Here is a 288,358-nt window from a genome sequence, read left to right on the forward strand (position 1 = left end):
ACAGATCCACATACCAAAATGATAAATGAAATCAAGGACATCCTTATGAAAAAGGAAAACCAGCTAAATTTCTTAAAGAAAGAAATAAACATTTATAATATAGAAGAAGATCTAAAGAATCCTTATAATCAAATTAGGATTAAAGACATAGAGAATCAGTTCAAGAATGAAATCTGTAATGAACTACCTAATGCTTTTTGGGATAGAAAACGTCATCAGGTGAGTCTACCTTATGAAGAATCATTTGAGGAACAAAATATTCCTACTAAGGCTAGGCCAACCCAAATGAACCAAGAATATTTAAAATTATGTAAAAATGAGATAGAAATGCTTCTCAAGAGAGGATTAATAAGAAAATCTTCTTCTCCTTGGAGTTGTACTGCTTTTTATGTTAATAAAAATGCAGAAAAAGAAAGAGGAAATCCAAGGTTAGTAATTAACTATAAACCCTTGAACAAAGTGTTAAAATGGATAAGATATCCATTACCAAATAAAAAAGATTTGTTAGAAAGGTTGAATGAAGCAATTATTTTTTCAAAATTTGATCTAAAATCAGGATACTGGCAAATCCAAATCAAAGAATCTGATAGATATAAAACTGCTTTCACAGTACCATTTGGTCATTACGAATGGAATGTAATGCCCTTTGGATTAAAAAATGCACCTTCTGAATTCCAAAAGATTATGAATGAAATTTTTAATGACATACCATATATAATTGTGTATATAGATGATGTATTAATATTTTCACAAACATTCGATAATCATATCAAGCATCTTAAACATTTCAAGATGGTAGCCCATAAAAATGGTCTAGTTATATCACAAAGAAAAATGAATTTGTTTCAAACCAAAATAAGGTTTCTAGGACATTATATTTCCCAAGGAAAGATAATTCCAATTGAAAGAAGTATTGAGTTTGCATCAAAATTTCCTGATGAAATAATCGACACCAAACAACTTCAAAGATTTTTAGGAAGTTTAAATTATATATCTGACTATTATAAAAATTTAGCAGAAGATACTGCCATTTTATATGGACGACTTCATAAAAGCCAGATTCCATGGAGTATTTTGCATACCAACCAGGTAAAAAAGATCAAGTCAAAGGTAAAAAGTTTACCTTGTTTAGCACTAGCTAATCCTAATTGGTTTAAAATTGTCGAAACCGATGCCTCTGATATCGGATTCGGAGGAATTTTAAAACAATTAGACCCGAATAGCAATAAAGAAGTATTAGTAAGATTTACTTCTGGGAAATGGAATTCCACTCAAATGAAGTATTCTACTATTAAGAAAGAAATGCTTTCAATAGTAAAATGTATTTTAAAATTCCAAAGTGATCTGTTAAATCAACAATTCTTGTTGAGGATAGACTGCACAGCAGCAAAACAGATCATAGAAAAAGACATAAAAAATTTAGTATCCAAGCAAATCTTTGCTGGATGGCAGGCACACTTGTCTGTTTTTGATTTTAAAATTGAATATATTAAATCTGAAGAAAATTCTCTTCCAGACTTCCTAACACGTGAATTTTTGCAGGGATGATTCCTCTTAGAGGAACATATGCTCGAGGAAGAAATTCTTCTCGAGGAATCAGGGGACGCAGTGCCAATGCACTTCCCATGAATACAGCGAATTTCCTGTTTCATCGACAGCCAGAAAGGGTACCACAAATGGTGGACCTAGCAACCTACTTGGGGCAACAAAAACAAAAGCAGGTTGAACAGCAAAATGCTGCAAGAGAAAATCTCTCTTCTTCATCATCATCATCTAAACCAACAATGAAAGAGGTGCTTCAAGAAAGTACTATTGACACCTCCTTCTTGCAAAATAGTTGCGAGACTATTATAATGTACCTGAGTCCAAGTGATATTGAACAAATGGAAGACCCATGGTGCATCCGTCAAAAATATTTTGATGAACAAGGATATCCATCCATGCAAGATAAGGACAGACAGATGATGGAGAAATTATTGCTTCTCACTGAATCTGTGAAAATTAATCACAATTTCCATAATAATAATATAAATAATTACATTAATTATAGTAAATGTACTATTTGCAGGATCATGCAGCCACAAGAATGGGGATTGGATCCCAACAGACCAATTATGATAACCAAATATGGTTATGAAATCATGGCAACCTACTGGGACTACGTCGAGGCTTTTACTAACTTATTTTTCTATGAAAATCCCAAGAGAAAACACTCTTGGTTTATGCAGGTACATCCTGATGTCTTGACCAAACCCGTTCCGGGTTGGTTTAGCAAATGGTGGACTTTCTTCGGCCCTGATATAAAAATATTACCTAAAGAATTATTCAGTCTCTTTGAAGAATGGGTAGATAATCATCCAGTCATTAATAAAATGACCAATGATCAGATATGCACTGGGACTTGCCCTATGATGTATTTCATAGAGAATAGAATTTCATGGATCTGGAAATGGACACTATCCACTGGATTTGACTTCGATAATATTCCAGTTCTAAAAAGAAATGCTCTCTACAAATGGTGGGTAGGAATGCCCAAGGATAAGCTAAATGGTATAATAAGTACCATCAAAGAAAATATTTGTGCTTATAAGGAGAAGAAAGTGTTTGGATCCCCTCAACAATCCAACACTAATGATGATAATTTATTTATGTCCATGAAACATAAATTAAGCAGAAGATATCCTAATATATCTGAAGAAGAGGTAAAGGCAAAATGCCTGGAAAAAATAAAGAAAGAGTTCTTGGAGGCATTTGATGACAAATCTATGAAATTTGCCTCGTCACAACACTCTTCATCAGATACTCCTGAAAATACAGGCAATACTTATGATTGCTTAGCAGGAGAGGCACAAGATCCAAATACAGATCTAGAAGTTCATAATACACCTACTCCAATGGAAGAAATATGGCAAACAATTCTCACTAGAAGACCTGGACAAAAGGGAGCAGCAAAATCTGTCCCAAAATCAGGCAAAGGAAAAGAAGTGGTCACATCAAACTCAGGATAAAAGGCATCCCGTGAAGAAATCATTCACCGACAGCTTTATGTCACTTTTGGCATCCCGTGAAGAAATCATTCACCGACAACTTTATGTCACTCCTTACTTTTGACCTTTAGGTCTTATCACCTGTATTATTATGTCTTGTCACCTTTTCATTTCCAGCTGGTTACTTTCCAGCCGTTGTTTTGTAATTCTGTGTGCACCCCTGGTATTACAAGACCGGTTTCTGGTTTAATTTCCTCTATAAAAGCACCCTTGGGGTTCTGTCCAAGGCATGCGAAAAAATATTTTTAATCCATAGTACTTTCTTCACCTCCTCTTGTCATCTGCTTGTTGCTCTCCTCTTCGACTCCCCAATTTGGTATCAGAGTATGTATTGCTATTTCTTCACCTCCTCTTGTCATCTGCTTGTTGCTCTCCTCTCCGTCTCCCCAATTTGGGCTTGTTGCTCTCCTCTCCGACTCCCCAATTTGGTATCAGAGCCAAGTTGGCATACTCAGATCATTAGCCCCGAACCCAAGAGGGAGGCTACTGGTAGTACCTCGGGTCGGTAATCTGTAGGCAACTATCTTTAGTAAGGGTAATAGGCCGAGACATAAGCGCCGGGGAAAAGTCTCGGTAAGCCAACCTTACTTAGATAGGGAACTGAGCATAGCCAGAATGGCTGGCTAAGCTACTGGTGGTAGGAGCATATGAAGGTATAATGTTCAGACCTTAGAACCTTTTATTTTATGCTCTTTTCTATACTCATTAGACTTTAGTTATTTCTAATGTCTTATAATCTAGTCTCATGCTGATTTAATATCATAACTGAGTAATGGTCCGTAGGAAGGCCATTTGTATCCGTTAATGTCGGGATGGCGAGGTAGGATATTCAGGCCGCATCCGTGAGGGACTTATAGACCAAAACTCAGATATGGTATGAAATTTAGCAAGATTGATAAGATTTAAAAGACAGAGTCCTGTGATAGGATAAATAACCAAAAGTTTAATGATTATAGAAGACAGCATAAGATAAAGTCTTTTAAGATCAATAATATTATACATTCATATCTCCTATTCACCATCCTGCTCTCATTATGGAAACCCCTTCCATACATCAACAAGATAACCATCTTGTAAAAAATGCTCAGATAATTGAATATCCAAAATCAATGGATGATATTAGTAATTGGACAATTCCAAAAGTATTACCTAATGAAATCTATCATATAGGAAGATGGGATTTTAGTTCAAAAATGATAATAAAAACGATTGAACAAACGTTCCAAATGGATGGAAGTCCTCAAACCCTTAAATTACTAAGGAAAGAGGATATTGAGAAATATAAAAAAAATATCAATTCCTACATATAGGAATGATTCAAGTAGCATTTAAACCGTTAACTTTACTAGGAAATAATACTAGTTTAATGTCAACCATCAGAGATGGAAGATGTAACTTGTTTAAAGAATCTTTAGCGGCAGTAGTAGAAATTAGCCTCTGCCATGGACCAGTATATTTTAACTGTGTTCCAAACCTTAGTCTGTCTCTGACAGATACAAATTTATATGAAACTTTAAAATTAAACATAATAACATCTGGCTATGATTTTATTCCAGGATCTGAAGTAATAGCAATAAGCTATAGACTTTATTTTAAGGTATTAAATACCTTAGCACCTAAAAGTATAATAGATACGCAAAAGGGTCATACGACTTTAGTTTATACAAATTTACAAACAACTAGAATTGCTACAAATAGACTAATCTCATGGAATGAAATAAACTTTCCAGAATCTTGGTCAATGGAAGAAGTAATTCCAACCCAACCGGTAGTAAATAAAAATATTGACCAAATAATTCAAATGACTGATGGGTCAGTAGAAATCATGTTTAATAACTCTACAAGAAAAGTAAAAATTCCTGAAATTGGCAGGTCAATGTCAAGTAGAAGTTTTGAAGAGTATACAAGACCTTCTACTTCTAGAACTAGAAATAATGAAACAAATATTGTAGAAGAAATAAATATAAGTAAAAATAATATTCCTTATGGAATTTATAAGGGTAAGGAATCTCCTACCCAATCAGACATGAGCTTCCATATTTAATGGATTACACCCCAGGAAGTTATCTAAGAAGAAAACTCAATGAAGAGTTTCAGTCACAAGGAAATAAACCATTTAGAATTTGGTATTATGAGAAATTTTCTCCATTATAATTAATATATTATAAAAATAAATATTATGAGGAATTAGAAATCTACCCAAAAATAGAATACTTTACTCCTTGGTTTTTACAATTCTATGCTAAGGAAAAAAACCAGGAAATAGCAGTCCTCCAAAAAACATGGACAACAGTACAGGATGAGATAATAAACTCACCCTTTCCACCACAACAAATGTTAAAACTTCAGTCAACTGAAGCAATGGCTTATTCCAACTTAAGTAAAATGGAACATGCCCATATAACAGTTCGAGAATTAAACACTCTAATTAGAGCCCAAAATTATACAAATGCATACTTATATTGCATAGGAACAGAATTGTTACAGTTAGAGAGAAAATTAAATGCAATGCATAAAGATCTAGAAAGAGATATTCAAATTCTAGAAAAATTAAGAGAAAAACCCGAACAAAAGGGTAAGGAACCAATGACTCCAGTAATCCAACCACCTCCTGAAGTAAAAAACTTTAAACTAGAAAAACCAAATGCCGAGTTCATGAAGGTTTTGGAAGAAAAATTAAAAGGAATTCATATAGGAGTAGTCAATAGAAATTCTAGGACTAACCCTGATAGCGAACAATCAGATGAAAGTAGTTCGGAAGACATATGCAAAATGATGGAACAAAATCTTCAAATAGATTCAGATGAAGAACAACCAGAGGAAAATAATTTGGACTTAGAAAAGTTTGAAGAACAGATGAATGAATTAAATATTAACCCAATTAAGTATGAGTCAAGACCATTAGAAAAATATTACTATAAAAGGCCTTCTCCATTAGATGTATTACATGAAGAAAGAGAACCATTTCAGAATTCTTATTCTAGAAAACACATCTATGAATGGAACATAGATGGAATGTCTGATAAACAAATTTTAGATGTAATACACAGAATAATGATGTATTCGACAATCTGCCAGCAGAATGGTAACACTGATCATGAAATTGTTAAATTTATAGTAGCTGGATTCATAGGTTAGTTAAAAGGATGGTGGCAGTCATACTTAAATGAAAACCAAAAGAATGAAATTATGGGACATATAAAAACCATAAAAGTAGAGCCAGATAGGCCAACTAGCAGTGGCACTCCAAGAATAGATACTGAACAAGATGCAGTATATACACTATGTGTAACCATAATCCAACACTTCGTAGGATTAGAATTAAAAGATGGAGATTCAATGAGAACTTTATTACTCAATCTAAAATGTCCTACTTTAACACATTTTAGATGGTATAAGGATACCTTTATGACTAGAGTTTTTCAAGTAAATGATCCTAATACTGAATTATGGAAATCTAAATTTATAGATGGATTGCCATATTTATTTGCGGCAAGGGTTAAAAAGACCCTAAGAGATAGACAAGGTGGAATAAACATTAATTATGAACAATACACTTATGGACAAATTATAGGAGTATGTGTCCAAGAAGGATTAAACTTATGTAATGATTTAAAACTTAAAAAACAAATAAAGAAACAAGCACAAACAGAAAAACATCAACTAGGTGATTTCTGTCACCAGTTTGCATATGATATGCAAGAAAAACCGGAGGGATCTAGCAAAAAGAAAAGAAAGTACAAAAAATATGTACATAAAACACCTCGTAAAGAGTATAAAGCATATAAACAAAGAAGATACTTTAAAAGGAAACAACAACAGCAAGAAAAACATGCTGTTAAGAGAAAAAAGAAAAAAAGAATTATTAAAGAAGAACCTAAATGTTATAGGTGTGGTAGATTTGGGCATTATGCTAATAGATGCTCAATAAGAAGGAAAATTAATTCCTTAGAAGTTGATAATAATCTGAAAAATCAGTTGATGAAACTTATGATAAACTCATCTTCAGAAGAAGATAGTAATTATTCAAGTTCATCGGAAGATGAGATAAACGAAGTAATATCTTCATCAGAAGATCAAATAAAGTCAGAAAAATGTCAATGTAATACAGTCCAATGTGACAAAGATTATTGGAAATCTTTGGTGGGCATGAGATCATTAAATGTACTGACAAATAGTCAAGAAGAAATATTAAAGGTCATAGATCAAATCACTGATCATAATGTAAAAAAACAATTATTAGAATTTTTATTAGAAAAGAACCCAAATAACAGGGAATCATCAAAATTAATATTACCTAATAAAGGATACCAGTTTCATGAAGTCATGAATAGATTTAATAATTCTAGAATAAAAGAGAAACCTGCTTCCTTACAGGATTTAAAACATGAAATAAATCAACTAAAAATAGAAATATCTATGTTAAAAAGTGAAAATGAACAATTCAATACTAGAATATCTAGCCTAGAAAATGCAAAGCAAGAGTTCCAGACATCTTCTCCAAAAGAAAAAGAAAGGAATCAGAAAACAAATGATCTTCCTGAATATTTAAATATATTAAATCAAATAACATACCAAAAATGGTATATCAAAATAAACTTAGTAATAAACAAAACCTTTGTACTAGAAAATGCTAAGGCATTAATAGATAGTGGTGCAGACTTAAACTGCATTCAAGAAGGAATAATTCCAACAAATTATTTCCAAAAAACAGTGCAGACATTAACTGCAGCTGGGGAAAATAAGTTATTAATTAAGTATAAAATACCAAAAGCACATATATGTAATCAAGATGTTTGTATTGAAACATCTTTCATTCTAGTTAAAAATTTAACACAAGATATCATTCTAGGAACTCCTTTCCTAAATGATATTATGCCTATAACAAAAATAGATAATTCTGGAATCTATGCACAAAAAGAAGGTAGGCCATTGGTATTTCTGTTTATAATAGATCCACATACCAAAATGATAAATGAAATCAAGGACATCCTTATGAAAAAGGAAAACCAGCTAAATTTCTTAAAGAAAGAAATAAACATTTATAATATAGAAGAAGATCTAAAGAATCCTTATAATCAAATTAGGATTAAAGACATAGAGAATCAGTTCAAGAATGAAATCTGTAATGAACTACCTAATGCTTTTTGGGATAGAAAACGTCATCAGGTGAGTCTACCTTATGAAGAATCATTTGAGGAACAAAATATTCCTACTAAGGCTAGGCCAACCCAAATGAACCAAGAATATTTAAAATTATGTAAAAATGAGATAGAAATGCTTCTCAAGAGAGGATTAATAAGAAAATCTTCTTCTCCTTGGAGTTGTACTGCTTTTTATGTTAATAAAAATGCAGAAAAAGAAAGAGGAAATCCAAGGTTAGTAATTAACTATAAACCCTTGAACAAAGTGTTAAAATGGATAAGATATCCATTACCAAATAAAAAAGATTTGTTAGAAAGGTTGAATGAAGCAATTATTTTTTTAAAATTTGATCTAAAATCAGGATACTGGCAAATCCAAATCAAAGAATCTGATAGATATAAAACTTGTTGCTGGGGGTCCAAACCGAGAACGCTTGGCACAGCGGTGTGAACGGGGTTCCCTTGGAATTGCTTCGGTTGCGCTCCACCTTCCGCTGGGAAACCTGCAAGCAAGCCTCGCACCACCACCGGGGTGGTGGGGGCCCTCCGACGATCAAGTTAGGGAAGATCGAAGGAGAAGGAGAGGTAGCAGGTAAGATGATACTCTGGAAAATCTTGCTTACCCTCCCCTTCCCCCCCAGCCGCATATATATCAGGCTGGGGGGTTTTTTTGGGGATTGGTCATCGTGTGGCACGATGGGGTTGCCACTGACATGGTCGTTACAGGGCGTCGTGGGGCAGCGCCGGGTACGGCCATGGCAGGGCGTAGTGGAGCTCCGCTTTGTACGGCTGTTACAGGGGATCGTGGGGCAGCGCCGGATACGGCCGTTGCAGGGAGTAGTGGAGCAGGGGGCCGCGGCGTGCCTCAGGGGAACAGTCTGTTGTTGTCAAGAGATTGCCGACTTGGGGTCGGATTGCTGGATCAAGGGGCACCCGACTCGGGGTCGGGCTGCGGAGCCGAAGATATCCGACCCGAGGTCGGATTGCTGGATCAAGGGGCACCCGACTCGGGGTCGGGCTGCGGAGCCGAAGATATCCGACCCGAGGTCGGATTGCTGGATCAAGGGGCAGCCGACCCGGGGTCGGGCTGCGGAGCCGAAGATATCCGACCCGAGGTCGGATTGCTGGATCAAGGGGCAGCCGACTCGGGGTCGGGCTGCGGAGCCGAAGATATCCGACCCGAGGTCGGATTGCTGGATCAAGGGGCAGCCGTAGTCTTCCTGGGCGCGCGTGCCGGTCACGTGGGGCATGGTGGCTAAGTTCCCCCGTAACAGTAGCCCCCCACTTCCGAGCCTGGAACCAGGAGGGGAACGGGTGAAGGGAGTGATGCTTCGAGATTGCCGCCATCCCTCGGAAAGGCGCGCGTGCTTCGAGCTCCCCGCCTTCTTTATGGCGTATGGCGGTTGTCGCTGATCTGGCGGTCTGCGAATTTCGGCGGACATCCTTCCTTAATGGCGTCGATTCGCCTTTGTGGCGCGAACGATCCTTCGGTAGCCAGGCGTCCTCTGGCGTCACCGAGGCGTCACCCGCCTTTCTGCCTATTTAACCGGGGGCCCTCCCCCGTCCGCCTTTCTCTTCACAGGCATCCTCGAGTTTCTCCCTTGTGCTGCTGCCGTTGCCGTCGGACTGTTCGTTCGCTCCTCCTTTGACGCTCTCGGAGCCGTTCTTCCTTCCCTTCGCGGACGCGCTCGTCGTTCCCGACCCAGGGGTTCCTCCAAGCTGACTCTCTGTACTTTTTTTTGTTCTTTTCTTTGTATGTTGGCGTTTTGCCACGTTGTATGGGTCTCGACCCTGATGCAACGAAAGTTAATGCAAACAAAGTGTTTCCTCATTTCACTTTCGTCCTTCCTCTTTTTAACTCCTGGTAGCGCCTTGCCGACTCCTGACTCTTGAAATTCTTCTCGTTGGTCGGCCAAGGCTGGCGCAAGCCGAGGCGACCGGTCGGGGCTTCAGGCTAGTCTGCTCCCGGGATGATCATCGGGTTAGCCTGGCATCCGAGGACCGAGCCTCGGGGAATTCTGCTCGTTGGTCGGCCAAGGCTGGCGCAAGCCGAGGCGACCGGTCGGGGCTTCAGGCTAGTCTGCTCCCGGGATGATCATCGGGTTAGCCTGGCATCCGAGGACCGAGCCTCGGGGAATTCCGCTCGTTGGTCGGCCAAGGCTGGCGCAAGCCGAGGCGACTGGTCGGGGCTTCAGGCTAGTCTGCTCCCGGGATGATCATCGGGTTAGCCTGGCATCCGAGGACCGAGCCTCGGGAAATTCCGCTCGTTGGTCGGCCAAGGCTGGCGCAAGCCGAGGCGACCGGTCGGGGCTTCAGGCTAGTCTGCTCCCGGGATGGTCATCGGGTTAGCCTAGCATCCGAGGACCAAGCCTCGGGGAATTCCGCTCGTTGGTCGGCCAAGGCTGGCGCAGGCCGAGGCGACCGGTCGGGGCTTCAGGCTAGTCTGCTCCCGGGATGGTCATCGGGTTAGCCTGGCATCCGAGGACCAAGCCTCGAAAAATTCCGCTCGTTGGTCGGCCAAGGCTGGCGCAAGCCGAGGCGACCGGTCGGGGCTTCAGGCTAGTCTGCTCCCGGGATGGTCATCGGGTTAGCCTGGCATCCGAGGACCGAGCCTCGGGGAATTCCGCTCGTTGGTCGGCCAAGGCTGGCGCAAGCCGAGGCGACCGATCGGGGCTTCAGGCTAGTCTGCTCCCGGGATGATCATCGGGTTAGCCTGACATCCGAGGACCGAGCCTTGGGGAATTCCGCTCGTTGGTCGGCCAAGGCTGGCGCAAGCCGAGGCGGCCGGTCGGGGCTTCAGGCTAGTCTGCTCCCGGGATGATCATCGGGTTAGCCTGGCATCCGAGGGCCGAGCCTCGGGGAATTCCGCTCGTTGGTCGGCCAAGGCTGGCGCAAGCCGAGGCGACCGGTCGGGGCTTCAGGCTAGTCTGCTCCCGGGATAATCATCGGGTTAGCCTGGCATCCGAGGGCCGAGCCTCGGAGAATTCCGCTCGTTGGTCGGCCAAGGCTGGCGCAAGCCGAGGCGACCGGTCGGGGCTTCAGGCTAGTCTGCTCCCGGGATGATCATCGGGTTAGCCTGGCATCCGAGGGCCAAGCCTCGGGGAATTCCGCTCGTTGGTCGCGCCCTATCACTTGCCGCTCGACGGGGTTTCTCCGTGGCCAGCTGCGATCGTGTTTCTCCTCCTCTCGAAGCGTCGCCTGGGGAACACCAGAAGACCATTAAATGCTAATTGAGGCGTTACCTGGGAAATCGGACCGGCCAGTTGCTGCTTGCGAGGAGTGCCAGTTAAGCGGCCGTGATACACGCGTTCTTCGAGGCGGATGCGGCCTGGACGCGTGCGGAGATATGTGGGCCGCGGGATACACGCCGCCCGGAGTGTCCTGCACGAAGAATGCAATTAAGGAGAACGACGCTTAGGAGATCGTGGGGGGATAAACCTCGAGAGCCAGAATGGCTCCTGATTCGATGTGCCCGCATTTATTGGAGCCACCCGCATCGGAACGACCAGGGGGCCACAGTTTGGCTATAAATATAAGAGCAGGTGCGGTGGAGCCTGCCAAGCCGGAGCTGTTCAGGTTGCCATGGATCGTGGACCTCCTCTCCGGTGCGTGGTTGGGAAACCCCCGCCGGAGGAACGGGAGGCGCGCCCCTCGCAACTTCCGCCAACTAATCGTTTCATCTGGGATCAACAGGGAGATTCTCTCCGGTGGAACTCCGCTCTAGGCGTTTCATCCGGGATCACATCCTCCCTCTTTTCAGTCCTACCTCCCGATTGAGCTCTGCGCTAGACGCTTCATCCGGGATCGCGCCTCCTCGCGCTCTTCTCCCTTGTATTCCTTTCCTCCCCTTCTCCTGGGGAGGACCGGAATATCCCTTGGATGTGGCGTTCCTCTAGAAGCAGTGCGAACTTCTTCGTCCGCGCCGGCTCTTCGTCTTTTGCGTGAGGCGTCGATGGCGCCTCCGGGGGGAAGCACCCACGTCCGGTGGGATTGCAGCTGCTTCGGATGGAGGGTTCGGGATCCCGGATCTTCAGCTCCACGGAGTCCCCACCTCTTCCTTACTTTCTTTACTCCCCAATTCCCCTCCGGAAATTCTTTGTAATCACACGAACACGCCATTGTAACCAGGAATTATTGAGATGAATTTTTGAACTGTCTTTCTGGCTTTGTCTTTCTACTGGCAATATACCCGCAGGTTAGCGAAATTCCAGCTCCTTGGAATTTCTCGACCATCTAGGGCCTCCAACTGGTAGGAGCCAGGTCGGTTTACCCAGCGAACCCTATACGGGCCTTCCCAATTTGGCGCCAGCTTCCCACCTTCCGCGGGTTGAGATGCTTTGGCTCGCCTTAGCACCAGATCTCCGATTCTGAAAAGTTTTGGTCGGACCTTGGAGTTATAATATCGGGCCACCCTCCGCTGATACATCGCCATCCGGACCTGCGCCATTTCCCTCGCTTCTTCCAAGAGGTTCAGGTTCCCTCGGAGTTGCTCCGAATTGGCCTCGGGTCGGTGCGCAGCCACCCGGGGCGAGGGGAGTTCGAGCTCCACGGGGACAACCGCTTCCATGCCATAGGTTAGGCTGAAAGGCGTCTCCCCGGTAGGGGTCCGATGCGTGGTCCGATACGCCCAAAGGACGTTCTCGAGTTCTTCGACCCAAGCTTGCCCCGTCCGACCGATTCGCGCCTTAATTCCTTGGAGGATTGTCCGGTTTGTCACCTCGGCCTCACCGTTGGTTTGGGGATGCGACACAGATGTGAACCGATGCTCGATCCCAAACTCCTCGCAGAAGTCACGGAAATGCTTGTTGTCGAACTGTCGACCATTATCCGAGATGAGGACCCGGGGTACCCCAAATCGGACAATGATGTTTCTCTTCACGAACTTCTGGACTTGCGCCTCCGTGATAGTGGCCAGCGGCTCTGCCTCCACCCACTTGGTGAAGTAGTCGATTGCAACAATCAAGAATTTCCGCTGGGCTGAAGCGACGGAGAATGGTCCGAGGATATCCATTCCCCACTGTGCGAAGGGCCAGGGTGCGGTGATTGGTGCCAAGGGGACAGAAGGGACTCTCTGGACGTTGGCGTGGCGCTGGCAGGCGTCGCATTTCCGTACATAATCCTTTGAGTCCTCCAACAAGGTAGGCCAACAATAGCCTTGCCTCATGATCTTGTGCCCCAAGGACCTAGCCCCCGAGTGGGATCCGCAGACGCCCACGTGGACTTCGCCGAGGACGTAGGCCGCCTCCGAGGGGCGGAGGCACCTTAAGAGGGGGGCGGTAAACGAGGTCCGATACAGCCTTCCTTCATAGAGTACGTAGTGGGCGGACTTCTTGACAAGTCGCCGAGCTTGATCTTCGTCTTCAGGGAGGATCCCTTCGGCGAGGTAGGCGACGAGAGGGTCCATCCAAGACGGCTCCGAATCAATCGCCATCACCGCTCCAGCCTCGCCGATGCTCGGGGCATCCAGGGTCTCCAGGTAGATTGCCCTCGACAAGTTGTGCGCCTCTGCGCCCACCAAGCGGGACAACCTGTCGGCCCTGGCATTTTCGCTTCTGGGGACCTGCTGGATGTCGACACTGCCGAGGTCGGGAATGAGTGCTTGCACCTTCCGGACGTAGTTCTGCATGGTCGGGCTCCGGGCCTCGAACTCTCCACGGACCTGCCCGACCACCAGCTGGGAGTCGGTGAAGACCTTCAAACACCGGATGCCGAGCTCCCCGGTGAGTTTGAGTCCCGCGACTAGGGCCTCGTATTCCGCCTCGTTGTTAGTAACTGAAAATCCAAACCTCAAGGCATACTCGGCTATCACTCCATCAGGACTGGTAAGGACCAGCCCGGCCCCTCCACCCTCGGGGTTCGACGACCCATCGATGTGAAGCGTCCAGGTCGGGAGGTCGAGGCTGGGCGTTTCCGGCGGTCTAGGTTCCGCCTCCTGCACCGTGCACTCAGCGAGGAAGTCCGCGAGCACCTGGGCCTTGATGGCGGGTCGAGGCTGGTAGCGGATGTCGAACTCACCGAGTTCTACTGCCCACTTCACCAGCCGTCCCGCATTCTCGGGGTTGCTGAGGATCTGTCGTAACGGTTGATCAGTTAAGAGGGTGACAGAATGGGCCTGGAAATAGGGGCGGAGCCTCCTGGTCGCGGTCAGCAGCGCGAAGGCGATCTTTTCTGCCTTCGTATACCGCATCTCGGCGTCCCGTAGGACCCGGCTGATGTAGTACACAGGCTTCTGGAGCTTTGCCTCTTCCCGAACCAGCACCGCACTGACCGCGGTTGGGGAGACCGCCAGATAGAGGTAGAGCATCTCCCCTTCCTGCGGCTTGGATAGCAGGGGAGGAGACGCCAGGTATTTCTTGAGCTGGTCGAACGCTGCTTGACATTCGGCCGTCCAGAGGAAATCTTTCGGGCGTTTTAACACCTTGAAGAATGGTTGGCAGCGTTCGGCCGATTTTGCCACAAATCGTCCGAGCGCGGCGACCCTTCCAGCGAGCTCCTGAACCTCCTTCACTTTGGTCGGAGGGGACATACCTTGGATAGCCTTGATTTTGTCCGGGTTGGCTTCGATACCCCGCTGGTTGACAATGAAACCGAGGAACCTCCCGGCCGAAGCGCCAAAGGCGCACTTCGCTGGGTTCAGCTTCATGCGAAACTTCCGCAAGGTGGTGAAAGTCTCCTCCAGATCCACGATGTGCTGGTCTGCCTGGCGGCTCTTCACCAGCATATCGTCCACGTACACCTCCATGTTCCGGCCGATTTGCTCTTTGAAGATTTTGTTGACAAGACGCTGGTAAGTGGCGCCAGCGTTCTTCAGACCGAAGGGCATTACCTTGTAGCAGTACAGCCCCTGGTCCGTTATAAAGGCAGTTTTCTCCTCATCCTGTGGGGCCATCATTATCTGGTTGTAACCGGAGAAGGCGTCCATGAAAGACAGCAGCTGATATCCGGAAGTCGCGTCGACCAGTTGGTCTATCCGCGGAAGCGGGAAGCTATCCTTAGGGCACGCCCTGTTCGGGTCGGTATAGTCGACGCACATCCTCCACTTCCCGCTCGCCTTCCGGACAAGTACAACATTTGCCAGCCACTCGGGGTAACTCACCTCCCTTATGAATCCTGCCTCCAAGAGTTTGTCTACCTCCTGGTCGACCACCCGGATCCGATCCGGGGCACAGTGTCTCTTCTTCTGCTTCACTGGCCGGTGGGTCGGGTCGACGTTGAGGGCGTGAGAAATGACCTCCGGGTCGATCCCAGGTACATCGGCCGCCGACCAGGCAAATACATCGGCATTGGCTCGGAGGAATTCCACCAACCGGGCCCGAGCTCCCGGGTCGAGATTGGCGCCGACCCGGACCACCCGGTCCCGGCGGCCTTCCTCGAGGGGAACTTCGACCACACCCTCGGCCGGCTCCCCCTGCCGCAAGGCCACCTCGTCTCTGGCATCAAGGGACTCGACGCTTAGGGCTTCTGCGGGCTTCTTCCCTTTGAGGGTCGCTAAGAAACATTGCCGTGCGGTCGGTTGGTCACCTCGGACCTCTCCGATCCCGACCGTCGTGGGGAACCGCATGAGCAAGTGGTACGTGGAGACCACCGCGCGAAGGGCGTTCAGTCCGGGTCGTCCGAGGATAGCGTTGTAGGCCGAGGGAACACGGACGACCAAGAATCCGAGTCGCACCGTGGCTTCTGCGGGTGCGACGCCCGCAGTCACAGGCAGCTCAACGACACCTTCCGCCGGGACAGCGTCACCGGTGAATCCTATGAGGGGGGTGGATATTTTGTGCAACAATTGTCTGGACAAGCCCATCTTTTGGAAGGCCTCGTAAAACAAGATATCAGCTGAGCTTCCACTATCCACAAGAACACGCCTTACATCATAGTTTGCCATAGTGAGGGAGATCACCATGGCGTCATCGTGGGGGGTCTGAACCCCCTTTACATCCTCATCACAAAAGGTGATTACATTGCCGACCCTCTGCCTCTTTGCGACGGCCGCCCCTGACGCCTCCGTCGAGCCCCCTGCGTTCCTCACGGGCCGGGGGCAGCCCCCAGTGATAGTGTGGATCACCCCCGCAACGGGTCGATTCTGCTCCCAAGGCTCCGGAGGAGCCGGGTCGGCCGGACGCGGGTCTGCGGGGGGACGTCGGTCGCTCACATATCGACCGAGACGCCCCCGACGGATGAGAGCCTCGATCTCGTCCCGAAGCTGGAAGCAGTCCTCTGTGTCGTGGCCGTGGTCTCGGTGGTACTCACAGTACGCCCGGGAGGGCCTCTTCCCAGGTATCCTCCGCATCTGTCTCGGGGCCGGGAGGTCCTCCCGCCCCTTGATCTCCATAAGGATCTGGGCCTGGGGAGTCAGGAGAGGGGTGTACCGGTTGAAACGTCGGGGCGGAGAACGAGGGCGTGGGGCGCCGTGGTTCTTCGCCGGCGACGGGCTTCTGCGCCGACGCTGGGGCGTCGGGCTCCTCCTCTGGCGTGCCTCTTTCCGCCTTTTCTTCCCAAGCTTTGGAGGGATCTCGACGGCCTCCTTGCTCCGGTGGGCGGCCGCCTCCTCGGCGTCCGCATACTGGTTCGCCCGGGACAACAGCTCTGGGAAGCTCCGCGGCAGGCGTTTGTCCAGGGAGAAGGTGAGTCTGCCCTTCCGGAAGCCACGCTTCAGGGCTGAAAGAGCTACCTCCTGACTCAGGTTCCGGACCTCCAGCGTAGCCCTGTTGAAGCGGGTAAGATAATCCCGCAGGCTTTCTCCCTCGTTTTGCCGGACATCAAAGAGGGAGTCGGAGACCAGTCGCCGCCGGCTACTGACGGCGAAATGAGTGATGAAGAGGCGGGTGAACTGGTCGAAGGACCGGATTGAGTCAGCCTCCAGCCCGGCGAACCACGCCCTTGCCGGGCCACGGAGGGTTGCCGGGAAACCCTTGCAGAGAAGGGGATCTGATGCTCCGTGAAGGAGCATAAGGGTCCTGAAACTCTCGACGTGATCCCGCGGGTCCGCCGCCCCGTCATAGGGCTCGATCGCCGGCATTTTGAACCCCGGCGGATTCGGGGTCCGCAGGATCCTCGAGGCAAGCGCCGGCTGGGAGGAGATCTCTAAGTCGGCGAAGGGATCTTTGGAATGGCCCTTCAGGACCTGGAGTTGTCGGTGGAGATCGTCCACCCGCCGGTCCAGGGAGCGCGACCGGTGGGTGGGAGACAAGGAGCGGCGAGAGGGGGACCGACTAGAGCGCGGGTTCCTCGAGGGCTGGGGGGTCTGGGAACGCGCCCGGGCCCGCCTCTCGTACCCCGCGCAGCTCCGGTGGGAAGGTCCCGGCAGAATGGAGCGTGCTCGAGAATCCTCCTCGCGCCGGCGCTCCTCCCCATGGGAGAGGAAGGAGCGCGGGTTGAGGAGGACAGGCGAACGCTCAGGCAGCGGCGGCTCCCGAGCCCGCTGCGGCGCCCGGGACATCGCACCCTGCAGATTCTGCACCGCCTCCGCGAGGGTGCGAACCTGCTGGGTTAGCTGGTCGAACTGGGCGGCTTCGACCGTCTGAATGGGCGGTGGGGCGGTGGAGTGTTGCTGAGAGTGTGTTGGAGATGCAGCGGCCTCCCGGCCAGAGGCGCGAGAGGCCCCGCGACCGGGAGCATTGGAAGCTCCACGACCACCTCGCCGTGCCATTACGATCGCTCTGAGATCCGTGCCCTTCTTCTAGCGCCAACTGTTGCTGGGGGTCCAAACCGAGAACGATTGGCACAGCGGTGTGAACGGGGTTCCCTTGGAATTGCTTCGGTTGCGCTCCACCTTCCGCTGGGAAACCTGCAAGCAAGCCTCGCACCACCACCGGGGTGGTGGGGGCCCTCCGACGATCAAGTTAGGGAAGATCGAAGGAGAAGGAGAGGTAGCAGGTAAGATGATACTCTGGAAAATCTTGCTTACCCTCCCCTTCCCCCCAGCCGCATATATATCAGGCTGGGGGGTTTTTTTGGGGATTGGTCATCGTGTGGCACGATGGGGTTGCCACTGACATGGTCGTTACAGGGCGTCGTGGGGCAGCGCCGGGTACGGCCATGGCAGGGCGTAGTGGAGCTCCGCTTTGTACGGCTGTTACAGGGGATGCCAGGCTAACCCGATGATCATCCCGGGAGCAGACTAGCCTGAAGCCCCGACCGGTCGCCTCGGCTTGCGCCAGCCTTGGCCGACCAACGAGCGGAATTCCCCGAGGCTCGGCCCTCGGATGCCAGGCTAACCCGATGATCATCCCGGGAGCAGACTAGCCTGAAGCCCCGACCGGTCGCCTCGGCTTGCGCCAGCCTTGGCCGACCAACGAGCGGAATTCCCCGAGGCTCGGCCCTCGGATGCCAGGCTAACCCGATGATCATCCCGGGAGCAGACTAGCCTGAAGCCCCGACCGGTCGCCTCGGCTTGCGCCAGCCTTGGCCGACCAACGAGCGGAATTTCCCGAGGCTCGGTCCTCGGATGCCAGGCTAACCCGATGATCATCCCGGGAGCAGACTAGCCTGAAGCCCCGACCGGTCGCCTCGGCTTGCGCCAGCCTTGGCCGACCAACGAGCGGAATTCTCCGAGGCTCGGTCCTCGGATGCCAGGCTAACCCGATGACCATCCCTGGAGCAGACTAGCCTGAAGCCCCGACCGGTCGCCTCGGCTTGCGCCAGCCTTGGCCGACCAACGAGCGGAATTCCCTGAGGCTCGGTCCTCGGATGCCAGGCTAACCCGATGATCATCCCGGGAGCAGACTAGCCTGAAGCCCCGACCGGTCGCCTCGGCTTGCGCCAGCCTTGGCCGACCAACGAGCGGAATTCTCCGAGGCTCGGTCCTCGGATGCCAGGCTAACCCGATGATCATCCCGGGAGCAGACTAGCCTGAAGCCCCGACCGGTCGCCTCGGCTTGCGCCAGCCTTGGCCGACCAACGAGAAGAATTTCCTGAGGCCTAACCCTCGGATGCCTGGCCTAGCGCCGGAAGAATTTCCTGAGGCCTAACCCTCGGATGCCCGGCCTAGCGCCGGAAGAATTTCCTGAGGCCTAACCCTCGGATGCCCGGCCTAGCGCCGGAAGAATTTCTTGAGGCCTAACCCTCGGATGCCCGGCCTAGCGCCGGAAGAATTTCCTGAGGCCTAACCCTCGGATGCCCGGCCTAGCGCCGGAAGAATTTCCTGAGGCCTAACCCTCGGATGCCTGGCCTAGCGCCGGAAGAATTTCCTGAGGCCTAACCCTCGGATGCCTGGCCTAGCGCCGGAAGAATTTCCTGAGGCCTAACCCTCGGATGCCTGGCCTAGCGCCGGAAGAACTTCAAGAGTCAAGAGTCGGCAAGGCGCTACCAGGAGTTAAAAAGAGGAAGGACGAAAGTGAAATGAGGAAACACTTTGTTTGCATTAACTTTCGTTGCATCAGGGTCGAGACCCATACAACGTGGCAAAACGCCAACATACAAAGAAAAGAACAAAGAAAAGTACAGAGAGTCAACTTGGAGGAACCCCTGGGTCGGGAACGACGAGCGCGTCCGCGAAGGGAAGGAAGAACGGCTCCGAGAGCGTCAAAGGAGGAGCGAACGAACAGTCCGACGGCAACGGCAGCAGCACAAGGGAGAAACTCGAGGATGCCTGTGAAGAGAAAGGCGGACGGGGGAGGGCCCCCGGTTAAATAGGCAGAAAGGCGGGTGACGCCTCGGTGACGCCAGAGGACGCCTGGCTACCGAAGGATCGTTCGCGCCCCAAAGGCGAATCGACGCCATTAAGGAAGGATGTCCGCCGAAATCCGCAGACCGCCAGATCAGCGACAACCGCCATACGCCATAAAGAAGGCGGGGAGCTCGGAGCGCGCGCGCCTTTCCGAGGGATGGCGGCAATCTCGAAGCATCACTCCCTTCACCCGTTCCCCTCCTGGTTCCAGGCTCGGAAGTGGGGGGCTACTGTTACGGGGGAACTTAGCCACCATGCCCCACGTGACCGGCACGCGCGCCCAGGAAGACTACGGCTGCCCCTTGATCCAGCAATCCGACCTCGGGTCGGATATCTTCGGCTCCGCAGCCCGACCCCGAGTCGGCTGCCCCTTGATCCAGCAATCCGACCTCGGGTCGGATATCTTCGGCTCCGCAGCCCAACCCCGAGTCGGCTGCCCCTTGGTCCAGCAATCCGACCCCGGGTCGGATATCTTCGGCTCCGCAGCCCGACCCCGAGTCGGCTGCCCCTTGGTCCAGCAATCCGACCCCGGGTCGGATATCTTCGGCTCCGCAGCCCGACCCCGGGTCGGCTGCCCCTTGATCCAGCAATCCGACCTCGGGTCGGATATCTTCGGCTCCGCAGCCCGACCCCGAGTCGGGTGCCCCTTGATCCAGCAATCCGACCTCGGGTCGGATATCTTCGGCTCCGCAGCCCGACCCCGAGTCGGGTGCCCCTTGATCCAGCAATCCGACCCCAAGTCGGCAATCTCTTGACAACAACAGACTGTTCCCCTGAGGCACGCCGCGGCCCCCTGCTCCACTACTCCCTGCAACGGCCGTATCCGGCGCTGCCCCACAATCCCCTGTAACAGCCGTACAAAGCGGAGCTCCACTACGCCCTGCCATGGCCGTACCCGGCGCTGCCCCACGACGCCCTGTAACGACCATGTCAGTGGCAACCCCATCGTGCCACACGATGACCAATCCCCAAAAAAACCCCCCAGCCTGATATATATGCGGCTGGGGGGGAAGGGGAGGGGAAGAAAGATTTTCCAGAGTATCATCTTACCTGCTACCTCTCCTTCTCCTTCTCCTTCGATCTCCCCTGACTTGATCGTCGGAGGGCCCCCACTACCCTGGAGGTGGTGCGGGGCTTGCTTGCAGGTTTTCCGGCGGAGGGCGGAGCGCAACCAAAGCAATTCAAAGGGAACCCCGTTCACACCGCTGTGCCAATCGTTCTCGGTTTGGACCCCCAGCAACATCTACTATTAAGAAAGAAATGCTTTCAATAGTAAAATGTATTTTAAAATTCCAAAGTGATCTGTTAAATCAACAATTCTTGTTGAGGATAGACTGCACAGCTGCAAAACAGATCATAGAAAAAGACATAAAAAATTTAGTATCCAAGCAAATCTTTGCTGGATGGCAGGCACACTTGTCTGTTTTTGATTTTAAAATTGAATATATTAAATATGAAGAAAATTCTCTTCCAGACTTCCTAACACATGAATTTTTGCAGGGATGATTCCTCTTAGAGGAACATATGCTGGAGGAAGAAATTCTTCTCGAGGAATCAGGGGACGCAGTGCCAATGCACTTCCCATGAATACAGCGAATTTCTTGTTTCATCGACAGCCAGAAAGGGTACCACAAATGGTGGACCTAGCAACCTACTTGGGGCAACAAAAACAAAAGCAGGTTGAACAGCAAAATGCTGCAAGAGAAAATCTCTCTTCTTCATCATCATCATCTAAACCAACAATGAAAGAGGTGCTTCAAGAAAGTACTATTGACACCTCATTCTTGCAAAATAGTTGCGAGACTATTATAATGTACCTGAGTCCAAGTGATATTGAACAAATGGAAGACCCATGGTGCATCCGTCAAAAATATTTTGATGAACAAGGATATCCATCCATGCAAGATAAGGACAGACAGATGATGGAGAAATTATTGCTTCTCACTGAATCTGTGGAAATTAATCACAATTTCCATAATAATAATATAAATAATTACATTAATTATAGTAAATGTACTATTTGTAGGATCATGCAGCCACAAGAATGGGGATTGGATCCCAACAGACCAATTATGATAACCAAATATGGTTATGAAATCATGGCAACCTACTGGGACTACGTCGAGGCTTTTACTAACTTATTTTTCTATGAAAATCCCAAGAGAAAACACTCTTGGTTTATGCAGGTACATCCTGATGTCTTGACCAAACCCGTTCTGGGTTGGTTTAGCAAATGGTGGACTTTCTTCGGCCCTGATATAAAAATATTACCTAAAGAATTATTCAGTCTCTTTGAAGAATGGGTAGATAATCATCCAGTCATTAATAAAATGACCGATGATCAGATATGCACTGGGACTTGCCCTATGATGTATTTCATAGAGAACAGAATTCCATGGATCTGGAAATGGACACTATCCACTGGATTTGACTCCGATAATATTCCAGTTCTAAAAAGAAATGCTCTCTACAAATGGTGGGTAGGAATGCCCAAGGATAAGCTAGATGGTATAATAAGTACCATCAAAGAAAATATTTGTGCTTATAAGGAGAAGAAAGTGTTTGGATCCCCTCAACAATCCAGCACTAATGATGATAATTTATTTATGTCCATGAAACATAAATTAAGCAGAAGATATCCTAATATATCTGAAGAAGAGGTAAAGGCAAAATGCCTGGAAAAAAATAAAGAAAGAGTTCTTGGAGGCATTTGATGACAAATCTATGAAATCTGCCTCGTCACAACACTCTTCATTAGATACTCCTGAAAATACAGGCAATACTTATGATTGCTTAGCAGGAGAGGCACAAGATCCAAATACAGATCTAGAAGTTCAGAATACACCTACTCCAATGGAAGAAATATGGCAAACAATTCTTACTAGAAGACCTGGACAAAAGGGAGCAGCAAAATCTGTCCCAAAATCAGGCAAAGGAAAAGAAGTGGTCACATCAAACTCAGGATAAAAGGCATCCCGTGAAGAAATCATTCACCGACAGCTTTATGTCACTTTTGGCATCCCGTGAAGAAATCATTCACCGACAACTTTATGTCACTCCTTACTTTTGACCTCTAGGTCTTATCACCTGTATTATTATGTCTTGTCACCTTTTCATTTCCAGCTGATCACTTTCCAGCCGTTGTTTTGTAATGCTGTGTGCACCCCCGGTATTACAAGACCGGTTTCTGGTTTAATTTCCTCTATAAAAGCACCCTTGGGGTTCTGTCCAAGGCATGCGAAAAAAATATTTCTAATCAATAGTACTTTCTTCACCTCCTCTTGTCATCTGCTTGTTGCTCTCCTCTCCGACTCCCCAATTTGGGCTTGTTGCTCTCCTCTCCGACTCCCCAATTTGGTATCAACAAATAAATAATTCGCAGCTACCGGAGGTGATTCGCATTACTCGACTGGAACCAGATAAAGGAAGAAGAGTTTCTGCTGCTATCGCGTTGCACGGCTCCCGTCGCTTGCTTTGTACGGTTAGAAGGGATGGAATGCGTTTAGATTTGTCGGATGATGGACAGGATCAGTTCTTTTACCCTGTAATAGCTATGGATCGGGTTACTTATATTAGAGTTGGATCCGTGGGAAAAATTGTGAGCTTGAGGTTGCCAATGCTGGATCTTCTTTCGTTGATCAAAGCCTGTAATTTGGGATGCGAAAGGAATTAAAGTCTCATTTTTTCGAGAGGCGATAGGGGTTTCGTTTGTTTCCCGTTGAGGGACTGAACATCAGAAAGAAGAAACGATTTTGGTCAATTGAGTTGCATTGTATTCACCGACTTGAGAAGCCCATGATCCATCATGTCATGATACTTTCTTAAATTTTAGATTGTGCATATTTTCTCATTTTCCTATAATTACTCTTAAGTGCTAAAGGAAGCGACTTTTTGTACATTTTTTTTTAATTGCCTGGTGTTCGAATGGTTGTAGTGAGATGTGGGAATGGCCAGGAGAGGAGTATGGTCTGCAGATTTTGGCTACCAAGTATCAGATATTGGAGGTATACTTCTACTAGTGGATGTTGGCTTGTTTTTATTGAGATTGTACTGAACTCTATATAACTAGGGTGAGTAAAATTCAGATAATACCAACAAAGGTTTGGAGAAAATTAGAGAATCTTCACAACTCAAGAGGCGGCGAATGTTGCCGTTCACGTTGGATTCTACTGACAAACATAAGGCGACCCAATCCATGAATCCACCACTGCATTCCTGAGAGCCTGAGTCACAGGATGGCTTCTCTTCAGGAAAATTGTTGCATTTTGTTCATTCCATAAATTCCAATAAATGGTCAAGACTACTGATCCCATCCTCTCCTGAAGCATCATTTTTGATTCTCATCGATCTACATGGCATCCACAAGAAAAGTAAGGATCGAGGATGATCTTTAATTTTCCGACAAATCTTGACCACGAACCAGATACTCTTGCTGTAAGAGCAATGCAGGAGCAAATGTCTACACCATAGCGGGAACACTAGTAAGAATCTTGCCATCCCTATCTTCTTAAAACGTCTACTGCATGTGATCAATTTTTGAGCGCCAACAAACAAAAGATTTTGATTTTTTAGGTGCATTCACTTTCCACATGGCACTATTAATATGGGCAGAGAACACCACCACTGTTAATGAAATGATAAAAGGATCTCATTGAGTATGTTCGGTCTGTGAGTCTCCATAATGGTTTATCCTCATACCTTCAGGATGCACTGAGTGCAGCACATCATATAAGCTTTCAAGCTCCTTTGTTTTGCTTAGAGGCAGTTGCAGCACGATAGATAAATTCCCATCTCAGAAACCTCCACAGATACATTAGGTTTTACAGCAACTAAATATAGAAGGTCAGAGTTCTGCAAACTCTACAGTTGGGTGCGATTACAAATCTCCATGTTTCCGCATATGCGAGACCACATGCATCATGGATGCCATACTCTAGTATTGTAAGATCATAAAGTTATATAGACTCCTAGGGATTTAGATTTACTTAAAAACTCCAAAGTTCATGCAAATATCCAACACAACTAACATAACAATAACACAACTGTAAAGAATTTGCCAACCATTCCTTGCATAACTCGCACCATTGCACCAAGAAAGACTTCGCTTCAATCCATTCTTGAGGAGGTAATTGTAGATTCTTAGCAACAGCCTCTCACATTGCCTAAAGCTCCTTGTCTGCCCACTGGACATGGAAGACTGCAGAATTAGAACCATAGGTATAACCCCTTCAGTGGTTTCTCTTTCTAGTTATGTGCTTATCTTTGTATCTAACAAATTATGTGCTTTTACTCCAAATAAGCACCTGGAGAAATTTTCACTTTTTGGTCATAAGAAAACAACAAGAAAACTCCAAGAAAAAAAGAAAAAGAAAATCAGCTAGAGAAACATTAAAGGGCTTCCCAGGAAGTTAGGAAAAGGGTATGGAGACTAGAATTTCATCTTCAAGAAGCAATATCCCCAACACACATACTTTAGATGGTATCTTATACATTTACTTGTTTCTTTTTTTTTTATTTCTGAGAGAAGACATTCATTTTTATCATTTACATCACTGGAGCCTTCCATTTATTTTTGCTTACATGGCATGACCATTTAGTTTTTTTTTTCCGAAATAAGTAGAGGCTAACTCCCCACCTTTTTACCCTATACAACCTCGAGGGCTGACTCCAAGCAGAATCGAACTCCCGACTTCTTGCCCAAATAGCAAGAGATGATGCTATCCGAGCAAGTGCTCGATAGTATGATTGTTTAGCAATTGATACTTCAAACTTGTCTTAGCTCCTCTTCTTACCATGCTATCCTAGTTTTCTTATGCGCCTTTGCATTGTTTATGTAGATACTCTTAACAATGTTTCTCATTAGATAAATCTACATACCCAACACTGCACACAGTTCATGTTATTCTACAATTTAACATCCATCCATTTCAATATTTTTTTCCCAAGAGATGCTCATCTTATTTGCTTTGGCTGTCTTGTGGTATAGGACATGAAGCATCAGGTCATATTTTGATTATGACCCTCCTGATCAAATATGATCTATTTTGTAGTGACTGTATCTAATATTTGGGTAACCAAAAATTGAGACCATGCTATATCAAACAGCCACTTAGCTAAATCAGTTGGCTATATATAGAACCTTTTATTTGACCACATGTTTAATCCTCTTATCTTTATTGCTGGAGTTTGCTGGTACATTATTCTGCTTAAACATCATAGAATATATGAGAAACTGGATCCTTTTATTATCAAAATAAGTTTTTGTGATCACATCTTGTGTCTCAGCTACAACTACTATAAAAGATTTGGGTTGGCTTCTAAATCCAAAAATATAATAGTTTGAGCAAATGCATAAAAGAATTTAGTAGTACTCTGTTGCCTAGGAAAAAAATTAGCAGTATTCTGGATGTGTTAGGTCCTATCATATAACTTATAGAAAGGTCACGCTGAAGCTAAAATTATGAAATGGATAAAAGGGAAATAAGTTGTTTCTCTTATCTCTTGTCCATCTACATTTTATGTGGGACAAGTCTTGCTGAATCTATCTATCCTTCAAAAATGAGATCTTGTTTCTAAAAATTGTTCCGAAACTAAAATGGCTTCTTCTTACAAATAGAATGCCTTGACCAATCAACGTGAGATCTAATATGCAACTGAGGCACTAGCTTCATGGCATCTATGCAACCATGTTAGGAGAATGGTGCATCTCATTTTGTTCTAAGAAGAATACAAATTTTGCTACAGAGTTGGACCCACTAAGCAAACATCCTGCGCGTTCATAAGAGAAGCAGAATAATCACATTATGTCCTTCCTAGAACAGAATGATCTGCAGGAATAATTAGATCGGGTTAAGATCAGAAAACATTCATCTGTGATGTTTTTGCCTATAATCAGAATTGCATCTTTTTTCAATTTAATGTGGGCATCATATATCTATCTTTCTATCTTGTTTGTCATGGATTGTGGAAAGGTTAATAGTCCTTGGTATCAGTCTTGTTTTCTTCTTTTAAGTTCTTTCCGTAGTTCAGGAATCTTGAATAGTGGCTTGGTACTTACATAAGTTTAGTTGATATAAATGCAAGACAAGTCTCACCTCAATCAAACTTGGTCATTTAGGTATCCTAATGCTAGAAAGAAAAAAAAAAAAAAAGATCAATGCACACACATGACAAGTTGACACCTAGAATGTTAGTCACCCTAAGACCAATACTAAGTTTGTCAAATATATACTTGTAGATGCATGTTAACAAATTTTGATGTGTTCTAAATTCATGTAGCTTTGGTTATTGTATTTAACTTGGCAAGCTTATGTCATAATCATCATTATCATCAAGCCTTCTCCCAACTATTTTGAGTCAGCTTTATGGATCTCATTCATCAAGTATTCTTCTTATTTAGGGTGATCTCTGATTTTTTTTAAGTTTCTCCATATCCTAATAAACTCGTGTATTGCTCATAATTGAGAATTCGTACCATGGTTGTACAATGTTCTTAAGTTAGTGAAACTCGGCTAAATCAATATATCATATCACATTATTGATTGGTAGATTCTATCACTTACCATGAACAACTAGCTGCTCAGATTGGATTAGGTACTAGTGGTGTTTTGAACTACTACTAGTTCGTCATGAATGGGTTCAAAGGACGCTTAAAATTCCAGGCCTTTATATAAGCATGTAAAAATTAAGGTCCATGCATGCACTTGTATATGCATCATGACCAAAAAAATAGATTGCCTGCATTATCATTAATTTGCAAGCTATAAAACATAGCAAGTAGCAATCAAAAGCTACAACTCTTTTTTTATAAACCTTACTTTTCAACAAAGACAACCACAATAATGGAGAAATCGTACCTGAAGATGCTTCTGGCCTGAACCCACTGTATTACAGGTGCTACCTTATAAGATTATTTAGGAATTGATGCCAAGATCATTTTCCCAAAAAAAATAAAAAAGAATTAATGCCAAGATAATTCCATGAAATAAACAATCAAGTTGGAGAAGAAACTAATTTTGTATTTAAAACATTATAGATTCTAGGAAGATAGACAACAATTTAGTTAATGTTGACAGGAATTTAGATATCAACCTTGCTAGACACCTACCGGCACAATGTGTGTGCCATGCCAGCATATGTTCAATTCTGTATCAAAACAAAGAAGAATAAAAAACTTAAATTCTTTATTAGTTAAAAAAAGTTCAAACTTGATTTAATAGGTTGCTCCAATCCATACCGATGGTTCTGCATTATTATGTACCAAGCTGTAGGAATTGACCCATGTTGCTATCAGTTGTGTCATCAGATATTGGAGATACAACATAGTTGTCTGCCTGCTGGAACAGTAAAATTGCAGAATTAGAATCATGCCCTTCATTAGCTTCTCTTTCTAGTTATGTGCTTATCTCTGTATCTCACTAATTATATGCTCTTACTCAAAATAAGCAGCTAGAAAAAATTTCTAACAACTAGGGAAAAAAACTTCACACAAGGGACAAGATTAAAAAAAGTTAGAAAAACATTGTAGGGTTGCCCAGGAAGTCGGAAAAGGAGTATTGAGATTGGACTTCCATCTTCAAGAAGCAATATTCAAGACACACAAGCTTTAGAGTAGGGCTAAAAACAGGTCCGATATAATCTGACAACACCATTTCCGTATCCAAATTAGAAATTTTGATATCTAATCAGATCCGGATCCAAATTTGGATATCCATTTATAGATTTTGATTTTAAATATTTTTCCAATCTAGACCCTAGTATTTGGTAAAAAATATAAAAAAATAAATTTTATAACCCAAGATTCAAGTCAACGTTCTCTGGTGTGAATTGCAAGCCTTCAACCACTAGTCTACAACATGATTATTGCTTTAAATAAATAGTTTATTTTATCTATCTTTAAGTATCATTGGATGTATATTCTCTATTTTTGTATAAAAACCCTTTTCTCTTTGATAAAAAATGAAAATTAATATATATTATTTTATTCTTTATTATATTTTCAAAGCTTTATTGTTTAAAATGTCAATATTAATAACTTCCATATATTTTCTATATCTATATATAATTTTTCTTACAAGCTATTTAAAAATAGATAATTCATGATCCAGACCCTTAATAAGGTAGGTCTCTGTGCAGGTTTATAAGTAATCATGCCTTAAATCCTTAGTTAAAAGATTAAGAATGGATTTAATAGGGTTGTGCTGATCCATACCGATGGTTCTGCAATGATTTGTTCCAGGGACTGTGACCTCCAACGACCTTTGTTGCAATCATCTGCGGCATCAAACATTGAAGATACAACACTGTTAGCATGCTCAATCATCACACAATCCAACACTTGTTTCTCCGGGGTTCCATGATCAAATCTTTGCTCTCTGTTTCCTCTGCAAAGACATAAAAAGAAATAGAGTAGTTGGTGCTAGTACAATTATTATTTTGGTAATTAGCCAAAATGCAAGTATAGCTACCTGCAATTTGGACACGTGAATTTCTGAGAAGGGAGCTGCAACAACCCATGCTGCAATCACACAATCCAACACTTGTTCCCTCTACAAAGACAGATAAAGAAACAAAGCAGTTGGTGCCAGTGCAATTATTAATTTGGCAATTAGCCAAAATGCAAGTATAGCTACCTGCAATTTCGACACGTAGAGGAATAAATGGTTGTCAATCATCTTGTGGAAGCCGGAGTTGAGGGCATCGTTCTATTCTTAAGATTTTTGGGAAGAAAAGCCTATTCAGCCCTTCCACCTGTTCAAGCTTGGGGCAATTCACAAGCTGCAGCTCCTCAAATGCATCTCGGTTTTGTTGCGCCAACATCAAAAACCTTAGGTCCTCACAACTATCAACCACCAAGGACTCGAGCGTGAATGGGTGCAGTCGATGTGGCAGGAACTGGATTGTAGGACAGTCCTTTATGACCAAGCGTCGAAGAGATGTGAGCTCAGGCAAGCACTGTAGTGATGGGATATCCGTGCAACCCCATATGGTCAACTCTTTAAGTACGGGTATGGAGCCTGTTACTAGAAAGAATTCCCAATATTTACTGAAACAAAGATGCTCAACGGATGTGAAATCATCAAACCCACTTATTATATTCTCCCATTTGTTTGATATAGTCATCTTGTTGCCTGAAGCAACCTGGTACATGAGCAAAAGAGAATCAGTGAACTCTGTTGGTGCATGAGTTTCATACGGAAGCTTTGAAACAAACAATTAGAGAATATACGGTCATGTAAGTCTTCAAGTAATCAATTGGAGCATTTTAAATTTAGGATGGAAGATACCTGAATGCAGTTGATTCTTTGTATTTGGCACCAATTACTCAATCTAGGGCAATCAACAAATTTCGGCACATATGAGAGCTGATCTTCTCCCATGATCTGAACTTTAGGACAATTTTGTATAATTAATCTAATGAGAGAAGCAAGATTTTGCAGCCCTGACAGTGATGTCAACTGTTGGCACTCCTCAATATGCAGACCTTGAAGATTGGATGGCAGTTCTTCCTTTGATAAGAGCCGTAGTTGAGGACATTTTCTTATGGTTAATCTTTTGAGAGAAGTAAGGTTTTGCATCCTCGGCAGTGATGTCAACTGCTGGCACTCCTTAAAATGCACATGTTGAAGATTGGATGGCAATCTTTCCTCTGGTAAGAGTCGGAGTTGAGGACAATTGTATATCTTCAGATCTTTAAGCGAGTGGAGATGATGCAGCCCTGCCATGGATGTGAGTTGCTGGCAACCAGAAATGTACATCCTCTCAAGCATAGATTTTGATATGGATGCATCCAATTTTCCAAGAGAGTCATGAATGTATAGAAGAAAAGTACGTATTTTTTTACAATTAATTATACGGATTTCTTGAAGTGATTTAAAGGAGATAAGATTTTCCACCCATTCTGGAAACTTGGAACCACCATACCCTTGTACAGACAACTCTTTGAGGTTGGCGTGAGGTTGGAGATACTCAAGCATGGCTTTCTCCCTTTTTTCATCTGCTGGGACATCCTTATTTTTCTCTGGAAAAACTGCTAGATGCAATGTCTTATTTTTCTCCGAAAAAGCTTCTAGATGTGGTAATCTGCCATATCCTTCTCATAATGCAGATCATTGATGCAGTTGAGCGCATTCCAATGTAGCACCAACTTGTTAAGTTTATGCTTATGTTTAAGACCAACATCCTCTATGTTGACCACGTTCTTAAGCCCTGAGATGGTGAGACTTTCGAGGTTCACCAAGTTCTTCAGCACTCCTATCGAACCTTGCACTTTACAACATATAAGGAAGCGCTGAAGATTTGTTAGTTTTCCCATTCCCGGTGGCAGGTAGAGAATTTGCTGATTCCTAATTTGTAGGTGGCGGAGGTTAGTAAGGTTGCCTAGGCCATCTGGTAACTCTGCAAGATTCCAGCAATCAAGTATCAATATTTGTATGTGATAAAGGAGGCATATTGATTCAGGAAGCTTCTTAATTGTGTTGGATGTGATACGTAAGTAGCGCAGATGCTTCAGGTTACCGAGTAAATCTGGAATCTCATCCTCCGTTTCCCACCCAAGATGTAGAGTCCGTAAACATCTTAGTAGGGGCAAATTCTTGATTATTTCTAGGATTGTTGTTGAAATTCCAAACCAAGAATGCCTTATTAACAAGGTCCGTAAGGCGCTAAAATCATACAGGCACAGCGATTTCACAAATTCCTCTTTATCTTTCACGTACAAATGGCGAACTTTATCGGGGAGACCAAATAGCTTCTTATCCACAATTGCCCAGCACTCATTTTCTGCAATAGATTTTGCTAGATCATGTATCATATCATGCATCGTGTACGTATCATTATAACAGAATAATCTTCTTTGCAAGTCATTGAAGTATTCATTGCCAATGTCTTCCAATCTTCTTCCAATCTTGTTCCAATCAAAGAATGATCTTCTTTGCAAGTCATTGAAGTATTCATTGCCAATGTCTTCCAATCTTCTTCCACCTCCAGATGTCTGGATGTAACCTTGCGCCATCCACAATTGGACTAATTCAGCTTTGTCAAGCTTAGAATCCTTTGGAAACATGGAACAATAAATGAAACAAGGTTTAAGATGTGCTGGCATGCGGCTATAGCTTAATCTAAGAGCTGGCAAAATCTCATTATTCTCGTCGACTTTCCATATATCACTTTGCATGACATCCATCCAGCTATCTTCATCTGTCTTGCATCTGAGAAGGCTTCCTATTGATTTCAGAGCCAATGGTAAACCGGAACACTTTGTGACAATCTGCTTACCGATATCTGCTAAGCGTGGTTGTTCTTCAGGGTCTCGACCACCGAATGCATAATGTCTGAATAATGACCAAGACCGCTTAGGAGACAAGCAGCAAGGATAATAAGGACGCACTGTCTGCATGATCTCAGCGACCGAATCATTCCTACAGGTCACGATAATTCTTACTGTTTCTGCACCAACAAAGGGGTTTCTTAAGGACTCCCAACGGCTTTGTTGCTCATTCCAGACATCGTCGAGCACGAGCAAGACTCTCTTCCCCTTCAGCTTTTCCTTGAGAGTATCTTGAAGTGTGCTTAGTTGTGTAAGATCACATGAACTTCGAGTAAGAGACTCAATGATGGCCTTTGTTAGTCTTTCAACATCGAAATCAACAGATACACAAACCCATCCACTCAGATCAAAATATTCTTTTACCTTGGGATTGTTGTAAACCTGCTGAGCGATGGTGGTTTTTCCCAGTCCTCCCTTGCCGACAATCGGAATGACGGAGACACCATTTTCCATGTCCTCGGAAAACAGCAAATCAATTACTTTCTGCTTGTCGTATTCCCTTCCATAAATACTCTTCTCATCCACCATGTGGCTGGTTGGTGCTGGGTACGGAGCTTCCAGGACCCGTCGCTCTCCATCTTCCTCTCTTAAATGGAGGCCTTCCCGATCATGCGAGATCTCATCGAACCTCTTCCTGATCTTCCTGATTCTATCCCCCATGCCATCCGGAATTGAAACCTGTTGGAGTTTTAAATTTATAAAAAGATTTAATATTTTTTTAAAATAAACCAGCCTTACCCCCTAAATTTTAGATGATTTAAATACTTTAAATATTTTTTTTTGGTACATAATACTTATTTTTTCAGACGCTTGTATCCCCCATGCCGTCCGGAATTGAAACCACTACGGTGGAAAGAGAAGCACTTACCTCTTCCTCATCGTCCCCTTCCACTCGCTTCCTCTTGCGGGAAGCTCGGCCTTCCACTTGGGCTCGGAGTACCTCGTACTGGTACTCGTCCAGCACGTCGTCTGCATCATAAGCCACTTCTTTAAGCTCCCTCAACCAGAGCTTGACGGATTCGTCTCGTATCTCCCTCTCCTCCGCATCATGGAGCACTGCTCGGATCCTCTCCAATGTTCTCTTCAGCTCCTTCAGATCTTCCAAAACACTGCTGCGTGGATCCGATGACGAAGACGGCGAGACTGCCGATCTCTGAGCAAAGCCCAGTACTTGGCTGGTTTTTGATAGGATGGAAGAGAGGAAAGCGCTCGCCATTGCACAACCTCGGTTTCCTCCTTGCTCTGCTCGGATCAGACACGGCAAAAAAGGGAGAGGGGCCTTGGCTTTCCGCCTTGCCTCCTCAGAAAGATCGAACCGGAGTCAAGTCAAACGGGGAGATAGCAGAGACCAACTTCACTTTCGGCGATTCCGGCCTTTTGACAGGGCGCATTACCTGTCTTGTTCCGATCATCGTGCCAAAATAGTATTACAAATTTACAATACTATTTTATATATGTCAAGTTGCTCATGGTGCCGATGTCTGTCAACTATTTTATAGATGCCAAGTTGATAATCGCGCCATTATTTATTTTTTTGCAGAAGATCGTGCGCGCCAAATGCCTGTAAGCCCAAAATAATGTCTAGAGGCAGGAGTTTTTTATTTTTTTCCGGTACACTAGACGGAGATTAACAAACGGAGCTTGAGGGTGGCGCTGCGGAGGCGTACGAGAAGGGGAGCAGCACGTGCGACGCAATCCAGATGGGGAGCGCTGCTAGTCGAACAATTTGGTGGGTTTGCTTGATCCGCGTTCAATTTGCACGAGCCGCGGTTTAAGTTCGGCTGGATTTGCTTCTTGGTGGCCTTGCCTCCCAGACCACCAAAGACCACAACGTAAGCGAACCAGTACTCGCACTCTCGACGATCATGGGGCGGCCGGGGCCCTAAAATTTTCGACTTTCTTCACTCGAGACCCTTGCTTTATTGGCATATTAAAAAAACATTTAGATCACGCACATAGTGCGATAAAAAGAAAATAAAAAAGTACAACTACCCTTTTGAATATAAAAGAAAAAAATAAAGACAGCTGCAGAATCTCTTTTGTAAGTGGGCTCCATTGGCCTGCAAGAACTTGTTTCATCCGCCAAGCGGCCTGTTGGCGGTGGGTTCGTAGTGTTATCAACGCTTCCCTCCCCATCTCCTTCTCTCAAACAGAGGGCTTCCCCGTCCTTGGATATCTCATCAAACCTCGTCCTATTCTTCCTGATTTCATCTTCCATACCATCTGGAATTGAAACTTTGGTTGATAATACAGGATCAGTAAAGTTCAAGCAGCATACCTCCTCCTCCTCCTGCTCTCGCTTTCTCTTGCGGCCAGCCTCCCTTGCAGTTCTTTCCTCCACCTGGGCTTGCAGAACCTCGTACTAACACCTGTCGATCACGTCCTCCAAATCATAAGCCACGTCCTCGAGCTCCTTCAACCAGAGCTTGACGACTGTCTCTTGTTTCCCTCTCCTCTGCATCATGGAGGACAGCTCGGATCCGCTGCAGCATCCTCTGCAGCTGCTTGAATTGCTCTAAAAATCCAATCTGCGGATCTGATGAGGATGATGGCGATGCTGAACTCCGCAAGTTGGTCAACAAATAGCCTTCGATAGGATGCTGAACTTAGCTCGTTGCTTCTGTTTGCTTCTCTCTCTGACCAGGCCAAACTAAGGAGGAGAGAAACAGACAGAGGAAGAGGATGTTGGGTTGCCTTGGCCTGAAAACAGAAGCATCACGTACGCCATGAAGTCAAACTAGTTGGCGATGGACATGTGGGACCAAGCGCAGCTGGTGGCGGTTTTCCCCATCTAATTAAAGATTATCATATTGTGTTTGGAATATCATATGCGCAAGTTGATGAATAAACTATCACTGGTCCTTCTTGCTGATTTCTTGTTTCTCTTGAAGGATGATTATTTTTTTTTTAATGAAAAGGAGGCAGGACATGCCACCTAAATTTATTAAAAATAAAGAAAGAGAAGCTATTTACATGAAATCCGGTTGCCTAAGCAATTACAAGCAAAAATTCAGCAAATCAAGAACAGTACGCCCCAGGATGATAAATACTTGAACCACATCCGCTGACCAACTTCGACTTACATTCCTAATGATAATTAATTATGTCGAGAAGAAATCTACTCAGAATCGAAAGCGATCGAGGTACATGTACTAAAGTTCTGAGTGCAAAATTTGTAGAATAATGGTTGTGGGAAACTCTTACCACCAAGGTAAGTGATAAATTTCAGTTAACTAAATAACTTGATTTGAATCAGTTAACCATTTTAATATTTGATTCTATGTGGAAATAAAAACTTTGATAAAAGTTTCTTCGGATCTATCAGAAACTGCTACTTATAAAAATTTTCTACAACTCAAGTTTGGATTTTGGGCTACGTGTAGGAGCCCAGCTCTTTGGGCTTGGGCTATGCGTAGAAATTTTCAAACCCCCTCAGAGAAAATTGAGGAACTTTGGAATATCAGCAGAACAAGGTATATTGTCAACCAAGAAAAAAAATTGGTGATAAACACAAGATATGTTTTGACCAGAAAAACCAGAGCTAAAAGAGATGGGGACTACTCGAGCAGGAAGTTGAACCAGCCCCAAAATTGCACTTCATTAGATTACTCCAAATTTGTACTTCCTCTTCTTACACTCAGGTACTGCAGAGGTTTGAATCAGTGAAATGTATCCTAGAAGCCAATATTTTTATTTGGAGAACATATTATTTTGGGGCTAACCAAACTCGCTTCCAAGTTGGGACCATAAGACTTCCAAAACTCGTGGCTGACCATATTTTTCATTTAACACTAATAAATATATAGTCCTACCTCGGCCTCTTGGTTATTCAACTTATGTTTTGAAGTCAATTCAATCAGGAAGCACCATCCAACCTAATCCAACTCCTATCCTAATAAAAATATAGGCCTATTTTGAGCAAGAGGTGGCAATACTTAATCGTTTAATCCGTTTAACTTGATTTAAATTATAAATCAACGTAGATTACCAATTTAACAAAATAGTTAGGCTCAAATCTAAATTTTTAACTCTTTTAATAAATAAGCTAATATTTTTTTTTGATCTATTTTGTATTTGAACCGAACTATTGGGAAGTGAACCCCAAATTCTGGTCAGTTCAATCAAGAAGCACCACCCAACTTAATCCAACTTATACCAAAATCTGCCCCTTTACCCTCCAAAATAAAGTAGAGCTCGTATTTATTGCACGTTGCATCTAGACAGCGCCCCCATTTACTCCAGCAAAAAGGCTCCCAAATCTCGCTCTCCCCACCGTCTCCCACCCTCTCCCCACCTCTCCCTCTCGTAAATAAAACAAGAGAAAATAAGGGCTCGTTTGGTTCGCGTGAAGCATTTTCCCTTCTAGAAATATGACTCCTGAAAAACAAATTTCTAGAAAGATGATGCCTAGAAAAGTACTTTTGGCATGTTTGGTTGATCATAGAAAAGTGACAAATTTTCAAAGTGCTTATGTTTGGTTAGCCATCCACTTTTCTAAAAAAGTTATGTATAATTTCTATTATGCCTTTAATAAAAATTAGGTCTTTAATATCTCTTTAATGCTTCTTTAATGCTGAAGGGTCTTTTTGGAAAAAATAAAAATAGAGTGATTCTCACCTCATAAAAAAGTCATTTTCATGAAAAAGTTACTTTTCTATAAAATATAAAAATTATATTTTCATGAAAATATAATTTTTTCGTCTTTTCCATCTGGAAACTATAATCAAACAAAAGTATCTCATTACTTTTTCGTTGACCTTCTTCTTTCTTTCTTTCTTTTTTTTCTTTTTTTTTTTTTTTTTTTTTTTTTTTTTTTTTTTTCTCTTCTCTGGGGAACCAAACGTGCTCTAAAGGGTATTGCGTTCGGAGAAATAAAACCCAAAAGAAAGGAATAAATTAAAAAACAGCCTATGGAAAATATAGAGAGGGATTGAGGAGGGGGGATTCGAGCGCCTCTTGTTCGATTTCTTGCCCTCCCCCGCCTCCGTCCTCTCGATATCACCTTCCAGCCCTCGGATCTCCCACCAGGTACGCGATTCCCAGAAATCTCCCCTGATTTCTCTGGCTTCAATCCTTAATAATCTCTCGTTAAAACCCTAGCTTTGTATCCTGCTAGAATCTTAAATCTGGATCCCTATATTCGCCCATATATGTTGTTTTGGATCAAAATCGGATTTTTCTCGATGGAAGAGCGATTCCGTGGGGTAACGCCTAAAATCTTTTGCTCCGCTCTTCCCACTTTTCAGATCCGAAATTTGAATCAGGTTTCAGTTTGAGCTTGATTTTTATCGGAGCTCGTGCGGAATTAGCTTCAGAAAAGGTGATTTTTCTTGTATTTTTTTGGGATTCTATATGATGTCTCAGTTGAAGTATGTGATTCTAGTTAGGTTATGCTAAATTATGTTCTTGGCTTTATCTCGATAATTCAGCGATTTAGGATTTACTGCTGCAGTTGCTTCCAGGTCTCGGAGAGTGCCGCTGCCATCACTCCTATGGCCTTCTTTTCCGCTCTCTCTCTATCTCTCTCTGGCTTGTTCGGTAGGCGGGGATTATATAAGCACCATATGTTGTTGCCCTCCTACTTCCTTCCCTCCCTTGCCTCCTCCTTGTGCACATCCATGGTGACCGCTGCCCTTTCCAAATCCAGAGCCATCTCCAAGCCCATGTATTTCCACTCTGCGTCTTGTCCACCCTTCAATTGTCTCATCTTCTGTTAGATTAATCCTACATGCTTCAAGATTAGGGTTTAGTCAGGTCTCAGGTGCAATAAAAAATTTATTATTTTCTCTTTTTCTTTTTGCTGTGGTCATTTTTCCCACATTTCCCTTTTTTCTAAACGGCATTCTGGACATATCTTTACAATTGGATTGAGTTTGTCATCTTGGAGTTAATTTTGTTTGCTGGAGTCATTTTTATGTATCCTGCATTCTAATCTTGCATATTTGGGGGTTTTCTTATATCAAATGATGATGTATGACTGCTGCAGTTATGGTTCCTATTTTTCCTTTAATCTCTGCGTGGATTATGCAATTATGAGTTCCATGCAATCTGTTCAATAGTTTTCTACTGATTATACATTTGCAAGCTCTGCACAAATCCTTTTTTTTTTTTCTGATGATATTTTCCACTGATATGTAGTTTTGATTTCCATGCTGAACTCATGATAAGTTGTCAACAGGAACTTAAATTAGAGTTATTTCATCGCATGCATTATGAAGATAGTCTAAATTACAGGAGAGTCTTGAGCACGGAGAGCTCACCATGACAAAGAAGATAGTATAAATTGGAATATCACTTGAACAGAACCTTAATCTTGATATTCTATCAATTCAAATTAAATTACAGTATCGAACTACTATTCACATGTAATCATAATTTGACAGAGTTCCATGATTTTTCTCATCATTTTGTAGATTTTGTAGAGAGAAAAAGCTTCCATCAGAACATTGGGTATAACCTGGGAAAAAATGGGTGTGATGGGTAATGGCAAAGAATCAAGGAAAATGGTGTTTGTGACAGTGGGAACCACATGCTTTGATGCTCTTGTCAAGGCAGTAGACTCTCAGCAGGTCAAAGATGAGTTATTGAGAAAGGGATACACTGATCTCCTCATTCAAATGGGCCGTGGGACATATGTACCCTCCAAGGTTTTGACTCTTCTCTTGCCAGACAAATCTTTTGCTTTCTCTGTTAATAAGCTCTCTCATGCTCAAATGCGTGTTTTAGAATTTGAAACTTTTTTCTTGGTTTTCAGTATACTCCTTAAAAGTATAATTTTGCTCCTGTACTGACTAAGCCATTTTAGTATAGGAAAAAACATTGTATATCACCCTATGAGAAAAACAATACATAGAGACAATTTTATTTTAGAGGGAATTTGAGATTATTTTATGTCTTGACATTTTGATGTTCTGCACAACTAAGATGGACATGGCTGACCAAGTCAAGCTGATGTATCTGTGCTCATGCTAGATTTATATGAGTGGTAGGTTATTCCTGAGAAAACTTTTATGGGTAATAATCACAAAGAAAGGAATCAAATGGAAGTCCTTTTTTCTCATTTATTAGTCTAATTTATATGGTGTAAGCAATCAAGATTTCTGTTTGCCTCATCTGAAAAAGCAATGTGATATATGTGGTAGGAGCCGTATCTTTTGGTTGTTTGTTGTAAATGGGTGCACCATATTTCTACTGCTGTATTATGATATATGTGTGAAGCTAGAGCAATGTCATGGAGCCTATTTCCATTTGTATTGTTATGGGATTTGGGAAACATACATGTTTTGCAATGCCAAGACTTTCATGGTTAAAGAATATCATTAGAATACTAAAAAAAACCTTTGTCTAGGCATTATTATGTGGACTATGTGCCAGAACTCTATTGTTGTTCAGTGAAAAACTTAAGCTAGATACATTTTGCATGCTGTGAAGGATCCTTATGGTAGGAGAGCAATGAAGCTGCAATCATGGTCACATGGAAGGGTCCAATGTGGTAGTTGTGAGCTGGAATGCTTTATTTCTACAAAAATAGAATTTTGAAATGCTTTAAATTATCATGCTGTCACCGCATCTTGCACTTATAAAGGTTGTTGGCCTGAAAGGTGGTTGAGTTTATATGGAGAAGTTGGTCTTTGCTTTTCCGAACAAAGCAAAGAATTGTTGCATTTTAGTTGTAATAAGATTACCTATCACCTGCAATGTTCTCTCACCAAACCTCAGAGTGGGCAATCTTTCCTGACATTAAATGCTTTTAAATCCTCTTCTTGCCTTAAATTCTCTTATATACTTCTAATAGCTTTTTCGCTGATCCTGTCCTAGAAAGAACGTTGAAATACAAAATTGGAGAATCCTTCTAAATGCATGCTGCATCTGACTAACCAGTTGTTACACGGTACCTTACAGCCAGAAGTAATCTTATCTGGCTTCACCAGTCCCTCTATCTTCTTTTACATCTATTATATATTTATGTCCTTTTGATCATAAGCATGCTTTTAATTTGTGCATTTCCATTTGAAACCTTCTTCAGTTCAATAAAAAAGAGTCCGGTGTTTATCATGAACATGTCTTGTGTTCATCATGAAGACGTCTTGTGTAATGAAGCTGACTGTAAATTGATTTTATAAACTATTGAATTTTCCTTTGAATAAAATTAAGCACCTGTGCTTTTTTTATTTATGTTAGCTTTTGTTCAAGCTAGAGAGAAACCTGGTTGATTAGTATTATGAATCTTTTTCCTTCTTCTCATATTCATCTGAGTGCATGAATAGAGATGAATAACCTCATATGACCTGGAAAACAGTTTTCTGGAGAAGATGGATCTCTAGCTGTGGATTATTTCACTTTCTCACCGAGCATTGCCGACTACCTTAGATCAGCATCTCTTATCATCAGCCACGCAGGTAATATTTTGTTGTAATCTATATCGTGGAAAATTTTTCCTTGTACAGATACAAGGCACACACTATTGAATTTAATGAATGTTCTTGGCAACTAATCTATTAGGAATGTATATGGTCCGCACAAACCATGACAAGACTTTAAGGGGAAGATTTTCTATTGAAATGATTCACTGCCTTTGATTTTATAAAGTAACAAGATCACAAGGGTCCAGGCTAAAGAACAAGAGACTGGAAGTATATTCTAGATACTTGTCGGATTCTTCATCATTCTCTCCTTTTTGCTGTTAAAGGACTTGTGGAGACAAAATAGTTGGATAAAACGCATAAGAAGTGAATGATGAAAATGGTGATGTGAGTCTAACAAAAGCTATTTTTTGTTAGGGTGCAATGTAGTAGGTCTTATTCTAATATCATATTATGGGATGCTATGACAGTCGTATATAATAAACAGGCAGAACCTTATAAAATGCTATATATATAATTTTGTTGAATGTAGCATGATATATTATATACTGATTTCTACATGGCTCCATATTCTATTTTTACCTCTTCCATATCAAAAACTCCGCACACATGCTTCCTCATAAGACAACTGTGTACCATCCTTGATCTCCTAAATAAAATATTTAGCTGATTACTTGCTTTGATCTCTTTTCTATCAAACTTCTTTCTCAATGGTTCCACTCATTACCTCCCAACTTCATCAGATAAGAAGAGGAGCACCTGTTTACCAATAGTTACAGCAGACTATGTAGTTTGGTGGATGTTGTTGCCAAGGCTTCAAATGAGAGAGAGGTTTAAATTTAAGCATGCTCTATGGAAATTAGAAAATTTTGTATGTACAATTTTTTTTCCGTTAATGATCAAATTCTTAGAGATCATCAATATTCTAGGTTTGGTCGTAATCTCATTTAACAGGTACAAGAGCAGATTCCAATATGTTGGATTGAAATATTGCAGCCAAAAAATAGGAAAAAAGATGGTTGATAGTGTGGTATACAGCTGTGTTTCAGTCATACTCATTTATTGACTTCTGTAGTTTAAGCGATAACTGCATATTCAGAAGTTATGTTTTCGCTGGTGATCCATGGTTCATTCAAGAACAGAGCAGGGCCGGCCTGACCGTTAGGCGACCTAGGCGGTCGCCTAAGGCCTTGGCCCAAAAAAAGGCCTCAGCCCATCGCTGAGAATGGTTGTCAACTGTAGCCTGCCCTAATCCCATTGCCATTGATGCCATGGCTGTAAAGCTGGTAAGGTAAGGCGTAAACCTATGAACCTATCACCTATGGCATTCGGCTATGGGCTATTCCTCTTGTCCTTGACGTCTCCTTGCCTCTTTGTCCTAATTCCAACTTCCTAGTTCCCAAATCCCAGCATGGCTATTCCTCTTTCCTCCTCAGACCTCATTTCCTTCTAGCTTCTTCATTCTTCAAGCTTCCTAGCTCTTTGATTCCTTCATTCTGGGGGTGTGCCGGCGTGGGAGGGTGGATGGGGGCCGGTTCTTGTCGGTGAGCTTGTCGGTTAAGGGAGGAGAGGGGCTCGTGCGGGAGTTGGAGGGGTTTTTGGGGCAGAATGGGGTGGGGAGTTCGGAGGAGCCGGCATTGGAGGGGAACGAGGTGGATGAGGTGATGGTAAAGCGGTAAAGGAGGTGGAGAAAAAGGAGGTCAGAACGCAGGGGCCGGAGCTGGCGCCATGAACACCACCAGTCCACCAAGCATCTGTGGGTGGGGGCTGTGGCCGCAATGGTTTCAAGGTAATGGGATAGCTGTTTGGTAGTTTTTATCATTACTTTTCCTGTTATAGCTATTACTGGATGCTGAGTAATATGTTCCATGACTTTGCTGTGCCTTTGTAATTAATATCTCAACTTTTTTCCCTTAAAAAAATGCATTTTGTGTTTGTTTATGGCTGCATTGTCTCAATTGCATTTTATATCATACTTAGATACTCCATGTTGTCCTTATGATCAAAAGAGTCTTGTCTTTGGTCAGTTTTGCTGCTAGTAGTATTAACTTAATGGCCATTTGCATCTTTTTGAGCATTAGACCTTTTCTTTTGCAAATCTGAGGTTTTGCATGAATGGTCTGACAAAGGAGTTTCTTTGAGGAGTGGGCAAAGGGCTGGTGTGCCATAAGATGGAGATGTCATTCTTAATGTAGAATAAAACTATAAAAGTTTCGAGGTAGGGGAGGGGTTCGTGTGGGGAGGCGGAGGGGTTTTTGGTGTGGAATGGGGAGAGGGGACAGGAGGAACCAACATTGGAGGGGAAGGAGGTGGATGAGGTGGTGCTGAAGGAGGTAGAGAATGAGGAGGAGGATAGAACACTGGGGGGCGGAGGTGGTGTTGAAGGAGGTAGAGAATGAGGAGGAGGATAGAACACTGGGGGGCGGAGGTGGTGCCATGAACACCACCAAGCATCTGTGGGCGGGGGGCTGTGGGAGAACAAATATATCTTAATACATGTTCAAGAAAAAGAAAGGCACATTTTGTTATTTTGTAAGAAGCAGCGCACACAAAATGACTTGCAAAAAATGGTACCAATAAGTTGAGTTGGTAAAGTTGCTAGGAGTTGGAAGTTGGTGAATTAAGTTGATCTCACCTTTGGCCCAATTTCAGTTGGCTATGACTTATTCCCCTTATCACCTATGAACCTATCACCTTTCCCCAATTGTTTAATTTTAGAAAGTTAAAATCTTTGAATGTAAAGGATTTGAAAAATTGTTGTCTTAATCTTGAAAATTTTTTAAAGCATAGTGAATATTCTGATATTGATGGGCTTGATCTATTTTCAGAATGAAAAGTTTTAAAAGAAGTTTTACAAAGATTTGAAAAATTGTTGTCTTAATCTTGAAAGTTTTAAAAGAAGTTTTACAAACAGAAACCAGTACCCCTATTGATACTTTAAGTTTTATAAAAAAATAGATTTTTTTCCAAATGCATGCGTTGCTTATAGGATATTGTTAACAATACCTGTAATAGTTGCTTCTGCTGAAAGAAGTTTTTCAAAATTAAAGTTGATAAAATCTTATTTGCGGTCAACTATTTCATAAGAAAGATTAAATGGATTAGCTATATTATCGATTGAAAATAGTATTTTAATGAATCTTGAGTACAAAAGTTTGATTAGTAATTTTACATCTCAAAAAGCTACACAAATTATTTTTAAATAAAATTTTAAAGTATTTTACACTTATTAAAATTTTTTTATCATTTTTTTTAAAAAAAAGCCTCCTTTAATGAGTTCGCCTTCGGCCTCCAAATGCATTGGGCCACCCCTGGAACAGAGACAACCCCTAAATGATTGCTTAATATGCTTGTAATTTTTCCATTATGACTCATATGAAATAAAAATGTTCCAGGGGATATGCTTGGTGATACATGTTGTCTCTTATGTACTTGGTTATTTCCATCTAGCATGATCTTCCAGTTTTTTTTTTTTTTTTTCGTAGTTATAGATGTTGCATACCAGAGATTTTTCTGTAAAAGTGGTTTATGGTTGTACCAAATCCAAGTTAGTAATTCCTAGTAGGTGAAATAAACCAAACCTCTTTGGTTTAAAGTTTAGTCTTATATAGCAGCCATTACCCTTGGTTGGGGAGCTAGGTTATGACCGTGGATGCTGCAGCTTATTAATTGAAATAGCCTGGTTTGCAATTGTGTCAAAGAACAAGTTTGTCTCTCTGATAGTTGCCTCCTCTTCCATTGCTTGTGATCCAAGTCCAAGGAGGCATTGCGCTTCTCCCAGTACAAAATTCAGAAAACTGCAATCTTTATGTATGTTTCTGATTGACAGCATTCTATTTGTTCAGAATGGCACTCTTCAACCTTCTTGTCTATAGGTCAAGTCAATGGGCATGTTCAGTCACTTTCTGCGGCAACCAAGGCACAAATGGGCAAATTGGTGGACCCATTTATTGTTTTGATATGACTTGATTTTTTTTTTTTAAAAAAAAAATCTTCATTGGAGCTTTAATCAATAGCATATTGTTACTTCGATTCTGTATATCATAGTTGAACCTTCTCAGCTGCTTTCTTTCATACATGAGATTACCAAAATTGCCCTATTCTCATTGTGATATTAGTATACTAGTAATGCAGATTTTAGATTGTAACAATGATCTATCGATGAGAATGTGACAAATAATTCTAGTTGGTAAGCAGGGTCCGGGAGCATATTTGAGACACTGCGATTGGGTAAGCCTCTAATTGTGGTCGTCAATGAGGATTTGATGGACAACCACCAAAGTGAGCTTGCAGAGGAACTGGCAGATAGGAAGCACCTATTCTGTGCCCGCCCGCAGACACTCCATCAGACCATCAAAGTCATGGATCTGGAGTCCCTTATTCCTTACCCACCAGGAGATGCTGCGCCAGTTGCTAATCTATTCAACAATTTTCTTGGATTCCCAGCTGATTGATCTGTCTATCAAATTGATCCTTGAAGAATGTTCATGGGATCGTTGGTCCTGTTGGCAGAAAAATTTTGAACCCTGTTCATACTACAAAAACCCTGTTGGAAATGGCTCCAGTATGATCATATTAGCATTGTCTCTGCTTGAATACTCTTTTCAGATTCTGAAGATTAATATGTAATCACCATTTGTGATTCAAAATATACTACTGTTTTGTAAATCCCTTATTTATGGTGGGAGAAGATTGAATGCCGTTCATTGTTTTTATGCAATTAAATTCAATCCATCCATTTCTTATCAAACTCTATCCTTCTTCCTTTCTTTTGAGAATTGTGAACAATACTATTTGATATTGGTAAGAAGAGGATCAAATGATGATTTTAGTCTTACGAACTTCAATTATTAGCGGATAAATAATAATGTACATCGGAAATTGGAGGATGAAAGAAGGGGGGGGGGGGGGGGGGGAGGGAAACATCAAATTTCGAGCAGAGTGTGGCGACGGAGGGAGCCAGAGTAAGCTTATCCAAAGAAGTCTTGGAGGTCCCTACTGGTGAAGACCTGGTTGGATAACTCGGCGGGGATGGCGACGGTGAGAAGAGCGACGCTGGAGCCGGCGAGGATGACGCCGTGGTGCCTAGGACCCTCTCGAATGCTGGCTACTCGATCTCCCTCACCTCTTTCGCCACCTCTCCCCATAAATATGGTGTCAGCGACGACTTCTTCCTCGCCTCCATCATCTCTTTGATCTCCTCTGGCACTAACGGTGTCGCCGATGCAACGGCGGCTTGCTTCTCACCGTCTTTCTTCTTTCCAGAAGTCTACTCCCCCACTGCTGCATCCTCCTCCTCTAGGGTTTCGAATGCGACGCCGTTTTCTTGGGCTAAGGAGCGAGGCGAGCGGCGGACGAAAGAGAAGACCGAAGGGGGCCACGATGGTGGTGACCGAATCTAGATGAAGCGGTGAACGCCATCCTACATGCCCAGAGCCCACTGAAGAAACTGAGGAGACCAAAGAGGGAGATGAAGCCGAATTATCCCTACATGCATTGTCAGGAGTGCAACAGCCTTTCATCATGAGGCTCATGGCATGGATCAGCAAGCACGAGGTATCACTGTTAGTTGGCAATGGGTTTTTTCATAATTTAATTAATTCTGAAATACTCAGGAGAGTAGGCTTGAAAGGAGAAGCCATAGAGCTATTTGATGTAAAAGTGGCCAGCGGCGAAAAGCTTACTTGCAAGGAGGTTGTTCGAGAAGTTAGGCTAAATGTACAGGGGATCCGAATCAAAGCGGACATGCATGTGCTTCAGCATGGCTCTATGACCATGGAGTTCAGGATCGGAGGACAAAAGAAGAGGTGGACAGCAACTTATAGCAAAGAGATGCGGCCTTACGAGGCCAATGTGCTGGAGCGATGGTGCAGAGGCAGAGTCAACTGCTTTGCTGTGCTACTGACCAACCACGGTCAAGAGGAACCCAACTCTTGGCCGCAGCCAGACATGGAGCTCGAGACACTGCCTTTGCTAGTTCAGAGCTTATTAGAGGCACATCGAGGCGTCCTAGAGGAGCCCACATCCCTATCACCGCAGCGGACCTTCGACCACCCTATCAAATTGAAGGATGAATCCAAGCCCATCAATGTTCCACCATACCGGTATGCACATTGTCAAAAGAATGAAATAGAAAGGCAGGCATACACCATGTTGAAACAGGGGCTAATCTGCCACAGTTCAAGTCTCTTTTCTTCACCAGTCCTCTTGGTGAGGAAGAAAGATGGAACGTGGTGCTTCTGCACCGACTACAGGGCCTTAAACGAGGCCACTATCAAGGATCGGTTTCCTATCCCGATTGTGGATAAAATGCTCGATGAATTGCATAGAGCAAAGTACTTCACACAGTTGGATCTGAGAGCCAGCTACCATCAGATACGGATGCGAGAAGAAGACGCCCATAAGACAGCTTTCTACACTCACTCAGGGCACTATGAATATCTAGTCATGCCATTCGGCCTGTGCAATGCACCATCAACTTTCCTAGCGGCTATGAACGAGGTGTTCCAACCATATCTACGAAGGTTCGTAATAGTTTTTTTCGATGATATTTTGATTTACTCTAAAACCATGGATAAGCACCTGCAGCACTTGAAGCGAGTCCTACAAATCGTAGAAGAGCACCACTTTTATATCAAACCTTCCAAGTGTGCATTCATCCAGGAAGAGTTGGAGTACCTTTGGCACATTGTCTCCAGAGACGGTGTGCAAGTTGATCAAAGGAAGATCGAGGCTATGACTGACTGGCCTATATCGAAGGACATCTCAGCCTTAAGGGGATTCTTTAGGCTGACTGGATACTACTGGCGGTTCGTGCAGCACTATAGGCTGATCGGAAAGCCGCTAACCAACATGTTAAAGAAAGACGAGTTTCAGTGGTCCGATGTAGCAAGGGAAGCCTTCGACAATCTTAAGAGGGCCATGACGCAAACCCTGGTGCTAGCCCTACTAGACTTCAGCAAAAAATTTGAAGTGTATACCGATGCTAGCAGCGAAGGTATTGGGGTTGTTCTTGTGCAGGAGAAGACACCGCTAGCCTATATCTCCAAAGCTTTAGAGCCAAGAAAGAGGGCATGGAGCACCTATGCAAGGAAACTACTGATGGTAGTTCATGCAGTAAAGGCATGGCGGCCCTACCTCTTGGGCAGGCGCTTTACCATTATCATAGACTAGCAACCACTACGACATCTCCTACACCAAAAGCTTGTAACACCTGAGCAGCAGCAATTCCTTCTCAAGCTGCTAGGGTTCGAATACGATATTATCTATCAGCCGGGCAAAGAGAACAAGGTTACATATGCACTATCTCGGAAAGAAAGCAACCAAGTTCAAGGGGTCGCAGAAGAAGTTGAACAACCGATTTGTGCTGCCATCAGTGGAGTAGATTGGCGGATTTGGGACCATATTTGCGAAGCCACTAAGTTAGATGCTCAAGCCCAGGAGATCCAGGAGAAAATTTAAGCATCTACGGGTGGTGTGGCCAATTTCAAGTTGAGGGACAGACTGATCTACTACAAAGGTAACATTTATGTTTCTGACGTCCCTAATTTGAGACAAAGCATCTTAAACCACTTCCATAACGGTAAGGAAGGGGGTCATTCTGGCTGGCTTCACACTTATTTGTGTGTGAAGCGTTTTTTCTTTTGGGAGGGACTGAAGCAATAGGTCAAGTCTTTAATGGCCGCATGTGACACATGCCAAAAGGTCAAATATGACCCAAGAGCACCTCCGGGACTACTGCAACCACTTCCCATTTCAAGCCTTATTTGGGAAGATTTGACCATTGACTTCATAGATGGACTACAGGCAAGCAGGGGCTATGAAGTAATCTTGGTGGTAGTAGATCGGTTGAGTAAGTATGCACATTTTATTGCACTTAAACATCCTTATACAGCAAAATCCGTTGCCAAAGTATTTGCGAAGATGATAGTACGGCTACATGGAGTGCCGCGAAGCATCATCACGGACTGAGACAATGTCTTCATGAGAGCCTTTTGGAAGGAACTGTTCACGCTGTAAGGGAGCAAGCTAAAATATAGTTCCTCATGCCACCCGCAGACCGACGGTCAAACAGAGGTCATCAACCGAACTCTAGAACAGTATTTGCGCTGTTTTTGCCATGAGCAACAAATACGATGGAAAGAATACCTTACATAGGCTGAATTCTGGTACAATACTTCCCACCACTCTTCTATTAAAATGAGTCCTTTTGAGCTAGTGTATGGCAGGCCTCCCCCAATTTTAACTTCTTATGAGAGAGGCACGACCAAAAGCATCGAAATTGAGAAAGAATTAATGGCACGAGGCGAAGTCCTTGCAAATGTAAAAGGGGAGCTTCAGAAGGTATAGAAAAGGATGAAAAGATACTACGACAAGGGTCGAAGAGAAGTCATCTTCGAACCAGGTCAGTATGTCTATCTGAAACTAAAGCCTTTCAAGCAAAAGTTACTCAAGGACAAGTTCAGCCACAAGCTATCTCAAAGATATTACGGGCCATTCAAGATTTTAGAGCGCATTGGAGAAGTTGCCTACCGATTGAAATTGCTAGCCATATCCCGACTTCATCCAGTCTTTCATGTATCCAAACTGAAAGAAAAGGTAGGTAATCTAACTTTGATTGAGCAGGGACTACCATCCTTTGACGAGGAGGGTCGGCTGCTTCTTCAACCAATCCAAGCCCTCGAGTACCGAATGCGGCGAAGAGGACGAATTCGCCAGAAGGTATGGCAAGTCCTTATTTAGTGGGACAGTTTACCGAAAGATAAAGCTACCTGGGAGGACTACGACAAGGTAGCTCAGACTGCTCAGTCATATCCAACTTTTATCCTTGAGGACAAGGATGTTCTTGAAGGGAAGGGGATTGATGGAAACCCCCAAAAACCGCACAGCTATGGCACTCAGTCAGGCGAGGTCCAAGCAATACACAAGGACCAAATCGGGCAACTAATGAGCCTAGAGGCTGACCAAGCCTTAGGCAGCCAAAAGGGTGCAGGGCCAGCAGCAGCATGCTAACCAACCCGTGCGCCAGAATTCGCCCCATCAGCATAATGAGCGCCAACCGAGCAAGGCAAAGGCCGAGCACACTACGTACCAGTGTCTGCGCGTCCGGCCAGCTGAGCGCACCAGCCAAACGAGGCAACGGCCGTGCGTGCTACGCACTAGTGCTTGCGCGCCCGGCTAGCCCCCCGCCAACCAAACGAGGCAATGGCCGAGCGCGCAACTCACAATCTTCTACGCGCCCAACCAGTCGTGCACGCTCTTGCCCAAGCACGCAACCCACAAGCTTTGGCGCGCCCATCTAGCCGCGCGCAAGGGCGCACGCTCTCTTCCGACCCCAACAGGCAATTCCTTTCCTACTACCCCAGCAGGCATCCGGCGAAAGCTCACCCCGAGGGTTCCAAAGTACTAAGGGGCATTGCAAATGGATCTAGCCCGAGCTATATCGCTCCGTGGCCTTCGCCGTGCACGGGCGCCCATGGTCGTGGCCATGCGAAGGTGCGCCACAGCAGCGGCCTCCTACTAACCCAGCAGGGCATCCGCCCAAAGCCCACCCCGATAGTTTCAAAGTCTGAGGAGCATTGCAAATGCATTTGGCCGAGCCATGGCCTTGGCTGTGCATGGGCGCCCGTGGCCGTAGCCATGCACGGGCGCGCCGCAGCAGCATCCCCCTACTATACCAGTAGGGTATCTGCCCAAATCCCACCTTGAGGGTTCCAAAAGATCGAGAAGCATTGCAAATAACCTCATTTGGGTGCGCGCTCAGTTTTTCAGGATGCGCGGCCTAGTCAGTCGGATTCCACGAGCCAAATGTAGCCAACCGCAGCCAATGGCAACTACATCCCAGCAATTGAATCCCACCTTGCAATCTATAAATATCCTTGAAGGGCAGAAGTGCAGGGCATTGGGATTGTGAAAAAATATGTAGAAAGTCCACTTGTATAATTCGGCCTTAGGGCTTGGGCTAGGAAGAACCATATGAAGTTCTCACTAGATTAAGCTAGCAAGAGAAATGTCTACCTCTGCTAGATTGGGCTATTAGGGATTCCTTTCGAGTCCTTAGTAGATTGGGCTAGTGTGGGAACCTTGTATACCCCACTAGATTTATTTGTTTATACTTGTACTTTGAATTCTTCATTTTAGTTCAAATGAATAGTCACTCTGCAATCAATTTTCATCCATCCGATTGTTTGTTCTAACCAATATAGGCATAGGAATTTGCTGCCACTTCCAATTCCTAAGAGCAAAATCTTGGTGCTTACCTACCAATCGGTCCACGGGAGCATTGCAATCTGGCAAGAAGCCAAGAGGCAAGGGAGGCAATGGTGTGGGGCTTGGAGACCGAGAGCGCCCCCCCCCCCCCCCCCCCCCCCCCCCCCAATTAGATTCCCAGATAACCAGAGTCTAGGGCCCTCTTCTTCTTCCTTCCAGCTTCCTGTTCTGGCTACAGGCTTCCTCGTCTTCCGTCCTTTGCCCAATCGCCCGTTCGGCCATTCTTCGGTTCCTCCTAGCTCCCTCGTTCCTCGGTAGTCGGTTCCTCTGTGACTCCGTCTCCGTCCTCCTTAGTTCTTCCGGTTCTCACTTCATCGGTTCGCCCGTTCGCCACTCGCCGTCCTTGGTCCTTAACCTCCACCTCCAACCAACATAGATCCGCCCCTTTTATATTTCTCTCTCCTCTCCTTTTCCATGAGCCGACCTCCTCCACCGGCAGCGCTCCAAATCCAGCGACGCTCCGCCTCCGGCGCTGCCTCCTTCGCCTCAACTACATCAAATATGCTGGAAGAACACCAACCCGGTAGTGTTTTTCTTGAGGTACAAGTACAACCTAATCTACCAGATGTTAACTTTCTACCGAGTCTTCGTCTCTCTTTGATGCTATGCACGTGTTTGCTGTTTTGTTCCAAAGAAAGGTTTAGACTATTTTTGTTGAACCTATTGATCTGTTACCGTTTACCTTGTCGGTTATCTGTTATTAGATCCAAGGAATGATTTTTTTTTTAATATTTTTTATAAAATACTTACCATATGCTGTTTGCGGACTAGATCTATTTAAATTGCTGTTTCATTTGAATCTGAGCACTGGTTGGTGAATTACTATGCTAATTGTGGTTGTGGAAGGGAATTTTGCTAGGAAACATATTGTTTTTAAGTGCAATTTTGTGCATCGAGTAAAGACATCGTATATTTATTGGTAATACAGAATTAAATTTATTGTAAGTCTAGGAATGCTAATTTCATCTATTTCATAGCATAACAACATTTAAGCAGTGGCTTTCAATTGATCTCTACTTCGTCACTCCTCACTCCTAAACTTAATGTTGGTTCAGAAACCGAGCAAAAACCTAAGGATCTGCTAAGTTTCTTTGCAGGTCGGTGGTTCTTTGGTTGTTCTCTTTTTCTTTTTTTTCCCTTCCGTTTTTCTCCTTTCTATTCTTTCTCTCTTAATCAGCACTATGCTTCTGCTAATTCAAATGTTCTGTTATCTAATCTAATATAATTTGACCTATTTTTAGATGTTCGGCCGGTGATTTGGATGTCATCAAACATATTTCTTTGATAATATACTATTTGCTGGCTCCAGGGAAAAACAGCAAAGCAGGATGATGGGGCCATTCAATGCCTGTTCAAATTAATCTACATAACACATGTTTGTCAGGATGCCAAACACACCATGAAATAAGCCGTCGAGAAACCCAATCCTAGTACAAGGCAGTGAGGCACACTCATGGAAAAAAAAAATCTGATATAGCATAGACTTAGGTGTGCATGACATAGATATACAAGTAACTGCTCATCTATTCCATAGGCTAAATTGTCTTGAACTATGATTACTTGCTGTTGCAAGACTTGATAACCAGATGTGTAAGGACGAGCTCTCTTTGTTGGATTCTTGAACTTCTCCAAAGGTGCTTCGTAATGGGTTGCTCAAACACTGAAATACAGCACCATCTTTTGTATTGAGTAATCATGGAGAATTAATGTTCTTGGTTTTGTAGATCTTGAACTGAGTTACTGAGATTGCACAAGTACAAAAATAGGTCATAACAACAAAATGATACTTCAGTGGAGGCTGTAGTACCTGGTCCCTTCTGTTTAACCCAAAGTACCCCGACATGACTCTTAGATATAATTATGGGCATGACATCTAAGCTTGATTCACTTTACTGAACAGTTAACATATTCCTGTACGCAATAATAACACGGGCTCTTCAACACTTCCATTTGCTTAATAAATAAAACAAGCATCGGGTGGGAACCGACTAGCCTTCTGTTTTATACCTCCCACCTTTCTTCTATTGGAAGGTCAATGAAGTGGGAATCCCATTGATCTTCTCTACGTCCCTTCCATTCTTTCTTTGTGGACAAGATGGGTTGGTGAATCATGATATTGAAGTTTGGATTTTTTTTCTCCTTATAGTATTTTATTTATTTTAGTAGGATTATGTATGGTGATATAGTTTGCATCCTGTGTAGGTTTTTTTGAATAAGTTTTATTTTTTACCATTTTTGAATAGTTTGCATTTTGGACGTTCTCGAATCTTGACGGTTGTGACTTCGGCCTTCTTTCCAACTCCACCCGTTAGTATCCGGCACCGTTTCTCACTGTCGAGTTTGGCACCGCTTGTCAGAACTTGAGTTCGTTTTTTCTTAACATGATCAAGTTTTATCATTTTCAACTTTTCTATATTTTGATTTGTTTGTGGTGATTGTCTTAATTGCTTTATTTGATAATATTATTTTTAGATTTAAATGTCTAATAGAAAATATGAATGTGGGAATGAAAAACTCAAAAAGAAAAGAAAAATCGAAAAATTGATTCAATCTCAAAAGGGAGCTCTAGATAGATTTGTTGTTACAAACAAACAATTATTTAAAGCTACACGAATTATTTTTAAATAAATTTTAAAGTATTTTGCACTTATTAAAATTTTTTCATCATTGTTTTTTTTTTAAAAAAGCCTTCCTTAATGAGTTCGCCTTAGGCCTCTAAATGCATTGGGCCGCCTCTGGGAGCAGGGCAGCCTTTCCCTAGCCCCAGGCCATCCGATCTACTGATGACCTCCTACGCTAGATGAGGGAGGCCGTGCGGAGTCCGAGGGCGATGGAGTAGGGAATTACGTGTGCCTACTTGGTGTATCACATTTGGTTGGACAGAAACGTCCGAATTTTCGAAGACAAGCGAGTGCTACTGATGAGTATAGTGGACAGAGCCACTCTTTAGGCTGCTGAGTTCACTGGGCTACTACGACGATTCCATTTGGGATGGCTAGGAACATTTGGAACCTCTGCTCTTCAGGCTGCTGAGTTCACTGATATAGTGCCCAGGCTCGTCCTTGTCTCTTGAGAGCCCCCATCCTCCGGCCATCTCAAGGTAAATTCGATGGTAGTGTAACCAGTGATGGAGATAGAGCAATTGTGGATTTTATGATCAGCAGTCACTACTCACGGATGATTGTTGCGGGAGAGCGAAGCACCAATGGACTGACCATTGTAGGGGTGGAGCTCACGACAGCATGGAAGGGCATCACCTATGCGAGACAGAGGCTGAGGACGGAGCACATCATCCTCGAGGGGGACTCGGCCACAGTGATCAATTGGATACAAGAGGAGGGGTGGAACAGGACAATACCTCCATTTCTCATCATCATTCAGAGTCACGAAGCAATGGATGGTCACCGACAGCGACCCTCGGGCCCCTTCGACCCAACTGATAACCATGGCCGAGTCATCCTCCAAGATGACTGACCTAGCTGATAGCACACGCTGAGCATGTCGAAGACCTGCCCAGGTCGCCCTCGGCTCTCCATCGGAAATCGTATAATCGAATAATTGACAGCCTCCCGCAGCCACAACCTTGGAGTTTGGGTCTCTGATGACGAAATCCACTCCACCTACTGAGCCTCCATTCAATACCGACCTATTGAAATTGACTTTGAGGAAGCTAGGAGGTGGGGGCTCCCAGGTAACGAACACCGTGCGGGATGCTACCGAGGCAGAATGGGAACTCTAGATGTCCCAAACTATCAAAGGCCTGTCTAAGAAGGATGCATAACTAATCTCTGCTGCTTGCGCCCGGGTGCTCTTTGCCACGAGCCCTGGCAACATGCTATGCTCGCCAAAAGTTCGTGCATTTCTTGCCAGCCAGATCTAGTATGTTGTGCAAGATGCTCTAACCGCCTTTTGGCGTGCCAGAGGGTTGTCCGACCACCGGCGAATGGTCCCTAAGAACTGGTCCGTTGGGACCAACCCTCCTGCAGCAATTCGGCTCAACGCCATGTCTCCCTCGCCCATGTGCACAGGAATAACGCATGGTCCACCATCTTAACAACCCCACAAACCCCGCACTTTGAGGGAATCCTCAAGCCTCGTCCACTGAGTACTGTTTTCGTCGGAAGCCAGTTTCAGACCACCTTCCATAAGAATAGTGCGACCCTCGAGTGAAAGCCCATGCGCCAAATCCAATCACACTGAGAGAAAATGATGTAATCACTAATCTAATCGATTTTCTCACTAATTTCAAACTTAAACTATTTAGACGTATTCTCTACAATCCTAAGTACTCTTCAACTAGTTTTAAAATTAAGCATTTTGAAAATACTCTTCTCGTAGTACCTTGTCTAACTCTTCCGACTTTCTCTTTAATTTTGACTACCAATTCAGGCATGTGCAATACATATTTTTAAAAACCAATAAACATAAAATATATTATAAATTAATAATTATTGTATAAAATAATAAAATAAAATTTGGGTATTTAATATACACATCTCCAAAGACTAGATAATAAACAAAGGAAGAATCATATTTCAAGTTTTTGAATTATTGAAAATAGAAGGGTGGATTTTTTTTTTTTAGGGGTGGCTTGGGGGTGGAGGAGATGTTAGGTGGGAGAAGGAAACAGTATATCTAAGAGTGTGTTTTTCTTGATGAAGAATTTGATAGACAGAATTTATCAAGGAATATGCCAAAATCTGAAACTCACTTTTTACAAACTGTAAAGATTATATGCATTTAATTTTTTTTATTTATATCTATACTATACTCAATGCAATTTCCTTATTAATAATTATATTTTTATTTTATCCAATAATTTTCTTAGACATTCATTGCACATGCCTAGGTTGCCGGTAATTAAGATATAATTGTGACAATTAATTCAAAACATATATGTAAAAAGGTTTCGAGGAGTCTCTAGCTTTCATTGATCTCTTAAACTAGTTGATTTGAGCAGTATTCAATTAGAGCCGAGTAGAAGCTAGACATGACTTGCTCTAGCTTGACCTTTTTGTGCCCCTATCTAGTGTTGTCCCATGCCTCACGGGCATCACTATTCTTTGACTATCTCCCCTTTCAAGCCACTATAATCCATCAGTGGGAGGATATCTGATTGTTAAGAGAAAAGTAGGGTGTCAAGCATTAGGGTTAAATGAGTTATCTGTGGCCGGAGTAAACTAATGCATATATTTTTCTTTTATCATTAAAGAAAAAGTTCCATAGCTGACCCAACTTCTCTTGATTTTTCCAATACAAAAGAATAAAGATGGGAGAAAGCCCTGTCGTGGAAAACAACAACTGAACTGGAACTTTATTACCATATGTTAAATTATAGACTTTGTTGTACAAAATAAATAAGTAATTTATTGGACGAACAATTTACCTACTATCTCGGCTGAATAGTGCTATCATTTCCCCCTATGCAAATTCGCAAAGGGAGTTCAAAATAAATTCTATGTGAAAGATTAGAAGATAGTTTTCCGGTACTTCAGAAAAATTGTGATTGTAGGAGTTTTCTTGGTCATTTTTCTTCTTCATCTTTTACCTCCTTTCCTTGGCCAATTCATATTTATGTCAAAGTTGTTATCATATGTATATGACAACCAATTACAAACATGTCTCCTAAACTGTAATAAATGGACTGAAGATCATTAAAACCCAAAACAAACTATCTGAAAATTATAGGTCAGACCAAGATCTAAACCTTAGACTTATTTCAGAAAGTAGGTCAAAAATGAATCAAATGAAACAAGATTTTTCTAAATAGACAAACAAAGCTATATCATATAGATAATGTCATCTGGCCGACTTTGCTCCTTGCTTATTCATTTATTTTAAGAAAATCATATATTGGTTACCTTACCTCCTCTCCAAAAAAAGATCATCATATGTAATGTTGGACATGAATTGCCTGAATTTACACCTTTCGTCGGACAATTTTAAGATTTAAAACCTAGACTAATATTGTTTTCAACTTGATAGAAGCACCAAGCTAGCCAAATTCTCTTTCAAGTTTCTACCGCAATAAAACTACCAGAACTTGCAGAGTTTTGCACTAATAAAAATATAGGCCTACCTCGATCCCCAACATATATTTGAAGGTCAACTCCAAACCTTGGTCATTCAACTTATGTTTTGAAGTCAATCCAATGAAGAAGCATCGTCCAACATAATCCAACTCTTGCCCTAATAAAAAAATATAGGCCTATTTCATCTAGGAGCGGCAATGCTTAACGGTTTAATCCGTTTAACTCGACTCAAACCATAAATCAACTTAGATTGCCAATTTAATAATTTGACTCTTTTAACAAATAGATCATATCCAGGCTAATAAATTTTTTAATCTATTTTGCATTCGAACTGATCTATATTTAATCCGATCCTATCTAATTGCCACCGCTATGTTCAGCCCTAATCGATGTTGAGAAGCGAACCTCAAATCCTGGTCAAGGAGCACCATACAACCTAATCGAATTTTTACCGAAATCCACCCCTCTACAATCCAAAACAAAGCCCAGCTCGCATTAATTGCTCGTTGCATCTGGACGGCACCCCCATTTACTCCGGCAAAAAAAAGGCTGCCAAATCTCGCTCTCTTTCCTTCCCCACCGTCTCCCACCCTCTCCCTACCTCGCCCTCTCATAAATAAAACGAGAGAAAATAAAAGGGTAATGCGTTCGGAGAATAAAACCCAGAAGGAAACGAATAAAATAAAAAACAGCCATAGGAAATATAGAGAGGGATTGAGGAGGGGGGATTCGAGCGCCTCTTGTTCGATTTCTTGCCCTCCCCCGCCTCCGTCCTCTCGATATCGCCTTCCAGCCCTCGGATCTCCCACCAGGTACGGATTTCTCTCGCTTCAATCCTTAATAATCTCTCTTTAAAACCCTAGCTTTCTATCCTGCTGGAATCTTAAATATGGATCCCTATATTCGGCCATTTCTGTTGTTTTGGATCAAAATCCGATTTTTCTCGATGAAAGAGCGATTCCGTGGTGTAACGCCTAAAATCTTTTGCTCCGCTCTTCCCACTTTTCAGATCCGAAATTTGAATCGGGTTTCGGTTTGAGCTTGATTTTTATCGGAGCTCGTGCGGAATTAGCTTCAGAAAAGGTGATTTTTCTTGTATTTTTTTTGGGATTCTATATGATGTCTCGGTCGAAGTATGTGATTCTAGCTAGGTTATGCTAAATTATGTTCTTGGCTTTATCTCGATAATTCAGCGATTTAGGATTTAGGGTTTTATTGCGATTCTCCGTCCTGATGTAGCGTCGAAGGCTAAAATTGGATTTTAAGCGGATGAAAATTTAGTGCTTAAAACAATCAATTTTTTCGGTTCATTCCTCAGAGCCCAGCGGTCGTGACGATGAAGTTGAAGGATATTGTCATATAATTCTTTTTTTTAACCTACCAGTTGTGATCGTTCTTGTTTACAGAGTTCGAGATTGTAAATTTTGGCAGCAGTTTAGAAATAAATGGATACGACCTCACCGCCACCTCATCCAGGATATACTGCTGCAGTTGCTTCCCCAAGCACACCCACACCTCGTCCTGAAAGGCGACCGACCCCGCCTGCTTTCTCTTCTCCAGTAACAACTAGATTCTCTCCTCAGAGACCACCATATGAGCAGCCCCCTCTGTCTTCATCCAGAACACCGAGCTCGCTGTCATCTGGAGATGGAGCTCAGACTGGTAGCAGTCCTGTTCCCCAGTTCAGTAATCCTCCCGGCCCGCCCATCTTCACTTCACCACTACGTCCAGCAGCTGTGCCTTTCCGGACATCACCGGCAACTCCACAGCCAGTGCCTTTCTCTTCAGGCTCTTCTTTGCCCACATCGTCTCCACCGCTTTATTCTAATGGATCCTATGAGTTGCCTGTGCACCACGCTGCTGGGGTTGATGACTCCAGTTTTGAATCGCCATATGTACTCTTTTCTGCTCACAAGGTATCATTCTTTAGCACTTTCTTATTCCTTCTGGTTATATTTTAACATTAAATGCAAGCTCGTGTTGCCTGGCAGCATTTGTTTACACTGTTGTTCTGAGCTTTGATGTTTTCGTGGCTGTAGATGGTTTTGTAGCTAACCTCAATAGAGGATATGAGTCTTGCTAGCTAGTATAAGCGATATAATTTTCAGCCACTTCTAACTTGCAAGCTAAAATATTTTGTTTTTCCATTGAACTTTTCATAAAACCTTTATGTTAATTGCTATTTTTGTCCATCTTCTTCTCAACTTATAGTCCGCTTTGCAATGTTAGGTGCTGAAACACAAGAAGCTAGCAAATGTTCCAAGTCTGGGATTTGGAGCATTGGTCTCGCCTGGGAGGGAGATTGCACCTGGTCCTGAGGTAGTACAACGTGACCCACACCGTTGCCAAACCTGTGGAGCTTTTGCAAACCTTTATTCCGAGATTTTAATTGGTTCGGGGCAGTGGCAATGTGTAATTTGTAAGAAATTAAATAGCAGTGATGGGGAATATATAGCCTCAAGTAAGGAAGACATTCGACACTGGCCGGAACTTTCATCCTCAGCAATTGATTATGTTCACACTGGAAATAAACGGCCAGGTTATACTTGTAAAGCCTACATTTTATCGGGCTTGGGGCACCAGTCTGACTCATGAAAAGGGGGAGGGAGACTCCCGATCGGGTCTTCTTCCCTGTTTCAAACCCATCTTCCTCCTCCCGAATCCACCGGAAAAAAAAAACACAGAGGAAAACGGGGATCAAATCTTACTTAAATTGAGCCTTCTTCTTGCCTATAAAGACTCCTTTTCCCCTCCTCCCTAGGGCATCAACCAAGAGCCCTTCCATAGGAGGATTGACCGCCAAGCAATCTATGAGAGGAGATCGGAGTATTCGCCGCCGATCTAGCTGGAGGAACTCGCCGGAGGCAAGGTGAGCACCCTCTCCTCCTCCTCGTTCATCTTTGGGCCATTACTTCTTTGGGAATATGGCCGGTAAGCCGCTGGATTGAGGAGAACCGAGCATGCTCTCGGTGGCTTGGTCCCTTCTTCCGTTTCGGCCGGCCGTGGCGCACCATAGGCACTGCTGCGACCGTCAGTCATGGGGCAGTGTCGATCATGGGCTGCCACCATCAAGTTTCCCCGCCAATCGGGAGGAAGGAAGAGAGGGAGAGAGAGAGAGAGAACCACCCACTTCCCTCTTCTTTGTTCTTCTCCCTCTCTAGTTGCTCTCTCTTATTGCTATGATTTCTCTCTAGTTTAATTCAAGGAGATCATGGACTGTTGGTTAGTCCTAGGGTGCTAGATACTGGTGGACCCTTTAGAGAATCCATAAAGACTTTTGGGTTGTCAGCTATTTTGGATAATTTTTAATGATGACTTGATTCTGTAGGGGAACAATCTGTTGGATAAGAGGACGCTGAGCAGGGTTCTGCATATCCGGATTTATAGATCGCCATGAGAGCGGGTGATTAGTTTTTCTGAGTTAACAAAGTGTAAGGATCTTTATACGCCAACCTGCATGATATAAATATTTTGCACCTATATATGTATGATGTGCTATGATCCTGATAAGTAAGAAGCAAAAATGGTTTTATATTAAATTATATTTTGATCGTATTTGCTTGTGATTGGTATCATGATGGATGCATGCATGCGCATAATTTACACCTGCATAATTGGATTAATGAATGTGGTTGTTATGATATTTTCGTATTAAATCGTATTTTGATCATGTTTATTTGTAATTGATAGTATGATGGATACATACTTGAGCATAACTTACACTTATATAATTAGACTAATGAATTGGTGTTATAGACTAACCATGTTATATTGATTGCCCTATCACGGGCCGGAAACGTGACCATGATTAGTCTAGGTCAGAAATAAAGTGGAAAGAGGGATTGATGTGTGTTTGTGAATTAATTAAATGAACAGGGACTTTGGACTTATCTCGTTATTATTGATAAGCCATGCACTAAGTCTGCCTGGAAACTGTTGGCCAAACTGGGACGGTGGTTGGCGCCGTTACTGGCGTTTTTATAGAGAATCGCAGTTAACTGAAATAGTTGAGCCATTAGCGGTTCATCCTGCTACTATGGTTGCTGCAGCTGATGAAGGTGATGCTGATCTTGATTTCCTGGATGATGATTTGAGTGATTAGGTAATATTTCTGGCTCATTACTTTTAAATGAATTGTCTTAGAAAAGGAGCTTCACAGTAACCAGTTATTAGTTGTAAATTAATTGTCTTAGAAGAGGAGCTTTGAGCGGCCAGTTATTGCTTGTTTTAATTGTTCTGCAAATGAGTCCGCTGATGCAATTTGTCATGTATTTTGTGGGTAAAAAGGTTAAAATATTCATCAAAATGAATTTAAGTATCTGTGCTTGTCACTGTTATTCGTGCCTTTTTCTGTTTTAGATGGTCAATGACTCAATTGAGGGATGCTGCAGCCTTGCGGCTCTTAGCATCTTTATGTTATGCCCTGTTTTGATCGGCCAGCTCGGCTTGGGCTGGCTGGTCTGGAAATCACACCCCCCAACCCCCCCCCCTCTCTCCAAACTGCGAGGGAGGCGAGGGCCACACAATTTCGCCGGAGCTCCACCCCTTCTTTCCTTCCCGGCCGATCTCCCTTGCTGGCGAGCCTCCAATTTTGGAAGGACAAGCCAAGGAGATCGCGGAATCCGAGGTCTCCTCCCTCTATTTCTTCTCCTTCTTCGGTTGCCGATACCACCACAATCTCCCCTTTTCTTCTCTTCTTCCCTCTCCATCATTTTCCTTTCCTCTTCCTTTCTCCTCTTCGGGCTCGCCGCACCACTCCATCTCGGCCGGATCGCGCCTCGCCGGAGCAAGGTAACGACTCTGGTCTCTCTTATTCCTTTCGTCAGCCGAAATTTGGCGAAAGATCACCGAAAAAATCCCCATGCCTCTCTTTTGTCGGTGGCCGTTTTCTCACCGCAATGCTGTCAGACCTCCGGCCGCAATCGTCGGTCCTCCGGCTGCTCCTCCGGCCGCAATCGTCGGTCCTCCGGCTGCAGCTGTCGTCGGAGGTCTCCTCCCCTCCCCTGTTTCTTGGTAGGGCAGGTTCACATCCCCTGTTCCACTAAAGAAAAGGAGGAGAGGGTGATGAAGAAGAGAGAAAAAAAAGAAGGAAGAAAGAAAAAAAAAGAAAAAGAAAATGAAAAAAAGAAAAGAAAAGAGAAAAGAGGAGAGAGAAAATTGGGAGAAAATATATATAGGTAAAAAAAAAAGTTAGACAGATTTCGATTTTGATTCAATCTTTCTCTCTCCACCTGCTTGTAGATCTTATTAAAGAGCCCTCGTTTGATGTTGCAGCAATTGCTTGGACTAGTCTTTTCTACCTCCTTACCCAGTTTGGACTTGAAGCCTACTCAAGTCCATTTCTATTTCTTTATAGTTTCTTAAATTGTATTTAGATTTTTAAATAGTTGAATGTCAATTTATTTATTTTCTTAAAAGGTTTTGGCTAAGTGTTGCCGATTTGCCCAATTGAGCCTAGTGATCTTTGGACGAACAGAAGTAAGTGACCCTTGCACAAACCTTGCTAATTCTTGAATTATTGATCAATTTAATTTATATAAAATAGGAAAATATAAATTATAGTGATGTGATTGGCTCTGCATTCTCTTAAAAATTTAGTATACATGATTATGATAAATTCATATCTTAGTATTGTGCTTTACCGTGGATGATTTATGCATGAATTATATTCTCTAAAATTATGGAAAAAAATTGCATGCTACCATGAAATGATTTATATGGCAAGATTATGCATTTTAAACTTTTATGATACCATTAAGCATGTTTTCAACCTAATTATATGGGTATGATTTATGAAAAATATGAAATATTTTATGAGCTCTCAAATAGTTATGGCCGTCCCTAGAAATGGGGGCCAATCGACACTCTGAAGATAGCATCCAACGAAAACGGCCTTCTGCCAATGGGTTAAAGTTGTAACGAATACGAACTATGATATCTTATTGATTACAAAAATGGTCTTGTCACAGGTTATAGTGACCATAGCGCGAAAAATCTGTGAGCACTCTTTTAGATTGACGGTATGGATAAATGGCAAACATTTGATGATTATGAATATTTTAAATTATATTTTTTAGCTTTACGAACTTGCATGATTTATGCATACATGATTGAATTGTTAACATATAGTTTGTTATTATGTTTATGAAATGCTTTGTTTTACAGTAAAAAATTACTTTCCAAATGGTGCATTAAATCATGTAAAAATTTATATTTGATTCGATAAGATAGTGTATGGTTACTTATTGAGCTGCAAAGCTCATTCATCTCTTTATATTTTTTTTTCAAAAAATTAAGGTTGCTAGGAGTGGTGAGGAATAAATGAAATGAAGGACAGAAGAATAAGCTTCAAGCATAGTAGCAAGTTCCTCATAAATTTAGTTTATGATTATAAAAATTTTGGGTTATGTAGCTGTGAGGACCCATGCGGGCGTGTGTTTAGTCCCACATCGGTTATTGGCTAGGTAGATCTTGGATACTTATACAGAATCAAGGAACCCAAATAATACCTTCTTGCTAGCCATTTTGGGTGAGGTCCTGGGTTGTTACAAATGGTATTAGAGCGGACCCGGCCCATAACTTATGTGGACTAGGAGACACTGCAGCACGGATTTCATTGGGGCTGACCACGGGCCAATCGTGGTGTTTGTGATTAGATTTGAATAGATATGAACCCTTTGCCTGACGAGGACGTCAGGGCTTGAACGGGAGGAGTATGTGAGGACCCGTGCGGGCGTGTGTTTAATCCCACATCGGTTATTCGCTGGGTAGATCTTGGGTACTTATAGAGGATCAAGGAACCCAAATAATACCTTCCGGCTAGCTATTTTGGGTGAGGTCCTGGGTTGTTACAGTAGCTTTGAAGATGTGTTGGATTTAGACACTCTGTACCCACTTCTTCTTAATTAATGAATTAAAAACTTTGGACCACTTTTATTATTGAATAAAATTTTTATACAAATTTATTATTGTGGGCTTCGTGTTATTATGGGCAATATCCCATGATAGCATGGCCATGTTCTGCTCCGGATTTGGGGCGTGGCACTTTATAACCCAACTTTTATAGTGTGTTTGCTGTATGTTGAAGATAAAAGGTCGTTGATATTTCTTTGAGAAAGGTCATTATTGTATCTCCAAGCATATGTCGAGAGGCACTTTTTTCCTTATCCTACCATTTGTAATGCCATGACAACCATCGGATGTCATGAACTTTGTTTTGCAACCCAATTAGAATGAGCTCCCTTGTATTCCAACTTTAAACATGGAATCAACAATAGATTATACTAAAACATATGCAATTTATTTTTTGAGCGACAAATGAGTAATTTATTTGAAAAAAGTTTGTGGTTATGCTGGAGCAAGCTCCTGATAGGAATGATTAGGCTTGAAAATCTAACATGAAATAACTCAGAGATGGTAATAATTTAATGACTTAACACAGCATTCACCATATACATGATGTAACTGTAAAATTGGCTGACTCAGAAGACACGCAGTTACTTACAGAGAGGAGGAAAAAAAGCTGCAGTCTCCTCTAAGAGGTAAATAATGATGACAGCTAGAATATTGAGGGCCAAAATCAAAGTGAATCATTGCTGATTTTGTTTCCAGTTTCCACCGCATATATCCATGTACCATAAAGTCTAATTGTTACAGAACTCCCAGTACTTACAGATACAGTGAATAATGAAACAACCAAGCCAACGACTTCTTGCTATCTAAAAATTGTGAGTGAATTTCACATTGTAACAGTGGAGAAATGGTGATGCTTTAAGAGTAAAAGATGATGGCTACCAACCAGAAGATAATGGCAGTACAATCCACTTCTTCACATTTATTACTACAAGCAAAATCTAAAGTATATCATCCAGACCAAGATGATTCAAACATGATTTCTTTAATATAATTTTAGCTTGATACCTGTAAACAAGCAATAAGCGGCATTAACAACAAATGGTAACAGCAGAATACAGACCGCTGAGCAGCAGTATGTGCCTGCACTAGGATGCCATTATTGCAGAACGTCCCTCACTTGAAGATAGACATTTCTGAACTGCATCACATGTAGCTTTTGGATGCTCAACATTACCATCCATAATGTTGGCACATGTCCAAAGCCTATCAGGCTCTACTCGGCATTTTTTGTGAGGTGTTGTGACGGGGAAGGAGGATCAGGCTCCTGTATGATTTAACTGGGTATTTCCCTATGCTTCACAACTTGAAATACTTGGCAGAGACATCTGATTTGGCTGTTGCACGCTGTGTTTGGGTTCTGCATCATGATTATCAGAATTTTCATTGACATATCCTGCCTTTATTCCGGAGAAAGGATGCCTTGGATTCATTTGAATTGAATTTCTCCATGTGTGCTACATTTTACGTTCGGCCTTTCCATTGTCGTACATATTTCATTTTGCCAAATAGGAGCTTTAGATATCTGCATTGCCTGAATATGGTCTGGAATAAATTTCTTGGTTGTTTCTGCATATAATACATATAACAGCACTAGCAGCACTATAAAGTCTGTTGATAAGGAACTCTCGTCCATTGGGACTTCTCAGACAAGAAGGTCGCTGCATATATTGTGTATGAAGAAAAGGTCTAACTAGTAAATCTGTGGGCTAAAAACAATCATCTGATACACAATATGCACAAAGACAGGGATGGCTTCAGCTGCAGTTTTTGAGCAGAGATCTAGAATATGTAGGCTGCTTCTTTTTTTTTTTCTCCTTTTTAAAGAACAAGGAATGAGGGGCTAAGGGAGGCCCCTCCCACCATTCAATATAGAGAGAAAGAAGAGAGTATAAAGCAGAAGGAATAAACAAGAAATACATGGAAGAAAAGGAACTTGAACAGGGCACTGAAGCAGAGGAGTACTTTCCATGAATCATGGGATGGCTTCTCCTCTGGAAAATTCTTGCATTTTGTTCATTCCATAAATTCCACTAAATGGTCAAGACTGACTTATCCCATCCTCTCCTGAAGCATCTTTTTTGATTCTCATCAATCTATATGACATCCACAAGAAAAGTAGGGATGGAGGATGATCTTTAATTTTCAGACAAATCTTGACCACGAACCAGATACTCTCGCTATAAGAGCAATGCAGGAACAAATGGCTCCCTCACTCACCAGCTCCATCATAGAGGGAACACAAGCAAGAAACTTGCCATCCCTTTATTCTCAGAACGTCTACTCTATGTAATCAATTTTTGAGCGCCAACCAAGAGAATATTTTGATTTTTTAGGTGCATTCACTTTCCACATGGCACTATTAATATGGGCAGAGAACACCACTATTGTTAATGAAATGATACAAGGATCTCATTGGGTATGTTCGGCCTGCTGTGAGTCTCCATAATGGTTTATCCTCATACATTCAGGATGCACTAAGTGCAGCAATTCATATAAAGCTTTCAAGCTCCTTTGTTTTTGCTTAGAGGCAGTTGCAACAGGATAGATAAATTCCCATCTCAGAAAACTCCACTTAATTAGCGAAGCTGCAGATACATTAGGTCTTACAGCAACTACATACAGAAGGTCAGAGTTCTGCAAACTCTACAGTTGGGTGCGATTACAAAGCTCTATGTCTCTGCATATGCGAGACCACATGCATCATGGATGCCATACTCTAGTATTCTAAGATCATAAAGTGCAAGAGTTACATTTGGAAGATCATAGAGTATATAGACTCCTAGGGAGTTAGATTTACTTAATAAAAACTCCAGAGTTCATGAATATCCAACACAACAAACATAACAATAACACAACTGTAAGAAATTTGCCAACCATTCCTTGCATAACTTACAGCATTGCACCAAGAAAGTCTTCCCTTCAAATCCATTCTTGAGGAGGTAATTGTGGATTGACAGCAACAACCTCTCACATTGCCTAAAGCTCCTTGTCTGCCCACTGGAAATGGAAGACTGCAGAATTAGAACCCCAGGTATGACCCCTGCATTGGTTTCTCTTTCTAGTTATGTGCTTATCTTTGTATTTCACTAATTAAGTGCTTTTACTCAAAATAAGCAGCAAGAGAAAGTTTCTTCCTTTGGTCGTAAGAAAACAACAAAAGAACTTCATGAGAAGAAAATAAAAAAGAAAAAATAGCTAGAGAAACATTGAAGGGCTTCCCAAGAAGTCAATAAAAAGGGTATGGAGACTAGAATTTCATCTTCAAGAAGCAATATCACGGTCACACATGGTATCTTATACATTCATTTGTATCTTTTTTTTTTCTTTGAGAGAAGACATTCATTTTTATCATTTACATCATGGGAGCCTTCCATTTATTTTTGCTTAGACGGCATGACTATTTAGTGTTTTTTTCCCTCAAGACCAGTAGAGGCTAGTTAACTCCCCACCTTTTCCACCCTATACAGCCTTGGGGGCTGACTCCAACCAAAATCGAACTCCTGACTTCTTGCCCAAATGGCAAGAGATGATGCTAGCCGAGCAAGTGCTCGTCAATATGATTGTTTAGTAATTGATCCTTTAAACTTGTCTTAGCTACTCTTCTTACCATGCTATCCTCAATTTTTTCTTATGCACCTTTGCATTGTTTATGCGGATACTCTAACAATGTTTCTCAATAGACACATCTACATACCCAACACTGCACACAATTCATGTTATTCTACAATTTAACATCCATCCATTTCAACATTTTTTCCCCCCAAGAGATGCTCATCTTATTTGGTTTGGCTCTTTTTTCCTGTGGTATAGGACATGAAGCACCAACTCATATTTTGGTTATGACCCTCCTGATCAAATATGATCTATTTTGTAGTGATTGTATCTAATATTTGGGTAACTAAAACTTGAGACCATGTTATATCAAACAGCCACTTAGCTAAATCAGTTGGCTATATATACAACCTTTCATTTGACCACATGTTTATATCCTCTTATCTTTATTTGTGGAGATTACTTGTACATTGTTCTGCTTAAACGTCATAGAATATATGAAAAACTGGATCCTTATATTATCAAAATTAGTTTTTTTATCACATCTTGTGCCTCAGCTAAAGCTACTAGAAAAGATTCAGGTTGATTTCTAAATCTGAAAATATAGTAGTTTCAGCAAATGCGTAAGTGAATTCAGTAGTACTCTATTGTTTGGTAAAAAAAATAAAATATAGTAGTATTCTTGATGTGTTAGCTCCCATTACATAACTTATTGAAAGGTCAAGCTGAAGATAAAATTATGAAATGGCCAAAAGGGCAATAAGTTGTTTCTCTTATCTCTTGTCTGCCTAGATTGGACAAGTCTTGCTAAATCTACCAGTCCTTCAAAAAATGGGATCTTTTTTCTGAAAATTGTTCCAAAGGTAAAAGGACGACTTCTTACAAAAAGAATGCCTTGTCTAATCAACTTGGGATCTGATATGCAACTGAGCCACTAGCTTCACATCTATCTGATCGTGCATCTCATTATGTTTTAAGAAGAATATATATTTTGCTATAGAATGGGACCCAGTAAGTATACGTCTTGGATATTCATAAGAGAAGCAGAATAATCACATTATGTCCTCCCTACAACAGAATGATGTGCAGGAATTACTAGATGGGGTTAAGAATGGAAAATATTCATTTGTGACATTCTGCCTAGAATATAATTGGCATTGCATCTTTTTTCAATTCAATGTGGGCATCATATATCTGTCTTTCTATCTTGTTTTTCAAGAATTGTGGAGAGGGTAATAGTTCTTGGTATCAGTCTTGTTTTCTTTTTTTAATCTAAGTTCTTTCTGTGCTTAAGGAATCTTGAAGAGTGGCCAAGATCATTTTCACAAAAAAACAAAAAATAATTAATGCCAAGATGATTCCAATAAATAAACAATCAAGTTGGAGAAGAAACTAATTTTGTATTAACACATTACAGATTTTAGGAAGATGACAACAATTTGGTTAATGTTGACAGGGATTTAGATATCAGTGCTCATACCCTTGCCAGACACCAACCGGCACAGTGTGTGTGCCATGCCAGCACATGTTCAATTCTATATCAAAAGAAAAGAGAATAAAAACTTAAAATTCTTTATTAGTTAAAAAAACTTGAAAATAGATTTAATAGGGTTGTTCCAATCCATACCGATGGTTTTGCATTGTATTATAGTGGGGACTGCGAGCTGCAACCAAAAAGGAACCCAAGCTGTAGGAATTGATCCATGTTGCAATCAGTTACGTCATCAGATATTGAAGATACAACACTATTGTTTGCCTGCTGGAACAGTAAGATTGCGGAATTAGAATCATAGGTATGAGCCCTTCATTGGTTTCACTTTCTAGCTATGGGCTTATCTCTGTATCTCACTAATTATATGCTCTTACTCAAAATAAGTAGCTAGAGAAAATTTCTAACAACTAGGAAAAAAAAAGCTTCACACAAGGAAAAAGATTAAAAAAAAGTTAGAGAAACATTGCAAGGGTGCCCCAGAAGTGAGAAAACAAGTATTGAGACTGGATTTCCATCTTCAAGAAGCAATATTCCAGACACACAAGCTTTAGAGTAGGGTTGAAAACAGGTCTGATATAATTTGACAGCACCATTTCTGTATTCAAATCGGATTAGAGACTAAAAAATTTGATATCTAATCATATCCAGATCTGAATATGGATATCTATTTATAGATTTTGATTTTAAATATTTTTTCAATCTAGATCCTAGTATTTTGTAAAAAATAATAAAATAAATTGTACAACCCAAGATTCAAGCCAACATTCTCCAGTTTGAAAGGCAAGCCTTCAACCACTAGTCTACAACATGATTATTGCTTCATGTAAGTAATTTATTTTATCTATCCATAAGTAATGTTCCTTGCATGTTCTTTATTTTTTATTAAAAACCTTTTTCTCTTTGATGAAAAATAAAAAATAAATATATTTTATTTTACTCTTTATGATATTTTCAAAGATTTATTGTTTAAAAAGTCAATATTAATAACTTGTATATATTTTCTATATCTATACATAACTTTTATTACAAACTCTTTCAAAATAGATAATTCATGATCTAGACCCTTAACAAGGTAGGTCTCTGTGCAGGTTTATGAATAATCATGCCTTAAATCCTTAGTTATCTATGTATCATTGCAATCTACATGGTAAATTCTATTCCTATCCTTTATGACTATGTAAATTGATATCAATTTTCATCACTGAATTCTGCCAAAAAATTGATTTATAGCCAAATAGTATTTGACTTATATTTATATTAAGATATCAAAATATGGATACAAATAATATCCAGCATATATCCATATCCGTTCTAAATGACTATAAATGCACTTAACTCTAAATTGTATCCGTATCTGTTTAGAACAAATATGGATGTTAATTTTGGAATCCATTTAATATGCATATCCATATACGTATTTATTAAAAATAAGTTTTTCTGATCACGTTTTGTGTCTCATTTATAGCAACTAGAAAAGATTTAGCTTAATTTCTAAAGCCAAAAATATGATAGTTTGAGCAAATGTAACAAAGAATTTAGTAGTACTCTTTTGGTCAAAAAAAAAAAAAGTAGTACTATTGATGGGTTAGGTCCTATTACATCACTTATTGGGAGGTCAAGCTGAAGCTAAAATTAAGAAATGGCTAAAGGGGCTATAAGTTGCTTCTCTTTTCTTGTCCATGCGAGTTGGACAAGTCTTGCTAAACCAACCTGTCCTTGAAAAATGGATTCCTGTTTTTGAAAATTGTTCCAAAAGAAAAGAGACTTTTTCTTGCAAATAGAATCCCTTGCCCAATCAACTTGAGATTTGCTATGCAACTGGGGCAGTAGCTCTATGGCATGTAGGTAACTAAGTTAGGATGAGTGGTGCGTCTTATTATGTCAGAGGAAAAATATACATATTGTCACAGAATGGGACCCAGTAAGTATACATCTTCCATGTTCAGAAGAGAAGCAGCATAACGTACATTTCTGTTCGCCCTTATCCTTGAGGAGGCAATCATCTTCCCTAGAACAAAATGATTTGCAGGAAACCATGGATGGGTTCAAGATTGGAACACATTATCTATGACATTCTGCCCAGAATGTAATTGGCAGTGCATCTTTTTCCAATTCAAAGTTGGCATCATATGCCTGCCTTTCTATCTTGTTTTTCATGGATTTCTGAGAAGGTAGCAGTCCTTGGTATCAATTCTGATTTCTTCTTTTAATGTAAGTTCTTTTCGTGTTTAAGGAATATTGAACAGTGGTTTGGTACCTACATAAGTTTAGTTAATATAAGACAAGCTCGCCTCTCTTGACTATTGTTCTGGTTTGCAAAATGCTGGGGAAAAAGAAAAGAAAAGAAAAGAAAAGATCAATGCACACACATGACATGACACCTAGAATATCAGTTGTTCTAAGACCAATCCTAAGATCCACGCTTGTCAAATGTATACTTGTAGATGTCTGCTAACAAATTTTGATAAGTTCTAAATTCTTGTAGCATTGATTATTACAGACATCTAGATGTCATAATCATTATAATCATCAAGCCTTTTCCCAACTATTTAGAGTCGGATTTACGGATCCTCATTCATCAAGTATTCTAATTTAGGACTATCTCTAAAGTTATTCCAAGTTTCTTTCATATCTTGCCAAGCTCATGTACTGCCTGTAATTTAGAATCTCATTACTCATTGGTAGGTTTTGTCACTTACTATGAACAACTAGCTGCTCAAATTGGATTTGGTGCTAGTGGGGCTTAAACGACTAATAGTTCCTCATGAATGGGTTCAAAAGAATGCCTAACATTTCTGACCTATATATAGGCATGTGACAATCAAGGCGTACTCATGCCTTGTATATGTGTGTCATGACCCAAAAACAGATTGCTTGTGTTATCATCAATTTGCAAGCTATAAGACACCGCATGTAGCAATGAAAGCTATAAGTCCTTTTTATAAACCTTAGTTCTCAGCAAACACAACCACAACAATGAAAAAGGCGCACATAAAGATGCTTCTGGCCTGAACCTACTATATTACTGTTGACTATGTGCGAAACCACTCCCTTTGCATGCTGCTACCAGTTAAGATCATCTAGGAGTTGATGCCAAGATCATTTCCCAAAAAATAAAAAAGAAGTAATGCCAGGCCAAGAAATAAACAATCAAGTTGGACAAGAAACAGACTTTAAGGAAGATGACAGCAATCAAACTTGGTTAATGTTGACCAAGGATTTAAATATCGGCTTCTCTTACTAGTTATGTGCTTATCTCTATATGTCACTAATTTTATGCTCTTACTCAAAATAAGCAGCAAGAGAAAATTTCTAACAACTAGGAAAAAAAAACTGCACACAAGGGAAAAGATTAAAAAAAAGTTAGAGAAACATTGCAGGGTTGCCCCAAAAGTGAGAAAAAGAGTATTGGACTTCCATCTTCAAGAAGCAATATACCAAACATACAAGCTTTAGAGTAAGGCTGGAAACAGGTCCAATATAATCTGACAGCACCATTTTCGTATCCAAATCGGATCAGATTAAAATTAAAAATTTTGATATCTTATCATATCCGGATCCAAATTTGGATATCTATTTATAGATTTTGTTTTTAACTATTTTTCCAATCTAGATCCAAGTATTTGGTAAAAAAATCATAAAATAAATTGTATAACCGAAGATTCAAGCCAACGTTGTCTGGTTTGAATGGCAAGCCTTCACCCACTAGTCTACAACATGATTATTGCTTTATATTATAAGTAGTTTATTTTATCTATCCTTAAGTATCATTTGATGTATATTCTCTATTTTTTATAAAAACCCTTTTCTCTTTGATAAAAGAATGAAAATTAATATATGCTATTTTATTCTTTATGATATTTTCAAAGCTTTATTGTTTAAAATGTCAATATTAATAACTTCCATGTATTTTCTATATGTATATATAATTTTTCTTACAAGCTCTTTAAAAATAGATAATTCATGATCTAGACCCTTAACCAGGTAGGTCTCTATGTAGGTTTATAAATAATCTTGCCTTAAATCCTTAGTTACAAGATTCAGAATGGATTTAATAGGGCTGTGCTGATCCATAACAATGGTTCTGCAGTGATTTGTACCAGGGGCTGTGAGCTGCAACATCCCATGCTGCAATCATCTGCGACATCAAACATTGAAGATACAGCACTGTTAGCATGCTCAATCATCACACAATCCAACACTTGTTTCTCCTTGGTTCCATCATCAATTGTTTCTTTGTTCTCTGTTTCCTCTGCAAAGACATATAAAGAAACAGAGCAGTTGGTGCCAGTATAATTATTAATTTGGCAATTGGCCAAAATGCAACTATAGCTACCTGCAATTTCGACATGTGGAGGAATAGATGTTTGTCGATCATCTTGTGGAAACTGGAGTTGAGGGCATCGGTCTATTCTTAAGATTTTTGGGAAGAAAAGGCAATTCAGTCCTTCCACCCATATGAGCTTGGGGCAATTCACAAGCTGCAGCTCCTCAAATTTATATCGGTTCTGCTGCGCCAACATCAAAAATGTTAGGCCCTCACAACTATCAACCACCAAGAACTTGAGCGTGGATGGGAACAATTTATCTTCCATGACTCGGACTCCAGGACAGTCCTTTATAACCAAGCTTCGAAGAGATGTGAGGTTGGGCAGGCACCGTAGTGGTGGGATTTTTGTGCAACCCCATATGGTTAGCTCTTCAAGTACGGATATGGAGTCTCTTCGCAGAAAGAGTTCCCAAGAATTACTGAAACAAAGATGCTCAACGGATGTCAAATCATCAAACCCATGCATTATGTTCTCCCATGTGTTTGATGTAGTCAGCTTGTTGCCTGAAGCGACCTGGTACATTAGCAAAAGAGAATCAGAGAACTCTGTTGGTGCATGTGTTTCATACAGAAGAATTAAAACAAACAATCTAAGAATATCCGATTGTATAAGTCTTCAAGTGGTCAATTGGAGCACTTCAAATTTAGGATGAAGTGTACCTGAATGCAATTGATTCTTTGTATTTGGCACCAATTACTCAATCCAAGGCAATCAACAATTTTCACTGTGTAAGGCATAGATGAGAGCCGATCATCTTGTGGAAGCCGGAGTCGAGGGCATCGTTCTATTCTTAAGATTTTTGTGAGAAAAAGGCAATTCAGCCCTTCCACCCATTCGAGCTTAGGGCAATTTATAAGCTGCAACTCCTCAAATGCATATTGGTTCTGCTGTGCCAACCACAGAAATGTTAGGTCCTCACAACTATCAACCACCAAGGACTCGAGAGTGGATGGGAGCAGTCTATTTTGCAAGACTCGGACTCCTGGACAGTCCTTTATTACCAAGCTTCGAAGAAATATGAGCTGGGGCAGATCATCTTGTGGAAGCTGAAGTCGAGGGCATCGTTCTATTCTTAAGTTTTTTAGGAGGAAAAAGTAATTCAGTCCTTCCACCCGTTCGAGTTTAGAGCAATTGACAAGCTGCAGCTCCTCAAATGCATATCGGTTCTGCTGTGCCAACTGCAAAAATGTTAGCTCCTCATAACTATCAACCACCAAGGACTCGAGCGTGGATGGGAGCAGTCTATCTTGCAAGACTCGGACTCCCGGACAATCCTTTATAACCAAGCTTCGAAGAAATATGAGATGGGGCAAATCATCTTGTGGAAGGCGAAGTCGAGGGCATCGTTCTATTCTTAAGATTTTTATGTGGAAAAGAAAATTCAGCCCTTCCACCCGTTCGAGCTTAGGGCAATTCACAAGCTGCAGCTCCTCAAATGCATATCGGTTCTGGTGCACCAATAGCAAAAATGTTAGCTCCTCACAACTATCAACCAACAAGGACTTGAGCATGGATGGGACCAGTTTATCTTCCCAGACTTGGACTCCATGACAGTTCTTTATAACCAAGCTTCGAAGAGATGCGAGTTTGGGCCACCAATATAGTGGGATGTCTGTGCAATCCCATATGGTTAGCTCTTCAAATATGGATAATTCTTGAAAGAGTTTCCAAGAATTACTGAAGCAAAAATGCTCAACGGATGTCAAATCATCAAATGCATGCATTATGTTCTCCCATGTGTTCGATATTGTCAGCTTGTTTCCTGAAGCGACCTGGTACATCAGCAAAAGAGAATCAGAGAACTTTGTTTGTGCATGAGTTTCATACAGAAGCTTTAAAACAAATAATCTGAGAATGTACAATTGTGTGAGTCTTCAAGTGATCAATTGAAGAACTTCAAATTTAGGATGGAAGGTACCTGAATGCAGTTGATTTTTTGTACTTGGCACCAGTTACTCAATCCAGGGTAATCAATAATTTGCACTCTGAAAGGCAAAGATGAGAGCTGATCTTTTGCCATTATATTAAGTTTAGGGCAATTTTGTATAATTAATTCATTGAGATAAGTAATGCTTTGCAACACTAATGTCAATTGCTGGCACTCCCCAATATGCAAATGTCGAACATTGGATGGCAGTCCTTCCTCGGATAAAAGCCGGAGTTGAGGACAATTGTATATTTTCAGATATTTAAGCAAATGGAGATGATGCAGCCCTGCTATGGATGTGAGTTGCAGGCAACCAGAAATGTCCACACTCTCAAGCATGGATGTTGAGATGGGTACGTCCAGATTTCCAAGAGACTCATGAATGTATAGATCAAGAGAGCTTATTTTTTTACAATTCTCTATAGTGAAATTTTTAAGTGATCCAAAGGAGAAAGGATCTCCCACCCATTTTGGAAATTTGGAACCACCATACCCTTGTATTGACAAAATTTCGAGGTTGGCGTGAGGTTGGAGATACTCGAGCATGGCTTCCTCCCTTTTTTCATCTGCTGGAATATCCTTATTTTCCTCTGAAAAAGCTTCTAGATGTAGTCCTCTGTTATGATACGGATCATTTTTGCAGTCGACCGCATTCCAATATAGAAACAACTCCTTAAGTTTATGCTTATGTTTAAGACCAGCATCCTTGGCATTCTCTATGTTTACCAAGTTTCTGAGCCCTGAGATGCTGAGAAATCCTTGGAGATTCATGAAGTCCTTCAGCACTCCTATCCCACCCTGCACTTTATAACATCCAAGAAAGATCTGAAGTTTTGTTAGTTTTCCGATCCCAGCTGGCAGGCAAAGAATTACCCTGTTCGCAATTTGTAGGTGGTGGAGGTTGGTAAGGTTGCCTAGGCCATATGGTAACTCTGCAAGATTCTGACAGTCAAGTTCCATTGCCTGTAGGTTATAAAGGAGGCATATTGATTTAGGGAGCTTCTCAATTTTGTTGGATGTGATATGTAAGTATCGTAGGTTGGTACAATTGCCTAGGTCATCTGGTAACTCTGCAAGATGTGGGCAATCAAGTACCAATGTCTGCAGGTTGCGGAGCTGACAAACTGTTCCAGGCAGCCTTTTAATAAAATGTATGAACAATTTAAAGTATCTGAGGTTAGTAAGGTTACCTAGTTCATCTGGTAACTCTACAAGACTCTTGCAATCAAGTACCAATATCTGCAGGTGATAAAGGAGGCATACTGAATCAGGGAACTTCTCACTATAGTAGGAAATGATATATAAGTTGCGCAGGTGCTTCAGGTGCCCGAAAAAATCTGGGATCTCATGTTTTCTTTCCCAACAAAATTCTAGAGTCCGTAAAAATCTTAGTAGCATTAATTCTTGGATCACTGTTGGAAATCTAGGCGAATACGGTTTTAACAAGGTCCGTAAGGTGCTAAAATTATATGAGCGCAGTGATTTCACAAATTCCTCTCGATCTTTCACATATAAATGGCGAACCTCATTGGGGAGACTCGGTAGCTTCTTATCCACAATTGCCCAGCACTCATTTCCTGCAATAGATTTCGCTAGATCATGTATCATATCATGCATCTTAAAATTAGACCAATGAGAATCGAAGAACGATCTTCTCTGTAAGTCAATGAAGTATTCATTGCCAATGTCTTCGAGTCTTCTTGTACCTCGAGATGTTTGGATGTAACCTTGCGCCATCCACAATCGGACTAATTCATCTTTGTCAAACACATAATCCTTTGGAAACATGGAACAATAAACGAAACAAGGTTTTAGATGTGCTGGCATGCGACTATAGCTTAATCTAAGAGCTGGCAAAATCTCATTATTCTCATCGATTTCCCATACATCACTTTGCATGACATCCATCCAGCTATCTTCATCTGCCGTGTATCTCAGAAGGCTTCCAATTGACTTCACAGCCAATGGTAAACCGGAACACTTCTCGACAATCTGCTTACCCATATCCGTCAATCGTACTTGTTCTTCAAGGTTCCGACCACGAAATGCATAATGCCTGAATAATGACCAAGACTGCTCTGGAGACAAGCAGCGAGGATGATAAGGGCGCACTGTCTGCATGATTTCGGCGACCGAATCATTCCTACAGGTCACGATAATTCTTACTGTTTCTGCACCAACAAAGGGGTTTCTTAAGGACTCCCAATAGCTTTGTTGCTCATTCCATACATCGTCGAGCACGAGCAACACTTTCTTTCCCTTCACCTTCTTCTCGAGAGTATCTTGAAGTGTGCTTAGTTGTGCAAGATGACATTGATTTTTAGTAAAAGACTCAATGATGTCCTTCGCTAGCCTTTTAACATCGAAATCATCAGATACACAGACCCATCCAGTCAAATCAAATTTTTCTTTTACCTTGGAGTCGTTGTAGACCAGCTGAGCGATGGTGGTTTTTCCCAGTCCCCCCATGCCGACAATCGGAACCACGGAGATACCATTTCCCACACCGTCTGAAAACAACAAATTAATTACCTCCTGCTTGTCGCGCTCCCTTTCATAAAAAGCCGACTCATCCATCTTGTGGCTGGTTGGTGCTGGGTACGGAGCTTCGAGGACCCGTCGCTCTCCATCTCCCTCTCTTAAACGGAGGCGTTCCCGATCCTGCGAGATCTCATCGAACCTCTCCCTGATGTCCCTGATTCTATCCCCCATGCCGTCTGGAATTGAAACCTGTTGGAGTTTTAAATTTATAAAATGATTTAATTTCTTTTAAAAAATAAACCAGCCTTACCCCCTGAATTTTAGATGATTAAAATACTTTAAAATACTAAATTTTTCAGACGTTTCTATCCCCCAAGCCGTCCGGAATTGAAACCACCATGGTGGAAAGAGAACCACTAACCTCTTTCGCATCGTCCCCTTCCACTCGCTTCCCGTTGCGGGAAGCTCGGCCTTCCACTTGGGCTCGCAGTACCTCGTACTGGTACTCGTCCAGCACGTCGTCTGCTTCATAAGCCACTTCTTTAAGCTCCTTCAGCCAGAGCTTGACGGATTCCTCTCGTATCTCCCTCTCCTCCGCGTCATGGAGCACTGCCCGGATCCTCTTCAATGTTCTCTCCAGCTTCTCCAGATCTTTCAAGACATGGCTGCGTGGATCCGATGATGAAGACGGCGAGACTGCCCATCTGCGAACACAGCTCACTGCTTGGCTGGTTTTTGATACGATGGAAGATAGGAAAGCGCTCTCCATTGCACAACCTCGATTTCCTCTTTGCTCTGCTCGGATAAGACACGGCAAAGAGGAAAGAGGGCTTTGGCTTTCCTTCTCGTCCCCTTCTCAAAAAGGGCGAACCGGAGTCAAGTCGACGCGGAGGAAATAGTATTACAAATTTACAATACTATTTTATAAATGTCAAGTTGCTCATGGTGACAATGTCGGCATACTATTTTATAGATGCCAAGTTGATAATCATGCCATTGTTTAATTTTTTTGCGGAAGATCGTGCCAACGTCTGTAAGCCCAAAATAATGTCTAGTGGCAGGGGTGGCGCAGGAGGGACCCCCGCCTGTTGCAAGCCTTGGACTGCGGCAGTCAACGCCTGGACTTGTTGTACCAGCGCATCGAACTGTTGCGGCTGGATCTGCGGAGCTTGGCCCGTAGGAGGCATCGGCGGTGGGTTCTGGACTGAGCGGCCGGAAGTTGGTACACGTTGTCTGGAGGTATTAGAAGCTCCTCTGCTACTTAGCCTTATGATCACGACTCGGGCCCTTCCTCTAGCGCCAAATGTTATTGCTGGAAATAGGACCCGGGGGTGATCGCAGACCAAAGGGAGGTTCTTCTGCCACAGGTGGTAGTAGAAGGCTGTCTCCGGGAGATGGTGGCGGCGGACGGCTACCTCCGAGGAACCTGCAGAAAGCCTGGGCCGGGAGTTCCAGCGAAGGCCCTCCGATGCTTAAGTCAGAGATGGATTTGGGGATAGTTTTTTGTGGAGAAGCCCTGGCGTGGAGGAGGAGGAAGAGGAGTGATGAGAGCACAAAAGTGCAATCGTCAGACCATTTTAATTAGTATTTTAGCTAATCATTAATAATAAAATTAACTAATTAACGTGGTATTTGTGTTTAAGTGCAGTAATCCAAGAAACCAATTAACATTAGGTTTGAGCCCAATGCTCGGCAGCCCGAGCTCAAGTCAAGCCAGCATCTTCCATGGCCTGCCTGACTTCATCCCGCGATACAACACAACATCGCGAGCATCTCCGTGTCCGCATCCAATGATCCAGATCAGCTCCCTCCGGCTTCAGCCCCTCTTCCAAGCCTCCCAAATAAGCAAGCTGCATCAAATCCCCCCTCAAAGCAAGGCAGATCCCAGCCATCCGTGCCTTCCTTCCTTGCACCCTCGGATCAGCCCCTCCTCCGCATTTATCTCCCTCCCAGCAAGGAAGATCCCAGCGCCTCCCTTCCGCATCAGCCCGTCCGCATCTCAAGCCATCTTTAAGCATCCCAACCACGTCCAAACCTCAGATCCCGCCATCAACCCGCCCGGATTCCTCCGCATCCAAGCGTCCGGGCCAGCTCTTCCGTGATCCCAGCAACGCCCGACTCACAGCTCTTCCGTGAACGGCTCCTCCCCGTCAATTCCGCTTCCAATCCGACACCCAAAGAAGGCAAGAGCACCCCAGCATCCTTCCTCATCCGCGTGCGATCGCCTCCTTCCAGCGCCCGGATCCGCGTCTTCACCTTCCACATGCGTCCCAAATCCTTCTGCAGATCATGCGCCTTCCATTCGCGTCGCTGCCAGCTCCTCCCGTCGATCCCGCAGCCTCCGACGCCGCATCCGAGCTCCGCGATCACCGTTCCCCCGAACCATTTCAACATGTCTCCAAGAGCCTATAAGAAGAACGGAGGAGAAGCAGGGAGGGTGTGCTCGGTGGAGGCTAAGAACCAGGGGGGAGAGATCTCAGCTCGCTGCGGGCTGGTTCAAGAAGGAACAGGGGAGAGTTCGGTTTGGGGAAGAAGAAGAGAAATGCTCTGTTTTCTCTTTTGAAAACAGAGCATGTTCCCTTTTTTTTTAGTTTTTTTGTTGTCTTATTAAGAGTTTTGGGGTTTTTAGTTTTATTCATGCTAAAGTTGTAATTTCTGTTGTTTTTAATTTATGTTCTTCAAATTATGCAATCTTTTAAATTTTTCTTTGATGCAATATATTTAATTTTCTTTTATAAAACTTATGTTCCAAGCTTCAATCTCCCTAGTGTTGTCTATTTTAATTTATGCCAAAATTCTTCTTTGATTAATTAAATAAATGCTTTTCGAATTTAAATACCTGTCTTTTAGTTAATTTCAATTAAAAAATATTCTCCGGTAGACTAGAGAATCCATCAACATCCTCAAAATAATATTTTTCTTCTATCATTCAAAAATCGATTTTAAATCCGAGTGAACGTTTTAATTTTTATGCAACTCCAATCGCCTCCCTGTGGATCGACCTCTTACAACAGCTATTCTTCGAGTAGAACAGGTAAGAGTTAAATTAATTTAAACTTTGTTTGTCGGTTCTAACAACGATCTGTCTAGCGTATTTTTAAGTAAACAGGAATCGCACAACAAAATTTTGGCACCGTTGCCGGGGAGGCAAATCGAGAAGCAAGAACGATCACGAAGATCAAATCAAATTTTGGATGCCCGGAGTGAACGCACTCCGATAGTAAGTTTTTATTTTTATTTTTATTAATTTTTCTTATTTTGATAATTTCTAGTTAATAATTTCGTAGTTATTAAATTCTGAAATTAGAAATTCAAAATTTAAAGTTTTTTCTTTTTTTCAAAAAAAGTAAAAAAAAATTAAAATAAAAAAAAAGAAAATTAAAAAAATTGAAAAAATTTCCAAAATTCAAAAAAAATTCAAAAATTTAAATTCAAAATTTGAATTCTGTGATTCGAAATTTGAAATTTGAATTAAAAAAATGGGTTAAAAAAATTAATTAAATTTTTTTAAAAAAATATTATTTTTGCTAGTAATTGATAGGGTGCAATCCCCCGAGGTTATCATACCTTTATTGGGGCTCCTCACGGAGTAATCTTCAGAGCTTATTCAACGGGCATTCGGAGATTGACTGACGTATAAGGATTAGTTTTAGTTTATATTCAAGTTATTGCTATATAAAAATTTAAATATTAAAAAAATAAGAAAATAGTAAATATAAAAAAAATAAAAAAAATTTTGCTTGCTCATTTAATCAGTACAACCTAATGACATTGCATTAACTTAAAAAAATCATTGATTATTTGCTGCATTTAGTATTAAGCATTTGCATAAAAAAATTTAAGGGCAAAACCCATCAAAAAGATAAGGTCGGAAAGTCATTACCTGTCCTTAGCCCAAAAATCACCACCTTGCATACTTATCCTAAGCCAAATTAAATTAAAATCAAATTAGACGTTGGCCTTAGGGTTTTCGAGCTCAATTAGGCTCTTGGAAAGAAGCGGCTGAAAGCCACTCCAGTGAGAATTTAGTAATTGGTGATGTCTAGGAAAGTTTTACAACAGTGAGAACTGTTACGGGTATTGTGGTATCGGTGTATCCCTTCTGGCACCACCACACACCCCGGGACTTTCCTGGTCACTGATTACTGGATTGCTTAACTGGTAAGCTCAAGCTTAATCTGAAAGGGAGATTAGGAGCTGTCTAATCTAGAAAAGAATTTCAGAAACTTTTTAACCTGATATATCTCTGTGCAACTAGATTTAAGAAGCTACTAAACCTCACTTAGTTCTAAGACTAATAGGGTCAAATTGTTGTGTGGTGTTGGTTGTGGTCATCTGTGTCTAGCCCTTCTCTTCTTTTAGGATTTCGTTCATTGTAGGAGTCAAATCTAATGAAGTGTTGATAATGTATGTATGGTAGAAGGTCATTAAGGGATAAGTTAACCCCATTTGATCCTGAGATTGACAGAACTTTTCATCACAAATTGCGAACTGTAAACCAACTGTCAATCTCTACAATGGGTGAACACATTAGAACTTTGAATGAGTTATTCGCACCCGCATCCGCTAGTCCCCCGACTTGCATAGTATTACCAATTAATAATGCAACCCAATTCGAGATTTGGGCTGCAACAATAAACATGTTACCCAAGTTTCATGGGTTCGAGAGCGAACAACCCTACATTCATCTAAACAAATTTTTGACAATCTGTCAAATGTTTAGAAATCAAAATTTAGATGAAGAGGGTATTAAATTAAGGTTATTTCCCATGACTTTAGAGGATCGTGCTGCTGCATGGCTGTATTCCCTAGCTTCAAATTCCATCACATCATGGGAACAACTATCTAGGAAGTTCATGGCTAAGTTCTATCCCATGGTAAAAACTGAAAAAATTAAGGATGCAATCAGAACTTTTAGAGGAAAATCTGAGTAGGAATTTTTCCAACTTTGGGAAAGATTCCATGATCTTTTGGTCAAGCGCCCGCACCATGGGCTTGACAAGGCTGATCTAGTACATTTCTTTTACAAAGGACTACCTCCGGCACATAGAAACATGATTGAGTCCATGCACAAGGGTAGGTTCATGGACCAAACCCCGGATCAAGCCTATGAATTTCTTGTTGACTTGCCAAGAATGCCCAAAATTGGAGTAGCTATGGTGAGGAAGTAAATAGAGGTGAGTTCGGATCTAGAAAACCAGGTAATTATGAAATGAAAGCAGACCCAGAACTCAAAAATGTCATGTCCAATCTGGTGACTGGAATGAACAACTTAAGCAAAAAGTTTGATGCTTTCACTGTTTCCACTAGCTCGAGTTCATACAAAGAGTTAAATCCCATCATGAAAGTGGATCACGAGTCACATAGTTTATGTATTCTGTGTAACAGTTCTGAGCATCTAGTGGAGTGTTGTCCTAGTTTACCCAACATTAAGGCTGAGCAGGCAAATGCTCTAAACTCATATAGTGCCTTCAAGAAGCCCACTCCCAATTCATTCAGCCCAGTCTACCACCCGGATAATAGGTTCCACCCAAATTTCTCATATAAACAAAATGAACCTATTCAGCATCAAGGTGGTCCACCAGGTTTTCAGAAGAATTTTTCCAGGATAGGTCCATCATAAATAAACCAATCATTGGCTCCACCTATTCCTACTTATAGTGCCCCTATCCCTCAACAAACTACATCATTAGAAGCCATGATGGCTAACATGATGAAGCAGCAACAAGACTTCATCCAACAACAACAACAGACCAACATAGCTCAAACCCAGACTAACCAATTCCATGCGCAAACGATTGCAAAACTTGAGGTTAGTCTGAGCCAAATAGCTAACTCTCTAGGGGATAGGAAGAGAGATGAATTACCTAGTCAGCCAGTGCCTAACCCTAGTAGGCAACAGAATCAAGGGCCGAGAGGGGTTTCTTTGAGGAGTGGGCAAAGGGTTGGTGTGCCATAAGATGGAGATGTCATTCTTAATGTAGAATAAAACTATAAAAGTTTCGAGGGAGGAGGGGTTCGTGTGGGGAGGCGGAGGGGTTTTTGGTGTGGAATGGGGAGAGGAGACAGGAGGAACCAGCACTGGAGGGGAAGGAGGTGGATGAGGTGGTGCTGAAGGAGGTAGAGAATGAGGAGGAGGATAGAACACTGGGGGGGGCGGAGGTGGTGCCATGAACACCACCAAGCATCTGTGGGCGGGGGGCTGTGGGAGAACAAATATATCTTAATACATGTTCAAGAAAAAGAAAGGCACATTTTGTTACTTTTGTAAGAAGCAGCGCACACAAAATGACTTGCAAAAAATGGTACCAATAGGTTGAGTTGGTAAAGTTGCTAGGAGTTGGAAGCTGGTGAATTAAGTTGATCTGACCTTTGGCCCAATTTCAGTTGGCTACGGGTTATTCCCCTTATCACCTATGAACCTATCACCTTTGCCCCAATTGTTTAATTTTAGAAAGTTAAAATCTTTGAATGTAAAAGATTTGAAAAATTGTTGTTTTAATCTTGAAAATTTTTTAAAGCATGGTGAATATTCTGATATTAATGGTCTTGATCTATTTTCAGAATGAAAAGTTTTAAAAAAAGTTTGACAAACAGAAACTAGAACTCTTATTGATACTTTAAGTTTTATAAAAAATAGATTTTTTTCCAAATACATGCGTTGCTTATAGAATATTGTTAACAATACCTGTAATAGTTGCTTCTGCTGAAAAATGTTTTTCAAAATTAAAGTTGATAAAATCTTATTTGCGGTCAACTATTTGATAAGAAATATTAAATGGATTAGCTATATTATCGATTGAAAATAGTATTCTAATGAATCTTGAGTACAAAAGTTTGATTAGTAATTTTACATCTCAAAAAGCTACACGAATTATTTTTAAATAAATTTTTAATGTATTTTACACTTATTAAAATTCTTTATCATTTTTTTAAAAAAAAAGGTCTTCCTTAATGAGTTCGCCTTCGGCCCCCAAATGCATTGGGCCACCCCTGGAACAGAGACAGCCCCTAAATGATTGCTTAATATGCTTGTAATTTTTCCATTATGACTCATATGAAATAAAAATGTTCCAGGGTATATGCTTGGTGATACATGTTGTCTCTTATGTACTTGGTTATTTCCATCTAGCTTGATCATCCTTTTTTTTTTTTTTTTTGTAGTTATAGATGTTGCATACCAGAGATTTTTCTGTAAAAATGGTTTATGGTTGTACCAAATCCAAGTTAGTAATTCCTAGTAGGTGAAATAAACGAAACCTCTTTGGTTTAAAGTTTTGTCTTATATAGCAGCCATTACCCTTGGTTGGGGAGCTAGGTTATGACCGTGGATGCTGCAGCTTATTAATTGAAATAGCCTGGTTCGCAATTGTGTCAGAGAACAAGTTTGTCTGTCTGATAGTTGCCTCCTCTTCCATTGCTTGTGATCCAAGTCCAAGGAGGCATTGCGCTTCTCCCAGTACAAAATTCAGAAAACTGCAATCTTTGTGTATGCTTCTGACTGACAGCATTCTATTTGTTCAGAATGGAACTCTTCAACCTTCTTGTCTATAGGCCAAGTCATTGGGCATGTTCAGTCACTTTCTGTGGCAACCAAGGCACAAATGGGCAAATTGGCGGACCCATTTATTGTTTTGATATGGCTTGAATTATTATTTTTTTATTAAAAAAATCTGCATTGGAGCTTTAATCAATAGCATATTGTTACTTTGATTCTGTATATCATAGTTGAACCTTCTCAGCTGCTTTCTGTCATACATGAGATTACCAAAATAAAAATTTCCCTATTCTCATTCTGATATTAGTATGCTAGTAATGCAGATTTTAGATTGTATCAATGATCTATCGATGAGAATGTGACAAATAATTCTAGTTGGTAAGCAGGGTCCGGGAGCATATTTGAGACACTGCGATTGGGTAAGCCTCTAATTGTGGTCATCAATGAGGATTTGATGGACAACCACCAAAGTGAGCTTGCAGAGGAACTGGCAGATAGGAAGCACCTATTCTGTGCCCGCCCGCAGACACTCCATCAGACCATCAAAGTCATGGATCTGGAGTCCCTTATTCCTTACCCACCAGGAGATGCTGCGCCAGTTGCTAATCTATTCAACAATTTTCTTGGATTCCCAGCTGATTGATCTGTCTATCAAATTGATCCTTGAAGGATGTTCATGGGATCGTTGGTCTTGTTGGCAGCCAAATTTTGAACCCTGTTCATACTGCGAAAACCCTGCTGGAAATGGCTCCAGTATGATCATATTAGCATTCTCTATTCAACAATTTTCTTGGATTCCCAGCTGATTGATCTGTCTATCGAATTGATCCTTGAAGGATGTTCATGGGATCGTTGGTCTTGTTGGCAGCCAAATTTTGAACCCTGTTCATACTGCGAAAACCCTGCTGGAAATGGCTCCAGTATGATCATATTAGCATTCTCTATTCAACAATTTTCTTGGATTCCCAGCTGATTGATCTGTCTATCGAATTGATCCTTGAAGGATGTTCATGGGATCGTTGGTCTTGTTGGCAGCCAAATTTTGAACCCTGTTCATACTGCGATAACCCTGCTGGAAATGGCTCCAGTATGATCATATTAGCATTGTCTCTGCTTGAATACTCTTTTCAGATTCTGAAGATTAATAATGTAATCACCAGTTGTGATTCAAAATATACTACTGTTTTGTAAATCCCTTATTTATGGTGGGAGAAGATTGAATGTCGTTCATTGTTTTTATGCAATTAAATTCAATCCATCCTTTTCTTATCAAACTCTATCCTTCTTCCTTTCTTTTGAGAATTGTGAACGATACTATTTGATATTGGTAAGAAGAGGATCAAATGATCATTTTAGTCTTACGAACTTCAATTATTAGCGGAAAAATAATAGTGTACATGGGAAATTGGAGGATGAAAGAAGAGGAGGGGGAAAAAAGGGAGGTAAACATCAAAATTTGAGCCGGCTGTGGGGACAGAGGGAGACACATTAAGCTTATCCGAAGAAGTCTTGGAGGTCCTTGCAGGCGAAGACCCGGTCAGATAATGCGGCGAGGATGGCGTTGATGGTGAGAAGAGTGACGTTGGAGCCGGCGATGATGGCAAGGATGATGATGGTGGTGCCTAGGACCCTCCCGAACGCCGGCCACTCGATCTCCCTCACCTCCTCCGCCACCTCTCCTTACAGATCCGGCGCCGCCGCCGACTTCTTTCTCACCTCCATCATCTCCTTGATCTCCTCTGGCACCGACAGCGTCGCCGATGCGGCGGAGGCTTGCTTCTTACCGTCTTTCTTCTTTCCAGAAGTCTCCTCCCCTGCTGCTGCATCCTCCTCCTCTAGAGTTTCGGATACGCTGCCGTTTTCTTGGGCTGAGGAATGAGGCGGGCGGCGGACGGGTGCACAAGAGAAGACTGGAGGGGGCCACAATGGATGAGGCAGTGAACGTGGCGCGTCGGCCGGGAGAGGGCGGCACGCGGTAGCAATTGGGTTTTGGGGAGAAGACAAGAGAAGGCTAAAACGACCATATTGTCCCCAATCTCTCCCCTTCTGGGCTCGTTTGGTTCGCAGGAAAAAAAGGGGGAACATGTGGTCAACGGAAAAGTAATAAGATGCCTCTTGTTTGGTTGGAGTTTTCAAAGGAGAGAGAAGGAAAAGTTGAATTCTCATGGGAATATGATTCCCATATTTCATGAGAAAGTTTTTTCCATGAGAAACATGGGAAAGTTACTTTCCCATGAGGTAGGAATTACTTCATTTTTACTTTTTCCCAAAAAATCCCTTCAACATTAAAAAAGCATTAAAGAGACATTAAAAACCTAATTTTTATTAAGGGCATAATAGAAATTATACATAACTTTTATAGGAAAGTGGATGGCCAACCAAACATAAGCACTTTAGAAATTTGTCATTTTCCCATGGTCAACCAAACATGCCAAAAGTACTTTTCTAGGCATCCTTTTCCTAGGAATTTGTTTCCCAGGAATCATATTCCTAGGAGGGAAAATGCTTCCCGCGAACCAAACGAGCCCTCTGTGGGTGGCCTCGATCTGGCACAGAAGATAGGGGTCCGACTTCGTGACCTCATAAGTTGCGAGCTGATCAGACATGGGGCTCGGGCCGAGCTCTACAGTACAAATTAGGTTCAATGCATATGTCCATATCAGACCGCCCCGTCTAATCTTAAAGAGCCAATCTTAAAGGGTCTGAGTTGTGCCCTTTGCCGCGCATCACTAGGGGCTCGTTTGGTTCGCGGGAAGTACTTTCCCTTCTAGGAATATGATTCCTGGGAATTAGATTCCTAGGAAGAGGATCCCTAGGAAAGTACTTTTGGCATGTTTGGTTAATCATGGAAAAGTGACAAATTTCCAAAGTGCTTATGTTTGGTTGACCATCCACTTTCCTGGGAAAGTTATGTATAATTCCTATTATGCCCTTAATAAAAATTAGATCTTTAATGCCTCTTTAATGCTTCTTTAATGCTGAAGGGTCTTTTTGGGAAAAAATAAAAAAGGAGTAATTCCCACCTCATGGGAAAGTAACTTTCCCATGTTTCTCATGGGAAAGACTTTCCCATGAAATGTGGGAATCATATTCCCATGGGAAAGTAACTTTCCCATCTCTCTCCTTTGAAAACTCCAACCAAACAAGAGGCATTTCATTACTTTCCCGTTGACTACACTTTCCCCCCTCCTTTTCCTGCGAACCAAACGAGCCCTAGGTAGGATTTCTTTGGAAGAGTATTGTTCCTCCCCCTCCATGGGGATGCATTAATGCCCGTATGGTGTGAGTCACCGGTTTATCAAAAGTAAACGAAATAAAATAAAAGTCAATCCCTGGCACCATTTCATTTCCTCCTTCCCTCCTACTCTTAGCAATATAATATATTATTACTTCATTATAATATATAATTTGTTAATATAATTAACCTATAATATATATATATATATATATATATATATATATATATAAAATTTTGGGTCGGGTCATTTTTAAATGTTTAGATCAGGCCTACTTTTTTTTTTGGCCCAAGCTCATCCCACCGGGCTATTTTTTAGTACCCAAAGCCACTAAATTTCGGGTTGGGCCCAATACGCTGGGTGGGCTGTCTAGCCCATGATCAGCTCTAATCTGAAGTTGATCGTGCATGCACATGTGTCGATAGTGGATGCACATAGTCTGGCAAGGCTAGCATACTATAATTAGTACCAAATAGTGGATGATCATGGCTGGAAAATGAACTATCTAAAAACAATCAAGCCCCTGAGAGATCAACTTTATTTGGTAATTACAAGATCCAAGTAATATTGATAGGACGTGTTAAAACTGTATGTATAGTGTTTTGAAGGCTGTAATCTTGCCAGTCTTGTTTTGTTGATGGTTGCCCAAAAAACTCCAATTGAATGGAAGGTTTATTCAGCCAAACATCAACAAATTATTCCTATCTAGTTTGCATAGTTTTATTTCATCTGAGGATACATAAGCACTTTAACTTAAATGATTATTCTGTGAATGGAGGCTAAATAACTTATTAAGGTCATGTTGTTCACATCGTTGGAGATGAAAAGAAAAAATCCCTAAAAATACTTAACTTCGATTCTTCTATTTTTCCACTTTATCCAACCATCCAATATTTGCAATCATCTAACTTTGTTTCACCTTGCCAACCACACCATACCAACACAGTACGAGCCTTGGTGTTGATTAGCTGCCACTTCATCCAATCCAGAATTTTTCTCTAAATTTAGAGGGAGGGAGGGAGGGAAGGAGAGAGCGAGAGGAGTGGGGGTCTAGCATCTTATAGGAGACTACTTGAGAGATGATGATGATGGTGGCTTTGGTGGAGGAGCCCAAGGCTATCATGGGTGTCGAAGAGATCTTGCATGGCAGCGAGAGCAAGAGAGGGGGGAAAGAGAGAGAGAGAGAGGTGAGGAGAGTCTTTGAGGTAGAGGCTATTAGCAAGATCCTTCATGGTAATGAGAGAGAGAGAGAGGGGTTAGGAATCAAGGATGTTAGAAATTGGGGATTAAATAGAGGATTGAAAGGGTTTTTATAAACAATAATTGGTTGGCCGACCAAATGAATCGAAACACTCGTAATCAATTGGAAGTGGATGGTTTTATCCAGTATCAAACGGTTCAGGCCGCTTTGAATTAAGTTTTAGACCAACCTGCAAAACAATCCAATTCTCTACTAGTTTGGTTTAATACGTCACCAATTGTGCGGTTCAGATCGGTTTAGCAAATATTACATAGAAATATCCATGAATTTACACATGAATGAAGCATTGCATTTATGGGCATGTGCGCAAACACTCATCCACAGGTTTATACATGCATTACTGCTTGGTATGTTTGATTCATTTGGTTTTTTCAGAAGGAAGGAGTATTTGATGGATAGTTGTAAGCCTATCAAACATGATATTTGGCAGAGATGCAAAAATCATCAAAATTGGATTCTTACATCGTTATCATCCTATTTCGATACAAAACAAGTATTAGTATAGGTGCCAGGATGCTAAAATAGTGTATACCAATAATACCTACCATTCGGTCGGTACCTAGGACTTTTTTATGCTTTCTACCATTTTCAGTTTTGGTGCATACTCTTATTGGGTGCCAATATCTATAAAAGAAAATGATATGGGGTTTGGTATTGGCTTTTGGAAACTTGATATCTGGAGTACTTTTGGTATGTATGCTTCTCATTTTAGTCCATGTACTTGTATTTATTTCTTTTTCATTTATTAGCAGTGCGAAGGCATGATCACATCTTACAGTAGAAGTAAATGCATGGTCTATGCGCTAGCATGCTGCTTTCCTGGGCATTTCTATGATGATGGAGTAACCTGAATAATCTGCCATCCTTTTAGGTAGAAATGAATCAAGCTGTTTATGAAGAGGCTTGATTGAGCTTATCTAATTAAGAAATGACCCGAGCTCAATCCTTATTTAAAGCTGGATTCACAAACGAGCCACGCAAAAATAAGCGGATGAAACAAACTGAGGTTGAAAATTTGTAATTAAGCTCGTGTTGAGCTCATCCTGGTTTTGATTATCTTGCTTGTAACAAGCCAGGACCGAGCAGCCTGCAGCCCTTTCAGCGGGCAAAAACTTGTAGCCATTGTTTGGTGGGAGGTGAAAGGGGAATAGATTCAGGGGTTCATCAGAGCCCCGAGCCCCTGTTTCGCAGCTCTTTTCCTTTGCGAAAGGGTGCATCGTGGAACAGAGCTTCTCTACTCTGTGAATGGGGAAGGATGGGGGCGGCGGCTTCGCATCCGCAACTATTTGCAACGACGAGTTTGGATGCATGCAGTGGTATTCCGCAGGCAACCAGCTTCTCCAAGCCAAGGTTCTAAACTTCTCAAAATAAATCTTCTGATATCCCAAGCGGATATTATATATATATGTATATATATATATATATGTATATATATATATATATGTATATATATATATATATGTATATATATATATATATGTATATATATATATATATATGTATATATATATATATATATATATATGTATATATATATATATATGTATATGTATATATATATATATATGTATATGTATATATATATATATATGTATATATATATATATATATATATGTATATATGTATATATATATGTATATATGTATATATATATGTATATATATATATATGTATATATGTATGTATATATATATATGTATATATGTATATATGTATGTATATGTATATATATGTATATGTATATATCTGTATATGTATATATGTATATATGTATATATCTGTATATGTATATATATGTATATATATACATACATATATATATATATATATATATATATACTCTCCAAAATATACAAAATTACATAAATTTCCTCATAAAATTATTATTTACATGTATACTCTCATAAAATACTTATTTTGTATGTGTTGCTGGTGGTCCAAACCGAGAACGATTGGCACAGCGGTGTGAACGGGGTTCCCTTGGAGTTGGGTTGGTTGCGCTCCACCTTCCACCGGGAAACCTGCAAGCAAGCCTCGCACCACCACTGGGGTAGTGGGGGCCCTCCGACGATCAAGTCAGAGAGGATTGAAGGAGAAGGAGAGATAGCAGTAGCAGGTAAGAGAATGCTCTGGAAAACCTTTTCTTACCCCCCCTTCTCCCCCCAGCCGCATATATACCAGGCTGGGGGGTCCTTCTGGGGGGTTGGTCATCGTGTAGCACGATGGGGCTGCCACTGACATGGCCGTTACAGGGCGTCGTGGGGCAGCGCTGGGTACAGCCATGGCAGGGCATAGTGGAGCTCCGCTTTGTACGGCTGTTACAGGAGATCGTGGGGCAGCGCCGGATACGGCCGTTGTAGGGAGTAGTGGAGCAGGGGGCCGCGGCGTGCCTCAGAGGAACAGTCTGTTGTTGTCGAGAGATTGCTGACTCGGGGTCGGATTGCTGGATCAAGGGGCAGCCGACTCGGGGTCGGGCTGCGGAGCCGAAGATATCCGACCCGAGGTCGGATTGCTGGATCAAGGGGCAGCCGTAGTCTTCCTGGGCGCGCGTGCCGGTCACGTGGGGCATGGTGGCTAAGTCCCCCCGTAACAGTAGCCCCCCACTTCCGAGCCTGGAACCAGGAGGGGAACGGGTGAAGGGAGTGATGCTTCGAGATTGCCGCCATCCCTCGGAAAGGCGCGCGCGCTCCGAGCTTCCCGCCTTCTTTATGGCGTATGGCAGTTGTCGCTGATCTGGCGGTCTGCGGATTTCGGCGGACATCCTTCCTCTTTTTAACTCTTGGTAGCGTCTCGCCGACTCCTGACTCTCGAAGTTCTTCCGGCGCTAGGCCAGGCATCCGAGGGTTAGGCCCCAGGAGATTCTTCCGGCGCTAAGCCAGGCATCCGAGGATTAGGCCTCAGGAAATTCTTCCGACGCTAGGCCAGGCATCCGAGGGTTAGGCCTCAGGAAATTCTTCCGGCGCTAAGCCAGGCATCCGAGGGTTAGGCCTCAGAAAATTCGTCCGGCGCTAGGCCAGGCATCCGAGGGTTAGGCCTCAGGAAATTCTTCCGGCGCTAAGCCAGGCATCCGAGGGTTAGGCCTCAGGAAATTCGTCCGGCGCTAGGCCAGGCATCCGAGGGTTAGGCCTCAGGAAATTCTTCCGGCGCTAAGCCAGGCATCCGAGGGTTAGGCCTCAGGAAATTCTTCCGGCGCTAAGCCAGGCATCCGAGGGTTAGGCCTCAGGAAATTCGTCCGGCGCTAGGCCAGGCATCCGAGGGTTAGGCCTCAGGAAATTCGTCCGGCGCTAGGCCAGGCATCCGAGGGTTAGGCCTCAGGAAATTCGTCCGGCGCTAGGCCAGGCATCCGAGGGTTAGGCCTCAGGAAATTCTTCCGGCGCTAAGCCAGGCATCCGAGGGTTAGGCCTCAGGAAATTCTTCCGGCGCTAGGCCAGGCATCCGAGGGTTAGGCCTCAGGAAATTCGTCCGGCGCTAAGCCAGGCATCCGAGGGTTAGGCCTCAGGAAATTCGTCCGGCGCTAGGCCAGGCATCCGAGGGTTAGGCCTCAGGAAATTCGTCCGGCGCTAGGCCAGGCATCCAAGGGTTAGGCCTCAGGAAATTCTTCCGGCGCTAAGCCAGGCATCCGAGGGTTAGGCCTCAGGAAATTCTTCCGGCGCTAAGCCAGGCATCCGAGGGTTAGGCCTCAGGAAATTCTTCCGGCGCTAGGCCAGGCATCCGAGGGTTAGGCCTCAGGAAATTCGTCCGGCGCTAGGCCAGGCATCCGAGGGTTAGGCCTCAGGAAATTCTTCCGGCGCTAAGCCAGGCATCCGAGGGTTAGGCCTCAGGAAATTCTTCCGGCGCTAAGCCAGGCATCCGAGGGTTAGGCCTCAGGAAATTCGTCCGACGCTAGGCCAGGCATCCGAGGGTTAGGCCTCAGGAAATTCGTCCGGCGCTAGGCCAGGCATCCGAGGGTTAGGCCTCAGGAAATTCGTCCGGCGCTAGGCCAGGCATCCGAGGGTTAGGCCTCAGGAAATTCTTCCGGCGCTAAGCCAGGCATCCGAGGGTTAGGCCTCAGGAAATTCGTCCGGCGCTAGGCCAGGCATCCGAGGGTTAGGCCTCAGAAAATTCTTCCGGCGCTAAGCCAGGCATCCGAGGGTTAGGCCTCAGGAAATTCTTCCGGCGCTAAGCCAGGCATCCGAGGGTTAGGCCTCAGGAAATTCCGCTCGTTGGTCGGCCAAGGCTGGCGCAAGCCGAGGCGACCGGTCGGGGCTTCAGGCTAGTCTGCTCCCGGGATGATCATCGGGTTAGCCTGGCATCCGAGGGCCGAGCCTCGGAAAATTCCGCTCGTTGGTCGGCCAAGGCTGGCGCAAGCCGAGGCGACCGGTCGGGGCTTCAGGCTAGTCTGCTCCCGGGATGATCATCGGGTTAGCCTGGCATCCGAGGGCCGAGCCTCGGAAAATTCCGCTCGTTGGTCGGCTAAGGCTGGCGCAAGCCGAGGCGACCGGTCGGGGCTTCAGGCTAGTCTACTCCCGGGATGGTCATCGGGTTAGCCTGGCATCTGAGGGTTGTTAGGCCTCAGGGAAATTCCGCTCGTTGGTCGGCCAAGGCTGGCGCAAGCCGAGGCGACCAGTCGGGGCTTCATGCTAGTCTGCTCCCGGGATGATCATCGGGTTAGCTTGGCATCCGAGGGCCGAGCCTCGGAAAATTCCGCTCGTTGGTCGGCCAAGGCTGGCGCAAGCCGAGGCGACCGGTCGGGGCTTCAGGCTAGTCTGCTCCCGGGATGGTCATCGGGTTAGCCTGGCATCTGAGGGTTGTTAGGCCTCACGCGCCTGTCGCTTGCCACTCGACGGGATTTCTCCGTGTCCAGCTACGATCGTGTTTCTCCTCCTCTCCAAGCGTCGCCTGGGGAACACCAGAAGGGCATTAAATGCTAATTGAAGCGTTACCTGGGAAATCGGACCGCCAGTTGCTGCTTGCAAGGAGTGTCAGTTAAGCGGCCGCGATACGCGCGTTCTTCGAGGCGGATGGGGCCTGGGCGCGAGCGGAGATACGTGGACCGAGGGATACATGCCGCCCGGAGTGTCCTGCACAAAAAATGCAATTAAGGAGAACGACACTTAGGAGATCGTGGGAGGATACGCCTCGAGAGCCGGAACGGCTCCGGATTCGGTGCGCCCGCCTTTATTGGAGCCACCCGCATCGGAACGACCGGGGGGCCTCGTAAAACAAAATATCAGCTGAGCTTCCACTATCAACAAGAACACGCCTTACATCATAGTTTGCCATAGTGAGGGAGATCACCATGGCGTCATCGTGGGGAGTCTGAACCCCCTTTACATCCTCATCAGAAAAGGTGATTACATTACCGACCCTCTGCCTCTTTACGATGGCCGTCCCTGACGCTTCCGCCGAGCCCCCTGCGTTCCTCACGGGCCGTGAGCAGCCCCCAGTGATAGTGTGGATCACGCCCGCAACGGGTCGATTCTGCTCCCGAGGCTCCGGAGGAGCCGGGTCGGCTGGACGCGGGTCCGCGGGGGGACGTCGGTCGTTCACATATCGTCCGAGACGCCCCCGGCGGATGAGAGCCTCGATCTCGTCCCGAAGCTGGAAGCAGTCTTCGGTGTCGTGGCCGTGGTCCCGGTGGTACTCACAGTACGCCCGGGAGGGCCTCCTCCCAGGGATCTTCCGCATCTGTCTCGGGGCCGGGAGGTCCTCCCGCCCCTTGATCACCATAAGGATCTGGGCCCGGGGAGTCAGGAGAGGGGTGTACCGGTTGAAACGTCGGGGCGGAGAACGAGGGCGTGGGGGGCCGTGGTTCCTCGCCGGCGACGGGCTTCTGCGCCGACGCTGGGGCGTCGGGCTCCTCCTCTGGCGTGCCTCTTTTCGCCTTTTCTTCCCAAGCTTTGGAGGGATCTCGGCGGCCTCCTTGCTCCGGTGGGCGGCCGCCTCCTCGGCGTCCGCATACTGGTTCGCCCGGGACAACAGCTCCGGGAAGCTCCTCGGCAGGCGTTTGTCCAGGGAGAATGTGAGTCTGCCCTTCCGGAAGCCGCGCTTCAGGGCTGAAAGAGCTACCTCCTGGCTCAGGTTCCGGACCTCCAGCGTAGCCTTGTTGAAGCGGGTGAGATAATCCCGCAGGCTTTCTCCCTCGTTTTGCCGAACATCAAAGAGGGAGTCGGAGACCAGTCGCCGCCGGCTACTGACGGCGAAATGAGTGATGGAGAGGCGAGTGAACTGGTCGAAGGACTGGATTGAGTTAGCCTCCAGGCCGGCGAACCACGCCCTTGCCGGGCCACGGAGGGTTGCTGGGAAAGCCTTGCAGAGGAGAGGATCTGATGCTCCGTGAAGGAGCATAAGGGTCCTAAAACTCTCGACGTGATCCCGCGGGTCCGCTGCCCCGTCATAGGGCTCGATCGCCGGCATCTTGAACCCCGGCGGATTCGGGGTCCGCAGGATCCTCGAGGCTAGCGCCGGCTGGGAGGAGATCTCCAAGTCGGCGAAGGGATCTTTGGAATGGCCCTTCAGGACCTGGAGTTGTCGGTGGAGATCGTCCACCCGCCGGTCCAGGGAGCGCGACCGGTGGGCGGGAGACAAGGAGCGGCAGGAGGGAGACCGACCGGAGCGCGGGTTCCTCGAGGACTGGGGGGTATGGGAATGCGCCCGGGTCCGCCTCTCGTACCCCGCGCAGCTCCGATGAGAAGGTCCCGGCAGAATGGAACGCGCTCGAGAATCCTCCTCGCGCCGGCGCTCCTCCCCATGGGAGAGGAAGGAGCGCGGGTTGAGGAGAGCAGGCGAACGCTCAGGCAGCAGCGGCTCCTGAGCCCGCTGCGGCGCCCGGGACATCACACCCTGCAGATTCTGCACTGCCTCCGCGAGGGTGCGAACCTGCTGGGCTAGCTGGTCGAACTGAGCGGCTTCGACCGTCTGAATAGGCGGTGGGGCGGTGGAGTGTTGCTGAGAGCGCGTTGGAGATGCAGCGGCCTCCCGGCCGGAGGCGCGAGAGGCCCCGCGACCGGAAGCGTTGGAAGCTCCACGACCACCTCGCCGTGCCATTACGATCGCTCTGAGATCCGGCCCTTCCTCTAGCGCCAACTGTTGCTGGTGGTCCAAACCGAGAACGATTGGCACAGCGGTGTGAACGGGGTTCCCTTGGAGTTGGGTTGGTTGCGCTCCACCTTCCACCGGAAAACCTGCAAGCAAGCCTCGCACCACCACTGGGGTAGTGGGGGCCCTCCGACGATCAAGTCAGAGAGGATTGAAGGAGAAGGAGAGATAGCAGTAGCAGGTAAGAGAATGCTCTGGAAAACCTTTTCTTACCCCCCCTTCTCCCCCCAGCCGCATATATACCAGGCTGGGGGGTCCTTCTGGGGGGTTGGTCATCGTGTAGCACGATGGGGCTGCCACTGACATGGCCGTTACAGGGCGTCGTGGGGCAGCGCTGGGTACAGCCATGGCAGGGCATAGTGGAGCTCCGCTTTGTACGGCTGTTACAGGAGATCGTGGGGCAGCGCCGGATGCGGCCGTTGCAGGGAGTAGTGGAGCAGGGGGCCGCGGCGTGCCTCAGAGGAACAGTCTGTTGTTGTCGAGAGATTGCCGACTCGGAGTCGGATTGCTGGATCAAGGGGCAGCCGACTCGGGGTCGGGCTGCGGAGCCGAAGATATCCGACCCGAGGTCGGATTGCTGGATCAAGGGGCAGCCGTAGTCTTCCTGGGCGCGCGTGCCGGTCACGTGGGGCATGGTGGCTAAGTCCCCCCGTAACAGTATGTATACCCTTCTTTTTCTTTATTTTTTATATATATATGTATCCATACCATTTAATACCGTTAAAAAATAAATGATTTAAATTTAAAATAACTGAAATATCCTTACAGATGATGCACAAAAAGAAAACTTTATGAGGATATACATGCAAATAGCAATTTTGTAAGAGTATTCATTCAATTATGTATATTTTTGAGGGTATACACTTAAAAATTTAATAAAAAATGATCAAAATTCACTAATTCAGTAAAAATAATTTAATTATTCTTAATAAAAAGGATGGCCAAAAAAGATTAATGGCCCTGTTTCTATGGAAAGTGGTATGGGGTTGTCTACCTATCAGGAGCGTGCTAGTGAAAAGGGGTATCACGATTATCCCGTGTTGTGATTGGTGCCCGGATGTAGAGGGGTTCATCAATCATGTTCTGCTTGGATGCCTGCAGGCAGCACAGATCTGGAACAGATAGGACCGGCCCAAACCTTAGGCGACCGAGGCCTCGGCCCAGAGGAAGGCCTCCGATCGCCGAGCTGCTCCGCTTTTCCATTCGCCATGGGATTCCTAGATAACCAGAGTCCAGGGCCTCTTCTTCTTCCTTCCGGCTTCCTGTTCCTGATTCCTCGTCTTCTGTCCTTTGCCCAATCACCCGTTCAGCCGTTCCTTGGTTCCTCCCGGCTCCCCCGTTCCTCGATAGTCAGTTCCTCCGTGACTCTGTCTCCGTCCTCCTTAGTTCTTCTGGTTCTCACTTCACCCGTTCGCCACTCGTTGTCCTCGGTCCTTACCCTCCACATCCAACCAACACAGATCCGCCCCTTTTATATTTCTCTCTCCTCTCCTTTTCTGTAAGCCAACCTCCTCCACCGGCGGCGCTCCAACTCCCGCGACGCCTCGCCTCCGATGCTGCCTCCTCCGCCTCAACTACATCAAATTTATACCTCCCACCGGTCTTCTGTTGGAAGGTCAATGAAGTGGGAATCCCATCGATTTTCTCTACGTCCCTTCCATTCTTTCTTTGTAGACAAGAAGGGTTGGTGAATCATGATATTGAAGTTTGGATGTTTTTTCTCCTTATAGTATTTTATTTATTTTAGTAGGATTATGTATGGTGATATAGTTTGCATCCTGGGTAAGTTTTTTTGAATAAGTTTTATCTTTATTGTTTTTGAATAGTTTGCATTCTGGACGTTCTCGAATCTCGATGGTTGCGACTTCGGCCTTTTCTTCAACTCCACCCGTCAGTCTCAGATACCGTTTCTTGCTGTCGAGTTTGGCACCGCTTGTCAGAATTTGAATACGTTTCTCTTGACATGATCAAGTTTTATTATTTTTAACTTTTTTATATTTTGATTTGTTTGTGGTGATTGTCTTAATTGTTTTATTTGATAATATTATTTTTAGATTTAAATGTCTAATAGAAATATGAATGTGGATATGAAAAAACTCAAAAAGAAAAGAAAAATCGAAAAACTGATTCAATCTCAAAAGAAAGTTCTAGATAAATTTGTTGTCACAAACAAACAATTATTTAAAGCTACACAAATTATTTTTAAATAAAATTTTAAAGTATTTTACACTTATTAAAATTTTTTCATCATTTTTTTTAAAAAAAGGCCTCCCTTAACGAGTTCGCTGAATGTTCACGCATTTCTTACCAGCCAGATCTGGTATGCTGTGCAAGATGCTCTAACTGCCTCCTGGCATGCCAGAGAGTTGCTCGACCACCGGCGGATGGTCCCAAAGAATCGGTTCCCCTGGGACCAACCCTTCCGCAGCAACTTGGCCCAACGCCATGTCTCCCTCGCCCATGTGCATATGAATAACGCATGGTCCACTGTCTCAGCAACCCCACACACCTCACACTCTCAGGGAATCCTCAAGCTTCGTCCGTTGAGTACTGCTTTCGTCGGAAGCCGGTTCCAGACCACCTTCCATAAGAACAGTGCGACCCTCGGGTGAAGGTCCATACGCCAGACCCAATCACATTGAGAGAAAATGATGTAAAATTAAGCATTTTGAAAATACTCTTCTTGTGGTACCTTGTCTAACTCTTCCAACTTTCTCTTTAATTTTGACTGCCAATCCAGGCACACGTGCAGTACATATTTTAAAAAACCAATAAAAATAAAATATATTATAAATTAATAATTATTGTATAAAATAATAAAATAAATTTTGGGTATTTAATATACACGTCTCCAAAGATTAGATAATAAACAAAGGAAGAATAATACTTCAAGTTTTTAAATTATTGCAAATAGAAGGGTGGATTTTTTTTTTTTTTTTTTTTTGAGGGGGGGGGGGGGTTGAAGGGGATGTTAGGTGGGAGAAGGAAAGAGTATATCCAAGAGTGTGTTTATTTTTTTCCAGTGTGGGTTTGGCTAAGGAAGGGGAAGAATTTAATCGACGCTTGCGCATTTCGAACTCGGACAACTCTGATGGAATTATCGCCCTCTTACCATCAGGCAACCACCTTGGTGGCTCATTGGTGGATATGCTCTCCTTCCATCTATATTGAGATGGCGCTGCGATGACGTACCCACACGTGAGGCAGTGAGCCCACGGATCGGAGAAGGCACGCGAAATCTGCGATCTGTATCGAACATTCTCCGGTAGAAGGGGGGCCCAGTAGTGGGGCTGTTACGCGGGTGGGCTGATCCCTCCCTCTCCCCCTCCTATTTTTCACCAAAAAAAAAAGTGGAGAGACTTTTTGAAAAACCAACTAATTTAAGCTATTGTTAAGTGAAGATAAAAATTTAAAATTAATTTTGGTTTTGAAGTATGCATTTAAGAAAGAAATTAATATTCATAAAACTTAAGTTGTATTTTTCTTGATGATTACTAGGTGTAGTTTAGATAGAATTTAATAGACAGAATTTATCAAGGAATATGCCAAAATCTGAAACTCACTTTTTACAAACAGTAAAGATTATATGCATTTAATTTTTTTTATTTATATCTATACTATACTCAATGCAATTTCCTTATTAATAATTATATTTTTATTTTATCCAATAATTTTCTTAGACATTCATTGCACATGCCTAGGTTGCTGGTAATTACGATATAATTGTGACAATTAATTCAAAACATATATGTAAAAAGGTTTCGAGGAGTCTCTAGCTTTCATTGATCTCTTAAACTAGTTGATTTGAGCACTATTCAATTAGAGCCGACTAGAAGCTAGACATGACTTGCTCTAGCTTGACCTTTTGTGCCCCTATCTAGTGTTGTCCCATTATGGGCATCACTATTCTTTGACTATCTCCCCTTTCAAGCCACTGCAATCTATCAGTGGGAGGATACCTGATTGTTAAGAGAAAAGTTCTATAGCTGACCCAACTTCTCTTGATTTTTCCAATACAAAAGAATAAGGAGAAAGCCCTGTCGTGGAAAACAACAACTGACCGAAAATAGCTTGAAGAACTGGAACTTTATTACCATATGTTAAATTATAGACTTTGTTGTACAAAATAAATAAGTAATTTATTGGACGAACAATTTACCTACTATCTCGGCTGAATAGTGCTATCATTTCCCCCTATGCAAATTCGCAGAGGGAGTTCAAAATAAATTCTATGTGAAAGATTAGAAGATAGTTTTCCGGTACTTCAGAAAAATTGTGATTGTAGGAGTTTTCTTGGTCATTTTTCTTCTTCATCTTTTACCTCCTTTCCTTGGCCAATTCATATTTATGTCAAAGTTGTTATCATATGTATATGACAACCAATTACAAACATGTCTCCTAAACTACAATAAATGGATTGAAGATCATTAAAACCCAAAACAAACTATCTGAAAATTATAGGTCAGGCAAGATCTAAACCTTAGACTTATTTCAGAAAGTAGGTCAAAAATGAATCAAATGAAACAAGATTTTTCTAAATAGACAAACAAAGCTATATCATATAGATAATGTCATCTGGTCGACTTTGCTCCTTGCTTATTCATTTATTTTAAGAAAATCATATATTGGTTACTTACCTCCTCTCCAAAAAAAGATCATCATATGTAATGTTGGACATGAATTGCCTGAATTTACACCTTTTGTTGGACAATTTTAAGATTTAAAACCTAGACTAATATTGTTTTCAACTTGATAGAAGCACCAAGCTAGCCAAATTCTCTTTCAAGTTTCTACCGCAATAAAACTACCAAAACTGGCAGAGTTTTGCACTAATAAAAATATAGGCCTACCTCGATCCCCAACATATGTTTCAAGGTAAACCCCAAACCTTGATCATTCAACTTATGTTTTGAAGTCAATCCAATGAAGAAGCATCATCCAACATAATCCAACTCTTGCCCTAATAAAAAAATATAGGCTTATTTCAATCTAGGAGCGGCAATGCTTAACGGTTTAATCCGTTTAACTTGACTCAAACCATAAATCAACTTAGATTGCCAATTTAATAATTTGACTCTTTTAACAAATAGATCATATCCAGGTTAATAAATTTTTTAATCTATTTTGCATTCGAACTGATCTATATTTAGTCCGATCCTATCTAATTGCCACCGCTATGTTCAGCCCTAATCGATGTTGAGAAGCGAACCTCAAATCCTGGTCAAGGAGCACCATACAACCTAATCGAATTTTTACCGAAATCCACCCCTCTACCCTCCAAAACAAAGCACAGCTCGCATTAATTGCTCGTTGCATCTGGACAGCACCCCCATTTACTCCGGCAAAAAAAAGGCTGCCAAATCTCGCTGCAAAAAAGGCTCCCAAATCTCGCTCTCTTTCCTTCCCCACCGTCTCCCACCCTCTCCCCACCTCGCCCTCTCATAAATAAAACGAGAGAAAATAAAAGGGTAATGCGTTCGGAGAAATAAAACCCAGAAGGAAACGAATAAAATAAAAAACAGCCATAGGAAATATAGAGAGGGATTGAGGAGGGGGGATTCGAGCGCCTCTTGTTCGATTTCTTGCCCTCCCCCGCCTCCGTACTCTCGATATCGCCTTCCAGCCCTCGGATCTCCCACCAGGTACTGATTTCTCTCGCTTCAATCCTTAATAATCTCTCTTTAAAACCCTAGCTTTCTATCCTGCTGGAATCTTAAATCTGGATCCCTATATTCGCCCATTTCTGTTGTTTTGGATCAAAATCCGATTTTTCTCGATGAAAGAGCGATTCCGTGGTGTAACGCCTAAAATCTTTTGCTCCGCTCTTCCCACTTTTCAGATCCGAAATTTGAATCGGGTTTCGGTTTGAGCTTGATTTTTATCGGAGCTCGTGCGGAATTAGCTTCAGAAAAGGTGATTTTTCTTGTATTTTTTTTGGGATTCTATATGATGTCTCGGTCGAAGTATGTGATTCTAGCTAGGTTATGCTAAATTATGTTCTTGGCTTTATCTCGATAATTCAGCGATTTAGGATTTAGGGTTTTATTGCGATTCTCCGTCCTGATGTAGCATCGAAGGCTAAAATTGGATTTTAAGCGGATGAAAATTTAGTGCTTAAAACAATCAATTTTTTCTGTTCTTCCTCGGAGCCCAGCGGTCGTGACGATGAAGTTGAAGGATATTGTCATATAATTCTTTTTTTTAACCTACTAGTTGTGATCGTTCTTGTTTACAGAGTTCGAGATTGTAAATTTTGGCAGCAGTTTAGAAATAAATGGATACGACCTCACCGCCACCTCATCCAGGATATACTGCTGCAGTTGCTTCCCCAAGCACACCCACACCTCGTCCTGAAAGGCGACCGACCCCGCCTGCTTTCTCTTCTCCAGTAACAACTAGATTTTCTCCTCAGAGACCACCATATGAGCAGCCCCCTCTGTCTTCATCCAGAACACCGAGCTCGCTGTCATCTGGAGATGGAGCTCAGACTGGTAGCAGTCCTGTTCCCCAGTTCAGTAATCCTCCCGGCCCGCCCATCTTCTCTTCACCACTACGTCCAGCAGCTGTGCCTTTCCGGACATCACCGGCGACTCCTCAGCCAGTGCCTTTCTCTTCGGGCTCTTCTTTGCCCACATCGTCTCCACCGCTTTATTCTAATGGATCCTATGAGTTGCCTGTGCACCACGCTGCTGGGGTTGATGACTCCAGTTTTGAATCGCCATATGTACTCTTTTCTGCCCACAAGGTATCATTCTTTAGCACTTTCTTATTCCTTCTGGTTATATTTTAACATTAATTGCAAGGTCGTGTTGCTGGCAACATTTGTTTACACTGTTGTTCTAAGCTTTGATGTTTTCATGGCTGTAGATGGTTTTGTAGCTAACCTCAATGGAGGATATGAGTCTTGCTAGCTAGTATAAACGATATAATTTTCAGCCACTTCTAACTTGCAAGCTAAAATATTTTGTTTTTCCATTGAACTCTTCATAAAACCTTTATGTTAATTGCTATTTTTGTCCATCTTCTTCTCAACTTATAGTCCGCTTTGCAATGTTAGGTGTTGAAACACAAGAAGCTAGCAAATGTTCCGAGTCTGGGATTTGGAGCATTGGTCTCGCCTGGGAGGGAGATTGCACCTGGTCCTGAGGTAGTACAACGTGACCCACACCGTTGCCAAACCTGTGGAGCTTATGCAAACCTTTATTCCGAGATTTTAATTGGTTCGGGGCAGTGGCAATGTGTAATTTGTAAGAAACTAAATAGCAGTGATGGGGAATATATAGCCTCAAGTAAGGAAGACATTCGACACTGGCCGGAACTTTCATCCTCAGCAATTGATTATGTTCACACTGGAAATAAACGGCCTGGTTATATTCCTGTTTCTGACTCACGAACGACTGCACCTATTTTTCTAGTCATAGATGAATGCCTGGATGAAGCACACCTCCAGCATCTGCAAGGATCTTTGCATGCTTTTGTTGATTCCCTCCCCCCCACTACGAGAATTGGTATCATTACTTATGGACGAACAGTGTCAGTTTATGACTTTTCAGAGGGTTCAATGGCATCAGCTGATGTGCTTCCAGGTGACAAATCACCTTCCCAAGAATCTATAAAAGCACTAATTTATGGGACTGGTGTTTACCTGTCACCTATACATGCCTCGCTTCCTGTTGCACACACCATATTTTCATCTCTGAGACCATACAAGCTTAAATTGCCTGAAGTATCCAGGGATCGATGCCTTGGTACAGCAGTGGAGGTTGCCCTAGCAATAATTCAAGGGCCATCAGCAGAAATGTCTCGAGGAATTATTAAAAGGCCAGGAGGCAATTGCAGAATTTTGGTATGTGCTGGTGGTCCGAATACCTATGGCCCTGGATCGGTTCCTCACTCGTTTAATCATCCTAATTATGCATACATGGAGAGGAAAGCTATGAAGTGGATGGAACATCTTGGTCAGGAGGCGCATAGGCATGACACTATAGTTGATATTCTCTGTGCTGGAACATGTCCAGTGAGAATTCCTATTCTGCAACCACTCGCAAAAAGTTCTGGTGGCGTGCTGATACTTCATGATGACTTTGGCGAGGCATTTGGGGTTAATTTACAGAGAGCATCTATTAGGGCTGCTGGTTCCCATGGATTATTTGAGATACGCTGTTCAGATGATATTCTTGTGACCCAGGTCATTGGACCAGGTGAAGAAGCACCAACTGATGTTCATGAAACATTCAAGAATGACTCTTCTTTTTCAATTCAAATGCACAGTGTTGAAGAAACTCAGACCTTTACCCTATCCATGGAAACAAAAGGCGACATTAAGAATGACTATGTTTACTTCCAATTTGTTGTTCGTTATTCAAATGTATATCAAGCAGACATTTCTAGAGTGATTACTGTGAGGCTTCGTACTGTGGATAGTGTATCTGCATATCTAGGAAGCATCCAGGAAGATGTGGCTGCAGTTCTTATTGCCAAGAGGACTCTCTTGCATGCCAGAACTGCTTCTGATGCAGTCGATATGAGACTTACAGTAGATGAGAGAGTTAAGGACATTGCTGTAAAATTTGGGTCTCAGCTACCGAAATCAAAGCTATACCGGTTCCCAAAGGAGCTATCATCACTTCCTGAGAACTTATTCCATCTAAGAAGGGGACCACTCTTAGGAAATATTGTTGGTCATGAAGATGAAAGATCTGTCTTGAGAAATTTGTTCTTGAATGCATCATTTGATTTGTCTCTTCGTATGTTGGCACCGCGTTGTCTAATGCATCGTGAAGGTGGCACATTTGAGGAGCTGCCAGCATATGATCTTGCTATGCAGTCTAATGCTGCAGTTGTGCTTGACCATGGAACGGATGTTTTCATATGGTTGGTATGTCATTCTCAGCTCCGGCTCTCTAGATTAACTACACAATATCCATCTAGGAATTGATTCATCTCTATGTAAATTAATTATGTTTCTATTTTTGATAGTGTATAGTTACTATCTGACTCTTGGCTTTATCAAATTGCTTCTTGGTTGTTGTATGTTTTGCTTTCTGTGTAATACATGCCTATTTTAGAATCATTTGAATGAGATTTTCCCATGATCCAAGAAACTTAAAAAAAAATGTATACCCTACACATACCCAGATATCTACATGTATAGTATGTACATCTACACGTATAGTATGTATGCGCCAAGAATGTTTTTCCCCTTCTCTTTTGCATTTTATGCAGTTCTTTTTTTCCAGCTCTATTGATAGATTCTAGGCCATGGAGCTTGAAATCAATTCTAGTTGTTGTGGTAGAGTCTCTAAATTACCTAATATAGTTCTAGATCTTGCTTTAAATTTTTAGAAATGTCTCATGCGTGGAGGATAATATGTTAAAATTTCAAATATGTTACATTACTTTGGTAGGTTTCAGATTCCAATCTCTTTAGTGTTCGAGGTTTTTAATGAATTGGACTGGCTTTGGTTGCTTTCATTCTTCACCTGGTGTTAGCCAAACTCAGCCTAAAACTAGTGCTTACTCAGCCCAAGATATGATGCTGCGTTGTCTCAGCAACTGAGTTTGAATGGAGAAAGAGTTACTCTGCTTGGTTAAACCTTGGCCTGGTGTATAGTTATCATCTCTGAATATATTTTTCGAGTTTGAATTACAGGCCAATGACATAATATTTGGAAAACAAAACCTAGAAAGTGTTGTTACATTTAAATGATAACAGATTGATCAGAATATGCAGTTTCTTGCGGTTTAAATCACTTCTAAAATTTTTCACATTCAAGTATTCCTGTTTAGCACTATAAGTTTGAATTTGGATATCATAATGTGGGCCGACAGTGCCACTTTCTGGAACAGTATACCTTAGATTTTTTCCAAATATAAATTACTTGAGGTCAATCAAAAAATACATTTAACTGGTTGCACCATATCTCTTTCCTTTCCACTTTGCACTTTAATTACAAAAAAAAATAGATGCAAAAGAGACTACCTCTTGGTATTATGTGTAGGGGGAGCCTAACAAATATTGGTTTATGGTTGTGAGAAAGAGCCAGAAAGCAATAGTTAGAATAGGAAATATGAAGCTTGGCCCTACACAGTTTTGATGATTTCTGTTGGTTATGATTTGAATCTCACTGTTTTTCTTGAGGCTTTGAAAGAATCTGTTGTGGCTTTCAAGGGACCTTATGAGATCTTTATTCTTTTTTTACTGCATGATGATCATTGGTCACTATTAATGCAGATGCAGAAGTAACCTCTGAACTTGTCCAATATATCCTCCTCTTTTCTTGACGTGTTTCTCATAACCTTTTCTCCCATTTTTAATAATTTTATATTTATGGCACTACTGTTGGACATAACATGTTAAAATAACTAAACTAGTCAAGGAAGGTGGGGCACAAGAACATGTTTATCAAGCTCCTTTCTTCAAACTTTTGAGGCCTCAAGGTGGTTCAAGTAGAAGTTCTGATGAAATAGCATCCTCGTAAAATGGGTCACCCTGCATATTGCTTACTCACAAGAGACACCATACTGATTAGTGGCTCCTGCATCATTGGAATATTATATATATTCATACTTTTCAGGCCTATTCTCACTAATTTTAGTTTCCAGAGGCTTTATTTGGGTTTTGTACGTCCTACAACCCTCTCGTTCCTAGTTTTCCAAAAACCTTCCTTGTTTGATGCATATACATATAGATACATGATAACCACAAATCCTAGGTTTCCACAATTAGAACTAACTGCTGGCAGGAAGGCGGATCTTTCACCATGAGTAATTGGTAGTTGAAATATCACAAACATACACTGGAGTTTCATGTAAATTCTTGTAAAGAGAAGTGCATACATTGTTGATTGATGATTCTCCAACATTGTGATTGAAAGAATAATACCCAAGACAATTCCCTCAAAGATGTGGAAAAAGTTGCTGCTTTTTCATCGGAGGCTATTAGAAAAGTGAGTTATGGTCACTGTTTAAAGTTACATCTCATAGTCGTATAATGTAAATACTAATAAATTTGTTCTTTAAAAGAGAACATATGATATGTGGAATGTGGAATTACACCTTAGTTGACTGTTGGAACCTTCAATGATTTCTTGCTGTCTTGTGCAGAAACTGAATTCTTTGGACTGGAAACCTAACATGAGGGCTAAAATTCACTGATCTTGTTCATGTTTAAGTAGGGGCACTTCAGCTATTCCATTCTGATGTATTTTTAGATCCTTTTGGTGCAGACAATTGGAAACGTTTCAACTTCTAGTTGTTTTAGAACTCCACAAATTAAGGGTTTGAATTTTTGTTGACCAGGAAATATTTTCGATTAGGAGAGTCAATATTTAGTCTTTCTCGGGTTCCTTGTTTTATCAGATTTGTTCAAAAATGTCTGAGTTAGTTAATATGTTGGATTAGAAAAGTCTTTGCTGAGGTATGCTTGTGTTTTGCATCCATTGGTTTTATATTTATGTTGGGCTGAGGGTGGATCCAATTTTTTGTATTCAGGAAAACAGATTTTTGAATAGATTTTCCCCCATCCTAGTACTTTTCACGTTTCTCTTCACCAATTCCCTTATTTCCTATCTTTTTCTTCATATTTAGTTGAGAGGGAAAATCCTCGTGAGATTTGGTAGTGAGAGGAGTAAATTGAACTCGCATACGTGTGGCTTTGCCATGGCATACCCTGTATCAACACTATATTCAAATCACACTGATATCAAACTGACGTGGTAATGCCAATGTATTGGCACCCAACTATTATTGGAGTTGGATTGATTAAGTTTTACCTGGAACTTCTATCAACCACGCATACCAGTCTTGTTATGACAGTACTTGTATTGGGACCTTATTCCAATTCATGGCCACTACGTCTTAACCTCACATCGGACGGTATTTTCTGTCTTTGTTATGTTTGTACTCTATAACCTTTCTGCTTTTTCAGCATCTCATATTCTAACCCTGGCAATCTAGTGGTAATTTCTGTTGTTTTTATAAATCGTCTCCTAATGCCTGGGCATTCAGATGGCCAAAGGTGCCTCCCAAATTTATTCACTCTAGTTTAATCTTATTAAATTCATTTGATTGTTTCATCTGTCATTTACATAATAGATCCTAGACAGCAAACATTACCACACTTTTTGCAGGATAAGTGTACAACAAGGATTAATATGTTGGTTGTAAAATATTATAGTCTACCTGCAAGCAATGAAATGACAATTCTATACCTAACCTTACACTTTACAAAAAAAAAAAAGCAGGATGATTCATAGTTGAGCCTGTCCTGTAAGGAAATCAATGCCTCAAAAAACCAAGTGCAATTACAAAATTTGAGTACCTTCACTGATTCTGAGAATTAACTACTTGTATCATTGTAAGAATATTAGGATACTCTTGTCTGAAGTGTCTTCTTAGGTCGAGGTTCTATTCTAGTTTATTCCATCTTTTGATTTCATTATAAATGGATCACCTGCCATAATCTGGAAGGGAATTCTTGTTAGCTGACTCACCTAGCCAACAATAAAATCATTGGATATTCTTGTTCTTTTCTCCTTGTTCCTTCTTAACCTATTATCAGGCTTCTCTTCCAATTCATGTACTGTTTTATAAAGCACTGTGGATGTATTTCTTGCTTATGTTACCCTCATATCCCCATTAATGTACACATGCTCTCCTTTTATGATCATCCTTAAAACCAACATGCTTTGAGCTTCTACCAATGTCTTTGCATTTTTTTTTGTTCCTGCTGATTGTCTGTTCATGTCGTCCTGGAGAAAGAAATGGACTTTAGACTAAATTTCTAGAGCTACATGGTTTACAGTTCATCACCATATCAAAAGCCTATCTGCCGGACAACTTAGCTGCATTCATTTGTTGATATCTGCGAAATAAACAATTCAATCTTACTTTTTTTTTTGTGTTTACTGTTTACGTACAGATCCAGATAATTCAGCATTGCATTTTGTGTTTGCCAAGTTGGTATATTTTTCCATGAAAGTTTTATGGTTTCAATTATTTATTTTTTATAGTTATGTTTGTTTAGTTTTCATTGATAATTTAAGGTTTGCCAATGTTTTCAGGGTGCTGAGCTTACAGCTCAAGAAGGAAAAAGTGCTGCAGCTTTAGCCGCATGCAGAACATTGGCAGAGGAACTCACTGAAAACCGCTTTCCGGCTCCTCGCATCCTTGCATTCAAAGTCTGTTTCCTTCCACTTATTTCCATTTTTTTTCATTTGAAACCATTACTTCACCATTGCCATTTTGTTTATGGAAATATTTTATGGCTAGGGCTTTATTCTGCACGTTTCTCGCTCGCTCATGAGGATTATTAACTTGGTTCCTTAGTGTTGGATGGTTGTTGAACCTCATCCCTTTTCAAATAATGTGCTTTATTCTTTTATATATAAATAGTATTATGAATTTATGATATGCTTCCACTCTTGGAATGATGGATTGCATAAGAAGAAGAAAATATAGTACAAAGCAAAACGTACATAATGGTTTTGCCATCAGATAGAGGGAGAGGGTTCTCTGTCCTTTGTAATATATATACAAATATATTTCCCATCAATATAGGTCCTCGATCTCACTTTGATAATGTTGTGTAAAGAAATAAAGATGTTTTCTGATATTCTTGGATTTTGGTACAGGAGGGGAGCTCTCAGGCAAGATACTTCGTCTCTCGGCTGATACCAGCGCACAAGGATCCTCCTTATGAGCAGGTATGATGTTTTTCATCCCCTTCATCCAAGGTTCCCTTGTAGAAAATCATGATAATAGTTTGATATCATTTTTGTAATGTTATCTAAGAAATTATTCAAATTGAAGGTTGCTGGTTTTGTAACCATCGAGAATTATAGTTATTTGACAAAATAATTAGGAAATATTTGTGCAACTCAAGTGCATGGTTTTGCATCTTTCAGGAGGCAAGGTTCCCTCAGCTGCGGACATTAACTCCAGAACAGAGGACGAAGTTAAAGAGCAGCTTCCTTCACTTTGATGACTATAGCTTTTGTGAGTGGATGCGTAGCCTGAAATTGGTGCCCCCTGAACCAAGCTAATCTATGGGCAACTGGAGGCTTTGGAAGATTCTTTCTCCAATGCTAGAGTCTTTAAGATGACATTTTACAAATCACCTGCGGATACTTTGAAATTTGTTGAAATATGGAGTCCATTTTTCAGGAACCTTGTTTGATAGTGGTGGATGGTGGCTGACTTCCTGTTAAGGATTAATTTGTTGAAGCGCCTCTACTGATTTTGCTATGTAACTAATTACTTTGGGGTTCCATTCACATTGCTTTCAAGATTTCTTTTATAGATCTGAGATATTACAGTGCAATAAAATCTGGTTCGCTATTCATGAAACATTAAGTATCCCTCTTCTTACTATGGGACTGTTCTCTACATATCTCATCTTAATATTGTATACAGCTGATGAGGTGGATCTGAGGGCATAAACTAATTGGGGGAATGGGGATTTGCGGCCCCTTTGTTTCTTTTTAGATTTTTTGTTCTAACTTTTTCACTAAACATGAGTTCAGCTGACCCAAAAAAAAAAAAAGAAAAATCACAACAAAATTTTGAACTTGGTATTGCTTGTTGCGGTGCTGGATGATTGGGTCATATGCATTCTTCTTACCTTCTTTTTTTCTTTGCCACCAAAGAAATATTTGAACCACCTGAAATTCCAACTCTCTGGGACATCTCCACTTTCCAGGGTCTATAAATTTTGGCCAAGCTCAAGCCGAAAATACTCATACCTGGCTCATTTGCTAACTGAATATCTTGAACAAGCTTGTAATGGGCCAAAGCCTGAGCTACCAATTATATATAAATATTCTCGGGACTTCAAGCTTGGATTGTAAACTTGGTATTTTCACTGTTTGTTTAAATAAATAATTAAAAAAAATGCAAGCAGCTTTGTGGAAATATATATATTTTTGATTAGTTTAAAAGTAACATAAGCAGATAATGGTATGTTGATTTCCTTTATTTTGTACTGTAAATGTTGGTAACACTTATCATAGCCAACAATTGTGTTGTTTCCTCTGTTTCCGCTCATGTGGGACAAGTCTTTCATTTCTGATCAGATCCATTCCAGACTAAACAACGCAATGTATTTGGCTAAGTTATTTGAAACCCTATCATGGTTCACCATAACAGCCTGAATCGAATAATATAGGATAAATATTGTACCATGTTGGTTCAATACCAGTACATAGTATGGAAGATATCAATACTCAGTATATCGAAAAAATTCAAGGTGTGCAACAATTCTATCAAATTAAAACAATTAATACTACGAAAACTCAACAACCATCCATGCATGTGGAACAAGCAAGCCACAAAATACATCATTACCATATCATAAATCGACAAAGATAGACCTGAGTTATGCAAAAAGGTAAAGAATCAATGCAGGGAAACAAATCTTTGAGAGAAAAGCAAGAAAGAAAGAATCAACTAGGAGATGAGCAAGAGGTTGGAAAGTGATAGATGTTAATATCAAGAGATGAATGAAAAACATAATGCAAAATACATATTGTTATCTGTATATAATATGTAAAGAAATATCCAAATAATGACAATAAAAAATATGTTATGATGTACATTAAGTGCATACTATAGAGTGTTATGAAATAGCGTCATCAGAAAATGGACGACCATCAAACAAGATAGTATGCAAGCACGTGCACTGTCATACACGATTTGCAGTTGCTTGATGGCCGCCAAGAACTACACAACACTCTATGGTGCGTAAGCCGGACAACAACTTGGATGGAAAAAAAAAATAATACTCATGGTCAATGGATCATTGGAGGTGGTATAATCAACAGATTTTCATTTGTATATGTCAAAAAAATAAATTGGGAGTGATAATTCTGGGACAATCTCTACGCACAAGATTTTGTAGAACACTATTCATGTATAACAGGATGTTCACAGCTATCTTCTTTCTCAAGAGGTGCTTTGAGATTCCCAACTATGCAGATATTGCATGATTTAAATATATTTTTATTTAAATTTTTATTCCAGGGAGTGGCACAAGAAAAAAGAAAAATCTATATAAATTCCCAACTCTTATCCTCCCCGCGATCTCCCCTTTTTCCCTCCAGATATGGTTCTGCTCCCTGTACAACGAAAAGAATAACCGAATAAACCACTCTAAATTCGAAATTTTGATCCCTTCCGCTCCAATACTTCTCCCCAATTTGATCCTCTGTAGCTCCCAAACCCTAACTCGATCGAATCCAAACATCTATCCTCTCCAGTTTTGATCAAAAATGGCCTCAACCCCGCTTCCCATACCCACGGCCAAGACCACTCCCCTGCTCTCCCATAAAATTCTCCTCTCTCAGAGAAATTTCTGCTGGAAATCTGGGACAGGAACTAGTTTTTCGGGTTGGAAACCCCGCCAAACCTATAATGATTTCATGGCGAGAACCGCCGCTCGTGGCCGTGCGAGAAGGCAGCGGCTCGGTGCTGTGAAGGCTTCTCTGGGTGGCCTCCTGGGCGGGCTCTTCAGGGGAACCGATACCGGTGAGGCCGCGAGGCAGCGATATTCGGAGACCGTTGCTTTGATCAATGGGTTGGAGCCGGAGATGTCTCGGCTCTCAGATTCGGAGCTGAGGGAGAGGACGTCAGTTTTGAAGGAGCGAGCACAGAATAATGAGTCGCTGGACTCTCTTCTTCCTGTAAGTTTATTTCTATCCACTTCTCCTTCTTCGCCGCCCCTCCCCTCCCATTCTTACTGTTTTCATTTGCTATGATGGTATTGCTATATGTGTTTGTTTTTGCTTGTTCTAAATCTAGAGGTTCCTAGAGTTTGCATCTAAATATCGTATAGATAGATTTCAGAACTGCTGCTTGATGTAGTATACACCCAGGGAAGCTCATCAGAACATACAAAACATAGATGATTCTTCATACAAACTAAGGACTGCTGCATCGCTTTAGGAAAATTGCATGAACTGGAGTGCATAAATGCAAATGAATTGGCTGGAACCATAACTATGTCTAGTTCTGAAATTCCAGCCTTCGTACTGAACTTCTAATACTGAGTTGTTTACATAATTTATCATTGACATTACCATTTCTTCATAGATAATAGCAAGAATTACTTTCACTTACCAAAGATGATTCTCTGTTATCAGGAAGCATTTGCTGTAGTGAGAGAAGCTTCAAAGAGAATTTTAGGCCTTCGTCCTTTTGATGTGCAATTAATAGGTACCATTTTCACTTTTCATTCTTTTGCTTTGAATATCTATCTGGTTCGTTTTCCTGACTTGTTTCTTAAGCATATTTGAAGATGTTCTATGATTTTTATCAGACTGCATTTTGTAAGCATGTTCAGAGATTCGATACAGGACCCAAAATGGAACTTCCCAAATGCAAAATCTTTCCTAGTCTAAAACATAACAGGAGATTGGTCCCCCATATCATCCATTCTCACCTCTTTCCTTTCATTCTCTTCATTAGTCAAAGTTCATAATGGCCATTTTGCATCCACAGGATTCAGGGCTCTCGACAAAGAGAAATAACCTTCTGCAAATATATATTTCCTTGAGGCACAAACGTATGGATCAGTTCTTTTTTTTGGAAATAATTCTATTCCTTAGAATTTGGAGGTTGCCTCCCTGATCTTACTTTAAAATGTAAACAACATGAAATTTGTCGTTGTATTATATCCCCTACACCTCACACTTGCTCCTATTCCTGATCCTAGATTTTAATCTTTGAAAAAGGACCAAAGTCTTAGGCTTCGTTCATATGTTTAAGAAGCCTAAAATTGATATGCTTATACCTTCATCGAGGTGAAGATTCATTTTCTTTCACAGTATAAATGAATCCTCTCAGAAGAGAGAAGTGGATTATACTGTTCAAAAACCTGCTTAATCATGAAGAAGCCTTCCTATCTATTTTCAATATTGAAAATGAAGCATGTTTGCTGATTTTAGCTTCTTTGGGTCTTGTTCTTGTCAGGTTATATTACAATTGAGTTCTAACACAACCATTATGCTTCTGTTTTTCTGCCCTGTGTTGGGCTTTGGGTTTCATTGTCTTTCAATGTTGGAACCTCTATGGCTCTATGCTTTCTCCATTTTCTGGTGGAATCTTGATGGGATAGCTTTCCTTCTGAGTTCAGCCGTATGCAGCAACTTGATATCAATTTTTTTAAAATACAAACATATTTTCCATCTGTCCTTGAACACATGATCAAATATCCTGCATTCAAATACCAATGTGCACATGGATAATGCTGACCTGGCCATGGATAGAATTCCTTATTCTATGTATATCCCATCAATTTAGCAGACTCCTGTACCATCATATAAATGGCATACCATGTGCCTTTAACATGTGTGTTCTTATACTTACACAAGGAGCTTCAATTTCACAGTTTGTACACCTATGCTGGGTAAATTCATCCATGGATCAGTGAGACATACTTCACAGTTCACTCTAATGGATGTATCTTGAAGATCCTAAGTACTATGCACAGCTATTAATAATATTTTCAACTACCCAATCAAATGACAGATATGGGTAAGACGGTGAATTATATAGTAAATTAAAAATGAGAAATCAGTTTATTCTCTCCATATGAATTATGCATGTCCCATTTATAACATACAGTTGCAACTTTCAAGGCAACATGCACTTAATTATTTGTATCATCTATTCTGCTTATAGGCTACTCACAACTGAGAGTGAAATTGAGGCAACCTCCATCATATGGTGACATCTTTTGTAAGGTCTCTTCATTAGACCAAAGTTTCAAATATTCTCTTGCCTTATAAACCCTAAATTATAGTTGCATTAGCTGACGAAGCCTGAGATGCATATTCTTTCTATACCACCTACAGGCCACCCGTTCTGCGACCCCCCATGAGGAGTGCTCCCTGCTCATCTCACATTTGATTAATTAACAATCCGTTGTTTATTTGAAGCAGATCAATCCACCTAATGCCTCACTTTTGTCCTTAAAAACCAAACCTGCTAATCAACAAGGAGCTTTTGGTTTATTCAACTCTCCGTTGGTGCAGACCCTTAAGAAAAGAATGTGTTGCTATTTGTTATCCTGCAGTTGATTGAACGAATTCATAAACAGCCCTTTAACTGCTTTTAGTCAATACATTTTTTTTTAATGCTTATGCTTTGCATTTTTGGCATGTGTAGGTGGCATAGTTCTTCATAAGGGGGAGATAGCAGAAATGAGGACCGGAGAAGGAAAAACACTGGTTGCTGTATTGCCCGCTTATTTGAATGCATTAAGTGGGAAAGGAGTGCATGTTGTTACTGTGAATGATTATCTTGCCCGACGTGATTGTGAATGGGTTGGTCAAGTTCCACGATTTTTAGGACTGCAGGTTGGGCTACTCCAACGTATGTCACATCCTTTGAGTCATGCATGCTTATGCTCCAGCTCTATCATTTCTCATTTTGAAGAAATTTAACATCTAATCAAGATAAAATTTTTAGAACTTTATAATGGTCAACAATCAGCACCCTTCTTGTCCTATTTTTTCTTTTCAAGTATATTTATATTGATGATCAGATAACTTGTGTCTATGTGCTTATTTATTGTTATTTGTTTACTCTGGTGACGATATAAGCTTAGATACTGAGGAATTGCATTTTCAGCATCATCTGGAAAATGGAGAGTAATTTGTGATCTAAGTGAAGGGAAGGGGCTATGAAAACACAGGTAAAAGAATGTATATGTAAAGACACCATGATGGTCTCATGTGTGCTTGCTTTGACTTTAACCAACTCTACCAACAGTTGAACCCAACTGGATTTGGATCTAGAGGGATTCTGGCCCAACCCAGTCCAATGACATTGATGTATCATGTATCTTCTAGACTCGGAGACTCTAGCCAACTTGGTTGACCATTTTTGGAAATGGATCTGGTCGTAACAAAATTTTAACTCAAATTAAGTAGGCTTCGATCTGGCTTTTGAGCAAATTCTTAGTAGATCTTGATTTATGCAACTATAGGCATGACATACAATTATTTTTGATTGAATAGTTTTAGATTTTTGTGTGCATATAGGACCCTGATTTATCCCATTTGTGTGAAACTTCCCCTATGCATGTATACAAAGTGACCAAGAAAATCTTTGCTAATTCAAATAAAACCCCATTCTCATTAGCTCCATCTCTGTAATATGGAATTGGACCCAGGGTGATGGTTTGTGGGAAGCAAAAGACAGTCTCACCTCTACCACTGGTTATTTGACTTAGTTTTTATTTGAAATATCTTCATATAAACCTTACATTTTCATAAAATTGCATATAGAGGTCCCACATAAAAAGAAAATAAGTTAAGCTACATAAGTGAGGGCAGGGGTAGAACTTTTTTTTTTACAGTCATAATAAGTTCAACCAGAGGCCCTAGTCAAAAATTTTTGTATAATTTAGAGGCAGAGTCAACAGAAAAGGTTGTTTTATATGATGACCAGAGGTTTTATTGCGATATTTTGTAGATATGAAAGTATTTTCCAAAAATGTGTGCCTATATGGGCTGTTATGTGTTGTAGTTATATATATTGTATTCGTTGAGTAACTAGTGAGATACTACAAAAAATTGTTATCCGTGGATCTGAAAGTTCTTTACTTTTGTTTATTGTTGTTTGTGATGAATAGCTATTTAACATCAATCCTTTTTTGGTTGAAACACCAATCCCTTTTTTGTCTTTTTTTTTGTGGAAATATCAATCCCTTTATATTGGTCTCTACTTATACATATGGAATGTTCCTTGCAAGATTCGCCGTCTTGGTTTTGGACCTTGTACTGGTACCATTCTATTCTAGTATCGGTATACGGTGTGGTACGAGACGGCAAGGCGTATCGAGTTTCGATACAATACGAGACTGCATACTGGTACAGTACACGTTCGGTATTGTACGGTATTAATCGGTATGACAAACCTTGGTTCCTTAAATACCTAGTGAGGTACTACAAACATATGTTATTGATATAGTCATAGGCAAGGTCCGCCGTACCGGTACCGGTGGCCGGCCGGATCGGTACGGTACCGGTCTGGTCTGGTATGTACCGGCCGGTACGCGGTGATTTCAAAAACCACAGTGCGAGGCGCTGTGGTTCTTAAAAAAAAAAAAACGTACCGGTGCGAACCGGTTCGCACCGGTACGAGACCGGAACCGGCCGGTACGGGCTCTGAACCGGCCGGTACGGGTGCGTATCGGCCGGTTCGGCTAAAAAACCGGAAAATACTGGTTTTTTAGTGGTTCCGGTACCGGTCTAGAATCGAACCGGTACGTACCGGCCCGTACCGGCCGGTACGGGCCGGTACGGCATTCCATAGTCATAGGTTCTTTACTTTTGTTTATTATTTTTTGTTATGAATAATTATTTAACATGAATTCACCATTTTTGTGGAAACATCAATCCCTTTCTATGTGTCTCTTGTTGGCAGAGAACATGTCAAGTGAGCAAAGGAGAGAGAATTACTCATGTGACATAACTTATGTCACGAACAGTGAGCTTGGTTTTGATTATCTAAGGGACAATCTTGCTATGGTAACTTTCGTTCTAGCTTAAATTTTCAAATCACTAAACTTTCCCTTTCTTCTATTTACATTGTTCACTTATCCATTTTCTTATAGTGGCAATACTCATATCTGAAGACTTATCCTGACAGATGTTTGGCATTCTCGTATATGCAGAGCATTGATGAGCTTGTCATGAGGGATTTCAATTACTGTGTGATTGATGAAGTTGATTCTATTCTTATTGATGAAGCAAGAACCCCTTTGATCATCTCTGGACCTGCTGAGAAGCCAAGTGATCGGTACTACAAGGCAGCAAAGATTGCAGCAGCTTTTGAGCGAGATATTCATTACACTGTAGGAAATGGAGCATGATGTGACTCGATCTCTAATATAATTTAGTTTCTTTAGTATATTAAAGTAATAATTCTTCCAACTTCCATATTTTAGCTCAGTCATTCAGAGCATAGTGAAAGATAAGGCTTACCTTGATCAATGTTAATGTTAATATTAATACTGTTGAATAACTTGGTGAAGATATTTACTAGTATCGTGTGTTATATGGTTTCCATTTCAGGTTGATGAAAAGCAGAAAACTGTTTTACTTACAGAGCAAGGTTACGAGGATGCAGAGGAAATACTGGACATAAAAGATCTATATGATCCCCGTGAACAATGGGCTTCATATGTTCTAAATGCAATCAAAGCAAAGGAACTCTTCCTTAGAGACGTGAACTACATTGTTCGCGGCAAGGAAGTACTCATCGTGGATGAGTTCACTGGTCGAGTTATGCAAGTGAGTATTCTTTTTATGTTTCCATTGCAATGCAGAGGGAACATTTCATTATCTATCGGTAAAATAGATAGCTCACTTTGGTAAAAGTGGAGATTCTTACTATGGGCCGGATGCCAAGGACCGAAAAAGGGTGACCATGACATCTTAAAGTTTTTTGTAGTAATGCTAATCATTATGGATACTATATTACATTCTATCTCCTTTCTTAATTATCTAGTTCTTGACAAGTCTTCCTGGATCAGTAAGAATCGTAAACATATGTTACTTGAATTATAGAAAATGATAAAAACCTGAGCCAGCAATACATCTGTTGACTGTTCGATAGAAAACAAGCACTCCAAACTTGAAAGACAATGTCAGGTATGCTTATAATTTTACATGTATCATAATAAGCAATTCCTTTGTCAAGCGTTATGCATGTCCTTGTGCTGCCTGTGGCATTCTGACAGGATCATCCCATGATTTGTAATTACTATGTTGTTAAAATCACTAGACAATTGTCTTTTTTTTCTTTTTTTTTTTTTTTTTGGACTCAATAAATACTATGCTCTGACGTTATCATGGTGCTTGGTGCTTATGTGATTGAATTGTGATGTTTTCAGAATTTTCCCCTGCTCTTGAATATTATGTTCTAAAGAGGATATTCCTAAACAAAGGCCTTCATATATGAGTCCTTATTGTTGTTTTTATAAACCACTCTCTTATTGGTTATTCCATGTCTTCTACTTCGCTTCTTTCTTCTACAAATACTTGGCTTTACTGAAAACCCACTTTGCACTGTAATTTGCAGATTTCATAACTTTTTTATAAGTTTTCTAAAATTTTATTTATGTTTTTTTTCTATTTTGACAGGGCAGGCGATGGAGTGATGGTCTTCATCAGGCAGTTGAAGCAAAAGAAGGCTTGCCTATCCAGAATGAAACAGTGACACTTGCATCAATTAGCTACCAGAACTTCTTTCTTCAGGTGAGACTGGTATTGGTGTTTGTGTTCTTTTCTTGTGAAGTCACCTGTGGAAGTTACATGGAACATGTGGGGCCTAATCTGAGCAGGAGATACAATTAATAGAATTTAACCCATACTTGAAATTTTAAGTCAGTTTTGGCATCATTCCAGCTTTAGAGAGTCTAACATTTGTGTATGTCAATTGACAGTTTCCCAAACTTTGTGGCATGACTGGTACTGCAGCAACTGAAAGTACAGAGTTTGAGAGCATATACAAACTGAAAGTTACCGTTGTTCCAACAAATAAACCAATGATAAGAAAGGTATCCTTTTTTTTTTTAAAGGAATTCTGTTTATAAAGAAGTAACACTTCTGAAATTGATAATTACTTGCTTCTCTGCTGGGTGGTTATGAATTTGAGTTGCAAACATCCAAAGTGGCTTGGCAAACAGATTGAGTTATTAAACACGGGCTACTAGCAAAACTCTTCTGACATGAGTTGGTATACCTGATGCTCTAGTTTCTGACTTTCTTCATTGTGATGCAGCTGTCAAATGAGTTGTTGCCTGGTTTTTTTCTGTATCGCTCCTTGTTAGCTCTCTGCAAGATTTATACGTGATTGCATGGCTTGAATCTTTAGTTCATATTGCATTGCTTAATGGTTAAAGTGCAACTTCAATTAGGTATTCCCCTATTTCTAGGAAAATTGATGCTTGCAGAATTTCCGGTAAAGAAAAATCCATCAAAAGAGCCTTTACTTTTGAAGGGTGAATAGAAGCATATTTAGTATGTTTTTTTAAGAAAAAAGGGAAAGAGTTGGACATAAATTATGTGTTTAAAGTCTATAAAGAACATAATATGCTCAATTAGTCTGATTATGCATATAAATAAATGACAATCTTGTAATAAGGAATGTGGGTTGGAGAAACAACAAGAATGAACTGGTGTACTGATGAGCACAACCTTGCTGAGTGGGGAAGAACTGAATTCACTTGGTCAAGATGATTGAAACTTTGACTCTGAACAGTAAAGTAAAGCAAAGTTATGCATGAGCTTACACAGGTTGATTGGTCAGTGAAAGAAGCTAAAAAGATATCAAAGAATAGGGATCAGAATCATGACCTTCATGGGTGCCACGTATGACCGTCTGTAGGAGTGAAAAAAGGCATTCTAAAGGTGAAGTCTACAGTTTCTTACTTTGTGTTTGTTGTTTGAAATGAAAACAGGTAAATGGAGTTATTGGTTTTAGATGAAAGTAGAGCATGTATTGGGCTCACAACAGACACCAGTTTCTTGAGCAGCTAGGTGGGTCAGTTAGGTTGGATTTAGGGATTACAGCTTGATAAAATAGCGATGAGAAAGATGTACATATAAAGGAGAGAGAGAAAGGTCAAAAATAGAGGATTAAGGTTTCTTCTTATGGATCAGTGGCATTGTTTAGAAACAGAAAACAAGGTTAGATATTTCTGATGTAAAACTTTACAAGGTTCAATAAGAAAGACTTTCTTGTCAATTGTGGAGGGTAAAAACTCATTCCTTCATCCCAAAGCTTGTGGAGGTCATCCTTATTGCTTTTAGACTTAAAAAACAGGCTTTCATTACAAGCCATGGATGCAATGATAACGATTGAACCCTGTTACATCTCGGTCCTGTAAAACCATCTCAGATGTTGTTTTTCAAAACCTAAGCACCTTTTTTCTTTGCAGGATGACTCAGATGTTGTTTTCCGGGCTGCAATGGGCAAATGGCGTGCTGTTGTGGTAGAGATATCCAGAATGCACAAGACTGGCCGCCCTGTGCTTGTTGGTACAACTAGCGTCGAGCAAAGTGATGCTTTGTCAGAACAGTTATGTGAAGCTGGAATTCCTCATGAGGTATGGCATCAGTTTCATTCTCAAAGCAGTCAAATATTACTTTGGCCCTTATTTTTTTCAAAAAAATTGAGCCATCTTCCACCCTTGATATTCTATTAGACCTGACCAAGAGATTTAAACTAGGATCATCGACCCTCATAGTTATCTAAATATAAGTTATTAAAAATTATATCATACCTCATAGTTATCTAGATATAAATTATTAAAAATTATATCATAAACTAAAAGTCAAAAGGGAAAGACAATCTTCAAAGGCTGAAGTCAACAATGCCTTCTTTTTGGTTAAGTAGTGGACAAGAGGCATTCTTTTATAGATTTTTAAGTGATTTAATTCTGTGCTAACTCCTGAAGAGTCTAAGAAAGAAACTGAGTGTTTCTATAACAAATATCATGCTGAGTAGCTGTGGCAGACTAGATTAGCCAATCAGTTGCTTTTGTGCTTTGCTGAAAAACCAAGATGCCTTTACGTATAGTATACCTTTGACTCAAAATGCATTTTAAACAGGTTTATTCATCACAATTGTCTGATGAAGAATGTTTGTACATCCATTATTTCCCAAGTACGTTCTCTTGAATATTAGTCAAAAATTAGGGCAGTTAACGAGCCTAGATGTTAGAGTTTGTTTTGGTCAAGTAAAGAAAATTTAAGGATTATTGGGAAGTTTAAGATTCCCATCTTCTCATAGGTAGCCTTGAGGGATCCATTTTTATGAAGGTCTGCCTGAAAAGGTAATTCACCTTGATGCTTTTTAGGCCAGTAGTGACCTTCTTGTATGCCCTGTAGGGCCTTTCTTGCAAAAGGGAGTTATCTATAGCTGTTTGAGTTAAATTTGGGATTGTTTTGATGACCTTATGTGGTTTATCTATTACAATTTCTTTTCTAAATTTTTTCCTTTGTATATAATATCAAATTAGAAGTTTTCGAACAAGATTTCTTCAATTCCTTTCTTCATTCCAACCATATAGGTTTCCTTTGGCTGACTAAATGAGATTTATTTTAGTTAGCATGCCACATTATGTTTCTCTAGAAATTACTTGAATGATGTCAACTGAATTATCAGAAATAATAACACTGCTCATGATCCATATGTAGAAGGCCTGATTCGGAAATAACTTAACAGTTTCTGGAGAAAAGGGAGATCATACATAAATGGTAAGTCTAGCACAAGAATTGAATATCATTGACTTGCAAATTTAACATGACTTGCTCAGCCTTTAGTTAGGTTAAGTTGATCATGATCTGTTTTGACATAGCTTGAGAGCCCCTTCTACATCATTTTGCTTATAAAGATGCCGTCATCATTTTTTTTTTTTAGTGATATATCCATTAAATAATTTATCTATGCTTCCTGCTTTCTTATGCCACTTCGAGTAGCATAGACTATCATTTCCTTATACAACATTTTGTCTGTTCTTGCTCTTATTCACTCACTCAATTCCAATCAAGGGCATAACCATTTTGTTGTTTACTACAAGTTGTGAACATATACTTTCTCATCGTTCTTTCCTTCCTCGTAGTTCTCTTGGTTCTACTAGAATTACTATTATCATGAATTCATCATCTAACATGACTTGAGTTCTGGAGAAATGCCCTCATATTGTCAAGATTTGAAGCACTCTGAGAAAGTCTTAATTGAATTACTTATCTGAGCTTTATTGGCATCTGCAAGTTGCTAATTGGATGGAACACAAATTAAGTGGGCTTAGTCTAGCTTACAGCAAAATACCTTAAAAGAAACTTCTTGAGCACTAATGGACAGTGAAAAGTTCAAATATTCCTCAGCTTAACAGCAACCCTTCCATCCAGAGGACTTTCTTTCTTATTCAAAGGAATGCCCGAGTTAAATAATGTGGTCTTAGTTCATTTTTATCAAGTACATTCTCATGCTCATTTTTGGAAATTAAAATTTGCATCTGAAAGTGTTGTCTTTATTAAGGTCCTCAATGCAAAACCAGAGAATGTGGAGAGGGAAGCAGAAATTGTGGCACAGAGTGGACGTCTTGGGGGAGTGACAATTGCCACTAACATGGCAGGACGTGGAACGGATATCATCCTTGGAGGTAATGCTGAATTTATGGCAAGATTGAAGCTACGGGAGATGCTTATGCCGAGGTTCTCTCTCTCTCTCTCTCTCTCTCTCTAGACAGTAATCTAGTCTAACCAAAAAAAGTCACGTCTTTCAGCATGGTCACCTTTAGATTGTATGCCTTTCGAATGTCAGCATGTCTGTTCTAGTAGTCTAGTCTGCTTAGGACAGTCCAGACAAGCTGCTTTATCATTAAAATTTTCTTCTATGTTCTATTTTTTGTGGCTGAATATATATCTTGTAAAAGTTGCTTCTTCTTCCTGATAGAGCATCTCGAACTTTATCCACCAACAAAAAAGACTACATATTGTATTAATGTCCTGATTCTTGGTTCATAAGCCTAGTAAACTAGGTTTTGATTGTTCTGGGCCTGACTAAAGCCTATTTTTCCTATTGTTCAGTACTACAGCCAGATCTTATACCAGTTCAGGGCTTGTGTTTTGTGTTGACTTTCCCTTACTCTTATCAGCAAATTCATCTTGATATCCCATTTTTAGTATCAGATATTAAGCTCTATTAATTAATAGTACAATTGCACCTTTCTGGTTCAAGCTTCCAGCAACCAAAATTGTGATTAGAAATTTATCAACTCTCGTAATTGTCATGCATGCTGACATGTTTGTTACTATGGCTGTTTCTAAGACGATATAAATGCTGCAGAGTTGTCAAGCCAATAGAAGGAGTGTTTGTTTCTGTCAAAAAACTTCCACCAGTGAAGACTTGGAAGGTACATTTATGAACTGGGTCATAGTACTGTACTTGACGTAGTAGGACTTCAAGCAGTTTTATGCTTTCAGGTGAATGAAAGCTTATTCCCATGTGAGCTTTCTAAAGACATGGTGTCCTTGGCTAAAGATGCTGTGGAATCAGCTGTCAAAACATGGGGACAAAGATCATTGACTGAGCTTGAAGCAGAAGAGCGACTCTCTTATGCCTGCGAGAAGGTGAAATTCATATGTACAATGACAACCTCTCATGTATGCTTAGTTATATCGATAAAAGTCAATTGAAAAATGGAAGTAAAATGAACATCAATTTTTTATTTTCAAAATATGTAAAGTCGTGATCATAAGCTGTTCTGGAATTATAAGTATGGAAAAGAATATTTGTGACACATTCTTCGAATCCTAGTGCTCCATGCTTCTGGGTCACCAACCAATGAACAATTGATAGTCCACAATCTTTCTCAGATTTAGATGCTTTGAATGGATTCTATCTATTATGCGTAAAGGTCCAGGAATGTTGATCCATGTAATTGATCATTCGAAGCTAATCTTTCAAGGACGTGGGCTTAAATTATCTATCATAATCACATATCAATCAAAGCTGAGGTGGCTTGACATCTTTCACTTGCCTGGTGTCGGCTTATCCCACTTAAGGCAGAATTTTAGGTACTTGAATGCTTCTGTCTGTGGTGCAACTTTCATTTTGTTAAAAAAGAGTTTGGTGGTTGCTATAGTTTGTTCTTCTAACAAAAGCTAATTTGTGTAATTATCTTGATTATGTTATTTTAAATATTTTTAAACTTCCATCCATTTGGGAAGCTAAAACTGCATCCATGGCATTTTTTTTTAGGTGATAATCTTCTCATCAGCTCTTTCTGTATAAATCATAATTCTACAGTTATTTTCAGTTCATTTCCTGCCGTTGCTGGGAAGTTTTCTTTTCAGAATTACTACATCTTTACTGTTAAAGATGCCAATTATGTTGTATTGCTTAAAAGCTTAGATTGTGTGCTTGCATACATTTTAGGGGCCTACACAAGATGAAGTTATTGCGAAGCTGAGGGATGCATTTATGAAGATTGTTGAAGAATATAAGGTTTATACCCAAGAGGAAAGAAAGAAGGTCGTCTCTATCTGCCAATCATAATGATGAATGTATATATATTGTAATAGCATCAGCTATAATAGGTATTGGTTCCAAACATTTGTGTAGGTTGTGTCAGCAGGTGGACTTCATGTGGTGGGGACAGAACGCCATGAGTCACGTAGAATTGACAATCAGGTAATAGCTGAATTATGTAGATGCCTATGGAAAGTTAAACATCATGCTATTACCATTTATTTTATTGTTGTCTCCTTGCTATATGTTATGCTTATATTCCTTTTCTTTTGAAACATTTCTTGGCATCTGCAAATATGCATGTAATACTTTGTCATGTATAGAGCATATGGATATGTATGAGTGTGCATCTTTTTCTTCCTTCATGTTATGATTGCTATAACAACATTGTCATATGACAGTTCTAGTTGTACATCTCCATTGCATTTATATGTCCCCCTCTCCCATGGGTTCAACTGAAGCTTTATTTTCTAATCTTTTAGGACCTATAGTGAGGGACCTTAAATTGAAAGATGCAATAATTTTATTTAGTGTGTGATTGTGTTGATAACCACATCAGTCTAAACATTGCATATATATAGTGAGTCACAAGTTGACGGTTGACCATCCACATCATGCATATTCAACACTAGCTGAATCATAACACCCAAGATCCTTGTGCATGCACTATCCAATTATTCTCATATGGGAGCTGATATGATATATCTTGCTTGTCTTTCGCAGCAAGGTTGATAAATCTAACTTGTGTTGTTGCATGTACAAAGCTTCGTGGTCGAAGTGGAAGGCAAGGTGATCCAGGAAGCTCTCGGTTCTTTCTTAGTCTTGAAGATAACATCTTTAGAATCTTTGGTGGAGACAGGATACAGGTCATACCTAACTTCTTAAACATTTATCTATCCAAAACCACATATACTGGAAGATAACTGCCATAGCTAATGTAAAATGATGTTACAATTAGAACCTTCAGATGTAAAATTATTTTACAGCGAACTGGGGCTTTGTCCACTAATTACAATTACTCACTGGCTTTTCAATCAAGAATGTCTTGTTCATGTTCAATCTGGTCTTTAGATATGGTGTTAGTTCTAGAAACCACAAGTACAGGAGATTTTGTAGTCCAGTAGTTTCTGGTTCCTAGTCACAGCGATTGATTGGATGACTTGTACACTTTCCTTTTAACATTTGCATGGATGTTTTTTGAAAAATGGAAAAACAGAGTATTAATTTCTTATGCTGATGAAACATTTGGCTGAATGTTTCTTTTAACACTAGTGGGTTTTCTTTCCCTAAATGTCTATTTTGGATAAATTCTTATATTCTTGTAGCACCATTAATGGTGAGACATCATTTCTTGTGTTTCTTCTTGGACATCCAAGCATTCTTTCTGAGCAGAAGTGTGTCAAGTGAAGTTTTGAAATATTTCAGATTTTAGACTTCCTTTTATCATGTATATTTTTACCAACTTCTTGTTGTACTTTATTCTGAATATTTCATTTAAATTATCATCCTTAGTGCTCTGGGAACCTATTATTTGCAACTGCACTTCACCACCCTGACATTGTGACAGGGTAAATTACATGTACATCTCTCTTCATGGTATTAATTGACATTCTCTGATCATTCAGAGAGTAGGCCATATGGTTCTCTGTAGTATCTGGTGCTCCAAACCATTTTCGTACAACAAAATAGCATAGATACCTGCAGAACAAAAGCACATGATCATTAAAGTTTTAACTGAGGATATCTAAGGCACAGAGATACTCCTAAGCATATTTGGCTAACTTCTTTTTAAATAATTTTTCCCCTGACAAGTTTGTATTTCTTCACATTATGCATGTTGCCACCTGCTCAAATATCTCTTTTGTGGCGACATGATTGTGCATAATTCCCGTTTTCTTAGATAGTAGTGCACATGAACTTTTCTTGTTAGAACTGTGTAGTTCTCATGATCATAGTGTGCAATGATACTCGTCAAGGTCCACCGTACCGGTCCCATACCGGTTCTTCAACAATAAATTACCGGTAGCGGATTTTACGCTGATCTGGTACTGGTCTCAGGCCGGACCGGTACGTACCGGCCCGTACCGGCCGGTACGGACCGGTACGGTAGACCATGATACTCGTGCTAAAGATCTTGCTGTCTTTGTCAGTAGTTTCTCGTCAAAACTTACAGGTCCGGTACTGACTTTATTGTTGTCAAGTTTGAACTTCAGACATCTAGATGCTGGATTATATGATCTCGAGCAACTATTGTCAAGAATGTGCTTTGTATCATCTTTTATAGAGTAGCTATTTCAATTCTTGACCTTCTAAAACCATTCTCAAGCTCTCTCTTTTTCTTTATAGCAGATATTTCTTGTTTATCAACAATGACAAGCTAAGTAGGATGCTTGCTGATGCATTATTAACCATGTCCTTTTATAATGGTTAAATATGATACTTGCTGAAGCATTTCTAATCATACAAAATGTAGGGTTTGATGCAAGCTTTTAGAGTTGAAGACCTGCCAATTGAATCAAAAATGCTGACAAAGGCACTGGATGAGGCTCAAAGGAAGGTTGAAAATTACTTTTTTGATATTAGGAAGCAGTTATTTGAGTATGATGAAGTATTGAATAGCCAAAGAGATCGTGTGTATGCTGAGAGGAGGAGGGCACTTGAATCTGGTAACCTACAATCTCTCATCATAGAATATGCTGAACTTACAATGGATGACATCCTAGAGGTAAAATTGGAGCCAAGAAGTCATAAATAGTTTCAATGTTTCCAATGCTCGGTTTATGCTTGAACATTACAGTATTGCATAATAGTTATTTCATAGAATACGTTTCGAATGATTCCTGTTACCTTGGTTGTTCTTGTTGTCTTTTGTGTGTGGTTAGGCGAACATTGGTCCAGACACTACAAAGGAAACCTGGGATCTTGACAGACTGATCGCAAAACTCCAACAGTAAGATGAATCTTGTGTCCTTGAAAATTGTATATTACAAAGAACAAGTTAAGCTCTACTTGATTGAATGATAAGTCCTCAATGCCAAATAATCTGATGTAGCATCATCATTGCTTTTGCAAGGATCTCTTCCCACTTATATTTATTCTTATGACACCATTTGGCAGATATTGCAAACTGTTAAATGATTTGACACCAGAGTTGCTGGAAAGTAAATGCTCAAGCTACGAGGAATTGCGAGAATATCTTCGTTACCGAGGGCGTGAAGCATACTTTCAGAAAACGGTGTGACTCTCAGTTTCATATCATAATTTCTTCCCTCAGTTACAATTATGATATATAAACCATTCAAAATAGTGGATTGTTACTGAGGGCATATGTTCTTGAGTTCAACAAAATTGGATCAATAGAAAAATTCGTGCTTCCAACACAGAAAGACTGATATATTGTTACCTCAACAATTCTTCTTGTTGAATTATACTGATGCTCTGTACAAATTAATATACATTGCCTCTTTCTCTCCACATCTCTTGTGCAGGCTAGAGTACAATTTCATGACATTATAGATTTCATCAAGGGTCTGAATTATCTTTTTTTATCATTTTTTTTATTTTGCAGGAGATAGTGGAGAAACAGGCTCCAGGGCTGATGAAAGAGGCTGAGAGGTTCCTAGTTTTAAGCAACATTGATAGGCTATGGAAAGAACATCTGCAAGCCCTGAAATTTGTCCAGCAGGCTGTGGGCTTACGGGGATATGCACAGCGAGATCCTCTCATAGAGTACAAACTAGAAGGATATAATCTCTTCTTAGAGATGATGGCGCAACTCCGAAGAAATGTTATTTATTCTGTATACCAGGTTTGTCTCTCCCATTTAAGAAGACAAGCTTTATATGCATTTACATATAAACAGATACGATGCACATGTAATATATATATATAGGCTGCGGTTATAATCCATACGAGGTGTATGGAGGGGACTTCGCATCCACCATAATTTGATGATCCAAGTTATAAATCCAATTTCTGAACAGTTAGATGTAAACAATTAGGTTAAAATGCCTATGTACAAAAATCATAAATTTTAAAAACTGCTTGCTTATGCATCAAGTTCTTCGAAATATATGATTTTAATGAAATAATATAGTATGTTGATTTTGGAAATGATGCATAGGCTAGGATCTCCAAAATACATTTTTTTATGCATAGATATTGTAGGTGTTTTAGATCACATCCACCGGTTTAGATTGTAGGTTTGCAACTTGGATCATTGAATTTTATGATGGCCCTTCTTGACAGCTCATGTGAATAATGATATATGTCAAGATGCACAAACCATATCCAAATTTCAGTTTCTTTGGACCACTAACCTATCATTTTCCCAATTTTTCTATGGGATGCTGGTTAAATTTTGCTCTAGATTTCTAATTTATTTTTTTGACTGATGCATGACATGAATGCAATTCCCATCACCAGACCTTGTCATCTAGCATTGTCATTTCTCTTTCCAAGTCAAGGGAAATTCCGGAGGGTTTCTCCATGTATACGAGCTTATATTACAATCAACAGTATAGCTCTAGGCTCTTCCAACCCAGCCAGCCTTCTAGATGATAGCCCATCGTTTTGCCCAGAGTTGCCTTGGCAAAACAATCAGCACCAATTTTTAAGAACCTGATGTCTTCAGCATTATCGGCTGTGAGAACTTGCTCAATTCTGCGATTGAGTCTACTGCCTCAAGTTATGCTTTTTAGCAAACCTTATCTTGTCGGGAAAGGAGCTGGAATTGTACATTATTTCTGATGGGCTGCTGCTTTAGACAGGATTTCTTCCTCAATATTGATGTTTGTCATGCTATTTGTTGCAGTTTCAACCAGTAATGGTGAAGAATCAACAACAGAAGGGGGACAATTCACTGAAGAAAGGGTCCAAAAGAAAGGAAGCTGATACCAACACCAACCCCATCAGTGCAGCACGGACAGCATGATAGCCTCTTGGTTTCATGAAACACGAAAACACACCTTAGTATTTTTCAGTTACAGGACGCATCTATGCTTCAAAAGATCGGTGCGCTCGTGTGCCAAAGTATCACGTAGGCCTCGAGGCTGGGATTTTGATGCATCATATCATGTCTCCATCGGTGCCTGTTAATCTTGACAGTAGTATCTGGAAAAGGAGCAAACAAACAAGGAAAATTTCTGTTTACATGTGCAATGGATCATCATGTATCTGTTCAGTGTTAAGATAAACAGTAATCGAAGGGGGGAAATTGTGAAATGTCTTCAGAAAAAGTAAAATTTTAGGAGGAGACAACTGAGAGGGAGGTCCCTAAAGATTTAGAAAGATCTCTGTGCATGTTTAAAACTATTTAAATCTTTGTGTTAGTGGGGTTAAAATCTTTTAAAAAAAGAGAAGATTCTAGTTGATGCTTTTCTAATCTACTAACAAAGGACAACATATATTGGGTGGTGGCGCAAAGGCGTCTCATGTTTGAGTCCTTGTAGCATGGTTTAGAAAGAAATGATTCCTAAGAACAGTTGAAAGAGAGACCAAAGAAAACCCTGGCAGGTAATTCTAATGCGGTCAGATCGACAGGACAAATCTGATGCTGGTGTTGGAGGCCCCGCAAGTGAGCCTTTATCACAGTGGTCCAACCACCACCTTGGATTTGGAAAGCCAAGGCGTGAACCCTCGTTGTACGAACGGAATGGCTTTGCCGACCGGGGCGCTGGGACTGGTCCACCGCGCGCAAAAGGTTAAAAGAGAGAGGCCTCATGGTTCATGCTGCAAAAACATTCAAAAGAAGGCTATGTTTGGTTGGAAGGAAAGGCACTAGCGTCGCATATTAGGAAATCTAGACACTTGAAATGGAACCGGGGGGGGATTCCAACTTTTTTATATGACAGTAGAGGAAGGAATCTCAATTCCTTTGGAATCACAATTCCTTCATTTGGAGAAATGGTGATTCCTTTCATGCAGGGAAGAAATGGTTATTTTTGCGAAAATAGGAATGAATGATATTGTTTTTGCAATGAAATGATTAATAATATTTAGAGAATAAAATTGTAACAAATAGCCAACCAATATTTTTCAGTCACTTTTTTTGCTTTTGCAAATAGATTTTTTTTTTAAGTAATAAATCTCAAAATCAACATTTTGTATATTTCTTAATTCTGAGTTTACCTCAATGTGAAAATATTGGCTGAGAATAGAGAATATAGGGTATGGAGGGGACTTCACATCCACCCACAAAATTTCCTAAAAAAAATTGAGGAAATAACAACCAAACCCTATATTCTCTATTCTCTGTGTGGAGCAAGGCCAGAGCACACATAGACGCACCCTCAAAGCCCCATCCTAGCTCTAGCATCCGCTTGCCCATAGAAGGCTCTGAATTTAGGGCACGACAAGTCATGCTCCGGATCCGGGTCGAGATACCCTATATTCTCTATTCTCTGTATAGAGCAAGGCCAGAGCGCACATAGATGCAACCTCAATGCCCCACCCCAACTCTAGCATCCGCCCACCCACATAAGACTCCCAATGGTATGAGAAGTGGCAGTAAGACCATACATTGGTTAGAGACTGTGGGAGCCAGAGTAAATGCGGCATTTTCTTAGATTGCATCACGACAAGGTTGAATTTTTCACATGGCATGATGCATCTCGGCATGTCACAGTACACAGGCATGTTTAATCTCTGTACAACCTCATTTTTTGGTACATTAATTCTTGCCTCAAGATCATCTTTCATCAAAAGGGAAGGACAAATTAAACCCAATTCGAAGCCGATCGCATGCGATTTGAGTCCAATCCATTCACAGCCTAGCACTCACACCCCTGAGTCCGGCAGCACCAAATACCACACTCCAACATGAAGCCCCACCTTGCAGTGTCCCATGTGAAAAAAGGATGTTGGGTTGGGTGCTTTGGGTTCAGGCACATCAGATGACAAATCCTTAGGTCCAATTGTGAGTTTGAAATGTCACACACTCCATAGTAGGTGGTTAGCTCCATTCATGCCTGTGGTCCATGGTGTGGAGTAATCATGTAGTAGAAGACACAAGAAGGGAAGTTTTCTCTCTCTCTCTCTCTCTCTCTCTCTCTCTCTCTCTTAATAAACCTTTCTCATAGATCATGAGGAAGTTGGTTAGAATTGGTTTCTTATGTTCTTATTAATGCAATGTGGGTCCTCCAAAGGAGTCTTCGTAGGGTGCTCCTCATTAAAGTCCATGCACAAGCCTTGGAAAGGGCCGGGCGACAGTTGTTTGCATCCATGGTGGGTCCTTCCCTTTCACATGGGAACCATTTAGTGTGCTCACGGCAAAGATTTGGGAAAAGGAGTGCTTGCTAGCTTTCTTCCTGCTGGTATTACGACAATGAAATCAAATCATTCCCACAGTTCACCGTACATGCTCAAAACTATTCTCCAAACGTTTTGGTACAAGCTTTCCATTTTATGAAGCTTGCAACGCAAAGAAATGACTCGGATGCACTCGATTTCTTCACTCAATTGACCATTGCTATGAGCTTGAGTTGTTATATATCGAGGATTGCTGTTTTCTTGAGTGTCGTAATTGATGAAGATTTTGCTGTGAGCTTGAATTGTTACGGAGGAGGATGGATGTTATTTAAAGTATCATAGTTGATAAAGATGTGCTTATGTTTTCTAGGCATCATACTTGGTGGGGCCGTATGTAAGCTTGAGTATGTCTTTGATTATTCGGTATGGTTGGTAATACGGATTCCTCTAGTGGATAAGCCTTGGCTGAATTTGGTTGCAAGCAAGTGGAAGGATTTCAGTATGTGGAGCTATGTGTGCAAAGGTTTGTGTGGATGAGTGCGACGTATGTTTAATGATAATTTATTTGGAAGGGTTTTTTTTTTAAAAAAAAAGAAAGAATACTAGAAAATATGATCAGAAAAGAGCAATCTATTTGACCATTCTATAGAAACAAATTGGTCTTTTTCATAACTGTCTTTTTGAAATCACCTCCATGATACAGGAAAAATAAAAAGGTAGCATTCGCTCTACGTATAAAGAGAAGATACAAGGGAAAGAAGAAGAGCAAAGGATAAGAATGAAAAAAAAAAGAAGCAAAAGAGGTATCTAATATATGTCTCCGTAAGGATCCGTATGGGTCTATATTTAGTTCCAAATCGGTTATTTGCTGGGTTAGATCAGGGGTACTTATACAGGATTAAGAAATCCAAATAATATCTTCCGGCTAGCCATTTTGGGTGAAGTCCTGAATTGTTAAAAAATAGTATCAGAGCGGACCTAGCTCATAATCTATATGAATTAGGGGACATTGCAGCATTGATCTATTGGGGCTGACCACAGGCCGATCGTGGTACTTGTGATTGGATTTGAACCCTTAGCTTGACAAGGATGTCAGTGCTTAAATGGAGAGAGTATGTGATGACTCGTGTATGCGTGTGTTTAGTCCTACATCAGTTATTCGCTCAGTAGATCTTGGATACTTTTATATTTTAGGTGAGGTTCTGGGTTGTGACACTATCAGACATACAACTAAATAGAATATTGTTTAGGCTTGAATTTGATTGCTATAATATTTTTAGCATTTCCCTAATCTGATCCATCATGCTCTTAATCAGTTTAAAGTTAGATGTCACGTGAACAAAACCTAATATTAATACTTTGTCTCATGGTATCGACCCCATAGTCAAATTTGATTATATGATCTCAATATTTTTGAGAGATTTTTTTTAATGATTCCATGTTTAAGCAAAACAAGAGTTGTCATATATTTTCTTCTATGAAGAGGTACAGCGACCACTATTTCCTCTTGATTAACCACATGTCAAAATTTTCCTTGCATTTTATGCCCTTGAATCTTTCATTTAAAACACCTAAGTTATATTTTATATATATATGAAAATAAAGGAGGAGGGTTGCTCCCAAAAACCTAAGCTTTATTTAGTAGCTTGAAAATTTTATTAGATAAATATTTTTTTTTATGATTGCCATCAATATTGCTAATTTAATCACCTAGTATTGCATGCAAAATACACTACTTTTTTTAGCATCCTAATTGGCTGAATTGGTGAAATCTCTTAAATCGATCCAAGAATTAATTTGATGATATCCACTCTCTGATTTTTGGGGAAGATTTCTACCCATTCTTACTCTATAAGCAGAAACATGATGTTTTTGAGGGTGTCCTGAGGTGAGAGGTCCGCATAAAAGGCATCCTCTCATAGTATTGTCACATTTTCGGAGGCCTCTCTATCTTGTCCGTTGGCAATTACAATTTTCTTCTTTTTTATGTTTTTGATTTTTTCCCTCCCCACCTTCACATGATTCCATTAATTATATGGTCTTCCAGCCTTCACTTGAAAATGTTTCTCTTCAGACATTGGATCCCAGAGCTGAAACCTACTTTTCTATGACAGGGAAAACAAGGTACCTTTATCTCCATGTCCTTTTCTCCCATCCTTGTCTCCCCCTTTACAAACCTTTCATTTTTATATAACTAAACTTCTCCATTCCCAATCCCTAGCCTTTATTTGGAGCAAGAATTAGAGACCAACTCTCCGGTATTAGCAACAGATGATCATCCTAGCTAATTGTCAGCAGGAATTCCTATAAATCCCTTCTTAGTCATCTTATGGGGGTGTTTTGGTCTGGCTGAGTCCAGAGTGACTTATAAGTTAAGACAAAGCTAATCTCCCCAAATACTCATAATCCACTTTCTTAGTCTTTCTAATATGGAACTAGTACTGGCCTAGCTTCAGCATAACTTAGAACAAGCTAATGGATTTGGATATAATTTGAATTAGAAGGAACGGACGATTGCCTAAATAAAAAGACAAGTTTATGACCAAAAGAGTTGGATGACTTGCTCAAGTCCATTGAAAGCACAAGTTTGATGAGCTAAGTGTTAGTTAGGCTAGGTTCCGAAGAAAGTTGACACAGGGTTGAATCTATCCTTACAAGCAGAGTTATTTCTCGACTTTATATATTTGATAGGGTTAGGACCCATGTAATATATATAGTCGTCGATGTTTCATATGATGTGAAAATTTTGTAAGCTTGTTCCTAAATTTAATAGTCCTCGATGGATTCCACTATAAGATATGGCAAACAGGATTTGAAATTAGAGAATTTTTTTGTTGTGAATACAAACGAGCAGTAAAAATATTGTTGCTTGAAGACCGATTATTTCTTCTTCGATATGCATATTGAAGATTTAAGACGCACCTAAGTCAAATCCTTAGGCACAAAGGGAAGATTTGTTCTTATCGATAAGAATGCTTTCATCGACTCGATTACGACAAAAGGTTGTATTACCCAGGCTTAATGATCAAAACTTGATCTCTTGAAAAAAAAAAAATTGGTCTCGACCATCAAATAAATGTTTACCGACAGTATATCGTAGTTTCCTGTTGTAACACTGCAAGATATCAGGCAGTCAATGTTTTTATCAACATGCATAGCAAATACCAAAATGTTTCTTCGATCTAAGCTCCAATTAGAAGCGCATGGTGCGAAATACGGTCTTATGTTATTAAAGTGGATGTTGCTTGACTCCACCTAGCAAGGAGGTCAAGATCTCAATGAACTTTTATTCTAATTATAGCATTCTCTCACTAATGCTCTCGGAAGGAGTGTCATTCATACATTCTTCTAAGAGTTTTTGGCACATCATGAATATAAGGCTACCTAACCTTGAACTAGTATAATCCAAAGCCGATCAATTTCAACATCGGCTCGGTTAGACTTGCAACCCGATTAAACTTATTGAGGGCCCAGCCTCTTTTGAAACCACATTTTGTGATGACTCTATTGATTTTGATCTTTTGGACTATGTATGGCAAGCCTTAACTCCCCATAAGATCATTAAATTGCCTCATTTTACCTTGAACTGCATTTATTTGAGAATGGAAATGATGACATAGTGAAAAATAATGCATAATAGCAAAAGAAAAATATATACTCTGTCGCATCAAAGTTTATCAAATAAAAAATTATATTTTTTAGCAGATGAAAACAAATAACACCAGCTGTTGTTCACATCATTAAGCAGGAGTCGTGATAAAATTAACAGTTAATTAATATCTGCTTTGTGAAACTCAATTGCGTGCATACAAACAACATATAAAGAGAACTCTGAAATCATTATAAAGGCTGTTAATATAAATTTTATATAGGTGCCATGAAATCCAGAAGGGAACGCAAAAAGGCAGTGGGCCGTTTAGTCTTTTCGCAAGTCTCCTCGTGGTTGTTGTGGTCAGCATTGGAATCCAAAGGCCACCACCTTGTGAAACTCCCAACCCCTCAACTTCCTTTCAGTTCTCATCTCACTGCAGTGTAATTCTTTGCCCCCAGAGTTTCTTTTCGACAGATCTTTCAAACCGTAACTGACCACCACCCCTTGCATGAGATGACATATGTTCCTCACCGTGGGAAAAAGGGGTGAGAGAGAGAGAGAGAGAGAGAGAGAGAGAGAGTTTGTATGTGATTCTATATAAAAAGACTCAGCAGCCAATGCCCTTCCAGATCCCCTGCAGCATTCCACCCCTTCCCTCCTGTGATCCCATGGAGTTTTCTGCCACAAAACCACCAAAACCATATGGTTTCGGTCCATTTGGGCAGTTGTTTTGAGGTTGGTCAAGAGGACAGAGGGAGGGCTGGCTGGTTTTGAGCAGTCGAGGACAAAAGGTGGTGGCCAAGGACTGCTTGTTCTTTTAGAGGACAAGAATTGTCACTGTCATGATTTCTTATATCTTTCTTTTCCTTTGGGTAGGTGGTGGTGGTGGTGGTGGTCTCCAAGACTGAGTTGGCCCATCGATCACTGGCTTGCGGGGCTCAGGGGGCTCCTCTTGATGGTGGTCTAGCTTGAGGTCACCAGAGGTTTCTGAGGGTTGGAACAGGAGGGGGGGTGTTGAGTCTTTGGTTGGTTTATTTTAAGACTCTGGGATAAGAAGGAGTTGGTAGCTGGTGGTGGTGGATTTTGTCTTCTGGTTCGTAGGGGGGGAAGAAACAGAGCTTTTGCTCATATGAGGAGATCTAAAGTTGTAAGTGGTCTTGATTGCTGCTGCTCTCTTCTTTATTGATTTGTTTGTTTATTTATTTTAAGATCATTTCTTTTGGTACTGTAATGTGGTTCCAAATCTTAGGATCTGTTTGTCATAAAGTTGAAGTTGTTTGTTCTTTCCAATAAAAGGAGAGATTCCAGTGGATTTATGTCACTCACCCATGGATTAAAGCGGAGGAGGAATTCTTTTTTTCCCCTTCAAATGCCACCTTCTTCTTCAGTCTATATAGTTTGGCATTGCGAAAATGAACTCTGAATGTTTAGATTTATGTAGCAGTAAAATTTCTTTTGACCTCATGTAGTTTTGAGTTTTCTTCAACTGGTGTTCATCATGACTTTATTTTGGGTTCTATTCCAGTCATCAGGGCTTGGTATTTCTGGGGATCTTGGTGAATCTTCATTTACTGTCTCCTTCATATGCTTTTATTTCATCTGTCTACTCCATTTCATTTCTTGAGATAAAACAATTACTCAAAATAAGAAGCTGATAAGTTATGTTTGAAACTAGCCCTCATTAGATGCGCAATCACTCTGAGGCCCATGGCCAGATCTCATTCTTCTAGGTGCATTTCTGCAGCATTGTTTTGTTTCATTTTCTTATTCGATTTTCCGAAACCCATCATCTTAGATCTCAATTCATAAGTGCACTTCAGAGTAATTTCTTCTTAAGTGGACGTTCTTGTCCCAGCTGTTGGATCCGAATGAATGTTGTTGAGAACATTTGATTTCTATCACTAACTCTAGTTGAATCTTTGACACAGTTGCTGGGAGTGCTTTTGGTTCTTGCAACAATCAGTGAGTCCCCATGGGCTGCAGCATCCAGCTCATATTGCAAGCAGATGGGGTCGAGAACGTTCCGGCCGCACAGCGTCACGATCACCGAGTTCGGTGCTGTTGGAGATGGTGTCACTCTTAACACTAAAGCATTTCAGAATGCTATCTTCTATCTTCATTCATTTGCCGATAAGGGTGGGGCGCAGCTCTTTGTGCCTGCTGGAAGGTGGTTGACGGGGAGTTTTAGTCTCATCAGCCATCTCACTCTGTCCTTGGACAATGATGCTGAAATAATTGGATCCATGGTGAGTTCCAATGTTTCAGGCTATATCTACTGTATCCTTTGCGCTCTTTGTGATGATCAGTCCAAGAAAAGCGGGCAAATATGTATTTCGTAATTGGGTTGAACTGATGAAAATGGCTGCTTAGTGGGTACTGTTTTATAAGGATAAATTAACTGCACAAAACTTTGTTCGATTGTAATTTTTCAGAAACCTATCTGTTTTTGGGTGGCTAGCTATATTTCTTTGTATTCTTGTTGACTAGTTTCAGTAGATAAACTTTCTTATGTCTATGCTTAAAAGGGAAAAGCTCGCAGGAGTTGCTATTTTCATCCCTAGATTGAGATTTCTACACTAGTGGATACAATCTTATAAGGATTCACTTTGTTCATCTTTGCATATTGTTTTCTTCTGCTAAATGTTATCTATATAGTCATGTTAAACTGTATTATTCTTCATGATCTACTTTACACAATAAAGACATTATGATGTAGAGTTATTTGACTCGTAACACGAAATCATGGGGACTGACTGCGCTGAATAAATTAACTGATTTCAAGAGTGAACGAGTATCCTAACCTAAGAGCCTTTTCAGGATTCATCCGAGTGGCCAGTCATAGATCCATTACCTTCTTATGGGCGAGGTAGGGAGCTACCTGGTGGAAGGCATCAAAGCCTCATTCATGGATCCAATCTGACAGATGTAATAATAACAGGTTAGTAAATCTTAGCAGCATGATCCCCAAGAGTTCCTCTTCCTTGTAAGTTTTGTCGGCGAGAGATCTTAGCGGTTATGGCGTTATTTTCGATAATGGAATGCTGGCATGCAATTTTCTTTTCTATCTTTTTAGTGGCTAAATCAATGCATCACTATTTTTTGCACATAAATTGAATTCTAGCTCAAGAAGCAGACACTTGAGCCCCTCCAAGAATAATTTGCGATATCAATTTTGAATTTCCAGGTGACAATGGGACCATTGATGGACAAGGCATTGTTTGGTGGGACTGGTTTCAGAACCACACTCTAAATTATACGCGGCCCCATCTTATTGAGCTGATGTACTCAACCGAGGTGGTTATCTCAAATTTAACATTCAAAAATTCACCATTTTGGGCTATCCACCCCATTTACTGCAGGTTTGTCCCTCCTAGGATTTATTGCCTCTCTTGTTAGCTCTATAAATTGATGCACGAGTGGAGTTTAATGTGCTAGGGCAGACTTGAGACTGTTTTTGCTGGATGAACAGCCAAGTGCTCGTCCAGAATGTCACAATCCTTGCGCCGCTCGATTCACCAAACACTGATGGGATTGATCCAGGTAAGCCAAACAATTTTATATGCTTGAATTTCTTGTGATGCCTTATGACTTCATTTATTTGCAAACCTTCCTCGCGTAATCAAGGAAGACAAATGCTTTACCATCAATACTAGACATTCTACCAGAAATTTTGTTGATCTATATCCATTAACCAATGTCCAAAAAGAAAAAAAGATATTATAAAAAGGATTTACCCCTGCCAAACATCTGATAGCATACCATGCTCTTATAGTAAATTATTTTCCATTAGCTTCTTCTTTGTTTCATTGTGCTGGGTTTTGGACACTTCCATTTTGGAGAATTTATCTTTGAATGAGAATTGCACTGACCTTAATAGTGATACTAGGGTTATTTATATTGTTTTATGAATTGTTTGTAAAATAAAATACTTATCTTGAGATGACATATATGGAATTCTTCATAATCAGTTATGCAAACTTCAAAATGATTATTAGGTTAGCATTTCATTGACCTGGTTGCAATACTTCCATTTGTGCTCTAAGCTGAATAAAATAAGTGAATCACCTGCTTAGAAATCCAATTTTGAATGGGTCCATGGAGTAGGAGAATGATATATTTGTATTAATGTTTGCAACCTAATTGTTCCAGTTCTAGCGACCAAACTAATTACATATTTAAGATAGTGTTGAACAGAAATTCGGTAAGCATTAAAGAAATGAAATGATTGGTTTAAATGCAAGTAGTTCCACAATCCAGAAATATGAATCAAAGATTGTTATTCTGCTAGCTTAAAAAACAAAAAAATCTCTGTTTGGTTGAAGCGGCTGTAAGTTTGATGCTGCATGTAAATATGGCTCACTGATATCAGTTGCATAAAAGCTGCTTGGCTTTAGAAATAAACAAGAACTCATCTTACCTTAGAGTGAAGGTTCATAAGAATAAACCTCAACAATTTTAAAACATGACTGAATTATATACAAATGTGATATGCAGATGATGATCCTTGGAGTATCATAAATCTCATTTTTTTTCACACAAATGCATGCAGAATGGAAGGAAAAAAAGGATAATTATGTTCATGATGATTCTTGGTTTCCCAGTTACTGTGCTTTGCACATACTGTAGGTTTGATTTAACATTGCTATCAACTGCTTGAATGTACGTTACTATGTATACTTAGTGCCTTAAGAAAACATACCTGATGATTGCTTCTGAAACCTCTAGATGGCAAGCAGCTTGAATCATACAAACCTGGTCCAAGAAACCATATTTACTTCTGATTCAAGAGCTACTTTTCTTCTTCTTCATTTTCGCAATAGAAGGGATAAAAAAAATATACCTAGACTGAAACTGTATGTAGAAGAATCAAATCAGGATAGCTGATTCTGAGAACACATTTATTTCCCATTCTCTATAATTTTCAGATTTTCAGAAAACAAAATCCATGATATCTTATATTGTTTGAGAAATCCTGACAGTGTAGAGAAGCTAGGATGGGCAATCAACATTAAAGCATCATTTGCAGAGGCTCTTTTGAGGGATTTTGTAACGTATAAAAACAATTGCTGGTTTTATTTCTGATGCTAAGAAAGATTACTTTCAATTCTCCTGGTGGCTTATCATTGACAGTCGGAATGAACTATCAGAAATTGCAACTGGTGCATAGCACTCATAAACAGTTTGAGTTTCTAACTCCAACATTTTATTTCTGTGAGCATTCTTGGATGACTAAATCTCTTGCCAAACCCCAATTTTTAAGCAAGGCATGCTTCTTTAACTGTGTAAATCATCTGAGAATGGAACACTGTAGGGCCTCATAGCTTGAACTCAGCACTACAGGAAACCTTATGGCTTAATGCTTATGATGATTTCTCCCTTTCTTGTGGGTAAATTTTAGAACATGTGGTCTCGAGATACCTAATAATGGCTTTTGCAAGTTCCAGAAAATTTAACTTTACACAGCTCCATTTAGTTTTTGACTGGAGATCCTTACAAAATTCTATGTAAGTAAGAACAAAATATGTCTTATATTCTTCTATCAACCTCATGATTTAGCCATTTCCATTAACATTATACTTACCCTCATCTGAAACTGAGTGAAAGTCTCCTTGCCTCAATACTTGCTAATACTTTCTCCAAATGCATCCAGACTCGTCCACCAACGTCTGCATCGAAGATTGTTATATCAGCACAGGTGATGATCTCATTGTCATCAAGAGCGGGTGGGATGAGTATGGCATCTCCTTTGCTCATCCTAGCTCCAACATCAGCATCCGCGGACTTGCAGGGGAAACAAGGTCAGGAGCAGGCATTGCCTTTGGAAGTGAGATGTCAGGTGGCATATCAGAAGTCCAGGCAGAGGGCATTCACATCTTTAATTCCTTGCATGGCATCAGACTGAAAACATCTCCAGGACGTGGTGGGTATGTTCGGAACATATACATCTCTGACGTGACCCTGACCGATGTGAAGATAGCGATCAGGATCACAGGTCAGTATGGTGAGCATCCAGATGATAAGTATGATGAGAATGCCCTTCCTATCATAAATAGGATCACTATCAAAGACATCGTGGGAGTCAATATCAGCATTGCTGGCCTTCTGGAGGGTATTATGGGTGACAATTTCAGCAGCATTTGCTTGTATAATGTCTTCCTCAATGTAACAACCGATCCTCCATGGCAGTGTTCATACATTCAGGGCTACTCAAACTTGGTTTCTCCAGAATCATGCGAGCCACTCAGAGATGTTCCAAATGGAACCTCAGTTTGTTATGCTGCTAACCATTTAAGACCCCATCTATCTGATGCAGACCGCTCGGCTGGTTCCAGTTTCATGAAGCTGACATCATTGTAACTCGAGTCTGCCGGTGCATATAAATTGGAAATACCTCTTATCGAACAATGTCCATTTGTCTAAACGTATCTGATTCATGTCATTTTTTCTCTTTACATATTATTGTGTTTAACATGCAGCAGGAATTTGAGAATGCTTTGTTATCAAAATAAGTTGAATAGAGTATGAGGTCTTCCATGAAAGTTGAAACTTTATGTACTGGGGATTTGTTTATATATTTACTTCCTTACAATGTAAATATAGAGTGATTTGAGAGAGCAAGGTAATACATTGAGCTTTTGCCAATTTCTCTTACAATTTTAAATATTTTTGTTGCATTCTTGCATACATCTCTCTCTCTCTCTCTCTCTCTCTCTCACACACACACACACACACACACACACAACCTAGATGATCAAATTCTTGAACCATGAATTCCAGTAGTTGTTAAAGCCCTTGCCTCGGCAGCAGGGAAAGGGGCATCTTGGTGTGCCTCATTGGTGGCACCATGGTTTCCACTAGTTATCGGCAGGGTTTTTGAGAATGTTAGTTATCAGATGGTTGTATCTGAAAATTGGTTCAACGTGCTTGCACAAACATAAAGCCTAGTGTGAGTTTGTCTTCAGCTTTGGATTTATCATCAAAAAAAAAAAAAAAAATCTTCAGCTTTGGATCATTAAAAAAATCAGCTTAATTATGAGAAATCCAGTATTTTCAAGTTTTGCCAGTTTCTACAGAAACTTGTGGAAGTAGATATGCAAATTTGAAAATAGATCATTGCTTTTTGGTAGGACAAAAGAATAGATTTTTGTCCCACCAAAAGAATGGAATGGATGTTTCAAGGAGAATTGTAAGTTCGACAAATTACCGACTAATATTCAGTACCCTTAAAATTAGAAAGGGCAACAGAATTCATGCTTGATATGGTGGTATTCAATAAATTCACTTTCTGAATTTTCCCTTGATACATCAATATAATTTTCTGAGTGCAGTCATATTAAATATATTCAGTTTCACTTTGATCTGTATTCCCTCAAACAAGCTTAAAGTAAATGAGAATTTTTGAACAAGGATACAAGCCAACCTTTCTCAAAGGCTGAGAAACTTAAGACAAAATGTAGTGCAAGAATGAAAGAAGCCAAAAGCCAAGATTAAGTACACAAAAAAATAACTTGATTCAGACTAGATCAACTATTTCGGTGAATCTTCATTCTCCTCACCCTGTTTCAAAACAGTACATAGCACCTGTCTGGAGATGTATGTCTCAAGTTCCCTCGACACCTCTGTCAGTTTCAGATCAAAATTGCTTCTGTATTTCTGAGGTCTTGGAGAAGGAGAACCCGAAAACCTCCTCCTTGGACTTGAGAACCGCCCACTGGGTGAACCTGGGAACCAATGCTTTGGAGCCACTGGCGTTATTTCACTTGGTACTGCCACCTTTTTCCTCTCTGGGTTCATCAGAGGCCCCTGCTTTATCTCCAGTGGCAGCGGTTTTAATGTCGGCTCTGTTGATGGCAGCTTCTGTCTAATTCTTTCCCTTGCTCTCTCTGCTGCTATCAGGGCCTTCTCCTTACTCATCTTAATCAGTTTCCATGGGTCAATGTGGAATTCAGCCTTCTTGTTTGAAGAGGCCGAATTAGATTCTTTGTCAATTCTTATTGACAGCCTTCGAGTGCTCTGCAAAGAATGTCAATTTTTTTTATTTTAGACAGATGGAGCTGACGTATTATTTACAATAAAAGATTAGTACTTGATGAAACTTACTTGATTGGGTTCATGCCTTCTGCAGAGCAATCGGGAGAGGAAGGTTGGTCTTTCTGGGGAGTCGAAGTCGATGCTTTCATCAGAGGATGAATCTGAATCCTCGAATGGGTCTAATGACTGGTTTTGTTCTCTCATTGCCAGGATGTAATCATATGTTCTCATTCCCTGCATTAAGTGTTGGAATGAAGATTAAGCACAATGGGGAAACAAAAGGCAAATCAAATAATGACTAATCCTTGCTTTCCATCTTATTTCAATTTGACATTTCCCTGATTTCTCTGCAAGCTTCAAGTTCATCTTTTGCTTGCTTTTCATTTCTATCTTATTAATAGATTGTTTCACCATACTAAAACAAAATACACAACAAAAAGTTCTAATCTTGCAGTCGGCAAATTTTGTCTCTGCTAAGTAAATTCTTTTGATTTAAGCCCCCCAACAAACCAAAGAAAGATCTGTTTGCATATTTTGGTACATGGGGCATGATTTGCATCGCAGACATCAGCTAATATTTGGAATTTTGAGGCAGACGCTAACTAGTTGTTCAGATTGTCATTTCCTTGCTGATTGAATTATCTTCACTTTCATGGAAGAGAGATTAAAGGATGAGGGTTAGTTCGACCAAATTTTGCTAATACTTGTTTCAGACTCATGAAATTAAAGCAGAGAACACAATAATGAAGCCTTTTTCTTGATTTTGTTCATATAAATGTACCTTTCTAATGAGAACAACATGAAAGAAAAAAAGCTGCCCTAGTGCTGCTGTGGCATATGCTGTCAATATGGCCAATAATATCTGCAGAAATTTGAAAGAATGGGGGCAAGTTTGAGAACTAGAAAGCAATTAGCTATTTTCAAATTTCTACACTGAATTAGAGTAGCTCAAGTATATTAGTAAGAATTACTGATATTGTCGCAAGAACTCCTTTAGGAAACTCAATGTGGAGTTTCTGTTTTGTTTCCTGCGCAATCCCTTTGCTGCCTGCAAAGCATCGAATGAAAATGGCAACCGCAGTTCCTGCTTCTAGAATAAGCTGCGGAGAGAGAAATTTATACTAAGAATAGTGTTTTAACTGATGAAACAAAAACAAAGCATTTAGGCTGGTAAAATATGAAAATTAATGTAAGAGCAAAACAAAAATCTTTAAAGTTCTCAACTAGAATATGCAATTACAACTTGGGGAACAAAAAGCAGCTAAAGTGAGTACTCGCCATTAATAAGGTGAAAACCATTAGAAGGATGAAGGTAGTGTAGTTCCTTTTTCCAATGCAGTTGTTTAACCACTGCAAGAGAGCAACTTGTAAAGCTATTCCACACATCGCTGGTTAATAGAGTCATATAACATGTATTATTTTGAAGTAGAAGTCCTTCGATTCTCACCCTGCAATGGTGATCGAATCCATCGACACACCGATCACAACTCCTGCAGTGCTTGCTGTGCATTTTAACCTGTAAAAAGAAGAAAAGCTTAACAAACTGTAAGATCATTTACTTTTTATCTAAAAAAGGATTAAATACTCTTGTTCATGCTTTCAACATCCCAGCAAAATTCTCATTTTTTTTTTCACTTTCTGGCATCCTAGTGGTTGCAATTAGCACATAAAAGGCATGCGAGTAACCTCAAAATCACAAAGAGCGCAAAATGTGATGTCATCATCTTTCAGATGAGGTGCAACTGCATCATCCATCACGACAAAAGGGAATGGCAGAAGGGGCTCCATCTGTGTTCTACTATTCCATGGATCCAAATACTTCCTTCTGATACAACATTTAAGGATTCTGTTCTCCATCCTCCTGAAAAATCTCACCACAACCTGACATAAAATATACTTGTAATTCAACTTTGGCAGCCCTCTGGTTTTGGTCCCTTTTCTCTTTTTGGCGTTCGTTCTATCAGATGGATCAATTGCAGTGCACCTTATATATAGCAAAGCTACTGAAAATGCCTGGAAGAGGAGAATTCAGATAATTTAATGATTGCAATCCTCTAAAAGAACAAAGATCTTACTAAATTAGGGCTTTATCTTACCGTGAAGGAAAACAGTGTGAGTAATGTGTTCTCCACAATTCTGTTCCCAAGAAAAGGTCCAAGGAACACATAGAAAGAAACAACCAGGAAGCTGAATACCGCCATGCCGACAAACTGCAATGATTAGTTACAAGAATTCTGAGGCAAAATTGGAGGATTGTGATGTAAGTTGCACAAATTTAATGTTGCTCAAACAAGTGGAGGATTTTGAGATCTAGGGAAGCTTGAATCTAGCATATGGATCGAACATTTTAAAATAATCATAAATAAAAGTTCTCAAAAAATTCATCTTGTCATGTCAGTCCTGTAAATTTCCAAGCATTGCCGCTCAAATCAATTGATGCAGCAGAGTAGCGTTCCAAAACCAAAGAGGAGTATTGGAATGGCAGCTAATGCATTTCCCAAGCTTTAAGTTTCAACAGATTTAAAAGATTTTGTTTTTTTAATTTAAAAAAGAAAAAGAAAAAGGGAGTAGTTTAACAAATGAGTTCATATGAAAGGTGAAAATTGTCCTTAATATGATAGCTTTGTTCTATTGCAAGTAGTTGACAACAGTTTTAATAAAACAAAATATTAGCTTCAAAACTGAAGGGGACTAGACCAAAGCAATGGAATTTTTCATAGAAATTCATATGGAAGATCAATTCCTTCACTAATCCTATAAATTTGGCACCTTAAAACAAAGCTGACATCATTTTTTTAAAAAAAAGAAAAGAAAAGAAAAGAAAAGAAGAACTCTTGATGTCCCAAAACCAAGATTTCAGGAGGTGAAAACAATTGAAGTTCAAGTACTGCATGAACATATTGCAGGGAAACAGCAGAGGATGGACTACGATTCAGGAGGAGGATTGAAACCTGAAGAGGATGAAGAGGTCGTTGCCATCCATGCCGCCTCATGCTGCAGTCTCGCGACAAGGGATCACGGTTCCTCTACAAAACCATCAAAATGCCAACCCTATTTCGATCCTTTACTTCTATATTTCCTTCTCTTACTCGGGAGGGGAGGCGCTCTAGTTTCAGTAGGGCTCACGCTTCTCACAAGAGAGAGAGAGAGATAGAGCCAACGGTCGGATATCTAGAATTTTGAAATTTGAAAGGGCGGGTTGGCTTCTCTCACCACCAGGTCAGTTTGCACCTCCCCATGATTGGACCTTCACACATCTCAGCTTGTTCTGACCATGGCCTGAGACCCAGACTGAGTCAATCCGTAACATTTCTGGTGGCTGATTGGTCCAGACGAAGGTGGTCCGAGCTAAAATTTGGCTTTATACTTCCTGAGATCAAAATAATTGGATGGTCAGATTGAGTTCAAGTAGACCCACCACAGCCTTGCAGGCTTGGACCAATTGAAGAAGGTCGGGTTGGATGGTTATTGGAATATTTAACGGTCGATTGCAGCACGAACCATCGGATCATGCATCGAGAGTCGTGAGAAAAATGTACTCTCCTATTTGAGGCTGCTTCTCCACCATAAAAAGAAAAGAAAAATTATTAATGTCCTTCTAAAAAATCAAATTTGTCTAAATACATTCTTAAAATTTATATTTATTTATGTACCTCATAAAACTTTTTTTTTTTTGCACAAATGCTCATAATACAACAGTTCTTCTAACATCATTAATAAAAACCATATTTATTTTAATTAAAAATAAAAAAATTTGAAATTACTTTTTTGTTCTCCATTACAATCGTCTTATAAATATTTCTTTTTACATATCTAATTATTAAGGATATTTTAGTTATTTTTAATTAAAATTATTGATTTTTTAATAATATTAGATAGCGTGAGTACATATGCAAAAATAAGAATAAAAAAAGGATAGAATAAGAAAACAAATGTTTTACGATGGTATACATATAAACATCAATTTTAGGAGGGTATTCATGCAAAATTTGATATGTAGAAGGATATCCATGCAAAAAAATCTCAAAAAAAAGGAAGGGGGAACCAACTTTATTCATGAAGCAATATGGGCTTTCTTGGGCTGGGCTAAGGTTAGTATTTGACATATAAAATGTCATTAAAGTTGCCAGAAGCACGACTATAGTTTTTCTTCAGGTCCCCGATGAAGGTGTTTCTCCTGCAGCTACAGGCGTCTGTGAGGAGGCCTGACTTGGTGGAGTGGGGAACTCGGTGTGCCTTTCTCGCATACCATACTTGGCTGGATAGAAACGTCCGAGTCTTCAAGGATAGATAGTTACATCCAAGAGTGGTGGCGGCCTAGCCCTACTCCATGTGTCGGAGTTTACCAGCAGTGCTACATCTAGTTCTCCTGAGACGGCTAGGGACGTCTAGGTCTCCCATCCGACTGATTTAGCGACCAAGTTCGTTTATGTTTCCTAGGAGCCCCCATCCTCTGCTTCCTCAAGATGAATTTCGATGGCAGTGCTGCTGAGCAAGACAAGGGGGTGGTGTGGGCTTCATCATCAAGGATACCATTCTAGGTTTGGGGCGGCCAGTAGTCGACGGATCTTCGACACCTCTATCACTAGAGCGGAGCTGCAGGCAGCGTGGGAAGGGATTTCCTTCATGAGGAGTGCTATGGGGACGGAGTATGTACATGTGGAGGGTGACTCGGTTGCGGCGGTAGGGAGGATTTGTGGGCGGCCCTCCAAATCGAGTGGACACTCTGTACTCTGCGATATTCGACGGATGGCTAGGGACTGCAGATCCTTCAGAGCCACGCATGTGTATTGGGAAGCCCACTAAGCTGCTGACTGGGGGCATCTTACGCGGCACAGCACGCCGGGGATTTTATCTGGAGAAACCAGGCGGATGTTCCTCACCCGCTGGGTCAGCTTCTTTTTTCTGATTTTCTTGATTGTATTCATCTACATTTAGTGTGAGGTGCCGGTGTACAAAAAATAAAAAAATATTGAATTTGCCCTTCATGTTGCCCTTTAAACACCTCCTACAGTTTTCAAGCATGGTGACATACCAAGCATGACTTCTCTTTTGGGAATGTAAATGTATGGACATGAAGCAACCTTGACGTGGCATCATAGGAAAAATGAGTGGTAGAATTTAGACCGGCAGCAAAATTCTTTTTTTTTTTTTGGTACCAAGCAAAATTCAATTTTTTTAATGATAAACATATTAACCGTGTTTGAAACCTCCTCGACAAGTGTTGGGACCACACTTGCAACTGGGTTCAAGTTGTATCTTTCACGCAAAAAATTGATTGGTTTACTTTGACGATGTTGTCCATTAGATTGCACCTCTTATGGCATTCCGAAGATCTATCTTTAGCATAGATCTCGAAGTGATCATTGTACGATTCAACAATGGGTTCGTGCAGAAGAAGGTGAATCTTTCTCATTCGAAAGATACATCCCCCATCCTTGCTTCATCGCATCTCAATGTCAACATTAAGATTGCAATTCTATTTAACGCGAGACATGCGGTGAAATATTGCATGCTATTGGTCGGTTGAATCGGTAAGTTCAACGACCAAATCAGTTAACCCATACCAACTAACCTCCAAATGTTTGAATCGGTAAGTGAAAGCCAATGAACATTGGGCACCATTGCCATTTGGCCAACCAGTGACCAATGAGAGATGTTTGCTTCTCTTAATGAGAGATTGAAAAGTTCTTTTCAAACGCTAACAAAGATCAAAGTGTAGCTATCCCATCTCCTTGACCACAAAAACGCAGCATTTATTATAAAAGTGCGTAGTTGGAGATGTGTCAGCGTCAGGACGTGGTGATAGGGAAGTGTAGTCAACGAATCTCAAGAGTCTTCTCATCCTTTACATGGGTTTTTGTATTGCTGCCTTGCATGAGAAATTCTTCTGCCATATAGAATGCAAACAACCTAACTAGGCTGGTCCATTGCACGTGAGACTGGAAGACTAAGACATATGTCATAATTGTTAAAATGGAGGTGAAAAGAAATTTATGGTATAAATTATGGAAACTCAATAAAACCATAGCCATCCCTTGACAATGTCGTGTTGTGCCTATGTCAACAAGTTAAAAATCATGCACCTAATCTTGAAGTGAAATTTTCTAGGCGAGCATACGAAATTTTGATTTAGAATAGTAGTTGCGGGTAAGTCACGAATACGCCGATGCGGACCGGAGATTACTTGTCGAGAGATGCAGCAGAGTTGCCGATCGCTTGTAAATGTCGATTTGGGAACATAGTTCTTAGCTTCAACATAGCTTCTCGCAAATCTAATTCTTCCAAAATATATCCTTTTTTTGGGTAAAAAAATATATCCTTAAAACAACAACTCCATAAGTAAACTTCTAGTCAATGAAGTGCAATGTACAGGTATAATTCTTCTTCCAACAAAAGTTGTATGGTTTTCTATGTACTCAAAAGTGTCAAACCTCCTATTAAAGCCTCTAGAAGAGGTACATGTAAGTGATGCCCACCACATATACTAGTTGTGCAGGGAAGATAATTTCAAAAGGAAAGCAGATTTTATCTTCTATTCAGTGGATTGTGCCCATAGATTTAGCATCGATATGAATGTCAACACTAACAATAATAAGAAATTGACATTATTTATAGTTATATACTAACTTGCCTCAACCGTTCACACCGGACTTGAGATTCGAAGTCTTAGACCGGACCGGTCCGGTTCCGTCCGGTCCGGTCTAAACAGGCTCAGCCGTTCGAATGGAGGCTTCTGGTCAAACACCTTGTGGACCGATTCAACGATCCAGATCACTTCCGGATGTCGAACCCCACTCCCGTCCGTTCGTTCGCCCACCAGATTCGTTGCCTTCTTCTTATCCCGTTATTAGGTACGCTCGATCCACCAGGTGCAGCTCAACCTACTCCCCATCAGGACCATCGGATTCCCATCAAACGGCTGCCGTTCTATTGCACGTCAATTCCCAGACTCCATGGAATTCCAAATTTATCCAACCACCCCGCAGCCCTCCAACCACTCCAACTCTAACCCTAACCCTAACCCTCACCCTCACCCTAATTCCCAAATAAATCGCACCCAATCCCCACAAACCCTAACCCAATTTGGTTCCCAATACCCCCCTCTCTCTTCTTCGGGAAGCCGAGATCGCCACGACGACGATGGCTTCCACCGCTGAAGACGACGAGCGTGGCGCCGCCGTCTACGAGGAGTATGACGACGACGACTCCGATGACGGCGCTGACACCGACGAGGAGTACGACGACGACGCCGCGGCCGAAGGCCGCGCGCTGGCGCTTCCTCCCCCTCCGCCTCCCGCTGCCCCCCTGGCGGACCAGCAACTACCCCACTCCTTGTCCTCCGTATCCAATCCTAGCCCCTATCCTTCCGCCTCCGTTCCCATCCCCCAGAACGGCGGCGGCGGGAGCGTCGCCTTCGTGGCCTCTCCCGATGGCAAGCGGCAGAGGATGTTGCTGCCGGGGGAGGAGAGGAAGCGCCTGGCGGCGGCGCACGACGAGTCTCGGCGTTTGTTCCAGAAGCTATGGACGGACGCGGACGAGATCGCGATTCTGCAAGGGTTTTTGGAGTTCACATCGCAGCGGGGGACGACGCACGCCAACTACCAGCACGACACAGGGCCCTTCTACGATCAGATCAAGAACCGCCTTCAGGTGGATTTCAACAAGAACCAACTGGTGGAGAAGCTCCGCCGCCTCAAGAAGAAGTACCGCAACATGGTGAACCGGATGGGGTCCGGGAAGGAATTCGTCTTCAAGAGCCCTCACGACAAGGCCACCTTCGAGATCGCCCGCAAGATCTGGAGCCCCAGCTTCAAGCGGACCCGCAGCCGGGACTCCGGCAATGCGCCCAACCCCCAACTTCAAGAAAGCAGCAATCTTGTCCCCGTCGAAATCGCCGAGGACGTATCGCTTAGCTCTGATCATATGATCTCAAGGCCCCGGAGGCGGTCCAGAAGGAGATCGGAAGGTGCGCCGGAGATGGATGTGCCTATGCCCACTCCGGTGGTCTCCATCCCCGTGCTAAATCACACACCCTGTTCGTCGGCTCCGATCCCGAATGCCAATCTTATCGAGCAGACGGTGAAGAGCTGCCTCTCCCCCTTGTTCAAGGAGCTGCTTCAGTATGCGATGGGAGGGCCGTGCGCGCCCGTTGGGGCTGGTGATGCGGGAGCGCCGCTGAATCCCCTTCTGCTGAACATTGCGGGCGGCTCAGGTGCAGTGCAAGCGGACGAGAAGTGGAGAAAGCAGCAGATTCTGGAGCTGGAGGTCTACTTGAAGCGGGTGGAGCTTGTTCGTGAGCAGATAAAATCGAAGCTTGAGGTGCTTAGGTCGATGGGGAGCAGCTGATCAAAGGCTTCCTTCAGAAAAAGAAAAAAACTTAACTTAAACTTGGTGTTCAGACTGGGCTACTTTTAGTAATTGATCATAGTAAGTTAGATTTTTGTTTTGTTGAAAGGTATAGCCGTATAGAGAACATTTGGAATAATGTTTTTTTTTTTTTACTTTTTCTTTTTGTTTATAAAATCCTCTCCTTTCTCCATGTTTTCATTGAGTTCAGTTTCTTTCTTTACTGTGGTATAAAACTTTCATAAAGAATGAACTGGAGGAATCCTGGGAAGAGAAGGGGTGAGAACGGCTATCATTTGTATATATTCAATAGCAATATTTATTTTACTTCTAGAAATTAGTGGTATGTGGACTAGCCTCTGTATTGTTATTTTGAGTTCTGTGTGTAGATAGTCAACAATTACTTCTAATTTTTTTCATGCATGCTTGGAGAGGTCTCTATAGATAAGATTTTGTGATGTTCTCATGACAAGAAGCGTTACAGTTCTTTTACCTAGGAATGACAAATGCCCTCCATTGACATGCAAGATCTAGTTTTTCTTATTTGTATTGTAGAAAGGTATTTGCTAAACTTGCATATTGATTGGATGGAGGCAGACATCTGTTAATATTCCGAGCCATGACATCGCATTCTTATCATATTCAAAGAATTACTTACAGCTTATACATGGTGAAATCGCGAGGGCTGTGCTTTCAGCATTCAAAGGTATCAGGCAGTTCTGTCCTTGAGTGATTTTATTGTGTTGCTGCCCATCAACAATAAGTTTTGTTAGGCTTCTGGAAATTTCACCTACATGTCAGTCTTTACTCTGGATCTTCAATTCTACTTTCTTGTCACTTTGTCGAAACCTTGCCTTTGGGTTTTTCTGTTCTCAACCTATACAAGAACCCACACTTCATCAGTTTTGCTTTTTAGTTCTTTCGGATACTCTGCTTTTTGCAATACCATATCTATCGGTATGATCGGCTCATCACAGGATAGGATAGGTTACAGCCTAAATACACTTGGCTACCTAGCATATTATTTGGTTTAAAAGTTTATCAAGTTATAACAGCTTGAGAAATTTTTGCATTCATTTGCATTAGTAATTGGTGTAAGTTATTTTCTCATTGCTTCATTGACAATTAAGGGGCTGATATCACAGGATAGGATAGGTTACAGCCTAAATACACTTGGCTACCTAGCATATTATTTGGTTTAAAAGTTTATCAAGTTATAACAGCTTGAGAAATTTTTGCATTCATTTGCATTAGTAATTGGTGTAAGTTATTATCTCATTGCTTCATTGACAATTAAGGGGCTGATCATTCATAAAGTTGATATATAAGTATCGAGAAGAACAAAAAATTTGGGTCTTCCAATTTGCTTTTGTAGTTTTTCATTCTCTATTTATTACATTCTTTTCCCCTTTATGCTTGGATATCTAGAAAGAGATTCTATATGTGATACCCGGAAAGGCATTTTATAGAAGTAGATGGCACTAGGAAAGTTATCAAGTATGTATATGTAAAAATTATATGGAAAAGTAGGATGATTAATTGAACCTACACAATGCATGGACATGGTCAAAGAATGTGCCATATTAATCAGAGCACTATTTGTCGTATTAATTGAAAGTCTGTATTTGCAGTGTGCCGACAGCATCTTGTTGCACTTTCTAATTGAATCGATTGATGCTTTCTGAAACAATTTCTGACCATTAATAAGCTGAGTGATCTCACAGTTTGTAATATTTGTAAATAAGAAAGTTTTTGCAAATATCCATTGTAATACTAGGCGATTTAAGATGGAACAGTGAACATCACCTAAGCATTTTTGATGGAGATGACCACTGTAATACAGGTTCCTGTCGTGGAGATTGTAACATGGTATGAACAAAGTGCCGATGCACCTACGGAGTGCACGCTTGCGAGATTCAGAAGGAAAATTGCGAAACAAAATATTGTGACCAGAAATTTTCTGGTCAAGGTGGTGAGCAATCAAGATGTATGTGCAGCAGAGTCTGAGGAAGCCTTGAACAAGGGATGAAGTGATGTTAGTTGAGGGCCTTGGAAGAGTATTCACTTCAGTTAGGGATTAGGTGATGGAAGGTTGGTTCAGGCGGTTGGTTTGGTTTATGTGAAAGGAAATGTTATGAGGTTGAGAAAATAGTATGGCCGGAACAGAAGCCTTGATCAGAGGGCATGCTTGAAACTGTGTTGAAGGATGTGGAAAGAAGCTAAAAATGGGGATTAGAAAATTGAAGATTGGTGGAGGCAGTTTGTAATGTGTGAAGAAACGCTGCGAGCTTAGAAAATAATGTGGCCAGAAGTGATGTTTAAAGACACATCTGCAAGAAAGAGCTGAGGAAACTTTAATTAAAGGATGTCCTTGCAACTTCTTTTAAAGTACCTATAAAGGAGATATTGGGATTAGGTGGTGGCAAATTGGTTGAGGTGGTTGCTTATGCAAAGATAAATTAGAGGCTACTTGACTAAGGTCAGATCATTTTGTGGAAGTTTTTTGGAAACATGTTAAGAAGCTCTCTGATGTTGGGGAGCTGCAGAATAGTCTGAGGTGGCTATGATGGAGGACTTTGTAGATGGTAGAAAGCAGAGTTCTGGTTGTAATGTTTTGAGATTCAAGATAAAAGGTGGTGCCCTTTGTGGAAGTTTTGTGGAAACATGTTAAGAAACTCTCTGATGTTGGGGGGTTGCAGGATAGTCTGAGGTGACTATGATGGAGAACTTTGTAAATGGTAGAAAACAGAGTTCTGGTTGTAATGTTTTGAGATTCAAGATAAAAGGTGGTGCCCTTTGTGGAAGTTTTGTGGAAACATGTTAAGAAACTCTCTGATGTTGGGGGGTTGCAGGATAGTCTGAGGTGACTATGATGGAGAACTTTGTAAATGGTAGAAAACAGAGTTCTGGTTGTAATGTTTTGAGATTCAAGATAAAAGGTGGTGCCCTTAAATATATGTAGAGACATGCAGACGGGTGACATTCCTGAGTTATTTAAGTTGCTGGCTTTGGATTGCATTTATAAATCTGTAAATAGTCATCACTTTGGAATTCGGTTTGAGGGAGTATTCAAACAAGAAACGTGTTTAGATTGCAATATATGGTGATAGCAAGAGTATCTTGAACATCACCATCGCCTATTAAGAAATTCTTGCCATCATAATTTATTGAAACTCTAACCTTTTATATTCAATAATGGGGAGCTCTTTCCAAAATCTTAACTGTTAGAAAGGATTTCATTAGTGGTGAAGATGTTGATAGATAGACCATATAGCATTGGGTTTATCATGATAATGTGCAACTAATGTTTTCTGAAGAACATTTTGGCAGAAGGGCGATTATTTATTTCCATCTACTTAGGATACCTTGCCAATGCAAGCGCTAAGAGTCGCTAGATTCTAGGAAGGAGAAGTTGTCAAATCAAATTTTATTTTGATTCCTAAAGGTAAGCAAATTTTAAAATTCTTAGCTAAATTTTTTTTAAATTTTAATATAACTCAATTCTTACTGTACTCTGTAATATTTTATTTTTTGATTATGTTAGCAAATGTTTCACGAGCATTAATATTTTCTGTCCTAATTATTATATACTTGGTTAGAAATCATTTAGCTTCTTTTTTTCACATCTGTTCTTCTTTTTTTTCTGACAATGCCCCTCATCTCTATTGTAAATATGATTAATCTCCGATAAAAACTAAGTGGCTCATTTTGCCTCTCCTTTGCATCAAAAAAAAATTTGTTGGATATATTTATTTTAGGATAGTATGATTCTTCCATTCTGTCAAAAATAGTTTAAAAAAAATCTTAGCTGCAAAATTGATCAGGCCATTCAGAAAAACAAGTCAAACAATTTTTTGATGAATAATATTTTTTGTCGAAGTTGTAACCAGTACACGTAGAAAATAATGTTATGGCCGTGATAAACTTGTTCAAAGATGGGAGTGACTTGTGACTGAAAAGAGAACACTTTGTGGATTTCCTTCCATTCTGGAAGGTATATATTTGGCACGATGTAAAAGTTCCAGCGTTGATTTTGATGGTTGATGGCTCCTGTCAGCACGTGATTCGAGTGTCAAATAATGGGGAGTTGTTGCCAACGACTCCGACAGATTGTCACCACAGCTAGCTGTTACCAACGACTCCAAGATGCGATCGTTCACCTGTCATGAGGGTTTTTTTTCCCTTTTTTTTTTTTAAAGACCGAAAATTGAGAAACACTTTATATTTGATTAGAGTTTTTTTTAAAAAAATGAAAAGTAATTTTCCCACAAAAATAATTTTTTAATATTTCATGAGGAAAACAAAATGTAGAACGGAAAGTCTAATCTTCGCTGCCTCAAAATTGGGATATTTGTTTTGCTAAATGCCTCTCGGCTTTTACATAAAATAGAAAGAAAAAAAAATTATTAAGCAAATAACAAATATTTTATGCAACTTTTTCAGAAAAATAAATGCTCAACAAAACATGAGCCATGCTAGAATGTGTCGTATTCTCGTACTCAACCAAACATAAATTATTCTGGAATATGTCATTTTTTCATGCATCAGCTTCAAAAAAAAAAAAATTCTCCTCACGAATCAAACAGGTCCTAAAGAAAAAAAATAACTAACAAAATATAATACATCAAAACAAAAGAAGAAAGCTGCTAATAGAGCAGGCAGGCATTAGGCCGAAGGCCATGGGAACCAAGCATAAAGTAGAAGAAACCTCTCCTGAGGTTTTTCAAAGCTCAAATTGTTGCCTTACTGACCTAGCCTGCATCCTAAATTTTTTCAATAGGTAAGGAAAAGCTGGGGATCTGCATCCCTCCCTCCGTGTGCTGAGGTTAAGCTGGTTGTCATCATGGCACAATAAGAAAAGATAGGGTGTTGACTATTTGAAATACTTCATTATCATGAAAAATGGTGTATAAATTTGCCACTTATTAATCCCAAAGAGCACTAGAAGTACCAAAACCAATAAAAAGTTTGTCTAGAGTTTCCTTCATGTTCTTTGGATTCAGGAGACGTTCAATATGTATGGTACTTCTTAATCTCTCAAGGCAGTCAATAATCAGTACATCTGAAACTTCTCCTTGGTCTTCTCAAAGACCTGTTCTGCAATAATGGCTCCATTACCATCAGCTCTTTTGATCTCCAAATGGGCCTTCTGGTAGAATCCAGTGCCTCTCAATGCATCAGCAATGAAATCATCAAATCCAATAGCTATTGCAGCCTCTGCCTGGGCTCCATAAACCAGCCTCTGCATTGTAAGAATCAAATATCATCAAGTCAATTGCTCTAGAGGTAGATGGAAGTCGCAAGTCATAATGGAACAAAGGTTAAGCCACCACCTTAATCCTGGAAAGATGAATTGCACCGAAGCACATAGGGCAAGGCTCACAGGATGCATATATTTCACAGTCAGAGAGTTCGATTTTCCCAAGTTTCTTACAAGCCTAACATAAACAGAACCACTTGATGAGATAACAGAAAAAGGACAAAGATATGATTGTCGCAAAAAACCATAATTTCTACTTGTTTCTGTTCTGCACGACAGAGTTGCAAGTTGTATTTGCATAAATCGACACACTTTGCATGCATATCAGTATCGCATATTGTAATAGCAAGTACTCTAATTTCCAGCTTTTGAAAGATCATTACTAGTAAAAGAGCAACAAATACAATAAAATATCTTCACCCGGTAAACTGCATTCACTAAATCAAGGAAGATTAAATATTCTCAAACTTCCAATGGAACCGTGATTCTTAAAGATGCCCCACGTATATGAAATAGGACTTCTCAGTTAAGCTCTCAAACATAATATCGAACTAAATGAATGTGCTTGAATTCTTCGCCAGTAACTTTGAGCAATAGAGAAGCTTGCCTTCAAACCTAGAAGGACAATTACAAGACACGGAGACTTACCTTATTAGTTATGCTATTTGAGCTCAGGCTATTTGGGAGCATCTATTTGAGGTTCCTAGACAAAGAACAGGCAGGACCGAATATATGACTCTCGTTGTTTGCTCTGTGCAAATATCAGTATATCACACCTTTTATCGGGCAACTATGATGAACAAGCTGATAGAAATCACAATATTGCAGAAAGGAACAGCAACTTCTAACAGTCGTGATAAATCATGAAGAATATGCCATCCGTGATACTCTATTAGTAATGGACAATAGAAAACTGGGAAAATTCAATTGAATGAAATAAAGAAAGATGGACAAGTTAGGACTCAAGGAAATGATTAGCTTTACACATTGAGAAGGCTTTTGATAGTAGGAAGATCACATAGTTTTTGTTAGACAATGCCCGGGTGACAGCTGGGGAATAATTACCAATGCCATGTGATGATTCTTGATTTGGTGCAAAATTACACTATTAAAATAAGCTGTCCCATAAACAAAAGGTACAAATTTCACACTGTTGAATCACCTTTTAAATATATGATTGTAAATAAGAACTTTGAAATTTTGAGAACATATGTTAGATGCACCCATTTGACATCATCCAGACTACATATCTTCACATACTAAAGCTTGAAGTACTGTAGGAAAACACAACCAACCCAAAAAGTTTTTTCTGAAACTAACCACCTATTATTCACAAGGCAATCAGCCACGCTGTTACCCTCTGGAATATGAAGTACCAAGTAATTTCACATGAAATTTTCAAGGTTTTCTTCTTTCTGGAAGGTCCAGAGCTCTTTCCGTAAATTCTTTCTTTACATAGCATTGAACGCCAATCTGTCAAGGCAGTTGGAGTCTCCGCCTCTTTAATCCATAACCAATATATGATTTATACAGGCTTATCTATTGTGTTACCTGGTTAGTGGTTTGTAGTCATCCCTCTGACAAAGTCGACAATAAATTTTTTCCAAACTAGCTGATGAATTGAGAAGAATTTCAATCCACTCCTTTCCACCACTTAGTCCAAAGTCAGGAGGAGAGCTTTCATGCTCGACTATCACACAACTACAGGTTTTCTGAATTTATCTCTAAAATTAATTAATAATGTAGCAACCTAGTAATGGAAGAATTAAGAAGATGAGAATCATCTAAACATGGTTGGTTCATTTCTGTAATTGATTCGATCACAACAATATATTCCGAACACAACCAATAACGTTAAAATGCATCAGGTGCTCTAGCCTCTCAAGTCTTAAAGAGATCAGTAAAGACATGTTTGGATCATAATACCACTTAATGGATATTCACAAGATATACGAGGCACAAAGACTTGCCAAGTCCAAGTTGAAAACCATCACTGATTATGGATCACAATCATGGGGGATCAAGTAACTTCATCATGTGGATTAAGTGATACAGTCGAAGGAAGTTGAGAAAACTGGCAGTCTTAGTGAATCAAGTAGATCTGAGTTATTCACTGGACCAAAGTATCAATTGAGACTACATCAAAAACTAATAGTTAAGTATTAGACTGCTTTCTAGGACTTACCTCCCTTATTGCAGACACCTCAGCATGAGCAGTTGGATCTGTGTTTTTCAAGACCATATTATGACAGCTAACAATTATTTCATCATTATGAACTACAACCGCACCAAAAGGGCCTCCATCACCACAATCAACTCCATGATATGCTTCTTCAACTGCTTTTGATAAGAATTTGTGATCTCTGTCTTGAACAGCTGCTTAGTACATCATCAGATCAAGTAAGAAAAATAGATGCATGGAATAGGAAAACCTGAGTTCAACAAGTGAAATGACAAAGATAGGTAGGCTGGCAGGAGCGTAGATAAAAGGATATCAATCAAACACACCATGACTCTTGCTCTACTTTAACATGTGCTAGGTTAACCTTTTATGATAGAAATTCAGATAAGATGCAAAAATACTGTAAAATGTCAGAATTACCTTCTTGGTGACCACTAAATGCAGAAGCCACAGAGATGGTCCCATCTTTGGACTCGACCACTGGAATCAAAATGGACAAAAAGAAAAAGTGAGGCACGCAAACCAAGGAAGATTCATTGCAATCCATTCCCTTTATAGGATATTCTCAGTTACAATACTAGGCACATCATTCGAAAAATAATGAAACAAAGTGATAGAAGGGAACCAGGCATCGAAATATAAACTGTAACCCTATAAAAAGAAACTTAAAATATCCAAAACTACTTTTACATGGTGAAACATGATCTTGCTGCAATTCTTTCCCCTTCAAATTCATACAAGAACAAGTAGCAGAACACATCAGGAGGCTTAGAGATTCATAAGAGAAACAAAAGACTGGGATAGCATATTTCATTTTATAAGCATCAAATATGCCTGAGAAAATGCACTTTATGGTGATACTAGACAAAATAAACACATAAGTGCAGCCTACATTCACTGTAAGTAGAGTAGGGGGAAAATGATGCAACGGAACTGAGGAAGAAGTAGATCATGATAACACAGAAGACACTACTAAGATATGAAATTTTGTGCTTAGTGTTTCATGGAACGATAAATTTAGTTAGCTCAAAACATACAAGTTCATACATCCGCATCAAAAAGAGCAGGCTAGAGAATCTGCAAGCGTCACAACAATGAGATTCCATAATGATTGCAAACTACCTAGTTGCCATCTTCCAGAAAGTATTATTGAGTGAGACGTAACATAAGGACAACGCAAAAGGATGAGGAGGAATGGATAGGATAAGGTTTCTCTGAACATTGATATCAACTGCAGATTCCACATATCGTAATCAGGAGATGCTCGTCAAACATAAAAGAAGGAAGGAGTATGTAAGTACAAAAAACAGAAACAATATTTAGTGAAAAGTAAAATAACCGACATATAGGTGACTGTCAGAACTTCCAATTCTGCATGTAATGATGAACGAGAAAAAGATTCCATAAAAAAGTTAATATAAAATGGAAACGCAAATCCTCCAACCATCTTTTTTTTTTATTTAAAGAAAAAAGAAAACCTCATGATCCAAAATAAAAATTACTTCAGATACAATCCCAAATGTTTTCCTCTTTTTATTTTTTGGTTTCATTCCAGGTAAATCTATGTTGATATACAAAAGAAATCACTTAAAAGCAAAATATTTCATAATAGAGCATTATTGAAACATCTCATATATATTAGCCCTTAAATTTTACCAATACTCCATGAGAAATTTCATAACTAAATAATTCCAATCAATCTAAAAGTTATACCTCCCCGAGTTGTCGTTCGCTGGCAAAAAACAAGAGGACAGCAGCAACTCAATAACCAAGTAACCCATCACAAAAGGTACCAAAAAAGCTATTTTGAACAACTGGATAAAACTATAATCGCAAGCAAATCCAGCACAAACCCCTCAATCCAAATCGCAAGACGAACACCAAGACAGAGACAGAAATCCGGCTTATCCATCGAAGCGCCCAAAATCGCAATAAAAGATCCATAATTCCTGAGAGAAATACAAGACTTGCAATCCAACGGATAAACAAATAAATAGCCCCCAAAAACATGCACTACCCGGCAAACAAACAAGAGCGTGCGATAAGATCCGCAGGTAAATTGCCATCTAAAGATCCAAAAGATGACAACTTTCGATTAAACCTCGCATATCCTAACAAGTTGACTCAATGCAAATGAGAAAAGGGCAAAAGCTCAACACCCAGAACCGAAAAGAAGAAAGAAAGAAAGAAAGAACGATTTTTGATGGGTTTGGAGAACGTATGAGACGATACCTTGTGCCTCTTCCATGGAGAATCCGGGGACGGGTTTCCTCAAATCTCAGGAATGGGGTTCTTCCAGAACAGACCGCACGAGATCGAGCTTTCAATAAAGACCAGAGAACACAGTAGAGAGAGGCAGGACAAAGGGAAAAAGAGGGGGTGGGAGAGGCCTCTGCACGGAGATGCAGGGAAGCAACACGAACACGTAAATACCAGCCCTTTTCCCTCTGTTCTCTTTCCTTTTATTTTTGCGGGCGATGGAGATGGAGATGGAGAAGATAAAATAGAAAGTTGCGGTCACGATTCTCCGTCAATTTCTGGGAAGCTCCGAGCGAGGGATCGGATACAGATCCAATATTGATACATTTATACTTATCTCTATATTTTTTAACACATATAGATACGCATATAAATATTAAATAGATATAAAAATTAATAGGAGATGAGAGGGAGATCCAATATTAATATATTTATATTTATTTTTATATTTTTAATATATATCGATACGAGCATATACCAAAATTAATATTCGTATTTATTCTAAATGAATGTGAATTAGACTATTTATATTTGCTATAAATAGATACGAATCGAATATTAAATATATCCATATTTTTTATCTAAATACGAATATAAATAAGATACTTTTTTAACTATTAATCAAATTTGAGTAAAATTCAATGATGAAAACTAGCAATAAAGATATCATCATAAAAAAAATAATTAAAAAATTATAATTTTAACAAGCATTTATTAATGATGAGGCCGAGGGTATTCCCCGGATCCCAAAGCTCAGTTTCCACCGGCATTAGACAACGGAAGCGACTACTTCTCCTCAGAATTATTGTCCGCTTTGAGAGGGGTTTCATAGTCTTTTCCCCTCGAATGGTTTTGCCCCGCAAAAGGTGCCTCTGAAGAGAAAGAAGTAGTCATCCTCCATTTAAGGAACAGATCTCTCCGCTATCTAGTTGATGTGGGACTAAGTTCAGACCCTTTATTCCCACAACAATTAATAATAAAAAACTAACAATTTTATAAATGATATATAGGTCAAGGTTGTTCATCACAAAAGTAGATGGAATCTATCGCACCTCTGAGACATCTCACGGTTGACGCTGGTTGCAATCGCCAGAAATAGAAAAAGGAACAAAACGGATGAATGAGAGGTTTAAGCCTTTCAGACGTGCAAGGTAATTTGAAAGATTTTATTCGAATCGACGGATTACTATCTTAAGTTACGGTCATCCAAGTTCCTTTTAGTTTAGATTTGGTTAATCACTTAATTAGTTTTCTAATTTAATTTAACTTAGACTTCTTTTTTTTACTTATCTCTATTATTATACGGATATTCGGATACATATCCAAATTAGGTATATCCATATTTGTATTCATATTTGGAAGATTTTTGAGCAAACTTTTTTTTTTTTTTTTTGTGTATATGTCATCGGTTTGTAACAAGGGCAAAGATTACATTCTACCCAAGTATGGTGCTATTTTTATACAAATACCGTACATTGAATAAGGTGTTGTTTCGATTATTGGTGTATGTCTGTCAAAATTTAAAAAATCAATTATCATCAATAAAAATTTAGAAAATCAATCAATCAACCAATCAATCAGTCATCAACCTGTCATTTAGGAGACACCAATGCATGCATGGCAGACAGCATCATGATAGTGCTACTTCGATAGAATCCTAAACTTCATCCTTGTAATATCATGCATGAGGAATGGTTTGCGAAAGGGGATCAGTAGCCTTCCCATAGGTGGTGGTAATAGTGATAATGGGTCTTGGTGGAGGAAGAAAAGCATGTCGTCAGATTATTAGGATTCGATCGATTTAGGAGGTAGGGAATGACTGGGTTCTCAGAATGGATTGAAGAGTGGGAGAGATGGATAAAAAAATATAGCAAAAGGATGATTCCGTTTTAAGATCGAATAAGATCATAGGAGATTATTTTTATTGTATCAAGGTTTCGAATATTTGGCCTCATCTATCTACCTATAAATGTTTGCATGCAGGAATCCTAGTCATAGGATAAGAAGTGATATAATAAAGGCACCTGTCTTGTTTCTCCGGGAAATGCCGTATGACACAAAAGGACTGGAATTGCTAAACCTAAATGGTATGATCAAACTTTGGATAAGCCTAAGATCTATATGAGATATATAGACGTTGCGATAAATTTTGGAAACTTCGCAATAACATGACATATATGAGATACATATAGATTTTGATGTCATGCAAAAATTTAACGTAGATGGAGGCCAAAGTAGAAATTCTTACAAAAGCTAACTCAAAACTACATTTTACTATAACAAAAAGGTGGTGGCCGTATTTGAAAACTAGGAAACTCAACACTCGGATTTTCCAAGGACAGCTGAGTTACTAGGTTGAACTGTCAAGATCTCTACTTTGATTATTGGATTATTAACTCAAGTATGAGTGATCCAACAAGCAATCCAACTAAGAACCGTACCAATTTGATATGGGTTGAGCAATCCTCTTGTTTGAGTGATCCAATTTTTTGTAGCCTTCTTATCCAGGAATCTATTTCTTTTTTTTGTGGCCCTTGGTCGCTGTGATACACATCAGAATCCAGGATGCTGGTGGGGTTCCTTGAGGAGAAGTTGCAAGTGCCTTCCTTGACCAAGAGACTTGTAGGAGATAGCAATGAGTACATGGGTCCAGGCCATGTCTCTTTCTGAGAAGTTTCCTACCTTGTACTTCGGTGGGCTTGCTACGGTGCCATCCTTCTTTGGAAACAGCTATCAGTCTTCCTTGCCTTTCACCTTTTTTTTCTCTAAAGAAGATGTCACTTTTTGGAGGCACTTTGGGGAGGTTGAATCAGATGGATTCTCAAACTAGGTCACGCACCTTAACAAGTACTCAACTCTATCTTATGGATGAACCGAACCATGCGAACCAAAAATTTGACCCGACTCTTTATGATACTGTTGTCGAAATAAATTCGGGTTTGATCAGGTCAAGCCTAATCAGGTTGATTAGATTGATTCGAGTGGGTTTTGAACTTTGGTTGGTCAAGAATCTCTATTTTAGTATTATGGATCCAGTTTACGTTTGGAGTCTTTTAACATTGGTAGAGTTCGAGTTAGGTCGAGGTTGGGCTGGATTTGGTTTGAGCTACCATGTCCTTCAACGAACCCAACCTCGCAACCTTTCACCAATGTTGTCAAATAGGTTGGACCGACCCAACCCAAACAAAGAATCGCAGCTATTGGTATATATAATCCATCAATGTTGCATAGGGATGGTGGTTGGCGACCCACCCTCGTAGAAATAGAGAGTTCCCTAGCTTCCTCAACCATCCAAGACCCTATAAAGAGGTGTGCATATAATTGCATGCATTTTTTTGATGCGCATTGAAAAGTCGTTTTTCATTTTCGAATCAAGTCTACAAGGGCAAGAAACTATTACAAGCTACCGTTATGCCCCACTTAGGATGGCCCAACCATCACATGGCACTCACCTATCCTCATGTATTCCCTAGTTACCATATAATAGATGGTAAACAAAATTATACTTGCACCAACGTGTTCATGCATCACATCAATCATTTAGTCTCGTTTATGTGGGCTAATCATTAAGATGGATGCATGATGAATTGAGTCTATAGGAATGAGATGAGATGAGTAGTGTGTTGCAAGGTCATATGGTGCTGGTGGTGTAGAATATAATTTTTCGTATAATAGGATAGGACTGTCCTCCACCAATGGAGCTAGGTGGCCGACACTTGTAGATTTCTCATATGACCTCCTCATCACCCAAATGATAAGCTTCGGTTCATGTCCTACAGAGAGATTTACAACGAAAATTAAGAATTATATTTTTCCCGTTTTGGATGGAGGTGCATGCGTTGTTTTCATCTGATTTCGATACATTATCCGACGAGGAAAAGTGTGTATTTCGCGATTTGTGATGAATAGAATCTATCATCATGGCCTTAGAAAGGACAACTCTTTTTCTTAAAAATCATGGCCTTTTTAAGCAAAATATTTTTGAAAAAGATTCATGGGCAAAGAAAAGATAGGGATGCGGGCACGAACAACTTTTGCTCCGGGACATCCGGATGATGACGAGGGATGGGGTAGCATTTTTGGCCAAGCATGTATTTAGAGAGGCCAACGAAACTGCCGACTGAGTGGCTGCCTACGTGGCTAACCACTCGAGGTATACTTTGTAGTCAGGAGAGGGGGAGTTGTCTCGGGCACTCCGTAAGCTTGTGTTTTATGATTTTATTGGGTGTATTCGTACACGCATTGTATGATGAACCCGCTAAAAAGAAAAAAGAAAAAAAAGAATAGGAATATCTCATTGCTTCTCGAGTTTGCCCTGCACTTTATTGGAAATAATGGTTCGTACATTGAGCCCGTTCTCATGCCCTCAAATGGATCATGCCGCTTGTTGAATTAACGCAAATGAGGTTGCGTCTTGATCATGATACATGATGCAAAGTTAGAGATCATGCTTATTTTTCCTGATGCTTCATACGGTAAAGTTTCCATATGATACAACATATACATACATACATACATACATACATACATACATACATACATACGTACATACATACATACATACGTACATATATATATATATATACACACACTCGCACACCAGACATAAGCATATGAGGAGTGACATAGGCGCAGCTGCCCTCCATACACAATTAATCACACCCGAGGTGTCCTCATAGGCAGAGATTGTGCACCATCAATTCAAGCTAGTCCTAGCAAGCCTGAGTGTTAGGACTAGATGGAACTTGTAATTAGTGAACAAAACTAAACTAGTCATGTTATTCTGAGTGTTGAGGGTTGTGAGGATCCTTGTAGACGTCTGTTAAGGTCTATATCGGCTATACACTCTGATAAATCTTGGATGCTTATATAGGATCAATAAACTTAAATATCATTCTCCGGCTAGCCTTTTTTAGGTATGGTCCTAAATTGTGATATATGGTATCAAAGTAAACCCGCCCCTTGGCCTATGTGAATTAGGAGATATTGCAGCACATGCCTATTTCAGTTGGCTACAGACTTATTATGATATTTATTATTGGATTTGAATAGATTTAGATCATTAGCCTAATTCCGTACCATACCTTATCGATACTTGGTACTTCAAAAAAATTCTGTATCATACCGTACCGATACTATGCTACTGTAGCACTAATATGGGGTCCGATACCAAGACAACGAACCTTGATATCGACTATACACTAGATAGATCTTAGGTACTTATACTGAGCCAAGGAACCCCAAATAACACCTTACAGCTAACTTTTTTGGGCGAGATTCTGGATTGATACAAGTTTAATTGAAACTAGAGAGAGAATGTGCAACATAAATTTGAACAAGTCCTGGCAGGCTTCATTCATACTCGAAAATGTCAAGAAAATTATTTCTTGATTTTCCCATCAATGTAAACTGATTTGCAGCTATTTTAGTCTCGTTTCTCTAAAATATCATTGGATATTGAAAGTTTTATAATGTAAAAGCCAAAAAGTTGCTCCAGGAGATATATATTCAGGAAAGGTCGAAGCAATTTCCTTGACAGTCCGCATTATTGTCAAGAAGTAATCTTTCTCACATGCGAAGAAAGTAATCTTCTTTACTTTAAGGATTATAGTTTCTTCGTTGAAGTTTCTTGTAGTAGGGAATGTAGTAGGGAATGAACCAGATTCCTTCAGAATATGTATTGGCTTAGAGGTTTCTGGGAAACAATGGGAGGAAACTACTTGTATGATTTAGGTATCTGGTCAAGGAGATAAGAAGGCATCAGAAGTCCTTTTTTTTAAATTTTTTCCGAGAATATGTGAGAGAGACCATATATATATATGATTTATTAGCTAGTATAAAAGAACAGTAGAGTTACAGATGGAATCCAAAGTCAAATAATGTTAAGAACATATACCGTGGTGGACTGAAAAATTTTAGATTGTAATGGTGATTTATATCAGTTACAGGTCTGCTAGTCTGGCACAAGGAAGTCATGTGACAAATTCCGATGCTTTATTATTTTGATTTCGAGCTTAATTCTTTATTAGCTTTTGAATGTGAAAGATATCTGAAGAGGTTATATGTTACATAATATTTTACATCTTTGAATTAATTGAACCACATGGGAACATCTCTTAAAACTGTCTTCCTATTTGTGGGTAGCCCCCTTTCTTCTTCTTGGATTCCCCTGGGGTAGCTGAAAAGCATCTTAATAACAAGTGCTTCCATTGGAATCACAGAAGTGTCATGGAATAAAATAATTCATTTGGCTTGCATGACATAAATCGATCAAGCCAATGGATTTAGAATTCCACTTTGGCGCGTAAAAGCAGAAGCTTCCATCTTACTTTTATGGAAAAACTACTATTGATCCTCTTATGGCAGGACATAACCTTGATTCCCTTCTAGGGTATTTGTAACAACTCAAGACCTTACCCAAAATGGCTAGTCAAAAGTATTCTTCAGGTTCCTGGATCCTGTATAAGGACCCAAGATTTACCCAACAAATAACTAATATGGGACTAAACACACGCCCGGGTCCTCACATACATGCTTTCTCCATTTAAGCCCTAACGTCCTCATCAGGCTAAAAGTTTAAATCCACTCAAATCTAATCACAAACACTACTATTGGCCCATGATCAGCCCTAATGGGGGTCTGTACTACAGTGTCTTTTAGTCTACATAAATTATGGGTCGAGTCCGCTCTGATACTATTTGTAACAATTCAGGATCTTACCCAAAATGGCAAGCCAAAAGTATTCTTTAGGGTCATTAATATTGCATAAGTACTCAATATCTACCCAATGAATAACCAATGTGGGACTAAACACACGTCCGCACGGATCTTCACAATATCTCATATCTTAGATCCACAAACATCACCAGAAAAGTTGGCAGCATATTTGATACCAGTGAAGATAAATTACTTTCGACTCTAGCTGCATACAAGATTTACCACATAGCCTTCGTACATAGGCCTTATCGTAAGAAAACTCACAATGAATAAAATACCAAATATAATATTTCTACAAAGATACTTTTTTGGACCAATAACAATAAAAGACTTATAAAGTTCTCCCAAAGAAAAATAAAGAGAATCACTAAACTAAATGACCTTTACCAACTCCTGAGGAAGACTGTATAGGCAGGAGGACTTGCTTTGGATGCTAAAGAGAGCGGAGGAACTTTCTTGCCATGCTCCAATGGCCAACTCTGGCCAATGGATTGCACTTTCTAGAGAATCCACAGCAATTCTTTTGACCGCACCAACCCTGTTAATCTAGTGCTTACCCTCAGTCATTCTTTGCACACCAATACCCAATTAAATTGTACTAAAGATTCTTGTAATTGTCAACAAAAAGCTCGATCTTGTTTAAAATGATCATGGAAGGCTTAAAAATTTGGCTATATTTTGAGTTGCAATAAGAGACAATACCAAAGTAAGTCAAGAGCAGCAACTAATTAACAAAAGGAAAAGGAAGGAACCGTCCGATCTCTGAGACCATGTAATCTGCTGCAATGTTTGGGAAGAAACCGCCCATATTGGTCAGAAAGTCTAAAGCAGAAGACCCATGTCTGTGGCATCTTCATACGGTTCTACCCTGATGGACTCTGACCGGGTTTTCGAAGCATTCACATTAATCCCATCGGTCTGGAATCAATGAAGGTTCCATGCATTCCCCTGAGCTCAATGGAATTTCTTTCTACCATAAATCTTAAGCCTCTACCATCCACCCTGCAAGCAAAGAGAAGCTCCTCCTTTCAAACTTATTACAGAGGAAAAGCCTTTCAAAGAGAAGACAGAAACTAGGAATTAAAGATGGGAGGAGGGAGGAAGTCCTTCTTTTCTTTCTTCCGCACCAAGAAGACACACCATAGGGGCCATGAAGCAGAAATGGAACCAAGGCGTCCCAGAAGGATTCGACCGAGCGACGAGGACCGGAGGCATTGGGTTGCCGAGCCCGATATCGACAGGAAAGCTAGAGAGTTCATCGACAGACAGCACCGCCTGATGGTCCCCGAGCAGAAGAATCCTAGTGCTCTTTTGATCCCCTCTTCAGACTCTTAAAGTTGATGGCATTAAAGGGTGATATATATGGCTTGGTGATCAGTCTATGTTTTGTTTCTTAATTTCTATGTTATGTAGTAGGCTTGGGTAAGTCTTTATGTTTGCCAATCTTCGTTTTGTTTTGTTGGATGTAAGTCTTATGTTTGTCAATCAGCTTTTAAGGAAGCAGGTTTGAGTAAAGAACAGTTATGTTGGTAAACTTGCTGATGCCGAGCACAACTATTCAATGAGAAAAGTGTCATAAATTATTTTCTGAAAATTATTATATCATTTTTTATAAAAGAATAATTTGCTAAAATAAATTTAAAAGGTTGAAAAGAGCTTGTCTGAGTCGAGACGTGTGATATAAACTGCCCTAAGAACGTAATTCGCCCTCTACGTGCGGGTTTGCAGCGATCTCGTTCCTAAGATACAACAACCTTTGCTCAACCCGATCCTTCTCTAACGAGCACGATCGTTGGAAGCTTGATTCGACCGACTTTTTCAGTTGTTCAAAAAATAAAAAAAATAGAAAGTAAAAAAGTTGAAAAACGGCTATGCCATATTGCAACAAAAATAAAGTTTTGGTTGCTAATTGATATATTTTAAGCATTTGGGGTCTAAGTGTAATTGGCCAAACTAGAAAGAGTGCCTTTATAATTTATTAAAAAAAACTAATATATAGTTGCATGCAAAATATTTGGTAAAGCGAAAAATTTGGAATCTACACAACCTATCTATCCAAGTAACGGAGTTACCTCTATAATACTTAATTTTGTATGTGGGAATTATCTATAACATTCTTCATGTTAAGCCTAACCCAAGTCTCGGACACGTCAAACAGGGGAACCAGTTAAATTTCAACACAAGTAACTCACCCGAAATATCTATTTTTGGAAGGGGTTTATCTGGAATAATCATTCACATCGTTTTGAACTTGTTCCCGTAGCCGAACACCCGAACAAGTTCTAAGTTTGACGCATTGAACTTATCCATAGTACTAAACTTCTACAGAAACGTTTCACTAATAATCCGTCGCCGAAGTTTGAAGTATTAACGTTCCCAAACCCCGCTATTAGCTCAAAACTTTACCTCGTGTATTACATCAAAGACCCTTAATTTTACCTGGAATCCCGTCCCCACGCGACCCGATCTCCTGGTCTTAATAAACGCTAACAATGGCATAAGAGCAAACCAGTTCCAGCTCTTCCCCGACGGCCGCGGCCACCAACACAGACGAAGGGGGAGGGGACGATGCGGCCGCCGGCAACACAAAGGAATCAGGGAATTCAAGGTTAGGTGTTTAATAGTCGATCTTTGCATCGAAAAGTTCAATTTTGGCATTCTAAAGACCCGTAATAATTCAAAATCGATTTTTTTTGAATAAAATAGAAAAAAATATTTTTTTTCTGTTCTTTTATAGTGATATTGTAACAACCTTGGACTACACTCAAAATGGCTAGCTGAAAAGTATCTTTTTAGGTTTCATAGTCCTGTATAGGTATTCAAGATCTCCTCGATGAATAACCGATATGGGATTAAACACACGTCCGCACAGATCCTCACGTATTCTCTTCATTCAAGCCCTGACATCCTCGTCAGGCTATTGATTCAAATCTATTCTGTGAGGATCTATGCGAGCGTGTGTTTAGTCCCACATCGGTTATTCGCTGGGTAGATCTTGGATACTTATACAGGAAGACACTACAGTACGAATCCATTAGGGGCTGACCATGGGCCGATCATAGTATTTGTAATTAGATTTGAATGGATTTGAACTCCTGACGAGGACGTTAGGGCTTAAACGGGAAGAGTATGTGAGGATCCGTGCGGGTATGTGTTTAGTCCGACATCGGTTATTCACTGCATAGATCTTGGGTACTTATACAAGATCAAGAAACCTAAATAATATCTTCCAGCTAGCCATTTTGGATAAGGCCCTGGATTGTTACATATTCAAATCTAATCACAAGCACCATGTAGCCTATGGGCTGAGTTTATTTTGATATCATTTGTAACAACCCAAGACCCCGCTCAAAATGACTAGCTGGAAGATAATGTTTGATTTCTTAGTCTTGTATAAGTATTCAATATCTTTTTGGCGATAATTGATGTGGAACTAAATATATGCCCGTACGGATTTTCATATAAACTTGGCTCTGATACAATTTGCAACAACTTAGGACCTTATGTAAAGATCCGTACGGGTGTGCATTTAATCCCACATCGGTTATTCACCGAGGAGATTTTGGGTACTTATATAGAACTAAGAAACAAAAAAAAAAAATACTTTCCACCTAGCCATTTTAGGTGAGGTCCTCGATTATTCCAAATGGTATCAAAACGGACTCTGTCCATGACCTATGTAGATTAGGAGACACTGCAGCATAGGCTCTTGAGGCTGACCACAGGCCGATCATGGTATCTATGATTGAATTTGAATTCTTAGCCTGTTGAGGACATTAAGGCTTGAATGAAGAAACTATGTGAGAACTTAAAAGAACTTAGGTACATATAAAGGACTAAGAAATCCAAAAAATACCTTTTGACTAGTCATTTTGGATGAGATCTTGCGTTGTTACAGATATATCGGGACAACGGTCTTGGGTTGTTGTGATTTCTCTATTATTTTTTTGTTCTACTACATGAGTTTTGTTCCAATTCATATTTAATGGATCTTTCTTTCTTTCTTTCCCTTATAAATTTTATATCTTTAGGCTTTTGATCGACGTGTCGGAGTTGTAGTGGAAAACCACTAGTTAAGCACCTGTCATCCATCGTTAATGCACTTAAAATGAGGACAAAAACTGATTCTGGTGTCAATCTTCAAGTTGGTGGAGTGCGCCTTTCCTCAGTTGCGGGAATCTGGAATCCATGCGGAAAGCAATTGCCTTGAGGAATGATACAATCATTACCGGCTAGTTAAGAAGCAAGGTTATACGCAGCATTATTCTTCCAACAAGTGAAATATGCCACTTCCACTTGCAAAACATGTTTGTTTTTTTTTTTTTTTTTTTGTTTGCTTGGACGGATGTATCATACAGTGCGGGAATGAATACATCCAAAAAAGTCGAAAAATAACAAGTTTCGGAGCGCACCGGGTAATCCCCTCTTCCCCACCCAAAAAAATATTTTTGAAATGGTTGGCCAGGCTATCTAATCTGCTGCCCCATTGGCAAATATGTTATTTTCAAGCCTGCATGGGGTTCTACAACTTTTTGAAAGCCAATAATTGTTTCAATTCTTAAGCAATATTCAGGGAATTTTGGAGAAAGTTTTTCCTTCAAAGTCTGCATCATTTGAAAGAAAGGAATCATCTTTATGGATTGTGGCTTCTTCACTGAAGTTTCTTGTTTGGAATCAATTGGTTCCCTTTTGAAACACGTTTTCTTTCGGTAGTGGTTTCTTGGCGAGTTGATTACGGAAGAACCACTGCCATTAGTCGCTAGATTAGGCCTCTAGTCTACCAAAAAAGATTGCATTAGAAGCTAATTGATGCTTTTGCTCAAAAACAAAAGGAGCTAAATGATGCTAAGAATTTGTATAGTGGTATACTGAAAGTTTCAGGTGATAATGATGATTCACATCAGCTACAGTTCCGGCATAAGGAAGCGTATTAGCCCATGGTTATGATCTATGTGTGGTTTTGAACTGGATTCTGCACCAAACTAAACTTTTTTTTAAAAAAAAAATAATTAGACCACATGGGAATCTCTCTCAGAACTATCTGCCAACCTGATTTGTTGCTCTGCTTTCCTTTGTGATAGCTGGAGAACATGTCTATCATGAGCATGTGGGAGCTTTAGAATCACATTGGCATCATCTGATGACGTATATCAGCTGACATGACCCATTCACAAATTGCAGCACACTTGCATTTCACCAAGGCAAGAGAATGGGTTACTTTGTATGACAACTTTCATTCCGCTGTGATTGAACCTGACCTCCATCTCCTTCTGAAACTCTACCCAGAGTTCACAAGTTTCCCAGGACAAACACCTTCTCTTGTTTCCATGAGCTCAATCGGAAAAGGTTTCAGCAAGAAAAACTTGATATCCACTACTATTGAATGCTAACTAAATAGCTTTCACACACAAATGATACAATTCGTTAACAAAAATTAGCTACATCAGGGGAACTTGGAATGAGTAAATCAGCTGCATGTAAGTTCGCACTGGGAGAAGTAAAGAGTGACTAGACTAGATGATTAACATTGATCTAGGAGAACAGAACTATGACAAGCTTAAGCAATGGAATAGCATAATCTGTCACCTTTCCAAAAGCTATGTGAAAAATCTCAACCTTTGATCCAAAGGTTGGCAGAAGGAACGACTCCATTTCCAGGTTCACATCTTCGCCATTCTCTAAAAGTCTGAAGTAGAAGACCGAAGTCGGAGGCATCTTCCGATGGTCCTACCATGACAACCATCACTTCCCTTTCAAAACCAAGCCGTTCACATTACTCGCATTGCAGTGGAATCTGGCTCGACGGGATTGCTTTCTACTATAAATTGTTAAACCCCCCACATCCTCCCTGCAGGCAAAGAGAAGCCCCTGTTTTTCAACTGAACAAAGATCATAAGTTGGTCGCGGAGAGAAGCATAGCAACAAAAATGGGAGGAGGGAGGAAGTCCCTGTTTGCCTTCCTTGGCTTCAAGAAGAGTCACCGCAGGTCCAGGGGTCGTAAAGCAGAGATGAAGCCAAAGAATCCGAAAAAGGAAGCCGAGGCAGGAACAGAGACAAGGCATCCAGCAAGCGGTGGACGACCCAACTACATAGACGTGGAAGCTGAAACCTTCATAAAGAAAGTGCGCAACCAAATGGGTTCCCCCGAGAAACAGGGGAGAGTGATTCATATCAAGTGAGGATATTGTCATCCTTGATCCACTATCACTTCTTATGCCCCTACTTTTGTCACATATAGCTCTTACAAGGTTTCAATCGCTAGAAAAAAGCTATGAAAATCGATATATGGCTTATTAGAAGTTAATATGATAGCAAGAAACAACTGCAATAGGTTTATGATTGTGTAGAGCCCTTGTTGTCTGTCATCTGATAAAGGTATATAAAGCTGGTTTTAAGAGCCTATCTTGTTATAAAGAGCAGAAATGGAGCATGGAGCAGTGGATTTTACCAGAAAAAAGATGTGTCTTTTCTGTATACAGTTCATGCATTAATGGAATCCAGGAATTCCAGTATAAAAACCAGAAGGAATTGATGCATTTGTATTGACAATCTGGAGTGAACTTTACTGGCTTTAGCTTTCCTTGGTTAACTTTTAATTAATCAATTAAGAGTCTCTTATCATAATCAGCATAAATGGAATAAAGCAAAGCTGGTTGAGGAACTAATCTCTATTGTAAAGAGCAGAACTGGAGCATAGAGTAATTATTTGGTATATGAAATTGAATAAGATTTGTGTCTTCTTTGTGTATATAGTTCATGCAGATTAGCAGAATTCAGGAATTACCAGTATAAAAACAAGGAAGAATTTGATGCATTTATATGGACAATCTGGAGTGAACTTTAATGGCTTCAGCTTTTGCCGATTAACTTTTAATAGATCAATTAGGAATCTCTTACCATAATCAGTATAAATGGAATAAAGTAAAGCTGGTTGAAGAACTTATCTCTATTATAAAGAGAAGAAATGGAGCATAGAGTAATTATTTGGTGTATGAAATTGAATAAGATATTCGTCTTCTCTGTGTATAGTTCATAGTTATTAACAGAATTCAGGAATTCCGGTGTAAAAATAAATAAGGAAATCATGTATTTATGTTGACAATCTCAGGTGAATTTTAATTGCTTGAGCTTTTTTTCTGATTAATTTTTAATTAATCAATTATGAAACTCTTACCATAGTCAGTATAAATGGAATAAAATAAAGCTGGTTTAACAGGTTATCTTTATTATGAAATTGAACAAGATGTCCGTCTTCTTTGTATATAGTTCATGCTGATTAACATAACTCGGGAATTTCGGTATAAAAATAAATAAGGAATTGCTGTATATATGTTGAGAGTCACAAGTGAACTTTAATGGCTTTAGCTTTTTCTGATTAATTTTTAGTTAATCGATTGAGAACCTCTTGCCATAATCAGTATAAATGGAATAAAATTGACAAAAAGGCAGACCCATAATGAAAATTAAGGGCATCCTATGTTTTATTCTATGTATGACTCGCGCTCAAGAGGAGTTAATTTTGCTGACGTTGAAATGGTGATGCTATTAATGGTGACAGAGGTTAATGTTAAAACATAACAAAGTTTAGGATTTGTTTGATTCGCACAAGAAGGAGCGAATTCAACAGGAAAAAAAAAATATTTTTTGTTTTTTGCTAGGACGAAATATCTTTTGTTTAGTTGAAGTTTTAAAAAAGAGAGACAAAAAGGTAACATTATGATAGGAATAAGATTTCCATGTTTTATAGAAAAGAAAAATCCATGGCATATATGAAAAAACTACTTTTCCACCGGTTGAAAATTATGATGTTTTTTTATTTTTCAGAACTATCCTTAAACCATCAAAATCTATGGATAGGGTCGTTCCCTTTATTAAGGGTATAATAAATATTTCATACAACTATTTTAGGAAAGTAAATACTCAACCAAAAATAAGCCGCTCTGAATATCTACTTTTCCATGCTCAATCAAACATACCAAAATCATTTTCTTATGCATCATATTCCTAGGAATCAGGTTCTCAAAAAAAAAATTCTAATGAAGAATTTTTTTTTCAGCGTACCAAACGAGTCCTTAGTGGCATCTGGAAGGGTTTTAAAATAGGGCATGGGTGGGTCTTCCTCTCAAGTAGGAATCGATATGCGATGAGGGCATCATAAGATTGGGTAGAAAAAATTGTTATAATCCCAAATTGAGTGATAAAGGAGTGCCACATGGATTTATAAGCTTGGACCTGTCCTCTATCAAAAAGCTTAGGCCCTGTTTGGGGGAGCTTTTGGAGGGCCAAAAAGCACTTTCTGGCCCTCCAAAAGTACTTTTAGATAAAAAATGGTATTTGGTAAAATTTTTGGAAAGTTATTTCAGCTTTTGCGGGAAGCTGAAAACAGCTTTTAGGAAGAAGCTCCAATTTGGAGCTTTCCGAAAATGCTGTTTTCAGCTTTGTCGGAAGCTATTTTTTGGACCAAAATACCTCCATTTAAATCACACTTTTTTCCCCCAAAATCCTTATCCCGCCTCTTCTTTTCTCCCTTTCCCTCTCAATCTTCTTCTTCCTTTCACTCTATTTGTTAGAGAGATAAATGGTCATTAGAAGGATGAAAAATTAATTTATACTAATAATTATAATATTTTATATATTTATTATTGTATTATACTATAAATATAATATTATATTATATTATATCATAATACATTGATATGTTATTTAAATAATTTAATATTATATTAAATTATTATTCTATAATACATAATATTATAGTACTATATTATAATAATATTATATTACATTACATTAATATTATACTATCATATATTTATGTACTAATATATATTATATTTTATTATACTATGTTATATAATACTAGTAATGTCCTTTATGGTCATTTTGTCACATAAAAGTACTTTCTCAGTTTGTTTACCAAACACATGTTAAAGTGCCACAGCACTTTAGAAATATAGTTACCAAACAACAAACAGCCTTTTATAAACGCTCTGCTTCAAACAGCTCTACTTCTAATAGCTCTACTTCCAAAAGCTTTATTACTAACAGCTCCCCAAAACAGGGCCTTAAGCCTTTTGGACCATGATTTTGTGATATAAGCTGTAGAAGGAATGTAAAAAAACACTATTTCGAAAATGAAAACTTCAACTCCAAATGCTCATCACTCGACACATTTATCTTCTGCTTTCCTTCCTTTCTTTCGAATCATGTTGTATAAGATAGTGGAGCTAGTGTAGTTTTACTTTTTCATTTTTTAGGATTATTCATGGATGCTTAGGAACCAGAAAATGTGACATCTTAAGCATCAAATGGAGTGCACTGGAAACCCGCATGAGGGACAGACCAAGATGTTTCCGACTCCGATGTCCAAGGGAATCTAAAACTTGGCCCTTTTTCTCACCGTCGTATGATTAGTTGTTAATATATTCTCCCTCTCACATCACGCCCAAATATATTAAGATACTAGGGGTGGTAATTTCTAACTCATCTTGCCGACCAAATTCATAACCAGCTTACTTTAAATAGGTTTAGATTTGGCATAAATGATTCTAAATCATAAATAGGTTACAACCCGTTATAATCTATTTATTAAATAGATCAGGTTCTTGTTTGGAATATGCCCGTTTAACCTATTTTGACATGTGTAATAGTTGGAATCGGACTATGAAAATAGGTCCCATTTAAAACTTGCCTAATCCATTTCGACCCTTTTAATAGCTCGATCCAATCTGTTTAATCTATTCAAGACTTACTTAATCTATTTCAAATCAATTTAAATCGATCTGTTCTATTTATTAAATGTGTTATATGAATCTGGTCACGTTACCAACTTAATAAAATGATTGGATCCAGATTTAGATCTTTTATCTGTTTAATAAATGATCGGCTAGAATTGACAATTTTTTTTACAAAATCCATATCCAGTCCAGCCAGATCCGATTACCGCCTCGAGTTACGAAGTTAACCAAGGTGATAACTTTTTAATATAAATAATTGGAAGTTTGATGAAGAGGGAAGCAAAGCTACTCGGCCTTTATTAGAAAAGTAGACTTTACAAAAACTATTTATAAAAAAATTGCTAAAAAAATAAAAAAGCAATAAAAAATATGTACAAAAGGTAGTGGTCTGTAAGTAGACTTGTTACACTATTCAGCAAGCTAAACAATCTCATAAGTGATTTGAAGGATCTCTATATCTTTAATGCGCAACTATATAAGCTCTGCATCCTGATGTGAGTCAATCTTTTTCTAAAAAGATAGATCAACGTCTCTCAACATATGGTGCCAAGGCTGCAAGCTTATTTCTAAATTTAAGATGAGACTCAAGCAGCTTCTCTGAGCACAAATACTTTCACCTGAAGAAGGTTGATAAGATTTTCTGAAAAACATAATAGATAGAGCTTGATTTCTTTAAGAAACTTCAAGCATTTCGCTCTTTCTATATTTTCCAACAGATAACAATAATCAACTCATCCGCAGCTTTTCTTATTAGTTGTTGGAATTTTTTGTTTCTCCATTTGGTCCACAGATCACTAATGTTGGTAGACAATCCTCTTAGATTTAGCTGTACTTTAATTGTTGTCTATAAACTATAGACAAATGGGCACTTAATTAGTAGATGGGAGATCGTTTCAACAAACCCTTAGCATATGATGATGCACTCTGAGCCTAATGGAAATGTTGGAGAGGAAGCATGTGATTCATCAAAGAAAGTGTTCGGAAAGAATGCATGCGCTCTGTCTTCTGTCTGCATCCCCCTGTCCTCCATGGCGTGCGAGTGCAAATGGGCATAGTTTGCTTTAAAAGAATGAGCTGATGAGACCTCGAGACCATGCGCGGCAACAAAATCCGAGGTGGTCATGGATTTTGAGGTGGTGATCCCTCCAAAGTTCTCAGAACTCTCCTTACCTTTAATTGGCCGAGACCATTAGTTAGCCAAGACCTTTCTGCTCCCGGAGCAGCTAGGATTGTGTTTGTTTCCTCAGTACTCCACCCCCCTAATTTTCTTAAGATAAACTTCGATGGCAATATCGGCGAGGAAGAAAGCTGTGGAGCCATGAGATAATGATCAGAGACTATGTCGGTAGATTGGTGGTGGCGGAAGGAGGTGGATCTTCGACACATTTGTTGCTTGCGCCGAACTTAGAGCGGCATGGAAAGACATCTTCTTTACAAGGCTAGTGTTGGGCACAAATCGCATACTTCTCAAGAGAGATTCGACCACGGTGATTGAGTGGGTATGGGGTCGGAGATGTGATGCGAAGGAGAAGCTGCTTCTCCACGACACCCGTAGACTGCTGGAGGAGTGTGTTTTTTATCAGCCTACGCATGTATACAGAAAGACAAACGATGCTGCAGACTGGGTTACCTCCTTTACAGCCTATTACTCTGAAAGTTTTATCTGGATAAACTATGGATCAGTGCTTGTGTCCTTATATAGTCTTTTATTTTCTGATTTTATTGGCCATATTCACATCTGCCAAGTGTGTCCCACTATTGTACCTAAAAAAACAAAAAAGAAAAGCCATATCCCGCCGTCACTAAGACCATACTTAACGATGGATGGGGGACTGAAATCTGACACAAACTTTCACATGGGCCGTCACACGGATGTCCGCATAGGAACTCTAAGTACTGTCCTCCATCATGAGGAGGTGTGGAGACCAGAAGGAGCCCACTTGATACTAAATAAATGGAAGGAGATAACCTTTGAATTCATATCGTATCCCGTCCGAAAACATAATGATCGATTTCTAGGTTATATTCATCCTAAACAATGTTATGATTGACATCTCATGTGGAAGGAACATGTATTCCTTCAAGCATCAATACAAAATAAGAAAAATCATTTGAAGATTAGGTCGGTGCCAATCCGTGGATGAATTCAAAACACCAACCGATTACTTTGATCCAAGCGCCAATTACATAACTCTAATGGTGTAGGTTACATTGCATGCAAGTCCCTAGGTGCTCCAAGACCTCCATGTTGTATTATTTTAAGAAACTGAAGCAAAATATATTAGGCTTGCATGTGTCTTGGACAAGTTTAAATTCTTTGCCTTCTGATGGTTATGTGTTTTGCATCGGAGAGAGGTGGATACTGCTCGAAAGCTGCCACATCATCAAATCATGAAGATAAATGGTTGATAAATGGTCGAGAGTAACATATTGTCTATGGCATGAATCTCGATAGATCTGCCACATAATTGAATGGTATGTGGCCATTAAGGACCATACAACTTTTTATAGTATAAAACATGCACCGCAGAGAATATTCCAAACCAGTAATTATATCTATAGCCAATTTATTTTGGCCTATGATGACTTTCTTTCTTGCCTGAATGTCCAGTCCATGGAGGTTATGATGAGGTATCTCTAGGCTGATGAAAGAACTAAGGAGCATCCAAGGTCGAATTTGAAATGAAGGTTGAATCGAGGTGCAACAGAGGAGCCTCAAGAAAATTCAAAGCATTCTCAAGTTTCAATAAACACAAGTAGTCCAACTGCGTCAAGACTCCAACCATGAGAAAACTCAAAGCATTCTCAAGTTACAATAATATATTCTTATTATTTTCTGTCTCCGGAACACCAATGCATGAAAATTATCCATATATGGAAGCTGTGCTTAAAGAAACGTATTATTATATGAAAGATATCAGAGCATTTTGTATTCTTTAATGGATATACGTTCATAAAATAGGAAGGCAAACAGTACTTCTGGTCACTTGGGAATTATGCGATCCATGTGCCCATGCAAGTAGTCTGATGAGACCTCATCTCACGGATCTTGCCGCCTCCTCTGTTCTCCATCTCTTCCTCACCTTTTCCCATATATATATATGTATGTATATGAGCCCAAGGAGAGGCCATATTCACTTCACTAGTTCAGACACGGGAAGCTCTATGGGTTCTTGGGTCCGCACCCTCACTTCTCCCTTCAGAAAGGCTTGCACCCTTCTCAACCCACCTAGAGACAAGAAGTCTCAGACAGGTAGGTGTGTGGCCAACTTCATGTGTTTTTGGGTCATGTTGTAGCCATGGATATGGACCTTGGCCTCAACAGAGCCAGTCTTTTTCTTTGTTGCAGGGAAGGATCACGATGGCATGAAGCTCCATGGTGAGGTGAAGGCATGTTCGTATGAGGATGTTCAGGTGATGTGGTCCATCCTCGACAAATCAAAGCCTGGAGAGCAAAACCGGCGTTAATGGTTTTTTTTCTTTTTGATGAGTAATGGAGTTTTTGGGGATGGGGAGGTATGGACAAAGGTATCTTTTTTTTTTTTCTTGGCATCGTGCTTGAAGGGAATCCCCGTGGATATTGAGATCCATGGTGAGATTTATTAGAGTTATTATATTTTTTCCCATGCTTTGACCCTATATATATATATATATATATATATATATATATATATATGTGCATGCGTAGAAATATTATTATCATGCACATTGTTGTCCAAAGAGCTTAAAACTCATATTAGAACTCTCTGTTGGTTTTTTCTTTGGTTAAACCTTCTGTTCTTTCATTTTTTTTCTTTTTCTTCAGTTTGCTAGATTTATTAAGCCAATCTAGAGCAAATACATCGATGTGAATCAGAAAAGAATATATCAAAAAACTCAGACGAAATATCCATCACAACTATCTATAATGTCGACCCAATATGATTAACTACATATGATGCTACTCAATCTACAGGTCTATTATCCTCTCTGTAACTATGATAATTTTTGTTATTTCTTTGAAAACCACTTCTAAGCAGACAGAAATTATTAGAAATTGTTTTCTAGCATAAAATCTTTCCTTTTATTCTTTTGTTTGCCTGACAATAAGTTTGTATTATTCTTCCAAATGTGAAAAGTTATAAGGATATTGGTTGCCAAAATGTAGGTGTCATTATTAATGGGTGCATTTGGAAACCTAAGTCCTTTGCAGCAATACTGTTCATATGTAGCCATGAGGCCCATTTGGACACATGAATCCATGATACGCCAATGGAATATCACTTTTTTGGATCCTACCAATATTGTTTAGGGTTTTACAGAGGATTTTAGAAGGTTGGTGCTCGAACAATCTTATCGGTGATCGATAGTGAGATTTCAAAATTTTAAAATAACTAGATATTAAAAAATGTTGTGCAATAATAAAAAATCAAAACGTTGAACATCTACCAACATGGCAAAAGATGGACATTGCTACAAGTCCCTTAGGACATCCTCAAGGTGTATACTGGGGCAAGGCACTAAGCTTGACATATGATTAATCTTTTATTAAACAATTAAGCTTTCTAATGGAAGTTTCATAGCAACAACAAATTCACAATGTTACAATCAATGATTGCTTAAAGGAGATTGAGCACAAAATCAATGCATCTTCCATATTTTTAGCTTCTCGTACCTCTCTATTTTGTGTGTTCTGTTTTGTGTATCCTATTTTATTTTCTCCTTACTCTTCTTTCCTCTACCGTGTCTCTCCTACCATTATCTTGATGAAATTTGGGTGATATCTGCCTCTCTTTTTCTTTCCAAAAGAATTATAATCTATTGCTCAAATTGGAATGCAACTTTTAAGCAAAGGAATTCGTCACCTGAAAAACAAAAAGTAGAAAAAAAGGATGATATGATCTAAACATAAGCCCGAACGCCAAAATTAAGCCGAATAGGTCATTTATATTTGGAAAATGCTTCAAGGTGAACATTGTTTGCACATGAAAAGTTTATCGCATCCATAATTACTGACTTGGCAATTTCATAATCGACCGATATTCTAATCATGTTTGGCAACAAATCCACGAGTCTCACTAATTCTCTCTTATTATATGGCAAGACAATTGTTCGTGAGCATATAACGGGAACCACATAGCATTACTCTTTATGTTTGAATTTAGTTATTGCATGAGTATTGCCCCAAAAAGTTATTGCATGGATGCTTTAACCAACATTGGCGAGCCGGTCTATAAAATGGTCGATAACAAGGCAACAAGCATGTCTAAGATAACTCTCAAGCATGGATGAGCAGAGAAGTTGCTTCTTTAGATGACAAACATTAGAACACTGATGAAGAATCTCCATCTACCTTGGAGAGCTGGATGACAGGAAACATTTTAGACATAGGAGAATCCTTCTACCCTCCCAAGAAGTCCTAATATCCGCCAAAGGCACTATATGATTATACAACTAGATAGGCCCAGTAGCCCAAGGGTTTCATATCAGCCCTTGTAAAGAAGTTACCAATGGTTGATCCATTGTCCATGACTGAACTATCAAAGTTTACTTTAATCCAACTAGATTGGGGTGGCTTCTATGATGCATAAAAAGACTCTGATGGAAGTAGGTAAAAAAAAGAGTTAGAAATTAGGGCCACGAAGACCTAGGTTGGCAGAAAATTCCAATGATTTGTAGTACTCCGCTGTCAGGGAGAAGATAGCCATATTAAGTACTCGTTCGAGGGAGGATGATACCTTGTCGAAGACATAGGCATTTCGAGCCTTCCTGATGCAACATAAATTATAGCTGCTAAATATTATGATTAGCTAGATGTCATACATAGCATCAGTCAAAAAATTTGCAGCACGGGATTTGGATGTTGTTGATCAAGAGTTATATGGATTTTCGATAAGAGACAGGGGTGTATCTTTGATGTGGAAGAAGGATTCTCCTTCCATCATTGGATCATCAGCTGCTTACTTTGAGATCTATGCCGATGGATGAATAAAAGAGTTCAGAGTGCATTGAGATCTATGAGGTGGGCGATCCAATGGTGGTTTCACACAGAGGAAGGAGAATTCTTCTTTCACGTGAAAGATGCCACCCGATTTCTTTCTATTAAAGTCAGCATTAATTCTCACTAGATTTTTATACTTTTTTGTTTGAATAATTTAGCATATTATCTTTTATTATTGGATCAAATCATTCTATTTTTAATACAATTTCCTACTAACCTTCATGCCGAAATTAGGGTTTCTACTATATACGCTTCTTTTGTTTCCGAGAAGTAATGAAGTAAGATACTTCCGCCTGCATTATTAACTGAAAGAGTATTTATAAGTACAAGAGAGTTAAAGAAGAGATAATGGGAAAGAATACAAAGTAATCTTGGTAGCAAGCCTTTCTCAACAAAGGAACAAAGAGTTCAGAATTGAACTTTCACATGCCTTTCGCCGCAAAGGTTATCCCATAGCCAAAAGGTTTGGAGGATATAGTGAAGGACCGTATTAATCGAAGCTTTCTTCTTAAGAAAGAATTGAGCATTCCTCTCTAACCAAATTCTTTTCTCCAAGCATAATATGCATTGTCGATTTGTTTCCACTAAGGTGCTCTCAATCCTTTTATTAATTTCCAAGCCTCTTCTACAAGTAAAGATAGATTTCAAATTCTAACGTTCTTAAGTCTCGGACCCCCTTCTTGTTATGACAAACACCATTCTAATTAACAAGGCAGTTGAAGTTACAAACATTCTCCTTTTCTTTCCACAAGAAAGGTTCACATCATTTGGTCAATCCGATACAAAACCTACCTGAGAAGCTTAGAGACAGACATGCAGTAAGAAGAAAGAGCAGTCAACACAAGAATTGATAAAGGCGACCCTGCCCCTATAGAGCAATTGATTCATCCTTGCAAGCAGCTTCATGTTTCAAAACCCATAGGATATAAACAAGTAGGGATCTTTTAAGCTCTAAATTAGGTCAAACTAGGTCTTCTCAAGTCACAAGCATGGTCAACAGAAGTAACGCTAGCAAGATATTGAAATCCATTCTAGGGAGATTTCAAAAGGCAGCATCACCATCACATTAATTGGAAAAAATGTGATTGAAGTCCTCGACGTCCAATTGACAACCTAACAAACAAGAGATGGCATGCCTTGGTGATGAAGGAGTTCAAGGTACTAGAGTACAAGTCCTTGGCTGATGGTATCCTATAGGGATCCAAACCAACATGTCTTAGTCCAAAGAATGAATATGAGGGAAAGAAAGGAAACACCGGGAGATTTGTCTAGGGAGGGATGAACTAGAGGATAGAAACAATCGTTAGCATTTTTTTTATACAAAGCGACTGTTCCAAAACTTAACTTGTGTTATTGCACTTGCCAATCCAAGCTTTTACTATTGCACCAAGCAATGGCTCCTTTATGCCACAACCTTGAAGCTTGATGAACTCGTGGTAAGCAACTCATAATTGTCCTAGTCACCTATAAAACTATATCTGGCCTGCCTCAATTAGCTCCACAAACTATCGTTGTCAAGAATAATGTTAGCTAAGACCTTATTCAACAAAGATAATCTCCATGCATTAACTTGTGGAAGATCAAACCTGCAACGAGATTCTTAGGTTGACAAACATCCTTCCAAGCTACTAAATGCACTCCTTCTACCACCTAAATTTTTTCTTTTATTTAAGATCTCAATTTTTTCAAGATGTCGCCTAAAAGTTGGCAATGGTAGAGGCCGAAAAACATCCACCTCGCATGTAGTTGTAATAATTTTCCAAATATGTGAAGGAAAATGATGATGAATGAGAATGTGGTTGATCGATGTTTGTGTTGCAAGTGTGGAAAGGGTAGCCAATCCAATGGTCTATCATTTTTAGCATGCACTTTTCCTATCAAGCAATACAAAAATCTTGGTTTTTTTTTTCAAATATTTTACACGACCAAAGACCATTGGAGTATAGACATCCTACTATTGTTGAACAATTTGCAGAAAGGATTTCATAGAACACCAAAGGTTTTCCTCTAGCTATCATTTGACTCAATGATCAGGTGGGCTTGCAAAGTTGGATTAGATCATGAAGAAGATTTTTCAAGATTTGTAGTTCTTGCATTTAAGTCATCCCAAGAGGAAGGGGCAATGTTGCATTCTATGTATTAGACCACTAGCTATCACCACATTGTAGCTACTGGTGGTAGATCACAAGCAGTAGACTTTGTATAAGGTGGGAAAGAGGGAAACCAAAGAGTGTTCACCCATCTAGTAGTCATGCCAGAATCAAATATTGTTGTCATTACCAGAAGCAAAGGAAATATCGAGCTTGACTGGGTCAAAGAGTTTAGCATACCTTCCCAAAACCAAGTGCAATTATAAACGAGGCTCTGATTGCTGAAATGTCTATTGGGTAGCAAAAGCTTCTTTACCCAAGGAAAAGGAGGTCAAAGGGTTGCCGGCCAACAATACCATAACTATGTATTCGATCTAATTTGAGATTTCATCTTCACTACGATGCCACAAATTATCTTTTCATCCATGAATTTTCATTTTAAACATATAGTAATATCTATAATTGTTGCATAGAGAATATGTTTATTAAGAACCTTGTTTGGATGTCCGAACTCCGAAGGCCCATACAACGGATCTCAAAGAGAGAGAAAACCAACCATGATGAGGAAAAATAGTGGAATCTAGGACATTGAAGAGCATACAATCCTTAAAATCTATGGTATGGCGGAATCCTTCTAAATGTTATCTCCATTAAAATTAGGCTAGGATTCTCCTTCCTTAGGTATGAAACCACCATTAGATCACCTATAGCATAGATCTCAATATTCTCCGAACTCTATCATTCATCCATTGGCATAGATCTCAAAGTGAGTAGCTGATGATCCAATAGCGCATTCGCCCAAAGGAAGGTGAATACTTTTTTTGCGTGAAAGATATATCCATGTCCGATCTCTAATACCCTAATTTTAGAAACTCTACAAAATAGAGTTTCCTTAATTAGAAATTTTTATCTCCCGCACTAAATAGTCCGCCAAACTGTTTCCAGCCACCACCATATATAGAATATCTAGATGATTTAATGCATGAGTTGGGATCTTTTGTTGTGCTGTTTTGCACCACCAAAGGTTGTGCAATTTTGAATAGCCACCATGTCTTTCATCTCGGATGTAAATAGCCATGGCTCATTTCTCATATGCTTATATCTGGCACTAAGCATGAGGCAACTATTTAGAGCTATATAGCTCTCTGCATCGCAAAACATGCACCATAAAGGATGCAAGATCTTTATCGCACATCCAAACATGCTCTAAAACCTAAGCTTTTCTCTTGTAGGCTGATATTTGTTTTCGATGCAAATAAAATATAAGTGCTATCTTTATAAGTCTCTTCCTCCAGCTCACAGGATATCTTCACAAAACTTTGTTTTTCCACATCCAAAAGTTAAATATATTATTTTTCCATTCATGCTGCAACTTATCAGAGTTAAAAAAAAAACCCAAAATCTCAATTAGCTCCATGAATTATCGTTGTCAAGAACAACGTTAGCTGAGAACTTATTCAATGGAGATAATCTCCATGCATTAACTTGTGGAAGATCAAGCCTGCAACGAGATTTTTAGGTTGACAAACATCCTTTCAAGCTACTAAATGCACTCCACTACCACCTAAATTTTTTCTTTTATTTAAGATCTCAATTTTTCCAAGATGTCGCCTAAAGGTTGGCAATGGTAGAGGTCGAAAAACATCCACCTCGCATATAGTTGTAATAATTTTCCAAATATGTGAAGGAAAATGATGACAAAGGAGAATGTGGTTGATCGATGTTTGTGTTGCAAGTGTGGAAAGGGTAGCCAATCCAACGATCTATCATTTTTATCATGCACTTTTTCTATCAAGCTATACAAAAATCTTGGTTTTTTTTCCAAATGTTTTACGCGACCAAAGACCATTGGAGTACAGATCATCCTACTATTGTTCAACAATTTGTAGAAAGGATTTCATGGCACACCAAAGATATTCCACTAGCTATCATTCGACTTGATCAGGTGGGCTTGCAAAGTTAGATTAGATCATGAAGAAGATTTTTTAGGATTTGTAGTTCTTGCATTTAAGTCATCCCAAGAGGAAGGGGCAATGTTGCATTCTATATATTAGACCACTAGCTATCACCACATTGTGGCTACTGGTGGTAGATCACAAGCAGTAGACTTTATATAAGGTAGGGAAAAGGGAAACCAAAGAGTGTTCACCTATACAGTAGTCATGCCAGAATCTATTATTGTTGTCATTACCAGAAGCAAAGGAAATATCGAGCCTGACTAGGTCAAGGAGTTTGACATACTTTCCCAAAACCAAGTGCAATTATAAACGGGGCTCTGATTGCTGAAATGTCTATTAGGCAGCAAAAGCTTCTTTACCCAAAGAAAAACATGTCAAAGGGTTGCCAGCCAACAATACCATAACTATACATTCGATCTAATTTGAGATTTCATCTTCACTACGATGCCACAAATTATCTTTTCATCCATGAATTTTCTTTTTAAACATATAGTAATATCTATAATTGTTGCATAGAGAATATGTTTATTAAGGACCTTGTTTGGATGTCCGAACACCGAAGGCCCATACAACGGATCTCAAAGAGAGAGAAAACCAACCATGATGAGGAAAAATAGTGAAATCTAGGACATTGAAGAGCATACAATCCCTAAAATTTATGGTATGCCGGAATCCTTCTAAATGTTATCTCCATTAAAATTAGGCTAGGATTCTCCTTCCTTAGGTATGAAACCACCTTTGGATCACCTATAGCATAGATCTCAAAGTTCTCCGAACTCTATCATTCATCAATTGGCATAGATCTCAAAGCGAGTAGCTGATGATCCAATAGCGCGTTCGCCCAAAGAAAGGTGAATACTTTTTTTGCGCGAAAGATATACCCATGTCCGATCTCTAATACCCTAATTTTAGAAACTCTACAAAATAGAGTTTCCTTAATTAGAAATTTTTATCTCCCGCACTAAATAGTCCGCCAAACTGTTTCCAGCCACCACCATATATAGAATATCTAGATGATTTAATGCATGAGTTGGGATCTTTTGTTGGGCTGTTTTGCACCACCAAAGGTTGTGCAGTTCTGAATAGCCACCATGTCTTTCATCTCGGATGTAGATAGCCATGGCTCATTTCTCATATACTTATATTTGGCACTAAGCACGTAGCAACTTTTTAGAGCTGTATAGCTCTTTGCGTTGCAAAACGTGCACCATAAAGAGTGAAAGATCTTTATCGCACATCCAAACATGTTCTAAAACCTGAGCTTTTCTCTTGTAGGCTGATATTTGTTTCCGATGCAAATAAAATATAAGTGCTATCTTTATACATCTCTTCCTCTAGCTCACAGGATATCCTCGCAAAACTTTGTTTTTCCGCATCGAGAAGTTAAATATATTATTTCCCCATTCATGCTGCAACTTATTAGAGTTAAAAAAAAAAATCCTAAAATCTCAATTAGCTCCACGAATTATCGTTGTCAAGAACAACGTTAGCTGAGAACTTATTCAATGGAGATAATCTCCATGCATTAACTTGTGGAAGATCAAGCCTGCAACGAGATTCTTAGGTTGACAAACATCCTTCCAAGCTACTAAATGCACTCCACTACCACCTAAATTTTTTCTTTTATTTAAGATCTCAATTTTTCCAAGATGTCGCCTAAAGGTTGGCAATGGTAGAGGTCGAAAAACATCCACCTCGCATATAGTTGTAATAATTTTCCAAATATGTGAAGGAAAATGATGATGAAGGAGAATGTGGTTGATCGATGTTTGTGTTGCAAGTGTGGAAAGGGTAGCAAATCCAACGGTTTATCATTTTTATCATGCACCTTTTCTATCAAGCTATACAAAAATCTTGGTTTTTTTTTCCAAATGTTTTACACGACCAAAGACCATAGGAGTACAGGTCATCCTACTATTGTTCAACAATTTGCAGAAAGGATTTCATGGCACACCAAAGATATTCCACTAGCTATCATTCGACTTGATCAGGTGGGCTTGCAAAGTTAGATTAGATTATGAAGAAGATTTTTTAGGATTTGTAGTTCTTGCATTTAAGTCATCCCAAGAGGAAGGGGCAATGTTGCATTCTATGTATTAGACCACTAGCTATCACCACATTGTAGCTACTGGTGGTAGATCACAAGCAGTAGACTTTGTATGAGGTAGGAAAAAGGGAAACCAAAGAGTGTTCACCCATCCAGTAGTCATGCCAGAATCTATTATTGTTGTCATTACCAGAAGCAAAGAAAATATCGAGCCTGACTAGGTCAAGGAATTTGACATACCTTCCCAAAACCAAGTGCAATTATAAACGGGGCTCTGATTGTTGAAATGTCTATTAGGCAGCAAAAGCTTCTTTACCCAAAGAAAAGCAGGTCAAAGGGTTGCCAGCCAACAATACCATAACTATATATTCGATCTAATTTGAGATTTCATCTTCACTATGATGCCACAAATTATCTTTTCATCCATGAATTTTCTTTTTAAACATATAGTAATATCTATAATTATTGCATGGAGAATATATTTATTAAGGACCTTGTTTGGATGTCCGAACTCCAAAGGCCCATACAATGGATCTCAAAGAGAGAGAAAACCGACCATGATAAGCAAAAATAGTGGAATCTGGGACATTGAAGATTATACAATTCCTAAAATCTATGATATATAATGGAATCCTTCTAAATGTGATCTCCATTAGAATGGGGTTAGGATTCTCCTTCCTTAGGTGTGAAACACTATTGGATCACCTATAGCATAGATCTCAAAGTTCTTCGAACTCTATCATTCATCCATTCGCATAGATCTCAAAGCGAGTAGCTGATGATCCAATAGCGCGTTCGCCCAAAGGAAGGTGAATATTTTTTTCGCGCGAAAGATATAACCATGTCCGATGTCTAATACCCTAATTTTAGAAACTCTACAAAACGGATTTTCCTTAATTAGAAATTTTTGTCTCCCGCACTAAATAGTCCGCCAAACTGTTTCCAGCCACCACCATATATAGAATATCTAGATGATTTAATGCATGAGTCTGGATCTTTTGTTGTGCTGTTTTGCACCACCAAAGGTAGTGCAGTTTTGAATAGCCACCATGTCTTCCATCTCGGATGTAGATAGCCATGGCTCATTTCTCATATGCATATATCTGGCACTAAGCATGAGGCAACTATTTAGAGCTATATAGCTCTCTGTGTCGCTAAACATGCACCATAAAGGATGCAAGATCTTTATCGCACATCCAAACATGCTCTAAAATCTGAACTTTTCTCTTGTAGGCTGATATTTGTTTCCGATGCAAATAAAATATAAGTGCTATCTTTATAGGTCTCTTCCTCCAGCTCACAGGATATCTTCGCAAAACTTTGTTTTCCACATCCAGAAGTTAAATATATTATTTCCCCATTGATGCTGCAACTTATCAGAGTTTAAAAAAAAATCTCAAAATCTCAATTAGCTCCACGAATTATCGTTGTCAAGAACAACGTTAGCTGAGAACTTATTCAATGGAGATAATCTCCATGCATTAACTTGTGGAAGATCAAGCCTGTAACGAGATTCTTAGGTTGACAATCATCCTTCCAAGCTACTAAATGCACTCCACTACCACCTAAATTTTTTCTTTTATTTAAGATCTCAATTTTTTCAAGATGTCGCCTAAAGGTTGGCAATGGTAGAGGTCGAAAAACATCCACCTCGCATATAGTTGTAATAATTTTCCAAATATGTGAAGGAAAATGATGATGAAAGAGAATGTGGTTGATCGATGTTTGTGTTGCAAGTGTGGAAAGGGTAGCCAATCCAACGGTCCATCATTTTTATCATGCACTTTTTCTATCAAGCTATACAAAAATCTTGGTTTTTTTTTTCAAATGTTTTACGCGACCAAAGACCATTGGAGTACAGATCATCCTACTATTGTTCAACAATTTGTAGAAAGGATTTCATGGAACACCAAAGATATTCCACTAGCTATCGTTCGACTTGATCAGGTGGGCTTGCAAAGTTAGATTAGATCATGAAGAAGATTTTTTAGGATTTGTAGTTCTTGCATTTAAGTCATCCCAAGAGGAAGGGGCAATGTTGCATTCTATGTATTAGACCACTAACTATCACCACATTGTAGCTACTGGTGGTAGATCACAAGCAGTAGACTTTGTATAAGATAGAAAAAAAGGGAAACCAAAGAGTGTTCACCCATCCAGTAGTCATGCCAGAATCTATTATCGTTGTCATTACCAGAAGCCAGGAAATATCAAGTATGACTAGGTCAAGGAGTTTGACATACCTTCCCAAAACCAAGTGCAATTATAAACGGAGCTATGATTGCTGAAATGTCTATTAGGCAGCAAAAGCTTCTTTACCCAAAGAAAAGCATGTCAAAGGGTTGCCAGCCAACAATACCATAACTATATATTCGATCTAATTTGAGATTTAATCTTCACTACGATGCCACAAATTATCTTTTCATCTATGAATTTTCTTTTTAAACATATAGTAATATCTATAATTATTGCATAGAGAATATATTTATTAAGGACCTTGTTTGGATGTCCGAACTTCGAAGGCCCATACAATGGATCTCAAAGAGAGAGAAAACCAACCATGATAAGCAAAAATAGTGGAATCTAGGACATTGAAGATTATACAATCCCTAAAATCTATGATATATAATGGAATCCTTCTAAATGTGATCTCCATTAGAATGGGGTTAGGATTCTCCTTCCTTAGGTGTGAAACACTATTGGATCACCTATAGCATAGATCTCAAAGTTCTTCGAACTCTATCATTCATCCATTCGCATAGATCTCAAAGCGAGTAGCTGATGATCCAATAGCGCGTTCGCCCAAAGGAAGGTGAATATTTTTTTCGCGCGAAAGATATAACCATGTCCGATCTCTAATACCCTAATTTTAGAAACTCTGCAAAACAGATTTTCCTTAATTAGAAATTTTTGTCTCCCGCACTAAATAGTCCGCCAAACTGTTTCCAGCCACCACCATACATAAAATATCTAGATGATTTAATGCATGAGTTGGGATCTTTTGTTGGGCTGTTTTGCACCACCAAAGGTTGTGCAGTTCTGAATAGCCACCATGTCTTTCATCTCGGATGTAGATAGCATGGCTCATTTCTCATATACTTATATTTGGCACTAAGCACGAGGCAACTTTTTAGAGCTGTATAGCTCTTTGCGTTGCAAAACGTGCACCATAAAGAGTGAAAGATCTTTATCGCACATCCAAACATGTTCTAAAACCTGAGCTTTTCTCTTGTAGGCTGATATTTGTTTCCGATGCAAATAAAATATAAGTGCTATCTTTATAGGTCTCTTCCTCGAGCTCACAGGATATCTTCGCAAAACTTTGTTTTTCCGCATCGAGAAGTTAAATATATTATTTCCCCATTCATGCTGCAACTTATTAGAGTTAAAGAAAAAATTCCTAAAATCTCTTTCAAGTTATTTCTTGAAAAGAAGCTTTTTTTTTTCTAAAAGGAGATAGGGTTGTTTTTGGTAAAACTAGCTATCTTGAATCTCGTACATTTTTAGGAGACAAGCAGTGTATATGAAACAAAATAAGCATCTTCAAAGTTCAACATCCAGAAAGGGATAACTTTATTACATTGAGAGAGCTCGACATGACAAAGAAAACTGCAACATTTGACGAGACATGGCTTTGATAAAGACATGCCACTCATAAAGACAGACACCAACAGAGAAAGAAAAAGGACGCATGCACTCGCAAGTACGAGCTAAACAAGGAGACACTCACAACAACAACGACTGTAACAACGACGATGGCGACGACGACGACGACGACGACGACGACGAGAGACGACATAGATGAACTAGCACCGAAGATGAAGACACGACACAACCCAGGATATAAAGCAAACAACTGAGACCAGAACGAGCTACCAAGCAACCCCACACTCAGTTGAACGGGAAGGATGGGTCCGTCCATGGGCTGGTGTGGTCCACAGAAGCAGGTGGAGGAGGCTGATAAGGATCCATCGGCTGCGAAGCTTGGTAGAAGTCCTCAGGCCATGGACTCATCATATCCACGAACCAGTTCTGTCTTTGGAGGGCTTCCATGGCCTGCTCGACCGGAGTCTTCTCCATGGGCACGACCGGCCCGGTCGGAGCAACAGGAGGATAAGGAGGAGGAGGAGCAGTAGGAGGAGGAACCATGACCTGCGGTGGCAGTGCTGGCGGGGGGGCGGCGGCGGCGGCGGCTTGTTTGACAGCCAGCTTACTACTTATCTCATCCAGCTTATCGTAAATTTCTTTGATCTTCCTTTCAAGCATCCAGGAGACGCAGGTGGCTTCCTCGATGCCTAGGTTGTCGTAGCTCTGTCCCCTGAGCCCCTCGCGGATGAGCAGCTTCATCTCGATCTCTCTATTCTCGCGCTCCTGCTTGCGGAGCTGCTCCAACAGCTTCATGGCCCGCTGGCGGAGGAACCCTTCCTGATTGACCATCTTCCGCGTCTGTTCCATCTCGGGCATGCTCTTGAATCGCGCGATGACGCGGGCCGCCTCCGGGGGCGTCGGCCAGACCTCCGGCACGCGGTCATTCGGCCCGTACACGATGGCGCACGCTTCCACGCCGCACAGGATGCTGAGCTCCTGCACCTTCTTCAGCAACCCCTTTCGCCTCTTCTTCAGGGTGGCGCGGCGGGTGGCGTCGTTGGCGATCCAGGCGAGCTTCACCTTGTTACGGGCCATGGCTTCAGACAAGGAGAGCGAGCGAGCGAGCGAGAGAGAGAGGGTAAAGGGACCCAAAGAGAAATGTTAGGAATGTGATAATTTCTTTCCTCGTCGAAGGCTGTGGCCCTTCACTCCTGGCACCGGGGGTGTATTTATGCGCAAACCAAGGGGTGCAACGCCGTGATGGATATCCGGCCAGATGGACTGCACCATAATTTTGAAACTCATACCGGGGGCGAAGATTACGATCATTAAATTATGTAATTTCTGGACAATATTTCCGCATTAAATGATTCTTTTGTCGCCCTATATCCGTTTTAATGGATTTAAACCCCGTTCTATTCGGTTCTGCTTACGTGCTAAGCATCCTTTGGCTGCCTCCTGCTGTATTTTGCTGTTCGGACGAGGTGTCTGATCTCGCTTACATGTATGCTCTTGCGTACTGTGAGGGAGAACAGCTGTGCAAGGTGTGTCTGGACATGTATCGTCACGCAGATCAGACGGCCTCCAGGAGAAATCTTCGTTGGAGTCCCCAGTCAAAACCGGCTTTAAAGTTGGGAAAATGCATCGAGCCCTGGAAATCTGGCCCGCGGGAACGGATGGATACGCTCCGTATTTAGTTCTGCCATCTGGTCCCATTCAATGCATCCACCGTTCCAACCCGGCCGGGCCCCACCGGTTTCTTCTGCTGCATGTAATGGAGCCCACGACATCCATGCATGCATGCAGCCCACAGTGTGCATGCATGCAGTCGCATCATGACATCATGCTTTGATGGCATACCATATTGACGTACGTGTGAGTGGGCGCATCTGTATATAGTAGTTCCCACGTGCCTTGCTGCTGTTAGGAAGTCGGGGTGATCACAACCATCCATGTAATGTACCAAGAGATTAAGGAGATGGATGCTGGTTGTAATTTGTACAGACTCTGTTGGGGGGGAGGGGGGGGGGGGGCACCCGAATTTAGTCCCACATCGGCTAGTAGCGGAAAGGTTCTGTGCCTTAAATGAGAAGTGGAAATCCTTTCCTCTCGAGGGCCCTTTTGTGGGACAAAACCGTGAGGGCACCAGTCTCCCCCCGTCTGCGCTGGACGCGCGGGCCGGAGCGCCTAAAGCGGACAATACCTCGGGAGGAACGCAGTCCTCTTTCTCTGCTAGCTTAATGTGGGCTAACTGTTGCGTGAGGCTCCGGCCAAAGCGTCCGTCCCCGCAACAGATTGGCGCTAGAAGGAGGGCCGCGCCCCTTGCCGCAGACTACCCCCTAGGACTGGGAGGCGCCACAGGAACCTTCCCGCTAGGGGGGCTATGTTGTGGGGGGGGTGCACCCGAATTTAGTCCCACATCGGCTAGTAGCGGAAAGGTTCTGTGCCTTAAATGGGAAGTGGAAATCCTTTCCTCTCGAGGGCCCTTTTGTGGGACAAAACCGTGAGGGCACCAGTCTCCCCCCGTCTGCGCTGGACGCGCGGGCCGGAGCGCCTAAAGCGGACAATACCTCGGGAGGAACGCAGTCCTCTTTCTCTGCTAGCTTAATGTGGGCTAACTGTTGCGTGAGGCTCCGGCCAAAGCGTCCGTCCCCGCAACAGACTCAATTAGGTCAATCGAGACCGTTCGAGTCTGAATTTTCGGTTCAACTATATTTATATGTTTATCAATCATATTTAACAAATATAGATTTATCATATGAATTTACTTGTTACAATGTTGAATATTGTCCTATGCTACATAAAAGACAGTATCTATATGGTTATTATTGATTTGTTATTCTAAGAAACTTGTTTGCAAGAATATCAAGGAAGATTATTGTTCCCCTTGAACAACTAGTACCGGTTTGAATGTTTGGCTTAATCAATTTCTAATCTATAGTTTAGAGGGATTATAATCTTTAATTTTGTGTATTGTAATATAGGCTTAAATTGTTGAAATTGCACAAACCTGTAGAGGGGTATTGTCATCAATAGCTCATCATGATAATATTCGAGGAGAAAAAAAAAAAAAAAAGATAGAAAAGCACCAACCCTTGAGATCAACATTGTGGCTACACTTCAATTCTGAAGCTTGTGGATAGACAGATCGATGATAATGCACCCTAAAGATTTGCACAACTGAGAGAGAGGGCACTAGTAGTCTATCCATCTCCTTAAGCTAGCCATTTATATACGGGATTTTAATTTTATTAAAGCAAAGTTCGCAATAGAATCCAAGCATGCAAAGGATTTTTTTTCCCATAGTGCGATTGGACCTGAAATCTTTTTACATATAATATGGTGGGTCGGGGCATGTTAAGAACACCCTTTTCTTTTCTTTTTTATTTTTTTAATATATATGTACGTATGTATATACGTATGCATGCATGTATGTATATCATATAAATAAATAAATATTCATCTTCATTATGAATAGCGATTATATGACCAATCATTGTGGGCGTAATGGTAGATATAGATTGGTTGGCGAATATAGTATTAGTTATTAGGATAAATGGAGGGAACAAGGATGTAAAAGAGTAGGGTTTTGACTGAGTTTGAGTTTGTTCCGATATTTTGTGTACGAGGTTAGCTTGCTAAGCTTCCTCTTTTGCATCCACGAAGCGAGCTCCTCTTGTAATGATATGGTAGTGAACCTCTGATCCATTTTTTGTGCTCTATGAACAATGCAAAAATAGTCAATTTAAAGTCGTAAAGAGCACATACTTTTTTGAAACACTAGTAATTACTGCTCTTACCATTCTTCGAGCAGCACCCCCTCCATGGATCGATGTATGTATATATGTATGTATTTTGATGTTATGTCAAAGTGCTATAGTAACAGGATTTTTCAATATGAATCACAAACAACCTTTATAGATATCAGACTGCAAATCTTCTAATTGCCTATTGGAGGGTATATATATGACCTACTTCATCAAGAAAATCTCTAATTATGCAAATATGGATAGTAAGAGAAGATGTTAACAATTTATTAAAAATGCTTTGGTAGAAGATAGCCTGTGCATGAGGAGATGTCTAAGATTCAAGTCTCGATTTATTTTATTCACCTATACCTGCGATAGCTATAAGGAACAATGGTAAAGATAGAAATAAATAGAAAACAAGGGAAAAAAAGAAAAAAAATGATAGCACATCACTCCTTAATGAGAGATGTTACGATAAAAATCTGCCCATTGATCCCTAATGATAGTACACATCACACTCTGCATTCATGTATAGTGAACATCAAAATAAAATGGAAACATGTCCCATGAGGGAGAGAAGACAGGATATAAATAGGTTTTCAGAGAGTGTGAATAAGAATAACTGGAAAATAGATAAAATCTTAAAGATAAACATGGAAAGCTTAGTGAAATAAGTAGGCATAATTTCTTTCTAGCATTTGCAATAGTATGTTAGTTGAGCAAAATATTTCAATAAATATTTACTTTAAAAGACTAATTGAAATTGATAAACCCATGCTTTATTATGATATAGAACAGGGGAGAAAAAAAATATAAAGCACTCTACACTCCCATCTATAACAATATATAGTACAAGTTTACCATGAAAGTGAATGTGCTACGTAATTAATTATGTATATATCCTTGCAGAAACAACTTATTACATATTTACTCTTCTAAAAATCACTATTTGCCTGTACAGAACTTTTAATTTTTAGCTAACATTATTAACAAATAAATATTTTAAATATAAAATTAGATCATTACCCATTTATATAAATATATATTTTTTTAACACAAACTAAATCTTAATTTTTAATCATATTAATGTAAAAATTAATAATATCAAATCATACTCAAACTAGCTAGTTATTTGTTAATTTGAAAGCTAATATCGACAATGGTTTATAATAATTAGAAGGATAAGATATATGCAAATAACATTTTTTAGAGGGTAAATATATGATGAACCATATTTGCAAGGATATATTTTCCAAATATTCAAAAAAACTAGTCCACCATAATAGGAAACTATTACCAGTTTTTCTTGAACATATTGTACCTCGTTCCTTTTGACTGCATTTGATACAAAGTCTTTGATAATGGATATCATTGAATAATTCATCATTTATCTTGGAACAAGTAGCTTTTCTTTCATAGAATTTTGTACGGAAAATTAGAGAGTAAAGACCGCAAACAATCTACATGTCCCATGTTTAACCTATGATCAGGCATTAATAATAATTTATATTTAATCTAGAGATATAGGGCTTATTCCTTGAAGGGTAAAAACCTTATTCAGAAATTTATATTTTTCTAGATAAATATTTTTCAGGTACCATTTAGGTAGAAAAATAATTTATCCATGATCTTTTATATGTTGAAAAAAAGCTTTGGAATTTATTACCCATATTCTTCTACATTACTATTTTTTCTGGATAAGTTGCTAAGATTTATTTATATTTTTTACAATACATTTTATTATATATATATATATACATTATTATATATAATAATTATATTATATTATATTATATAATAATACTATATATTTCAATCTAAATAACATTTTATGATAATATATTATATATATGTCATATAATATATTATATTATAGTATAAAATATTATTCTATATATGTTATAATATATTACACTATAATATATTATTTAATAATATAATAATAATAATAATATATTATTATTATTATTATTATTATTATGGGGTTAGGAGTATTTTATATATTATTAAAGTAATTTCTATCTGTTTTTTTGGTTGAAAAGAAAATAATTTGTATCTGACGCTCTATCCTCTGTAGAGAGAATAATCTTTTTAACACGTACCATGAAACCCGCAAGCGATTATAATTAGTGGTTCACTTAGGGACGCGTAATCAATTTTGGTTTCGTAATAAAATTTCTCGTTCCTCCCTCGCTCCTGCGTCTCGACCCAAATCCGAACCCTTGCTCTTCTCAATCCTAGTCTCCGTCTATAATCCCTTCGTCTCATAATTCCTAATCCTCTCAAAAACCCTGATCTCCTTCCCAAGTGAAAAACCTAGGCCAATTTGGAATGGGTACAGTGGAAAGCCGCGATCTTGGCGCTGTTCCTCGCTGTCGTGAGGCAGTCTTCCTCTCCGATTCTGGTGAGCTCTCGTTCGAACTATTCTACTGATTGACCAAAACTTGCAACTTTAGGAGTCGATTGGATTGACGTTCTTTCCAATGGATCTGAGTCGATTGGGCAGTCCAAATTAATTGTTTGATTTGTGGGTTTTTGTGTTCGAAACGTGGAAAATGATTCAAAAGTAGATTGGCATTTTTTCGTGGAAAGACGCCATGTGCGTTTTCTTTTGATGCTTTTTTTTTTTTTTGTGATAGTTTCTTGATCTATCTGAGAACTAAGGGGATAGGATCACAGTTGTTTGAAAATTTAGAGTCTTTAATCTATAGGGTAAGTGAATAATTGGCATGACCTTTGTGAAGATAGGTCTTCAAGCTCTTCTTATTGCCATCAAATCACGTGGGAAAAGAGGGAAATTCAAACCCTAATCAGGTTTTATCTTCATTCTGAGTGTCTTGTTTTATTTTATTGTTGGCATTCAGAGTTACTTTCTCTTGTTTTTGATTTCTTGAGCAGTTTATTTTTGTTTTGCAGGAGCAATAATGGTTAGATACTTCTTATCCTTCTGGTTGTTTTTTTCCTGCTTTTTTTTTATAAAAAATTATGAAAACTAAACCTTCAGAAGCAATTTAGCCATTCTATTTTGGTCCCTCCCCTTTACGTAGAGTTTTCTCAAATCTCTGCTCTCTCAAATGTTGGACCAGCTTCTAACAACAGAGTATGCCACCTTACCCCTCCTTCTGTCTAGTCATGCTTATAAGTGGCATTTTCTTCTGCATGAATTATGAATGTCTAGATGAGATTATCTGATGTAATATAGAAATTTATACAATTTAGTCTCTAGGTTGGATTTTGGGTTTTCATAGATATGAATCTCAATGCCTCCCGAATCAAAATTTTAATATCATTGCTCTTCAGCTTTTTTGTTCCCCCCCCTAATGAGTCATTGTTCTTGTATGGATGAATGTGAAGATGCTATTATCAATTTATAGTCCCGCCATTTACAATCTAATATCTTCAATCTTGGTTTTTGGGTTTATATAGAAAACTCATTGCCAACTGATTCAAAAGTTCAGCTTGAATGTAATCAGTGTCATGTTTGCACTTGTCGAGTTTAGAGATTTGTTTTTTTTATCAGCTATGGTAAAAATTAATGAATTTGATGCTATAATTGATGTACCTTGGAAAAACAATGTATGCATGGCATGCTGTGGCGTCATGGACATGGGATGCATAAGACGAAACACTTGGGAGTTGTAGAATGATATTTGATGGATGTTCCCTGATTGTACAATCCTAGGTGATGACTGCCCATTAAGTAAGTTTGCATAGCAACTTTTGTTTTTGTTTACTACAACTGCTTGGTAATTAATGTTCACATTTTTTTGTTAAGTTATTGGTGGTTTTATGGCTATACTTAAGCCATATATGGCAGCTTTGATGTTGAACATCCCCGATCTCTACATTCTAGACATTTAATATAGTTTATTTAATGAATCAGAAGAATCTTAGAGTTAGAATAAGGGAAATATTGACTGCCATAGATAAGATAAAAACTAGTATTTTGTTATTTGAGTTTTTTCAAATAGTTATTCACTTATAGAAGTATATCTCAAGAACTATATAGCTGTACCATAAACATGTGAAAACTTTCATAGTCTCATAATAACCCTCTTTAGCATACCCCTATTAATGTTTTAAATATTTACAAATTTTTTAAACCTCTCTTAATGCCCCGAAACTTCCCAGTGCACAAAACTAAAGTAACAGGAGAGTCCGGAGGCACTGGTTAAAAATCTCAGGGCATCTCTAGATTTCTTCAAGCCTAATGCCTGGTCTTGATCATGTGCACTCGATAGGTTTTCAATAATGATAATTTCATGATTGAACAATTAAACACCTCATGTTCAACTAAAAATGCCATCAATCCTCATCTCCTTTTTGCTCCTTTCTCTCCCCTCTCTTGCTCCTGCTTTCTCTTTGTTCCCTCCTTTCCCCTGCTGAAGTGACATCATTAAATCATTCATCGTCTCCTATGCAATCAACACCATATTGGATGTTGAGGATGAGGACATGGGTCTCTGCAAATAATTGGATTGAAGAGCTCAAAACACCAGTAGTTGTCCCGTCCGCAATTTATTCTTACAGCTAAGGGTTGAGTGAATGTAGAATCTCACGCATTTATGATAGTCGACAACTAAGTATGGATGGCATGCTGTGGCTTGATGGACATGGGATGCACAAGATGAAACATGTGGGATTTGTAGAACGATATTTGATGGTTGTTGCCCTGATTGTAAATCCCCAGGTGATAATTGCCCATTAAGTAAGTTTATGTAGCAACTTTTGTTTTTGTTTACTACAATTGCTTGGTAATTAATGTTCACATTTATTTGTTAAGTTATTGGTGGTTTTATAGCTATTCTTAAGCCAGAGATGAGAGCTTTGATGTTGAACATCCCCGATCTCTACATTCTAGAAATTTAATATGGCTTTATGGACCAATCGGGGACTGGTACGGTTTAGCCAGTAAATTTGAGATGCCACTAATGGTTTAGCTTGAGGTCTATTAAACCCCTTCAATTTAAGCTGTTAAACCCCCGATTCATGCTATTGAGAGGTTAAGGCCTTGATTCATGCTTATTAAACACCCCTCCCCCCTCACACACCTGCTTGCGATGATTTTCCCTGCCTTCGCTCGCGATTTCAAGAGAGCACCCCTTCCCACCGCTCATGTAAACCCCCCTTGCCCCCCTATGGCCACTCGCGATAGTACCTCTACCTTTCTAGTAAACCCTTCATCCTTCCCATAGCACCCCCCCCCCCCCCCCCCCCCGGCCCTCTCTCTTGCTTCAAGAGTTAGGGTTAGTGTTTCCCTCAGCCCTTTCCCCATCCTCCCTTCTGCTCCCTCTCCCTCTTCCTCCCCCTCTCTCTTCCTCTCTCTTTTCTCCTCCCCCTCCCTCTTTGGCTCTCTCTCTGTCGGCACACCTTGGAACATCATGGTATGGAACCATATCGTGTCGAAATGGTCGTCGGTCGATATACCCTCCGGTATCGGTTCGGCAAACCTTGATTGAAATTCTTTATGCAAGATGAACCATTCAAAGGCATTTGCAAAGAATGTTTTCATTAATCAAAAATGAAAGTTTAAGGCTCGAAGATGATTAGATATCGTCCTAGTCTCCACCATAAACGACGTCGACTAGAAATTTTTGGATGTTGCTTTTAGGACTCCGTCGGCACCTTTTTGAGAAAACAAAGTTTTCAGGTCCTAGGGGGCAATGATTGTAAGACTGAAACTTAAAGGAAGTGATGGAAGGGCACCATTAGTTGTGGAGCATGCGACTTAATTTGACTCAATATGGGGAAACTTACCAAGTCCAAACATAGCTGACAAACTGAGGGCTCTTTCCTGACTCTATGGGTGGTGGTGCATGGTCATTCTTAGTTGGCGGTGTGATTGTCTAGCAAGCCAGAGTACGATTCTTTATATTAGCTTTATATGTTGAATCATAGTCTCCTGAACTGCAAGATTTCATTCTGTGGTTTCCAATAAATGATGCTATCAGATTCTTTATACTATGACAAAAGGTTGGGTAACAAAATATTATTTAATATAGCTGAAGCTATGATCGTAGCAAGGTTTGAGATTTCAGATTTGGAGCCAACCAGATCTGTGGATGTATAATTTCAGTAATCTTAGTGGTTTTGCAAGTCTCACTTTAAGTTATGGAGCTTCCGTCAAAAAATAAAGAAAAATTTTAAAAGGTGAAAATATGGAAGAAAATAAAAGAGGAAAAAGAATAATGTTGTTACTCAACATCTTAAAGTGTTTTATGTTACTTAGCTTCTTTATTTGTGTAATTCCAAAAATTCATCATGTTTCTTTCTTACTATAACTCATAAATATGCTGAATTTGGGTATTCCTTTTCTTTCATATTTTGAGATTAAGTGACTATTGATTTAAATGCATGCAGTTATCCAATGTTATATTTTTTTTTTGCATATTTTGTGAAGTGCCTTATATCTAGTTCTTTATAATACTCTTTATAGCGTATTGTGTTAAGGGTTTTTCCCAAGGCCTTGACCTATCAAGTGCTATTTTTTTTGCTTATCTCCTCTTTAAGTCAAGAAAAAGAATGAAAATCATTAAAAATTGATACTATATAGCCTATGTATTTAAATAAAGAAAGAAATTACTCCAATGCGAAAATAGAAAAAGAATCTATGGCTATTCGATAAGTTTCGGAAAAAATGGTTGAAACCATTGAAATTGGAGCAAACACTGTTAGCTTCAGCTGAAACTGACTGACATCCAAAACTGAGAGGTTACTTTCAGTTTGTGTTTTGTCTAAACTTGTTTGATTCTTTGATATCAATTTGGCTACTATTCATTTATGCAATATAAGTGGAAAATGGATTACTGGAGATGATTACTGGAGACTACTTAAGTTTGTTAATTGTTATAGTTTCTTAGAAAGTTGTTAGTTATCCATCTAATCCTCAACACTTTACTCCTATACCTCTTGTCCTTTACTTTGATCATGGTATACATGCATCCCTTTGGTTGTCGTTCTGCCTTAAACTATGTTTTGCCAAGTAGGACTATAATTGCCCAGCTTGGTGCAAGTCTTTACCCTAAAAAGTTGCCTTATGTTCTCAAGAGGAAGATAGGTAAAAAAAAAAAGGAAAATGTATCCCGAATCCATATAAAAATACTATTCATGATAGTACTCATGCTAAATTCTCTGTAAGATGTCTTACATAATCAAGACTGCTATTCAACCAAGACTTGCCTTATAAAGTTACTGTGCGTCATCTTGCACGGAAAGTTAAATGAAATAGTCTCTATGTCATTAAATTTGTCATGACGGAACATAATTTCTATAGAGTACTCGAGTTATGGTGCATTTAGCTCTAGTAATTGCTATAAAAATCTACTATTTTGAGAAAGTCCTTTGGATTTGACAAATGTTGCACATTTGCCCAGTGCACCAACTACCCCATTTTTTCTCTTTTAATATGGTTGAAGTTGTCTTTCTTCCACTAAATCAATCCTTTGTTGTGCTGAAATGACCATCTAGTCCTTTTGTTTGCATTTTCTCATCACCTTCTCTTTTGCGAACCAATCCTTCAAAGTTAAAGGCCTTAAAGACATGCCAATGCTATTGGGTGTATGATATCTATCCTGCCCCTACTAAAATTCTTCAGGCTTTTTCCACGTATACCCTTCAAAATTTCTGATTTTGCATATTTGCCCTTGTAAATTTACACTTTGCATGATTGCCTTTTAAATGTGATTTTTTTCCATAAACGCAAAATACTGCCATTAGCTATTGTGTTGACCAAATTCACGGTTACATTTGTTTGACCATGGTTTAAACTTAAACTTATTTACATCATTACATATACGTCCTTTAAAAGAATTGCTCTTGGAAATCAGTTAATGCTCAAGAGTGCTGATGTCATTTCACCAGGAAATGGCTAATTTTAGCACTCGTGCAAATTGCAATTTTACATGGATGTACATAGAAAAGGGGAAGTTTTGAGGGATATAAATGCAAAGAAAAACACAAATCTTTGCCCTCTCTATACAATTCTTCATAGAAAGTCAAACATTTAACAACTTGTTGTGACTGAGCAATATAGATTCAGCTTGCTGCGTTAGCTACCTTATATAAAGTAAGCTGTGAGCCTTTCGCCTCTTTCTTGTCTCTAATTTTTGTATTATTTTTCTTCTCAGCATGCACTGAAGTGGGGATTGGGAAGAGGCACTGAACCCTATCAGGCCACCTTCGCCTCGAAGGGTTTCTGAAAACACTGATGCGAGGAGTTTTGGGGAGATTGCTAACTTTAACATTCTGGTCTCTCTGATGGGCCCAAATAATGGCCTAGAGTAGCATATGGACCCCTAGTATTTAAGCATGTGGCCCTTTTACCACTAAAGAGGCACTAATCCAATCTTTTAAAAGACAAAAACATTAATTCAAGTATTTAAATTTTCTGAGTGGGATATTGTGTATATATATATATATATATATATATATATATATGTATCTTTGTGTGTTTGTGTGTATGTACAATATCTTTCTGCATGTCATATATGTAGAGCCATGTCCATGCATCCAAGTTTTCTCAGGTTGATGTGTCAGATAGTTCAAGATACACTTGAAACTGTTCCTGTGCCCTGGTAACACTGCTTATTCTTTCTATAATTTGTAACATAGTGCAAATATATTCAAAATCTATCTTTCTTGCAGTTTTTTAATGCAAGACAACTTGATGAATTAAGAATTTGGTGATCCGTGTGGAAAACAAGCATTACCATATCAGGCAGCACACCAATTTTGAAAAGCACTCAGTGATGGCTGCTAGAATAAGTACTAGAATTTACAGGAGTCAGTGACATATAGCAGCCTATTTACTGAAGCTGCACGTGCTCTTTCTTTTTGGGGTAAGCCATGCTTTTGTGATTCCATCTAGTATATGGATCTTGTATATTTTTTAAAGCTTTTCAGCTTAATGGTATAAAACAGAGTGCGGAAAAATGGTTGTTTTTCATTTCAGCCTGAATCAAAATCTAGCTTCATTATAAAGATATCTTTTTAAATGAAATTACTTAGGTAATTATACTTAAGTAATATCTTCGATAATAAGTAATATCTTTTTATCGAAGATCAACTATATACAACCCAAAGCATAGGTAATATTAATTATAACCAGACAATTAGTGTCAGCTGGTAGATATACCATGTCCAGACTGTTAGCTACTAGATTTTGTTTTATATATGTGTTTTAACAAATTATCCATATGGAAATATTATCAGATGCCTCTGCATCCATCATGATCGCCTGCTATTTGTTTGCTAAGAACTTGTATATCTTAGTACGTGGTGAAAGTTGCCTACAGTCTGGTGACTAGGCCTAAATTTGTAAAGCAGAGCAGGTGAGAGATCTACTGGGACTTGAATTCTGAGAACTACCAGTGGTGCTAGATTATTTCTATTTTAATTTTTATAGTTAGATCCGGTATGCATGATCAGTTTGATATTGATTTGTAAAGAGGGCATTGATTTTTTCCACAAGGACTTGTTTTGTTCTTTTTAGCAAAATCTGTTTGCTAGCATGCCTTCCAAATTCAGTTTGTTTTGGTGTATTTAGAGATGATTGCTATCTCAGATTGTTCCTAGAGTTTATTGGATTTTATTCTTCCATTTCGGGAGCTTAACCATTCATTCCATCTTCATTGCATACGCAAATGGGCCATTCACAGACTTCTTGGACACACTGTCCCAACTGCCGGTGGAAATGACAGTTTAAAGCATAAAAGATGTACTGTTCTTGTTGTTTCTCTTATTTAAGATTTCTTTTTGGTGCATTTAGAGTTTAATGCTATTTCTGATTGTTCTGATACTAGAGTTTATGAATACTTGTTGGATTTTATTTTTCCAGTTTGGAAGCCTGGAACCTTTCATTCCATCTTTTTGGTATTTTTGGCATGCTCAAATGGGTGAATTCAGAGACATCTCAGCCACGCTGTCCCATGTGCCAGAGGGATGACAGTTTAAAGCATAAAAGATGTACTGCTCTGAGCCCCTTGTCCTTATTAAACTTTCTTTTACTTAATTATTGTGAACCAGAAAATGATAGCATGTCTGCACCATATCTAGAGAGGATGAAGCTTGCAGGTTCTCATATATATTTTTTTCCTTCTGCTTTTGTTCACAGTTGGGTTAGGGAATAGAATTCTCATGTGATCCAGTGGAGGACTTAATACTCGGTTGGACTAGGAATGCATGACATTTCTAGGGCCAATAACCCCCTCTTTCAACCAAGGATGCCACTGTTCTTACCTCTGCTCTCCCAGTCCACATGCCCAGAGTGCAGATGAAAGAACAGGGTGAGCAGAGATATGAGAAATAAAAAAGAATCCATTTTTGAATAAACTTGCATTGGACATTATGTCACAGCAATAATGAGCTTGAAACTACAACAATAAGGGGAAAAAATCTCAGAAAACTCGAACAATCTCAAATCAAAATTCAGAACAACTACCACCTTAGGGGATGCGAGAACAGAACCTAGGAATAGATCCATTTAGAGAGTTACAGAGTGAGGAAGAATCCAGGCTCGATTGATGGACACTGTTATCATTATTCTCTGCCATCATCACTTCCTTCTATAAGAAAACCAGTTTTTAATTAGATAAGGAGACTACTGAACTTTAGTTTGGATGGTACACCTCTTACTGCTTAAGGCATGGGGCAGGGGTTCAATTCCAAAAGGCATTGGTCCTCCTTCTGGACGCTTGTTACTCAGTACCCCGGTTCTGTGAGCTTTTGGCTCGGCCTGCCAGGGGGCCTGGTTTTCAGCCTAGATGGGAGGGGGATGCAGGTATAGGTCCCCCGGAGGGGGGGGGGGGGGGGTGGTTAGCTAAAAATAATGAGACATGAGGAAAAAAAAAAGGAAAAAATAGAATTAGTGCAAAAAACATTTAATAAAACAATAGATTATACACCAAATCTCATTTTTTCCTTCTTTTATCTTTGAAAAAGTTAGCCTACTTGTTAATGGCATAGATGGTGCGGATCATTCCAATCAGGTACCATAAAGAACATGAGTAAGAGGCAGATCCAGAACTCAACCTACCCTAAAAGATCAAGTTGTTGCATTAAAAAAAAATACAAATTCATTAGGTTATATTGGAAAAAACCTAATTTATTATCATTCTAAAGAATGTTAAAATTAGTGCTGCAAGTGGATGGGAATATATCGACTCTAATTGGCCTTGGGTTGAATTAGATGCAGATCCAGGGCCGGCCCGAGCCTTAGGCGACTGAGGCGGTCGCCTAAGGCCCCGGGCCAATGGAAGGCCCCGGGAGGCTGACCAAAAGGAAGCAAAGGCCCCATATAAACGGGATCAGGAGCTGGCTCTTCTCCCCTCCATCGGTGGAGAGTTTCCTGGCCTGCAGAGGGGCAATTTGGAAGTTGGGGACAGTAGTTTTGTTTTGGGTGGGGGGGGGGGGGGAGAGAGAGAGAGAGGAGGGATTTGGTTGGCTTGATAGACGCCTGAAGCCACTCTTACCTTTCATCCCTTCTCTTTTTTGGTTTTGGTCTTGGTTTTCCTTCCCTCACATTACTCCTGATCCAGCTGGGCCATCCGGAAGAAAGATGGGGGGATTGGAGATGGACGTCTTGGAGGGTGGAGATTCTTTTAGTTTTCTCCTCTCGGTTTCTTCTCCCCTCTTGGGTGGTAGAGAGAGAAAAGGAGGGAGGGGGTTGAATGGCTGCTGTGCCGTGATGTTGCAGTTGCTGCTTGGGTACTCACTTGAAGGGGAGATGGTGGAATGGGACTTTTATTAATTTGATGGAGTGAACTTCCCATAATGACCCTACTTTCTCTTATTGAGAGATTTCTTTATGGACAAATTCTTTTCTTACCTTGACCATGAAGTGCCATGGGATGACCTTTTCCTATCCGGCTCTTGCTTGACATGGTAAACAGTATTGCCAAGTATTATCTCAATTATTTAATCAGTTTCATGGCCCGTCATTTAGAATAATTACTTTTATGTGCTTCCATTCAAGAATTATATTAAATTGAAAAGGCTTCTTGTCTATCTTTGTTAGATTCATGGTTGAAATAGTGTACTTGATAGCTATCTATTTTCATATATTTTTTTAAGTATTTTATATTTATTAAAAAAATTATTATTAAAAAAAAAAAGGCCTCATTCATTGGATTCGCCTTAGGCCCCAGAATGTATTGAGCCGCCCCTGTGCAGATCCAATGCATTCCATATAGTTTTTTGGGTTTGGGCGGAGTGATCTGTGGACTGGTAGATCAGGTCCAATCTGATATTTGGTCATGCCATGCCTAATTCTGTGAGATCATTGCCCATGCCAATCACAGTTCAGGTGTTATTTCGTGACTCAAAGGTTGATTTTTGCATACAGGTAGGGTAAAGGTCCGGTTAGATGAGGGTCAGATCTGGCTGACCACATGCACCTTGTCAAAGATAAGGAAGAAGACTTAAAAATAATGCTCCAAACAGAATGGAAAAGAACTTAAAATTCTGTGGATTATATAAATCAAATAAATGGACATGCTAACCAACTGTGCAGCCAAACATGAAGTTGATGAACACCCAAGTGGGGCTAATTAGATAAATATGAAGTTGGCTGATCCTTGGTCCACCATTGCCTAAGGGCAGGGGGGGAGGGGTGAGAGAGAGAGAGAGAGAGAGAGAGAGGGGGGGGGGTCCTTTATTTAGTACCTGTATCAAGGAGGATGACACATTTGCTATGGGAGAGTGGTAGGAGAAACTGATATGTTTGCTTCATTTTAACTCGAGAAAGTGGATGCGTCCCGATGCCAACATGCTATGGGTTGAAAGTTGAATCATAGGATTCCGAGTCCACATGTACAATTTGATTTGCACCACCTACTCCTTCACACGAGGGTGGGCAAGCTTTAAAATTAGAACCATTATAATGTTATGATGATGGTTATAATGGTTCTAGAGGGATTCTGCTACACTACATCTATATATTAATGTGTACAAGAAAAATCAAATTAAATTATTAGGATAGTTCACTTGCTAAGTTTTGATGATCTTCTTATGATAGCAAAACATGACCCGAATCGTCTCAAATGCCCGCTTAAATACTCCTAAGCTATGAGAAAAATGATAAGGCTCTAAATAGTTAAGCTGGGATTCCTAAACTCCACTTGTAAGAAGCTAATTTAATGCAATTTTACATGCATCAGTTGTGTGCGCTAATCATGTCAAGCTCTAGATGTAATTAGATGCAACCCCATGTGGCATATGAATAGAGCATGAGCCATAGTAAATCATTCTATGTTAATCTGGTTGGCATCATTAATTAAGGAGATTTCCTTGATGGCTTATAGTTGATCACTTTGCATGTATCATTCTTGACATTTTAGGGCTGGATTAAGGGACTAAAAGAGAAGTGGTGCCACTCCGTGTCTAATTACCACCTCTAAGTGATTATGTGAGGAGTGTTTCGACACCATTTGCTCAAAAATATGGAACCGTAGATGCATTCCACATCATCATCGTCGTCATCGTCATCTTTATCATTCAAATATAGCTTTTCCCTCAGATATGGGGTTGGTTATGGTGCACAGCTCATTGAAAAGATTCTTGTGGCTGTAAGAGCACTTTCAACCACTATATTTCCCCAAATATTCTTAAACTACCAAATGTAAGTTTGTGTTATTCCATTAACTTTGTAATTTAATTCCATCAATCCACTAGCCCATTCATAAGTATATTTGAGCACACTGCACAAAACTAGGGCTTATGTTCTTGACGTGCACTATCCTGTCTGTTGATTGTGCTTCCATGATCTCAGGTCAGATGGGGTTAGAATAGATAACTAAGGTATTATTACATTCAAGTTTTTGTGCGAAACAATGATGATACATTTTCTCTAGTTACATCCAACTTAGATATCAGATGTCAAAAGATTGAAGACAATGAAAGCAACCACCATCCATGTCTAGAATGAGTAATATATTTGTTAAGAAGAGGACCCACCAGGTGGATTGTAATCAATTTGAATATTTACTTGCATCCACCATTTGGCATATATCTAGGAAACACTAATTAAGCTATCCCACCAACATATTTAATAACCCTTTACATTGTTTCTGATATGCCTTCTTTCTGAGTCATTTGTCTTACGCAAGCATGATTCGTCCTCTTGTGATTAGACAATTATTTTAGCTCTTTGCTTAATCAAGCTTGACATGCTATAACTTGAGTAGGTATACTGCTTGGTTAGTTCTTTGGCCCTCATGTTGTGTCTCAAAGCTCATAAAATCAAGATCATTGAGTTTTCATGCGAGCAAGGGGCAGAAATGCTTAGATGGACAAAAGCTCCATTTACTCGACAAAGAGGCTCATGCAGTGACATGTTGGAGGAGGACCGCACCAATTTGCAAAGCAAAAGAACAGGGATGAAGAAAAGATAAGTACAACTTCTCCTGATTTTTCTTTGGTGGCTTTCTTTCCTTCATTTTGATCGGTCAGTTTAGGACCCATTCATAATTACATTCAAGGGGGTCGAAAACGGATAGCATATATTTACAAAGTAAAGGTGCAGGGAAAAAGAGAAGCGGCCAAGAAATGGTCAGTCTAGATTCACCTTAGATGACCACTTCTCCAGTGTGGAGGGTAAGTTTTAACAACTTAAAATAGCTTCAGTGGCTTTCATTTATTTGGGAGCTTCTAAAAGGCGAGTTCTGATTTGTAGGAACTAAAAATAATGGGGCAGGAAAAATAAAACAGTTATAGAAGCTACATTCACTATGTATGTACATTTGAACCTTGAAATAGCTGCTATATAAGCTTCTTATCACTCTCTAGGTATAAAGGTTTGTGGGAGGAACACTAGCATTTATCTGGCTTGGCGATCTTCAATCTCTTGACATTGTTGAGGAATAGCCTGTACAACAATATGTAAGCAAAGGTTAGGACAGATGCCAAAAAGGGTGCCCAATAGGGTTTGTTATTTGGGATGGAAAGAGGGACAAAATGATAGGAAGCTTACTCCCATGGAACATCTCCCACCATCATCCAGTCTCCTTCCATGTCTTCATATATTAGCTGATAGGTCCTTCTAGGAAACACTTGAGCAATTCCAGGGCCTGTATTAAGGGGAGTTATTAGAAAGGCAAGTTCAGGGCCACATTCATATCTCAATGGCATAAACGTTGGAGACTCAGCTGTTGGAAATATGTTTTGTCTGTGCTTACATGAAATGTTGGTCCTAAACATGCAACGTAGTGTTCTGATCAGGGAATCATAGCCGTCGAGTGCAATCAGATCCAACTTTCTGCCAACCGGAATTCCTTCCATGTGAACCTTGACAAAGAAACTTGCTGGGTGATGCCGAATTCTTCTGTCATTTGGTGTGCTCCGAAGGAGTCGTTCGGTCCGTGGTGGCCGATCGGAGTGTTGTTCCCTACTGCCCAGGAAGGGTAGGAACTAAAAAATTAGGTCATAAGTTTGAGTGGATGCTTCTCAAGTTTGTGGCTGAAACTTTGAAGTCAAGTAAAATGATGGTGTAGTAAATTGGAAGGACTTGCGAGAGAAGACAATAGGAGAAAACTGGGTGTGATCAATTGTAAAGAGAACTCGGGAGGGAGAGGAGGAGATGGCACGAGCATGTAGAAGATGTTAAGTAGACAGAATTAAGGAAAAAGTAAACTGAATGGATGACAAGATGACAAAGTGAGAGGCTGAAATGGATCATAAAAGAGCAATAGAGGTATATTTCAAGTTTTTGGAACAAGGAATGAACGACAGGTAACACGGTAAACTGAATCCAAATTGGCCTTTGCTTCCTTTCAGAAAAATAAGAGAGAAGGTAAAAAGGAGAAGAATAAGAGTCCTAACGGGCATGATAGAGAGATTCAAAGCAAGGGGAGAAAAGGAGAGGTTGCTTAAGGAGGGGTGAAGATATTTGTTGACATAATGAGTGGGGGAAAAATGAATGAAAAAGTTGAGATATCCTGTGGAAATGCATATAGAGAGGGAGAAAAATAAATGCTGAAGAACTCCCAATATCCGTGGTTAAAGAAGGGCAAACTTTACCTGAGATTTTAAATTATACTACGATGATCATACTTTCTAACATGAATGAATGAATAGAGAAGGAAAAGAGGACTTGAAGAAATATAGATGACAGATCTTTGTTGGTTTTGGTTCACGTACCTTGAACTGGAGGACGTCTGAGAATTGATCGATAAGCTAAGCCCAAGCTTTAATTCAGTTCTCAAATCTCCTGTACTTGATTGAGAGAGAGATGCGGTGGAAATACAAGCATGACTGCTGCTCTCTATGGAAGTAGGGGAATCGCCTTGGTCTCCCATTTCAGAGGAGGGAGGGAGAGAGAGAGAGAGAGAGAGAGAGAAGGCAAGGGACATGAGAGACTAGAAATTGGACAGGACGAAGCAGAACGACACAAGTTGTTGTCATTGATCAATAGGTAGTTGTCACCGCAGGACGGGTTCAGGGCGCTCAGTGCAATGGCTTTGGAGAGGATCGACAGGACCAAGCACTGAAAGGGAAATTGAAATGGACTCAATTGAATGACACCAAGGGTTAGAAGGCTTTATCATCATGATTGGTGGCCTCCTTGGCTCACCAAGGAATTTACCATTTTCCATCATCATGGATGTCTGCCCATTAAGTGAAGGCCAAAGAGCCTGTGACTCTGACCCTCCAACTACTGCTACTTCCCCAATTTATTCATTTTAGTACTGGGCCATCATCTTTGGTCGGCCAGAAGGCCATTTTTGCAAATTGGTTGCCCTCCCTCCAAGACCCAAAGCTAGCAAGATCATCACAAACAATGCATACTTTTCTTTGTTGAAGTTTAATGAATCGTATCCATATATTAGAAGAAAAACACATTGTAATGAGCGGGCTGTTCACTTTCTTCTTCTTTTTTTTAATAAAATTAGAAAATAACAAGTCTCGGAGTACTCTAGCTAATTTTTCTTTCTCGACTCGTAGAGTACATCCGGAGTGATAGGTCACATAAGAAGTCACTCAGTCTGCGGCCCCATTAGCCTTTGTGAATGCACGCCAAGCCTGAAAGGCCATAATATCACTCACCAGGGATGTCTCCCTCCATCACCATTCAGACCACACTGAATCCAGCTAATTACGGTGGTCGAGTTAACCTTCTCTATTCTCTATTGATCTATTTATCTTCCGCGTGCTTTCTTCACCTCTTGAAGAAAAACTCTTGTTGGAAATTTTGTACTTCCACCGTACTAGGATCAGACCAACAAGAGCAGCATGTTCGGAAATCGAGTACACCTTTCAGCAGAACCTAGCCAGACCGAGCTGTCGTTCTTGGAGAAGTAGTTGAAGTTTGTAGATGAAATGGAAACACTTGAATCTGCAAGGCGGAAAATGCGGGGGATTAATGAAGACATGCAATCAAACCATGACTTCAAAAACTAAAAACCAAGAAGAATGAAACCAAACAACCCTTCTCAGACCGATCACCAACCTTCTGTTTCCACCGTCAAGTCCATGTCCGTCATAATTACTAGTTTCTTGGCTTACAAGTCCTCGTGCATCAGTGAGAACGTCCAACCACCTCCACAGAGGACCCCTCCAGTCCCGCCCTTCACAAAGTGACGGTTGCCCCAGTGATGGGATCCTTGAGAAGGATGTGCGTATCCGTACATATCCATTTCATTAAGGTTACGAAGTGAACTATAAAAACGGGAATAAAGTTAAAAGCATAGGAGCTTGCAATTGTTTTTTTTTTTTTTTTTTTGGTACATCTCATACCAACTGCGCATGAGTACGTCTAGCCGTGTCAGAAAAAGAAGACAACTTAATAGAGGCGGATCAATAAAAGGTCTAAAAAAACTCGTCAGAATGATGAGCAGCATAAAAAGTGCCCCAGTCAGCAATTTTGTTCATCTTACGGTAAACATGGATGGCCTGAAAAGCATCACACTCTTTCACCAACCACATGAGCTTAAAAGAACAAATGTTCATCTCGAACCTAGAGGGAACACAGGAGACCAGTGGGCAGAATACTGCTGTTGGAATAAATTATTCTTGATCCTTTTTAATCCAGTTACTCTGAAGAATAAATATAATAAGCCTACATTCTCTTCGGCTCAGAATTTATTCCTACTGCAGTTAGGTCTAAATATTGTCCGGTAGGAAAAATGGAATAACAAAATTAAAGGTGACTTGTATAAAGTTCTTTATGGTGCGGTAATAGCATTACTATTTTAATAAAAGATAAAGTACTAATTTGGAATCACATAACTGCAAATAAAAGCAGCAATGGCCTACCCGTGCCATCCATGATAAAAGTTAAACAACACGGTAAAACGAATATTGAAAAATTTATCAGTATGGAATTTTAAAATTAATTAAAGAACAAATATAAAAGAATTAGAGAAAATTGTTGGCTGATTTATTCAGGTGAATAAAAGCATGTTCCGGACGAGCAAGTTTAACTTCTCAAACAACACATTGATAACCATACAGATTTAAATAAATAAATAGAAGGGGGAAGAAGAGGAAGAAGATAGATCGAGGAGATGAGAAGTTCATGGACATAATTTAGATAACGTAGTGAGATGACGGAGATGGGATCCTCGACTCTCTCGGCACAACCATGGGATTAAGTCCTTTTGTCGCATTTGGTTGGAAGGATAGGTGGAGAGAATAAGGGAATGCATCGGTTTTGTGATGGTTTGGATTTTATTATACGGACAAAATTGTCCTTCCATTTTTCAGTATGTTTAAGGAGTGAATAGGGCAAAATCGTAATCCGAGAGGAAAAGTTTCTTTTATCCGAATAAGATAATTTTTTCGGACTTATTCGAGTTAAACTATTCCATGACATTTTTTATCATGTTTGGGATAGCATCCCCCTTGGGGGATAGGCCCTACTTATTCCTCTACCAAACGCAGCCTGTTACAATTTCAAGTTTAAGAGAAACTACCAAATGGCTTCTGATAATAAATCCAACCGACCCTCCGCTACTTCCAGTACTTCTTAATCCTCTTTTGCCCCAGTATTGTATTGATGGATGAAACTTATGTCAATACGAAGAAATTGGATGTGAGGATGAAGCCATGGTTCCTAGGCCTTTGCACTTGGGAATTAAGGATTCACGAGCAAAGAATCTTTTGAGTCAAGGACATCAATAGTCCTCAGCTGCGGAAAAGGTAGGAGAGGGACTAATTAATATAAAAACTTATAAAGAAGAGGAATTTACCGTGTATGTGCGCGCGCGCGCGCGTGAGAGAGAGAGAGAGAGATTATGAAGGCTGTTTTCCTCCCAATTGGTATATTCAGTGCGAAAAAAATGATCAATGTTCTTTTGCAACATCAATCATTGGATCGTACCTTGTACAGATCTCACAAGACTTTGAATTTTCATTTTTATCAGCCTGTATAGATCTTGTAGCGCAGCTATTGCACGATCTAATGGTGCACAACATGAAAAAAATGAAGCAGATAAGAAACAGAAGCCAGGGGAATGTTGTGTCGGTGAGTCCAGAATGTGTCCTTCTCTCTATTAGCCAAAAGAGTATCCATGCGGAGCTCCAGATCTTGGGAGGAGGGCATCTTCAGAGCATACCTGACTTACCATATTTGGTTGGAAATGAATGCTGGCATTTTTTAGGGTAGAAGGATGTCATCGAGGATAGTGGTTAACAGAGCTATATTACAGTCCGGGAAGGTTACTGCAGCCTCTGCGTTATTCACTGGTGAGATGGCCAGGGACATATGGGGCACTTTACTCGTTGTCACAACGCTCAGGTTCGCCCTCATTTCTTGGATTCCCCCACCCCTTGGTCATCTCAAAGTGAATTTCGATGGGAGCATGTTGGTGGATGGTGTATTTGGAGGGGTTGGATTTGTGTTCAGAGACTCGGATTGTGGCAGCAGGAGGTCAGCACACGATGAGACTTACAGTTGTTAGGGCAGAGCTTCGAGCTGCATGAAAGGGGTTGTCATTTGCGAGAAGGGTCCTCGGTGCCGAGTGGGTGCTTCTTAAAGGGGATTCCTCTATGGTGGTTAACTAGATTCGAGGTGTGGATAGATATGGAGATGACCATCCCCTCATTAGAGAGATTCGGAGACTGGCTCAGGATTTGGGTGGCTTTCAGGCAGCCTATGTATTTCAGGAGGTAAATAGGGCAGCAGACTGGGTCGCCTCCTTCGTCACCCAGCATTCCGGAGAGTTCCTTTGGATATCTATCGAAGATATTTCTTTCACTTTGTACTATTTACTTTCTCGTAATTTGGCAGGTGTCACGCCCCCGCCTGCGCGAGGCACGTGAGGCACCTAGTGCCCATGTGGGAGCCACATGAGGGGGACCGCGGGGCTCCCCTGCCAGATATTGTCCGGTTCTGGGGCTTCACGCAAGCGTCCTTCACCCCTCCCCGGTTTTGTTTTCCATCCAAAACGCGTCTGCAGGATTAGGAGACACCCGCCTCATATGCCCAGGCTCTGGAACGAGTCTTTCCGATGTGGGACTATTGGGCCTCACACCCTTCCCACCATCGGACAAAAGCCGTCCTCGGCTCTGATACCAAATGTTACGCCCCCGCCTCTGCGAGGCACGTGAGGGTCAGATTGGCTATCCCTATGCTGAAGGGGAATGCAGAGTTCTGGTGGACAGCCATTGAAGCTGCACTCGAGGGTGAGGATGAGCTACCGACATGGGAGGAATTCAAGAAGATATTTTATGACCAGTATTTTCCTGAGTCAATCAGAATATCTAAAGAAAATGAATTTTTATCTCTGAAGCAACCAAATGATATGACTGTGCTAGAATATGCTAACAAATTTACTGAGCTGGGTCGATTCTGTCCTCAGATGATAGAGGTTGAGAGAAGCAAGGCTAACAGATTTGAGCAGGGCTTGAGGGACAAAATTCGATCCCGGTTGTCAGTTCTGATTTTTACCAGCTACGGAGAGGCCCTGGAGAGAGCACTAAAGGTAGAAGCAGATCTAAAGAGGTCAGAGAAGGAAAGAGATGATCCAAAGAGATCCAGAATGATTGAAAATCATAATGTCAGGCCAGGGGACACTGAGGGTAATGCAAATAAGAAGAAGAGATTTGAGGCCTGTACCTACTGCAGCAAGCCTCATGGGGGGCCTTGTCTTAAGAAGATGGGAGTTTGTTTCACTTGTGGTCAGCATGGACATTTGGCACGGAACTGCCCAAATAAAAAGAAGAAGGACTCGGAACCTGTTGAATCCGGTGCTCGGCTTTTACATTGATTCAGCAGAATGCTAGTGCAAGTGATCAAGTAGTGACAGGTAATCATTCTAAAACAACTCTATACATGATTATGCTTAATTGATTCCTCTACTCCTATGTAACCATTAAGTTTCTACCTCTTTAGAATGCATATACGAGGAATCAAATCAGTCTTTAACTGTAAACATCTATCTTAAGAAAGTTATTTTATAGATGCTACGAAACTAGGGCTAATACAAATTGATATTGAGGTTTGAGCCTCCAAAGAGTTGACTAGATCAGAGTGCGCAGCGGAAATATGGTAGAATGTTAAATAAAAGACTAAGTATCTTCATTTGTTTAAGAATTAGGAAACGTCAAATTTCGAGGACGAAATTTTTATTAAGGAGGGGAGAATGTGATAACCGCCCCGTTCCAAGAGAAACAGAAGGAGGCCATTACACCATGGTACAGGTATTTGTAACGCCTGGTGGTGGACGGTTACAATCGTCCGCCTCCCTCAGCGATCGTGGACTACAAGAAGCTCCGTTCGGCTAGGCATTTCACCACTCTTTCCTCCTCCTCCACTGTCTGTCTCCCTCTCTCACGATTCTCCTCGTTTGTCAAGACCCGGTGTTAGACCCACGCCACCGGAGCAGAAGGCCGCATCGCCGGAGTAGGAGGCAGGCAACCACCTTCAGAGCAGGTAAAGCCCTTCTTTATAATTTATTTTTGTAGATCTAGCTTAGAGATTAAATCTAAACAAAAAAAAGAAAGAAAGAAAAAAAAAGGGGGCGTCGGCCGGGGCGGCCGTGAACAGCGTCGGCCACGGGTCACGGCGGCCGCAGGCCGTCAGCCGCGAGCACCAATTGCAGCTGCGGGCGCGGCCGCAAGGGCGGCCGGTGCCACTGACCGGCCAGGGAGCGCCGCCGGTTGTGGGTCGGGCCCTCTTCGGGTCCGTTCTCTCCTCCACGGGAGAAGAAAGAAGGGGAGGAAGAAAAAGAAGAAGAGAGGAAGAAGAAGAAAAATAAAATAAAATAGAAATACTTACCGGTGGTCGATCCACAGGCGCCGACCTCCGTCGCGGGTCGTCGGCCGTGGGACGCAGGACGCCGACGCGGCCACGGGCACGACCGCAGGCACAGCCGCAGGCGCGACTGTGGGCGCCGCAGGCCGGCCGCCGGGCATCGTCGGCCGTTGCCGTCCCTCCCGAGCCTCCTTGCCTCATGGGAGGAGAGGAGAAGAAGAGGGGGAGGAGATCGCGGTGGAAATGGAAGAAGAAAGGGAGAAGCTTCGGGAAGGAAGAAGAAAGGAGGAGAGAAGGAAAAGAAAAAGAAAAGAGAAGAAAAGAGAAAAAAAAATGGTGGGCCATAGTTGAACTTAAATGTGAAATTGGGTTATTGGATTCAAAGCCCAATAATCCAATTTCAAACTAGAAAACCCGAGGAAGAAAGGACCTCCATGGCCATGGGCCGAATTATTGAAGTAGGCCCGTAATCAGACTGGGCTCGGTCCGAGCCAAGTAGTTGTGAACTCGAAACTAATTGGGCTGAAGGGCACAAACCTTAATAGAAAGCTATTGGGTCCAAACCAGAAGATGAAATTGGCTTAGACTTATGCCAGAAACTGAATCAGACTTGAATTAAATATTGAATCAGGTCTGAACCAGAAGCTGACCTAGACCTGAACTAGGTTAGGGACCTAAGAATGAAATTGAGTTCTATAGTTGGGTTGTAAACGGATTAATTAAGAAAGAATGTAAATAAATGAAATTGAACATGCAATTAACAGGTAATTTGATGATGATGATGATAGGTAATTGAAGAATTGGCACCTAAACCTAGGAATTGGAAAGCAAATTGCAGTAAGTAACCCCGGCACCATCTTATTGATTTCCAATTTACTGTTTAATTGTAAGTATGGAATTATGAAATTGTATTTGATATGATATATTTGTTGGGATTTGTATCCTAAATGTCAATCGTCAGCATATTAATGATTGAATTTTGTAAATGAATTGACAAATTAATAAAGTATTATTTGGCATTATTCATCATTTCATCTTCAAATGAACTCTTATATGATGAAGTCCTTAGGACTTATGTTATGATAAAGGAGGATTTATCTTTGAGTCCTTAAACTTGTTCGCGACCAAATGATATGTTGTTACTAGGACGACAGCATTATCGAGATTAGGTCGTTGTGTGACATATACATTGGTTGTCCTCTTAACCAAGGAGTGTGGAGACACTGGTATGCCACACAGATGAAGTGTAGGAGTACATTTCACTGAACGTGACCAATTCCGGAACGCTCTACTGTCGAGAGATGTTTCGAGTGGATATGGGTATAAGTTTGGCCCTCTGACCTGAGACCGCAACATGTGACTAGCAAGCAACTCACTGTACTTTGGTACCGGACTACCTGAATTTCTAATTCAGTGACGGAAGGTCACTGGGTGCAGTCAAGTACTTGCGTAGTCAGTTGTGAGTCAAGATGGAATTGACCCCTCCTGAAAACAGGAGATAATGTCTTGTGATTAATTTAGCAAAACCTTGGCCAGGGTAATCCCAGTGAGGAGTCACGGAATATCTAAAGTTAATCACATAATGGATGTACTAATTATAGGGTTGACAGTGAGCTCTAAGTCATCCTGGCATTAGGAGTCAAAGGGATTGAATTATACAGTAACCATAGTTCAGGGTTCCAGAATATTTGCTTCGCATATATTCGGCCTATCCGGACGTCAGGTACCATTGCTAGATGGTCACATCGATTAGTGTAGAGTTGTTCCTATACTACCGGCTTAGGTTCGAACCTATGAGGTCACACGCATAGAAGATTCCTGATTGATCAAGAAAGCTGATGAATGATTAAGAATCATTCATGAATAATTTGGTCAATTTGATTAGCAAAATATCTTATAAAATAATTAAAGTAATTATTGAAGGATTAATTAGTGTTGCCCAGTAGATACAACCCAAGAGGGGGGGTGAATTGGGTCTTTCAAAACTTTTATGCTACTTCTAAAACTTTTTGATTAACTATGCTAAGTTGTATAGATGCACAGTGAAAGTTAAACTTAGCAAGGGTTTGATGTATAGACTTCGACTTGATTAAATATGCTTGCAACTAAAGGATGTGCGGATAAGAATTAAGCAAGCAATTTATCTAAGTAAGTAAGTGTGTTAGTTAGACAATAACTAGAGGCATTACAAACACAAAGGACATATAGTGGTTCGGTGCACCCCAGCACCTACATCCACTCCCCAAGACCTCTTGGGAATTTCACTATAATCCTCAAGATTACAGTCGGTTGTTTTACAAGCTCACAACCCAACTTGTTGTTTTACACCGGGCTAACAACGAACCCTACAATCCGGTAGTTTTTCGAGTGAACTACCCAACTCGTTGTTTTACCCCGGGCTAACAACGAACCCTACAATCCCCCAATTTTAACTTAGGCTTGGGACCCCTATCCCTTGTTCCAAGTCCCTTGACTGAAACAAGCTCAATATTCAAACGTTTTACAAAAGATTTGAAAGCTCTTAAGAAGCAAATATAACAATGAGAAACAATAAAATCGGAAGAACCCTTTTTGCCGTTGGAAGCGTGGGAGATGTTGATTCTTCCGATGTGGGACGCGTATGGTTGGGTGTGAGCTTTGAATCCCGAGCACACGAGAGTGGTTGAGCTTGAAATCGCTTGGGAGACTTGAAAGCACTTGATTTCCTTTCTTGAATGCACTCACTCCCTTGAGCTTTTCTTTCTAACTTCCCTCTTGAATGATTTTGCTTTTGGTTGGTGAAGAGTTGTTGAGAAGCACTTAAGACCTCCCTTTTATAGCCCAAAAAGCAAATATAGCCGTTAGAGATAAAGTAGAGAAGATTTGAAATTCAAATCAAACCTGAAAAGCTGTCAGTCGCGTCCCAGGCGCTCCGGGGACGTCTCCGCGCTTTACGGGGACGTCTCCGCTTGTTTGCGCTTTTTGCATGGGGATGACTCCGCTGCTTCGGGGATGACTCCGCGCTCCGGGGACGTCTCCGCGCTTTACGGAGACGTCTCCGCTTGTTTGCGCTTTTTGCATGGGGATGACTCCGCTTTTTCAGGGGACGTCTCCGCTGCCTTATCTCCGAAAAAATCATTCTCTGGAAAACCCTGAGAGAGCCGTCTCCGCTATCTAGGGGACGACTCCGCTGGTCTGCTTTTTATTTGCGGGGACGACTCCGCAGGTACCGGGGACGTCTCCAGACGTGCCAGTTCTTCCTATTTGTGCCAGAGACGTCTCTGAGACAACCCGGAGACGTCTCGGCTGTCCCTGATCTGTTTTCTTCAACTCAAAAATTCTTCAATAAATTCATAAAAATTATGGGAACTTGCCTAGACATTTCTTAACAATATTCTTAATTAAACACATGAAATCCTCAATTAAATTGTTAAGATAAATGAAATTATACTCTCGTGTTTTGTATTCATCAAAATCCATTAGGTGGTCAACAATCTCCCCCTTTTTGATGATGACAAAACACTGAGTATATGCAAAATTTAAGATTTAAACATATACACAGTATTTGAGTATGTGCAATATAAAATATATTGTGTTCTAGAACTAATGCATAGCTAAGTTGCATGAAGTAGAAAGCATATATATTTAAAACATACTTCATGATAATGCTTTAGATTTAATCAGCTTAACACATTTCAATTTCAGCTGATTTGTATTCAATTCAAAAACACAAAGCATTATGAGCATATACTTAAATATTTCTCCCCCTTTTTGACAACATCAAAAAGATAGTGAAACATTAAGCACAAAGATAAGAATACTCAAATATTTCTTATTGTACTCTGATTTGCATGTCAAATTATTGCAAGGATATGAATCATATAACTCAAGGCAATAATATTAGAATCAGATTAATGAGCATAGATCAGAGCCAATTAAGATAATTTCAGAGCAGAACACAGATAGTTTTCTAATCAAGTGTAGGTGGAATCTTCCTTAAGTTAATTCAAGAAGTACCACAAATGATATTCAAGAAAAGCACGAATGGAAATCTAACCTCTCTTCAATAATAAGTATGAAAGCTTGTGCATTTAAGATCTTTTGCCCAATATATTAAGTATTTTATCAACATGAGAGCAATTTAACTAATTTTCAGAGTATAAGAGCAGTATATTAAGTATGATTGCAAAGTTCTTTTATGGTGTAAAAATATTGTGGCATAAATGCCAAAAACATGAATTCATGCAGTTTATGATATATCTTAGAGCATACATAAAATTCAAAGTTTTGAAGGTTCTTATAAAGACTTTAATCCTTTAAAAAGGAAACACATTTTGGTACATATAATAATGAATTGGCATAAAAATTGAAGTTCTAGAGACAAGCCAATAAGAATTCATCAGTAAATTCCAAAAATTGGTTTTCTAAGAGATACTCAAGGAAATTCAACACATTATTCTCCCCCTTTTTTATTAAGTTAGAGGCTCTTAAGATCAACTGTTTGAATTGCAATTTGGTTCATGATTTATGCATAAGATATATTAACCAAATAATAAGCCTCAAGGTGTATCATAAAGATTTTCAGATTTAAATTTCAGATGATACATATTGGAGAGCATTAGGATCACTTTTCATTTAGTATTCTTTCCCTCTCCTTTAGTTATAGATTTATGCGATTAAGTTCCATAAGGTCTTTCCTTCTGAAATTTTCTTTCTCCCCCTTAATTGATCATTCCATTTTAAGAGTTTAGAATTTATAGATAATGTTCAATAAAATTGTCAATCTCAAAAATATGTTTTCTATAAGTTTCAGCTTATTTTCATAAGACTCAAGGTTTGAGATAAGACAACCTTTATAGAACTCATCTTAAGGTATAAACTTATAATTAAAGCATGTATTGCAATATAAGGAGGTTCATCAAAATCAATCCATAAAATTCTAAGTATGCATCAAAATAAAGTGTCTTTGGGATAGGATACTGAATATCTAAAGCTCCCCCTCAAAAGATGCATTCTTCTTTAATCATTTTAATTGTTGAATTTCAGATTTTAGTGATAAACGTGAATAACACTGAAATTCTGTAATATCAAGAATGTAGAGTGATCTAGAATTATTCAGAATTTATAGTAATCACTCTTTCTAATCCTTTAAGAACAAGTTATGCTTTCTCCTAATTTTAGAGAAAATGTATAAAAGTATTAATCAGAAAATGATTCAATTGAAGCTCAATTTCTTTCAAAAGCATTTACATTTTCTTTCTTTTAGAGTCATTTGAGTGAACTGAAATATTTCTAGTTTTAAGATCATTCACTCTATTGATGGAAGTCTTTAATAATGTAGGGAAGAAAAACATATAGATGATCATTGAGGTATATATATTTATAGAACTCAATTTCTTAATCATAGTTTTTCAGCAATGTATACATGAAACACAATAAATCCTTTTAATATCAGACTAAAATCATATATTTAGAAATTTTTGTTTGCAATCAAGATCATCGAAAGACACATCATTTGAACCAATATTAGTATACTTTGAAGATAAGAAATGATATGTTTCGGATGCGTATCGGAGCAATCACCAAAGGCATCAAAATTAATTCTGTTTTTCCTAAAGTAAGACTTTATTTAAAAAATCACATTTAGTTTAAGCTTTTATACAAAATCAGATTCTGAATTACATAGGATTTTCAATAAAGGCTTTCAAAATCACATTATAGCTCATCTTAAATGATTACGATTGAAAATACATATTTCAAACATATAAGAGCATATTCAGAATCTTTGTATTAAATGTTGAGTTTTGGTACTAAATGGAGGATTTTTTAACAAGTATTAGGGTATTATGTATCAAAGTTAAGCAAGTTGATGGATAAGACAAACTCAATTCATTTTGCCTAAATAGAGATATCCTTCTCTTCTCTCTTTTTTTTTACAAATTTATTTATCTTTCAGATTTTAACGATGATTGTGAATAACAAATCTGAATTTTCTTTTCAATAAAACCAAACAAAAGATGTTATGTAGCATTTCAAACATTCAATCAAATTGTCCAAGTATGGGGTACTACAAAAGATATTGAGAACCCATAATTTAAAATATCATGCCACATGCAAAATATAGTGTGTGTTAAGTCATACATTAAAATATTAAGAACAAGCATGTCAAGTATCAAAATCAATTCTTTTCAAATAAACTCCCCCTATTTAAATATAATTTTGCACTGATTTCATCCTTAAAGTGTGTTTCCATGTGACTAAAAATTTGAATTGATTCTTTCTTGTATACTTTCATTTACTTTGTCTTTCTTTTAACTTTCTTAAGCTCTATACTCTATTTGCTCCCTATCCGGTGGAGTTGGGAAGGGGCACGAGGTACTACCACTAGCCTCCCTCTTGTGCCGTCCCTAATATGCCCTACACCGAATAGTTGGGTCAAATAGTGCCGGGTACTACCACTAGCCTCTCCATTGGCACCATCCCTATGATGAGCAATATAGAAAGGTTAAAATGTTTACTTCAAACTCTTCCTGTTTGAGTGTAATTAATTATAGATTTTATCCCTTCCAAATGTGCCGAATATATTATGCTTGTTTTGCTTTTCCTTAAGATTGAAGTACTTGCCTTTGCTCAGATTTTTCATCTCTTGAACAATGTCCATTTTCTTTTCTTTATCTCTCTCTCTTTTTGTTATTCTCAAGTAATCTACATGAAAGAGCAGAATAAAGAAATAATGAAATGTATCGTATAGAGGTATATCATGCAAACACTATTTTCATTATGCCCAAGAATTCGTAGCTTCTCACAAGTCATTTTAAATCAAAATTCTAAGTATAAACTTGTGTAGTTCATGGTTATGACATAGGTAAAGATATATTTTAGTTTGGGCAAACCATGAAACAATTTCTAAAAGCACAAGTCAATCAATACATATATAGACATGATATCAAGAAATTAATAATTAAAGACTTTAATCATGCCATAGTAAGATTTAAGTTAATGACTTTGCTCAGCTAATTTATGAGAGAGGTATCTAAAATTACCGAATCATTCTGCATTCTTCAAGTCAAATACCTACTAGATTTCTTATGTGTAACCTTTTGGCTAAAGAAAGTTCTCTCTCTTGTTTGCATGTGAATGTTTATTGTACCTTTTATGGAGGTGTCCTTCAAGTTGAAATCTCCCATTTTCTTGCTCAAGGATCCTGCAAACTCCTTTTCTTTCTTGAAAGAAAGTCATTAGTTTCTTCAAGATACAAACATTCATCTACCATATTTTTAACTAGACGACTCAATACAAGATATGACACTAGTTGAATGTTGAGTCACTTTACTCAAGAGATTGCCTAAGTATAAGCAAGCACATATCACTTGAACTAAAGAGATAGTTTCATTAACCAAGATGGTTCAAGGACAAGCATGTGAGGCAATATGAAGATTTATCAAGGTCAAACCAATTTCTTATTTTCAAAATCAATTTAGTTTAGATTTTATTTGCTTAAGATAATTATCAATAAGACACGCTAGCTAAGTTTTAATCAATTTATCTTAAACAGTTGTTTCTATCAAAATTCAGATTATGATTTATTTGTTATCAATAAATTATGATTCATTAGAGTTAGATTGAAATCTTGCTCATAATGAGCATACAATCTGGTCTACTAGCTGTATGATAAAATAAGTATTCTATCATGCTTCAATACAGCTTTAAAAACAATAGATCTACCTTGCTCATCCTTTTCAAATTCTACAAGATGAGGTCATAGAATACCTTCTTCATGCCAATCTTCTATAAGAGTTTTCTTGTGGACTAACTTTGGTCAATGAAGATCCTCTTTCTTGTTTCTCTTAATTTGGAGTTTGAGAGAAGATGTTAATTCATTCATCATACATTTTTCAAACTCACCTTGCATGAGCTTAGTAAAATCTTCATATAAATCCTCGTTTGTAGAACCAAAAAGTGATATCATCAATGTATACTTTGAGCAAATAAGATATCACAAATTCTTCTTTTTGATGCATAGATTTATCACTATTACTTTCTATCAAAAAGTTACTCAAACTTTTATATCATGCTTTTGATGCTTGTTCCAAATCATATATTGCTTTATTATATTTGTAATGAGTGTTTTCAAATATGGTGATTATTTAACATATATCTTCTTTAATAAAATAAGCACCTAGGAGTGTATTCTACACATTCATTTGATAGAATATAAAGCTCATAAAGCAAGCAAATGATAATGGTGATCTTTACTTCTAATCATGCAAGAATTTCATCAAGATCTATTTCATCTTTTCTTAATTTAGTCTTTTAGTAATCATCAATTTTACTTCATTAAGTGTATTTCTGAAAAACTCAATTTGGTTCTAATTATTAACAAGTTTTCAGATTGTTATATGTAAAAGATTAACCATATACATATATAATTTAATTTTAGTATCTTGATAATAAATCATTAGTCTCATAAAGAATAAAATGAGTTGATATTTCTACAATTCGAATCTTTTCATTGAATGTTCTATATGCATTGCTTGATGAATGATATCCAAAGATAGAAATATCTTTATCAGATTTGGCATTATTTTCAAAAGAACATATCAAGCATAACGTGTATGACTGAAAAATATGAAAGATATGCAATGGTTCATTTTCCATTTTTCAGAAGATCAAAAGGAGTTTTCATAAAAAAAATAGATCTAATAGAAATCATATGTATGACAAGCAGTGATGATAGCTTTTAAAAATTATTTAAGTAGATGACTATCATACACAATTGTCTTTTTCATTTCTTCAAGAATTCTATTAACCCTATTTTACTTAAGGTGTCCTTGGTGCTGAAATAATTAATTTCTATATAAACTTTATCAGGATTTTGGTTTTCAACACTGTGCCATGATACCTTCACAGTTTGGAAACCTTTATCATTTGAAACACTTTTACAAGATTTAGCAAATACAGAAAATATTTCAATTTTATTTGCCAAGAACAAATCCAATGTAAGCTTTTGAAAACTTAGTGATGGAAACAACATCTTTAGATCTAGAAATTGATTCTTGTTTGTTTCCTTAGTTAACATGCATAGCAAACTTTGACCTTTCAGAAGATAATCTAAGTAAGGCAATGGCAAGGTCTTTTGAGATTAAGTACATACTAGCATGAGTTGATTTTATATGCCAAAGATGGTTTCTTTAATCTTGGTATTCATAGTGCATATATTCAAAAGCATACCAAGTACACATTATCATATCTATGATCAATAAACAATAATGCCATGGATAAAAACTCTCAATCAAGCATATAGAGAATTCATAGAGTTATTCTTAGGAGAATTGATTTACCAAATTATCCATCTATAAGTAAAGCATAATCTAGAAAGATGGAGTGATTTGGATATATTTTCTTTTCATATCAGAAATATCACTTATATCACAAGAAAAGAATGATTAATACTTGCAAGTTATGTTTTAATCAACTAATAAAACAATTTCAGTATGAGAGGATGCAAGAATTACTAATTTCATTATTTCTTCCATTTTAGTCACTTTTCTTAAGTGTATTTTAAGTTTCACTCTTTAATATATGTCTAGAGCACCCAATGTCCAATTTAACATCTTTTGTTGGAGCCTTGAGTGCTAGACACACCTGCAGAAAATATTTAGATTTTCAACTTAGGAACCCAAGCTCTTTTGGGTCCTTGCATGTTAGCTATTATTGTTCCTTTTGGAACCCATATTTTCTTAATAGCTATTTTGTCCATAGGCTTGCAGATTTTAGGACTACAAGAAGTGTATTTCTGCATCTTCTTATTAAATTTAACAAACATGGATTTAACATGAGTGGTAGATAATCCTTCAGTTTTCTGTTTTTGCCTTTTAGGTTTATCAAATTTGCAATGTACAGATTTAGGAACAGAAGAGATTTTGCATAATCTTTGTTCCTGTTTATCAGCAATATAAGAATCTATTTTAAAATGATTAGAAACTGTTTTAACAAACATATTATTGAAAGATTTTTGGGTGTACCAAGGTTGACATCCCAATTCAATATTATCAAATTCAGCTCTTTGATTATTTATCATTAGATTCAACTTTTCAGAGCTCAAAGTAAATCTTTCAACAACAGGTTTTAATTTGTCAACTTCTTTAGTTAATCTTTTGTTATCTTCTGAAAGCAATTCATTATTTTTCTTAAGTTTATCATGGCTTTCAGTGAGAAGTTGGTTTTTCTGATTTAGTTCTTTATTTTCCTTAATTAAGATTTCAGTTTCATTTACTAGGATTTTCTTTTCATTCTTCAGGTTCTTGTTTTTACAAATGAGTTTCTTATGTTCTTTCATTAAATCAAGAAATGCATCATGTAACTCATCAAGTGTAAAATCATTTTCAAGTTTATCATATACTTCATATTCAGAAGAGGAGACACTTTGCATTTCAATACATACCTCGTCCTTGTGTGCCACAAGGCATAGGTTTTCAATATCACCTTGTCTCTCTTTTTCTTTAGAGCTAATTTCAGATTCACTAAAAATGTTAGTGCTTTCATATTTAGCCTCTAGCATATTCCACATGTCTTTAGCAGTTATGCAAGAAGATATGCAATTAAACTCATTCCTATCTAATGCACAATATAATAGGTTCATGGCTTTTGAATTTTGTTGAGCCATTTTCTCATTATGACTAGTGTTTGTGTGTGTTCCATTGACTATAACTCTCCATAAATTATAATCAAGTGATTGTATGAAAATGCGCATGCGTGCTTTCCAATGTGTATAGTTTATGCCATTAAATAGTGGAGGTATATCAATTAATTGTCCTTCTCCTAGAAAACTATCTATTTGAGTTGTCATGATCTTTGGCTCTTGATCGTGAGATCAATAATTAGTCTTAGAGCACCTGCTCTGATACCACTTGTTGCCCAGTAGATACAACCCAAGAGGGGGGGTGAATTGGGTCTTTCAAAACTTTTATGCTACTTCTAAAACTTTTTGATTAACTATGCTAAGTTGTATAGATGCACAGTGAAAGTTAAACTTAGCAAGGGTTTGATGTATAGACTTCGACTTGATTAAATATGCTTGCAACTAAAGGATGTGCGGATAAGAATTAAGCAAGCAATTTATCTAAGTAAGTAAGTGTGTTAGTTAGACAATAACTAGAGGCATTACAAACACAAAGGACATATAGTGGTTCGGTGCACCCCAGCACCTACATCCACTCCCCAAGACCTCTTGGGAATTTCACTATAATCCTCAAGATTACAGTCGGTTGTTTTACAAGCTCACAACCCAACTTGTTGTTTTACACCGGGCTAACAACGAACCCTACAATCCGGTAGTTTTTCGAGTGAACTACCCAACTCGTTGTTTTACCCCGGGCTAACAACGAACCCTACAATCCCCCAATTTTAACTTAGGCTTGGGACCCCTATCCCTTGTTCCAAGTCCCTTGACTGAAACAAGCTCAATATTCAAACGTTTTACAAAAGATTTGAAAGCTCTTAAGAAGCAAATATAACAATGAGAAACAATAAAATCGGAAGAACCCTTTTTGCCGTTGGAAGCGTGGGAGATGTTGATTCTTCCGATGTGGGACGCGTATGGTTGGGTGTGAGCTTTGAATCCCGAGCACACGAGAGTGGTTGAGCTTGAAATCGCTTGGGAGACTTGAAAGCACTTGATTTCCTTTCTTGAATGCACTCACTCCCTTGAGCTTTTCTTTCTAACTTCCCTCTTGAATGATTTTGCTTTTGGTTGGTGAAGAGTTGTTGAGAAGCACTTAAGACCTCCCTTTTATAGCCCAAAAAGCAAATATAGCCGTTAGAGATAAAGTAGAGAAGATTTGAAATTCAAATCAAACCTGAAAAGCTGTCAGTCGCGTCCCAGGCGCTCCGGGGACGTCTCCGCGCTTTACGGGGACGTCTCCGCTTGTTTGCGCTTTTTGCATGGGGATGACTCCGCTGCTTCGGGGATGACTCCGCGCTCCGGGGACGTCTCCGCGCTTTACGGAGACGTCTCCGCTTGTTTGCGCTTTTTGCATGGGGATGACTCCGCTTTTTCAGGGGACGTCTCCGCTGCCTTATCTCCGAAAAAATCATTCTCTGGAAAACCCTGAGAGAGCCGTCTCCGCTATCTAGGGGATGACTCCGCTGGTCTGCTTTTTATTTGCGGGGACGACTTCGCAGGTACCGGGGACGTCTCCAGACGTGCCAGTTCTTCCTATTTGTGCCAGAGACGTCTCTGAGACAACCCGGAGACGTCTCGGCTGTCCCTGATCTGTTTTCTTCAACTCAAAAATTCTTCAATAAATTCATAAAAATTATGGGAACTTGCCTAGACATTTCTTAACAATATTCTTAATTAAACACATGAAATCCTCAATTAAATTGTTAAGATAAATGAAATTATATTCTCGTGTTTTGTATTCATCAAAATCCATTAGGTGGTCAACAATTAGTAATTAAATTACTAATAAACTCAATTTGATTGAGTAATTGTGCTAAGGATGAGCCAAATTGAATTGGATTCAAGTTTGGGCTCAATCAGGATTTTGACCTGATTGGATTAGGTTAGAACTAAAAAGGACTTAAGCTGATCAAATTAATTTTAAATTAATTTGTTCTTAATTGGGGATTGACCTAATTGGATTAGGTCCAACACAAAGTAATTAATTCAATTTGATTGAGTTTGCATGAGCCAAAATTGAATTGGATTCAATTTGAGCTCAATCAGGGTCTGACCTGATTAGATTGGGTTCAACCAAATTGCTTTGTTTTAATTTGGGTTTGACCAAATTTGATTAGGTGCAACCCAAGGGGATTAGGCTCAGATGATGTGGCAATTATTGGTGACATGGAATTGGATTTCATGAATTTTAAATAAACCAAAATTATTGCATGGCACATGGACCCATTGCTTGACACATGGCGACATTGTTTGTTATTTGAATTTAAATTCAAACATTAAGCAATGTGTTAAATGATTTTAATCACTCAAACCATCAGCCAAGGTGGCGTATGAGTTTTTGAATGGATTAAATTCGAATTTCAAGAGGTGATTTCGAAATTATGAAGTGTTTTACCTTGCCGCATGGATTTCAAATTCCTTCCCTCTTGCACATGTGTTTAAAATTTGAATTTAAATCAGATTTGGTTGAGATCTGATTTGGGTTGTTCCTATTCCTTTGCATGTGCCAACTAAAAGAGGTTTTCTGAAAATAAATTTCGAATTTTGAATGAAAATTCGGAGGCCATTAAAAGGGGTCAAACATGGGCACCAAAAACACATCCATTGCAGCCTTCTTCCTCACCCGCCTCCTCTTCCTCTTCTTCTCCATTTTAGATAGGGTTTTCAGGGTGAATATCTAGAAGATTCAAGATCAGATCTGAGTCCTCTACTTTCCTTACAAACCTCATCTCCATCTGCTTCAAGACGATTGATCAAGAGTTGATTGAATCCCGACGGGCAGATTTCAGCTTTCAAGTGTTCTGCAACTGCAAGCACTGTTGCGGAAGAAGATCCTTCAGGACTTCGCGTGTACTTCTCGTAGAGGCCATTCGTGTGCGTGGCTGCGAAGTCAAGAATCAGATTCACAACTTTCATCCATCATAAAAGGTATTAATCTATCATTAATCATTTATTATGGTGTCAAGGTCTAGGTCCGATTCCTCGAGGTTTTACCCTCTTTTGGGGCTCCTCACGGAGATATCTCCGGAATCCATTCGATGGATATTCGGAGATTAATTGGAATAGAGTTCTTAAGTTTCAGATCTGATAGTTAATCATGCATAAAAGTTTTAGCATAATTGTTTAAACGATTCTGGCATAATCATATGTGTTCTTAATGTGCTGATTTCTAGATTTGATCTTGTAAGCATGCATGAATTAAATTGTTTGATTCAATTTTCCGCTGTATTTTTGAAATTTTAAAAGAACTACGTGTGGCTTGATTCCCCTTGTGAAGGGGTACGTAGGCAACCCGATCAGGTTCAGCCATGGTTTTCAAAAAAAAAAAAATTCAGCATGCTAAACACCGAAGAACCTAGGAAAAACTTTCAATATTTTCTCAAAATTAGGATCAAGTATATGATTGCATATGATTCATGAATATGATTAAAGAGCATCCTTCATGAATATTTAATATTGTATGAGTTATGAAATTATGATTATGTTAGACTGTATGAAAAATGATATTTGAGGCATGTTTATGCATTTTAAATTATATGATGACATTTATCATTTTCCAACCTATTTATGATGATTATGATTTATGAAAGAAAAAGAATAATGATTTATAAACTCTCAGATTGTTATGTACGGCCCTCGCCAGCGGGTTATAATAGCTCAGCATACGGCCCTCGCCAGCAGGTTATAGTAGCTTGGTGTAGACCCTGCCAACGGAAAATAATTGTTGGCAAAGATTATGGCCCTCGCCAGCGGGTTATAGTAGCTCGGCATACGGCCCTCGCCAGCGGGTTATAATTGCTTGGCTTAGACCCTGCCAACGGGGAATAATAGTTGGTAAAGATTATGGCCCTGTCACGGGTAATAATAGTGACCATAGCTGCACTATTATCTGAGAGCACGGATTTCAAAACATGAATCATGATAAGTACGGATTTCAAAGCATGAATTATGATAAGTACGGATTTCAAAGCATGAATTATGATAAGTACGGATTTCAAAGCATGAATAATGGCAAGAATTTTATGTGATGCATATTCATATTTATGAACTTTCATGGATAGAACATGCATTGCTTTATGATCTGATTTGTATATATCATCTATAAAATGCTTTATTTTGCCATAACTGTTAGCTTCTTAAACACTGCATTGGCATAATTATGCTTAATCCAATAAGATAGTACTTGGTTACTTACTGAGATGTGTAGCTGATATCTTTTTATCTACTTTTTCTACAGAGGAATAAGACTACTAGGAGCAGGGAGCTTGGTGTTATTCAGGGTTGGGGTAACTGAAAATGATATGCAATAATCAAATTTTAGAAGCTCTGTACTGTTCCAACTTCATGAATAATGTTATGACATTAGTAAATGAAACTATTTATTTTTATTATGAAATTTTAAGTGGCTTCGTGTTATTGTGTGCATAAGATTGCAATAGCACGGCCGTGTCATGATCCGGATTTGGGGCGTGACATTTAGTGGTATCAGAGCCGAGGACGGCTCTTGTCCAATGGTGGGAAGGGTGTGAGGCCCAATAGTTCCACATCGGAAAGACTCGTTCCAGAGCCTGGGCATATGAGGCGGGTGTCTTCAAATCCTGCAGACGCGTTTTGGGTGGAAAATAAAACCGGGGAGGGGTGAAGGACGCTTGCGTGAAGCCCCGGAACCGGACAATATCTGGCAGGGGAGCCCCGCGGTCCCCCCTCATGTGGCCCTCACGTGGGCACTGGGTGCCTCATGTGCTCCGCAGAAGCGGGGGCGTGACAGCAGGATGTATTCATTTTAGAGCTATATAATATGCCCTTGAAAAAGAAGAGAATGTTCCAACTAGGATCTCGGTTGATTCTGTGATTGGCGTTATCGAGCATTATTAGAAGTGGCTCCATCGATGGGGAGCTTAAAAATTTGATTCACATGTTGCAGACCAACTTTCTTACGGTTTTTTTTTTTTTTGCCCGGTCTTTTTTTTTCTTCGAAAAGCTAAAGTGATATTGCTATTTTGGTTTTTGAAATTTTCTAATAAATTTTTTAGACCTTTAGCAGCGCACATTTATTGCTTCAAGCCAAGCTTTTAAAACAAAACAAGAGATAGCATAACTTCCACACAAACTCCATCTACATATCAACTTCTATATAATATTTTACTAATTTATAGACAACAACAAGGACAAAAAGTCCTTAGCTTGCCAGTATGGTTGTACTTGCATGAGCTCAGTTTTAGGAATCAAAGGAACCCAAGTAATCACCAAGACATGGAAATGGAGTTATCCAGTAGGGCATGAGCCGAGCCATGGAAAATTCCAAAAGCTGTAAGGATGTTGGGAGGGTACGTACAGTCTCTTCATGTTGGAACAAGCTATATTGACTCGTTAGATCAAATAAAACAACGGCATGATGGTGTGACGTATAGGATCCGGGACATACAAGCAGCCTGAACCTACAAAGGATAGCTGTGCCCTTTTTTATATTTAATTTTTTTTATAAATATCCTTCTAAATATCAAATTTTGTATAAATATTTTTTAAAAATTAATATTTACAAATATATCTTCGATTTGCTATTCTACTTTTTTTTATTCTATATATTTACAAAATTAATGGTTTTAAATTAAAATGCATATTCACACCCGTCAGGTGTGAGCCGCCGATGTACTTAAAAAAAAAAAAAGGCTAACTATAACCAAATATTTGAGTACATGAAATGCATATTGGAGGACATGGATGCCTATAATTACATAAAAGAAAATATCGATAGTTGGAATTTTCGTCTGATAAATGTACTCACTTCTTTTATTCTTCTTTGAAGGGAATTGTCTCTATCATTTTCATTTAGTGAAATAAAAATAGTACATACAAATACAAGAGGCCTGTCTATGGGCTGGGTCGAGCCAGATGGGGCCTAGGCTTGAATCAAGCCGTTGTTCAAATCTCAGGTCTGGGCCTGTTCCGGATTGGCCCAGTCCCAGCACCATCCCAGGACCTATTTATTTTTCATCAAATGAAAAATATTTGGGTCCCTGTTTCTACGCCCGAGCCCTTTTTTCCAATAAAAAATTTGTTGAGGTTTCTGTTTGCAAGTCCGAGCCCTTTCTTCCAATAAAAAATTTGTTGAGGTTCCTGTTTGTAAGTCCGAGCCCTTTTTTATTGGGTCAGGTCTTCAGTCTGTTCGGGCCGGCCTGGTCCATTGAGAAACCTACATACAATGTCCCTTAAGAGAGCAACTTATTTATATTGTGACCCGTCATATATAATATCATACATCAAATGGTACTTGCGGCTTTGACATCATTTTCCAGTCATACGTGTTTTAAGACAACTGCTTTGGGAGGAGCTTGTATGGTTCTGAGGATGTGCATGCCATATAGGTTTCAAAAGGTTTTTATCCTTAATCTGCTAAAATATTGGACGTAAGTCGAGCCACGTACCCTATCTTCTTGCATGTACGTTGAATTGTCCAGAGCATTAGAAGGAACATTGGATCTTTTTTTGGCCCTGTAACAGGAAGTAGAAAACCTATTAAATAAGGCAAGCAAGATGAGAAGGAGAGCAATCTAATGTTCCTCCCATCAGCTATACCAAGTAGCTTGTTTAAGTTTGAGACCTACTACTACTACGACGACGACTACTACTACTACGACTACTACTCACCTACACCGAATCCGCCTTCGAGTGCAAAAAATCCAAGGCCTGTACGTGGAGAAGATATATAGATCTGGATCTAGGATCGACAACCATGCAGGGACCGCTCTACTGCAACAATGAAAGAACCGGTGGTCCAAGAGCTCTCGGCATCTTCATTCCCACCGCGCCATGCTGAAGAAACCGCTGAAGCTCGAGACCAAGCTTGCCCGAAGCCATCTTCCACCGAAAGTAGCGCACTCCCATACGAGTTCTCACCTTCCAAACCCTACTGATGCAGTTGATAACGACATTGGAACCCAGCCCGCACCATCATGGTCCATGGAATGCTATTAAATAAATAAATAAAAAAAACCTCCCATCCCATAAAATGTCTACAAATCGGCCATGATCGATGCTAGAGCTATACTGCTAATTAGAGAGCAATTCGGCGGCAATCATTGGCCTCGGATTATGATCTGTGGTGGGATTACTTTGTAGATAAAGTATGTATATAGAGAAGCCAACATAACAGCAGATTGGATGGCGTCATATGTGGCTAACCATTCTGAAAATACTCTTTAGGTGGAGGAGAGAGCTACCGGATGCATTTCGGGATCTATTATTTTTTTATTTTTTTTTTTTTTTGTTACATTTGTATCCATAATATATGATATATTTGCGGTACCACGGCACCTTGGCAGGCAATCACGTGAGGGCCTTAACAGCACGTCAAGTGCACGTGTGTCACCCCCAGGTGTCGCATCAAGGGATTGGGACGGATTTGGTGGGGGCTCGCACGCATGACAGCTGCGTGCACCTTCCGGGACACGTCGTGGAGATGGCAAAGATCCGAGACACAGTGGGTGGGGGGAGTTGAATCCTGGATAACACTCCACTATCGAAGGTAGAGTTAAAGTAAAAGGGTAGACCCGTGCGAGCGATCTCGTAACCAAAGATTTCCCACATGCCGTGCCAACCACATCGCCCTCCTCTTTTATCTTCGAACTGTACGTAGTGGACGCAGGGCCTACATGAACAGCGTCGCTGAGCTTGTGGTTTAAGATGCACGAAGCAACCTACCAAACCCCTCCAAGTGGCGACCCGGCTTCAAGTCTTTTTTTCTTTTTTTTTTCCCCTCCATTTTTACTGTACCCATATAAAAAAAAACAATATAGATGGGTGCCATCTCATGCTTCAAGACATCTAGGCCATGATTAATGACAGGTGTGGCTTTTTAGATCAAGCATGTTTATAGAGAAGCTAATAGAACCGTGGATGGGGTAGCCTCGTATGTTGCCAGTTACTCCAAAAAAATCTACTGAGTTGGGAAGGAGTTGCTTAAAACGGTCTGAAACTTGCATTTCTTTAATTTTATTTAGATATATCCATACTAAAATACATTGCTGAGGTTGTGGTTTAAACGACACGAAGCAACCTACCAAACCCCTCGAGTGATGACAAGGCTTAAAGTCCTCTCTGTTTTTTTTTTGCCTCCATTTTTACTATACCCATAATAAAAAAACTCTAGGTGGGTGCCACTCCATACTTCAAGACATTCGAATTATGATTAGTGGCGATATAGCTTTTCAAACCAAGCATATTTATAGAGAGGTTAACCGGGCTGCGGATTGGGTAACCTCGTATGTGGCCGATTAATTTAAAGGAGATCTGTGGGTTGGGGAGAGAAAATTACCTAAAGCACCCCGAGGCTTACTGTTTTTTGAATTTTTTGATGTATCCGTGCTAGAACTATATGAATCATCCATTTTAGCAAAAAAAAAAAATTATTGATAGAAAAATATTTTTATACATTATATACATTTTTTTTTCGAAACTTGGAGGTAAAGAATACCTAGATCCAACAATCTTTTTATTCCAGACTCTCACTTAGAAAGCTAGTCAACTGTAGTAAAATGGGAGGTGCAGGGATAAGCCATGATTTTATTTCTGATTGACTTGGATTCAAACAAGCTGATCACCAGAAATTTTAATCACCATAAATTATTGGTTGCCTCTGTGGACTTGTGCGATTTATCAAATGTTAAATAGTTCAAAATAAAATATATTTCTCATATTGTTATATGCCAATACAAGCCATTCATGGGGGGGCATGTAGCAAGTGACATGTATTAGAACTGCATGTACAGGTGAAACTATTTACCAGCTTTATCATGTGGCATTGAATGAGCTGCCAGAGGCTTATGTAATAAAGATTTGAAAATAAAGGTAATGCTGGAAGTAGCATTGGGTTTATTTGTTATTGCTGTTTCTGAAAACAGGGGTTCATAGATTAATCAAGGTGTAACATTCTAGAATCTGGCACATCTTGGTTTCTTCATACTAAAAGAATTATGCTTCCTCAAATAAACATATAACTTGTTGAGGAGAAAACATATAAATCCATGCAACTTAGTATATATAGCAGTGTGTAGTTTTATGACATCCTGCATATTGAGAACACCTAGGCCAAGGACATTTTAATGGATACCTTCCAAGAAGTTCCAAAAACTACACCCTGCTAACTATGATGATACCAAGCATGGGGGTAAGGAAGCAAAGTTCTAGAAGCCTAATAGTTGAAGCTTATCTTAGTACTTTTATCATCAGCTGCCAAACTTCCAGAATACTTGGTTGATTGTTCATCTGGAAAAGAAAAAATAAAAAAAAAAAAAACTTTGCTGGATTTGTGTCAATGGTGTCTTTAGTGATTATAATACACATATGCACAACCAAACAAACAAACTTCCAACAATCCAGCCCCAGAGAGAACATAAAGGGGGTTAAAATAAGCCTGATCCTAATGGAAGTCAATCACCTTCTTAATCCACAATCATATTTTATATAATGAAAGTACCAGCACACACTGTAGCCCAGTTTGGAAATAGAATAAGGAGTCTAACCTTCAATGGCACATGTTGGCTTCGCTTGATATGAGATCATGAAATATTGTTGGCTTTTGGAGATCTGTTCTTCGTGTTGGTTGTGATGCTGTTTGATGTTAAACATCGGCTTTGCATGATCTGTTATAAGTATCTTTGGGTCTTATGTTCTTATATTTATTTATGGCTCAATCTTACTTGATATGACAAAATAAAAAATAAAAATAAAAACTATGCATAAACCCCCAAAAAAATGAGAAGCCGCGAATTTTTTTTGGAAAATGGTGGAGTTCTGCATCCATTCTTGATATCTATGAAAGATTTGTATTGTGAGAGTCGTATCTTCTCTCAGCCATTGTTTTTTTTTTTTTCGTTTCTAATAAATTGATTGTCTCGAATAGTTTGTTAGTGGCAATGCTAATGTGATGCATGTTATTGAAACAATATGGTTTTCATCTTATGAAAAAAGGACTCGATAAGTTTAATCCCTTATTTAAAGGGGGTTATATCATTGTTGATTGGTGTATGTTGATGCAGGACAACTGCAGGAAGGAGAAAGAAGAGGGAGGAAGAAAAGAAGAGGAAAAAGAAGAAAAACCAGGCTTCTCACCTGGCTCTGGCCGTGGCTTCATTCGATCAAGTGCATGGCTTCTTATAGAAATAGAACCTATCAAAATTCCTTTTAATTTGAATTATTGGTGGCATTTGTTATCATAATTATGGATTTAAATATTAGTTGGCTGCTAAATAACTTGTTATCTCATTTAGGGATTGTCTTTTTATAACTTACTATGTAGTGACTAAATTAGCTACGCTTTTTTATAGCACCGGTGGAAAAGAGTCGAGAAATCCTCTTTCTCTTGTAGTATACAGAATTCATCAAAAAATCAAAGTAAATCTGCCTAACTTGTTGTTGAAGTTATTAAAATTCAAGGTAATTTTCAGGTTTCTGGCTGCAGAGGAAGATGTTCTTGGAATATTGAAATGAATTCCTATTAGCCTTGTTTTCAGATATATGAAGTTAGCTGTTTGTTAAGTATGTAATATATTTTTTGGGAAAGGAAAGTTAAGTATGTAATATCTTTATCGTCTGGTGGACTGGATTGCTGAAAATACATGTATGCGCTTGTTCTTAAACTTCAAATTACTTATTAAATTTCTAATGAAGTTGCTATTCATGATTGTGAAATTGAAGGTGATGTGTAGTTTATAGCGAGAAACGAACATTTGTCCTATATTACAAAGGTCGAGCCCTAATTCTTTTTCGAGAAAATTGCTCATACCTTTAAATTCATTATGAACTTAATACTCATTTATTAATTGAAACCTGTTATGGAGCTTGGTATAAGATTTATGATTTTTAATTACTTGACAGTGATATAGATGCCATAAAAGTTCTTAAATTTGTCGAGGATATTAATGTATTGCTTCATATACTCTAAGTTATGTGAAATACTAAATAAGATATACAATAATCATTCACCTTTTATCAAAGTTACTTGATACCAATATTTTTTCATGCAAAACTCAGCGTAGGCCTCTAGGCATTATATAGTTTGTTCTAATTTGGGTTTACTTCTACTACCAATCCGATAACTCTTATAAGGCTGCTTTACATTTTTCATTATCTTGTCATGTTCACTTCGACAATATAGCAAACCATCCAAACCATATGATTTTAGCCTGATATCATTCAAAGAATATAAACAGAAATATTATCATATGACTAATCCATGTCCATCCTCTCAACCATTAATTTATAATATTATTATATGGTACCCATAAAACCTTATCGCGATTACATTTCTTAACTAAGTACTAGGACTTAGCAAAAGTCCTTGCAAAACATGCATTTGTTTTATTATTATTATTATTATTATTATTATTATTATTATTATTATTATTCAGCACCATTTTTATAATTTTTATTAAGTTTATTATTGCTTCTCCTAATTTGTCAGGATCACCTATGGCATGCCTCATGCTTTCTCACTCATCAAACTTGCACTGTTTTTATTTTATGTGCATCACACAAGCATTAGTAGCAGCCACTAACTTGCTCATGGTACTCATTTCGAAACAGCCATTTTTTTTTGTCCCAACAGCTCTCAACACTTTGTTCCAATTTATCTTCATTAATTTCTCATCATTGTTATTTTTATGTTCTATCATATTCAGAGATTATGTATGCTTGCATACAGGCTCTATACAAAAAAATAATATATATTAATATAGGATCATACTAATAATAAAAAATATTACTAATTGATACAAATTGTTATATAATTTTTAAAATTATTTTAATAAAATCATACTAATAAAAAATAATATAAATTAATATTAAATCGTGTTAATTAAAAAAAATATATTATGATGGTGCAGATTATTATTAATTTTTTAAATTATGCTGACAATAGCATTTTAAAGAAATCTGCTACACAACTTGCCCAATCCCATCAAAATCACCATCCCATTATTGAGAAAGGATCCAAAGAGTACTTTCAATACTCGGGTGATAATTACTAATACTCTAATAATTGCTATCACCCAAGTGACCATTTTGCCCTATTCCTACTGATCCTTTCTTATTTCAGAGCTATTTGCATCCATCGCAGATGGGTGAAAATTATTTCAGAAATTCTTATCCCGTTCCCAAACGGGGCTAGAACAGCCGTGATTTATTTGGATCCAAGACCGCACTCTCTCCTAAAAATAATTGCGCAGAGGGAGACAACAGAGGAGTATATTTATCAATTGTTTTCCTTTTACTGGTAACTTTTTATAGTGGTCAAATGCTCAGAATAAGGACAGTGAATCTTATCCTTTTATTCTAGAAAGTTCCAGTCGCCAGGAACAAGTTTAGGCCATGGGAAGGATAAGAACTCTGGTTGGTCCCTTAGCCGATCATTGCTGCCGGGAGGAAAAGGGAAGGAAAAAGATGAGATCTTTAACCTTAGCATCAACTTTTTCTCTTGCCCCACTAAATTAATTTTCTTTGGATCCTGAGGATGAGCCCGAAGCTTGTGAGAAAAATTTGATCTTTTCTCGAAAGTCTGTGCGGAGACCATCTTGTTGTTCCAATTGAAGAGGAACTTCTGCTGAGAAAAAGCTGTGAAGGCATCAGGGAGTGGAGCGGGGGAAATGGGTACTCTGTTCCTTCTATGTTCCCTTTGGTGATTTCGTTGGGGGGGATTGGGAGACTCCTCCTCGAGGAAGAGCTGGATTTAGACTTTTTTGCTTGATGAGCTTTTGCCTTAACTGGTTTTATTGTGATAGAGAGTACATCTTGGTTTGAATCTTTTTTTTTTTTTTTTTGCTTCAGTGGGTTGATTCCCTGTTGGAAAGTACCAAAAAGATTGGATTTTGATGCAATTTGGAGATTTCCCTAGGAAGAAGAAGATCTAGATTTCTATCTTTGTTTTTTATCAGTGTTCCAAGTCAGAAAAAATGATCTTTTTTTTTGGAAAGAAATATTGACTCTTGGTTGGAAATTCTCTGCATCAGCATATGTTCTCGCTGGAAAGCTTCAAGTGGCGTTACGTGGTTTTTAACTTTTCAGTGCTATTAGATTGGGTCTAATAGGCTGCGAGGAGAATTTAATCTTCTTCTTTGGGTAATCTAAGGAGCGAGCCGTAGATTTCAGCACTCTAGTTATAGTCCCAATCTGGCTCTGGAGTCTAACTGAAAAAGTTTCATGAGCTTTTGAAATCATGCCTCTCTCCCAATACCATCAGTATGCAACAAAGGATAAGCCGGAAGCGACACAATCAAGAGCGAACAATTGCTCGGCTGATCTATTCACCATGTAAGTGGGCTTGCCTTATTCTCTGTTCCCATTATTTGTTCTATCCTATCGGTTTTATTCTTTTTAATTCCTTTTTGTGAATCATTTAATTCTTCATGTAATGGCTTATTGTTAGTTTCACTCATTTATACTTGTTCTGAAACATTATGTTCATGGTTTGGGAATTAAGGCCTGATCACGAATTTGCTGAGCTACTGTGGGAGAATGGCCAGATTGTGATGCAGAGCCACTCCAGTAGGCCTAAGAAGAGCTCCTTACCCACCACCTTTTCTTCCCAGGCTGCTGGAGTTCGTGAGAAGGATGGAAGGGATGCCGGCAATCCGAGGGCTTCACGGTTTGACGCAATGGAACCAATGGTTAATGACTTCTCGCCTTCGGGACCTTCTGCTGATATTGGTATCGATGCTCAAGATGATGATATGGTCCCATGGATCAGTTTTCCCATTGAGGAACCACTCCCAAAGGATGCGCTCCAGAATGATTACTGCTCGGAGTTCTTGAATGAATTCCCAGGGGCCAATCTGAATTCTCCTTCTGCTTATAACAAGCGCACAGCTGCCGATGGAAGCAGCGGCTTAGGCCAAGATATCAGGAATTCACACAGTGCGGAACATGAGCATGCTTTGAAAGCATTTGCAGAGAGTTCGGAGCCTAGTAGGGTTAGGACTAGCCAATTGTTTCAATTCTCACAGCATTGCCAGAGTTCAGCTCCAAGTTCCAAATCAAGAGCTACAGACACTGGGATCGGTGATAGCACTAGAACTCATTTGCAGAACCAAAATCCTTCAAGTGCCAAGCCACCGCAGCTGAATGGCGGCATGCTGAATTTCTCCCATTTCTCAAGACCCGCTATGCTTGCTAAGGCCAATCTCCATGGTGTTGATGGAAAGAGAACCAATGAGAAGGCGTCTGCTCCCTTGAATATTAATACTGTGGAGTCAACGTTGATCGAGTCTGCTTGTGTTTTCGAGAGTGCTACAGGGGTTCAAGGCCAATCAGTTTCAGTTCCTCCCGGGATGGAGTTGCGGTCACCTGTCAAGCTTCCCCAAGAGGTGATTCCTGTTGAGCATTCAGAGGCTATTTGTCAACAAGATGCTTCAAGGAAGAATGATTCAAATATCCTTCATAACAATTGTAGTAAACCTGCCGATCAACCTGCTAGCTCAAGTGTCGCGGCAAGTGCGGCCTTAAGGCGGCACAAAACTGAAAAGGCTCCTGAAGTAGCTGTTGCATCCTCTTCTGTGTGTTCAGCTAATAGTGCAGGAGCAGCATCTAACGATCCTAAGCAGGGAGATAAGAGGAAAAGTCGTGAAGGAGAAGAATCAGGATACCAGAGTGAAGTAAGTTGGAGATAGAGAACCCTATGTAATTTCTTGCACAGGAGCTTCTTTCGACAAATTCTTTTGACTGATTGTTTCCATATAGGATTTTGAAGATGTGTCGGTGGACTTAAGAAAACCCGCAACCGGACGAGGGATGGGTGCAAAGAGAAGTCGCGCTGCAGAAGTACATAATTTATCAGAAAGAGTGAGTGCACATGACAACTTGTATTCTTAGCTTGAAATTGTTATCTTTTGATTTGAACTGGTAATTTAAATTCGCTATGTATAATTTTTGTTTCGTATCAACAGAGGCGAAGGGATAGGATCAATGAGAAAATGCGTGCACTACAAGAGCTTATACCCAATTGTAATAAGGTAACATACTTTTTTCTTAAGCCAGTATGATTGATGTTATCAATACAGTAGCTGACATGAAAGAGCTTGTGTCGTTTTAAATCACACAATTTTGAAGGCGGACAAAGCTTCAATGCTTGAAGAGGCCATTGAGTATCTTAAAACACTTCAGATGCAAGTTCAGGTAAATGCTTTGTGGTCATGCATGTTCTACTTCTTAGGTTTTTCTCAATGTGATCCGCTTGCTGAAAAATTTCCTTTCTTCTTCGAACACAGATCTTGTCCATGAGTAGCGGATTATGCATGCCTCCAATGTTGCTGCCTCATGGTATGCAACATATGCATGCACCAGCCATGGTTCGGTACTCGCCAATGGGTGTAGGGATGGGAATGGGTATCGGATTTGGCTATGGAATGGGAATGTATGACATAAATGGCTCCCCCAGTTGCCCGATGATCCCTATGCCACCAGTGCATGGACCGCAGTTCCCTTGCTCCTCAATTCCAGTGTCGCTGGGCTTGCATGGCATGCCTGGATCTGTCAACCATCAGATGTTTGGAGTCCCAGTTCAGGGTGGCCCTTTGTCGATTCCTCGGCCATCTCCATTTGCTTCTTTATCAGGGCCTTCTTTTACAGCAAACTCAGTGCCTGAGATTACAGTCCCAACAACTTGTCCAATTTCGGCTTCAGACACAGCGCCTACTTCAATTTCTGCAGATCAGCAGCAACAAAACATAGAAGCATTACATGGATCAGGCATCAATGACTCACAGATTCAGACTCCTGATCAGGTATGCACATTTTTCCTCAACCCACATTTTCTTGCAAAGTAATTGTACCATCTTTAATAGTTTAATGTCTTAGGTTCACAGCCTACTTAATCGATGTATCTTGTCAAATTTATCATACCCTCCCAATTAATTGATAGTGTTTCTTGCTGTCAGGCAGTGAAGAAACCATTTTAACGGACTGCTTTTGGTGAAAATGAGTAATAAAACACAGCATGCCAGGGAAAATGGACATCTCCACCATATCTCTGAAAATGGGATTGCACAAAAAGTGAGTTCAGAAATGTTTAGGTATTGGTAAGCACTTCAGTGAAGTACTATATCCTGACTTCTCTATCATTGCAGGCTACAGTGGACAAAAGCTTATGGACACTGCCTGATTGAGATGGGCATTGCTTGCAAAATTTCTATGAAAGATGCAACCCAACTGAAGTCTTCCACCATGTGGAAATTCACTTTTTGATACAAGACACTTCATGGTACCTAGAAGTAACCTTTCGGTTTTCAGTAGCAGGGTGGGCATAACATGCAGAGTTTTGTAAATTGAGATTTGCGGGATCCATGCAGTGACCACGTGTCAGGGAGGATGAGCTTTCAGAGTGTACTATAGAAAGAGTTGTTTCCACCTCTGTAAACATTTCTGACTTGATGTAACAACCTATAATCTTTCAATAAAGTAATTTTGCTTAGAGCTTTCGGTGCTTGATGTAAATTTTCTTGAATCACTTTCTAGAAATTCTTTTATTGGGTCTGTGAATCTGTGAATGATAAACCAATGATTGCATTTTATCCAGATGAATAACATAAACAGAAATACCCGTTAGCTGCTTTTAGTAGTTAAGAACGGTAAATTATAAGGTATGGCGAGTGATTATTATAGATCACATGCCACTTGTTGCAATGTATATATACCGTTGAAAAATGCATACAAATGCAGAACAATTTTTGATCTCTTCTTGATACATGGTTATTACAGTTTCACCCTAGATGTGCCATCCTGATAAATAGTAGCAATTTCAGTTTCATGCAGAGTCCTGAGGTTGAAGTATCGAGGGGTGATGAGAGAATATTAGGGACAGAGAGCAGGGACCAATTAAGAGATTGATTCCATTTTGAAGGATATAGATGAGATCCAGTGGCGGCGTTGGACCTGTGAACCTGACCACAAATAGATATGATCAGGTTTGTTGCTTATGTCTATGTTTTTTCGCCTTAAGGAAGGACAAATGCATTTTAGCTGGATTGCTGGTGTTGGCTCACTTTTAAGAGGGGGATCGATGAGTGTCGGAAAAAGCTGTTGCTTTTAATCTGATTGCAGCACCCTGTTTAAGTTGCTTATATTCACAGAGATCGTTCCCTTTCCTGAATGTACTTCAGTATGACATGCCAGTTTGATTTTGTTTTTCATTTTAAGTTTCTTAATCGGTTTCCTTTGGCACATGCAATTCTCTTTTCTTTGGTTGTCACTGGGCTTTGAGATGGCCATTCAAGCATACCAATCGTAGCTTAAGAGCAATTCAGTGAGGCAGCTGGATAGTCTTGTCCTAAGCTGTTTGACTCTCGCCTTCTCTATAAATTCTGGTAATCATCAATCCATTTGCACCCACTTTTGCTGACTTCCCAGCTGCTGCTTTTGCTCCTTTTTAAACATAAGAGACATCCCATCCATCAAGTAGGATCAAGGATGCCTTTGTGGGGTAGCATAGATGTGCATTGTGATGGTCATCGATAGGTGCAAACAAAAGTATGTTACCACAAATCAAGGCTAGTAAGCTTTAGGGAGATGTATAGAAGAAAAACTGATGAATGTTGGCCAGGTGATGGGTGTTATAATCATAAAAGTATTTGCTACTCCATAGGAATTGCATGGAGACTCAGTTCACCTTTGCAGGAGGTGAGGTATGATAGACTGCTGTGGCAGGGATGCGGATGAACAGAACTTGGATGGAAGTGCTGATTTAGGCCATGGGACGGTGGAAAACAGAAGAAGATAGATGAAGGCTCATCTAATTAAGAAATTTTTTCCTTGTTTAACTGATGTAAGAGGAATCTCTTTTGGAAATGATAAGAGAGGCTACTCTGAAAATGAAAAAAATTATATAGGCCTTGCATGCGGGTCCACTTGAGAAATGATCACTACACATGATGCAGTTGATTGCCTTGCCATCCATGTTGGTACCTAATGTATTTCTTACCTATTGCATAAATGTACTTCTGTCATCTCTCTGGAATTTGCCAATGACCTCATTAAATATGCAAAATAATATCAAAGAACGAGATAACATGCTATGTGCTAAATGTGCTCTGAAACTTAAAAGTAAATATACTCTTCAGAGCAGGTGCATAATTTAAATATTCAAAGGGAAATGGCAGATGTGAAAATCTCTTTGGTTACTATTAAAGTTAGAATCTTATATAATGGTTGGCAAAGCATTAGGTCAATTTTTCAGGGCATAAGTGAGAGGAATATGTAGTTGATGCTTAGTCATCTTCCCTTATTCTGTCCTATCTTTTCTGAACAGAATTGTAAGTCAATCTTTTAAATCACTGGTTCCTGTAATGAAGTCAAGCTCCTCAATCATCTCACAGTTAAGTAAGCTCAGGTTGGTTACTTAAACTGCAGAAAGGAAATGGTCATGCAAACCTTATGATGCCCCTGTTACTTCAATATTGCTACTTCTCTAACACACCCAGGCATTAGCATTATATGCCTTATAAAATACTAATTCAATGTAGCCAACCATGGTTATCTCAGCCCCTTGGCACCCCTCTCCTCTATGGAGAGGTTCTATAATCGACTATAAATGGCGGCAACTCATCGAGTTTCTCAAAGATTTCCAAATAAATAAAATATAAATAGGAAATTAGTTATATTTCTTGCTTGTCAATTAAACAAAACATCCCAAACATTCTTTGTTCACAGAAATGCAGTAATTTTGCAGATATTTTATGGCTGGTGCAGATGCACTAGGGTTGTAAGCATACCTTGACCAAACTTTTAACATCCATACACAGCTAGTCAGCTGTCACTTCCAATTGTTCTAGCATCAATTATTAGCATAATTTTTTTATGTAATCTACTCGATCCACTATGGTGTTCTTAATCTACGTCGTCAAAGAAAATTCTACATGTATTTGTCTAAGATAAATTCTATCATAAAGTCTTTGTCGCCATTCTGGAGTCAGCAGTTGCCTCATCATACATCCTTCTGAAAGTTGACTTGGCCTGAATTTTACATTAAAATTTTCTCTAAATCTTTTATGTTTTAGCTACTTGAGCTTTTTCCTCTTTCCCATATTTAGAAATTATGCATTTCCTCTTGGCTCTAACAAAGCAATAATCCTCTGTTTCAAGAATTAAGTGTATCTGAAAGAATATAGGCTTCATTTTTATCAACTTGAATATATCTGAAAGAATATTAATGTATCTCCCCATCCCTTTTTCTCATTAAAAACAGAAGGATAAATTCCTAGACAAGCCGTGAGATCATATTATTATCTAATTTTTTGCTCTTCACTTTCCTTTGTTCTGATTTATACTTGGAGACAATTTGGCTCATGGTTATAGCATAATGTACAAGAACAATGAAAGAATAAATTTTATTCTATTGACAATAGCTATTAGCGGACGTCGTTCACATGCTCTTGCAGGTCTCCATAGAGGTATGGAACTGGAAAGTACCATCATCTGATACCATTTGCACATTGGAACCCAATTTCTTGTCTGACGGATTACTTGAGGATTACGTATATATTTCTAAAGGTAATGCTGACTAATGCATGTTTGCATGTGATAATGACATGAAAGTGGATATATCGACATACGAGGTTAACATGGAATTAACATCATTTCATGAACATTTTATACAATTGTTGGACGTTATTGCCTTCATGCTTGGGTCAGTGGACTTGCATTGATGCATTAACTTAGGAAACCAACATGCTCATGATTATATCACTGGAACACTCTCCCATTAACATGATGTTGAATTCAGGCATCTTTATCGTATCACCACAATGCAGTTGCATCACAATAAGTTACAAAATATATATCAAGTATACGTTGATTATTATTCATGAGACTGAACAATACACGCATAATCAACAAAAAGAATGTCTCGCCAGGTCTATAAACACAACCAAAATATAACCAAGCCACACAAAAGCACACCATCCCGAGAAATAAATAACACTTCACTGAACTGATACTGTTCAATTCCTCATTTCTACCATCAAGCCAAGAGGCACAATTTCAATAAATCTTTCCCTGCAAGTGTCATTGCCCCATTAGCTCAATCCTCCTAATTGCATTTCTGTTCATCCATTCACACACATATTTTCTCTCTCACTGGGCACCATGTGGAAGGCACACCAGCGCAGGCAGGATGTGGATGCAAGAATGACCTTTAGAACATATATGTTGCAAGAGCCTATAACAAATGACACAACCTTTTTAAACTGAAGAAACCTCCTGCTCTATTACTTCACTTCAATGTCATCGTTGGTTCCTGCTGACATGGTCTTTGAACTTGGTGATTTACCAAGGATCACCTTCTTTGCCTTGACAATCAAATGCTTCGTCTTTGATAATATGCTACTTGAATGGTGTCGAGAAGCTTTACGAACGTCTTGTTTAGGGGCCTCCTTGTCTTGCTTTGTGACATCACCATCTTTGGAGGGCTCAACTATGTTTCCATCATCAGGTTTCCCAGTCTCTGCAATATCTTTTGCAAGTTCCTTATCCTTCTCAATCTCCTCAGAATCATCAACTGGTTCTGCAGCAGATGCAGAGATAACATTCTTTTCCTCCATATCATGCTCTTTAAAAGTTTCACCAAGAGTCTTCCTTGCACCTTCCAAAGCTTCATTCTTCTTTTCATTAATCGTTTCAGCACCTTTAGGAGATTTCTCTTTCTCATCTTTCTCCTGAACCATTTCGGTACCACCAGATGTTTTCTCCTCTGCTAATGAGACTCCAGAAATGTCACCAACAACATCGAATTCTTTGGAGGTCTCAACCAAAGTTGGCTCGTCACCTTCTAGAGTGTTATCCTTCTTATCTACCATTTCTGCAGCTATAGAAGATTTCTCATCTTTGGATGAGACGGCAGCAGCATCAGAACTTTCGGAGGTATCAATTGTTGTTGTCTTATCACTTTCCAAGCTCTCTTCCTTCTTCTCTGCCACAATTTCAAGAATTCCGGATACTTTTTCCTGAGATGAAAATTCAGCAACTTCAGAGGCAGCATCGAAATCCTTGGAGGTCTCTAACCCAGATAGCTTCTCATCTTTCAGACCCTCAACCTTTGTCTCTTCAAACACTGCAGCACCTTTAAAAGCCTTCTCTGCCTGGGATGAAGCCTCTGCAACTATGGAAGCAGCATCAAGATCTCTGGTGATTTCCTCTTTACCTTTTAAGTGTTCGTCCTTATCCTCAACCATATCAACACCTTCAGAGACCTTCCTTTCCTCGGAAGAGACTTCATAAATTTCAGTAGCTGCCTTGAGATCTTTGGAGGTACCTACCAAAGTTGGCTCATTACTTTCCAATCTATCATTCTTCTTCTCCTCAACCTTTTCAGTACTTCCAGAAACCTTCTCTCCATCATATGCAACTGCAGCAACTTTGCTAGCAGCATCAATATTACTTTTCTCACTTACATTTGGTTCTTCAGCTTCTGTAATCTTTTCTTGCTTTTGTTCTTCAACCTTAGCTTCTGGCTTCATGGAATCTTCAGTGATTTTGATAACTGAACTTTCATCGGCAGCCTCTACCAGTTCTATAGCAGCAGGAGGATTAGGCTTGCCAGCATCAACTGCAACTTCTTTCACCACCTCTTCGACTTTACTGCTCCCCATTTCTTCTTTTGCAGATTCCTCGACATCTCTGCTAGCATTTAATTCTGCATCAGTCTTTTGGGGTGCATCAGTAGCCTCAAGAGCAACAGCCCCTTTTCCAGCTTCTTGAAGCTTCGCAACATCTGTTACCACTGCACTCAAATTTTCGAAGGCAACAGTCTCCTCAAAGTTCTTGTTTTCGTCTTGGGAATTCTCAGCACCTTCTTCAGTACCAAGGCTTTCAATGCCATCAGATGCAGGCGCTTTGGCAGTGGGTACTATCGGTGGCTCCTTTTGTTTGTTTTCTTCTTCTGAAATTGAACTTGGAACAGTTGAAGGCTCTGTAACTTCACCTTTCGCTTTTTCAGTCACCGTTTCTGAAACTGCTGGCTTTTTTGATGCTTCTGATTCTGGTTCTTCAACTGAAGATTCCTCAAAATCCTCCTTTGGTTTTTCAACCACTTCACTTGGTGGCACAAGAGTATTAGATACATCTGGTTGATTCTCTAATTCTTCTTGGGTACATTCGGCTGCTGGTTCTGACGTAGCAGAGGTTTCAGCTTCCTTTTTAGCATTGTCCACCCCTTCCACACCATGACCAACTAAATCATCTGAACCAGAAGCCTTGTCATTATCTTCTTCTTCCTTCACCTCAACTGCGGAATCAATCTTACCTTCTGGCTTTTCTTCTGATTCAATTAAAGCTGTTTCAGTATTTGTTGAATCCTCTACCTGGAAATTTGCTTCCTCATCCTTACCTTCAACTTTTTTTGGTTGGGAAACATTCTCTCCATCAGTATCTTTTGTATTGTTGACCTCTTCCTTCTCAACAATCTGCCAGTATACTAGTCAGGTACCAACCAAGAAATTTCCAGAAAAAGAGATTATTTATGCATCAAAGCAAGAGAACTTGTATAAAACCAAAAAATGATAATTATGAAAAATCAATAAAAATGTATAATGGATATAGATTTTTCCTTTTTTTTTTACATTTTCTCAGAAATGGTGACAAGGGAAGCAGATAAACGCTTATGCATGCGCATGAAATGATCAGAAATAGAAAAGCAATTATATGGGTTTTGATTATCAAACTAATAATATTAATATACCTGTACAGAAAAAAAAATTCTTTTTTTTAAAATAAAAGTAGAGAGTGAAAGAAACTTGAGCCAATTAGTATATGTGCATGAACATTAATGCTTTCTGGATGCATATGCACCTAAAGTAACTCGATTGGAAGTCATCAACAATGGATAAATAGTCATCTCAATATCAAACACAAACATGGAACAGTAAATTAGAACAAGTTTCTAATAGAATAACATACAGGAGCTAATATATTGCTCGATCATCTGAAGGTTTTTGCCAATTGGAAAGAAACTAAGGTAGTTTGAAATTCAGCAATCTTCATTCTGTTTTCTTGAATTTATCATATTGAACTACTCTGTCTTGTTAGTATGACCATAGACCAAAAACTCTTGCTCCTGCCTAATTCAACATCTCGAATGGGCTTTCTACAATATCCTAATAACTGGTCTAAATAACATATAACTGATATTTTTTGTTAAGCGGATTGACAAAGTCATTCTTTCTTAGGAAGTTTTTAAGACCAATAAGTATTGTTAAAAGAAATTATTCCTTGAGGTATTTTACAAGGACCTGCTTTCCTCTCTAATCAGGTACATTAAAACTAGTTTATATGTATGAGAAATTGAAATTAAATTCAACACAGGTTGAACCAATTTTCCATGAGCACAAGGTGCGATGATGTCCAACTTAGGCTGCATCTATCTTCTAAGTTAAAACCTGTACCAGATTATCTGGTAGCTATATATGGACATCCATATTTCTGGCACTGCAAGTGAAAGAGAGAAGATAGTGCATGTCATGAATTTATCATTATGAGGGACAGAACCAAAGGAAAATAAGGCGTTCCAAATTTGAGGAATCCTTTTTCCCATGACAAGTGATGAGACTTGAAACATGATAGAAAAATGAAATCAATTTAATTGTTCAACATTTATCAGGTGGAACCAGTAAATTCTCCTCAAAATCATGGACAATTAAATTATTTCTATCCATGATAATATATGTACAATGCTTGTATTTATATAAGTTTTAAGGAATAAACGTACTGATTAATCTTGTGAATATAGAAGAAGCAGCATCTAAAAGCAAAATCTTAAGAGCCAATGCTCTCGTAATTACAAAACACATACTCAATTTTTTATACTTTAGAAACAAAAGAACCTTATTTTCATGTTTCATGAAGACCAGAACAAGAGATGGACGAGCAGGAAGCCGGAGGAGAAAACAAGAAAAAGAAAGAGACTTTCTTAGCCCTCTAAGATCTTTATTTTAAAGCAAAACTCAGATGGCTCTTCTTTTACAAAATCTGCAGCACTGGCTGGAAAAGAAGAAGAAGAAGAAGAAGAAGAAGACTGATCAAATTATCATATCAGTTTTGCTTACATCTGATCCCTCCACCATGATCCATGAATGCTAGAACTGGTTCTGCTGCCCAAAACAGTTTGCACACACAATATGAAGGGGAAAAGAACATGAAAAAGGCCTCACAACAGAAAATTTTTAGGTATATCTTGCTCCAAATTCCTAATCCTAGCAGGAGAGCCCAAAAAAAAAGAATATTTCCATTTTTCAGTTTCATGAGTTCTTTTACAGTTGGCGGTAGCCAAGAAAGAGAAACACAAGATAGAAAGGAAATGAAAATAAAGAACTAGGAAAAAAGGAGAGAAAAAGGAGCGTTTTCTCTGTTACATACTTTGTCATCTGTTTGATCGTTTGACGAAGCCTCAGAAGCCATGGATTCGAGATCGGCCACCTCAGACCAGCTCTCCTTTAGCTTAGAGAGGAGGGAACAAGGAACGCAGGCAAAGAAGACAAGAAACAGAGCAGTGTCTTTTTGAACGAGGAGGAAACAGAGCACTGTCACAGTGATGCAGCCCCCCACAAGCTAAATTTGGAAGAATACATGCTATGAGCTGGCATCAGCTCAGGCACATGCATGCTGATACCACCAACGAAGGAAAGCAAAGACCAGGAAAAAAAATTAATAAAGATTTCACAGAGACTTTCCCTTTTGGCCATCTGCACTCCCATGGTGTCCTCTTTTTCTATGGCATGTTCCAGAAAGAGAGAGAAAAAAAAAAGGAATGTATGTATCTTTGAATGGAGTGTAATTATATGTACCAAAAAAAAAAAAAAATGCAAGCATTTATACTTTTTATACAGAATATGGCTGTGGGATGATCAGCTTACCAGCCTTTTCCAGGGTGTGATTCTGTGAATAGGTGTGGGGGGACCGAATGGCATGTGGGGATTGGGCATAGACTGCAGATATTGGAAATGAGGGGTCTCTAATCTCAGCAAAGCAACAGAGGAGCTTTCATTTTAAAAAGATGTTAATATTTAATCGTTTAACAATTTAACTTGTTTCGTCCTGTTCTAAATCCAATTTTGATTACCTGTTTAATAAATTGGTCAAGTTCGGATTGACAAATTTTCGATCTGTATCTGATCCGACCGGTACACCCTAACTTTTTATGGCCTCTTAACACTATCTTTTCCAATTTCTCAGCATTTTTTCAAGTTTTAGTAAATGGTTATAAGAAGAAAATGATGTAATCTTCTAAGATATTGGGATTCCGTTATGCTTCTGGAGTTTGGTGGAATGATGATTTAACTAAGGGGTCATGCAACCTTGTAGGATATTGAAGCTCCAAAATCGCAATTCTTTTTCAGATTTTGTTGGAAGTGAGGAAGAAACAACTCATGAAACCTGATAAGACATTGAAATGCCAAAGTAGCTTTACGGTCCCACCTGCAAGCTGCAATGTCAGTTTACCAACTCTAAGTTGGCTTTTGATTGTCTCCAATACAAAAGGCATTGTCGGAAACCAAGTTTTCTCCTCCCGTTGAATGAACAAAGACTAGGATTCAGTAAAAATTAATTTGTCTGAAAAATCTCTGCTCCCCACCTTCTGATTTGTCTGAAAACTCCCTTTTTCTCCTTACATTCTTATAACTTAATGGTAGCTGTCGCCCATAGAGGTATAACAGAAATAGTTTAAGCAATCTAGGTGACAATTTCGACAATTAGGTAAAGCTTACATATTTCAAAGAATCGAAAAGAAAAAAATCTCAAACATCCTTAAACGGCATGAAAAGTTTTTAGAAATGGTGAAGCTTTTAATTCAGACAGAAAGAAAAATCTGTCCTCTTTTATCATTTATAAATATGGCCCTGTTAATGGTGTATTCCTGCTAGGATACAGAAGCTTAAAGTAATAATAAAACCACCATCCATTGTTTTAAAGCTCAGGCAGATCCATATAGAAGTTGACTCAGGTGGGCCTTTACCACTATCCATTGCTTATTCAGGGATGGGTGAGGTCACATCCTGTGACTAAACACTTCGTGTTGTCAATTATTGGATCCCTTTCATATTACTCAAATTTAAAAATGTATAAAAATATGTTAGATGTATGGGAATATGATGATGCCACATATCACCAATGTTTTGATCCAGACATTTCAAAAATCTAGCAAGAAATTAGAATTTACGTCAAACCTTTGCTTATTTAGTACAGAATCAACTGTGATAAGTTTTTGTTTGGCATGAAAAGCCATCTGGGGGGCCTGGTGGCTGCCCTCTATTTACAATCCCAAGAGTTGTTTAATATTTCATACTCCAGGTATTTCATGAGAGCCTGACATCGATAGATGACAGCATTATTTTAATTGGACAAAGGTTGGTATGGTGGTTCTGCTTCAGCACAGTTCATGGACTGTTCACTGTGGTGCATCGCCATGGGTGTAGTTAGTTAATCATGGTCTGGTGCAGTTTAGCACTTTTTAAGCCAAGAATAAACAATTGCATGCTATCAAACTACCTTGGTACGACCTGGACATGCTATAGATAGTATCAAAATAGATCCGACTTATGATCCATACGCACTAGAGATACTGAAGCATGGGCCTTTTTGAAACTGACCATCAACCGGTTGTAGTATTCGTGATTGGATTTAAACTTTAGTTAGCCGAGCGAGAAAGCCAGGACTTCAATGAGGATCTTCATAAACATGTATTCTGTTCCATATTAGTTATGCGCTGGATCGATCTTAGATACTTGTACAGAATTATGGAATCCAAATATTACTTTCTGGCTCGTCTTTTTGGATGAGGCCCTGAATTGATGCATTATCATCAGAAGGAAAAAATGATGACTCAGACGCATTCCTCACCTTAACCAATCTTGAAAGATCATTATAGTTCAGTCTTAATAGCCAAATTCTCGATGATGCAGAGTCTCTTCTCCTTTTTTTTTTTTTTTCCTGCCCTAAAAGAAAGATGGAAAACCCATCAAAAAAGTCATTAAGTAAATGAATCACATCAAAAGCCTCAATCCTACACCAATGTAAGAAAACTATCTTAATTATAGAAATGGTCTTGAATTTGTTGATTCAAAGGGTGCATCATTGGTCGATGCTGGGCAACAGATCATAATTAAGTGCATGCAGTTCTTGGACGGAGAATCTTTGAACAATGCGGCATGATCCCTTTCCACATGCAATGAAAAATCATAAAGGTGATGGGGTACAGAATGGGTACAAGGGCACATGTTAGGATCACTCATCCCATTTCCAAGCCACTTGCCATATCTTGGGTCCCCACAAAGGGATGAAGGAGCTCCTGATATCTTTCAGCTGCATTCAAGCCTGGTGGAGATGAGAAATTGCCGAATTGGCAGTGCCACCAAAAAAAAAAAAAAAAAAAAGAGTGTTGGATTGGTCTGAGCTGGAATGACAGAACTAAGTAGCTTATCATGAAGTCTAAGGGATGTGTAGATGTTATACGAGCACGATCGCTCTTAAAATTGTAATAATATAATATTTTATTCAAAATAACTAGTCGAAAAATATTATTTGAATTTTTTGATTTTGTATAAGTATCCAAGATCTATCCAGCGAATAATAAATGTAGGACTAAACACACGCTGGCATGGGTTTTCATAAAAATTACCTCATAATGACGATTATTATGACAAATTGACCATCTCGAAGTGCTTGCTTCTTGGCCTTTCCTTCTAAGGTTTTAGCTAGATCCAATACTATACCGATCCGGCAAGCTATACAGTCATCTTCAGTCGCAAAATAGTGCAATTTATTTAAGGAAAAAAAACATCAGGAAATTTTTTTTTGGGAATATCAAGATGATTTTTAGAAGTGTTCTGCCCTAATTTGGAACCGCATGTTGATAGATAGCTCACTAACTTTTGCGGATAATTGAAAATATTTTAGAAATAATCAAGAATTCTTGAGAATTCTCGAAACATTCGCGTATCTATTACTCTCTAACTTATTATTTCTTTTCTTGCAATTTATGTTGGAAAAATCAAATGCGCACGCGGCCATTCTCGGGCCGCATGCACAATAGCCAGCGGGCGCTTGCGGCACCCTCTGCGGTTTTCCCCCGCATAATTACTGCAGACACTTCCGCAAAAATGACCAAAAAGCCCCTGACCAGTACCCCTACATATACACCTCAATTTCATCCTATTCGGGACACGAAAAATTAGAAAAAAGTATCAAAAAAATTCTGGAGAAAAGTTCTTCCTCTTAGCCACTTCTTATTTTTATTTTTGCAATTATATTCAATTTATTTTATTCTTTTTATTTCATTCTTCGCTGGATCTGCAAATCTGATCGGATTCGATTTGGCTTCTTTCGAGACGTACCGAAAAAGAAGTTTATGATCATCATATCTCTAAGGAGGATTGCCGGAAGACCCGTATGTGGGAGCAAATACTTCTTTAGGACAGTATCTATGCGCTTCGACATGCCTTAAATCAGACTATTTTCTTTTACTTTTGTTTTAAATTTAATGTTAGTGGATCTGTAGGATTTGTAATTTTATGATTTGAATTTATTAAATGAATAAATTTATTTTGTGCTAGAATAGATTTTCTTTGTGATAAAATAGATTTATTTTGATGCTGAATAATATACATATATATATTATTTCTTTTAAGATTTTCTATTAATTATAATTATTAGATTTATTTGCTTATTTAGGTGATATATTGCTAACAATCTAGAGGTTTGAATCGACTTTTTTGTCCAACTACAAGCGCTTCATGAATATGGATATAGATGTCTAAATCTGCTTGGCCTCCATGTATCTCCTCCTCATCTCATATTTCCTCTTTGCTGTTTTCTGCGGCTCACTGCACTGCAACCTGCCATCTGTTACCTTTATAAGAAGCAATAGAATGGTTGGCATCAAGATTGCATCTCTTGTTGCTTACCTACCATTCTTAATTCAGTGATGCTCAAAGTGTTCTTCTAAATTCATCCAACCACCAACCAAATCATTGGTTGGTTACATTCTAGGACTGCTAGCTATTTGTGGTGTTCAACTTTTCAACCACTTCAGTGTGATATAAATAAATATTACCTTGTCTTAGCTTCTCAGGGGTGGGGGTCAGATCAGGCCGGTCTCTGAATCAGGCTTCAGAGCAACCTTGAATTTTATTTAGACTCTACAATCCGAACTCGAACCCTTCATGCTAGATCCAAAACCTAAGCCGAAGCCGACCCCAGCTCGATAGGCCTTGGGCTAGCTCGGTCCCATGTCCAACCTTAGTAGAGACTTGCTGATTCACTAGAAAGTTTTAGCAGTACAAGAAATGTATACCTAGTCTTGTTATATGAATTTGATTTAGGGTTAATTATTTAAACCAGTAACTTCAATAAGTAAAGATAAACTACATGGCCCAATCTGACCAGATGATATATCATCCAGTGATATCATGTGTTCAAACACTAGAATTGGTGAATTAGCTTATGGGGTTATCTCACGGAGAGGATTGATTTTTTAGGCAATGAAAATATAAGCTCTCATCGATAATAATGGTATATTTTTATTTTTTAAGATGCACATCTTTTATATGGAGGTGTCTGTTAAATGGTATTTGTAGTTAGTAAAAACTAGTTATTTATATTAATGTTCAAAATCATCCATATTCCTACCTCTTTGTAACTAAAAGATGACGATTGCAGCCATATCCATCTACTTAGCAAATAGAAGTTCTGGATTTGAGTCATGAATGTGCACTTTTAAGATTTATCAGACAGTCAAAGTCAGTCAGCCATTAGTAATCACACTATCTTCATCTTCCTAAGCTATGCTTACATCAAATAGTTATTTCCTCGGCATTCAGATATTTAATTATTTGTGGAAAAACTAGTGATAGGCATGTGTGCTGCAAAATGTGAATCCTTTTGTGGTTAAGGATTCTTTTCATTGTTTATATACTTTTGCCATCAAAAATGATGATTAACAGATTAAAACTCCATAGAGGTATTTCTGTGAGAGAAAAAACGTGAAATTTGTGTTCCACTGGTAATTAAAATAAAAAAGGAAACAAAATAAGATCTTCTCAATCTGATTAGATTCATCCACATTCATGCCACCAATTACAGCGTTATGGACAATATATACTACAGAGAGGGAAGGAAAGGAGGAGGAAAGAAATCTGAAAGTGATATATAAACTAGATCTTTTTTCCAGTATTTATCTCAAGGCTCTCAGCAGGCTTTGTGGACGGCGAAGACCGCCTCGAGATTCGGGGGGATGAAAAACTTCTGGCCGCCGACCGGTGGAGCGCCGCCCGGTACCGGACTCCTCCTCGGCTTCCTCGGCGCTGGCGGGCACGCCACCGCGTCCGGTATTCGGTACTCCGCCGCCGTCGGCGTCGTGCACCCCTCCTCCACCACCTCCGCCGCGTTGGCCACCACTACCGCCACCTCTCGCCCCATCACAACACCGAGATCTGATGTCAAAATCCAAAGCAGAGCCGAAAATTTGGGAGGAGAAGAATTCGGGAAGGGAGAGAGGTGAAAAGAGGAGAGATCTGGACCGTTGGGTCTCGGGCAGGGAGCGGAGAGGGAGGAGAAGGGGGAGGGGGAGGGGGTTTGAATTTACAGTAGAGGGGATTGCCCCCCGAAGTTGACCTGTTGACCCAGAGTCAAAGATAAAAAAAAAGACACGGAAGTGAGGACGGATTCCGTTGTTTCCTGTGAGCTTCCTCTCGTCCTCCCGACCTGATGGCAAAACATGGAAGGAGAGCACGGCTCTTGCTTTGACTTGTCCTGTCGGCCGTTGACTCCTTGGGAGAGCGTTCATTGGTGGGGAGTAGGTCAGAATGACTCGGAAGACCGGGCACCGACACCAGATTTTATTTTTTACTCATGGCCACCGGGGAGAATGAGATGAATAAATTCCTCTTTCCTTTTAATTCTAGTTCAACTTGCACGACAGAGAGATATGTTCAAGTAATGCACACGAGGATTCTGATGAAAACCCCCAGACGAGATCCGGATAACATTTGAAAACCAGACCGGATAACTGATGAGCTTAGAGACTGGTCTGACCATAGTCGGCCAAAAGGACCAAAGGCAAATAAGCATGTGCACAAGCCTGAACTAGTGCTTATGCATGGAATTAATACCAATAGCAACGCGCAGGACCAGCCCGCATGCCAGAATTCATTCCACCAGAATAAAAAGCCACTTTGTTTTCATTTTTTTATCCATCTGAATGTATGATCCGTTCAATTCGGTTCGAACGTAGAAAGTTGCTGCCACTTTCAATTTTACTAGCAAAACTTTAGTGTTACGTGTGATTCATGAATCTCTCCTCGTGTAACACATTGCGTTTGCATTAAATATAGTCACCTGACAGCCATAATGACAAGGCACAGTTGCACATACGGATGTCCTTCTAGTATTTTTACATTTGCATGCTTAAAAAGAGATGAGTCATACAAATGTGTGTCAAATTCCTTTACTTTTGCATGCTAAAAAATAACATATCGTACAAATATATATCAAACTATTTTTATTTTTAAGAGTTGTATGAAAGGTATTAATTGTGTTCCTTATCTATTTAAGCAATGCAATCATGGGCATGGTGGCATAAGTTCAATATAGAAATGGGCTCAGCCCAGGATGATCTTCAAAATTTGTTAAAAGGGACTTGGCCTTATAGAATTTAGGCCCCGTTTGGTAAAACTTTTGGTCTAGTCATCCAAAAATACTTTTAGAAGAAAATGAGGTTTTTAGTAAAAAAATCAAAAAATTATTTTATCTTTACTAGAAAGCTAAAATAGCTCTTTAGGAAAAGCTCCAAAATGGAGCTTTTTAGAAAAACACTTTTAGCATGCGTCGAAAAACTATTTTAATTTATATTTTTTTTGAACCAAAATATCCATAATAAATATTATAATTACAAGAAATGTCTCTTTATATTATAAAAATCTGCAGAAGATCCAACAAAGAAAACAAAAAACCCAAAAATTAGTTCCTACAAATATTATATTAGTAAAATATTAATATATAATTATAATAATTATAATATTTTATATCTTTATTATTGTATTATATCATAAATATTATATTATATTACATTATATCATAATACATTGATATGTTATATTATATAATATCAAATTATATTATATTATTATACTATAGTATACAATATTATATTACTATATTATAATAATATTATATTACATTATAGTAATATAATGCTATATCATATATTTATGTATTAATACATATTATATTTTATTATGCTATGTTGTATAATACTATGCAATGTTCTTTATAGTCATTTTGTCATACCAAAAGTACTTTCTCAATTTATTTACCAAATACATATTAAAATTCTACAACACTTTATAAATATAATTACCAAATAGCAAATAGCTTTTTATAAAAGATTTACTTTAAAAAACTATATTTTTAAAATCTTTACTGCTAACAGCTCTGCCAAATAGTGCCTCAGGCTACAAATTAGCTTGTCTACAACCTTACAGATTTTCTACGAGGGATCATAGATCTAACACTAATAATTTATTTTGAGTTCATCCAACAAACGAGAATTAGCAGGAATTATCATCCAACCATGCAAAATTAGGATGAGCGCGCGCGGGAGTAGAAGAATAAGCAAGATTGGGCTACTCAAGGATGCCTACAAGTAGGAAATAACATGTGATACACAACTGCTAAGATAATCACAACAAGACCCATGCAATATCTCTTCCTATACCAAATGAAAATCAAAGTTTTCTAGAATTACAAAATGTAAATTTTTTTACAAAATGTTTGGAAGCAAAGAATAAAAACTTTAGATCTAAACTAGAATTAGGAAAAAAGAACGAGGAAAATAAGAAGGTAATATAAGTTAGGATAAGTTGGATTCATTTTTGATGAACCAATCCCCTCGATTCGACTAGAGTTGCACCAATATTCACTTAGGCTTCCAAAATATCCAACAACGTTACACTAAATTTGCAAACGATCTTCCGAAGTCGCACCTAAAGAAGATGATGCCTTCAAGTCGTATGAAGGTTGCGGCACCAAAGCGAGGCAGAGGCACACTGCCCAAAACGACACTCAAGGAGAGCTTTAGAATTCAGCAATATTCATTAGGATTAAAAAGAAGAGAATACAATAGTATTTTAGGACTATTCATTAATAGAAACTCATAGGATTCATTAACCAAGACCCAAAGAACGCACAAAAGAAGGCTTCTATTTCTTACACGTGTTGTATGAATCACCCATTCTAGCAAAAAAAAAAAGAAAAAAAAAAGAAAAAGAAGGCTTCTATAAACAAAATCTTTATCTTAGGGATGAACTGAATACTGAAAAATAATCGAAGGTAATTTAGCTATTGCTAGTTGAGCACGGATGACATCCTAACTACCATCCAAAGACTTCTAGAATAATTTAGACTCAAAAACCAATTGATTGTAGGGTTTCAACGGTTCAATCTATATCAATAATGGACTTGCCATTGTCTATATACTGAGGATGGTAGATTTCGTCCATTAATTTATAGCCTCAGAATACGCCTATAAAATTTCAGTTTTGTACTCATAACTTTGTCATCTAATCTTCAATTTATGCAATTAAACTTGTGCTGAATTTCATACAAAATTTTTATCTATGCTATTTTTGGTAAATTTTTAAATTTATTGTTATTTATAATACTTTCTAACATTGCATATATTTAAGCTCCTTGGGGATATGTGAGTCAAGTGCCTCCTCATATTCACACCAAGGTATCAACTTAGGGTCCTCGCGGTTGCTATCGATATTCTGATATTTCTACTTTGATCTTGGCGTGACTTGAAATAGGGCTTCTCTAGTCTGCATAATCACATCATTCATCCATCTTTAACAACAATACATTAAGGCATGTCATCGAATAAGATAACTTTAAGAGGCCAGTGCTATGATAGATTTCATCATGCATATGATATTTTAATTAGCATTTGGAATACCAGTATGTGCTTTTGATTTCTACTTCTTTTAAGACTCAACTCTGATAATGGTAAAATTTAGCTAAGGTTTTTAACTCTAACAAGGATGGAGTACATATAGGATAAGGCTAGCCGCCTTTGAATTTCCATCTATTTTGATGATTGGCAATTAGCGATCAGCTAGCATTTGTGAGTGATATATGGAATAAACACCTAATTGTCATTGAGATCCATCCCTTCGAGCTACATATGTCAAAAAATTTCTTTAGGTTTGTTTTTTATTCTGTAAGCTTCCGCGCTGCTACAGCCTAAGGCCTTTGTGATTATTCTTGTGACAACTCAGAACCTCACCCAAAATGACTAACTGGAAGGTATTATTTGGATTTCTTGATGCTGTATAAGTACCCAAGATCTACCCAGCAAATAACCGATGTGAGACTAAACACACGCCTGCACGGGTCCTCACATACTCCCTCCGTTCAATTCCTGACGTTCTCGTCAGGCTAAGAATCTAAATTAGGGATGGCAATCGGGTCAGATCAGACATAAACAGGTCGGGTCAGATATAGGTCGGGTCAAAAAATTATAGATCTGAACCCGACTTATTTATTAAACAGGTCAGGAATTACAATCTGAATATGACCTGTTTAATAAACAGGTCACCTGACTCGGCCCGTTTAAGGAAAGGAAAGAGTGGGGGAATGGGAGGGGAAGAGATGAGAGATAGAGAGAGGGGAGAGAGAGAGAGAGGAGGGAGGGTGAAGGAAAAAAAAAAGTTACATGCTCATCTTCCCCAATCGGCCTCCCTCCTCGCGGCTACGCCCGAGCCGCCACCCCGCACCGCCCGCGGCCTCCGCCTTGTTGCATCGTCACCGAAGCTTCACCGATCGAGCCACCGCCCGAGATTTGTCGCGACCGCTGCTGTGCCACCGTTGTAGCACCGCACCGAGCCGCCACCGCTGAGCACCGCCGCCTCCATTGAGCGCCGCCGCTTTTGCCGCTCCACCGCTCAGATCCCATGCCCCCTCATCTTTCTAATCGGACGCTCCACCGCCTTATCCGAGCTGCTCGCCGCCCTCACTCCTCTGCTTGCAAAATTCTATAAATGCAAAATTCTAAAAACTATAAGGCGGCAAAATTAATAAATGCAAAATTCTAAAAACTATGATATTAAGTAATAAATACAAAATTATGAAGGTTATCACATTAATTAATGTATTTAAATTCTTTACATATACTAGAATTCTTTTTTGCATATATACCTTTCTAAATATACAAAATTGCATGAATATCCTTATAAAGTTTCCATTTGCTTGTATACCCTTATAAATATTTCTATTTATATATCTACCTAGTAAGGATATTTTGGTCATTTTAATTTAAAACCATTAATTTTTTAAAGGCATTCGATGATATAGGTACATATGCAAAAGTAGGGATAAAAAAAAAAAATAGAATAGCAAAACAAGTGTTTTACGAGGATATACATGTAAATATAAATTTTAAAAGGGTATTCATGCAAAATTCGATATTTAAGGGAGTATCCAAAAAAAACTTGCTCTTACGGGACCTGGAAATTATAATTTATTAAATTAGGGACCAACAATTAATTTTAGCAATACGAAAGTGGCTCTCCGCGCGCCAACGTGGTCTCCTGTCTCTCACCAGTCTCTTCTTCTCTCTTTGCGTACTTTCGACGAAGCCTCGAAGCCGTGCCCAAAGAAACCGCAATGGAGAGCGCCACGTTTCTCCCCTCCCCTCCATTCCCTTCACCAAACCCTAACCCTAACTCTCTCCCCTTCTCTCCCCCTCGCCTTCGCCCTCCATCCCTCGATCGCGGCCCGCGATGTCTCTCCCCGACGCCGCCACCACCGCCGCTTCCCAGAGGAATCCCCAACCTCCCTCGCCGGAGAAGGACAAGCCAGGTGATCCGCAACCCCCCTCTCTCTCTCTTCTCTCTCTCTCTCTCTCTCTCTCTCTCTCTCTCTCTCGTCCCCTTAGGGTTAGGTTTTCGGTTCTCTTGGGCTTGCGATTTCATCTTTTCTTCTTCGCCTTGAGTAGAGGAGAGCGACGACGACTTGTTCACGGTGCCCGACGTGGAGTCGGGCCCGAGCAGCTCGGGAGCAACGGCGGCGGCGGCGGAGATCCTGCAGAGCACCAGCAGCGGCGGCGGCGGGTCTGGGCCCTCCAAGAGCCGCCGGGGCCGGAATCCAGCGGACCGGGAGTACCGAAGGCTGAAGAGGTTCTCTCCCTCCTCGCTTCATTACACTTTCTTGCTTTTAATTTTTCGTTTCGTGAGAAGCGTTATCATATGATTCTTCGTCCAAAACTATCTTTTGATGTGCAAATGTGATTCAAGAAAACACAATAATTAGTGCGATTGATAAAGTTTGTTCCTTCCGTCCATTTCACGGAAGATCTATTGGTAATTCTGCTTCACCTGGAAAAACAAAACTGTTCTTGAATTAGACTTCGCTGCTGTATATTTGACTCGAGTCTCATCTTCAATTATTGATATGGAACATTGGATTTGGGCCCAGAAATGCCTGGTTACTCACTTATAGTCATCTTAAAGTTCTAGCATCTGTTTTTATCTGTTACAGTGGCACAAAATGGCTTAATATGATAAAATAATGATATCGTGAATATATAACTTTCAGCTAACATTTAAAATTACACCAACTGAAAAGTTTAATGTAAACTCGATTTTTAATTATTGGAAAGGTGATTATGCCAAATAAATGCTACTGTGATAACTATACACATTATTTCATTTGGTCGTAACACAACAAAATTGGGCCGGGTAGGGTTGTAATATTAGAGAAGCTGCAGGCAAAAATATAATGCAAATCAGAGAGATTTCCCCCTAGAGTCTAATTATTTAAAGATTAAAAAATCTCAGCTTAGTTATGCTTTGAACTTTTTTGAATTCATCGCTATCATGTTTTAGAACATTTCGAGGCAATAAATTGAATAGTCAATTATTCCCCCCCATCTTCTTACACTTGATATTCAACTTCATCTTTCATTTTGTTCTTCTGTCTTGTACTAGACTGTCATAGTAAATGGAAAATGTTGGAAGACTACCATTTTTCTTCAAAGATTCAACCCTTAAATGCTCAATGGTATCCTATGGATCCCTAAATGAACAGCTGGAAAAATGTCGGGCTTTGAAATGTTATTGATAAAAAAATTGCAATAATAGGCACTCTTTCTATACACTAAACTCCCGATCCTATGGTTCAAACTCCAATACTTAACCTAGACAAAATATACAGCAAGACACTTCATGATCAACTTAATACATTAGCACAACTTGGACAACTTATGGATGCTCCCATATTGGAAGAAAAGTCCCATTTAGCTAAAATAGTTATAAAATATAAACTTATCAAGAATAACTACTTCTTTAGATCTTAGTTTAACAATTGACTGCTAAATGCCCTCCCTTTTTTCTTCTTAATTTCCTTGAAACAAGTGCCATCGATACTTCAAATATTGCAGAGATCATTGAGGCCTCACTAATGATATGCAATACTAGCTTTCCTCACTTAATCCTTGGGAAGTTATGGTCATCAAAAGTTACACTCGGAATACGCAAGCATGCCTGCCTGCACTACATGGGGCTTGTATTGGTTAATGTGTGATGAGAGGTGTCTCTCCACCATCGAGCCAATCAGCCACCGATATGAATAGAAGAGCAGAGGCTAGCTATAAATCCTCTTCAAGTACTACTAATTTAAAGATAATATAAATTCTTTATAGAATGGTATGAGAAAGTCCAAGGGTTACAATTAATATTTCATATACTTGTGGAGTTCAAATTCTTACTTTCTGAACTTTGATTATCTTGGATTCATTTTGCAGAACTTATGGTTGTTGATTAGGATAAAATATAGCTATTCAGCTGATGTCTGTGCATGTCGTGATACTATAGAAACTACACATCACTGAAAAAAGTGTCCAACAACACATGGATGATATCAGTAGAACCATATGAAGGATTGTCTTGAGTGGATATTTCTTGGAGATTGCCAAAAGTAGGAAATATGAGAATGGTCTATTAAAGGTCCCATGGGTCAGTTTTTACACAATTTATTAAAATTTTAGCAGTATTATCTTTGAATTTTAACGTAATGCCATCTTATTAATGATGGGCATACTTTTGAAAGTTCTCCATACCCTGGCCTGTTTACTCGGACATATATATTATTTAAAATGCTTTTCTGAGCCATTTGTTTCTTGTTTTGGTATTCTGACCACATCTGATGCTATCATGCAAGCTAATATAGTAGCATGTGAGAGCTCAGCTGAATAATGCCTAGTGGTTTGATTAGTTGTGTCTGATGCTTCCATTGTTCATTGAATTTATTTGTCTCTTATGATTAAGTTTTTTATTTAAAAAAAAAAACAGGTTGCTTAGGAACAGGGTTTCTGCTCAGCAAGCTAGAGAAAGAAAGAAAGTTTATGTGAATGACCTAGAATCCAGAGCCAAAGAGTTGCACGACAAAAATTTGAAGTTAGAAGAAAAAATTTCAACTTTGATCAACGAGAACACTATGCTTAGGAAGGTATATCCAAGATATTATTTTCCCCTGATCAATAAGTTTCTATAAAATGGGTCACCTGTAGCTTCAGTTTTAATCTTTGTCTATTTTTATTCTTTTCTGCAGGTTCTTATGAACACCAGGCCTAAAGTTGATGAAGGTATTGAGCCACAAAATGATGTGCCAGGCAACAGTTAGCAATTAGGATATCCAAGTTACTGTTTCACGAATTATTGTAAGAGAAGAAGTGAATATATCAAAACTATACATTTGGAGTTTGTCATATCTTGATGTGGAACTAGACTTGTTTGCTATGTTTATGATTACTTAACCATGTCTTCCTTGACATTGTTCTGCTTTTTCCAATTTGTCAGAGTTCTTTGTAAACTCTGTTTGCTTACCATGGTTTTAATTCTTTTGGAGCCACCCAATCTTTCAGCCTTAATAAACTTGCATATATCACTTCTTTTGCATAATTTGGTGCCAATCCATCATATTACCTTTTCATTAAAAAGCTGAATCTTGCAGCAGCAATATGGACATATCTAAGTTTTTTTATTGCTAGAATCATCACCATATTTCCTTTTTATCTGTTGAACTCTTTCGGACTCTGTGTAATAAGATAACTGAAAAATTACATTTGGTACTTTTCAATTCTGATGCAAGTTCTACATCATTAACGAGGGCCTGCTTGGAGTTTCTCTTGAAAGCAACTTCAAAGATACGAGATGGCTCATTATTAATTGCTATACGTATATTGCTATGTACGTGGATGTAAGTTGATGTATTATAAATACTAGGTTTATGCATACTATATGCAGTTATATGTGAGGCATTGCAGCCTATCTTAACCATGTTCGATGTATATGTGCACTTGGTAGTGGTCCCGTTTCAACATCATCAGGCTCTTTATCACTTCCTGAAAATACAAAGTATCAAAGCAAGCATTGATCATCATGGGCAAGATACCATATCTTAGTTGCCGTCTTATGAAAATTGGATTTATCTGACACCGATCACCATTATTGGATGTGACTCTTGTCACATGCTCTTCTTGATGACAGTTTACCTGCTTTTCTCGAATGCCCATCTCCATAGTCTGACAGTTATTTGACATGTGGTGACAAGGTCTTACCAGGTCTAGTTGAACCTCAGAACTGGAGGGATTTTTCTCATTCTCTTTTGTGAGGTCTTGGCTTTATTATCAAATTGTAGAAGTGGAGTCATCCCCTGTTATCCTTTATGCATACTTTCACCTCAAATTACAGTGAGGTGGACTCTTCGAGGCCAGTTGATCCTTCCCAAAAGGTTGTCGAGGTTTTCGTTGCTCCCTTCGCACAAACCAAGGATTTTGCTCTCCAGTTACTAAATAAATCCTTTGTTTTGAGTTCTCTTCATTACCTACTGTTCCCTAGTTGCTTGTTATATATCTGGTTTTGATCCAGCATGCATCTTTCTGTTTGATTGGTTGTGCCTCATTCCTTGCATTTGGCTGGTTTGGGTTTTGGCCCCCTATACTATCTTTTCTTAGGTTTTTAGTCAATTTGTGTCATTTCATCATACATCTTCCTCCACTTGGTTACCTTGATATCTTTTGTTAATTACTTAGATTTCTCTCATCTCTGAGCTGGTGTTATTTCTAGTTTACTCTTGTACCTGAACTTCAGGGCATTTCAGGTATTGGGTTCCCTTTGTTATAAGCTTTGAAAATCCCTTTCGTGTATTAGAAGCCTTCTGCTCTCTTGCATCTTGCCTTGATTACTATTGATAACCTTTTATGACACCTATGGAATTTTGTGAAAGAGCTCCAAAAAGCTTGTAAGTTAACTGGAACAAAAATGATAAAAAAATATGGAAGGTTGGTATTATTCTATTGAATGGATTGATCATCTCTTCCCGGATAATCAACAAAAAATATTTTCATGAAAAAATATAGAGTAAAATCAGATATTTAAGAATTTGTGATCATACATATCATGGCTTGCTGGTGATTCTGGAGATGAGCTGTCATATCTCCATGAAAATTTGGTGAAGAATATGTAGAACAATTAAATGTCACACAAGGAGGATGCTGGAATGTGGAAGGAAGCTTTTAGTCAGATGCTTTGTTTCTTCATAAACATTTAGTGGAAAGTATGAAACTGATTAATAAAATGATTAAGATATGTAGATTGAGCATTTGAGAGAAGTAATGTGGAAATATAGGGTGTACATTCGTGAGGTGGGTATGCCTTCGGTTTCAATGTTTAAATCAGAATACCCATGGGTCATTCTCTATTGGTGCATAACATGCTAAATGTAAAATGTGTGACCAAAGGCCTTATAGAAGTTCGTAAGTGGGGAGGTCATACTTATTATATTTGTCTTTCACGGTGTGTTGTATGTATCAGCTGATAAATTTTTTTTTTGTCCTGAATGGACATTGTAACATATATTTCTACTTTTTTCCATCTGCTTTTTGTGAGCTCTTACACATTAAAGCATCTGGCTTCTAGTTTCATGATGCATTTATAGAATTTGTTAATTTCGCATCCTCACTCTATGGAGCATGCGAGTGGTTTGAACTCATGTAACATCTTGATTTTTTGAAATGAAAACTAATCTGCTTTTTATAAGATTAGCTGTATAACAAATAAAGCATGAGTTAGATGCATTTATCTAGTAACTTATTGTGCTGTATAAAAACTAATAGCTCTTTGAAAGATAATTTGGCAGATTTCTGTCCTTCAGAGTCATATTACTGAAACATCTATGTTAATTTCAGCTTTTAATAGGAGGCTTTGTACGGATGATCTGTTGTTTTATCTACTTCAAAAGAATCGTTCTCTAACCACTCACGAGTATCCTGGATAATTGACGCCTCATCACTAAATTCTCTTGTTTCTTTGTTTCTCTCTGGAGATAGCTATGGTATTTAGGTTGGTACATTCTTGATACATGTTGTATTTCAGTTCAATTTCTTTCAATAATTTAATATTACCTATAAAATTTCAAAACATTATGGATTTTCAAATCCCAATCTACATCTCTCTCTATTTAAGAAGTTCATAAAATAGTTGGAAGGCCAAAAAGAGGTTGCTTGATAGCTTAATAATTAATAAATTATCTAGACATGTCTATGCATGGATTTCTTTTTAAGACCGGAAAATCTACCCCAACAATCTCCTCATTTCTGTCCTCTCATAATATGCACAATTGAATTAGGTCAACTCTTGCCATGATTCCTCAATTTATCAGGTCTGGGACAGTTACCATAATTTGTAAGATACTTGCTCTTGTGTTTCATCATCACTCTTTGCTAGATTCATGCAAATTCTAGTCATCCAGGGTAGATCAATTGGTTTAGTTTTTGCTTTTCTGCATGTTAGTAGTCTGTGGCATCGTTGTTGTTATTATTGTTGTCATTGTCACTGTCCTGTACTACATGATGTATGTTTTTCATGCTTGTACATCTCTATGGATTGGATGTTGATGTATGCGTAGAGTTTAACTAGGCAACGTGATTTATATTAAGATTGGTTGGATACAACCTCTGTGTAGAACATAGCTCATTCCTCTTTCATGACTTCATTCTTTACACTAGTTCTCCAATAAATTAAGATGCATATGCCATGACAGGCTGAGTTCACTTGTTTTATCCATGTCTTCCCATGATGGTTGTACTTGCTGTTGCTACCTGGTAAAATATATTTATAATTCAGAGCAAAATTATACTGCAACGGGCAAAGATTCTCGTAGCTACATCAACTTTTCCAGTGTTTTGTGGGTGTGCATGATGTGAGTGGCAAAAACTGGCCTATTGCACGGTGATCATCAAAATCTAGCAAGAGTTACGGTTGCTATATTAGAAGAACAAGGATTGCGATAAGGCTGCTTTCCTTTTCATTTTGTTGGCTTTTTATATTTTGGAAAACATTGATAAATTCCATATTGTTCGGATACTTTAACTGAGAGTAGGAAGCCTCATCACAACCATTTCAGATCGGCTTTTTGAAATGCCATATATTTGTTCTTTCATTATTACAGCTGTCAGCAAACTTGGCATTCTTAAACACCTTTATTACCTGGTCTTGGGACCAACTTCCATGGTTTTAGATCTCATTTTCTTTTGTTACTGGACTTAAAACAAATCTTGATTGTTTGCAGAGAATTACTAGGCAGTTGGCTGATCTTCAAGCTCCCTCTGTTTTTCTAGGTAAATATATCTTTGTAGGAACAGTTCATTTTCTAGGTGCCTTTCTTGTAGAATTTTATGAATGAATTTTTATATCCTCATCCCAAATGACTGTGTTTGATGTTATGTTCAGTATGATATCTTCAAGATTAGAAACCAACACATCATATGATATCTTCACATCCTGGACAATTTGCTTCGTAGTTCATCTTTCTTCTTAGTTGCTAAATGAACCCATAAGCTCGGGGCACTGTTGTCGGAACACCTTATTTGACCAGCAATCAGTCATATGCTTTCGTTTCAATCTTCAAGACACATACCTAGTTTTCATTGAGGCTGCTTATTGATTGCATCTGTTTTTCATTGATTTGCTGATGTTAGATTCCTTATCAAGTTCCTGGACATCCATTGTTTGAGCGTGTTGTTGGTGGTGACCTGTAAAGCTTGTCTTGGCATTGACAGATGTAAGTTATGGAATGCCAAAGGGATACCCACCTGATAGTGCTAGGAAGATTCAACTAGTAATTTTGATGTTTAGGGCCTCTAGACTTTTCAATAATGATGCAACGGCGCCACTTATGGATTGATTTGATTCTTCGCTATGGCAGGTCATAATTTAGTGCTTTTGTATGGAACTCCTCAATACAATTTTACCTGACGTTATATCTTACATGTGTTTGCAAGATTCACTTGACTCCTCTCTCTTTATGTTTTTTTTTTTAATGATCCTGGGACCAGTTATCGACCTACTCATATCCTGATGTGTTTCGTAAGCCAATAATTTTATCTCCTCATTCTTCCTAGAGGGCTTCATATCTCAATTGCAAGGGTATCTCTTTTGTTGCCTCATTTGTATGAAGGCTTTTCGACTGTATACTGAAGAACTTTAGCTAGAATTTTGTCTAGGTGCCTTTTGATTCGATTAGACACCCTTCTTTGTCATAACCTGTTGGCGTGATATGGCTGGTTTGTTGACATGACATTTCTAGGAAGTCTTTTGGACAATAAGAATGTAACAGAAATTATGAAATCATTGAGCTTTATATTTATCACTGAACCAGGGATCCAAGCATAGTCAATGACGCAAGGTGTGAGGAAAGCTACCACTTTCCAATAAACAAAAGGAGAAATCTAATTACTTGAAGATGGAGTAGGTAAAGATGGAATAGGGGAGTGGGGGGACAAAGCAGCACTTTAACAAGTTTTAGATAATTGGTGATTAGTTCCTTCTTGTTAAGGTCAATTGTCATTATTACTTGGCCCTCCACCAACATCCTTTTCCTGAATGAAAAGTTAAACCACTTTATCTTTTTCTCTCTTATTGCATGTGACGGACCAAGTTGGACTAGCTTTAGTCTGGTAGTCAATTGTCTTTAGGAGACTGCAGTTGTTTTTATGCAGTTATAATCATCATGAAGTTCTGGAAAAGTATTATTACACACTTACAATTCATATATTCATTCAAATTTTGCGGATGCTGTTAGAAAGGCTGCGCTGGATGAACTTCTGTGCAGATGACAAATACTTCCAGCTGAAAATGTTGAATCAGCATTGATGTAGCACCAGTGCGGGGGAAGAGGAGAAGAAGGAAGAACAAGAGAAGGAGAAGGAAGAAGAGGTTGTAGAGACGCAGGAAGAATAGAGAAGGAGAGGAGAGGAAGAGAAGAAAGAACGTAGGGAAAAGAAATTCTTAATCATTCATTAAACCCTAATCATGAAAATAGTTCCTATAAATAGGGCCCAATAAGAACACTTAAAATAAAACCCCTTACACAAAATAAAACCCACAAATAAGCCCTAAAATGCAAATGAGTCCAGAAATAAAATAAACCACAAATAAACTCCTAAATGCAAATAAACCCAGAAATAAAATAAACAAATATGCAAATAAGATGGGTCCCTAGCTGATGTCCTCATCAACTCCTCCCGGGTGAGAAAAACTCGACCCCGTCGAGTGTATATCGGGTCGGCTGTCGTACTGCTCCAGAAGATCCGGGTCAAGGCGCTGCAACTCAGCTCGCGAAATCCACGACACATCTGATTCGGATCGACCTTTCCACCGAACAAGGTAACGTTGGTAGCTTCCTCTCCTGGTAGATATAACCTGCTCATCTAATATATGTTCTATGTGTTCTCTGCGTGCATGAAACTGTGGAGGTGGAGGCTCACTAGCATGTGCTAGATCAGGGTGATCAACAACAGTGGGTGTAGCAACAAAAGGGTCAGAAGGAATGAATGTGGATATTTTGTATGGGACTAACTCTTCAATATTAAATGTCGCACTAATCCCATAGGCTTCAGGAAAATTTACAACATAAGCATTCGAACTGATTTTCTTTAGGATTTTGAACGGTCCTGCACTACGGGATTGCAACTTTTTGAATGTTTCCGAAGAAATCCGTTCAGGTCTAATTCTCACCATGACAGAATCTCCTACATTCAACTCTTTATAACGTCTGTGCAAATCAGCAAGGAATTTATATTTTAAGTTATTAGAGTGAATACGTTTGCTGATTTCCTGATGCAATGAATGCAGGTGTGATGCAAATGATTGTGCAGACTCAGAGACTTTATGTTGATGAGACATGAGAATCAAGTCTATGGGTTGCCTAGGTTTATATCCATTCACCACTTCGAAAGAACTCATGCCTAAGGACCTATTGACCGAACTATTATATGCAAACTCGGCGGTCGGTAACACTAAATCCAAAGTCCTAACATAGGCCGACGAAAATTTTAATTTAGTGCCAATCATGTGCCTAAGAATTTTCCTAAAGGAGCTCACGAATCTAACATCTCTTTCATATATAATAGATTTTGGAAGGTCAGGAGGTCTAACGACTTCATTGAAATAAAGTTTGGCAAATCTAGAAGCGTTAGAAGTCTTAGGACATAGGAGAAAGGGAGCCATATTTGAAAAATGGTCCACAACCATAAATATGGAATCATGCTTGATATAGGTACTAGGAAGTTCTAACACGAAGTCCATACTGACATCTTGCCATGGGATCGTGACACTAGACATAAAATCTAAGAGGTCGTCCAGCCTAAGAATGGAAAAATGATACTTAACGATTTTATCAATGGCACGGCTATCAATGCACATCCTCCAAGAGTCATCTTTCTTGGGAGTGAGGAGTGCAGGTACAACACAGGGGCTCAAACTCTCACGAATATACCCTCGGGTGTGGAGTTCGTCAACTTGACATTGCAGTTCAGTGTGCTCGTTTGGGTTGAGCCTATGATGGGGAAGATTTGGCAAGGGTGCTCCGGGAACGAGGTCAGTCGCGTGCTGGATATCACGCATCGGAAGAAGTGTATCTGGAAGATCCTTAGGAAAAACAGAGTGGAACTCCTCCAACAGGGGAACTGTTGCTGGTGAGTGCTCAAGGTTCGACTCCATACTAATGGCTCTAGCCACAAGGGCAAACACAGATGATTGGCTTTCGATATCTTTCATTACCTCTTTCGAAGTAATGATGTGAAATGGTTCATCTTTTCGTAGAGTGGCACTCTTCTTTTCAGGGGTGGACTCTCGAGGAGGCAATGAGTTCAGTATAATTTTCCGACCCTGGAACATAAAGCTACACGAATTCGAACGCCCATGAAGTGTGACGTCCATATCGTATAGCCAAGGCCTCCCTAGGATGACTTGACCTACATCCATCGGAATGCAGTCGCACCAGATTTCGTCTTTATAGGATAGGAATTGAATCGGGACGAGGCATCTTTCCGACACCGAAAGAGATGTCTTATCTACCCAAGCTACTTTATATGGATTGGGATGAGGGGTAGATTTCAGACCGAGGCGGGAGACAACTCCGGAAGCAATGGTATTAATACAACTTCCGCTATCAAATAGAATTTTGCATGTTTTATCATTGATCTTAATGAGTGTGTAAAATAGGGAGGTCCTACGCCAATCTTGTTCGGTCTTAGTCTGAGTTAGAGTGCACCTAACCACATGAAGCCTAGGGTTTTGGTTATTTGGATCAGTGGGCTCCTTTTGGGGTTCAGCCTGGAGAAACTCTAACCCGGTCTGTTCGTCTCCAAAGTCTTCTACAAAATCCTCAATGTTTGGCTCATAGACTTCTTCAACACATTCATTCGCTTGAGTCCCAACTTCTAGTTCAGTCATGAGATAGGTCTTGGCATTACACTGGGATGCTATATGGCCAAATTTTTGGCACCTAAAACATTGGGTTTGGCTTCTAGAAGGAGGATTGGGACCTAGTATGCCCTTTTCTTTATCATTTGAATGGTTCTGGACAGGTATCGGGGATGTCCTAATCGGTGCTTGGCTAGGGCCGGGCTGGTTAAAAGGATTGGGAAACTGCCTGGGTTGTGCGGGGTAGTTTTGATTAGGTCGGGTTCCTGGAGGTATGAACCGAGAGTCGGTACACCTCACTACAGGGGCTTGTAAGAAACTATCTACATCTTGAGCCAACTGGTATGCTTGGCCAAGAGTAGTAATCTCTCGGAGGATTAGTTCTTTTTGGATCTCCTCGTGGAGTCCTGCCCGAAACCTAGAGAGAGTAACAGTCTCCTCTTCGATTACACCGCACCTCATATGAAACTCCTCAAATCGTGCAATGTAATCAGCAACGGTTGATGTCCCTTGAGTTAGTTTCTGCCACCTATCCATAAGGTGTTGTCGGTAAGAGAATGGCAGATTCTTCTCATTCAGCTTTTCCTTCATATCCTCCCAGGTAGTGATACGAGGAAGCCTTTGGGTCTCACGCATATGTTCAACATTATGCCAGTACCAGTGAGCTTGCCCAATAAGCTTCATTTTAGCAAATCGTACTTTTCTATCGTCAGTCATTTCGTACCACTCAAAATAGTTATCCATGGCTGCTCTCCAATCAAGGTACACACTCGGCTCTAATTGACCAGCAAATGTGGGGACATCTACTCGTACGGTACGAAGTAGTCGCTCATCAAGATCGCGCTGGTGATCAGGAGGAGGTTGGTTCCTAGGGGGATGGGGAAAAGCTATAGGTGGTGTGGTCAAACCAAGCTCGGGATAAGCTGCAATTGGGGTTGACGGTTCAGGAGTCCTAGGGTGTTGCACTAGAACACGGATCTCTCGTTTGAATTCGTCACGATCAGCTCGTAATGCAGCTAATTGTCCCAAAATATCTTGTAGAACGCTGGGGTCCATGGTGGGTAAGGGGTCTGAGAGTCAGTGAGGAGGTACTCTCTACCACTACGGGTTGGCATGCAGGGACTACTCTAGTTGGTGATATGATATGCAATGCTACTAATGAACCCTAACTTACCAAATGCAATGCAAGACAACCTACTACTGCAATCTACTATAAATTCGGAAATCAACAAATTTTTACAAAGATAACTTAAAATTAAATATTACTAATTTGTACTTTGGTTATTTCAGAGTTAAAGTAGAAAATTAATCACTATGAGAAATTAGGTTGCAAGCACGTATTACAGTCGTTCTAATCCTAAAGTAATCTGATCGACGGATATTGAGAATTATCCTGTTGCCAAAGTGTGCTAATTTAATATTTAGATTTAAATGGTGGGTATGATGGGTGTGGTAGTAAATGTTCTAGGTTTTGCAGTTTGACAGGAAAGTAAGTTTTCAAAATAGGACCGTCATGCAAGAGAACTAGAACATAATTAGATAAACAAGCCCAAAAGAAAGAACAACCTGTTACCTGTGGTGGATACAGTCAACCGGAAGTTGTAAAGTCTCGAGCACGAAGTTGGCGCCGAGTGAAACTAGCTGGAGCTGTGGTCCTGGATCTGCAGCACAAGGGGCTCCTGGAGTGGGCTGAAAAATGGCTAGATCGGGCCTGAAACAGGGTCTGCGGCTGATTGGGCTTGGACCGCGCTACAGTATGGCGCACGGGCTGGGCTGGCGGCCTGCTGAGGACAACTGGGCCAGGCCGGTCGGCTCGGATGTGGCCTGATGCACCTCTCGGCTGGCAGCCTGGCACACAGGGGTGTCCCTGTTCGCGGATGAGAGCTGGATGGGAGCGGCTCGGACGAAGGCTCGGCGATGGGCGCTGCAAGTCCGGAGTAGGCAGCGGCCGACGGCGCACGGCGGCAGTGGTGGAGCACGCGGGCGCGGGGAAGGATGCAGCGGTGGTGGCAATCGGGCGGTTGCGGGAGTGGCGGGGACAGCGATGGCGAGGCGGCGGCAGGAGACGGCACGGGCGGAGGCGGATCTCGTCGGCGGAAGGAGGCGTCACAGGCGGAGGCGGCAAAGGCGGAGCGGCACGGGCGGAGGCGGCAAAGGCGGAGCGGCACAGGCGGAGGCGGCGAAGGGTACGCAGGTGGTGCGGCTCGGCGGGGAGGGCGTCGTCGGGGCTCGGTGACGGTCGGCTTCGATCGTCGGCGGTCGACCGAGGAAAAGAGGCGCCCGAAGGAGGCGTCGCACGGCGGCGGGCGTGGTGGCGCAGCTCGGCGGAGACGCGGTGAGGGGCAGCCGATCGGGGAAGATGAACAGGTAGGGTTTTTTTTTTTTTTTTTTTTTTTTTTTTTTTTTTTTTTTACGCACGTGCAGTCACGTGCAAAGGTTTTTTTTTGTTTTTTTTTTCTTTTTTTAGGCGGCACGTGCGGTCACGTGCGTCTTTTTTTTTTTTTTTCCTCCGGAACGGATCCGGGCTAGTGGGGCGGGCTAACGGGTCTGAGACTTACCCGTTGCCCCAACCTTCTTCAACCTCCCGACGGATTCGGGAGGGCGTCGATCTTCACGGCGGCGGTTGCGGGCCGAGGCAGGGATCACAACGGCGGCTCCGCGACCTGCGGCGGCGGCGAGATCACGGCCACGGCTTCGTGGCCAGCGGCGAAGGTCGGCGGCGGTCCCCTCTATGGACCCGACGCCGACGGTTGGTGGCAGACGCGAAGCACTCGGGGCAGCGGCGCTCTCGTGGGGACGCGACGATCTCCGGTGGCGAGTCGGTGGCGCTGCGAGGTGGGGCGGCAGTTGGCGCAGACACGGCGATGGGCAGAAGGGGAAATCTATGGCGGGGCCCTTCCTTTGTTCTTTGTGACAACCGAGAGGGAGGATGGGGACCTGAGGGAAATCTATGGCGAGCGGGAGTGATGGTGGTCGCGGGTGTGTCGGGCGGTGGAGGATCCCGCTGCAGGGGTTTCTTTTTTTTTTTTTTTTCTCTGGTGAAAACCGACAGAGGGGAGGGAGGGGGGGGGCTGGTGAAAACCGAGAAAGAGAGCGCCTGGTGAAAACCGAGAAAGAGGGAAGAAAGGTAACGCTGGATCGTGGCTTTGGCAGCAGTGGCAAAGCCGAAGCTCTGATACCAAGTTGATGTAGCACCAGTGCGGGGGAAGAGGAGAAGAAGGAAGAACAAGAGAAGGAGAAGGAAGAAGAGGTTGTAGAGACGCAGGAAGAATAGAGAAGGAGAGGAGAGGAAGAGAAGAAAGAACGTAGGGAAAAGAAATTCTTAATCATTCATTAAACCCTAATCATGAAAATAGTTCCTATAAATAGGGCCCAATAAGAACACTTAAAATAAAACCCCTTACACAAAATAAAACCCACAAATAAGCCCTAAAATGCAAATGAGTCCAGAAATAAAATAAACCACAAATAAACCCCTAAATGCAAATAAACCCAGAAATAAAATAAACAAATATGCAAATAAGATGGGGACCTAGCTGATGTCCCCATCAAGCATAGTGGAAGGGGATTCAAAGTGCACATCATATTAGTTATCAAGAAAATATTTGATCATAATTTCTTGATCAGCCAATTCACTCGGTAAATAGTTTCTGAATGATCGAACTGAGAGTATTCTTATACAATAGCTAATAAGTTTTATTTCTGTTTCAAATTATTGTAACCAGTAACCAATACCATTTTGATGGGACAAACATTGCTTGATTTTGCATGCTATTTGCTGTTAAGTTATTTTGCAGTTCTTCTTTCAGATATAAATTTCATGCACCTACTTTCTTGGCTCTTCTTCCCACCCAAATTGGTCTTAAATTCTCAATATCATCTTAAAATCTTGGAATTCATTGCTTTAGAGCTTTAGGCTACAACCATGAATAGTTGGCGAATATGGGGCTGCTGCCACCATGTGATTGGAAGCTTCTGCCTTCCCCAAGCAAGGACATTACAGCTCTGATTCAGTCATTTAGACCAATGAAATGATCGTTATCAACTGACCGTTGCTTGTTCTTGTCAATAGCTGTCTTCTTAAAGAGTGGGTCCGTATTCTTGTGCTTAGGGGAACGATGGTTAGATTAATGACATGAACACCCGCCTTCCAATATTCTCACATCCATCTTATCGTCTTACACTTTTTTTTTTGCGTTCATGAATTCGAACGATAGGAACTGAGCACAGCGCCCTATAGATGCCTCTTGGTTTCTTAGTTTTCTATTCATTTAACTATGATAACATTTGATGAAGATATCTTCTTAGCCCGGAAGAGTTAAGCAGTCATCGATGCTCTCACTACTGTCTTGCAGCCCTCTCTTACAATTTCACCACAACTTCTTCTAAGTAGATTCGATCAATATTCTTTACTTTTCTTCTGAGTCGTACTTATTAGTTTCATAATATGGAAACATGTGTTTGATTCCCAGGTCTTTTATTATATCAGTAAATTGGTTTGGTGCTTGCATGCCGGAAGATACCATTCCCATGACAAATGGGCCACCATCGACAATTTGTTCATCATTTGATGGTTCCATCCGGATTAAAGTGACCACTTGTTGTTTCTTAATCACAAAGGTCCCATCACTCCTTCATGTGGGAGACCAGATTAATCCATCTTTTTATTGCTATACTAACGTTAACAATTTCAAATGTACATCCAAAGTCTTCCTTCCAGTTTCTATTGCCTTGCAAGCAATTAACAAATGGTGTGGTCATCTTCTCCCCACCGACATCCGCTGAAGTAGACATCGATGGCTAACATACTTACAAGGAGCGTTGTACAAGTTCCAGAGTTATTCCTACCTCCATGTTTGGTCTACATCCTTAATGAGCTAGAATTTCTCTTCTTTTTCTGTGTCTCAGGGGCGAGCATTGAATATTTAACTAACTAGTACTGCAGAGAACAAACTATGGTGCTGCATATAGTGACCAAGATATTAATGGGGCTATTGCAAGGGAAATCCTTGGGACGGTCTTCTTTGTATGTGAAAAAAAAAAAAAACTTAGGCACCATTTGGATCGAGTATATGTTTCTGGGATAAGAAAAAGTTCTACCGAAAGTATTAATTTACTCCAATATAAACAGGTATGAAATTTGGCTACGATGATTAGCTAGGTCTAGAGAGACATCAGCGGCATAGATGGTGTCACCTCTTGCTTCGAGACATTCGAACCATAGTTAGTGGCAGGCCAAGCTTGTTTACGGAGAGGCTAACCATGCTGCGAACTACAAGGCCTCCTATGTGTAACCAATCACTTCGAAGGTGCCATATGCATTGAAAAGAGGGAGCTGCCTATTTTATGTTCGGGTGAAAATGGTGTTATACTGGGCAGTGGTTGCTTGCTCATTGTATGTCTACTGAATATGAATGTTATTTGGGGATAAACGTGCCCCAAGGATTTTTTCATGAGACCGGACAAATATACCCTTCAAATCCTATTATACTATGATATTACATTATAGATTATAGTATAATATCTAATATAATATTATGATATCATATAGTATTATATTGTACGTGGATGCAGGCACTCCGTGATTCCAAGAAAGGAAGGAAGCGTTCCCCATCTCCTAGACCGGAAAAGATGCGGCTACGTTCCGCCACCTCCTCTTGCCCTTGTTACGCAGGGCACTCAACCATATGTTTAATAAGTAGCCATTCCTACGGTTAAGGTGGGTGAACCATAAAGTGCCTGTTACTTGTTCATTAGCTTTTTGCCAAACTAAAGAAATATAAATTATGGCTGGACAGATTGAAAGCATGTAACGTCTAAAGATGGAATCTTAGGGGATCCAAAGAAAGTAGAGATTGTAATGGAGTGGAGCAATCAAAATAATATTTTTGATATTGCCGCAAATTTTTGAATTTGGTAGGTTATTATAGAAGATTTGTTGATGGATTCTCAAATATAGCGATGCCCTTAGCCCATTTAGCTCAGAAGACAGTCAATTTTGAATGGTCGGCAAACATGCGAGCAAAGTTTTCAAGAACTAAAGAAATGGTTAACATAGTTTCTGGTGGTGGTGGTGGTGTTTCACTACTTACGTTAATGGCGATTCTAAGAAATATTCTAGTTATATTTTGATGCATCATGGCAAACCCGTAATTTATGCTTCCATGCAATTAAAATTTTATGGCCAAAATTTTGATTTCTTTTGAATTTCCTTCTTAAAGTACTGCATTGTAAGATAAGATTATAATATTTAATTTTATATGATATTATATAATAATAATAATAATACTATTCACTATCTTATATTAATATAATACAATATGATTAATATAATAAAATATTACAATATAGATTATTGTACCCATATAGAGGCAGTATCTGTCACCTCCTATTTAATACAAGGATAAGAGGAAGGCACAAAACTAGGTTGTACCTAGGTTTAAAGTTAGGCCAGTGTTACTTAAATACAACTTAAGCTTGGTTTAATAGACCAAATAATCATGATAACCTATCCCATCCGACAGCTAAAGGTGTCTGGGAGTTAACCCTACATAAACCACATTTATCCCCCCTTTCAAATGGTGTACTAATGAACTGGGTTGGATTTCTCTCTGTTAAATATAGGAAAAAGAAAATGGGGGATTCTCTTCACACGTGGCATATCGGCCAGGAATCAAATTAAGACCTAATCACGGAGGTAGGAGCTCTAACCTCATGATTGATATTTTTAATTTTTAAAAAAATTTATTCATTTTTTGGTAAATAAAAATGCTTCAGGCCTATTTGGATAATCCCATGCAATCCAACTTCATGACAAGATGGACAGGCAAGGCCCATCTTAAGTTATTCATAAAAAAAAATTTCTGAGCAGGCCGGCCCAAATCCTGTAAAGAAAAAATAATCTCAACAAGTTTTTTTTCCACCCTACACAAATGGACCGAAAGAGATCCAATTGATAATATTAGACATAATCGGCGCACATTATATAGTAAATATATGCTGATATCTACAAGATTTTTAACTTAATTCTATAGAAATATCCAAATAGACTTTTCTCCGATCTTCCATCCTCGTTTTCCCTCCTGGCCAAAGCTAGGTTAGCAGTCCATATAACCCAACCTTATCTCATTAAGACGGTAGTGGATTTTTTTTCTTTTTGCTGATAGGAATGGCGGATCTTTTTCACGGGCAGCCGATTTCGATCTGCTCGTGAGCATTGAGATTCGCGCATTTGGCCGCTGGATATGGCTTGAGATGCTGGAACAGGATACAAGCGGTGCTGGTCGAGGTCGTCCGCACCGCCTCCGTCCGACAAGCCGCCGCCTCGAGGCCCGCTGTCGGTCCGTTGACCTCGTGTCCCTGGCATTCGTACGATGCCCCGTCAGCATCATCATCACGAGAAGATTCCCGGCGGGCGTCCCTTCGGACCACGCGTCGAAAGGTCAGAGCAATAGAGCGAAACGCACGCCATCTCTTTGGGACCACGCACCCCGGGGACTGTGAACAGGGGATGCGCAGGACAGCTGTCGGGAAGCAAAACCGACACGGATGGCATCCGTATCTCACGTGCGGACGTGTAAGCCTGAGACGTACGCTTACCGTGGGACGTCGTAAGTGTGACCTGGCGAGTTTGCAGCTTGACAAATCCTGCATAGATTGTGTAAAACTCTGCATCGAGAGACGCCCTGTTTTGCCATGAAGAAAAAGTTGGTGGCCTTCAGCCGCCTCCTCATCCATTGCAAATTATTGGAGGCCTTGTAGTTGTAGGTCTCTGTGTGCGTGTAAGCATCTCTTATTGACTTACTTTCTCCTTTTTCAATTGAAACAACTTAAAATTTAAAAAATAAAGAGTAAAAAAGAAAGATTTCAGGGGTAGATTCATGAAGAATCTTTAAAGGTTGATCTAGATCGATGTAGTCACCTTTTGGCTTTTACAAAAGTGGCTTAGCTTCCCCGCCATTCACTGTGTCGAGAAAAAGTTGGCGGGGGGAAAAGGATATCGGTTTGATCTGCCATCCACCGTCCATATCCGTGTGGTACAGGTAACATGCATGTGACTACTATACCTTTGAGAATGCTATGCATGATTGGAAGAGAAGGGCAGGCGAACAATCCAGCACATGCGTAGAAAGTTGTGCATACGGCCTTGGAACTAAGCCTTCGCCTATCACATTATGCATGGCGTCACGCTTTCGTGTCGTTATGGATGCGGTTCATGTCCAAACAAGCAGGATTTCTTTACATAGGCAAGGTGGGACCATGTATCTGTGCTCCACCCTCTCATTTTTGCTGTGGGGGATAAAATGGCTTGCCATATGTTTCTATCATTTCTAGGGCACTGTCGGTTAGGGTTTGGGTTGTATCTTTTGTGCGAAAAAATGATTGATCCTTTTTCGCAACACCGACCATAGGACTGCACCCCGCACAAATCTCAAACCACTGTGAAGTGATCGTTGCATGATCTGACGGTGGATTTGCATGAAGAAAGACGAATCTTTAATTTCTTTGTGTATAAGATACAACCCTTGCCCGAAAGTGAATCTAAGTAAAATCAAAAGGCTAGAAATATCGCCTTTTTCTTAGTTAGGAACAATTAATGCCCTGTAGCATACAACCTATGAAATTAATCCATATTACCAGTCCTAGAGCCACCATCAGAAACTCTACTTTTAGGGGCCGCTTTAGAAAATTTCATATGGTGGGACCATATTACATTTTGTGTTAAAAAAGAAATAAAATCATTGAAGATGTCTAATTATAGTTGCCGTACATGGGCGCTTAGACATTTTATAAGGAGAAAGATGGACCGTACTTTTAGTTTTCTTCTAGTAGAATGCATGTTATTTTTCTGAAAAGCATTAATGCACATTTTCTCCGCATCCTAAGCAAAATGCTCTTAAAGATAATTTATTTTGAAATTACTAATATTTTTATGTACTGTCAAATCCAGCATCTCATTCAAAAAGAATAGTCAAAAGATATTATTTGGATCCTTGGCTCTATATAAATATCCAAGGTCTACCCAATGTATAGTCAATATAGGACTAGATATATATCTGCACGGATCTTAACATACTCCTTCCATTGAAGCCTTAGCGTGCACCATTGTGCTAAGAGTCCAAACCCATTCAACTCTAATCATAAATACCATAATCAGTTTGTGGTCTGTCCAAATGGATCCATGCTATAGGATTCTCTAGTCCACATAAGTCATGGATCAAATTCACTCCGATACCATTTGTCATAGACCAGGACCATATCCCAAAAGTCTAGATGGATGGTATAATTTGGGTTTCTTAGCTTTGTATAAGTATTCAAGATCTATCATGTGTATAACCAATGCGAGATTAAACATGTACCTCCACTCGCATGTACATGCAAGTTACAATAGCTTGTCAATTACCTTGTTCTGAATTTGAAAAAGGCTATGAGAAACTGATATATCAGTTCCATGACATCCAATTGCTATTGTGAACAAGATTGTGACAGGTGTAGCAAGATGTCACTTCATAGCACCAACCATTTGCGGCTCATGAAGAAAGAAGAATGTCTGAGGTTTTCTGTCGACGGGAGGAGATGAGGGGATTATTTAACAACCACATATCGTAAACGGAGGTGGCCAAACGTATGACCCCTTCCATGGCTTTTAAAGCCTTCATTATTGGTAGGGCACCTTATCCCTAAGGGTCCATCCCTGACCACAATCCATGTCAAGGCCTATTAGTAGATGAAACTTGTAATGGCTTACCAAATCTTTTGATCTATTATTGTGTTCAAATGGCATGCATTAGGTTAATTAATCTCTTAACATATACTAAAAAGGAGCAATCATTTGGGTTCATAACATGTGGTTAACAAATGCATGTTCTATATTTGACTTGATTGCGAGATCATGTGCTTTCATATGGAGAATATTGCAGGCGGAAATTTTATGAATTGAAAGGTTTGTTATGCTCTTGATTTATGAGACTTTATACTTAATATATACTCATACCTAGGCATATTGTTGAAGTCAAGGGATGCCTCATGATAATTGAATAAGGAGATACTTGTTTAGAGGTTTTCAATGTTGTGGATATTGGGAAGAAGCATGGAAATGAGATGTCCAGTTCATGCTTGGTTGTCCTGATTCCAAGCACATCCTGGATGGAATATTTGCGCTTGTAAGCCTTCACAAGCAAGAGGAATTATATCTTTAGAAGGCTTCCTCTTCTTCCCCTTCAAAGTTCATTATAGCTTTACCAAGTACACCTTGAGAAGTCATCTC

The 288,358-nt window shown here is 39.9% G+C and overlaps 15 protein-coding genes and 3 long non-coding RNA genes across 51 annotated transcripts; 11 read left to right on the forward strand and 7 right to left on the reverse strand.

Annotated features, from left to right (window-relative positions):
• Positions 1–24,808: 24,808 nt before the first annotated feature.
• LOC149768465 (uncharacterized) lies at positions 24,809–29,186 on the reverse strand. Of its 2 annotated transcripts, none has more exons than XM_089929300.1 (4): positions 29,065–29,186; positions 28,090–28,186; positions 27,710–27,735; positions 24,809–25,036 (listed from the first exon to the last, which is right to left on the reverse strand). In XM_089929300.1, exons 1-4 carry the CDS (start codon positions 29,163–29,165, stop codon positions 24,835–24,837), a joined length of 426 nt encoding a protein of 141 aa, XP_089785426.1. In that variant the 5' UTR covers positions 29,166–29,186; the 3' UTR covers positions 24,809–24,834. The 2 variants fall into 2 exon arrangements, with proteins under 2 accessions (XP_089785426.1, XP_089785425.1); XM_089929299.1 differs by having other exon boundaries at positions 28,090–28,189; positions 29,065–29,165.
• A 139-nt stretch (positions 29,187–29,325) lies between these two features.
• Positions 29,326–33,556, reverse strand: LOC108510880 (putative disease resistance protein RGA4). The gene is made up of 5 exons (XM_089928558.1): positions 33,050–33,556; positions 30,952–32,859; positions 30,140–30,919; positions 29,486–29,993; positions 29,326–29,401 (listed from the first exon to the last, which is right to left on the reverse strand). Exons 1-4 carry the CDS (start codon positions 33,395–33,397, stop codon positions 29,520–29,522), a joined length of 3,510 nt encoding a protein of 1,169 aa, XP_089784684.1. The 5' UTR covers positions 33,398–33,556; the 3' UTR covers positions 29,326–29,401; positions 29,486–29,519.
• A 3,454-nt stretch (positions 33,557–37,010) lies between these two features.
• Positions 37,011–86,315, forward strand: LOC103699428 (uncharacterized). 4 transcript variants are annotated; one of them, XM_089929298.1, is made up of 5 exons: positions 37,011–37,209; positions 37,428–37,501; positions 38,595–38,828; positions 40,481–40,580; positions 85,428–86,315. In XM_089929298.1, exons 3-5 carry the CDS (start codon positions 38,649–38,651, stop codon positions 85,682–85,684), a joined length of 537 nt encoding a protein of 178 aa, XP_089785424.1. In that variant the 5' UTR covers positions 37,011–37,209; positions 37,428–37,501; positions 38,595–38,648; the 3' UTR covers positions 85,685–86,315. The 4 variants fall into 4 exon arrangements, with proteins under 4 accessions (XP_089785424.1, XP_038979686.3, XP_038979691.3 ...); XM_039123758.3 differs by lacking the exon at positions 85,428–86,315 and adding an exon at positions 44,742–45,294; XM_088717168.2 differs by lacking the exon at positions 85,428–86,315 and adding an exon at positions 44,742–45,294 and having other exon boundaries at positions 37,071–37,209; positions 37,298–37,501.
• On the forward strand, positions 42,340–43,785 carry LOC149768466 (uncharacterized). Its single transcript, XR_016399654.1, has 2 exons — positions 42,340–42,862; positions 42,918–43,785. It is a non-coding gene; the product is annotated as an uncharacterized LOC149768466 (long non-coding RNA).
• Positions 57,147–61,190, forward strand: LOC149768467 (uncharacterized). 4 transcript variants are annotated; one of them, XR_016399653.1, is made up of 6 exons: positions 57,170–57,657; positions 57,855–57,928; positions 58,252–58,761; positions 59,075–59,714; positions 60,174–60,276; positions 60,722–61,190. It is a non-coding gene; the product is annotated as an uncharacterized LOC149768467 (long non-coding RNA). The 4 variants fall into 4 exon arrangements; XR_016399652.1 differs by having other exon boundaries at positions 57,147–57,657; positions 59,075–60,276; XR_016399651.1 differs by lacking the exon at positions 57,855–57,928 and having other exon boundaries at positions 57,181–57,657.
• LOC149768468 (uncharacterized) lies at positions 66,317–78,540 on the reverse strand. Its single transcript, XM_089929297.1, has 8 exons — positions 77,965–78,540; positions 75,556–77,792; positions 75,054–75,120; positions 73,795–74,907; positions 73,141–73,648; positions 72,905–73,056; positions 68,940–69,071; positions 66,317–66,800 (listed from the first exon to the last, which is right to left on the reverse strand). The coding sequence occupies exons 1-7, from the start codon at positions 78,310–78,312 to the stop codon at positions 68,958–68,960; spliced, it is 4,539 nt and encodes a 1,512-aa protein (XP_089785423.1). The 5' UTR covers positions 78,313–78,540; the 3' UTR covers positions 66,317–66,800; positions 68,940–68,957.
• Positions 86,316–101,792: 15,477 nt separating the features above from the next.
• On the forward strand, positions 101,793–110,965 carry LOC103720120 (Sec23/Sec24 protein transport family protein). Of its 2 annotated transcripts, XM_008809686.6 has the most exons (7): positions 101,835–102,258; positions 102,456–102,529; positions 102,852–103,361; positions 103,674–105,494; positions 109,681–109,797; positions 110,251–110,322; positions 110,524–110,965. In XM_008809686.6, the coding sequence occupies exons 3-7, from the start codon at positions 102,891–102,893 to the stop codon at positions 110,659–110,661; spliced, it is 2,619 nt and encodes an 872-aa protein (XP_008807908.2). In that variant the 5' UTR covers positions 101,835–102,258; positions 102,456–102,529; positions 102,852–102,890; the 3' UTR covers positions 110,662–110,965. The 2 variants fall into 2 exon arrangements, with proteins under 2 accessions (XP_008807909.2, XP_008807908.2); XM_008809687.6 differs by lacking the exon at positions 102,456–102,529 and having other exon boundaries at positions 101,793–102,258.
• A 1,620-nt stretch (positions 110,966–112,585) lies between these two features.
• Positions 112,586–130,888, forward strand: AGY1 (Albino or Glassy Yellow 1). Of its 4 annotated transcripts, none has more exons than XM_008809688.5 (20): positions 112,586–113,295; positions 113,755–113,827; positions 115,781–115,987; positions 118,046–118,149; positions 118,296–118,475; positions 118,696–118,914; positions 119,767–119,880; positions 120,069–120,182; positions 121,566–121,733; positions 123,671–123,846; positions 124,481–124,547; positions 124,618–124,764; positions 125,573–125,668; positions 125,759–125,827; positions 126,430–126,531; positions 128,139–128,390; positions 128,548–128,615; positions 128,783–128,900; positions 129,234–129,473; positions 130,479–130,888. In XM_008809688.5, the coding sequence occupies exons 1-20, from the start codon at positions 112,885–112,887 to the stop codon at positions 130,596–130,598; spliced, it is 3,045 nt and encodes a 1,014-aa protein (XP_008807910.4). In that variant the 5' UTR covers positions 112,586–112,884; the 3' UTR covers positions 130,599–130,888. The 4 variants fall into 4 exon arrangements, with proteins under 4 accessions (XP_008807910.4, XP_088573295.2, XP_088573296.2 ...); XM_088717169.2 differs by having other exon boundaries at positions 112,693–113,295; positions 115,781–115,971; XM_088717170.2 differs by lacking the exons at positions 112,586–113,295; positions 113,755–113,827; positions 115,781–115,987 and adding an exon at positions 117,384–117,525.
• A 5,864-nt stretch (positions 130,889–136,752) lies between these two features.
• On the forward strand, positions 136,753–143,147 carry LOC103720123 (putative polygalacturonase). Of its 3 annotated transcripts, XM_026809623.4 has the most exons (7): positions 136,765–137,296; positions 137,382–137,652; positions 138,434–138,751; positions 139,323–139,443; positions 139,690–139,864; positions 139,975–140,045; positions 142,156–143,147. In XM_026809623.4, the coding sequence occupies exons 2-7, from the start codon at positions 137,635–137,637 to the stop codon at positions 142,860–142,862; spliced, it is 1,410 nt and encodes a 469-aa protein (XP_026665424.1). In that variant the 5' UTR covers positions 136,765–137,296; positions 137,382–137,634; the 3' UTR covers positions 142,863–143,147. The 3 variants fall into 3 exon arrangements, with proteins under 3 accessions (XP_089785427.1, XP_026665424.1, XP_088573298.1); XM_089929301.1 differs by having other exon boundaries at positions 136,753–137,652; XM_088717172.2 differs by lacking the exons at positions 136,765–137,296; positions 137,382–137,652 and adding an exon at positions 137,665–138,235.
• Positions 143,148–143,830: 683 nt separating this feature from the next.
• Positions 143,831–147,638, reverse strand: LOC103720140 (DHHC-type zinc finger family protein). Its single transcript, XM_017845935.4, has 9 exons — positions 147,488–147,638; positions 146,633–146,746; positions 146,223–146,549; positions 145,984–146,052; positions 145,815–145,886; positions 145,508–145,636; positions 145,318–145,398; positions 144,606–144,770; positions 143,831–144,518 (listed from the first exon to the last, which is right to left on the reverse strand). The coding sequence occupies exons 1-9, from the start codon at positions 147,527–147,529 to the stop codon at positions 144,033–144,035; spliced, it is 1,485 nt and encodes a 494-aa protein (XP_017701424.4). The 5' UTR covers positions 147,530–147,638; the 3' UTR covers positions 143,831–144,032.
• Positions 147,639–151,541: 3,903 nt separating this feature from the next.
• On the forward strand, positions 151,542–153,231 carry LOC103720124 (putative transcription factor At3g04930). The gene has a single exon (XM_008809694.6). It carries the CDS (start codon positions 151,680–151,682, stop codon positions 152,883–152,885), a length of 1,206 nt encoding a protein of 401 aa, XP_008807916.4. The 5' UTR covers positions 151,542–151,679; the 3' UTR covers positions 152,886–153,231.
• Positions 153,232–157,754: 4,523 nt separating this feature from the next.
• Positions 157,755–162,801, reverse strand: LOC103720125 (Cytidine/deoxycytidylate deaminase family protein). Its single transcript, XM_008809695.6, has 5 exons — positions 162,560–162,801; positions 160,748–160,807; positions 160,331–160,521; positions 158,219–158,323; positions 157,755–158,127 (listed from the first exon to the last, which is right to left on the reverse strand). Exons 1-5 carry the CDS (start codon positions 162,573–162,575, stop codon positions 157,939–157,941), a joined length of 561 nt encoding a protein of 186 aa, XP_008807917.1. The 5' UTR covers positions 162,576–162,801; the 3' UTR covers positions 157,755–157,938.
• Positions 162,802–182,148: 19,347 nt separating this feature from the next.
• LOC120113108 (uncharacterized) lies at positions 182,149–182,928 on the forward strand. The gene is made up of 2 exons (XM_088717251.2): positions 182,149–182,293; positions 182,390–182,928. Exons 1-2 carry the CDS (start codon positions 182,152–182,154, stop codon positions 182,506–182,508), a joined length of 261 nt encoding a protein of 86 aa, XP_088573377.2. The 5' UTR covers positions 182,149–182,151; the 3' UTR covers positions 182,509–182,928.
• Positions 182,929–195,006: 12,078 nt separating this feature from the next.
• Positions 195,007–196,009, reverse strand: LOC103720142 (agamous-like MADS-box protein AGL80). The gene has a single exon (XM_008809719.4). The coding sequence runs from the start codon at positions 195,796–195,798 to the stop codon at positions 195,007–195,009; it is 792 nt and encodes a 263-aa protein (XP_008807941.3). The 5' UTR covers positions 195,799–196,009.
• A 4,535-nt stretch (positions 196,010–200,544) lies between these two features.
• LOC103720126 (uncharacterized) lies at positions 200,545–241,628 on the forward strand. Of its 16 annotated transcripts, none has more exons than XR_016399656.1 (6): positions 200,545–200,856; positions 201,201–201,266; positions 206,579–207,289; positions 208,109–208,167; positions 208,288–234,229; positions 235,539–241,628. It is a non-coding gene; the product is annotated as an uncharacterized LOC103720126 (long non-coding RNA). The 16 variants fall into 16 exon arrangements; XR_016399668.1 differs by having other exon boundaries at positions 200,555–200,856; positions 208,288–213,041; positions 213,121–241,628; XR_016399663.1 differs by adding an exon at positions 207,663–207,781 and having other exon boundaries at positions 200,566–200,856; positions 208,288–241,628.
• A 1,828-nt stretch (positions 241,629–243,456) lies between these two features.
• LOC103720128 (transcription factor PHYTOCHROME INTERACTING FACTOR-LIKE 15-like) lies at positions 243,457–248,933 on the forward strand. 5 transcript variants are annotated; one of them, XM_088717174.2, is made up of 9 exons: positions 243,457–243,946; positions 244,124–244,606; positions 244,776–245,946; positions 246,032–246,133; positions 246,238–246,303; positions 246,401–246,466; positions 246,559–247,074; positions 247,232–247,342; positions 247,417–247,762. In XM_088717174.2, exons 2-8 carry the CDS (start codon positions 244,512–244,514, stop codon positions 247,232–247,234), a joined length of 2,019 nt encoding a protein of 672 aa, XP_088573300.2. In that variant the 5' UTR covers positions 243,457–243,946; positions 244,124–244,511; the 3' UTR covers positions 247,235–247,342; positions 247,417–247,762. The 5 variants fall into 5 exon arrangements, with proteins under 5 accessions (XP_088573300.2, XP_088573301.2, XP_088573299.2 ...); XM_088717175.2 differs by having other exon boundaries at positions 244,306–244,606; XM_088717173.2 differs by adding an exon at positions 248,092–248,933 and having other exon boundaries at positions 243,459–244,606; positions 247,228–247,342; positions 247,417–247,701.
• A 2,186-nt stretch (positions 248,934–251,119) lies between these two features.
• Positions 251,120–256,326, reverse strand: LOC103720130 (uncharacterized). Of its 2 annotated transcripts, none has more exons than XM_026809625.4 (2): positions 256,189–256,326; positions 251,120–253,743 (listed from the first exon to the last, which is right to left on the reverse strand). In XM_026809625.4, exons 1-2 carry the CDS (start codon positions 256,255–256,257, stop codon positions 251,551–251,553), a joined length of 2,262 nt encoding a protein of 753 aa, XP_026665426.3. In that variant the 5' UTR covers positions 256,258–256,326; the 3' UTR covers positions 251,120–251,550. The 2 variants fall into 2 exon arrangements, with proteins under 2 accessions (XP_026665426.3, XP_008807927.3); XM_008809705.6 differs by lacking the exon at positions 256,189–256,326 and adding an exon at positions 255,692–256,172.
• Positions 256,327–266,993: 10,667 nt separating this feature from the next.
• On the forward strand, positions 266,994–270,240 carry HYH (HY5-homolog). The gene is made up of 4 exons (XM_008809709.6): positions 266,994–267,187; positions 267,324–267,504; positions 269,677–269,833; positions 269,936–270,240. Exons 1-4 carry the CDS (start codon positions 267,109–267,111, stop codon positions 270,005–270,007), a joined length of 489 nt encoding a protein of 162 aa, XP_008807931.3. The 5' UTR covers positions 266,994–267,108; the 3' UTR covers positions 270,008–270,240.
• Positions 270,241–288,358: the final 18,118 nt, after the last annotated feature.

Source organism: Phoenix dactylifera, chromosome 2, assembly GCF_051530095.1.
Source record: "Phoenix dactylifera cultivar Ajwa chromosome 2, Ajwa_hap1_PhDact_Kaust_v1.1, whole genome shotgun sequence".
Taxonomy (NCBI): domain Eukaryota; kingdom Viridiplantae; phylum Streptophyta; class Magnoliopsida; order Arecales; family Arecaceae; genus Phoenix; species Phoenix dactylifera.

Excerpts from the sequence above, each read along its gene's own strand:
- LOC149768465 (XM_089929299.1), bottom strand. The coding sequence starts at position 29,165 with ATGCTAACAGTGTTGTATCTTCAATGTTTGATGCCGCAGATGATTGCA. Across the intron at positions 28,190-29,064 it reads AAATCATTGCAGAACCATCG|CAGGCAGACAACTATGTTGT; the intron begins GTATGGATCAGC and ends TTACTGTTCCAG. Across the intron at positions 27,736-28,089 it reads ATAATAATGCAGAACCATCG|TGGGTTCAGGCCAGAAGCAT; the intron begins GTATGGATTGGA and ends CCTGTAATACAG.
- LOC108510880 (XM_089928558.1), bottom strand. The coding sequence starts at position 33,397 with ATGGCGAGCGCTTTCCTCTCTTCCATCCTATCAAAAACCAGCCAAGTA. Across the intron at positions 32,860-33,049 it reads AAGGGGACGATGAGGAAGAG|GTTTCAATTCCGGATGGCAT; the intron begins GTAAGTGCTTCT and ends AAACTCCAACAG. Across the intron at positions 29,994-30,139 it reads AAAGAATCAACTGCATTCAG|GTTGCTTCAGGCAACAAGAT; the intron begins GTATCTTCCATC and ends CTCATGTACCAG.
- LOC103699428 (XM_089929298.1), top strand. The coding sequence starts at position 38,649 with ATGGGTGTGATGGGTAATGGCAAAGAATCAAGGAAAATGGTGTTTGTG. Across the intron at positions 38,829-40,480 it reads GGACATATGTACCCTCCAAG|TTTTCTGGAGAAGATGGATC; the intron begins GTTTTGACTCTT and ends CCTGGAAAACAG. Across the intron at positions 40,581-85,427 it reads TCTTATCATCAGCCACGCAG|GGTCCGGGAGCATATTTGAG; the intron begins GTAATATTTTGT and ends GTTGGTAAGCAG.
- LOC149768468 (XM_089929297.1), bottom strand. The coding sequence starts at position 78,312 with ATGGAGAGCGCTTTCCTATCTTCCATCGTATCAAAAACCAGCCAAGCA. Across the intron at positions 73,649-73,794 it reads AAAGAATCAATTGCATTCAG|GTCGCTTCAGGCAACAAGCT; the intron begins GTACACTTCATC and ends CTAATGTACCAG. Across the intron at positions 73,057-73,140 it reads TCCACATGTCGAAATTGCAG|AGGAAACAGAGAACAAAGAA; the intron begins GTAGCTATAGTT and ends ATGTCTTTGCAG.
- LOC103720120 (XM_008809687.6), top strand. The coding sequence starts at position 102,891 with ATGGATACGACCTCACCGCCACCTCATCCAGGATATACTGCTGCAGTT. Across the intron at positions 103,362-103,673 it reads TACTCTTTTCTGCCCACAAG|GTGTTGAAACACAAGAAGCT; the intron begins GTATCATTCTTT and ends TTGCAATGTTAG. Across the intron at positions 110,323-110,523 it reads AGGATCCTCCTTATGAGCAG|GAGGCAAGGTTCCCTCAGCT; the intron begins GTATGATGTTTT and ends TGCATCTTTCAG.
- AGY1 (XM_008809688.5), top strand. The coding sequence starts at position 112,885 with ATGGCCTCAACCCCGCTTCCCATACCCACGGCCAAGACCACTCCCCTG. Across the intron at positions 118,915-119,766 it reads TCACTGGTCGAGTTATGCAA|GGCAGGCGATGGAGTGATGG; the intron begins GTGAGTATTCTT and ends CTATTTTGACAG. Across the intron at positions 129,474-130,478 it reads TTATTTATTCTGTATACCAG|TTTCAACCAGTAATGGTGAA; the intron begins GTTTGTCTCTCC and ends TATTTGTTGCAG.
- LOC103720123 (XM_089929301.1), top strand. Across the intron at positions 138,752-139,322 it reads CTGAAATAATTGGATCCATG|GATTCATCCGAGTGGCCAGT; the intron begins GTGAGTTCCAAT and ends GAGCCTTTTCAG. Across the intron at positions 139,444-139,689 it reads GACAGATGTAATAATAACAG|GTGACAATGGGACCATTGAT; the intron begins GTTAGTAAATCT and ends TTGAATTTCCAG.
- LOC103720140 (XM_017845935.4), bottom strand. The coding sequence starts at position 147,529 with ATGAGGCGGCATGGATGGCAACGACCTCTTCATCCTCTTCAG. Across the intron at positions 146,053-146,222 it reads GCGCTCTTTGTGATTTTGAG|GTTAAAATGCACAGCAAGCA; the intron begins GTTACTCGCATG and ends TTCTTTTTACAG. Across the intron at positions 144,771-145,317 it reads ATGTTGTTCTCATTAGAAAG|GGAATGAGAACATATGATTA; the intron begins GTACATTTATAT and ends CACTTAATGCAG.
- LOC103720124 (XM_008809694.6), top strand. The coding sequence starts at position 151,680 with ATGGCTTCCACCGCTGAAGACGACGAGCGTGGCGCCGCCGTCTACGAG.
- LOC103720125 (XM_008809695.6), bottom strand. Across the intron at positions 160,522-160,747 it reads ATTTAGTGGTCACCAAGAAG|CTGTTCAAGACAGAGATCAC; the intron begins GTAATTCTGACA and ends TGTACTAAGCAG. Across the intron at positions 158,324-160,330 it reads AGGTGTCTGCAATAAGGGAG|GCTTGTAAGAAACTTGGGAA; the intron begins GTAAGTCCTAGA and ends TGTTTATGTTAG.
- LOC120113108 (XM_088717251.2), top strand. The coding sequence starts at position 182,152 with ATGAGCCCAAGGAGAGGCCATATTCACTTCACTAGTTCAGACACGGGA. Across the intron at positions 182,294-182,389 it reads AGACAAGAAGTCTCAGACAG|GGAAGGATCACGATGGCATG; the intron begins GTAGGTGTGTGG and ends TCTTTGTTGCAG.
- LOC103720142 (XM_008809719.4), bottom strand. The coding sequence starts at position 195,798 with ATGGCCCGTAACAAGGTGAAGCTCGCCTGGATCGCCAACGACGCCACC.
- LOC103720128 (XM_088717173.2), top strand. The coding sequence starts at position 244,512 with ATGCCTCTCTCCCAATACCATCAGTATGCAACAAAGGATAAGCCGGAA. Across the intron at positions 245,947-246,031 it reads AATCAGGATACCAGAGTGAA|GATTTTGAAGATGTGTCGGT; the intron begins GTAAGTTGGAGA and ends GTTTCCATATAG. Across the intron at positions 247,075-247,227 it reads AGATTCAGACTCCTGATCAG|GCAGTGAAGAAACCATTTTA; the intron begins GTATGCACATTT and ends TCTTGCTGTCAG.
- LOC103720130 (XM_026809625.4), bottom strand. The coding sequence starts at position 256,257 with ATGCCCAATCCCCACATGCCATTCGGTCCCCCCACACCTATTCACAGA. Across the intron at positions 253,744-256,188 it reads TCACACCCTGGAAAAGGCTG|ATTGTTGAGAAGGAAGAGGT; the intron begins GTAAGCTGATCA and ends GTATACTGGCAG.
- HYH (XM_008809709.6), top strand. The coding sequence starts at position 267,109 with ATGTCTCTCCCCGACGCCGCCACCACCGCCGCTTCCCAGAGGAATCCC. Across the intron at positions 267,188-267,323 it reads GCCGGAGAAGGACAAGCCAG|AGGAGAGCGACGACGACTTG; the intron begins GTGATCCGCAAC and ends CGCCTTGAGTAG. Across the intron at positions 269,834-269,935 it reads AGAACACTATGCTTAGGAAG|GTTCTTATGAACACCAGGCC; the intron begins GTATATCCAAGA and ends TCTTTTCTGCAG.